Here is a 225,378-nt window from a genome sequence, read left to right as displayed (position 1 = left end):
CCAGTACCAGTCACACAGAGCTGGGACTCGGTTTAGCACAGTGAATTCCCTCTCTTTTCCTGTCATCTTGCGGATTAGAAAGGCACAGGATAAAGAGATCTTGTAAGGGATATTACTGGAGCTCTCCTGCCAAGATACCAATATATCATACATAAGCTCTAGTCACAGCCTCTCCTTGCCATGAGGCAGCCAGCTCTGGAGATGTGTTTCCAGCTGATAGACGCTATCTCAGGGAGGGTGAGGAGAGAGCAGAGTTAGAATGTCCTACCCCGGCGTGTGACCTCTGCATGTCCTCACTCACAGCTCCCCCATTAACCCTTCTGCCTGGGATTTTATTCTGCAGAGTGATTTGTTCAAAAATAAAGACCTGACTGATACATATAAAGCAGAATAAATTTGCCCTCTACCAGAACTTTCCCACTCCACTGATATCCTGTTTTCTTTTGATCATTCTGGGGTTTGTGTTTAACTGGCCATCTCATATTTTTAATTTTTGAACATCCCTGCCAGGTGCTGGGCCCATTCTTCCTCTCTGGCAGTTTTAGCATAAGAAGTGTTTTGTTTTGGAGGAGAAGAAAGTGGGAGAAAGAAAATTAAGTAAACATAAATAAATTCAGGAAAAGATTTACAAAAACAGCACCAGGAAAATTTTCTCTCCTCCACATGAGAGTATTTAGTGTGCTGTGGCAATATGTAATGCCTGGCTACTATAGCATGCTGACATGACTGCTTCCATTATTTTGAGCCTATTTATATTTTGGAAGACACTAAAGCCAGCTAGTGGGATGGAAGTTGATGATTATTGGCAATGGCAACACTGAGAGCTGCTCAGACTAGAGTCATACTTAAAAATCAAATTAGTAAGATAGAGCTTCAGAATTGCAAACTGGCAAAGACACTGAAAACTTCCTTCTGAGGCTGTGCTCTCACCCAGCTGTGGAAGCCATTACCTTTCCTGTTCCTCTTCTGGATGCCTAGAGCTAAAAACATGAGTTATTACCGTTGGAGTTGCAGAGCCAAAGCTCTCAGGTTAGGACTACACGGGATCAAAATTCTCAGTAACACACTGTGTTACACTGTGACTTCCTTTACACTGGGAGACTAAACGTGCCTGGAGTCAAATGGTACGGGACACCAACATCCATCCTGTTAAATGATCCTTGATCCAGAGTATTTTCTGAATTGTGCCTGGGAGCTCCCTGGGAATGTGCTAACTGGCCAATGCAGTAACTGCCAGAGGCTGTTCTGACAACTGAACCTAGGACAATTTCATTTATGTTCAGAAACCTTCTTGGTCACTGTTGAAATTACTAGGGTGGACACAGTGTGCCTGAAACAATGTTTTCCTCACCTTTCTGACCAGCATAATATTCCGTCTTCTATCCTCCATATTACATGCCTTTCAGTCCATTGCTAAAATACTTACTTCTCCCCTGATTTGATACTTCCTGGGTAGAAATGAGCTATTACAGTTAATGAACAGTCATATTAAATACAAAGTTCATTAAACAGTACCCAATCTGCTTGACACAAGTCGTGTGTTTTCATCACAACAGCTCAAGCGATTGGTAAGTCTCGCGCTTTACATGCTCCTTTTCCCGTAAGAGTTCCTGGAAGATCACCCCCTTGCAAAGGCGGTTCAGCAGCTCTTTGAGAACACTTGGCTCACCGCAGCAGGTTGACAGGTGGAAAAAAGAGGCCAGTAAAAGAGAGACTTTCTAATGGATAGCCCCCACGAGCTAGGAAGCCAGTGGACTACAAGTGCTCTCCAGCAATTCAGCTGCTCCTTGGCATACCCATGCCTCTCCTAGGGTATCAGCCTTCAGAAGAAAAAGGTACTTCGTGATCCTACAGGATACTGAACACAAGCACTAGATGGAGCAGTGGGCAAACTTCTGGACTCTTTCCCTGCTTCTATTCAATCCACGAAGCTCCCGGATAGCCCACTTGGGATCTGAGCTGTCAAGCTGACTCCAGGTCAGTCCTCTGCAAAGACACAGGTGTGCCTTGTGTAGGGCTGAAACATTGGGCTATATTACACAACATTTTGGATTCAGCACAATTAAAGCTGATGTGTAATGGCTGCATTCTTAAATATATTCTTAGATGTTTGTACATACTTCTTTGCCTAACAGTTTTAACCAATATATACTCTTTCTGAAGATTTGCACCAAGATCTATAATTCCACGGTATCCCACTAGTCATTGGACTGCTGAGGGCCTCAGTCAGCATGAAACAAAAGACCTTTCTGTTTAACTATGGGTGATGCATTGCACCTTGCCTTGCAGAAATACTCAGCTTTGTCATAGCTGGCAGTCCACAAAGACTCTGGGGCTTCTTTGGTGTTTGAAGATTTCCAATGTAAAGTGTCCCTAACTTTAAAAAAATTAAAATGTGTATGGAGGGGGAGAAGTTTTCTTAAGGCATCTGTTTTGGAGGGGGAGAAATTTCCTTAAGGCACCTGTTTTGGGTTCCAGGCATTTCCCCAGTTGAAGAGAAAGCTACGCTGTTGGAGGGGAAAAAACATATTGTTAGAAAACTGCCTCATGATTCGTACAGTAACTTGCAGGGAGAGGGCGATGCTGATGTATATAGCTTTCAAGCATTTGGGAATGCCATTGTGAACTTCAGCTTTCTTTACAGAACAAAAAATAGAAAATGAGAGAGGATCTTTCCACCTCTTCCCTTGACAAAAACAATCTTTGTAATGTCAACGCACAGCTAGTGCTGAGCTTATCACTCCCTCCACTCTACCCTGCTCTCCCACCTCAGTTCCCTGTTCTGGCTTCTGAACCTCACACCCTTTGGAGCTGATTGAATAATGGACTATTCACTTCAGGCTCTGCATCAAGTAAGTGAAAAAAAATCCTGTGGGTTGGATATGGAGTTGTTCCACCTAGCTTCAAGAATGCTATGTTTTAAACTTCATTGTAAAAATGAGAGAGGGTCACTTTTAAAATGAAAAGTTAAACTGGATTGTTTCAAAAATGACACTTGTTCTAAGACCTTACCCTTCCTTGCTTTTTCCTCTCTGAACTACTTATCAAAATCTACCCTAGTTTGCCAATTTCATGGCAAATGGCTTCAGTTTTACAGAAACTGCACATGTTCCTCACCAGAGCACTAAGAAAATAACAGTAGAGTATAAATTATTTGCTTGAGAGCTATTTGAAGAATTATTCAAGTCAGCAGGTAGTCATAAACTTTATATGAACAGCTGTATCACCAGAAAGCTGGTGACAACCCCAAATTCTTAACTTTCTACCCCACCCTCCACTTTTCTAACATGCTTTCTAAAGTCATACAACGATTTGCCCTGGAATCACTAGTCTCACTTTATGCTTCATCAGTCTGACTTTATGCCTAGCACATGCTCCGAAGCGGCAGAAGCAGCTTACAGCTTGGTTAGAACTCAGAGAAAAGTTTAATTTACCCATGTAAAACTGTTAGTTAGCTGAATTCAAGCACCAGCAGGCTCACAGTTGTTGTCTAGCTGCAAAACCAGTTCATTTTACATTTTAAGACCCACTGTAGAATCATGCTGCATCTCTCAGCAGCCCCAGTAGCATCCCTCAAGAGAGGCATCAGTGACTTTGGCTGCAAGGGAGAACCATCCCCAGCCCTCACAACAGTAATCATTGCTTCGCTCACCTTGTTCCCCTTATTGCTCTGACACCTTCCATCACCAGTAACCAGAATTGATGCTCAGGCATCATGTAGTGATCAAATAGCTCATTTTCACCTCCCCCAGGACAGGTACCAGAGGCAGTCACTGAGGAAGACAGACTACAGGACACAGGACATTGCTTTCTTCATCTGTGCCTGAAGCTGGCCCTGTTTCAAGGTGTGATGGTGGTACATGTTAACAAGTGACAGCAGACATATTTTCAAAGTGTATGCAACATGTCTGTGTTAAAACCTGGGCCAGGAAAAGTTTGAAAATAAGCACAGGAATGCTAACATCACACCTTAAATCCTACTCCAGAGAAATGCAAAAAGGCACTATTAACCTGAGCCAAAAGCACTTGGTGTTGGAAGGAATCCCATGCAAGAATGGCTAAATTCACAGAAAAAGACCTCAAGTTATGCAAATCTGAATGAAAATGTTGATCAAAACCGAGAACATTACTGTCACATAATGGGGAAAAGTAATGTGCAGATGGCAATATCTGCTGGCAGCATCGCTGAGCATAATTATTCTGAGGTTCAGTTTAGTAATGATTATCACTGAGACCATTCTAAAGGACAGAACGGTATAGGATGTTAGCAGAGAAAAGTTTTTGTTACTTTATTGATAATGATTTGTATAATACCTTATTAATAATCATTTGTACTTGTGTAGAGGCTTTCATTAAAAAGTCACTCTACAGAGAGACCTAATTGATTCTATGGAGAGAATTACACTGATTTTGAGGACATGCACAATAAATATTATACCACTTCTGCAAGCTTTTCCGTTGGCTATAGAGGAGACAAATCCTCTTTCCATGACACACTCTCTCTGCAAAATTGCAGACCCAGATGTAAACAGGACTATGTTAAAGCAGTGACTACACACACCATACTCCACGTTTCAATACACATATTATTGTAGTGTGCTCCTGTTTCAAGTGACAATTGCTCTGAATTATGATAATATGACAATTGCTCTGAATTACGGTAACTAAAGATTTGATATATGGGGAGCAAGGTTAACATTTCTTGAACTTGAAAGACACGCACTTATTTAACAGTGTGTTATTTCACTTAATGGAATAATGTAGAGTAAAAGCAAAACCAACTACTTGCACTTTTTTGGCATCTTATGTAGTGTTGTCATCAGAGTGATGCTGTGGCAAGAAGAGCAGCTCAGGCACATCACCAGGCTCTGAAACAAGCTATGCCATTATGTGAAAGTTCCCATGAAGCCCCAGTGACTGTTGAATTATTGAATGTGAATTGCTTGAAAATGCAGTATTTCCAAAAATGCCTTTGCAAAAGACTGAAATTTTGTTCACTACTAGACGCCTCAAGCAATAACAAAACCAAAGCATGAAATCCCCATGCAACAGCAGATTAAAGAGACCCATGATAGTATAGAGTATTGCTGAAAAATAAAATTAAGGATAATCTTGTCCTAGAAGTTTGGATTCAGTACATCCAGAAAGATGAAGAAAATCCTAAAATAAGAGCCTATGGATTCATCTTCTGGTAGCATGAAGTGTAGCTTGCTTCCCCATGTTTTCACTATGGCCATCCACTCAGTGGAGTCAAAATGATTTGGCTCACTGCTGTGAGCTCTGTTCCGTTTACTGACAGGAGACACCACTTCTTTGCTGCCAAAGGGCTGACATGTGTGCAAAGCAGGAGGACTTGAGCTTTGCCCTTTCCCTTCCTTCCCCGTCTTTTTCCCTCTCCTTCCCTTTCCCTTCCCTTTCCCTTCCCTTCCCTTCCCTTCCCTTCCCTTCCCTTCCCTTCCCTTCCCTTCCCTTCCCTTCCCTTCCCTTCCCTTCCCTTCCCTTCCCTTCCCTTCCCTTCCCTTCCCTTCCCTTCCCTTCCCTTCCCTTCCCTTCCCTTCCCTTCCCTTCCCTTCCCTTCCCTTCCCTTCCCTTCCCTTCCCTTCCCTTCCCTTTCCCTTCCCTCTCCTTCCCTTTTATTAACTGTGCTTTGCTTTGGGACAGCAAAACAGCTATTTTATTACTGTGATCCTGCCAGAAGGCTGTGATGCTGGAGAACTCAGACAGAAGGTCTGTCAATCTATACCTAGCAACTTGTATACTCTGCATTTCATATTAGCCAGTTTAATAGGACTATGGGACCTTGTTTTCTTGCTGGTAGAATATATCTTTTATTTAAGAAGAGGAGCATAGGTATTGCTGTTCTGCCTAGATGCCTCTTGGGAACTTTCTTTAACATCTACAGCCTTTTTCTGGCAACCCATTTGTTCTCTAACAACAACAGGCTGGGAGTTGTGATAGATCCCATTTAGTCTTTTGAGAAACAACTAAATTCTGTGAGTTAACTTGTCTTCTTTTACCATCTAAGGAATATTGGCAGGCTGCAACCATTTTCCTCTGTTAGCCCTTGAAATGATTCTTCATGCTTTTGTCACATAATTAAAATTAGATTATTGCAACTCCCTGCTGGCTGGCCTTAGAGCTTTGTAAACACTCCAGCTGGCCCATAGGTTCATAGTGAAAGGGATGCTCTATATTCTTTCTTTGTCCTCTCTTCTCTCATCTGTGTTGAAATCACTGCACTTGCTAACGGCCAGCAGAATGTATTTGGTTATTGCTTTCTAAGGGCAGTGAACATAATGTTAGAGACATTATGTGCCAAAGTCTCTCTCAAGCTTTGCTTCAAAGAATCTGGGTGCAAGAGGGTTCAATCTATTCTCTCTTTGTTGGTGAAGTCTCTTTTTGCTAAAAGTAGAAGGGAAACAACGGGGAGGGAATGGAGTACAGGCTCTCCTAATACAGCATTCAAATGGAAAATGCATACACTTACATGATTTCAAAACCAGGGACTGACTTCCATTGGCCAGTATGTAATTGTCATGGACATTATGCAGTTACTTCTTCTCCTACGACAAAATTACTCCTTTCCACCCTAAAAACTGAAAAACATTTTGAAACAACAACAGCCCCTACCACAGCTCGGCTTTGTGAGTTCAGTAGGCTGCTTTCCTGGCTGACTTCTTTTTGTGTCACATTTGCTTAGGGACCATTACTCCCACATTCACATCCAGCCACTTCTGTCTTATAAATCTTGTATGCAACGTTGTAACTGTGTGAGATTTGCTTGATGAGTTTGTAGGGATTATTGTATTAAAGTTCTCAAGGGCCTGAATGACTAATTTTTAATGTGAGAGAACAATGCAGGGATAATGGCACTTTAAAAGTAAGTAATACTAATGGCATAGTTTGTGTTTGGATGAGATTGCTCAAGTTACTGTCACATATAGAGATCATCTCTTAGTATCCTCTGGTTTTATGAGCCCATAACCTCTCAGCTCTGTAATCAGCTAGTCCAGTAAGCACTTAATTTGCTGAAGGAGAAATACAATGGTGAAGAAGCTCCAACAGGCAGTAAAGCTGGCTGTGTTGGATTCGCCATAACTATCAGAGCCTCATCACCTTCACTGAGCCCGGAGTATGTTTGTTAGGGTCGAGTTTTTAGGTAGTCTTGGCCTGCCAGTGTTACAAAACAGTGACTATGGATGCAGAACCACAGCAGTAACACTGTAGAATAGCAACGTTCCCTGTATTTCTGCTTCGCCTTATCACTTGTATCAATGATTTATGTTCCAGCATAGTCACCTCTCTGCCCAGTCACTTTTTCTGTGCTATCTAGTCTTTTGAGCACCGATATTTAGTTGCCCAGTACTGTTACTAGCCAGGGGCTTGCTTTTTAAATCCCTTGGACGGATTTGCAGAATGACTGCTCCCCCATCCAGCTGAAAGTGGGAGCACTGCAGGTCTTTGGCAGCTCCGCAAATCAAGACTGCAGCTCCTAGAAGTCTGTAAACACAGTTGATTCTTACACTCCGCTTCCTGCCACGGTGCAGTTTGTGACTGCTGGCAGCCACAACACAACATGAGCTCCATTTCTGCTTTCCGCTGTCCCACTGGGGCTTTTGCTAACATAAATACGCTACCCCGTGTAAGAAAGTGAGCAACACCACGGCTAATGCAGCGATCATCTTCTCCTATGACAGAGGCGGTATTTGCTGTGCTCTGTTGCCTTCCCAGTGCAAACATTTCTGCTGAGGAACTCACCGCTGCGGTGCTGGCATGTCACCGCCTTTGAACGGGGACGGTGCCAGCCTCCCAGCCAGCCGCAAGCGTGCGGAGCCAAGGAACCGTGTATCAGGGCCTGTGCATGTGTCAAGGACAGGTTTCCCAGCCTGAAATGTCAAAGCAACTGTTTCTCCCTCAGGAGGTGCATTTGTCTCTATGGTGAAGAACATGTATTATCACAAGTGTTGTCTTTGAGCTCAGAGCTGGATAAAGACCAAACAGACACTGAATCCAGCAAAATTTCAGCATCCCCCTCTTCAGAAACATTCACATCCTCTGACAATTTTTTTCTTCCAAGAACCAGCCTGCTTCCAAAAGGAGTGAGCTGAACATTGACCAACACAGTCCTTGCTCCCAGACTTTACATGACAACTGCTTGGAAAGCAACATTTAAAGTTTGTTCTGCTGAGAACTACTCTCAAACCTAGGGCCCTTGTTAGCCATCTCCAAATGTTTTCTGATCATGACCCCACTGCAAATTGGGACTCCGCTTGTAGTGAGCCCTTGACTCCAAATATTGGCACAGATAAATGGTCTCTAACTGGGCTTTCTACTTTGCTCCTAATGTTACAGACCCCACACGGAGACACAACCCCTCGTTTCAGACATACGGCTGCAGAGTACTTCAGCTTGCTTCAGCCAGCTGCTGGGGCTTTGCAGAGGACTTCGCAGTGCTGCTGCTGCTGCCTGCTCCCAAAGGCATGAAGGGGGGCAACTGATTTCGGCATGTCAGCAAGCCAGTTCGCAGCCCTGCTCTTGACCACACACCAGCTTCCTTCTGGGTCTCAGCTGTTGACTCTGAGTTAGTTAGTGCTGCCAGCCAAAGGAGCCAGGACCTGCAGGGTACTGAACACTTAAAACACCTTGTGATGCTGCAGACACGCATGCTCGTAGAATAAAACAGGCAGCTAAACGTAAGGAGATGGATGGATACTTTATCACTTGACTGAAATGGGCAGGAGGAAAATCCCCAGTTGTCTTTCACAAGTAATTTCATGTTCTCTCTCCTGTGTTGCTGTGATCATGTTTTTCTCTTTCAAAGTAACAGGAGGAAGGGTGGTATGGGGGTTTTATTTCTTTCTTCTTCTTTTTTTTTTTTTTTTTAAATTAAGACATCTGGGCAGTGACCCAATCAAAGCTTCATCTCCCTAATAGAAGTCTGTCTGACCGTAACTTGCATATTCCATTTTTCATTCACAGGCAAAGACTATCTATTGTCCAAGTATTTTTACTCTGCCATAACCAAAATACAAATTCTAGCTTAACTTAAAATAGACATGTCAGAAACACTTGACATGACCTGCATGCCTGTCAACAAGTGATAATCAAATTTCCTTGCCATACTAAAGTTGGGCAGGAAACATTTCTTTTTTTTAAAAAAAAAAAACCAACAGCCTATCTGCTTTCCATATCATATTGAATTTCTGAGACACAATGGGAGTTTTTTCTTTTATGCAAAGGAGTTACAAAGGAGTATGAGCAGTTAAAGGGATGTCTGCTGAAGCTGGGATGAGGGCAGGAGGCACACTTCTCTTTGAAACAGCCTACATGCAGCGTTAGTGAAACTTAAAAGAGCAGAGGGGAGGATTATTTCTCTGCTTTTTCTGTTTATTTATTATGTAAATGCAGTTTCCCTTGTATAAATATTTAGCTTCTCCCTTTCTCTCTGAAAATCAAACAGCAGCAGGGGTAAAAAAGCAGGGAATGCAATTGCAAAATTGGCATTACAGTGGATTTGTGCAAGTTTGGGAGCAGAAACAAACTGTAGTGCATTTGTTATGAAGGTAAACCCAAACTGACACTGTCCCTTACAAAATTGTTGGAAAAGAAATAAGATGGTGCCAAAAGGAAAGTTCAGACAGAGAAGTTTCTTTTAAAAGGATACATTAGCAATGTTCTGCAGAAGAAGGAGAGAAGATAAAGGTGTAAGGAAAAAGAAGTTATTCCAGCAACTTTCTGCATAGGCTTCCTCTGGAAGTGTTTGCCAAAAACAAAGAGCACATCCCAGCAATATAAACAAATAGGCCTGTGCAGTACACAGTTAAAATTATCAATGTCTCACTAACTTGTGATCCAGACTAAGCAGGGCATTAAAAAATCCAAAAGAGCACAGCATCTTCTATTCCTGAAGAGACCGAAAGGGTACATTGACATAACAGTTTCCAACAGCTGTCATAACAGCCTGCACAGGGTCGTGCCGGAGCTGATGGACAACAGCCTCTTGCACACTGAGCGCTGGAGCCATGCTTCGTGGGGCTGTGTGTTGCCAGGTTCAGCTCTGCTTACCGTGTACAGTATATCACAGCTTAATCCCTCTGGGATTGTCTACATCCTCCTCTGAGGGGTTCTCCCACATGCCCTTTTCTGGTTTTGCCAAGGCAGAGGAACGCCTGTCCCTGCCTCCTTCATTTGATTTTGCCTGTTTCAGCTTCTGACCCAGAATGGCCCTGCTCACCCAGCGGTGTGATGAGATGCGTAGAAGACGACTTTTCCTTTCCGTGCTAATTGCATTGGTTTGGGGTGTAAAAGTTCCAAGCCTCTGATACATACAGCACTGAGAACAAAAGCATCTGGTTGTCGTGACATTGTTGCTCTAAGACATGAATTTACTGGGTTAAAAACCGAGACACTTATTTATTTGAACAAACTCCCACTAAATTCAATGCAACTCTACTGAGAGGAAACTACAGTGAGGTCTGCAGAACAGAAAAGCTCACAATTATCAAATAATTATCCCAGAAACCCCCCTGCTGTGGGAGAGACTGTGGCCCCTGTTCCCATCAGACAGGAGAAGGACCACAGACCACTTTGGCACCCCTCTTTGCCTAGCCTTCACCCCAGCTCTGGGTGGACTGCCGTTCCTCTCTGAAAAGACCCTCTATGGAAGAGGACCATTCCAATCCACCCTGGAATACTTCAGCAGGGTAAAATGGAGGGCAAGCTGCCCACAAACACACATGGTAAAGTATGGAAAGTAGATACCAGCCCTCCTCAGCTGATGGATGTTCCAAAATAAATGCTGCAGGAAGAGACCTTGCTCCTATCCAGCAGCACAGCTTCAAGGGGGACATTCTGCACCACGAGCTTCCCTGACCAGGTGTCGCCATGGGACGTTTGCAGATACAGCGTCAGGATGTCTTGACTCTTTCCTGTGGATTCATGGTGCAGGTGAAAGAGTGAATTCTGAAGATCAGTTCACTTGTCCTCTTGATGTATGCAGTTTGAGGGACCTGGAGTCTGGGTCTCTGTAAGTCCAAGAAAATGGCAAACACCATGTAATTTCTGGGTGGAGAAAGTGAGTATGGCACCTCAGGGAAGCTGAGTAGCATCAAAAAATCCCAACTTTTTTTGTAGAGATGCCACCTAGATTCTGACTCTTAGACAAAAACAGATTTGCAATGCAAAAGCCAGAATTTAGAAAAGCCTGAGTGCAGAAGGCTAGGAAAGGTGTCAAATGTCTGGTCCAAACTATGGTCTGAAAATACATGAAAGGAACATGGATAAAGATGATGCCAGATGTGTTAACCAGTTTTCCGATTATTTGTCTTCGCAGATGGCAATTTGTGTCACTGTAATGGTTAAATTGCTTCTGGACTTTTTCCTTTCTGTTTCTCCAGTTACAGCTGTCCCTTGCTGTCCTGATGCTGGACAACGTACTAATGCCCCCTGACATGCCAGATGTGGACATATGCCATACTTTACTGGAGGGGATAAAACCTCCAAAAAGCAGCAGGAATGGAAAATCTCTTTTCCTCTTGCCTCTCTTTCCCAAACTGACTCTGTGATTGCATTTACAAGGCAGAATTAACACTTGGGACAAGAGAGTCAAAGGATGCGGAACTCATATTCTAAGCAAATAGTGCAAAGTAGCTGCAAGACTTTTGGCACCTGACTGTGATGAAGCTTTTAAGAGAATTTCCTGCTGAAGGGACCTGAATTACTGGAGATTACACACACATCATGGTCCATTTGCACACTTCCAGATAAAGTCCCTTTCAGGCAATTGTAAAATGCATGTGTTTCAACCATTTCCCTAGCACTAGTATAGACAAAAATAAGAAGAAAAAGGCTGCAGAGGACGACTCACAGAGGCTGGGGATTACTGGAAGGAACATGAAACCATGAAAGGTGTGTATGCCCATATTTCCTCTAATGCTCACAGCAACTGCGGAGTAAGCAACTGGCCACTCCTAGTATGACTAATGGTGTAACCACTTAAGGACTTATTTCCACAGGAGTTCATGAAAGTTAGATCAAAATTAACCACAAAGTTTAAAATAGAAATGCACACTATCTGCTTCCACTTGCAGCGACTATTTCAGCATATGTATGAGTTTAAGCACGCACACAATTCTGTTGAATGAGAGGTGATGCTTAAAACTGTGTGCTCACATTAATTGCTTTGCTGAAGTGGGGTCTCCATCTGTCCATACAGAGCTGCACCTCCAAAGTCTTTGCAACTTTACTTTGCAACCATTAGTTTTGGCTCCATGGGAAGCTACTTAAAATATCTGAATTAATTAAGTCAGATCTGTACAGCAGAAAAAGGGATCAACAAAATATGGTCACTATGGCAACAAATATTTCCTGGATGTAGTTTTGCTTCTAATCAGCAATGGCCTCCCCATGTTCCTAACCACAGCAAAAGGTGTCAGGCTTTTCTTCTCTCTTTCTTTGTTTGTATTGAAACTTCCTACAGAGTAAGACGGTAAATGTAATGTCCAAGTATTTTACACAAGTGTCACTTTTCAGTAGTATTTTACACTAGTATAAAAATTATTAAGAATGTGAAACAAGGATCCATCATTTCCCCTTCTTCTTACCTCCCTCCTGCCACCCCAGCACAGCAAAAGCCTCTGCCACACTGGGAGATTCCATGGGCTCTGACTCCGAATTCAGATATTAGTGACCCCTTCACCACTAACATCAGCTGAAAGCAAGACTAGAAAAATGAGGGCACAAACCAACCTGTTGTTCTCAACAGACAGTGTTGGCTGACCCCCGTGTCCACACTAAGCAAAAATAGAAAATAAAAGGTGCTGACACTTTGCCAGACCCTCTGCAAAATACACTCCTGGCCATGTCAATCACAAAAATGTGACCCTACGTGCAGTACATGGTGGAAATATCCAAGTCATGTCTGTGCGTAGTCTCTGAACTTGCCAAACGTGGCCACAACCTCCTCGGAGTTTTGCAAATGCCATGGTTTCTGGACTGAGTCTTCGGTGGGTAGTAGATAATCTCAGAGGCTTTTGTGAGCCTGTCTGCACTTCAGCAGAGCTCAAAGATACCAAGGGGTTTTCTGAGCTGTCTTCCTTTTTTCTGGTGTTTTTGGTTTTTTTTTTTCCTTTTTTTTCTTGAGTAGGTAAACCAACATTTTTAAAATGGTTTCAGACACCAGTCTTGCCCATTGCCAAATGAGAGGGCATATCTAGGACAGGTGTGTTTCCTCTCTGGTTTTACTTCCCTGTATTTTTTTAAACAGTGGCCTCAAAGGTATGCGGTCACAGTGTCTGTGTCCAGGTATTGCCTTCCCCTCCCTTAATGACTGGCAAATCCGTTGGCATTGTCAACCAAATGCAGCAAAGGAGGTCAGTTCTCAGAGACAGTGAAGTTTGTACAAATTCCAGGAAAATAATTCTCTCGCAGAGAAAAGAGATCCTTTCCATGCTCTGACTGTCAGAAAAGTTAGATCAGTCTTGTTTGCTGTCCGAGAATCCATGTCAGTGCTGGGGCAAGAGGGAAAAGAAGCACACATGCTTATGTTATGATTGCCCCAGTCATGGGAGTAGCTTCGGTGGGATCTGACACCTTTTATAGACACTGATATCGATCAGGGCTATGTATGAAATCAGCCTTCACAACTCCCAGTGTGCCTGACCCTTGCCAGTCTTACATGAACAATTAAACAGTTAATATTCATCTTTAAGTATCTCTTCACAGTTACCTGTGCCTGTTCAGATATGTGCTTTTAGACTGAGATCACACTCCAATGCACATTTATTTATTTATTTGCGATCATTATCATGGTATATTTTGGAGACTTGAAGATATATCTGTTTATGCAAAAGAGGCATTACGTGTGTAAAGCTCCAGCCACACCACCCACGCAACCAAAATTGCAGCAGAGCGGCACAGAGATGCCAGAAACACATGGTTAACCTCTGGTTTGCAAACTTTGGGCTTTGTGGGTTTTTTTGTTCTTGCATCGACCCAAAAAATTCATGCTGGCAAAGGAGCTGTAGTTGAAATAAGGCATTTAGAAAATCAGTAACAAAATGCTGGAGCTGACATGACTACTTTCCCTCTAATCTTTAGCTTTCAAGCCCCTCCTGACACAAGTCACTTTCTGGGGACAGTAGAGAGAGGAAAGGAAACTAATGCCCTCTCACCCACATCGGCACCCACTGCAGCAGTACCAGCGTGCTAGCCCAGGCTGCTCTGGGAGCTTACAGCTGGATTTTTGGCATCATATTCTCTTACTTAATACAGTTTTAAAAAAGCAAGTATTTCTAGTAGAACACAATACTGCCAGACCTGTCCTATATTAAAGAATAACCTCACTTCTCCCCACGAGCAAGTAGGTCGTGAAAATCTGAAGTCCTTTACGGCTGCATTGAGAGTGCACCCCCGCCCCCAACGTGGCTGTTTGTTAATGGGGTGACAACTGCAATGTAGGGTTATCTGACATTTGTTTTCTAATGCACATGCTGTTTAAAAAAGAGTAACTAAAATGTAAATAAATGCAAAGGAATCCTGGGAACAGAGGTTCTATGAAGAAACCACTTAATGAAAAACACCCATATTGCTCCGTATTGTGTCACTGACCAAATATATATGTTAATTCTTCTAAGCCTCATTTGCCTAACAGCATGGAAACTGCCAGCATTTTAAGAACTGCTATCAGATAACTTGAAATGACATTAGACAGACCATACAAACAGCAGGCAGGCTCTAGCGACTGTGCTCATGAATCTGATCCTAAAAGGCGCAGCATGTTTTCACTACACGTAGACTTCGAGATGGCTGGACACCACCTGAGTCCCTACAGGTCTGTGGTAAGAGACATTACGGAGTGTATTGCAAAAATGGGGCTCTGAGAAATTTCACATGTATAAGGACTGATCTGACATTTTAATTTATACCCTTGCCAGTACAGGGGGTTGTTTTTCCCTATTTCTATTTTCTCGTACTTTGTTGTCGATTCTTAATCAGCCAGATGAGAAAATTGTTGCATAATACCTGGATTTCCCTTTTAGGACTGTTTTCCTGACACTTCCAGGGTCACAACAGTACAGAGAAACCCCAGGCCAGGACTCTCTGTGCTACACGCTAACACAAAACAATCACAGAGACAGGCAGTATGGGTCTGAACCACAGAGATACTCTGAAATCTTGAAAATACTTATGCGTGTACTGAACTTAGAATAAGGAATTTCATTATTTTCAAGGGGCTTTCGCACATGTTTAAGAAGATGCCCACGAGACAGGATGGCAGCACAGACAAAACTACTAAAACTACACATGGGGGACTTTTGTGGAACCGGGAAGAGAACAGAACAACCCCCCAGAACAAACTCTGTACTCCTGCTGCACAACCCTGTATACTTTCACAAAGAGTTCCTCCCCTTAAATAAGATTATGAAAATATTTTCCCATCCCCCTGCACAGAACAGCAACTTTAAACAACTCCTCCTACTCGCTAGTATTTCACATGAACTTCTAATCTGGTTGCATTTAGCTTCTCTAGTTTTTTCAAGCTAACTGTCCTGCACCCTCGTTTTAATAAAACCCGATTAACACACTTGAGAGTCAAACATGAACAAAAAATCTCCCATTCCCTCCGAAGTATGGCATTCATGAAGATATCATGAATAAGTAAACATTCTCTGGGGTTCTGTTTCTTTTGTCTAGCTTATTGGTGTTGAGAAACCTTCTCCTTCATTTATTTATGTAGGTATTTTATTTCCTTACTGAGTTTCAAAGATGAACAGAGAAAAATAAATACCAAGGAAAGAGCTCATAGGCTGAAATGACCAAGGTTTTTCCCAGGGAGGTTAAAAAAACCTGTGCTTTAATATGAAGGTTCTGGTGCCTCTTTATTTCTTTTAATACACCTGCTTTCTATATGGAGTGCATGTCAGTCTGTGTATGACAGTAGCTAGCAAGCCACTGTAGCAAAATCCTATTAATCAATGTGCAGGAATCCAATTTCTTCTTATAATTCTGATTTAAGGATATTGCATTCCAGGCCCTTAAATTACTATTGTGCCTTGAAGTGACGCAATCCTACCTAGTCCAGGCTTATTCAAATGGCAGAATACATACAGAGCAGACAGCAAGTTGGGTTTGCACAGACCTCACCGAGGTCACTGACACACTCCTGCAGCACATCCAACATTCCTTACCTTTTTCCAGATCCGCTAGGGAGACATCGCACTGCAACACACTTGCAGTCCCAGTGGGAAGGCAACGTGGCAGATCAGGGCAGCAAGCAGACTCATTCTTGCTTACCTGACCTTGCAGAACCCCTTAACAGATCTTGGTAAAATGATCAGATCTCAGCAAAATTATTGCTCAGACTCTCAAATTTAAAAAGTGATTAGTTGGTAAACCTCACTGAAAATTAACAGACCTTGACAAATGCTAATTGGGTAGGCAGGATGCTTATCTTAGGACTGAAGAGATAGTCTGCATTTTGTGTCTGAGAAAATCTAAGCACTATATACCTGAGCCTCATACGCAATTAATACAAAATTTTAATTGTTTCATGCTGACAGGGTCCATTTTTCAAAGCCATGGGAATTCTTCAGTAGAATTAAATCCGATTTGACCCTTGTACATGGCTAACCAATATCTTTACTGCAGCACTAACTGTTAACACACTCACAGCTGTAGTTTCTTAGCAAAGGTCCTTTCCAGAAATGAAAACGGAGGTATTAGAGCGCGACATACTTTTTGTGTCCTACTTCATAACCTCACCCCTTAGATGAACTGTGAAACTTAAGACTAAGGGACAAACATCACTAAACCAGCCAAACAGTACTATTTTTATTCTCATGACAAAGTCAAAGGGGTTTTTTTTACTGCTTTTCAGAGGCAAAAGTCATGTCTCTTCCAACTGAAGACAATAAAGCCTGTAAGGATGCTTAAAAACCTCACATTACCTTACCGGCTTGCAGCAATGAGTATATAGATGCTACATTGACGAAACATCAAGCAGTAACATGCTCAAATTTCCACTTGTACTGCAAAACAAAACAAAGGAAACCCCAACCTGGTGCATAATTTTGAAGCTGTAGCCCTTGGGGCTAGGGTCTTACAGGTTAAAAAGAATTTTTGGCAGAATTTGACTTTTAAATTTGTAGGACAAATATAGAAAGCAACGGTGATCCAGTGCAGGCAGAGCTCCTCCTTTCCGAGTCACTCGGTGCAGATGTTGCAGGAAGATGGGAGAAGTGCTGTATACCTGCAGGTGTCACCAAGCGAAGGTACTACAGAGATGCTGACCTTTCAAAGGGGTGTGAAGAAAGCCTCCATAATCTTTCTCAGCTGAAGATTTATTCCACTTCAGTGTTAGGGCCAAATTTTAACCTGGCTCGTTCTACCTACCAAAAAAAAGCAAAAAATCCCAGCCAGAAAAAAAATCTCTGAAACAGAAAAGATAATCTGCTCTGACAGTCCTTGAAGAGGAATGCTGTGTCACAGTGGAGAGCTAGCTGTACCACAGCAGCAGGTGGTGAGACTCAGTGCAGGCTAGAAGATCTCACCAAGATCCTTCTGGAACGAAGGCACTGAACTACCCTCACACTACACTACTTTTTTTAACAAATCACGTTTAATCCAAAAAGTGGAACCACCTAAAAACTATTGTTGTTTTGGAGCTATTTTTAGTTTAAGAAACCAAACTGCAAAGTAAACTGGATATTAAGAAGCTCAGACTAAAAATACTTGACAGCAACATACGATATCTTTGGATCAGAAGACATGGTTGAACTAGTAAACAAGCTACATACTCCTACAACGCACTCACCAGCACGTTATGGGTGAGACTGGCAATACACGGTCCATCCACCTCCAGAGAGAGGACAGCATGTAAATGGGATGACCTCTGGCTAAAGTCCATCTACCCTCGTAAATGCTCTCCTCCAGCACTTGCAAAGGGAGTCTCAAGGTGTAGGTCTAGTCTGAGTCCCCAAGTCATGACACAAAGGACTCCTCCATGGCCCTAGCAAAAGACACAGGATGAGGGAGACAGAGCACAGATTTCATCCATCCTCTCTTCCTCTGCATGCCTTCATGCCCCAGAGACCTTCAAGGGAATGGACAGCTCTGCGGAGCAGTTCTCCCTTCTCTTTCTCTGCTCACGCTGGGATTAGCAGACATGTCCCTGGGTGGGGACTGAGGAACAATGAAAAGTTGGCAAGGGAACAATTTTGGATGCTGTTTTAGTTGCCTCAGCGGTTAGATGAAGGCCAAATTGCTTGCAAACTCAGTTTCCCCAGTACAAGCAATGCAAGGAGAACTAAATCCTTTTTAAAAAGTGTTGGGTTGAACTTGGCAAATGAGGATGTGGTATCTCCTGGCCATAAATCAGAGCCTTTCAGATCTCTGACAGAAAAGTGCAAGTCACTCCTCTGGAGGGCTGAGAGTGCATGAGGCCACAGAGAAGACAGTTCCTGAGTCCAGAGCTAGGATATTCATGTGGCAGGTAATTAGTTGCTGACTAAGGACTTTCCCCAGTAGCATTCCTCCACTGTGGCTTAAGAACTGGAGAGGCTGAAGTGTGTTGGAATTAATTCTTCTCTGCATTTCTATCAACCTATCCAATTTTTTTTTCTTTTCTACTCACCTACTTCTACTAACAGATGTGCACTGTTCTATGAGCCTAACATCTAGCATACAGCTTGTCAACTATCAGTTTAATCCCTCGTAATAATAACTGACTAGGGTTTAGGGGCTCTGTCTTTCACCAGTATCCCTGTATTTCTGGTTTTTTTCCTGTTTATATTGACTGATGGCCTGATGTAATTTGGTTTAGTTTCTTTGCTTTTAGCAGTGAAGAAGAGAATCTTTTCTCAACAATATTCTTTGTAGGAGGACTTCTTGTTTTGCATACAAAACACAAGCAAGCAATGAGTTATGTGGTTGTATCAGTCCTGGCTACGTGTACATGGCTCAGCAGGCAGCTCTGAGCACTGGTTTTCCCATCACATATCACGATGGGCACGGGTGCACAACATTTTAAAGAGGCACAAGAGTGTGCCTAGAATAGAGTCACACAGCTATTACGCCGCACAAATCAACATCAATGGGATTTTGCAGATTTGTTAGGTATCTGTCTCTTAGTTGCCTGTGACCAGGACAGGTAAATATGAGAGTCTGGTGTTTCACACTCCAATTTCCTAAGCTTCAGCTAGTGCAAATCCATGTTTATTCCTTCCTCTGCACAACTGCTTTGCTTGTTGTCGACATTAAGAATCATTGTTCTCCCGACTCTCGGTGTGTCACATGGTGGGTGTGGGAGCTTTGTGATTTTGCAGGTTCAGCCTCTGGTGTCAGCACTCCCTCCATTACAGCATCATAGGACAACTTCAGTTCATGCTAGACACTAGCCTCATTCTACCTTCTGACCTGTTCCAGCACTATTCAGTATAGCACTCATGATCTGGTATTCATAAACCTTTTCCCTTGGTTGTTTTTATTTTCTACCATTCCTTTCCATGTGTTGCCCTACTGACATCATGTGCTCAAAATAACCTTTACGAATGCATTTAACCTTCTGGGTACGCTTATCCTTCACCCCTGCTTCACCTGACATGCCTATTACTTTCCTATATATAGGCAATATGTCTTGCATCCACAGTTTCACAAGCTTTGAATTTTGTTTGCTGAATCGCTGGAATTTTGTGTCACTTCCTTCACTGCCCTTTAAAGGGAAGAATATTCCCATCAGAAACTACCCTCGATGGTCTACATTTGGTGATTCAATTGGGAATAAGTAGGTTGCAATAGGTGAAGATCATGTGGATTAGTGCTCAGATACCATAGTAAAAGGGACTTTGGAAAACAATGAGATTAATAGGTTTCAGGGGGAAAAAATCACATTATGAATTCTTATAATGGGGACGCTATCAGAAGAGAGGTGGTAGAAGCTTCATCAGTTAGCAACTTTTTGGCAGAAATCGACAACTCGAGAGCTAATCATAGATAAAGACTGTACATCAGCAAGAAGTGTGAGAAGACAACGAGGTTTCTAAGTTTCTTACACTGTGATCTGTTTAAGCACGAGTGTGCTACCTACTACTGTACTTTATGCTTCCCCAAAGTCAAACTATAGCCCCTGTAACATACCCTGAGCAGAGCAGAGGTTTGACGTCCTGCTCCTCTCTGTAACGGGATGTGGTTGGTGGAAGTGCACAGATTAGCAAACAAAGCCGTGCCTAGCCAAATGTTATTAGCTGGATGTTTTCACGGAGCTATGGCATTATGGAACTTCAGCAGAAACGTAAGTCTCACTGACCAAACTGATGGTCTTAGTAGGTTAACAGCAAAATCATTACTTTTATTTTCATCCCTATCTAAAAATCATGGAGTTTTAGGCCCTAGGCATTCTAATAAAAGTGTTAGCAAATAAAATGTGTGTGTGTATGTATATGTAAATATATAGAGAAATTCCAACCGCGTTTAATTGATGGTGTACTGAATGTTCTGAAGACCACTATTATTTACTGAAATAGAGCCCTAGCAAGACTGACTAGTGTGCAACATAATCAGGGGTCTTATGTTGTTTTCAGAAACCTAATGAATGAACACATAGCATTCACTGGTTTCCGACATGACAGGCATATGGTGCTCATAAATAAATAAAGAGCATGATATTACAGTTATGCTGATACCAGTGAGTGGTAACATTTGGTAAGCTGGCAAGTTGTCTCTTCTATCTTACCTTGACAGCAAAAATATAAAATCTCTGAGTAACAATTTATCGTAACTGATAGCTTTTGGAGCTTCCTCTCACTAAGTCGTGTTACTAGGTTCCAAAGGAAACATTAGACCACTTTTTAATGTATAGCTTCAGATACATTTTTTAAAACCATTAAAATTACATAGAAGGTAACTGTGAGCCACAACAGCATTCAGCAACAGTATCTACATACCTGGGAGAGACTCACAGTGATACAAAAGCGCACAACTGAAATCCTGAAAATGCCCAAATAGCTGCCTACAGGACCGATACTTCTCTCAGGTTTTACAGTGGTTCATGGTACTTATCAAAATATGGGTGACCCAGGTTCAATTTCCAAATCTCTTTAGGGATTTAGGAACCTCAGTTTCACATCTTTCCCAGGAGAACACCCTACCTACACACCCCTCTTTCCACATGTCCTCACCGCTTGCCCGAACTGTCACACTTCCACCAGTGGCATCTGCAAAATTTGCAGGATATAGGAGTAAATTTCTTTCTTCCACAGTTGCATTCCAAAGCCACAACCAAATCCCTAGCAGTAAGTCATCCTGCTGTCCCATTCCCAAACACAAAATACATATTACCTCAAGCAATTGGGATAACAACATCGGGATAAGTTGCCTACTGAGTTCTCTGCAGCACAATAAATGCTGTACATCAAGTCCATGCCTTTAAATCTTTAAACTCATTAGTCTGACTGCAAACTTAGGCAGGTAAACACCATCCAACCAACAACTAACTCTAGTCTCATTCTCATCTCAGAGTTCATCCAGCTTCCTCAGTTTCCTGTGGTACCTACAGGCCCCACAGATGAACCACGCTTTTCAAGCCTCACTGCACTGAACCCTAGCCCTAGCACAACACCACAAGCTCTAATCAGGCCAGAAAATGTCCAAAATGGGTGGCAACTGAAAGAACTACCTTCCTGGGGTGTTTGTGGTCACCTCCTTTGGGGTAAGACTAGCCTAAAATTTGGAGTTAATGTAAAGTTTAGGAGAGAAATATATTCCTGAACACTAAAGTGTTTAAGTGGTCTTTAATTTGTCTCCATATGACAGAGGTAACCTCTCTTTGGATAAACCTAGAGTTAAAGTGAAGATTAAGACTGAGAAACAGCTGGAAGATATTTTTCTTTCTGTGGGTTGCTGAAGTAATATATAGGCTGGTGCTGGTTAACACCAAATCAGCCTCAGTTTGGTCATAAGATAGTGAAGATCATCCATCCAAGAATTGGAAGCCTGTGTTTGGTTTTGTTTGTGTGTGTTTTTCATAGGATATGCCACACAAAAATAAAGGCTTGTGTTGACAGTGGACTGAATAGAATAGAGGTAGTTCTTCTATGGCAAGGTATCACCCCTTTGGGATTTAAGTTACAATTCTCGAGGAATCCCAAGACTGGAAAATCATACCCTAGATTCTGTCAGGACCACCAAAGTAGGAAGAGGTCTGATGTTGGCAGGGATGAAAGGTAAAACCGAGTTTTGAGGGGTTACTCCTCGATAGTAGAGGTTATCTTCTTGTGATAGTGTTAGTGCTAGTGATACAGCTGGTTTAGAGGAAAGAATGGGCTGGGGAACTGTATTTATTCCTGAATTTTATTGGGATTGCCATCTTAACTTGAGGATGTGAATACAGTAGTAGAATGGCTGTAGCATAGCTTATAGGATGTATTTTGATCTGTTAATGGCCAGGGTCACTTCTGGTTTTAGAAACGAGGATGTGTTATCCTGCCCCAGTAGGATGAAAACTGTACTGTACATGCTTTGGATCACAGCAGTAACAATTCTTGTGCTGAGGCTGCCGTTAGTGTTTGATTTAAGGACAGAGCTAAGGTCTGAGAGAGAACTGGGTGGAGAATTGTGTGACCATCTTAATCCTTGAGGGAATATCAAACAAGGAGGACCGTAGTCGTGAGATTGTGCAGGATACTTACAGGACAGCAGAGTCACCTCTTTCAACTTTAAACTACTGTTAGGTTGAAGATTGGGATAAGAGTGTGAGAGAAATGAGATTACAGAATTGTGGTTCCAGGACCGCTGGGGTTTGCAATGGCTGTGGCACCAATGACAGTTGTGGACCAGTTTAGGAAAAAAAAGCAAGGACTGTTGATATTCTACATGAATCCCATAGGCACCACAGAAATAGGCCGAGGTTTGGCACACAGAAAAATCTAATGGGCAACAATTTGGGCTGAAGATACACTTTCAGTTTTCATAGGGTCTGTGGGCCTTGTAGCATGAAGGCAGCACTGTACCACAATTTAGGTCTATTGCTGTAGGGGCTTCCTTGCTTAGTTTAAGGCTACAGTCGGTTGGAATCAGGTTTGTGCCTTAAGAGAAAAGGACCAGAAAAGGCTTGTTCATTACAGGAATCTGTAAAGGCTGCAAAAATAAGCAATTAGGGACATACGAGGTAAATAAGTGTGAGGGTTTTTTATTAAGAAATGCATCCTAGAACTCAAGTTAACGACGGTATTGTGGTTGCGTTTGGATTTATGAGAATGACTCAGACTAGAGCAAGGGCTGCCTGGTGAGCCCTATCTAAATGCAAGAAGTTTGTCCTTTGTTGAGACATAGATGTGGAAAGTTACAGTTTGGTTTTGGATCCTGGAAGACCTGTTGTTTCTGTTAAACCAAAAGGCTAGGGTTTGGGTTTGGGTCTGTCAAAGTCATCCATCGTCCACTTGGGTTGAAAGAGGCAAACTCCTAAATACACCTACAATTAGTTCTGGGATAGCCAAGGGGTTTTTTTCTGGCCTTAATACAGGAGTTTGGGTAATGACTGCAAAACTAGCAAAATTCACCATTCTTGTAGATGCCACAGACACGCAGAAGTGGCTGGGAACAGCCAGGGAAAGGAAATGGGATGGGATGGGCTATGTCTGATTTTAGGTGAAGTTCATCTTTCAGGTCCACAAAGGGCTGAGAAGTTAAAGGTACACCTAAGCGGTTTGTGTGCTGCAGTACTCTACTGAACGCTGAACATCTTTAGCTGGGCTAGCACTGAAGTTCAGGTCACTGGGCCAGAGTTTAAGGTTACGATTTGCCCTGGATCAGAAGCAGCTGGTGTGTCAGGTTTAACACAATGTTCCAGAACAACACGAGCAATACTGGGAGAAATTTTGGGGCAGAGTTAGCTGACCTAACTGGATTAAGGTTAAGGGCTTGTCATAGCTTCAGCCAAAAAGCAACGTTTACGTCTGGGTCCTGCTAGGGTTGCTAGGCTTCAACCTGAGTTTGTCCTGACATATTAAACCAAATGATTTAATCTGGAGAGCCTGAAGGATCAAGTAGGGTCGATCAAGTCTGAAAGATCAAGGTGACAGCATGGCCTAGTATCATAGAGGGCATGAGAACTGGGACAATGACTGCTGAAAAAATCAAATGGGGCCAAGGTTAGACACGGGGCAAGGAGGGCCTAGGTTTAGGGCTAAGTGTTGTCATTATGGTTAAGGTTTGGTACTGGAGGGACTGAAGAGCTTCATGAAAGTCCCTCCTGTAACTGATGCGTTGCTCTTTTTTCTAAGGGAGAAAGGGACTTTGCAGGAAAAAGTCTCGCAGATGGGGGAAGTAGGAGAAAGAGGAACAAGAGACACCAGTACTTATCAAGACTTTAGGACCACAAGGGAATGGTTTAGAAGTCTATACACATGTGCACATCTGTTTTCCCCAATCTTTTAACCTTCCTCCCATCCTTCCTGTCTCCCTGTGAGTCTCCCTTCCCCCCAACTCCCACAGCCCTCTGCCTCTCCGTGTCAGACAGACGTTCCTTTCTTTTTGTTCCTCTGCCTCCTTCCCAGTCCTAGCACAGGGCAGAGGCAGCAAGAGAAAAACAAGGGAAGCAGCTTTACCACGTTTTTTCATCCTGTGTCCAAACCAGTAAAAAAAAAAATCACGACCACTACCACCACCACAATACTAATGGCAGCGTAGCCAGGGGGAGAGAGGTCGGTGAGGGTGGCAGGGGTTTCACCACGAGCCTTCGGGGAGGGGTGGCAACATGTGAGGACCACCAGCCCCCAGCGAGCCGGCTGTGCCCTGCGGCCGGCCGGGCAGCCGTGCCCCCCGCAGCCCCTGCACCCGGGGGCACACCTGCCTCGGAGGGCAGCGAGACCCCCGCGGGGCACTTGTGAAGCAGCGGCCCCTTTGCCGGCCGGCTCCCCGCCGCACGGGGGGGGCATCCAGCTGTTGGCAACAGCTGTGTGTCAGCCCCGGCTGGGCCGCGGCCGGGCGCGGGGTCCGCCCCGCCGCCGTCCCCGCCCCTGCCAGGAGGAGGAGGAGGAGGAGGAGGAGGAGGAGGAACCGAGAGTGCCCGACCCGGTGGCTTTTAGGGGGGGGGGAGGCCACTCAGTTGTTAGCGCCCAGGCCCTGCGCTCCTCTCGCAGCTGCTGCTGTTGCCAGCGCCACGGCCACCAGGCTGGCCGCTGCCCGGCCGCCCCTCCCGCCGGTACCGACCTCCGCGCCGCCGGGGGCTGCGGGGCGCCGCGCTTGACGAGGAGGAAGCCGGGTTTGCCGAGGCAAAAGGGAATTGCATTGTAACTGGGTGGCGGGGGGGAAACGGGGGTGGGGGGCAGAGAGAAGGAAAAAATAATAATAGTACTACTAAGGAAGGAGGAAGGAGCGGGGCTGACCCTGGGAGCGGGTCTCGCCGCCCAGGACCCGCACGCCCCGGCGGCCACGCGTGGGTGCAGAGCGCGGCGCGGCGCGCAGGGCCGGGCGGAAGATGCACACGACGCAGAAGGACACCACGTATACCAAGATCTTCGTCGGGGGGCTGCCCTACCACACCACCGACTCCAGCCTGCGCAAGTACTTCGAGGTCTTCGGGGACATCGAGGAGGCGGTGGTCATCACCGACCGGCAGACGGGCAAGTCCCGGGGATACGGCTTTGTAAGTGGCGGGGGCGGCCGGGCCGGGGCAGGTGGGCGACGGCGTCGCGGGGAAACTTCTGCGGGGGCCGCTGGAAGGAGCCAGGCAGCCCGGGCTGGGGGGCGGCTTGTGGGGGCGTTTTTTTTTTTTATTAATATTCCTCCTTTTTTTATTATTTCTCCTTTTTTCATTATTCCTCCTTTTTTTTTATTCCTCTTTTTTTTATTCCTCCTTTTTTTTATTCCTCCTTTTTTTTATTCCTCCTTTTTTTTATTCCTCCTTTTTTTTATTCCTCCTTTTTTATTCATTCCTCCTTTTTTATTCATTCCTCCTTTTTTATTCATTCCTCCTTTTTTATTCATTCCTCCTTTTTTTCCCCTCCTTCCCCTCCCTCCTTTTTTTTTTTTTTCCTTTCCCTTTCGCTCTCCCCGCTGGGCAGTTGGCAGAGGCGGGGGGGGGTACTGAAAAAGGAGAGGGGGGGGATGGCCTCAGTCCGCGCAGCGCTGCCAGCGCGCCTGTTGCGCCCCGATAGGGCCGCGCCGGCGGTTATCAGCGGCGGCGGAGCCCGGCCCGCGCCCCCCGCCCTGCCCCGGCCCCCGGTGCCGGCTCCTCGGCGGGGCGGGCCGGGCCACACGCCGCTGGGTGGCTGCCGGGGGCGAGAGGCTTCGCTCCCTGCCCACGGGAAGGGATCTAACGCGCAGCATCGCCCCGTTAAGGTCACCATGGCTGACAGAGCTGCCGCGGAAAGGGCTTGTAAAGACCCCAACCCCATCATCGATGGCAGGAAAGCCAACGTGAACCTGGCCTACCTGGGCGCCAAGCCGCGGATAATGCAGCCAGGTGAGGATGCGGCCCTGGATGGCTTTTTCTCTCTGTACCTCAGGTTTCTGCAAAGAGTACAACTTTTCGAAATGGCAGCGCTGCCCTGTGCATTCCTGAAGTATGCTCACTGCCCGCCTGTGCTTGGGTGTGATTTTTAAATGCAGCGTGTAGCAACTGCCCGGCTATTCTGTACATGTGCCTCACTTAAAACCCAAAAGCGATCAGAGATAAGATTTCTGCAGCTCCCCAGGAAGACTTGCACAGCTCCAACACTTCACTGGTTATTCCCACTGCCGGGAATGTGGTGGCGCTGACCATTTACAGTAGCGTTGCAGGGAAAGATTGGCCTAGGAATGAATCGCTTCCAATGTGTGCAGTCTTATTAATACAAACGATATCCCAATGCAAACTCCTCAAGCAGATGGGAGCTATTACGCAGACTTTAAAATGAAATGGCTCTTCCTAAGACCACATCTGAGCCAAACTGATCTCCCAGCCGCATCCCCAACTGCCGCTTTGCAGCAAGAGCGACAGAAGCGCAGTGTGTACACGGTTGTGCTCTGAAGGAGGCTGCTCTGAATTCCCGTGGGCTTCGCCTCAGGAACACCTGTCTGAGTAATTAAATGCCCATCAAGAAAAGGAGGGGTTTATGCTTGGGCGCTTGACGAACAGAAACAAAGTGAGGATTTGGCCCCCACGCTAAGTCCTCATGAGTAGAGGTGGCTCATATTAAACTCTGTAGAAAGTATGCAAATGCACTGATGAGTAGAAAGTACCATGTAATCCTTCAGATGCTAAAGTTAGGGACGAGAGTGGAACATGACATGAAGTGTGAGAACTTTGTGCTCATTGTTTAGAAAATGTTCTTCTAAACATCTCTAGGAAAGTATGCACGTTACTGGTTTAAGTTCTGTATGCACTTGTGTGTGTGGATTGATACATTTTGCTTTCTGATTTTTGGTTCTACAGCCTTTCAGGCATCATCACTGGAGGTTGTTAGTGAAGGCTGTTACTCTTTGTGTGCGTGTGTATATATAGCATAAATAAGTGGCCAAAAGAACACCCATACAGAGAATGTGATGTGTTTTTGTTGGTAGGTTTTGCCTTTGGTGTCCAGCAGCTTCATCCAGCTCTCATACAGAGGCCTTTTGGGTAAGTCTGTTCAGTGGGACCTCAAACAGGGGAGGAAAGATCTTTTTTTTTTAAAAAAAAAAAAAAAAGGAAAGAAAAAGTATGATCCTTGAAGGCCTCTTGCAGTAGCATCCTTAAAACTGACCAGCAATGCTGAACTCCTCAGACTTATAAATGCATACCCGTAAACGTGCTCACCTTGACGGTCATGTTCTAAATGCTGCAGCTGAGTCAAGTTGTGTGGGACGTGTCCCTTCCACCTAAGCAGTCCAGTCCCATATGACCCTATGATAAAACAAGGAGGTATGACTTGATGCAAGATTGCTGTGCCCCATTTCTCTTTTTTTTTTTCAGCTTGACTCAATGTTATTTATCTCTTTCTAATCTGACAGGGATCGTTTACAGTTAAGATAACTGATCAGAAGGATATGATGATAAGAGGTGGAATAGTTCTGTTTGGAATTAAACTCTGTAACCAGTAGACTCAAACACAAACAAGCTAAAATGGTGATTAACGATGCATGTATGTTTTTTTTTCATATAGTCAATAGACCTCCGTGTGCTTTTTTCATTTATTTATTTATTACAGTAATGAAGTGGTGTTGATAGCTAAACTGTGTGCTTTTATTTAATTGAAAGAGCTGTAGTGAAAGTTTTTTGGGGGGGGTCTTTTTAATTTTGTTTTTGTTGTTGAGGAGTGACTTTGCCATGGGGAGCAAAGGGCCTTTTTTTTTTTCCTTGCTTTCAAGCTGTAGCCTGTGACTTTTTTAACCATATTTTGTAGTGAGTGCTAAATTGTGTGATTTCTTGATTTTTAAGTAAATCAACGTATTGCTTGCATGTTCATAATTTGGGAGGGGGTGCGGATTTTGTTCTTGGGAGGGGTGTGGAGCTCCTTATTAACAATGTGCGTCCATTTGGGCTTTCTAATTTGAGATTTTTTTTCTTTAATCTATAGCACATTTCTCCTTTACTTGAGTATACCTAACTCTTGCTTCTTATTGGCGTATAATTAGGAGGTGAAGTCTGCTTTAAACTTTCCATACAGTGTCACTTCACTAATGCACACTGACTGAGACACTCATTGCAAAATAATGCATTTTGCTAATTAATGAGTAAGCTAACAATGAAGTAGGAAAAATGCGTCACAAATTTATTTTGTTTATTTGGCTAGAATAGCTTTAGAATATTGTACACATCTGTTGTTCAGCAACGATAGCTTCTCAGTAGTTTGATATGTCCAAACGGTAGGAAACAGTTCCTGTCCTCAAAACTGTAGGAAGGTTTTCCTAGAAACTTCACGTGCTTTTAAAAGAGAGTGTTGATTCTTCTGAGACACATGGGGAGGTTGTGGAAAACTTTGTGTCGTCTTCTTTTTTTCTTTTTTTACCTTCTTATGATTTTCCTCTACTGTATTTTGTTCAACTACCCTGAAGTGTGAGGAGATGACAGTGTCTATGCAGTGAAAAGTTGAGGATGCCTGTGCTAAGGTGGGCAGGAAGCGGAGCCTGTTGTCTCCAGACCTGTTAAAGCACTTACTGCAAAGAGGAACCAGTGGATTGCACAAGGATCAGCCGTGGAAAGACTGAGTTATTTGCTGAGCCCAACAGAAAAGGAGAACCTGTGGCAATCACTTGCTTAAAGGACTGTACAAATGTAGGGCTCTTTCTTGCTTTCCTTACCCAGAGCCAACAATAGATCATGTATATACTGTTTAGGTCAGGGAAATTCTTCAGCAGGCTGAATAGGGTTTTATTTCTAATGCAATGTACATAAATCTGAAGAAAAGGAATGGTGGTTGCAGGGTCATGTATATATGAAATTGGTCATTTTAAATCCTTGGCTTTTGCCTTTCTTTTACTATGTGCAAACCAAGGAGATAACTAATCCTACATCCTCCTCAAAATTTCCGGTGACCTGGACCTTTTCTAAAGAATGTAGTTCAGATTAAGAAGAACAGCATTCACTAGGATGAACGAGCATCTTCACTCACTATATTCCTTGACAGTAATAGGGGTTGTTTCAGTGCTTACATGAATCTACTTTTATGGAAGAGTTCACTCTTGGAGAGCGTTACATGGATTGTACTGAAATACATGATCACCTTGAAGCCTTTCTTCCTCCTGTGCAGTTGGGCTTTTGAAAAGTACACTTTACTAATATGCTGTGTAAAGTGGGTCATAGCGGTGATTCACTACCAATACTCAGCTAATCCATACACAAAAGCTCCAAATATTTAATGTTGGGGTTGATGGTGGGTTTTTTTTTTCCTACTGGAGTGCTAATTAGTGAGGTGCTGCCATATTCTGTTATGGGCAGTAGTGTTTTGATAGGGTTCCCCATGTATCAAACAAGAAACTGAAAATAATTGGATTATGTTACATTACTTTTACTGAGAAGATGCAGAAGTACAATATTCTGAATTAAGTACAACATTATTGTGGTGGAGGGAGCCAGAAACTAGATTAGCTTCAATGCATGAAGCATTTAAAATGCTGGGCATTTTTCTTTATTCAGTGCTGCAGAGATCAATTCATCCACCAAATAACATTTCTCCCTGCTCTTTACATTCAGCATCTATCTTACTGTTGGTGTGTTTGTAGAAAGCTTTTGATCACAGGACTGGTTATCTATACAGCTCTATTGTCAGGATTGTTTATTAAAAAAATATCTTTGAATTCAGTAGGAATTTTTGGAGAGGGAAGATGACTTTGCCTCCTAAAATAGCTTTTCTCATTTTGCTTATATAAGTTTTACTTTAATATAGGTGGGAAAATATGGGGTTATACAGAGGTATTGGTGTAGGACATGACTTGTTCTGTTGGAAAGATTTTTTTTGCCTATTTATTTTCTGTCTAGAACTTGCACCTTGATCAAGGTGGGAACAGTCCCATTCTTCTTTTTAGTAAGACCAGAGTTAAATCCAAAGCTAGTAAGTTCATTATCAAATGGTTAGCTGATAATAACCAAGCAGGTAGTATCTTCCAAGGGTTAGGGAATTCTGCTGTTTTTCAGAGAGAAGGAAAAGCCCTCTCTTGAGTTTATGATCAAAAGACCTGTATAATACTAGACTATGGATAATCTGGAAAGAGGAAAAGAAGCCAGAACAGTCAGAAATTAACCTGCAGAATGCTAAATGTCCTTTTAACAGCATCAGATACCAATTTAAAAGGAAGCATGTTAAGGGTCTTGTACATCTTGATGTTTACATAACCTGTTTCTGCTATAAGGAAATCTACTCTTTAATTATGCTTACAAACCCAGATTATGCCATGCAAGGGCCAAAGCAAAACATTTAGTTCAAAGTTGGCTATCTACTTTCTCAATAATTTAATGTTGAGGGTCAATGATGTGCTACTAGTGCTGTATTTCTATATGCCACAGCTCTCTGCATTAGTCTAGAAAGTCCTTTCTTTCCTTTGAAACAATTAGCTTTCACTTTATTATTGCTTATAGGATTATTTTTGAGGTCTTACTTAAACAATTCTGTTCGTAGAATTCTTCTGTAACAACGATGAAGGTCTTAAGGCACATGGCAGGGGTGTTATGTCATTCGGTTTTGAATATCCCCAAGCTGCAGTTGCTGCTAAAGTTAAACGTCGCTTCCCTTTTATTGCAAAAGCATAAAACAGTAAACATGCATTCCAAAATACAAACTACTGCCAGGAAAGAAAGCTTAAACCATGTATAATTCTCACACTCTTACTCTCGGAAGTAAAGCAGCAGCTTTTATTTAAAGTTAAGGATACTCAGGATATCCAGCGTAACTGGGAATTGCTTTCTCAGCTTTTGACCTGGCAGAACATTAAAAGCAGTTGGGTTCTGAATGGCTGAGATCTACATGTGCTGGCCTCTGCAGTAGGTAGACGTTTACTTTGGCCATATAAAGCCATTTTACTCGACTCAAAACAGTTGTAGCATGACAGATGATCAAAAATAGCCCTACTGCAGCTTATGCTGTCAATCATCATGTGTGAAATGGCATGGTGGTGAGGAGCCTGCACAGGGTTTATGTTTATTGTAGGATAAGATGTGGCAAACAGATAATGTTTCGTAACTTCACCACCTGTTAGTTTCTTGGCTTAAATAAAACAAGTCACACGTTTTAAGTGGGAGCACATGTATCTTTCTGTCTTGTTCAAGGATACGGCCGAGTGTCCTAATGTCTTCTAAAAAATCTTAGTAACGTCAGTTCAAGTCAACACAAGCAGCTAGACAAGCTTGCTTAGCGTCTCTTCTGTTAGAATTACTTTCTTTCATAAACGCTGTATGTAAAGATTCCTCTGATGTGGTGTTAAATAGACTCTTAATGATGCAGAAGAGGCTGTCGGTGACTTCAAATTTGGATTTATACCTCTTTCCTTAATACTTTAAAAACGTGGTGTTATATTTATTAGGATTGTATTTGATTGGTGACCAATACAAAATGCTTGTTTATGCTCATCCACTCTGTATGGAGAGCTCAGGTAATGATGTATATTTAAATGCACAGAGCCAGCTTAAGTATGCTTCAAATGCAGTTCTGGCTAATCACTTCATAAATTAGGTGAGTGTTAAAAACCCAACTTATGGTTTTGTTTTATGTTTTCTTTCCCTTCCCAATCCCTATTTGTCACTCTTCTTTTTTTTTTCCTCCCCCTCTCCATTTCTCCCTTCACGTAATAGGAAATTAATTTCATTGACATGTTGGGTTTTTATGATTGTGGTGTTCATGTCTTAAACACGGCAACTGAACATTTCTCTCTGCTAATATTCCTATTCAATCAACTGAGCTCTTTTTTTCTTAAAAAGAAAACTAGGCTGTTCTAAAGCCTGACAATCGCTTATTTTAAACTGTTTTGCTATTAATCTAGTTGACTATGTCCCTTCTGATTGAAATGTTTCTTTGTTGACCACTTAAGTAAATCTTGAAGTTAAATGAAAAATGAAACAAACAAAAAAAAGCCCCTTTCCATTAAACCTTGAATTTGGAGAAAAGAGGACAGTTTTTACCGTTGCAATTTGCATCTGTGGCTTACAGTGTGCTAAAAGGTTGGTGCAGTCTTCAGAGTTGTCTGTAAAGGTAAAGTTCAGTGTGAAATAGTAGTAAATCTGCACAAGCAGTTTTTCATGGTTTTATAAAGATTCACTGACTGGAAAGGAGTTGCATATATGAAGGAATTTTCTGTGGAAATCCAGATGCCAGACAGGGTTATGAATGTAAAATGAGAATTATATTGAGTAGATTAATTTTAAAAAATCATAGTATATGATAAAATACAGCTATGAGATTAACTTGTATGTATACTTGTGTTCTAAGACAACGATATGACCAATTTTCAAAACTGAAGGGCTGAGTAAGGAAGCAAGTTTTGTGACTTGGAGAAGATGGGAAAGTGTGTACTGATCTGTTCAGAATGGTTATTTCTTAAGCTGTAAATTTGATTTTTTGCTTTTGTTAAGCACCAGATCTATTTAGACTTAATCCTATGCCCACCTCCCAAAAAACTCTATGCTGTATGTCTTGCATAGAAATAAACAAGCTGGCACAAAGCAGGACATCAGTGGCCTGATAATCAAACAGGTTTGACCCTTGTGTCCTTACAAACTTTTATAAAAGTGTGATGCACATGTACTTAGGAGTCACTGTTATGGATTTTAATAGCATCTATGTAGCTTCCCCTCAATGGCCTCTTGTGACGGAGTGAGCTGCACTATCGTTCGTTTGGAAAGTGTGATTCTTGCTGTGTTTACCACACTTGTGAACTTTATTTAAACTCCTTTGTCGCCTGTGTTGGTTTTTTTTTTTCTTATTTTTAATAAGGGTGACTGAGGTTGCAGAGAAATTAATGTGTGCTGAGTCTGCATAGCAACTTAAGTAGGGTTGCCACAATACACTCTTCCCCGCAGCCCCGCTCCCTGAGAAGACTTTACATAAAGTCAGGGTTCAAGCATTTTGTTGCCTTACTGGCTATTGTCAAACTCATTATAGTGATGCTGTCAAACTGCTCAGTTACTAATAATAAAAGCATTACAGGAAATAATTTTACTAAGAGTCGAGTAGTTAAGTGAGAAGCAAGGTAATAAAAATGACTTACAGGTGATTTGAAAACCAAATACCACGGTTTTCCAGATGGAATAATTAAGCTTACTCCTTTAGAGTTGTCTTAAAACTGACACCAGTAATCCTGGTCCTGCTAAAGATTTTAATAGCATTAAACATAATATCCTCAAGCAACATTAAACACTTCTATTTAACTCAGCTGTAATGCTGTGCTTTGGAGCGATGCATCTCCTCGGGCCAGTGAACTGATAATTGGTCCATTGAGTCTAGTTATTGTGGCAACCCTATGCACATAACAACAACTAAATTGAGTTTGTTTTAGTTCGGAGTATGGATATGACGCTTAGGCGCTGACTCGCGTACCAACTCTAACTCCCTCTCCCATCTTTCAACAGGATACCTGCTCACTATGTCTATCCACAGGCTTTTGTGCAGCCCGGAGTGGTAATTCCCCACGTTCAGCCTGCAGCCGCCGCTGCTTCCACTACGCCCTACATCGATTACACCGGAGCCGCGTACGCGCAGTACTCCGCCGCTGCGGCCGCCTATGAGCAGTACCCGTACGCGGCCTCGCCGGCTGCCGCTGCCGGGTACGTGGCGGCGGGGGGCTACGGCTACGCGGTGCAGCAGCCCATCACCGCCGCAGCGCCTGGGACGGCTGCTGCGGCCGCTGCGGCTTTTGGCCAGTACCAGCCCCAACAGCTGCAGACAGACCGTATGCAATAGCAGATGGACTCCTGAAGGAAGCTCGCTCTTTCTCTTCCTCTTTTCAGCCTTCCAGTATAAGTAGTTAATCAGAGACAAGTGATATTAACTAAGGAGCTTTAAGGAAAGCGATGCTATTGCGAAACTAAAGATTTTTATTCCATTGTCTTCATACAGTATGCATCCAAATCATGTTGTTAGAGGGGAGGGGTAGTGCGGCATGTCTACTTTCAAGTATTGAGCCAGAAGAAAATGGGGGAAAAAAATACTGTGCTGTCATGAAAGAGTGGCAGGAGTAGCAATGGGACTTCATGTTCTCAAAGAAACAAACAAGAACCAAAAAAAGCAAAGGTGTACTTTTTACAGCATCAGGGAAGCAAAACTGCCTTTTATAAGTAAGAAAATGATATTTGAAAAGTTTGAACCAGGGAAAAAAAACTGAGTCAGCAATATGTAATCTTTATCCATTTTAAGAGGATACAAGCTTAAAGCACTGATTGTCCTTTCTAGCTTTCAGAAGTTGTCTTCATGAGATAGTACCTTCTCACTGTCTCACTAATGGGCATCGAACAACCCAAGGAAGATGGCCGGCTAGTAAGATGGCGGACAGGCACCAAAGTTATTTTCTTCTCTGTCCTCTGGATGAGTGGAACTATGGAGCAAGTGATGTGGAAGTAAGGGGTGCAACAGCTGTAGAGACAATCAATAACACAGACAGTTCTGGACAGAACACATCACTTGTGCTCATGTGATGAGCTTGTCACATCCTAATCCCTCGCCCCATCCCGTTTCACTTTTGGGAAACTTTAACTGCTGGTGTCAGCTATTCTGATTCTAAAATAGGATCAGCCCTTTACTACGACAGCCTTCTCTTTCTATTTATTGCATCTATTCGTAACTTGTGAATAAAGGCAGGAAGAAGCTTAATGAATTAAAACCTTTAAGAACTGTTTTAAGGGAATTTTCTTTTCTGAAACCATTTGTACAATTTTAATATCTATTTCAGGATTATATTTAAAATATTTATTAGCAAACATACAGTACACAAGGCGACTTTTGTTACCAAGACTGCAGTTCTTGAAGGGTTAATGGTATGTGATTTATACTGTGCCTTAATTGTTATGCTATTTAAAAAGAAATATTTATTTTGAAAGTTTTACTATGCTGCGCTCTAAAGAAAGCGACTTTAGATGTGACACTGTAAAATTATGTATTCATCTCATGGCATAAATTATTTAGTAGGCTTAGATGTAGCATATTAAATATTAACCTAATTAACTAAGGATGTTGACTTGGATTTATTTAAATTCAGTATGTGCACTGTATGAGGGTACTCTTAAATTAACATTTTTTTAGGTTTTTACATAAAACATTGCTAGTTCATTCTTTTCCCTCTACTACTTTTTCATGTAGACCTCTCAAATACATTAGTGCCGTTTTCTCACTCATCTGTATGTAGACTGACTATTTTTCCCTTTGCTAGAAAATGCTGCTTTACATTGTCCTGTGAAACTACAATACTTGCAATTTTTACTCTTGACAGAAATGGAATTTAATATTTTACACTGTATTGGATTTTTTTATACTTGAACAATTTCATACAAGGGAAGACAGGATAGCATTTTTATGGACTTTATCCAATGTCACTGGATCTATTTTAAGTATTCTGAATACTAGCCAGTGTTATAATGTAGACATGACTCTCCTGTGCATATTATTTATTCGGTATGTATATTGCTTTACAACGTTTCAGATCTCTTAATCTATTCACTTGTATTAAAACAATTAAAAAAATGTTGTAGCATCCCGTCTAGTGATGTTCTTGCTCAAATAGCCTCAAATCTTGTTTAGTTAAAACTAGGGGGGCAGCCTTTTATATAATTTTCCTTGGTCTGTGGGGTGAATAGCAGCATATGCACTGGCTTTACATACATACGTACATGAACTATATTACACAGAAGAAATTCTACAGAGAAGATGGAAAAGATCCCTCCTGAGAGTTATCATAAAATCATTCAGCGGAAGGGACTTTGGGAGGTCCCAGGTTACTTATGGTTTTGTCCAGTCAGTTCTTAAAATCCTTCATGTGAAGACTGTACAACCCCCCTGGGTAATCTATTCCACGGCCTAATTATCCCCATAGTGGTGGCGGTTTTTTCCCCTTCTATTTAGCCAAAGCCTCCCCTGTTCAATTATAGCCTTCATCTTTCATTCTTTGGCAGAGAGCCCAGCCCTGTCTTCTCAGTATCCTCCTCTCAGGCGCTGGGAAGTTGCTGTTCCCTTCCATAGGCTGAGCAAACCCTGATGCCTCAGCCTCTCCTCACAAGGCTCATGCTTCAGCCTCCAGCCATCCTGCTGGATGACTCCAGTGGAGCCACTCAAGTTCATCAACAGCTTTCATGTACTGGAAGACTCAAGACTGGACCCGCTGTGCCAGCTATGGTCTAATGAGCGCTAAGTAAAAGGGAATCAACAATTCCCTTGAGCTGCCATCTGTGCTCCCGTTGATGTACTTCTGCTGCCAGAGTTCACCACTGACATCTGCTCAGCCTGCCCCAAGCCTCCCGTGTCCTTTTCAGTAGAGCTGCTACCAAGCCACTCATGCCCTGGGGTATGCAGGGGGTTAGTGCATCAAAGAGAAAGGACTCTCTGTTTGTCCTCACTGAGTTTCATGAGGTACCTGTCGGCCTAGTCCTCCAGCAAGTGTAAATCCCTCCAAGGGGCAGGCCTGATCTCAAGTATATCAACCGCACCCTCCATCGGTCCACAGACCTGATAGTACTGCGGCCTGTTCTTTCCTCCAGGTCACTGATAAAGGCATCAGACAGGACAGACCTCTGAGGAGCTCCACTGTAACCCACCTCCAGACAGAGCATGAACCCTTTTGACCAATGACCTGGTCAGTTTTTTACCTATCTAGATTGGACCATCTGAAATTGGATACAAGGATTTCATGGGAGACTACATAGAAAGCTGTGCTAAACTCATGGTAGATACTCTTTGCTTTCCCCTTAGTGACAGATGAACTCAACACAGGAGGCAGTTAGGTTGGTCTGGCGTGATTTACCCTTGTAAATCCATGCTACTCCAAGTCATCTTCTCCTTCACGTGCACAGAAATTACTTCCAAAATTGCTCGCTCCATGATTGTTCTGTACTTCCCTAGATCGTCCTTCTCCTTTCTGAAGATGGGTGCATCATCTGCCTTTCTGCGGCCACGGAAGACCTCTCCAGTCTCCATGATCTTTCAGAGATAATAGTGAGCAGCCTCACTCTTAGCACCCCTGAGTGCAGCCCACCTGGCCACATGGACTTAGGTGGATTGAGATTCCTCAGGATGTCCGTGAATCAATACCCTTCCACACCTGGCAGTTTCTTTTGTCCTTGAACCCTTCCTGGAAGTACAAAGCATTGTTATTAAAAACCTAAAGGCCAGGGCACCTTTTTGCAAATAGTACTTTAACTGGGAAGCATTGAAGTAGCTGCTCAGATCCAGCTGACGATGGATTTGTAATCTTCAGGAATATTCAGCATTTCAGTATCAGTCCAAGCCACTAATGACCAAAAGCCGTTGCTACCTGATGCCTAGAAGAAGCCTGTGTGAAATGCATGACAGTCTTGGCCAGTTCTTTGAGGAATGGGGTGGGGTGGTGGTGGTGGGGGGTGTTCATATACTCTTCATATTAAAAATCTTTACTGCAGCTGTCACTCTTACAGTGACTTCAGTAGAAGCACAGGCTTGACTGCAGAATTTGAGCTATCCTTTCATTCACAAAAGTGGTGGTTTTCATCTGCAGAAGACAGCAGAAGCAAAACTGAAGTGATAGAAAAGACTTTTTCTGGTCCTGGGGTCAGACTTTTTCACCACGGAGGATTATGAGACAGTTGTCCAGAACTGGTACACCCATGAACATCCTGGGCTGATGCTGTCATGTTCTGTTTTTAACAAGCGCTTATAGTCTGGCTGCTGAGAAGAGTTGCCGAGCTGCCTTTTGCAAGCTGGCCTTAAGATCTGTGACTTTGCAGAGTGCAACATAGTGTTCTTTCTTCTAAGCAGCATGGAAACACGCAGCAGGGAGCTGAGTAGGAAACACTGAATAAATGCCATTTTCTACTCTCTTCTCCCATTTCCCCACCCTGGTTTTCTGCAGAGAGTGTCTGCCTACAAGACATAGTATCAAGTAGGAATTCAAATCAAAAATCCCTCTGAGTGGAAGACAGAGGACACTGATGGCTCTTAAGTATTATTTGATACAGGGTGAAGAAAGCATCTTTGCTCTACTTACATACACCCCTGTACTTACGTACACCCCTACACACAGACCTTTTCCTGCCTCCATCTGAAGGTGACAGGCACCCCAGGGTCAGGCGTGAAGGGGAATGCTTGCTGCCCTGGAGGGGGAGTGTGTTGTAGTAACATACAGGAACACAATAAAAGTTTATGATTCAGTTTACAAAAGGTCAATTGCATGCTAGCTCTATAACTTGACAGATTGAATAACCTCAGCAAAAAATGTAAATGTGCAAGTTCCACTAGCAAACCTAGCTGTGGGCATACAACACGAACACTAACTCTTGGTTCTGCTAAATGAGCAGCTGAACGGACATTTGTACATAAAATACACCTCAGCAACATCTCACATACTTGAAACGCCAATAGTTCATATTATCAGGACCAAATTAAAATAACTAAGAAATAGCAGTACTTAATTCTGAAATATGTGAATACTCAGCAAAAGTGTTAGCATTTTACTTGAGAGACAGCATATATGTAAGCAGCAAGAAATTGCACACAATACGATTTCTTTTACACTGAAAAGTGACCAGTGCTGAGTTCCTTGCAGAGGGAAGGGGAGGAGGGAGGCGCTGAAACTAGGAACCATTGCTGAGGAATGTGTAGATTAAAAAAGGTGTAACACATTCAAAGGTTACATTGATGACCTGGCTGCTAGAGTTGTCATTTTTCCGTAATAGTTGTATTTTCCTATTAACTAGTGAACATACCTTGGCATTACTGGAGTGCATTTTATCTAATTTTTATTGGATTTTTCAAACATATTAACTCTATCCCAGCCAAAATCTGCACAAGATGAAAGGACTGTATTAGGATTAAAATAATGAAGCAACCATCAAAAGCACCTCTTCGTCTTGTTCATCAGATGCTGAGCCATTTCAACTAGATGTGCTCAAAACTTTGTGAGGAAAAGCATTCTATTCTGAACCTATGTTTCAGTTCTAACGAACCTGCACACAAGATCTTAGTTGTCTTCAGTTCAATTTCAATTTATTTTCCAGGGTTTTGGTAGAAATAAACATGTAAGGAAGTATTCAGATTGCAAAGTATGTAACTTTTGTGTTTTTCTGTGTGCTTGCACTTCAAACTATTAGGTTATACTTCCTCAAACTAGCAATAAAACAGGCTCTGGGCAAAGTCTAACTGTAAAAATTTCAGGCCCTTGGGAAATTTTTTATGAAAAAATTATGAGCAAGTAAAAACTGAGGATTATGATGGAATTTGGCCTTGTACTTACCACCAAAATACACACTACTGTGGTTGGGATACAGTAAGAAGAATGGGAGGAATGGGATAATGCAAGAAAAGGAAAACCAGTTAGCCTTACACTGATTTTACTATTACCACATAATATAGCCTATTGGCTAGCAAGACTGTCTTACAAGACACTTGCTAGAAGTTTATATCCAGCTGTTCTTTGTCTATCCCTGAAAACAACAGGGAAATGCTCTTTTAAGCTAGTTTACTACTTTCATGCCACCATATTATTGGGCATAAGGATCCCAAGGAACATAATCATCAGATTGTTATACACTCCATTTAGCAAAACCAAAAAAATAACCTGACAGTAGCAGCAACTAAAGATTTTTAAGGACTTTGAAAATAGCATGGTTATGTGTGAGTTTACAAAATGCTTACTATGACCAATGAATGGGTTTGGGGTTTGTTTGCGGATTCTTTTTTTACCTCCAAAGCCCAGTCTAAAATGATGGGAAAAAATAAGTTCGACATAGTGTCAAAGAATAAGGATAAAACTACAACTATGATTGTGTTCAAATATGCGGATGTGCACATAGAACACAGAACAATTACCAGCTTTTCTCAACATAAAGAAAATTAGGTCTCAAATGTTTCCCAGTTCCATGTGTTGAGATGAGCCATGAATTTGGGCTAGCTTACACTATGATTATTTTTGACCTAAACAGTCTGGCAGTAGGGAGGAACCCACCAAAGTCTGTTTCACCACCAAGCATCTGAAAGTCAAAAAATGCTATTCAAATTAATTGGTGAGAGGTCTCTGAGATAGATATAATCTTTAGCTCAGTACCTTTGTGTTAACCTTTGGACCACACTTCACTGTGCCTGCTGCTGCTTCTCCCCTCTCCAGATGTGGCTATTGTGGGTGATGTGCTCCCCATCTCTACACAGAGCAAGGACTTTTGCAGGTGCCCACTCACTTCCTACTTAAGACTTAAACTGAGCAAAATGTTTCAGTTGTTTGGTTTTTTTTAAGAAGAATTAAGAATTAAGAAAAACCCCACAGTCTTTCATCTCAAACTTTACGAAATCTGGAAAAATCTTTACAAAAAAGTTCTTCCTATCCATAGCTCACCTTCTTCTGAATTTGCCAGTTCCATTTAAACCAGAGCAAAAGATGTCAAAATACCAAAAGTGACAGAGGCAGATCATAAGCAAAGCTCAGTGAATCACAGAATCATAGACTGGTTTGGGTTGGAAAGGACCTTAAAGATCATCCAGTTCCAATGGCCTGCCATGGGCAGGGACACCTTCCACGAGACCCGGTTGCTCAAATCCATCATCTGTCATTCAGCTGTTAAAGGAGTTTTGTCACTGCACTTCCAAAGGACATGAACCAATCTTTACCATACACTTGAAAAACAGAATGTTTTTAGCCAGCACTGGAGATAAGGGATTTTGCCATCCTGTGAAAATTTTCTACTTTTTTTTGTGTGTGTGTGTCTGGATTTGTAGTGATGAAAAAAATAAGCTAAAAAAATAAGCTGAAGTTTAAAACAAAATTCCATCCCAGAAAAAATTCAGGTAATTTTTTTAACATTTTGTGGTTTGATCATTTTCAAAAAACTATTTTAAAAAATATCATAAATTGTTTAAAAACAAAATATCCCTGCACTTAGAAAGTACCAGAGTAGAACGGATTTTTTTCCTGATGAGAACCATGACAATTGAATGGTTTTCAACAGAAACACATCAGTATGTTCTCCAGCTGCTTCAAAGGGAGAACTGATTACTTGCTCAAGGCTGTGGATTTCACACTGTTGCCAAAAACTGGGATTCCCTGGCTATTTGTTCAAACCACTGGAATTCGTCTCCTAATTTGTTCACTAGTAATATTTGTGAATGAAGATAGAAATAATGAAAGACAAATCTTGTTTTCACTGAGGATAGACAATTTGAGAATTTTTAATGCAGACAAGCAAACATAGGGAAGAGGAACAACCCAAGCACAACCAAATTGAAGCAGAAGCTCTTTTTCAAGGTATATCCAAACCTTTTTTAAGTGATGGTCAGTCTCAATTATAGTGTTATTTCTTCATCACACTAGCAATGAAGGACCTTAAAAGTGGACTGCTCTTTTTGTCCAGTATGCTCTCTTCCTAGCTTTGGAAGCTGGTAAGTAGCGCGTCAGTGCAATAAGGAACATCCACAATTTCTTTTTCAATATATGGTTATGGAGTAGTATGTACTCTTTGGCATGAATGTATTTTATGAGCACTATTTAAGGAAAATCTGGTCTTCATAAACCAAGTCTTAAGTATCACAGTATGCACGTTTATGCATTATTCTTTCCTGATTTTCATTAATGTTGGCTTTTTTCCGTTATAGAACTACTCTATCCAGTAAATTCCTTTATCATTTTCTGTAAAGTGCATCCTTCCACTAACCTGAGTGCCATCATAATTTATACTGTTTTTCATGTAAGAGAGAGTACAAAGATCTCCAGGCTTTATCCTTCTGTAAATGTCACCAGTTCCACATGCACTACTGTATTTTGAAACTGCTTTTCCTCTGACCTTATCAAGAACAGTGATTTTCCTGTCTAACAACACCTGGGACCTTGCCAAAAGAAATCAGAATCTAACCTAAAGCTCCAAAAGCAGCGGCTGAGTGTGAAAAGAGAAATGTGCCCACCAGCCTACAGAGGACTGGCATCAGGAGGGAGCTGCGGAAGCTCAGCTGAGTGAGCACCTGAGCAGGGCACAGCGTGGCTGGAAGGCTTGCTTGGCTGGAAGCGTGGGTTTAGCTTAGTAAGGTCTAGGCACAGGCAAACAACGCAGCGCTCTAGTGTCTTTCTGGGGAAGAAAGTCCTGGTGCCTACTGGAACTTCAAAGAAAGAAGCTGGCTTCAAAGGTCTCGTATCTTGTCTTCAATGTAATGCAAACTGTCTGGAGTGCCTTGGTCTGGTCCCGACAATGGCAGTGGTACTTGCCAGCAGTTGTCTAATAACACAGGTTGGCAGAGAGATACAAACAGCGTATGAAGGAGCCTCAAGGAATCTGGCTTTCCTAAACTCAGAGAATGGCGGTATGAAGGAGAAGCAGGTAATGCCTCTAGTCTGTCTCCTATTGCATTTAAGATATAGCTTGTTTGAAACGTGGCTGCACTGTATTAATGGTATTTTGTTTCAGCAGGGCAGCTCGGTTGCTAACTGCCACAGCCGTCACTGCTGCGGGAACAGAACAGCAAAGCCCTGGGCACAAACAACAGGAGCTTGATACCCAGGGACTGGAGCCAGGGCCAAGGTTGAACATTGAAGATCTACATGAATCTACCCTGAGAGAACTGCTGGCGGCCGGAGAGGGTTGCTTTACAGGGGTCAGAAGTACAGTCAGCTCAGGGGTGGTGAAAGTGCTGTTACTTGCAAACATAGAAAGATTTTCATGGATTCTTGACATTTACTGTGGTGTTTAATGTGCTTACGAGAATGGCACGATTGTCTGGAATTCAAAAACGAAGAGTAGGTCTTCCAGGTCTTAACTGGCTGAGAACGAGGGGAGTTCTTGCCCATTTGGTAACTCCTGGGGACAAAGTCATAAATACGCCAACATGGAAACAAATTGTTTCTCAGTAGGATGTTATTAAATCTAGGCGAGGTTACCTGCAAAGTCTCAGGTTCCATCAGTCATACAGCTAAAAGATTTAATATACTAAGTGACTTTGAATTCCTAATTCAGCAATGCTCTCAAGAAAAGAACTATTTTACGGCACTGTTCGCAGATCCTGGTATTTAGAGGATTATCTGTGTTTGCAAGACCATTTGGTTACCTCAGACAATAATTCACGAAGGCCTTGTTGAGCAGAGCAAGGTGCAAGTTAATCCTCCAAACAGCACTTCACACTGCTGGGCACTGACTTGCTCTGAAATCTGTAGTACGGGAACGCACACCAACGCCTGTGCATGTTTAGTGAAAAGGTAACTCTGCTGTTCAGTGTGATGTGCTAGAAAGAAGAAAAGGGTGGCTACATGTAGTGGCTTTGCATGGCAAGGCTTTGGTCACAGTGGGGCTACAGGGGTGGCTTCTGTGAGGAGCTGCCAGAAGCTTCCCCCGTGTGCAATGGAGCCAGTGCCAGCCGGCTCCAAGACGGACCCACCGCTGGCCAAGGCTGAGCCCATCAGTGATGGTGGTAGCACCTCTGGGACAGCATGTTAAGAAGGAAAAAAAAATCCAAAAATCTGTGCCAGTGGGAGAGAGGAGTGAGACTGTGAGAGCAACAGCCCTGCAGCCCCCCAGGCCAGGGCAGGAGGAGGCAGGGGGGCTCCAGGCGCTGGAGCAGAGGTTCCCCGGCAGCCCGCGGTGAAGCCCCTGGCTGGGCAGGCTGTGCCCCCAGCCCATGGAGGTCCACAGTGGAGCAGATCCCCACGTGCAGCCCATGGGAACCCCATGCTGGAGCAGAGGGATGCCCAAGGGAGACTGCAACCCTGTGAGAAGCCTGCACTGAAGCAGGTTTGCTGGCAGGACTTGTGACCCCATGGGGACCCATGCTGGAGCAGGCTATTCCTGAAGGACTACACTCGTGGGAGGGACCCACACTGGAGCAGTGCGTACAGAATTGCAGCCCGTGGGAAGGACTCATATTGGAGAAGTTCATGGAAGACTGTCTCCCGTGGGAGGGACACCACACTGGAGCAGGGGAAGAGTGTGAGGAGGAAGAAGCAGCAGGAACAACGTGTGATGAACGGACCATAACCCCCATTGCCCATACCCCTGTGCTGCTCAGGGGAAGAAGGTGGAGAAATTGTGAATCAAGTTAAGCCTGGGAAGAAGGGAGGGATAGGGGGAAGGTGTTTTTCTGATTTGAGTGGTAATAAAATAAACTGATTTCCCCAAGTTGAGTCTGTTTCGCCCATGACAATAATTGCTGAGTGCTCTCCCTGTCCTTATCTCAACCCATGACTCTTCTGTTGTATTTCCTCTCCCCTGTCTGGTTGAAAAGGGGAGTGATAGAGCAGTTTTGGTGGGCACCTGGCATTCAGTTGTGGATGTCCCATCCCTGGAAGTGTTCAAGCCCAGGTTGGATGGAGCTTTGAGCAGCCTGGTCTAGCAGAAGGTGTCCCTACCCATGGCAGGGTGTTGGAACTAGATGATCTTTAAGGTCCCTTCCAACACAAACCATTCTGTGATTCTGTGTTCTTGTTTGAGATGAACTTTGGGTCCTCCTCTGATAATGACTTGGTATGGAGGAGAAGAGGGGAAAAAGAAATATTAAAGTGATGCTTAGCTTATTTCCAGGCGTCTGAAAAAAATTATCAGTCGTGAAATCTCTCATACCATTCTCACTCTTGAGAAGTGGTAGAAAGCACCGCACCTTGGGATTTTTTGAGAAACGATATGGAGTAAGATCACTCAAAGAACAGCATGCGGGGGAATGATTCCAACCACGAAACTGAAGTATTGCACTCCATTTAAATGGAGCCACCTAGGCACATCTCTAGTTTGTAGATTTCATAGCAGCTTTTCTGGATTTACAGGTTCATGCTCCTGCTGTAGGAGGTCCTGCAAACTCAGTCTCTCCATCACTGCCTCATTTTAATTAAAAAAACACAACTGACCAAACCGTTCTTCCTTCTGCAGCTGAAATCCTTCTTCTTTCTCAAGGTCTATGGCTACATGAACCTAGACAGCTTTCTTACGGGGAAATTCTCCTAAATCACAAGGTGATGCAAAGCCACTGGCAAAGATCTTCTTAACCTACAGGCTGGGAAAGCAGGACATTCAACTATCAAGGGCAAGGCACTGAAAAACAGTTGGACAGTGCCTTTCCCATTATTTCTCAAATCCACTATCTTACTTCTTTTTAGGTAAGTGCACCTGCACTCATTTCTTATAAACTTATAAAAAACCCAGAAGCCATCTATATTTACACCAGAATGTAGAATAATAAATTGCCTAGTCTGCTGCTAATCATGGAGAAAATGAGGAAGGGAAGCTGAAATTTCTTATTCCAAGAGAGAAATTTACTTGAGCATAAAAATTGCAACACTAGATCTTACAGGTAAAATTTCTTGTAAGTTTATGCTTTAGCTTAATTGTTCCTGTTAGGGGAGTATAATGTCAAGGGCTTCCAAAGAAAAAGATCTTCTTTTAAAATCCACAAAGGCTTTCAGGTGTCTAAAAAGTTAATTTAAATGCTTTCTTTAAAAACAATTAATTTGCACCATGAACATTTCTTCCCAGTTAGTCCAAGTATTTTTCCCTATGCCAGACATGCGGAACTTTCTGTGGCAAATGTTCTAGTTCTGTCTGTCTCATTGGGTGTTTTACCAGATTGGATTGTAAATCTGTTGACCTGACCCTATTATTTTCTTTATTTAAAATATTTAGTATATGCTACATAACGAGTTACGTTTCACCAATAATAAGTGGCAATCATTCAGATGCCTTTCATAAAATGCTCAATCCAATATATTTTAATCTGCATTTTTATACACTCTCACTCTTTCAATTTGCTCTATTATTTTAATATTCTGTGAGTCTAATTTCATGCCCTCCAAAACGGCTGTTGCTGCTGCTGCTTCTCCTGTACATAACAGTTTAAGACAGGCAGTATGAAAGCTATCAAAAATTAGCTGCCTGATTAGCTTTTTGTTGTTGTTGGAAAATAATTGTTGACTATCTCCACCCTCTTTCACTGTCTTTGCACCCTTCTCTCTGCTGTTTTTTCTTCTCTCAGGCTTCAGGCTGAGACTATGCTCTCTAACATTTTCTAGTTCATTGGAGGTCATTAGTGAACAGCTTCAGAGAAGCTAGACAGCGTGTTTGCTCTTTTCATGTTGCTGTATTTCAGTTTTTGATGGGACAGAATCTATTAAGATCTTCTCCTGTACTGTTCTTTTCACATAAGCTCTTTGTTCCTTATGATCTATGGAAAAAAAGAAAAGTACACACATACTGTCTCTTGCTTTCACAGCCGAAAAAGAGCAGAGCCACCATTTCAAAGGTAAAGGACATGCTACTGTATACAGATATTGGCATATGTCTGTACACCACTGATGCATGCACTCAGACTAGACTCAAATATGTGATCAGATGCAAGTAAATTGTAAGCTGTATGTATAATACATGCAAAAATACAGGTGTAATTGTAAGGCATAAACTGTGAAAATCTGCCCCACCGTGCATTTTTATAGTTTACTTCCCAAAGTCACCGCATTCTTATTACAAACTTGTTTTACACCCTGTCAAATTCTAGAGGCTGTTCATCAGACCCTTCAAGCTGCCAGCTCCTCCAGCTAGCCCTCTGGAATAAAAAGCCATGTAAATCTTGTAGGTCCTACCCAGAATGAGGTTTGGAACTATTAAAATCAAAATGCTGCCTCTGCGTTTTCTTCAAAGAGAATGGTATTCCACCCAGGTGTTTTCACATTCAGAATGATAAGCAGGGAGTCTTGATAAGGTCAGGAAATATAAAAATAAACACTTAAAATACTGGCTTAAGAGACTATTAACAAGTGAACAGTATCGTTCAGAGACACCTATTTTCTGTGGAGGAAACAACCAAAAACTGAAAAATCAAGAGGAGGAGGACGCAGCAGCAGAAGAGGACTCTTGCAGATTCTGCAGAAACAGTTCATTTGTGAAAACAAGAGGAATTTATGAAAGCAGAGAGGGGAAAAAAAAAAGTAATTCATTTACTCATTCAATAGTGTTAGCAGTATTTGCATATCCATCCCTGTTTCAGAAGCTTTGAAATTTTGTTTTTCTCCAGCTGTTTTTCGTAACATTTTGGCATGTTTCCTCATCACACACAGCCATTTAGCTCTCAGATGCCCTCGCTAACAAACAGCAGGCATCTTTCAGCTGCTCTCAGGCCTTCAATTTTGAATCTCCCAGCTGCCTCTCCTACCCCTCACAACATGACTGCCCTACCCATCTTGTGTGTTTTTTTAAATAGCTGCCAGCTGCCACATTTGGTGCTCTAGATACTTTCCATTACCTCCCCCAGAATATGGTATTTTGGAGTGCTTCTGTGGGCTGATGGGATGACAGCAGATTTCCAAATCCTCTTTCTGCCCTAATAGGAATCTCATCCAAGTCCTTTCAAGGTTTGCATGCACCAAACTGAAAATTTCTTTTGCCTATTGGTGAATGCTGAGAAGCCGAGAGGAGGAGGAGAGCATGGTGCTAAATCACCAAGGTGGTAAAAATACAATGATCCATGATCAGATAATCATATCTCACCTCTTGCTGTTTCACAGATCTCATGTATCTTGTTCTCTCTTCCCTTAAGCACTGCTCAATCTCCCACACTGTGTGCAAAACCTCAGAAATTTAGAAGAAATTTCAGCTTATGGTTTGGAATCACTAGCCCAACAGCATCCCCAAGCCTTACATGACTCTTGCAGACTGCCGCCCCTGGAACTGACATGGAGGAGGCTCGAGCTATGTTTAAGAAACATAGATACATGTGAATCCTTTGACTTTTGTGGTCAAGAAAAAAACTTTATACACAGATCCCTCTTAACTGTGTAAGTGACAGTTCAGACACACACCTGGTGGTTATATTCCTGCATTCTTTTGCACTTTAAGAAATGTGTAATCCTTCATGTTACATTGGCTTTCTAAAATTTTGCCCTGAACCTGTATGGTTATAGGAGAATCTAACTGCCATCTAATTAAATGGACTCAAAATTAAATTTCAGAGCTATTGGCCTTCCTTTTTCCCATATGTGGCAAAAGTAAAATGAAATCTGGCCATATGAGACACTTTAAAGTTATGGAATCCTAACTAGGTTTTCCTACAAGCTCCCTTTTAACAGTGTCACTTGAATAAACATGCATGAAGGTTCAAGAAAGAAATAAGAATAATTTAAAAGAACCCAAAGATCGTGTCAGTATATCATATAAGTTTCTATCTGATTCACCCTTGGCTGTCCCTTCTTATTCATGAGCTTTTCTTATCCAGATAGAAGCTTAGATTTACCCACTGGAGAGGCCTGGGTGAAGAATCTTCTCTGCAACAGGGGCCCACTGTCCACAGAGGAGCCAGGACAAAATGTGTCGGCATCCAGCACTTACTTTGAAATAAGTCGCAAACTCAGAAAATCCATTTATAAACGTCATGCCAGGCTGCAGAATGGGGCACGTGTTTAGATATGCCTGAGAAAGGAACCCTCCTCTACCACGGTGGAGGAAGGCTCCTCTGCTCATCCTCTTTCCTTCTCTCTGAAACTCTTGGCACAGGGAGAGGAAAAAGAACTTCTGGATCTGCTTGCTCAGTCTAAAATTGTTAGAAGGAGAAAGGAACTATATCCCAAAGCTTTGGAAAACACCAAAGGAAGCTTGCAGTTTGAGTTTAAGAACCAGTTTGGTCACTGCAGTGGTCAGGAGAGAAGTGAACATAAAAAGGATAAAGTAGAGGACAGGCTGGAACAGAGGTTTCAAACAGAAATCACGACATTTTCATACCGGCTAAAAACTGTTTCCCTCTCAAAGCACCTAGTGGCCTTCTCCACAGCACTGTGAAATCACTGAAGGCTCTCCACATAGCTTCAGAGACCTTTGGGTCAGGTCTTGTCTTCAGATTAGATGGTTTTAATAAAGTGCATTAACAGATGATCGTAAAGGTCTTTTCCTTTAAGAACCTAAATGATTCTATGTTTTCAAATACTCCTCAAGTCAGGACAGCTGTGGGATCTTTTCAAGTCATGAGATTGTTACCAAACCTGAGAAGAAAAATCCCAGGTTCCTCCCCACTTTGGATTCTGGTGCTTTCAAAAAGCTTCCCTGATAAAAAGAGAAAGAATTTGCAAGTCAGCTCATGAAATAAAGGAGAATCAAATTCCACAATTAACTAGGCCATTATCTAGCACATGCAGTTCTCCATACCTGCCAAGTACTATCAATACTCTAAAAAGAACCCTATTAATAAGAAATGTTGTTATTTGGAATAGACTAAGCTGGGGTTGCCTAGTTCCAAAGAAACCAAATATGCCGACCGTGACACAGCACTCTGAACTTTCCACATGAGATCACTAGATATCTTTGACAGTGAGAAATGAGAATGGGATGATATATTCAGTACACAAAATGCAGAATCACTTTCTATATCTAGGGTTGCACCAAGTTAAACGGCACGAATTGTACTTCCAAGTACTTTCCCTCTTCAAAAAAAAAAAAAGACAATAGGATCTAAGTCGTCCCTTTCCTGCAGAGAATTAGATAAGCACTATCTGGTGATGCCAAACACTGTAATTCTCTATCTTGTGCTTTACCAGTGCTGAAAACGGTAGTCTGGTGCAAAACAGAACTTGCTCCTAATAGAGGATATTGGAAGTAATTTCCACAGGCCTAATTTTACTCTAGAAAAACAAATTTCTCTTGTCTTGCTCTTTGTTCAACAGACACACAGAACGTCTAAATTACTGTCAGAAGGAGCCTATTTCTGCTGCTGGTAAAAGGATGCAAGAGGACTAGCTCACCTAAAGTAAAGCTTGTTTCTGTAGATTCTTCACCTGGTTTTATTTTCTTCCATGTAAAAGGGTTTTTGCTAGTTTTTTTGGTTTTCAAATAGAAATATAAGTCAGGGATTACCTGGCTTTTCCTCTGATTGAACTAAATCCTGAAAATAGTTCATACAGACAACTCTAAAAGCAATATGGCAACACAGTAAATCATGAATGTATTGTATCGACAGCAATGATACTCTGCTACTAAGTCACCAAACAATCACTATCAGCTTGAATGATATAACCCTAACTATGATATTAAATATTGGCAGTAAAGAGTAATAGTGAGCACAGCCTGTGTTTAGATAGACCACTTGAAACCACTGGAAGAAAAAGTTCACAAAATATTTAAACTAGTTTCCATATCAGAAAAGTCAAAATGATTTTTTGAAAACTTATATTTGAAATTATCAAAATGTCTGTTGTAAAAAGTGGCATCTCCACTAAATAGTTCATTAAAGAGGAAAAAATTTTCTAAGAAGGAATAAAAAATGGAAGGAACATATTGCACCACGTTTTTCACTGTTCGAAACAAAGTTTTCTCTGGAAAAAAATCATTATACCAAAATTTCATAAGTACATAGCCCCTTTAAATGTTCTTTTATGAGGACACAAGGACCTCTGAGTGCTTGGAGAGAAGGCCTATGTTTTTGTCTTCGTTAATTTTCAAGTCTTATCTTCCAATAAATCTAGTGTCAGGATCTAGTTAACAGAGCTGACACAGCGTGGATGCTGTACAACGTTTATATTACATGTGATACATATTTCCATGTAGCTTTTGCAAATGAACATTTGTAACTCTCTAAAAGCCACAGACTGTAAGTCAAGAACAGATGTCACAGACTTGAATCCCTGTAATCAAACACTAAGGTATGAAAGAATGGGAAGAATTAACCAAATATAGTAAACAATTTCACATAAATGCATATTGAATTTTATCTCACATATGCTACGGAATACCAAACACGTATGTAACACATTCATTTTATGCATACAACACGTGGCTTTTGCATATTGGTTATCTTCTTTTAAATCAACAAAATCTTTTAGTGTTGAGACAAAGTTTGCCTGTTACCACTTACACAAAGATGAACACAGTTGTCTAAAAGTCTTTTCCACATAGCCTTTTCCTCAACATTTCTACTGTGTTTTATTGCACAGTATATCAGTTCGATAAATTTTGCTCACTGCAATGTGAATATACATGCACGCATCTGTGCATGGGTTGAAAGCCAGACAATGTGTGGAATGTAAAAGATGCGTAACTAACACAGGTGGGGTCCACAAAGCTGCAAACACCTCAGGTAACTGCATGCAGGAGGGGAGTTTCAAATAAACTCAGGATCAGTGGGCCAGGTTTTATCCCTAGCTTTCCTGAGTTTGCCTTGGGACATTCTGTGGTGGCTGTTCTTGGGGGAAAAAAAAAAAAAAAAACAACCTGCTAGAAAAATACAGACATTTTTTCACATTAGAAAGAGCAGAGTGCATTATACAAGTTCTTTCAAAATACTTGAGCTGGAATTACTGTGATTTTAATGGCCATTTTTACCTGGCCAAGTCAGTGCATCAATAGAAAATGTCTGTTTGTTAAACAGCTTCTCTTCAGACAAAAGAAGGTAGCAGGCATTTGGTGAATGAGTAGTCATAGAAAATCCATAATTTTTGAAAGATGGTTATTTAAGAAGTTGTGGAAAAGTGTTAAGAAGTTGTGGTGTATAAGCAAAATGATTGCTAGAAAGTTTCAGTTCTTCATAAAGCTGCATCAGAGTTTCACTGCTTATCAGGGGTCATGCTATAAAAGCCAACATTCCCTCAATTACTGAAACACAGCAGTTGTACAAATTTGAACATTACATTATGCATTACCACTAGTATCCCTCCTCTTTTTTGATCAGCAGCACAAGTGTACTGTCAGTAGATACAACCCATAGAGACAACCAAACATTTGCTGCTACAACTCATGGATGGAGCTGGAAACAGCCATCCCCATCTCATCCTGCACAACATCAGCCAAAATAGCCAGCGGTGCTGCCAGACTCAAAATATCTCACTATGTCCTTCGGATAATATCAAAGGACAGGAGTTCCACAAATTCAGATCTGTCACCCTTCTGAAACAGATGGAACTTGGCGGGAAAAGTATCATAAGCCAACTGAAGAGCCAGTTGTATTGTAAAACTTGATTTGAGTCAATTGAGCCAAACGAATCATAAAGCAACTGAACAGCCAACTGACGTATGTTCCCCTGCTTTTTTGCCATGGATGAGGACAATCTATCTTTATTCATTACACAGACAGCTACTGATATGCAGGTTTGATGACAAGTTATTCCTTAGAGCACATAACAAATTCTAGGTGAATGCATTTGTCTAAGCTGCAACACTGCAGAGCTATCTGGACACAGAACCTGCAGCAGTGACAGGTATCACTGGGACTCTCAAGTGCAAGTTATTCTTAAAAAGCTCGCTGCAAAGTTTAGCCACAGAGCTTTTGATCAACAGCATTTGGTCTGCGATTCACACAGGAATTTGGCATATTCATATTTTACTCTGCTGTAAGTACCTTGGTCAAGGCTTCTGAGGTTAATGAAAAATGAAGAGGGTAACATCTTTGACTTGGAACAGTCCGTGACTCACCGATCCCTGTCAGTGCAACCACTTTCCAACACTGCATCTGTGTCCAGTGTCTGAATTCTAGGCCTGTTAGGGAATCTGTGGTGGGCATGACTAGACAATGACCTGACGATATTCAATATAGAGGCCACTGTCGATTGGCATATATTTGTGCTACAGTAGTCACATAAATGAAGTTTTAGATCATTAGCAGCATACACATTCCTAGTTTCAGATTATGTTTCAGTGAAATAACTGCATGAACGCCGGGTCAGATGTGCGGTGGCTATAAATCAGCAGATCTCTGCAGGTTTCTGTACAGGCCTGGAGACCTGAGAAGAACTGAGAATCTGACCTGAAACATGTAATAGGTAAAAATAACTGTTACAGGTAAGAGTCTACTTCTAAAATATTAACAGAAAAATTCACATAATTGTCTCCAAAGATATATTAACTAAAACTACTCAAAGCTTTTGCCCTAAACAGGTACCCTAATCCAAGATGCAAATGAACAGATATAAAGGAAAATAGGGGAAAAGATGATAACTGGAGAGATTTAATACAATAAAATCTTCAGCTTTTACAGTCTTTTCAGTATTAATGCCCATTTCTCATAAAAAGGAGTTTGAAGGAAGGGTATGTGAAGAGCACATATTTGTTCTGGCCCAGATTTAATCTTCTGTTAAAGGCAAAAAACTCCAAGCCACTGTCAAAGCTAAACTGCCATGCCAAGCTACCTCCAACTGTCAAAACACTTCTATGACTGTGTTTAAAATAGCTGGTAAAGGAATGTCCAGATTTTGTACCCCCAAAATACTCCCTACAATAAAGAAAACAAACCCCTGTACTTAAAAGCTCTTTGGCATAGGAAATAATGAGGTAGCAATAATGAGGTAAAAAGGTTACTTTTTGATCCCAAGCTACTTCAAACCATTGGAAGATCATTCCTTAATATACCAAATAGGTCCCACCCCCCTCAACTTTGAGAGAGCAAAAGAAGAAGAAGCATGAACATGGCAGAGGGAGATTTGTACAGAAATGAAACCTATGAATGCATCTAGGAAATCTGCATTAAAACCGTAAAAAATTGGAGACAATGTAGAGGGAGCCACAGGATGAATTTTAAGCACTTTCAATGCTAAGTTTACTTCCATTGTACTGAAATCACTTTCACGTAGTATGAAACTCCATTCAACACAGAAGTTGTGCCTGAAACAACAAAAAACAGTAGCTTGGCCAAGTTTCCTAACAGATCTGCGGATAAGACCACAAAGCTTTAGTCTACAGGGAAAAGCAGTTGACTTGGCAAATCTGTCTGTGGCATGCTGACCTTTTTTTCAGAAAAGGTCACCGTGGAGTCAGGTTCCTGAACTTCCCAGGGATTCTGCAGCTCAAAAGCTAGGGATCTTTTATACTGTAGCGTCACGATAGCCTAAAGCAACATGAATTATTAAGCCATTTTTTTTAATTCCCACAAAACTTTTTCAGAATCCTAGGAGCAATCAGGAATTATATCAGTCTGGTTCTTGGTTATCAGCAACTGTGACCATTGTTGAAAACCTCAGCAAAAGCACACAAAACCAGCTGCATGTAGGTGAAAGGCTAAAGGTTTCTGGGTTTATGTGAGGAGGTCTGATTGTCTGTTGTCTGCTCTGAGCACAATTACCAGAGTTTAGCTTACGGTGCTATCAAGCTGGGCCTTTTTGTTACATTCAATGCACTTGAAAAGTGCAACTTGAAAAGAAAAAAAAGTCAGTGAATTTTTTTTCTCAATTATTTTTAGTGGAAGAAAAGCACATTATATACCTTGAACTGCAGGAATCAAGTTCTAAGCCATGGCAGATTATAATAAATAGATTTGCTAAACCAGCAAACAAACTCGAGTCCTACAGCATTTTAAGCAAGAGAATGCCAGACTGAAACAGGTTTAACACTGATACCAGGTTAAATCTTAAATTAGGTGTGCAAAGCCTTTCGTTTTTTCAGGGTGTGGCTCATACATGGAATGATCAAACCAGTTTTTGAAGACGTAAAACCCTCATAATTAGAAAGTTTATTCTAAAGAATAATAGAATAACGCAGATATAGAGTTGTAGAAGCTATAAATCATCATATTATTATTAATTCAAAGGAGCAATAGCTGCTTACATTGTTGAACTTTGTGATCAGTCTTTTGGATGAAATAATTTAACATTTTCTAAAAAGTGCATTTATTTTATATACGTTATGTAATTTACATATTCATCTTTGGTTTCTTTTTTTGTTAGGATACATCATATAAATGGTTTAAGTAAGTCAGAAGAAACTGCATGAAAGGACCCCCTTATTGAAATGAAAAATCATTTGGGGAAAAAAAATTAGGGGTGGATGAACTAGACAATCTCAAGAGGTCCCTTCCAACATGAACAATTCTGTGATTCTCTGGTAGATATTTATATATATATATAAAATATGTAATATATTATATACTGTATGATAGATACCATATATATTTCACATTACATAATTGTTATACATTATATACTGATTATATTGTATTTTATATATCGTGCAAATATAATCAAAGACAAGTTAATGTAACTTTGTTTAAAGTTACAAACTAAAAAAGTACTAGCAAAGAAAAACAGTAAGAGAGAAAAAGGGATACTTCTATGTTGAGCGCGTATTCCAACAGCACACTCTCCAATTCAATGTGTATGATGACAACAGGGAAGCAACTACTGTGAGTACTAGTACTGCAGTTCCTTACACAAAACAGACCACTCCTATGTGCATATACATGTGTATATACATACATGACAAACCAGACCTACTAGTATACTGATTCATTTGTACTTATCATTCTGCATGCAATTGCACCTTTCCAGCTACTCTGAAGTTCACAAATACTGCATAAATGGGACTGGAATTGCATTCCTAGCACCCAAAGATTTTGAAAACGAGAGACTGCAACTGCCTTTTAATCAAATATGAACAGCAGGCTGCATCCAGCACTGCTGTGTAGAAGCTGAGTAATCGTGCCCCGTGCAGGTGGAGTGTAGGAGGTGAAATCCACAGTCAGTGAGTAAGGTTGCCGGGCAAGACACACACACCCCCCACACACACAGCAGCTGCTACTGCTGCTCCTGTCAACAGCCCCAACATCTGAAGGAGACAAGCTTTCTTCAAAGGTGAGCCAATTCAGCTGCACAAAGGTAAAGGACATTTGCAGACATTTTTGCTAATTATTTGCTCAAGTACAGCTATCTCCTATTAAATAAAGGTAGTGACTCAGTTGACTTCAGCTGGAACCAGAGTGGACCCCTAAGGACTGCCACCTGCTCTTTCAAATCAATGGCTAAACTTGTGCTGACTTCAACCAACCTGAAACAAACAGACCTTTAAACCTGAGGCTCACCCTCAAACAAAACTGGACTAAAATCAGCAGGTGTTTTGATCCAAAAGGTACCTGTGTGAACTTCCAGATGCTAAAAACAGCCCCAGGACACGTAAGTGCATATGGCACTGCCCATCCTCTATTTAATGCCTGCACTGAAATGTATTTTTGTGAGAGATCTAAACACCACCGAGGATCTGAGCTTTTGCTCATCATCCTCTTCCTGGTCAGTATTAGGAAACATGAATAAATATGTGTATTTTTACTGACAGGTGAAACTAATTGTTCTAATGCTTGTTATTTGTTGGCACCCAGCCAACAGCCAGAAATGTGATGTGGTAACTTCAAATCTAGGTTTTGATTGTGCTCCTGAATATGAATATTTACATTTCAGAAAATGAAGACGTTAAAAAGGTTGTGATTAAGGTCCTGAAACTGACATCCAAAATGACAGCAGGAGAGTGGAATAAGGTAGCAACAAATATAACTAGTAAAAGCAAACAAATTCTGTTCTGCTTTTATGAATTGAACAGTAAATCATTATACAAGACACACAACCCTTTGCCTGTGGACCACACAAAAATCAGGACAACCAATGAACAGATCAACCTCAAACAACTTCCATAAGGAGTACATAAGCTTCTCTACCAAATTTGTTCCAAAAGGGGTTTAAGGAAAATCTGCTGTGAATACCACAAGGATTCCTGGGAAAGCTACACTTCAGAAATACTTCAACTTCTTTGACATTATCACATTAACACTAGTGAACCATTATAAATACAGATGGATGACTGGGGAAGAGGAGATTATGTGTTTCTCACCACAACTGATGATGTAGATCAGCCCATGGTACCAAGAATGTTAATGCGGGGACCATCTTCCCTTTCACTTCCCCAAAAGATGTCACTCCATTGTTCCTCTAACACATTTTATTTTCCTTTTATTAAGTGCTAGACAAAAGAATTCATTCCCTGCTGCTGCTGAAATGCAACCCCTGAGGTATCCTGATGTAGCTCCTAACTTCGCTTATCACTCAGGTGTGTACCCAGGAGGTCACAGAAGCTGCAGATAAACCACTTAACCATGCTGAGGCAGCCAAGCAGAGATAAGCAAAACAGGTTTGGCTGATCATTACAGGCGGAATGAAGCTGGTGGCTGGAAGAGGCTGACATTTCAGGATTGGTCAGCTTAGACACACACAACCACCTTTTTATATGCTGTGGCATAGATGTGCACCTTTAATAGTGGTTTGACTTTGTAAATGCATTCTTCAGGGCGATACACAATGATTTTTGTTGTTACCATTTAACGTTTCTTAAACACCACAAGATACACGGCTTTGAAACAACACTTTATACAAGCTGCAATGCCTGAGTCTATCTTATATTGGGAAAAGGAGTTGGAGCTGCTTACAACAAAGATTTGTAGATAGCCCAGCAGCTGGGCAGTAGAGACAGATGACCTCCTACAGATCAGAGGGACGAGATAGAGCTGAACCTCACTGGGATGCCGAAAAGTCTCTCCCTAATCCGAGCATACATCAAATGTAATCCAATGAAAGACCTTACAAGTGCCTGTGGGCCAAAGATTCTCTGTGAAGGTGCTTCTGGGTTCTTTCCTTTGCATCTAAAATATTTATATTTTAACCTAATAGGATATATAGGAACTTGGATTAAAAGCTCTTTTACCAACTATTTCTTTGTTTCACAAATATTATAAATTGCATTGTACATACTGTTGAATTTATATTGTACTCTAAGCATTTCTGGTTTCCTTCAAATGCTACATATATTGTCAGACATTTGCCCAAGGCTAAACATCAAATCTTCATCATATTTCTCTCTCATGCTCCTTTTCTCATATTCGGTGATAAGCCAGTTACATTAGTGGAAGTCTGTATACAACCAATAGTATTGTTTCAGAGGTACTGATATTACTGAACCAGAATCTAAATTGAAGTTCTTATTTATACCAAGGCTTCATATATTTTTAATGTTCATGGTCTAATTCATAAATCAGCCTTAGAGCATTGTTTTCCTTTCTTTTCCTTTATGAATTTACAAGAACGGCACATTTGATGGGGGATTAAAGGAGAACTCCAAGATGAATTATTCAGAAGAGCAAACAACGTTCTTTTCTAAAGAAAATGATAGCTTTTAGAAATACAGTGCAGTATGTACAGAGTCTGTGTAAATATAGGAAAGCATGAAAATAAGAATGAAATAAATGACTGGTTTGGATACAAAAATATTATTTCTGATACCGAAATCATTGGCCTACATTTATTCAAGTGAAACATTAATCCAGAAATGTAGGGTGAAGGGCTGACCCTGTTAGTCAGTGACAAAACACTCAGTGACTTGAGGATAACCAGGATTTCACCCCATCGGTAGGAAATATTTATGGTTCCTTCTAATCCATTTTAGGCATTACATTTAAATACAGTTTGCCTTTTCTTTCTTCCTTCCCTTTTCGGAAAAAAAAATACGAAGACAGGAAGATAATCTGGCTACCTGGACTAGATGATTGTTGTAGGTCCCTTCCAACTGAAATAGTCTAGTCTAGTCTATTCTACTCCAGCACTTGGCTTGATTTAAACTAAAGCTTTTTTTTTTGGCTTTAAAATTATAAAGTTTTTATAAAAGAACAAACCCTTTTGTACTCAACAGAGGAAATCCTTCTGGCGCAGCTGTATGGGAAAAAGATGTATTAAAAAGGACAGATTTCAGAAAAGGAGGCTGGTTTTAAAATGCTCTCGAAATATTGCAAAATAAAAAGATGGCCACTCCATTTGCCATGGAGAATATGAAACGCAAGGGACTGCGCTAGGCACTGTGCTGCTGTGCCTGATCAGTTCCTTGTACCTAATCTAGGTAGTCATAATTTGTAAAATAATAATTTAGGCTGACAAAACTGCACATTACTATAAGTAATGTACTGTACCTAGGGATCCTTGCCAGCACTCTCATTTTGCAGGAGGCTATAAAACTGAGATATCCTCACTCTTCAAGTCCTTGGTTGAGGGAGAGGTTGGAGGAGCAGAAGAAAATTCATGCTGCTGTTGCCCCTGGCATTCCAGTTCTGTATTAGAAAAGCATAAATAACCTCAGTACCTTTCAAGAACGAAGTAAAACATTTCAGAGACCACATTCAAAACTTGTGGTCTTTCCCCCTTTATTCTATATTAGGGTAGTAAGTGTATGGACAGAAGGTACCCGTCAATAGCTAAATGGGTTCTTACAGGACAAGTGCAAGCACGTGAACATAGCAAGGTAAAGGTCTTTATTTTCTGCCTGCCTGAGTGAACTGATCTAACAGAGACTGAACGCTATCTTGCTTTCTCCTCATCCATCCAGCACAAAGGAGCTCAGGGATGGACAAAACCAGCTAGGTACAGCACTGGCAGAAGTGGGTAGCAAATGTCACCCAAAAGCTAATTAACTGTTGTGGAAGAACAGAGGTATTCTGTCTCTAAAGGGGTTTCTTTAACTTACTTGGCTTGTAATGACTGCAATTGGGGTTATGCTTCTTACAAACCACTGTCCGAATAAGGGCACAGTCTAGTTAAGTGTTTGGAACAGCACTAAATATATGTCAGAATACACATTGGTTATCTGCCCACATTGCTATTTGTTTATATCCTACAAAGTGTTCTCTCTGTAAAAAATGGTGTCACCAAGTTATCAGTGTGATCTTACCACAAATTTGCACAATTTGTTGTTTTCCTTAAAGCACCATTTCCTAGATTTGGGTGACTGTGTAATTATTTTAAACAAAAATTAAGTTTCTAGCCCAGCGGGTTGTATAGTTACCCTTGAATTCATTATTTGATTATTCCTCCACATCTCAGAAACAGCAACAAAAAAAATCTCAAACATCTCCAGCTTTTTAGAAAAAAAACCAAAAAACACAACCTATTTTCTTCGTGTCGGGATTTTTCAGCACTTCTGCTGCACCAGCTGTCTGGGCTTTCCTATGCAGCAAATCATTGATCTCAGGGAATCATTGGTAAGTCATTCCAGGAAAAAGGTTAGAGCTGACTCTATACTTTCTACCTATAGGGGCTGAAAAAAATATTTGCAATCTGGATTTACTGGGGAAAAAAGTACGACATGGCAGAACCTCCTCGATAATAAGCAGAAATTATTCTTACCGAACACTAGATGAGGGATATTAACTGCTAGGAGAAGAGTACATGAAGAGGACTGATGCATTTTACCGATGATGTAGACACAGCAAATCTTGACAAGCTCTGATCATGATGTTAATGCCATCATACACATGGCGATGAAAGAAACAGAGCAGCAGACAACAAGCGAAAGAATGTCGTCTAGTAAGAGAAAACTACAGCCACAAGAAAACACAGAATAAAACACCAGACTTTTCACATCTGACCCATTCATGCATTCTGAAAGTGACTGGAGCTCTTAAGGATGCTGGGACATTTTGAATGAGTCAAAGAAGCTGTGGCGTGAAGAATACCACAGAACATTTTCAGTCATTTCTGACTTTTGGCAGTATTTGGGTACACTTGTATTTTCCATAGACACCTGGATAACAAAGCACTGACAATGACAAGGTCAAGAGCACGGACATTTAACCAGCTGCAATTATCCCATAAGATGCCTCATGGCTCGCATTTGGGGCTGGAACAGTGGCAGCACGGAGTCCTGAAACTCTGTCACAGCAAAGTATATCCAGCTCCAAAGCCGCAGGCCGTACCTCACTTCGTTTGGTTGTACCGATGCATAACGAGGGGACACTGCCAGTCTCTTAAAGGATCCCCTACAGCCTAGATTGAAAGAAAGATGAAAACAGAACTAAGAAGCTCAGACAGAAATGTTAACAGTTCTAAACCAGGAAAACTAACACTGACCAATGAGTAAGACTTCATTCTGTTTGACTGCTGCTTCCATAGGTTTCATACAGAGCAAAGGAGTAGCTCAAGGTGACATGACAACACTACACTCGCACACTTGAACATTTTGCTTTCCTTCCTCTCTCAGTAACTTCCTCTCTGCCCATAACTAAACAAAACCCAAGAAACTTCACTTGAAATCCATGCCAAAATCCAGTACTGTATAAAACAGGATTTTTAGCAAAAATACAACACAAGCCTGAATCTCATGATAATAAATAGATAGGGCAATGTAAATACTTAGCAGAACTGAGGCCCAAGCCTACAATATTCACCGAATAGCTTTCCCAAAAGAACAGCTCCACAGAACTGCATTAAACTGCAAAACTATCATTAGTACAAGTAGTCACAAAGATTAGTATTTGTGAAATCAGGACATTTTCCCCTTGGATTCAGCAAAGCCGTTAAACATATACTGAATTATAAACAAGTGAGTAATTCCCTCCCTATGTGACAAGCTGCTTAAATACAACTGGAATGCCTAAGTGCTTTGCTACTCAGGGATGCCATTACTCACATACACAACGATAAGCACGTGCTTATTATTTAACTTTTTATGTTGCCATGCCTAAAGAGAAGCATACAACTAATTAATGTAGAATAGTGAAATGAGAGTCCACACCCCCAGAGCTTACTGCATGAAAGAGAATACAGAGAAAAGATTAAAAAGCAGTAGAGTGACATCTGTGAAACTAAATGTAATTTGAATCTGCCTTAATCTTATTTTACAGGTGATCAGATTGAATGATGGCAGATTCAGCCTTATTTCACACTAGTTTGAAAGAGGAGAAATATTCCACCTCTTTGGCAGAATCTTTCCTGCTTTTTCCTCTGTGTTTTGACGCTTGATCTGTACAGGATAACCACAAAGTGCTCTTCACAGATCCATTCAGTTAAGTAGCTATATGCTGGTTTTCAAATTCTGATGACTGAATAGTAGATTTGGTAATAAAAAGGCATCTTGACATGTCCTGAATGCACTCCAATATTATTTAAGCAGATTCAGCACGCCACACTACCAAGATTTTCACATATCTGAATTTATTTTCACATCAGTAAGTGCTTGTGAAATTTTAATTCCTATTAATATATTCCACATTGCCCCAGCAAAGACAGACTTAATGAAATCAAGGAAATGAGCGTCAATATTTGTGGTTTTCTCCAAACTCATCTATGATTCATTGAGATGCAATTTGTATCAATAGGGAAATTTTGCAGTCATATACATGGAAAGTCCATTTTCAACAAATTCTGGGAAGGTAAGCATTAACATTTTCAACAGTTTTCTACTGTGAAAAAGCATATATGCAAATAAAAGATGCACCAGAGTATTTTCTTCTAAGTAGGTTACAATGCTGTCATTCTATAGAGATTTTGATAGCCTATCTCTACAGCCTCTGACATGTACTTTGGGATCCCTGCACAACTTTAGAAATACATTTTTCTTTTTCCTTGAAGGGATGAAACAACAGCATGTCATCTACTCAATATTTTTGCACATACAATATTTTGCGAAGTCCAAAATTTGTACCTCTCATTCCTTTCTTCTCTTTAGGGGGCTGTTGCTTGACCTGAGTTAATAACTACAGTTCTTTACAGAACTGCCTTTTATGATTACCTTCATTTACAGAGAAACCACAAGGCGCTCCTCTCTAATGTTTTCAGGCATTACATCTTACATCTTTGCTTGCCACTAGGTTGCCTCTGTATTATGAGGTCACTTTACAATTACTGAATCCCCCTTTTTTCCCTTCTTACCGAATTTATTACTTCTTGTTCCCTTCACCTTAGCCTTAGCCTTTTAAGTTTGCCAACATTCTCCTGGGGAAGAGAAAAATAACTTGCTTGTTTTGTGAAGAAAACACTAGAAGACGGGAGCGAAGATGTGTTATAGGGAGCTTGTTTTAGATATGTAGGGCATCTGCCAGTTTGGTAACCTCTTAAAACTTTCCATGGAAAGAAAATGCCCAGTGTTTTTTTCCCTCTTTTCTGCATGCCTATGATGTAAAAATATGATGTGGAGTGCTTGACTGTGCTCTTACAGTAAGCTTGTAAAAATTTTTGTCAGCCAAGTACATAACTTTTTTCTCAAATTAAATTGACATTGTAAAGAAATTCAATGGCATTTAACATACCAAACCTTCAACTTATCACTCTGACACTGCTGGGTGCTGGGATTTTTTCCTTCTCTCTGGGTTGTATGGAATATGGACCTTGAGCTTTAATCTAAATTTAGTAGTTTCACAGTTTCTTAATCCTTTCGGGTTTTCTTTCCAGAAAGAGATCTTCTGGGCTTGTTTCTCACCTCTCTTAAGTAGTTTCTGTGTTCTGTGTGTTTTTGCAATCAGGTCTTCAATCCCATATTACTTTTTTCCCTTTTGGAAGGTTTGTGAAGACCCTCTGGTTTAAAACCAGTGCTGTTCTGTTGATTTCATCTGGCTGTTTATACATGCCAAGGCAAAGTAGTTCTTTTCACTGCGTACAGGAAGCTGCAGCAGTGATTTTTTGCAATTTCCAATGACAATTACATGGTCTGCACTAGTGAGTTTGGATCCCAGACAGATCCTTGCAGTCAGCTTGCTTTTGCTTAATGCTGTCTTTAGGCATGTGAGGTCTATGAGCTGCTGTTAACTATGGCATCCTTGTTAAAATACAACTTTCCTCAGCCCTCATGTAACTGCTGCACAATTAAAACAAATCCTTACATTCATTTTTTATGGTGGTGCTGTCAAACCACCAGAAAGGAAACATAAAGTCTTCTAAAATAAGCTATGTATTTTATAGGGAAAAGCGCTACCAATTCTTGCACAACCACATGGTTGACTGGAAAACTGTATGTGGTCTTTTTCATTATCACTAACTAATGAATTGTTTTTCCATTCAAGAGTAAATTGTTCCTTTAAAGGCTGTGAATTCATGGTCTTCTCCCAAGACTTCTGTGCAGAAAGCCAGCTCATTTGGTACATGGAAATGAAGCAGATTTCAGGCGGATGATCAGATGCCTTTTGGGACCACGTTGTGCCGAAGACCGCTTGGCTGGAAACCATGTGTGTTCCCATTTGGCCAGGGGTACAGACTAGCGTGAAGCACACAGAGCCTGACAAACAGGGCCTGGGCATGAGCGTCTGCCTACTGGGAGAAGTCCTGATTTTATGGCCGTACTCCTGAGGGCAGCGACCCCACTGCGGGCCCAGCCATGGCAGTGGTCGGGTTGGTAGGGTTTAGTCTGCCTTGGAGGACACGATGAACTATCTTGGTGCATGTGGGGCTGCCCTCTGCCTCCCCTGCCACGTGAGGGGTCTGACGGCTTCCACGCTGACCCCACTCTCCCTTCACAGTGTGGGCCAGTCCTGTGTGGTGCGGGGTGCTCGTTTCCCGCTCACCCAAGCTGTGTCCAGTGGGCAAGTGGGGCCACCACGCCAGTGGCCATGCGTGCCCCTACCCTGGTTGCCTGTGCTCCTCCGTGATGCTCCACCACTGCCATTTCGTCTCCAGCACTGAGCCACCGCTGAGACACCTCTCCCTCTCCCTCTCCCTCTCCCTCTCCCTCTCCCTCTCCCTCTCCCTCTCCCTCTCCCTCTCCCTCCATTTTCACACTCCACCCACTTTTTGCTTTCTTTCTCCATCTCTGCCACCGTCTCTCTCCCTTTCTGGACTTGTCTTTATTTGGCACTCCCGGAAGCTGCCGGGCATTTCTCTCCCTGCCTGCCCGGGCAGCTGATGTGACTGACTGACACCGGCTCCCGCTGAGGAGGAGGAGAAGGAGGAGGAGGAGGAGGAAGGAGAGCAGCGGCAAGGCGAGGCGAGGCGAGGGAGGGGGGGAGCGAGTGACCGGCCACGGATTTTCGTTGCAGAGAGGAGGGGAGAAAAAAAACAGGCTACACGGGTCATCAAAGCAGGTAACCCAAGAGCAGGCAGCGGCGGGAGGGGCGGGATGCGGGGAGCGGCCCGACCCCGCCGGCCCCGAGCAGGCTGGGGCGGGCCCGGCGCGGCCGCGGCCGTGGGTGCGCTCCCGGCGGTGGCGCGGAGGGGCCCGGCCGGGCGGCAGCGGACATCTTGTGGGGGGAGGCAGCGGGGAGGGGGCGCCGCGGGCCGGGGCCGGGGGCTGCGGGGCGGCCGGCTGTGCCCCGGGCGCTCGATGTGGGTCAGGCCCGGCCCCTCAGCCTCCCTCCTGTCACCTGCGGCGGGCAGGCGCGGCCGGCCGGCCGCTGCCCGCGGGGGCGAGTGCGGAGGAGCCGCGGGGAGGAAGCAACCGGAGGGGGGGAACGACCCGGGCCCAACGCCACGGCGGGTGAGGGGGCCTCTTCGGGCCGATCCCGCGGCCAGCGCCGGCCGCAGCCGTCAGGGAGCCCCGGGGGCACCTCTCGGCTGCGCCCCAGCCCCGGGTTACTCAGAATACCCTCCGGTTGTTCCTGCAGGGCTGGCCCTGCCCAGCCATGCCGGTCTTGAACTCTCGTAACCTGCGTGAGGTGATCCAGTAGTGAGGTAGGAGCTGCAGCGCCGGCTCCGCGGGGAGCTGGGCGCTACCCGCGGAGCCGGAGGTGTGTGTGTGGAGGTGACTGCACAGCCTACGGGTTTAGCCCAGAGATAAGGGTTAAACAGCATCTTAGGGTGACAGATCTGCAGACAGAATGTATACCTTAATATAAAAATCTGTAAGGGATGCCGCAAATGCAAGGCGATGCGCAGAGGGGGCAGGAGGAAGGCAGAAGTGCAGCAGCGTGGAGCCCAGATGCTGCGTTTTGCAGGAACTTCACATCTGGAGGGAGCGCTGCCCCGGCCAGGCACCACAGCCCAGGAGAGCTTGTCGTGACCCCACCTGAAAATGTGCAATCTGCCCTGTGCTCCAGGCATTGCTATAGATCTGTATCTTGGCGTTACAGGATCAACAGTGAGGATTTTTATCAAGTAAAATTCAGATTTCATAATGCATAGGGGCAGTCTTAAAAACAAAGACCCTCTGGGGAAGAAAGCTATCTTCACATGCATTGCCTAAATGTGGTTGTTTTCTAATGATGGAAAATGCTTTCAGAAAAAAAACCTACACAGAGGCGAGGCCTTTAGGAAGTAGTTGGAAGGAGCCCGTTTAACAGGGGGGCTGGGTGGGATCAATACTGAAAATTTTTATTAATTTATTTCGAAGCCAGGCAAAAGTGGCAACGGTTCATGGACTAGCATGTTTCATTGTTCTGTGAAACTAATCAGGAAACCAGTCCTACTTCAGAAATGTAACTTCAAAAATTATTTAGTGGTCGATTGAATGTGTAGAAATGCAATATGCCACTCTCAAAGCTGGCCTTTTAAGACATGACTGAGTCAAATATCCTAATTTTATGTGAACTTTATGCTAGCATTTCTTTTTAATTACTTATTTTGCAAATTATAATAAACTTTTTTTCTGATCCTGTACATCTTCAGCAGAAGGATTTCATAGCAGTGATTCTATTTTGAGCAAGTTTGCACAAGAACAAAGGCAATCCACCTTCTGCAGAAAAGCCAGGCACATACAGCAATATGGTCCTTTTTGGTCTTTGGCATAACAAAAATGCTAGTCTTCAGAATATTCTTATGATTCATTTGCATCTTTCCCCCTCAAATGAATGCTGCTCAGCTGTGGAAGGTGGACAGGCACAATCCGAATGTAATGAATAAAATATGTTTTTTCTATTAAAGAAAAATGAAGAGGCTGTGCATTATTTACTATTACAGCAGAACCAACCTATGACATGTTTTCATTATTCTTTGCCAGCTATGGCACTCACTCACACGCTTCAGTGGAGAAAAGGGCTTCTTGATACACCATAAGGAGCAAGGGTACTGATTACATGTATTAACACACACACCCCCCATTAGATTTTCTAATCCCACTGTAATTGTTATTAACCATGTAAAATACATTGGGGACCCTAAGTTACAAAAAAAAAAAAGCCCCCAGGACTAAAGTTCCTGGGAATCTGAATTAGCAGGTATTAGAAGAGAAGTATAGTGCAGTGAGGAGGGCTGGGAAGCAGATTATTTGTATTCAGCTCCCAGCCTTGACACTGACTTGCAACGTTACCTGGAGCAAGTCAGATCATCTTTCCATGTTTCAATCTGTGATCTATCAGTGACAAGAATGTTGCAAGTGGTTTGAACACTGGAGAGAAAAATCTTGAACTGCCAGATATGTTGAAGAAATATTCTTTGTGGTTCTGCACAAGTTTTAACATATGTGCAACAGCAGCAAACTCTTAATTGTTGTAGTTGCTGCCTACATTCTTTAGAGAACATTCTTTAATTATCATGCTTATTGGGGCAAAACCAAAACACCTGCAATAAATCAGGTACAAATTATTGGCAGTTATTCAGACAGCTGTTTTATTATGAAATGGTTAAAAGATTTTGCTTGATGAGGCACCCCTCATATATAGAAATAATTTTAATTTCTTTCTTTAAAATTTTGAGTGCATCTTCTGCAACAGGATGAGCAACTGGGAACTAGGCATTTTCCTGAGGTACCGGGTAACGGCTCCAGTTACTCTAATATTTTTTGAAAATCAGTAATTTTGGCAGATATGGTTTACTGACTTTTCAAATAAATTCTTTGAACTCTAAAGGCTCCGCTATACTTCAGAATATCACCACTAGAACTATACCAGAATATCAACACCTCTACTAAGCATTGTATATTGAAATGAGAAAAGCACACGTAAGTACAGTTGCATCTATGGCAGAGATTATGCTAGTTCAGCAAGGGTATGGGTTTTGGGGGTTCTTAAACCTCTGTGATCTTTGACACCATGTTAGCAAGAGTTTAGGGCATAGACATGGCCTTAGTCTATACACATACTGGCTACTGTTGTCATTTTACCCGTGTATATAAGGTATTCTGACTATGTCAAATTTCAGGGACTTTTTGTTACTAAAAAAGGTCCCGTTGAGACTGCTTTCCTGAGTATATGCTAATGGAAATTGCTCTATCTGACCCACAATTTTTCAGAGAATAGCAGGCTAAAGAAATTGCTTGTAAAATCCAAAATAGCGGTAGTAGTGTGCTGGGAATCAAAGGTGTAATGCTTTTGTAGCATATATACACAGCAGGTAAATCCTCGAGTACATAATTGAATAGTGTCATATTTTTCCAAGAAGACATGTTCAAATCCTATGCATTGACTTTATGTTTTGTATTAGTTTAAATACTACATTAATTGCTTTTTGGAAGCAATGCAAAGGTTTATTTACATTTCCATGTGTAATCTGCCATTGTTTAGAGAGAAGAAACAGCAGAATAATTCACCTAACAGCTCTGGGTCCTCTAAAGCAACCATTATAGGAAAGGCAAACTTTACAATCACCTAGGGTAGGTCCAGTTTGATCTTTCTGGGTTTCACAACACCTCAGACTGAAACAGGAGGCATAAATAGCTGAATGTCTAAGATCTTGTAAGTAAGCAAGGTTGCATAGATTGCCAGGACCTCTAAGTAGTAAGCAGGTTAGAGCAGGAAATAGAAAGGTCTTTTTTAGTAGCAGGTGGCCCACTTCATCTTCAATCAGAAACAAAGGCACAACACATTGCAATGCTAGCAGAATTGCAGAACCGGTGGGCTGAATTTTATAATGGGAGATGGGCAAAGATGGAGGAGATGGGATCAGTGAAGATCACAAATGAGTTGCAGAGCAAAGGGAGTACTCAAATGGCAAAAAGCTTGCTTCAGCCCTCCTGGCTGCTGCCATGCTGGAAGAAGAGCCATGGGCTGCAGCCTGGGCTGGGCAGCCTGGGACCATCAGAGAGAGAGTGCCAAGATCATAATTGTAGCAGGATGTTCTGGTAAGAGCAAGAACACTACCGAACTTGGCTGAAGTCAAGCCCAGCTATTCAGGCTTTTGTGTGATAGGGATGTGCATGAGAGAGAGGGTGTGGAAGTGTTGTGAGAGGCCTCCCTCACAGCAAAGAAAACCCCTACTAACCGCGGTACTGAATAACTCTTGTCTCATGTTTCTGCAGAAGACATTTCACAGCTTGTGTTTCTAGAGCTTGCAACGCTATCTGCTTAGTTTTAACTTCCCCCTTTGCTTTTCTCCTTTCACATCCCACAAGTACTGAAACACTCCATAAGGGTTTGTACTTTGTGGAGTTTACCCTTTCGGAGAGTGCAAATTCAATTTGGTTGGAACCGTAGCATAAAGAATCTTACTGTTCAGTTATTATAAACTGAAGCACTTTAATAATATCGATGCCTGCATGCAGTATTTTCTCGGTTCAGCAGGGCAGCCTGCTTGCATACAGTAATTGGACTTGTGACAGGTAATTAAATGGCTTGTAAGGCCTTTAGGATGCTTGGTTACATGAAGAGCACCACACTAATACATAGTAAATGAGGTGGCTAAGAACATTGTGTTTCTGTTGATTGGAGAGATACTAAAACTCTTACACTTCATTGGAGGGAGAGAAGAAAATAAAACCAAGACAAAAGACTATGAGCAGTGGTGACAAAAAGGGAGCATAAAAAGAATAGGAGAATGCACTTAGAAACTGGGTTGCCTTGGTTATTTTAAGTCAATCATGCTTACACAGACTGTCAAGACTTGACTGCTTCAGTATATCATTAAATAATGAACTTGTTCTTTGTGATATTAAAATTAGTAAGACAGTCAAAGTTATTCAGCGAGGGATAGGAGCTCTTCACAGAACTTACATATAATTAGAAAGTGAACTGATATTCCAGGAGATACTAAGCACATACATGAACATGACACATTTTAAAGAACGAATATTAAATTATTAGAGACCTAACCATAGTCCATGCTGTTATTACATTGATTTGTAGACACGCAGCTTGACGTGTGCAGTTGCTCACCCATAATTATGGGACTAAGCTGGGATGTGATAAGAAATCTAAAATGCGTCAGCAGTCTTAGGGGTACTTGTCAAAATAGAGATTGTTTTACAAAGCAGTTTTGTAATATTTTTTAAACAGTGGGATTCAAAAATGCCTCCATTCCTTTCCTGCATGTTTTTGTAGACAGCAGCCTGATCACTCGGAGAGAGAGAGAAGCAGAGGAAGAGCCAGAATACAAACAAAGTATGCTTTGTGGTACCAACAGCATAAAGCCAGACAAAGGAAAAACTTAGGTTAAATGGAAGAGGTTACACATGAACCCCCTTTTTCCTCTTCTGCACAAAAATCTTTTCTGCTTATAAAAAATAACCCTTGGAAACCAGAGAGGGTATGCCAAAGAGAGAATTCCATAGACAAGATAATTTAGGTAGCACACACATGCACAGCAATAGAGGACTCATTCGAAGCGTACCAGTTGTTTTATCACACACATTGAGCTATAGGCAGAAGTATTGTATGATGAGTATACTAGAGCCAGCCAAGACTTCAAACCAACTTATCAATCAAAATGGTGCACACATCCACAAAAAGCAGAAGTCACATAGACATTTTTGTCTTTTTGCTATTCCATTTATAACATTTGTCCATTCTAACAACAAAAAAAAGTTGTCAAAATTCTAATACTGTTAGATATACATGACTATATCTTTTATTAGGATAAAAAAAAAAGATATTTCTTTCTTTATATTTAAAAGATCATTGCTTCCAAAGGAGCTAGTAGCAGCTGTAGAGGCAAACCAAGGAAAATAGATCACCAAAAGCTCTGATTTGAAACTGCGCAGGGCTTTACTGAGAGGTCTTCCGGTTTAATCCCATTTGACATCAGTTTGACAAGCCTCTGTTTACATTCCTCCCATACAGCTAATGGGAAACAAACCACAAACCATACAAGGTAATGTTTCTGTCTGCCTACCAACACACACTTTCTTCCACCTAGTACTCTCTTGCTTTGCATTCTCCACCCAAAATGTTTCATGGTAGTGACCCAAATAGCTTCAGGGGCTCCTCATCACCACTCAGCCAGAACCAGGCAGCTTCTGAGCCCTGCCTGGGAATGAGCAACCCCTGAGGCCCGGAGCCAGGGGGTTTTCATTGTCCGGACCAGAATGGGGTGCAGCAGGAATTTGGGTGTGCTGCCAAAGGTGGCAAAGAGACTGCCCGCTCAGCACAGCTCGGGGTCGGGCATACATCTGAACGGCAGTGTAGGAAAGGCAGCCATTTCAGGCTCAAGCTCACTGTGGGGGCTTTTTCTCAGAAATGAAGTGCCATAAGATGCTTTTATAATTTGAAGGGATGTTCAAGAATGTGCACACATTTTCCCCTCCCTTCATGTAGATTGATGTATATTGTACAGAAGAACTCCCAGAGGACACAGTACTTTGGATCTATAAAACGTTCATGACTGGCTCTGTGATAGTGCCAGCTGGCAATCTAGGTTTTTTTCTATATTTTATTTCGTATCTCAGTAGCAATTTATTAAGACTATGAGAGAAAGCACATGTGCAGGCTGCTGTACTTCTAGATTATGATTTTCCAAGCAGGGTAAGAATGTTAGATACAATTAAAATGCCACACTGCTGCCTGCATTCTGTTTTAGGCATCCGTCCTTTTCTGGCATAGAGTGGAAAAGCAAAATCTGACCTGTAGCATCTCACATGATGAGCATGAGTGAAACCTGGCATAATTTTGCAGATGCTAGGTGGATTTGGAAGGACTGGTACTTAGGAAAGAAAAGAAACCAAAGAAATTAACAAGTCACTTCTTTTCCTTCTAAATTAAGAGTCCTAGGAAGTAAAACAGACCATGGAACTTTATACGACCTCTTGCTGAAGTTTGTCAGAATAATACGGTACTTTACAAGGTGGCACCATTCCTGTATTCAGAACTGCCATTTTTACATGCCTGATAAGTCATTGTATGTTTATTATTTTTTCCCTTATGCTACTATACTGCTTTTCCCTATGGGCTCATTACAGATTGTTTCTTCTTGAGATAGAGCAATATGTTCCTCTGTCGTAAGTCACATATGATGGTAACAGGAATAGTACCTGTGTGCTTTGGCTTCCAGTTGGACTGCTGTTTGGGATGAGTATGTCAGGGAATTTTAGTCTACAGACAACTTTTTTCCCCTTGATAATAGATAAATGGTGCTTTGAGACAGCTGGGAGAAAAGCAGTGATCTCAAAAGGCCTGTCTATAAAGAGAGGTTTGCTTGTTGGTCTTCAGCACGCCTCGTTCTACCTGGTTTTGGATTAACTTCTTTTGGGGAAGAAACGACAGATGGTAGTATTACCACATGCCTTTAGCACTCCCCAAAAAGATACCACTAACAGGACAGATCTGTGGATCCTCCCACTTATTTTTTGTGCACAAGAGACAGTTAACAATGCCAACATTTAAATGACTGTCAGTAGATGTGGGTTAACACCTTTCCTGGCTCTTAGTTGACCTTATTTTCAATGAAGGTCAGTGTACTTCTCTACCAAGAGAGCAACTGGATACAGGATTATGTGGGAGTTGAAGCACTGTTGTTTTTAACTCCTTATAGGTGGTCAGCATCAACTCCAGGAACGGATATATGATTAACCCCGATAACCCACTTTGAGATCAAAACTTTAATTAAAATTCTGGTAAAGATGAGGTAAATAATCTGTATTGATGTGAAAACGTGCTTTATGGGAGTGGAAGCATCCCATAGATGTATTTACATCCTCTTTACTTTTCATTAACGTGCAAAGATTTTATTTGGCACTGTAAGTAGAGCAGTCTTATATTATATTTATTTATAGTATAAGCTCTGGTGCTATATCACATGAACCGTATCTTCACAGAGTCAAGCTGTACCATTTGTGTTTTGGCTCCTTTTGAGCTGTGGCTTTGTGGTGTCAGTTTGACCATGCAGCGAGGTGTGGAATTATAAGTAATCAGGTGAACAGCTGAATATAGGCCAAGAAAATGCTGAAGGTTGTCATAACATGAACCAAATACCTGAATCCCTAAATACAGGCAAAGTTGTCAATGTTTAGACTGAGAACGGATGAAGAGAGTTTTCATGCTATTGTTCAGTGGAGTCTTCACTTCAGAACAATTACATTAATTCCAATCTTGTTGGTAAGATAGATGCCTAGCCAATTGATGGTAAAATGAAGTGTAACCATAAGGTTATTGTATGTACAACTGATTTGCTCTTGCATTGTTATATACAGTAATGGCAAAAGAATACTTGCACTTTATCCATACATGACAGCGATACCTGTGTGTGTACTTATGTGCATGCATATACATAAGTATAGACACAAATACCATGTAGTCATGAATATATCAGTACACAGATAAAAAGATAGGTTCAGTGTAAACATAATAATTTGAGGAGTTCTTAAGTGTAACATTCCTTATAAAACCAAGAAAAAACTGGCATCCCTAATTTGATGGTTAAAATGGTTCCCACTTCTGTCTAAAAATACTTTAACAATGTATTATTCTGTGACTGCCTCGCTGGTGATACCTGCTTTTGAAAGAACAACATCGTAGTTCTCCAGCTAATGGGAACTGAATAAAGTGGTGAACAATATAGTGAGCAAAAGACTGTGTTGCATCTGGAAAGTTTTGCATAAAAAAGGTCCATTGGGTTATTGAGTTGGTTTATTCCCTTGAGCTTCTGATACCATAGTCCATATTCTTAGTAACTTACAGAGGGAAGTTTGTTGTGTAGAACATTGCAAGTCTGTTGATTTCTGAGATTCCTTAGACCTCCAAGTGTGTGCCATCAAACACGTTGGGTTTGTAGTCAAACACTTGTGTCCTTCCATGGGCAAGATCAGGCTAAAGAGGCCAAAAAGTAACAGGTCTTCCAAAGAAATTTGTACATGTCATCAAGGAAAATTTTAAGACAGATGAAAAAAACCCAACCTACCAGACTGTATCTTCAAATAAAGAAAAACAGGAACTGTACTGGAAATATACTTTAAAATACTGGTAAAATAAGTTGACTGTCAGTATGCCACATTAGATCAGCCTGACTTTAGACTGGTTTAATACATAATTTTTGAAACAGACACCATTTTAGGCTCTTCTGTAGCAGGGTAAACTGTGAAAATAATGTGTACATAGTATTTTTGAGGATTAACAATGCTTTGTTTTAAGAAGAGGTTTAGTATTCTCACAAAAGTTTGAACATTTCAAAAGCTGTCCTGATACTTTTATCTCACACCTGCCAAGATATTTGTAACCGTACAAAAAGTTAAGGTGTTTTTTTTTAAAAAATTCATTGATTTTTCAAACAGAATAGTGTGCATTTTCAGTATAAGCCAAAAGAGCCCCTCTGTATTTTGACAGTACTTATATGTACACTGTCTAATGTCATCCTCTTTTGGGGGTTTGCTTTTTTATTTAATGTAAATAGGAAAAACCCATAAATTCCAGACAAAACTTTCTCATGAGAATGGTTCTTCCAAGGGTTTCTCACTGTAAAATCTTCTGCCTCACTTTTAGGTCAAACACAAACCTCGTTATATTTATAGGGTAAAGTCTGAAGGTCCCACCTTATTTGATAGACAGCCTGACTCAGCACCAGAGCTCCGCATGTGTTTCCACAGTCCTAGTAGCTAATCTTCTCTCGCACTTAAAGTTTAAAAATTAAAATACTATTATTATTTTATTAATAAGATTTGTTAATACTGATTTGTAAATCTGAACCTTACTTTTCATGTTACTTTACTTTTTAATTATAAAGTTTAGGGATTCTCCCCTGAGTATGGGGACACTGAAGCAGCATGGTTTGGTTTAGTTGCTCGTATTGCATAGTATTGCACAGTTGATTGGAATCTACTATTAAGCTTTGGTATCTCTGAAACGCTAGCTCATTTAGCAGGCTGTTCATTGGGAACTAATACAGTTACACCTATATTCCAGGTATGCCTAACCTTTCTACTCTACAAGCCATACAGCAATCAATGTCTTGTGGCGGAGTGCCACAGGGGAGGGATGCTGGGAGAGCTGCTGATGACCTGCTTGCCCCAGCTGGGGATGCGAGTCCCCCCATTGCCCCTACATCTGCCCCTACACCCCAGTGCTGGCGGGGGACGTAGCCTAGCGTGGATCACATTAATCTAGAGCCATAGATCACACACACCCCCAGCTGTATGTCACTTAGCAGAATAAAACACAACCTTGAGTAGAGAGGAACGTGTGCCTTAAACGTGTTATATTAAATGACAGGAGATTTAAACAGAACTTTGTCTTTGCTTATATAACTGTTTCTCAGTCTGAGATGTATATAGCACTGTGTTCTCTGAGCCATTGGCCAGTATTCAAAAATGTCAATGCCTACACTTCCTCACATGTAAGAAAGCAGATAATCATATTGTGGGGAAAGAAATGTGTGAGTTCTTAAAAATTTAGCCTAATTTCTATTTCTTTTGCAATCAAAAGCACTGGCGCAGTACTGCACAAGCCAGCCCCTGGATTTTTTTTTTTTTTTTTCTTTCCAAAGGTTAATTAGCACCTGATTTAAAAAGCTGGGGAAACACTGATTCACATCAGGTACTTTTGTAAGAAAAAAATAGGTGATGGGAAATCATACTAGAAGAATAAACAGAAGACCTTGTTGGCTTCTTTTATAGCCTTCAATAAAGTGGCTGAGTCTTACTACAAAGCCTAAAACACTGAAGCAAATTTCAGAATGTATCTTTTAAAAAATTAGAAGGTATGCATTTAAAGTCTGGCTTTAGTCAAGTATTAATTGTGTCTCTGTTTCTGCATCTGTAAATGGCTGATGCAAATCGTTGTAGGCGTAGTTTTTACCATTTACGTTTATAAATATTTCAGTCATCTCAATATCTGATTGGGACCGTATGCATATATTTGTCATAAACTGTCCACATATGGGCTGTGCAAAGCTACGCTAGCAGTGCTTTGAGTCTGCTGTTTATATTGAAAACACGGGGCTGAGTACAGATCATATTCCTTGTTGACAAAGAAGCAAGTTACCGTATGTCAGCTGCTTCGCTGCAACTGCTTATATGCCAGAAAGACAATACTTAAAACCCAGGAGTTTTACCATAAAGGCTGATGAAAGGTAAAGCCACAAGATGAACAGAACTGTAACATGAAGTAAAGCATGGGCTGTTTCTATCCTTAATTTCAGAATGGCAGAGACTCATGGTTTGATGGAGAGACTGGAGAAAGCAGTGACTCGACTTGAATCATTATTTTCAGATTCACACGGATCTGGTGGAATGGAGTGTGATGCCATCAATGGAGTCAATGGAAGTAAGTCTGTTTTTTTGAAATGCCAATTCTCTTGTTAAGAAATTGCAGGTAGTACATGTGTTTGTCTTTTAAGAGGGAGTGCAATCCCACCCCTTATGAAGTCTGTATCAAAGGTATTTTAAAAATTCAATTTAGACATGTCATGTGGCAAGCTTAGTCATATGCATAATTCTAAATTAATAGAGCCTAGAAAATTCAAAATTTGACTAGCCTCTTAAAAATACTATCCATATTTCAAGCTTTATCACTTTTCCATTTTAGGACTTATATTGTTTGTAGGTAACTCACCAGATGAAGATGTCTGCTTGAGCCCAGTTAGCAGAAGAAATGAGACATCCCCAAATTTTACAGCATAAATACTTCTGAAGAAGTCACCAATCTAAACACGGAGTTAATTTGCTATGTCTCTGAATTTTGCAGTGCAGACCTACTTTATTTAATTGTTTAATATCCTTAAACAAATACGAGTTTGTTCATAAGCATTTGCTTACTAAGGGCTGCCACACGTCCATGGCCTTACACTGCTACCGCTTGAGCTCCCCCTTCTCAAGTGGATCTCCAAAGCACCAAAAAAATCTGTCTTCATTTATTCACATCATATTGACAAATCATATTTTTTCACTCCTTAATTTTTTTGTTGTTCCTGGAATTTAGAGGGTAAATAACCTCATAAATATGGCAGTTCTAATGTTGATGGAATAGAGGTGCCCTTTCCTTTCTCCAGAACTTTCTTTTTCACCCAGAAGCCTGACATGCATCTCTTTCTTTTTAGCTTTGTGTCTTTTGCTTTCTGTATTCCTTGGCTCTTTCCTGCATTGTCCAGAGAAGAGCACATCTGAGCGTGGACTCAGCTGCTGTAGAGAAGCTGCAGAAGAAGCAGAAAGTTGCAGGCAGCTTCCTTACTGACACAGAAGCAAGTCAGTGTATGTCAGCTGCTTTATTGTCCCTGTATGCCAGCCCTTACCACACAACACATGCGAGGGATCTTCCCCACAGTCGTGTGTGCCATGGGCCTACACACTGGCAGCTGCTGTGGAGCAGCTGACTGAGAGCAGCGTGTTTCTGTGGCAGGAAGGGAGCATCTTCCAGCAGCCTTCAGTAAGCTTCAGTAATAAAATGCTTACAGTCCAAAGAAAACCTAGACAGCTAGTAAACCATGGCAAAGTCATGGAGAAACACGGTCTGTTTACAAACTGACACATAAATCAATCACTACTAGGAAATCTGTCTTTTTAAAAAACACAGGCTTCAATCCTATAATAAATCCATTTAGGTGAATCTCTATATTAATCCACAGGTCAGTATTGCAGAATCAGGGCTGCTTTCAGAACAGATGGACTCACACGTGAGGTGCTTCCATGAAAACTGCTATATCCATGGCCTGAGCTAAGAGCTCAGTTAAGTGGAAAGGTTCCCCCCACAGGGAAGCAGAGCCTTAAAACCCCAACAGATCCCTAGAAGTAGTCAAGTGGCAAACCTTGTTGGAGCGAGGTTGTAAAACACAGCCACTGGGAGACAGCAGTAAGAAGCTAAGGTGAGCTGGCACTTGCCACTGTCTCACATGGGGGGAGGCTCGGGAATTAGCTTTTGCTGATGCAGTTAGGAAAGACTCTACCAGTTCTTCAGTTTGGGCAACTGATACACACATGGTGCCACAAACACTGTTCTGTATGGCTGTGTTACTGCGCCTCTGCAGAGGCTCATACAACCTCCACAGCAACTGCAGAGTTGACAGTCTTACAGAACGGGTCTCTCTTTCTTGCTCTCCTTTAAAACCGACACTCAGCCAGAGTGTGACCTTTTAAGTCTCTAGTGGAAATGGAGATATATTGCTTTCTTCTACCATGACCCTCCCCCTAAAAGGCCATTCCATAAATAGAATTATTACAAAAAATAACCTTGGCTTTTCAATTAATACTTTTTCAGAAACAACAAAATAACGAGGAGGATGGGAGAACTGTACCTTCACTGTTTTCCTAAATGGCATTACAACAGCGGGATTGCAAACTAATCATTCAATTGCTCTGCATGGCCCACAGCAAATTCTAATAAATGCTCCTGGGAGTTAGCTGTATTGAATAGCAAAAAATAGCATAGTTGCTTTCTAGTTTTGCATAGGACAATTGCCATTTGGCGAACTGCTATTTAAAACTCTGCTCTAAAGTAAAAGGTTACAATGATTCTCTTGGAGACACACACAGATTGTGACAAAGAACATAAATGGGCTTTGGAAAGCATCTCCACAACTAAAACCTTTTGTACACTTGGTCATTTGAGGGGTTTACACACAAACACTTAATATGGAAGAAAGCCCAGAAATTCCTCAGAATTAGAGGTGAGTGACATCAAAAGAACAAAAGGAGCCTTGAAATCCTGCCTAGCTGACTAACTACATGTTTTTTTCACACAGGCCATTGCAAACTCCAATTGCCAGAGCCTTTCTTTTTTCTGTCAAGGAGCCAGATGACTCTTGTGGAATAAAGAGGGCTTTCAAGATTATGAATTTGGACACAATTGTCATATAGTGCCAAAAAGTTAAAAGCAAACTCGCTGGGGAAAGCCTTGTACCTCTTCAGAGCAATCTTCAGGCTTCATTAATGAGGGAGAGAGGCTGGGAAGAATTTTAACCTTGGTCTCTCAGATACTACAGATGCCATAAATTCACACATGCATCACTCATGCTGGACCTGGCAAAGGTTCTGAGGCATAGACAAGACCAGAGGATATGTCAGGGAGTAAAGGGAGGGCTGGAAAGCGTCCAAGGAAAGATTACTTTTGCTGTCTTGAAAGGTACCACATAAAGCCATTTAGAAGCCAGGTGCATAAGAAACTGAGTCTCATCTGCATTTTCTGATTGTCCACTTGATTGGGAAACTGCTGTGTATACCATATAGAAAATAGAATTTTTATTCCTCTGTTGGAATGTATAGAATATATATATAGTAAATGGGATGTGTCATCTAGAAGACTCGTTTGAGCTTTCTTTATCCAGCGACAGTTTTGCAAGGTCAGACAACAAAAGAAGGAGATTACAAAGCCACGTTTCACTGCATAAATCCACTGTCAAGCCAGTCTAAAGTCTCTTATCTTACTGGAAGTTGAATTGCTTGCTATTAAAAGCCACCAAACAATACAAAGATCTTCAGGAATGCGTGGGTGGTATAAAAATCAATGAATATGGCAGAAATTAAGTTAGAGCAATTTCCCCTGTTTCTATGGTATTTCTCCTCCATCTGCTGCAAAGGAATGTCCTATGCATTATGTACTTTATGAACTCATTATAATGGAATGCTCTTCTTTTATAGGCATAGCACCATATGTTGAAGCCTTTGATAGGCTGCTGAATGGAAGTGTTGCTGAGTTTCTCAGGTACAGCAAGATTCTTGAAGGTGACGTGAAGACACATGTGAGTATTTACTCAAACTTTGTCACAGTGATATTAGTGTACAAGTCTTGGAATCTGTGTGATCATCTCCGATTGCTGAGTAGAGGAGAATCTTAATAGCAGTATTCTGAATTATTAGTTCTTGTAGTAGTAACAACCTGGAATGACACACTGAGGATAGTTGGTTCAGGAAGGGCAAAAAGCTGTATGGATTCATAAGAAGAGACTGCTCCCCTTCTACAGCACCAGAGGTTGAAGACCATGGTACACAAAATATTTAAGTATTCTCAGTCACAAGCAATCTGAATTGTCCTGTTGGCCGCTAAGCCCTTTGCAGGACAGGGACACAATTAAGAACGTGAGTCAACAAACGAGTAGCAAACAATAGGTGGGTCCGAGCAGTGAAAACTTCTTGTGGTTGTCTTCTAGGCATATGTATCATCATTCCAATTAATGTAGAGATTTTGTTCTTTGATTGCTTGTTTTTATTACTCACACCTTTTTCCTTTGGAACAACATAGCAAACTAAAAAATGAGTATGTCATTTAAATGACCCTTTTTTTCCACTTATGGCACAGAAAGGAAGTGCTACGCTATCATTTTCATGATGAAATTACTTTGGAACCTTATAATATCTTTTGATAAGAGCTTGTTTGTTTCATTTTATTTTTTAAGCCTGTCTTCTCTAAAACTGGTGGTAATAGAACGACAAAGGATGGACTCATCTTACCAACAGCTTACCAATATAGATTTTGCAAAAAAACCCCACAAAACCCCACACACAAAAGAGCCAGGGTCAGTTTGAGCTGTGTGTCCGTTTGAGGAGTGTGAACCTTTTGACTTTTTCTAGGAGAGCCATGCCGTGAGGCCCTTCTCCATGTGTACATTTCCCAGTTCATTGCAGTTGCTGCTCTACATAACAAACACTGTAGCCAGAAAAACATGCAGTCCTACAAGCTGCTGGGACTTATGTTGCAAGGCCAGCATAAATATTTTGCAAGACAGCCAAAGTAACCAGTCTACTCCCAGAGCCAGAGCTCCGGGATTATTCTGTGAACTGTTTTCTCTGTGGTGTTATATGCTGTTGTTGGTAGGGTAGAGTTTCTGACCTAGTTAGGCCTAGAAAACTGGAGGGAGTAGGGCGATCAGGAAATTCTAGAGGATCTTTGTGTTTCTAAGGAAATACTGTGCTTCCTTTTTATTTGAAAAAGCTTTTTCATCTTAACAGCTATACTGTAAGCTACAATACATGTACATTGTTCTTAAAAGAAATTAGGAGAAAATTAACAAACTGGGGTGGGGGGAATTGTCACCCTAGCTGAACAGGCAGTTGCTCCCCAGAAAGGATCAGTTCTAGCTTTGGTTATTATATTAATTAGACACCATTATTTTGCAGGTGATTTCTCAACAGTCTAGATCTGAACGATACAGAAATAGCCTTAGTACCAACACTAAGCAGGGAAGAAAATTGCATGTAACATTCTAAATGACTAAAACCTTTTTAATATACACTGTCAATGTTTAAATCAGTAAGTGTATTAATTTATGCATTTGTCACTATTTGATACTCATAGTTGAGTCTATGTAAAAGGTTATTAATAATTTATCTGCCAAGTCTGTGGATAGTCCCTAGCATATTGTTGATGATAGTGTAATCCAAACTGGATAAGGAGTATTTGTTAGGTCTATGAGCTTAGCCATAAACAACTTTTCCTTACATAAAGAAACCAGTGATTCTGATCGCAGCCTACTAAATATTCTGAAATGTTAGATTCTGAATTTACAACATGAAGCAGACTGTGGTTGCCTTATGCTCATGCTTATCACTGAAGCAACATCTGTGCTTTACCTTAACAAGTGGAACAAGGAGTATTTTTCTTCTGGGTGTCTTATAGACCATGTGTCCTCAGCATTATACTTGCAGCTGCTGTCTCTTTCACATAATGAGCTGAAGGGAAGGTTGTATTTTATTTCAAAAAACACCTGTTGCCTAGAAAAACCTCACATACCTGACTGACCAGAATGGTAATATGAGAGAAAGAGAGACTTCATATTATGCTAAAGAAATGAGGGATTTAACATGATGTGTTTCATGCTGATTGCTGTAAGGATTGTGTGGGGGTTTTTTCTAGCAAAAGGAAGAATACAGCCATAACTAATATCTGTTGGGGAGCCCCGTTCCTATTTTTTCAGCATACTGAACTCTAAATCATCTATTGAAAGAGAAGAAAATAAAAAGAACAAATAGCTAGCTCCTGGCTCATCAAACACAGCAGCACAGTGGATTTTACAAAGATTAGTTTATCAAAGAAGAGTTCTGCTTAGACTCAGTCTTGAGAGTTGCATATTTCTCATTCCAATTACAGTACCTGCAGTGGTGAATCTCCAAGGTCAACTGCATTAAAGAAACTAACCACTTTTAAAAAGACAGAATGACTAGGGTTTTTACTTCACCTATTTAAAACAAATTATCCTGAATGGCTAAGATGAGATCCTTTTCCTGTCCTGTCACAGTGGAATAAAAATCTGGTCATTATATGGCAATTTCTATGAAATACAAAGTTCCCTACAGGCAGAGATGAAACCATTTTCTGCTGTCCGTGTCATAACTGTAGAGCATGTGAAGTCAGTGAAGGAGTGAGTATGGCCAGGACTGCTGCCAACCAGCTGTCCCTGGCCTGACATACCAGTGTCTTGGAGGCTGTCACCAACTATTACAGGTTATAACAGCCCTCAAGCTGACTCATCATGTGTGCCAACACTGAACCATTCTTCTGTCAGAATGAGGGAAATTCAAAAGCGGTGTAAAATGGACTGTGAGTCTAGATTGTAGGCACTTCTCTTACATCCAGCTGATAGGATAGCACTGGCTGATCACTGGATCACAGAGACCTGAGTCCCGTCAATGCCCAGATGCATCCGCCGCTACAGAAAATGTGCTGAGGATGACAAAAGGCTGCCTGTGGAAGAACAGTCTACCTTCAGATTGTGTCCCAGTGATGAAGCTGGTCAAGCAGGTTTGATGGGCTGTTTGCCCTGTCAAAGCAAAGCAAGCAAGATTTTAGAAGACCAAGAAGCAGGTTTTTGTGATGTGTTTATTATGAGCTTCTTCACGTTGTTTTTGTTTATGTGATATCTCAAGCAGTGGAATACTTTGGCTTGAGTTTGAATAACGTACCAGATGAGACGTAATGATAAGAAGAAAAAGTACTCGTTCTACAAGAGAGGACAGATAACATAAAATTTCCATATTTTAGTATTTTATGTGGAACAGAGCAGAGCAGAATTACAGCCTTCCTGTCACATAAACTAATACTTGCCATTTTTTTTTAATCGTTATTTGTAAAAGTCTTTCAACCTTTCAACCCCACCGGTTGAAAGAACAGATTGTCTGAGTGATTCGGTTATGTTCCCTCTTCTCTCATCCAAGCTCTTTAGCTTGGAAAGGAAAACTGTAGAAATACAGTGCCTTTTCCCTTCCCTCTTCCATCAACTTCCAGCTGCTGCAATGCAGAGCTCAGACAGACAACCAGCTTGGAGCATACAGAAATAAAATGGCTGTCAGTTAGCTTGCTCCTTACTGGAAGAGAATTTAGATAGAATTCATTACATGTATGACTACACGAACAAGATAGCACAGAGCAGTAATTCACAGCGTGTTATCCAGTAGGCAGGGTTCTTTGTGTGCATGCACTGATTTGTTATCATCCTGAGCAGGGGAAGCAGGGTTCACCCCACAAACGTTGGTCATATGCACGTACCCACAGAGTTTCTGTTCCTAATCTAGTATATGAAAGCAAGGGCATTCTTCTCTCCTCCTTCCAGGCATAGCCCATGTAAATACAGACAGACAACTGAAAGCAGGAGTTACATGCACTTTGCAAAGTGCAGCTCCGGTTTGGCCTGTCAGTAAAGTTAAAAAATCCTAGTGTCCTCATTTTTTCCAAAAAGTAGTTATTACACGTGAAATAGCTGTGTCTTTTCTTTTCTTGTGAGAGACACTGAAGAATTAGCCAATGACTTTCATAGCCCTGAACTCTGAACAGGATGCGCTGCTGTCTGCGATACACCAAAAAACACTTTTGCACTTTATCTCAGCTAATCTAAACAGACTATCAAACCCATTATTTGACTGATTCCTCATTAACAAGGCAATTTGCTTACAGGGCAACAGAATGCACAAGTGTACTCTCGTGTTCATCTTTTGTGCCCAGAGGCTGTGCAGTTTTAGGCATTGTGTTGAAAGTTGAATTGGAGCTCAGAGGGGAGGATGATGTCAACATGCCCGAAGAGAAGCTTGCTGTCAGACTGCCTTTGCATTTCTGTGATAGGTATTTTCTGCTACGTGCAATAAACACCAAACCAAGTAGCTACTGCAGGACTGGGAAAAACAAAATACATTAAAAAAAAGAATAAAAAGACAAACATTTTTTATAGCATACAAAGTGCACTCAGCTGAAAGAAAGAGACTAATTGTAGAAAACAGTACAGCTATCCACCAAAACTGAAGAAAACCACAAATAATCATCAACTAAAAAAGCAACTTTGGAAATCTATCAATATTAATGTTGATTTTGTAATGCTAATTCAACTACATTTCTCACCTGTATGTGTACTACAAGATACTTCCTAACAAAAGCAATAAAGAATGTTAGCTTTTTTTAATATGTCATTATTTTATTTTAATATGACAAGAGAGATGGAAATGTAATATACACAATGTAGCCAAGTGGTAGCATTTTTAGGAGCTTTACAGCTTTTGATTGCTCTGTTCCAAAGGATGACTTCACTTGTGGCCTAGGGATTGGATCTGGCTTCCAAACCAAGCAGGATTTATTGGGTCAGGTTCAGTGGTGTGCAGACGTGGTTGCACCTGTCTGACTGTAAGACACCTTGTTGGGAACGAACGTGGCTCCTGAGTATGAAGAACCTGTCTGTTGCAAGTCTAGACCAGCACCCCCTGAAAGAGTGGGAGATTTTCCATTAATTTGGATGGGGGCTGGATGAGGCTGTTAGTTTCTTGACACCGACATTGCAGGAAATACCCCTTGCTTTTCTTTTTATTTAAAAAGGAAGGAAGAGACAAAAGTCGAACAGACTCTATTGAAAAATACATGCCGTGGTGGCCGATACTGGGCATTTAGTTGCGTATTGCTGGCATGAGAAACATGCACCTGTAAATTTAGGGGGGTGGGGGCGGGAATATATGAGAACGTTCCATATGGCATTCCCTCAGTCAGAAACATAAGAAATCAGAAACGCAAACAGTCAAAGCTGTCAACAGTTCTTCATAACCTGTTTTCATGGGGCTTTTTTGCATATGGAGTAGTTCCAGACTAAACCCCGTAGTACCTGTGTTGATTTCAGAGTGGTGCAGTTGATCAGGAACCATTATATGGGTAAGGGTCTAAAACTCAGCCCCTGAAAGCAGGGGTGATACCTGAAGGTGGTCACTCAGTACGGTGGGATTTTCTGATCTCCAAAGAACGCCAGGGAAAAGGTATCGGAATGATTTGAGTGGGTAACCTTATGTGGAATGGGAAACCAAAGAAAACTCCATCATGTTTGCCCAAGAAAATGTTAAAGGATAACTTGCTCATATGAAAAAATTCCAATCATGAAGGGCTTTTTTAATTGACCAGATGAATTCAGAATAATACTCAATCATTGTTCAGACTAGATTTAAGGTCCATGTTTTACCAATTAATTTAATTAATGATTGGAGCAATTAATCAAGGCATACAATATATTTTCAGCCATTTGAAGTCTAAATCAGAACTGATCACATGCTGTAGCCCATGCTAATTTTGCTATCCTCTAAAAATTCTTCATTGAAGCCCTTTAAGAGCAAAATTGAGTCTACTGACAGGAAGCCTGTTTTTCTTGGTGGTTTTCCAGGAGAAGTAGTGTATAGAACTAGAGGCATGTGTCCCACAGGTTGAAAACCACCGTGTCATCTTAACCAAAAATCATAAGGTGATAAAATCACATGGCTAAATTAGCCAGCTAAATGACAGGTAGCTTTAGTGTGTGGACCAGCTGCACTCACCACCACAAATACAGTGTGAGTGTCTCAAAGAGCCTGTTGCAAAGTCATGGCCTAGGACACTTGTCAGTGCAAAATTGGGAGCAACTTATTAGGAAGGATTGGAGACGGAGAGTTGGCAGAGATCCAAGGCCCATGAGGAAGCCTTGGTAAGATAATCAGACTTTTAACTTTTCTCACTGATGCAAAGCAGTCCAGGATTGGGAGGGCACAGGCGGCAGTCATCTCAGGCGTTCAGCCTCAGAACAGTAAGGTCTGTGGTTCTCACAACACTAATTTCCAGTGAACCACTGGCAAATTAAACCATCTTGGTCCATCAGGAAGACCAAGACAGGGGAGCAGATAGACAGTATCCCTGCTTTTGTCACCAGCATGAACCTCTTGTGACTGAAAACTCTCTTTGCTGGCATCAGTGCTCATGGTTCCTGTATCTCTTGTGAAGAATTATGAGTTTTCAAGTTGGAATAGTAACATTGTTTAAGCACATCTATTTCAAGCTGAGAAATGCACATCCATGAACATTCTTTTTTTTTTTTTTTCATTCTTTTCTGTTTTGGGACACATATCTCCCATGCTTAATTGATGTCATTTGTTGCTACAGGCTATGAGCAAATCTTTTATTAATTTTCAGTCTCATTCTTTCTAAAAAGCACGTGCACACTCTTTTCACTCATCCTGCCTCCCCATCCCTGACCTGCTTTTATTTTGCTAGTTGGTGGTTGCAACTGTTTTGAGTGTATAGAAATGCTGGGCTTGGAAACTGAGAAGGCTGTTCACTGCAGTCAGCAAAAAACCAAACAATGAGCTCAGAATCTGGCTCTTCAGTCAGTTTCTAGCAAAAAGAAGTTCAGTGAATAATGAGAATTAAGCCACAAGGGAAACCAATGTGCGGTTTGAATGTTGTTTTAAATAAGCTGGGAGTGCTGTCAGGAATGATGAGGGTAGAATGTGGCCACAAATGTGTATTGCCTCTTTCTATTCAGTATGAATTGCATGATCAATATGGCCAGATTTCTGAATATTGAAGAGTCCATTAGGATAGATTAAACCATGTCATGTCACTGCTAACTTCTGTTAGTCTATTGACATCCATAAATTGAACTATATATTTCCATAATTAATATGAACTGCAAAGCAGTTTAGTTTTTGCTATTTTGTTTCTTAAGTTTAATTGTATGTTTTATTCTAAATCCCAGAGCTATAATAAAAAGATTGACTTAGGAACTTGAAGTAGATCTTTGAGGATGAAAAATTTCTTTCTTGTTGCCCCAATCCATGTTCTGTTTAAAAAACCACCTTAGGTCAGATCTGCTTTTCAGTCATTACTGTGCATGTAGATAACTTTGCCTTACAGAGAGGCTGAGGCCCCCTCTCCAAGTAAATGTAGCATTTTGGTATTTAGCACCTTTGAAAAGTAAAGCATGGTTCAGGTGGGAAGAAACCTTAAATATCATTATAGATGTGTCAGATTTAAGCTTTGAACTTCCTTCCACGTTAGCACATTTTAGTCAGGTTCTGTGATTCTTCCAAGGTGATAAAAGTGAAGTTACGAGGAAACTAATTCTGGCTCTTTTAGCCTTTGAGTTGCTTTCAGGGCGTTCAGTGGGACTACTTGCAGGATGAGTTGGGCATTGTCACCAGTTTTCCTGAAATGCGTGACAGGCAGAACATACACAAAGCCATCTCGATGTAAAAACCTATTTATCCAAGCTCTCTTTCTAAAGATAGTGCGATTTCTTAGAAACCGATGGTTCTCCAGTCTTTTTATCAGGGCATCTGGTACTTGTCGGACACGGAAAGTCAAATCAGCTGCTCAGCAGGGTGCCCAGTGAGCACTGTTAGGAGAATATTGATGAAGTTATAACCTCAACAAGTGCTGTCACCTTTTTAATTTACAGAAATAAGCATCTGAACTTCCTAGAACTTGTATTTGTTAAATCAGGGACACATGAACGAGATCCTAAAGCCTGTGAAATTGTAAAGCCTGTTCTGAGATTCCCTTAGCACGGATTTGGACCTTCACTGAGAAGGGCTTCTGAGGGAATGGCTGAGGATAGTGAGTGGGGCTGCTTAGCAGCAGACCTCGAGGGCAAAACAGCCCATCAGAGAAATGACTGGAGTGCCTGCAGCCAGTGCAGGCAAAACCGTGATTGTACAGATGACAAGGAGACCTGCAGGTCCCTGAGGTCTCTGTGGTTGTCTGATGATGCTGGTTTACAGTGTTTGTTCCATGTAGGAAATGTAGGTTTGCCTTTTCACGGGGAAATGAGGTCTCCCCACAAATAATTCCTTGATACAGGCAACCAGGCCCTCCAAAGAACTCTGAACTCAGATGTCCATGGGGGGGGGGGGGGGGGGGGGGGGGAAAGGAACCTGAATTTAAAATATGGTTGATCTTGATAACAGCCAAAGTTTGGACTTTCAGATGCTTTCAGAGGTACAGAATGTAGCTCTTAGTAGAGGAGGAATAGTAGAAACTAGAAGCTTTGAAAGTCTGTGAAACTATACTGTTTCTGTTTACACATTATCTGTTCCCTAATGAAATCCTGAAGTGAGTTGGTTTTCTTTTCCCATCTCTCTTTGAGAAACCTGCTTGCTTTTGCAGGCTGCTCAGGATGCAGAGCTAGCTGTAAGAGCTCTCTTGGGAAGATTGTAGCTAACTTCCAGAAACACCTGTGCAGGTTGGGGCGCTTTTGATCTACTCTCCTTAATACTTACTCAGAAACAGTTACAACTTTGCCATGGCATAACCTTTGGCATGTGCTATAAAGGATATTCCCCTAACGTTCTTAGGTAAAGTAATTCCCCCCTGGAAAACTGTATACTTTTCTGAGTTGTCATTATTTTACAGTGTTAGCCTTTCACCTCGGGAGTCCTGGGGACGAATTGAAGGCAGGTCAAAACCAACTGATCACTATTTGCTGTTACTCATAAGAGGTTACTAAAAGCTGTTTACTGTTACTAAAGCTCATAAAATATACTGTGACACAGTCTTTGGTTATTAGAAACTCCAACCAACAATGGTGGCGTAGTATAGATTCTAGTGATGTATCCTCTGCGCTGTAGAGAAGCCATTCATTTTTAAAATGTTTTTATGCTTGTCCTTAAAATATTTGGCTGTTTTTATCAGCTGTTTGTTTCTATGATTATTGCTAATTCCATATTATAAAGGCAGCACATGACAGCACAAATTCCACACAGCTGACAATCAATTTTGGGGGTGTCCAGTCCATAGATAAGCACCAGGGACTAGGAGATCAGGTGTTGCAATGTGCCAATAGCATCTTCTACTGATGTGGAGGCCTTTAAATGCAGATCCATGACTGTGTGCTGTGCATTGAGGCAGCTTTGAAATCTCCAGCAGGTGACTGACTCTTTGCAGAAGGCAGCAGTCTGCAATGTAAATGGCAAACTTGAATTCTTGAACATTTTCCGAACTGTTCAGGAAAGAATGGTATTGAAAACAAAAAACCCTTTAGTCTGTAAATTGGCCACATCTTCAGTAATGTGTAGACTTTTAGCACACAATTCTCAGTATTTTTCTATGCTGAATCTTCTGGAATCTTTAACTATCAATACATTACATCTGTTTATGGAACTTCCATGTAAAAGCTGTAATGAACAGGGGTTAACAGAGATGCAGATTTTTGGCTGTTGTAAAAGAGATTCATGAAGGATTTGTGAATCTGAAAGAGACAAAAGCAGCCTGAGCTTTAGGAGAGCATCAGCTGGTTAAGAGGTCTGGTCTGGACTTGCTCTTCTTCTCTGGTGGGTGGAGGTTATTAGAGAAGTTTTGGGAGAACATGATCACCTGCTGCTTCACTTGGCAATAATCAGTAGCTGCAATGGCCCTGCAGCCAAATATTTATATCTACTTGAAACAGTGACAGACTTCTTCTACTACCAAGATTAATAATTAATTATTTAACAAAGCTGAAATTTGAATAGTATTCATTAGGTTTAAAAGTTAACAGTCCTTGAGATCTATCAGAACAATTCATGTCATCCAAAACTGGGCCAGCTTAGAGGAAATTCTGGAACACTGGGGTAAATTTTATTGGTTCAAAAGATGCAGAACCGGTGTATTTTTTATCTAAGGCAATAATTTTGTAATTAATGTAAAAACAGCTGTTGTGGCTTTAAATACCCCTTTATTCCAGTACATCTGTACAGTTTGTTTCATATGGAGGATAAAACGGCAGCAATGATTTACCCCAAACAATTCTGTCTGTCTTATGTCATTAGCACTGAAAGATCTTTAAGACCAATGTGATTTGAGCTCCAGCAGAGGTAAGAGCTCTGAGTAGTTTAGGTCACAGTCAAGCTTACCAAAAGGTAAAGTTAATGAATCTGGTGTCCTGGTTAAACCACCACACCTCGATACAGATGCTACTCTGAAACAACAAAGAAGTAATATTGGCTAGCACTGTGCACAGTTACATGACACAGTGTTTAATACACTGGCAGATATAAACAGCTGGAGAGACCAGCACTGATATAGCCTCAGATTGGTACTGAACAGACAGTAACAATGCTGAGAAATTTGAGCAAAAATTCCCTAATATAGACATAGCCATGGAGGCTGAAAAACACTAAAAGAAAACACTAACAGAGGACAGCTGATTGGTGGTAGTTAAATGTATCTGTCTGAAAACAGAAAGGAAAATATCTGGGGTGCTTTCTGGCTCCTTCAAAATCAATGGCAAATCTCCCATTTACTTCAATTTTGACTAGAATTTCAACCCTGTTTTCTGCGTGGACCAGTAAGAGAAAGGTGACAGGTTTTTGCTTTCTTTCCTTTTCCTTTTCCAGTATAAAAAGTGCTCTGTTTGGAGAACTGCCACAGACTTTTCAGCATTTGGCCCAGTTTTAAAAAAACCTCTATCAGCCAATTAGCTGTACAAAATAAATAGTCTCTTCAGCTGGCCTGGATAGTTTCTATGGCAGCCCCATACTTAATCTAAACTCTATTCTTTTTCCATTTCTTGCTTCTCCTTTCCAGCCACCAGCCACTTTGCCACTTCACTTTGAAGAGGCTCTTCAAAGCAAAATTTAAAAGACAAACTGTTCCTCTTCCTCTGGCAGTACTGTCCGTTCTAGAGAAAGATGGGTGTCTTTGCTCATAACAGTGAAGCTCCATCTGTAGTTGTCATTTGCTGTCAGTCATTGGTGTCTTTTGCTAAACCCAAAGGACCCAAGATTACTTCTGCAGAAACTGCGATGAGAACTCTGGACCATTAAATGCCAATTTTTTTCCTTCATGTCCTCTTCACTATTTTTTTTTCCGAAGTAAGTCATAAAGTGTATTTTAGAAATCCAAAATGTATATAGATCTGTATTTTGATTTGCAAATTATCACTGTTAATGTTAGCATGTATTTATATGCAGATTTGTATTACTCTCCAACTACAGAAGTCCAGTGGATTCTGATATTTACATTTTGCTTTTGAGTGCTATGACTCTGAGGAAGAATGTTATTAAATATAATAACATTCGACAAATTTAATATTATCAGGTCAATAGGGTAATTTTCTTGACTAAATTTCATTAGGGAATCCTTTTTTTCTTTTACTTCTATTTAGGTTTTTTATTGTTTTTTAAGACTGAATTTACTTGTAACTCAAGATCTGAATGCACGTCCCTATTTCTTCTCGTAGTTCACTCAACCGTTGTCACATAAATAATATTTATATTTATTACTGCTTGGATACCAGAGTGATGGACAACTTACACTGAATAAAACATTTTAAATGAGAAAGAGACAGATCCTAAGATCACATCTGCTGTAGAGAACTGAACTTTGCCAAAGCAAACTGGTAGTTTAAGCTTCGGGTTCAGTGGATCTATGTCTGCTCTATCTGAAACAGGGCAAGTTTGGGTGGAATCCACACTCACACTGCTTCAGACAGGTCAGAGGCATTGTCACTGTTAAGACGTCTCTCACAGAGCCTCTGGCAATTTTTCAGGCAGTGGCTTCTGAGAAGTATCAAAAATCAGCATTGTGTTGTGACACAGCAAGTTAAACAAGTTGCTGTTAAAAAGATGATTGCTAAATACGTATGATTCCCCCATCAGCTTTTGCAGGCTTAACTGCAGAGGGGTCTTCTGTGCCGTTACTGCGATGGCGACAGAGGGGACCCTCACGGCAGTCAGCCACGGGTTTCAATGGAATTGGGCTGACACTGCACAGATGTCGGAGTTGAGCTCTTTCAACCATGTCAGTCACCTAAGTCAGCTATCAAACACACCTGAGAAAAAGATTAAGACACTTCATTCCACACTTTACTGATGGGGAAACAGAGGTGGTGAACGGAATGCCACACAGTGCCGGCGTGCAGGTCCACAGTCACAGGCAATCTCCTCCAGCCTCTAGAACGAACTGCTAAAAGCAAAGTAGGAAATGCTTTGAGGAACTTGCTGCCTTCAAAAAATTCCCCTCAACTGAGGAATCTGTCTGATGATTGCTGTGTCCGTGCATAATCCCAGAAATGCCAAAAGGATTACCCAAAGTTTTTAGATGCCAATTACCTGTTGCTCCAAAATATGCCCATTTCTACCTGCAGGTAGACCAAGTTTATGGTCTAAGTTACTCAGATAAATTTACTCATGATTCCCCTCCATTTTTGACACTCAGGTTTCATTATTATCATTCAGAGTAACTGAAAAAGTTTCAGCTGATACATTCTATGGCAGTCTTTTTGTTGGGAAAAATCCACCCACCCACCCCTCCCTGGTCCATTTTCACCCATTAATCTTCACTGCATGTGGGGGTCTAATGAAAGAGTCATCTCCCTATAAAAAAGACAGTGCTGTCTGCTTAGTTAGACAGCCTGCCTGCTGAATACAAGGAGGTAGCAATGAAGTGTCACATTTCAAAGACTAAAAGAAAGAACTGGAATGGTGTTAGACTGAACTAATGCATTCTTAATGAGAAAGAAGCTCTTCTATTACTTTGATGGGATGCATGGAGAGAAGTACCACATGCTCAGAAATAGTAAAACTCAGACAGACATTTTTAATGCTGTTGGGGAAGGAAGAAAGTTAATGTGGCAGAAGTCTTCTAAAATTCTGCTAGTAAAATGCAAAAGCTGTGTTCGTGTGATCCGTTGATTAAGATTTAAATTCAAAGGTGAGGGATGTGAGTGCTCGGATCCCTACACAACTAAAAACTTTTGGGGCTGGATAAATTTTGGGCATATAGCACAAGACTTGCAATCAGTATCTAGTCCACTGACTACTGAACATTTCCAACATCCTATAGTAAATTTAGAGTAATAATGAAATGCAAAAAGCCACACCTTTAATGCACCAGAAGTAACTCAAAGAGTGTCACCAATGGTTTGGATGCCCTCAATAGCAGTTGTCTTAACGAAGCTCCCAGACATCTTGAGAAAGTGGCCTTGGCCACACTGCAGTAAAGAAGGAGGAGTAATAAACATACAAGAGTAATACAAGAGAAGTACATCCTGATTCCACATCCAACAGTAGTTTTAACATCAGCCAGATGAGCAAGACACATGTATGAGGCATACTCAAGGAATGTCAGTCTTTTAGGGTACATCATCCAACAGTCTGTCTCCAGCTCTGACCAAATTCCAGTGCTTCAGCAGAAAGAGGTGAAATATCAGACAAGAAACCAGTTGTTATTTTGTACTCTTGAGTGGAGAAAAAATTCCTCCTCAGCCTACAGGATGACCAGTGGGAACGCAAAGGCATGGATTTAATGCAGTGTAAACAAAGTGCCAAATAGACACAGTTTTCAAACCTCATAGATGCTACCAGCTCAGTATATGTACAAGAACTCACAAAACAATCTTAATTTTCTATGTCTAAGAGCATTTTGCTCATGCTTATGATCTGTTGGATCAGCATTTAAAGCACTATCTTAAAATAATGCTGGTCCTTTGTAGGAATTTGGAAGATCCCTTCTGAATGTCACTTTTTGGATAGCTGGAAGTCTTTTAAATTCGAGACTATGATTACTCATGACCCAGTTTACAGATCTGTGTGATCATTGCTGACACTACCATTCTCTTCCTTCTGTTACTTACATTCCATATGAGAAAAAAATCATGTTCCTTAGCCAATGTGTTGCTAAGCAAAACAGGCGAAACTTAAAATTTATCTTTCTGTGACAGATACTCATTGCTCTAAACATCCAAATAGGTTTACTCTGCATGAGTTCTGATTTAAGCTCATCTTTATTTAACACAGATGACTAGTGCTTTACACAGAATTCTGGAGGATGTCCTCTCCAATGGTACTAACTTCCGTAGCTCTACTAAAAATGTTTTGCCACATCCACTGCAGAACTGCATAAGCTCTTTTCATAAAGCTACCTTCCTGGCTTGTATACTTACATTTTCTAGTCTTCAGCTTCTCTAATTAACTAAATCTGTGTTTACATCCCAAATTACGCGTTGTTTTAAAGGGGCGGGAGGGGGAGATGACTGCTAAATTTTATCCTATGCATATGACCTGTGCCAACAAAGTTGTCTTACTCTTCTCAAGTGATGAGTGAGTCCTTCTTGACAACATTAAAACCTCCTAACTTTGTGTTGCCCATGAATTTTATGAGTGCACACCTAATTCTTGCTATTAGTACACTAATAAACATATTGGTGGTTCCTAAAACTAATCCCTGACAAATACAACTGGCAACTTTCCTCCTCTCAAATAACACCGTCTGTAATATACCCTGTTGTTGTCTCCATTTATCCAGCTTCTTATCCAACTTAAGAGTTTTTATACTAATTTGCATAGTTTCCTATGAGTACCCTCAATAAGTGTTTCATATAATATATAAATATATTAGATCTGACACATTATTCTTGTCTAACAAACAGAAAACTCTAAATAATCCCCAGAAATAATGATTTTAACCACAGATAATCTCATTGTAACTTCTCCCATTTTTAATTTTCATGTGTTTTTAATCACTCATTTCAAATCTGTTCTAAATGTGCACAGTGCTGAAGTCAAATTAACAGCCATGAAATCACTTGATACACTTTTTCTCCCTCTTCTTGGACATATTTGACCAATCCATCATTGCATACTTCTTTCACCTGGTACTATCTCCAATTGATATATATTTAAAATCTTTTCTACTTATGCTTCCATCTGCCAGTGTCTTCAGTACTCTAGAACGAAAATAATATGGACTAATGATTTTGTCACACTAGGCTACATATATTTGACTTCCCTTTCAAATGATGTAATTCCCATTGATTTATCATCATTCTCCTTAGCTGTCCTTTCAATATCTTCATGTACATCAGCTTCCTTGAAACTAGGGAAAAGCATGTATTCAATAACAGGTAACCTATACATCAAGAACAATGAAGGCATGCCCAGCTTACCCTTCAGGTCATTACCATGGCCTCATTTAATCACTTTATTTCTTTATTGTTCTGGTAGTTGAAAAGATACAGCTTTGTTTTACTTTTCTGTGCAAGGTACAGTTCAACAAGGCCTTTATCCATCATTCCTTTGCTTCTGTATTTTATAATGCCTGAAAGAAAGTTCTCCTTGATAATCGAGGTCTATTCTCATTCTTTGGGCATTTTGTACCTCTTCCTAGTACCTTTCTTTTGTTATTTATTCATTCAGAGACTCTAGCTCCTCCCTACAATTTCTCCCTCCTGCCCAGCATGCATAGATTATTTCCATTCTTAATGTAAATCCATCCTTTCCTGCACTCAAATCATTAAATTCCTCAGTCCAGTCATCTTCATTCACTGATTTTTCTATTTTCTAGAAGTTTGCCATTCTAAGACACCAAGCCTTAGCTATAGATTTATTTTTGTCAGTCTTGCAATTTAAAAAGAACCAAATCCATCCATAATCACTTCCTCCTAGAACATGAGGTTTTGGTCAGCTGTTATGCAAGATCCTCCTTACACAAAAAAAAAAATAGCACTCATTTTGTTGTTGTATGAATTTCTGAACCAAAAAGTCAGTCTTCTGAAATGTCTAAAAATATGTAAACCTTGTTATTATTGATGGTATTTACGTCTATGTCTGGAAAATTTAAGTCTCCTACACTCATACAATTTCCCTTATTACTTATTTCTTCATCTATTTATAGAGATGATTACCCTCTTCCAAATCTCAGCCTGTCAGACCATAATATCCCCTTCCCCGCAAATACTGTCCAAGTTGGGCTCTTTTACTGTCTTCCTTGCAGTAATTTTCATCCTAACAGATTATGTTTTATTCATGCCATTACATTTTAAGATCAGTAAACACAATTTGGCTGTTTTACTTTGCTACAATTTCAATTTTCCTGACTTTTCTGTATTTTAAGTTGCATCCATATAGGCCTGCGTATAAAATTTCACTGTTTTCTTTATAGATTGAAGAAACCCCAAGGAAAAGCAGCATGAGCTTCCCCACTCTTTCACAAAGTGATTATAAATGTACCTATTCATATTAGATTAACTTAGCAGCATTTGGTTTGCTTTGGTTTTTATTTAGCAATATAAATCACTTATGAATAGTTGTTTCCTATACCAGTAATGCTTTCTCCTACTCACTGCTCATCCACTTGAATGAGGTATAGGTGGTACAGAAATAGCAATTAGATTCTAATCAAGGTACATAGTTCATAATGTACAGAAGATGTGTAGTGTTCAAAAACACCAAACAGACCAGAAATTTGAGCAGTGGGGAACACCTGGGAGTGCAGAGATTTAGCTCGCATCCACACTGTTAGCATGTAAACATGCTGTCAGACGCCGCTTTAACCCAAATTCTAGAGTTCTGGAGGGGGAAAATTGCCCAGAAGTCTTCAGCCACCATCTCTCATAGCCATCAATCTTAGGATCTGCTCACAGAGGACAGGCAAGGAATGAATTACAGCGTAGCCCCTCAGCAAATACGCCAAGCTCAACTCTTCTTAAACATCACTACAGTCTAAGTTACTGTTCAACAGAAAGTTTACAGGTTGCTGTTCTCAGCAGTGATAAGTTGTTATCATGCGCTCAAGTATAAACATTGCCATTAAAATCCCTAGACATTCTCTGAAGTGTTAAAATTAAGTCCTCCTGTGACTAATCTTATAAACGATAACCAAAAGACTGCATATCAACTCATTTCTCCCCTATCTGAAGATAGGGAACTTTAACCTTAGACTTCAAAAAAATTTATAGCTAAGCCAAAACTGTAATACATTTCTTCTAGTCAGCATTGCTGTGATTTAGATGAGAAGCAGCAAGAAAGATCTGAGCTGTCACACTTGACTTTGAGCTGCCAAGAAGAGGTATGGGGGGTTGCAGGCTAAAGTTTAATTTATATTCCTCCTTTTGTTACAGGCAGAGATGGTACGTGCTGCTTTCCAGGCGCAGAGATCTTTCCTGGTGTTAGCATCTCAATGTCAAGAGCCTCAAGAGGTAAGAAAAGTGACCTAGCATTTCAAGAAGCAGTGTATTAAAAAGGCTGTGTTCCTGTGAGTTATCATCCCTGCATCTGCTTTTATTTGTTAGTTTATTTATAGAGTGCACTTAGAGGCTTGCTTTCAGTTTTATCAACAAGGTGCTGCAATAATCAGAAAGCCATGGTTCAGAGTTAAGAACTTTTTCTGTACCAATATGTATAAGATCATTGAAGAAATGAAAGGAGGTTTCCACTTTATGGCTGTAAGTGGTATCAGTGTTTCTGTGGAAGGTGGAAATGCCATGGAATAGAATGGCTTTTTGCTAGGACCCCAGGGATGCTATATGACAGACTTTGAGTTCAGCACATAAGCTAGTGAGAGAAAAATCAGTACTAGCCTGTAGACTCAATATTCTCCAAGCTAAGGTCCAGCTTAGGCCAATTCTGGAAGAAAGGCAAAGCATTTTGCCAAGAAAATGCAAAACCAATTTATATCAAGTTGATTTACGTACTTATTTTATTGGCAAGTATTTAAATTCTCCCCTCAGTTAGAAAGCTCAGGGAAGCTGTGGAGTTGCTATGAGATCTCATTTGTAGGTTCTAGTGGTCCCAAGGTTTTGGCCAGTAGCACTGTATGATTCCTGGGTACAGTAGTCATGTAGTTTTTCAGTGGGACCACCCGCAAACCTTCCTTTCTGGAGCATGCAGAGAATGAAGACTTCACTTGCACAGTCTGTCCATGGTCTTCAGTTCTTTTTCCCCTAGCTCACTGCTCCATAGTTCATTAAACTCTGTATTTTCAAATCAGAACTCTCTGCCGCTGCTGTAAATTATTGATTTTATTTCCATCACTATTGTTCTTAGAGACACCATTTAGAAGTTTTTCTGATCAGTATGTTTTAATAGCAAGGGTACTCAAGGTAAAGAAAAAAAAAAGCAAAAAAAAAGCGCAGATATTCCAGGCGAGACTTTAGATTTATAGAGTTCCAAGCAAGAGATCAGTTGTTTTTCCAGCTGTCCCTGATCTCAGAGAGTAAAAGTGGGTCATGACTCACAGAGAACAGGCAAAATTCCCATTGGTACAGGCCTCAAGCAGTCATTTATATTGGCTGTGAATACAATCGCACCCAGTGGCCCACAAAACCATCATGCTCATAGATAAAGTATTCCCCAGTGAACAGTTTCCAATGGCCGATCGTGTAATGCAATGTTCTGAAGTGGTGGTGGTGTCCCAGCTCCGGTAAGGATAAAAGCTGTGGCTCACTGTTTGGCCTTCTGTGCTGATGTGCTATAGGTATGATTTTCTCTGCCCTTCACATGAGAATGGCAATAGCTTCTCCCCGCTTTTACCTTTACAACATTCTGACCTCAAGTCAAGCTTCTGAGATTTTTTCAGCTGTAAAGTTTAGAAATTTTCATCTTAAAAATGGCAACAAAACAAGGAAAAAAAAAGTTAAAAGAGATTTTCCAGCAGTCCGGAATGACAGTCACAAAGGCATTAAGAAAAGTAACAAATAATAAAAATCTTGTCATAAACATCACCAGAGCTGGCCACGTGTATCCATATGTCTTAGTTGCACGTTATCAGGCTTGCATAGATTTCTGCAACTTGTTGAAGGCAAGAAAGTATGCTTTTATCATTTAACTATCTTTTAGCACCAAGCAAATGCCACATGATATGTATGTACATGTCATTCTGAAGTTAAAATACCAGGAATATTACAGACTTAAGTTTCTTTCTCAGTGAGAACAAACCCAGTCCAGTTACTTAAGTTTTGTTAACATAAAGCCTGTTAGGTACACATTTTTTATAGGCATTCAAACACATGTTGTAGTTCATTCTTTTTTTTGCACATATTTTTTGCACAGATTTCATCTATACTACAGACAGACCTGAAAATAACTGAAGGCTGCCTATTCTGTGGAACTTAACAGTATTTTCCACCGCAGAGAGTGATGCTTCCAGGCACTAGGCTTTTTCTATCTCCATCTCGATGGGGGAAAAAAAAATTATTGTAAAGCCACATTGGTTAACCATTTTGAAAAATCTGGTTTTCACCAGCTAACCCAGGAGCAGGAGAGAAGCAGGGGTCCTCCCCCCGGCCCCCCAGGACCTTGTTGATGTGATGTCATCTGGGCTCTGGTTGTATTTATAGCCTAGAGCCACAGAGTCAGTGTGGAATCCAAACAGGAAAGCTAATCATTAGTGTATCAGAATGCACAGAGTAGAGAAAAGCAAATGAAGATGACAGCATATCTATAAATGCAAGAGAAAAGAGAGTAATTCTGTCATTCAGCTGTCTAGACTGTTTGCTTTATAATGTAAAGCTGTGAATGAGCCAGTGAGTTGCGATTATGGCATAGTAGCTTTGTAGACATTCAGAGACAGCGGTGTGGAGACTGAGGGGATTTACTGAGTTCCTGTCATGTTGGGATGTCATACATGGTGCCCTTAAAAAAAAAAAAAAAAAGAGGGAGGGGAAAATGCCCTGGAAAAATAAATTAGCTCAGCTCTTGCAGCTTACAAACTAATGAATAAGGAATTCAAACAAAAAGAAAGCTCCTATATGTATAATAATCCTTAGATCTTTTGTGCTCAGCAAAGAAAGAAATTTATATTGTACAAAAAGCAGTATTTTTGCCCCTCTATGAAAATGGTGAAGCCCTAGTATTCATTTAGCTCTTTAATTCCTGCTGTGAGTCACTAGCAAACATTTTCAAACAGTTAAGCTTGCGGAAGTTGCTTTTGCAGGGTTTTGCTTCTTGTTATTAATGTTGATATTTTTTCATTTGGAACCTGTTGCAGTGCACAGTCTTTATTATCTGTATACGTGAAAATAGTAGGAGCTGGGAAGGTAATTCCAGCTGGCATACCAAGCTAGCATCAACTGCAATAAATTACTTCACAGAGAGCATGTTCTGTTACTTTTTATGGTCATGTTCTATATTTATATGTGCAGTGGAAGAGATCACATGACAAAACCACCGGTTGATATTCCTGTTTGTGTATGTCCTAGCTAATGGCTGCTGGATGCAGGCTTATTCAGCAAGATGGGGCTCTTCAGTTCATCCACTTACTAGAAATTATTTTCTGATGCCAAATTTTAAACATTAAAGCAAAAAAATATCTATTATAAATTGTTTACTATATATGAGATAGTACAGAGAAGATGGAGAAGGGAAAATAAATAAGCATATTGCTACATTCTGTGAGAAATTGTTTAAAAAGGTGTTTTGAGACCATACATTTGCATGTTGCTTGGGCAATTCAGAAGATATTTTTTAAGATAAACCTCCACAAAGCATTATGAAATAGTTTAGATCTGAATTTTCTATTCCCCATAGTCTAAGCCAAATACAATTCTGATTGAAACATTATTATTTTATTGTATAATAATCTTAAAATTTATTAGTGTTCCTGAGCAAGTTTATCTTTTTAACAATTTTTTAAAAATTTATAATCATGAATACTAACGTACGAGATCACTGCTCAAAGTCACTGCACTGAATTGTTTGTAAATGGCAACTTACATACTGTCTTGTATCTATTAGTTGTTTTATTTCACTTTAAGAGTTCAAACAATTTTAAGAGTTGCTTTGAGGTCATGAGTAATCCATGAGTTCTCATACTGGGAACTAGTTAATAAATTATTCTGTGAATCAATGTAAACATATCCAGGATGAGCATACTCGTGATAAGAAGTACGACAAACAGATTTAAATGACAGATGCAGTTCAGACTATAAACGATTACGTAGTTTCTCATTAAAAAAAAATGAGTTTGTACGACTGCCAGAGCTCATGGATTTCATTGCTAACATTGTGCAGACAAACATTCCAATTAAACACCTAGTTTAAACATCCAGATTCTGCACACAGGTGGGAGGAGAGGGGTGGAAGAAAGGGAGAACTAAAGGAGAGCTTTCCCTTTTCTTGCAAGAAAAGGGAGAAAAACCACTGAAACCCAAGAAACTGTATTTGAAGTTAGACTTAGACACATGAGACTGAATCCTGAGGTTTTTAGTTTTTTATACTCAAGCAAAAAATGTAGAATAGTTGTGGCAATTTCTTTGAATAAAGGACTTATTCTCAGAATTTTTATATAGAAATCAAAGATGAAGATTTACAGTTCTCTACTCTCTGTCAGTGTAGGATTGCTCATTTTTTTCTCCCTTCTATTTTTAAAGTACTTCAATAACAGGACTCCAGGGACTTCTTATTCTGCATCCTAGCAGGATTTGTTTTATAATTACTTTGACTTGCTTATATCATTCCATTTCTCACTACTTTTCCTCATACCTACTGGGATCATTCCTACTGTTTTCTAAAAATATGAAGAGCAGGATACTCCTCTCCTCGTTAACTTATTACTTACTTAAGCAAAAGAGTCTGAGCCAAGTTTTGCTGCTGTTCTACTTGGTTGTCTGTTGCAAACCTGCACCTCTGTATCTAGAAATAGCTTAAGGAAGAATTTGGTTCAGTCCTTTTAAGGTCCTCAGGTCCCAGACTTAGAGAAGGTGCCAAGAGAGACTCGGACAGAGCCTAAGCTCCAAGGGCACCCCCTTCCCCCCTCCTGTTCTCTGAAACCTTGCCAAACCGTTGATATATTTCTGTTATCAGCAAGCCTACAACTGCATGCGACATGTGGTCACAGCCGCAGTGATGGACCAACTGACAGTTTTCAGTCGCTAGCCTGCTGCCTTACAGTGTTTACAGGCTCATTTTTGGATATTGCTGCAAACTCCTACTCAGTTTCAGGTCCAGATAGCCCCCTGACACCTGTTATCTCATAATTTTTTCCCAAAGGCACTCGACTGCATTAAAGCAGCCTCAAGCTCATTATATTTTCTGATCATAGAATCATAGAATCATTCAGGTTGGAAAAGATCCAACCATAAATCTAACACTGCCAAGTCCACCACGAAACCATGCCCCTAAGTGCCACATCTACAAGTCTTTTAAATCACTCCAGGGATGGTGACTCAGCCACTTCCCTGGGCTGCCTGTTCCAGGTTTGACAACCCTTTTGGTGACGAAATTTTTCCTAATATCCAATCTAAACGTCCCCTGGAGCAACTTGAGGGCATTTCCTCTTGTCCTATTGCTTGTTACTTGCGAGAATAGATCGACAGCCACCTCGCTGCAGCCTCCTGTCAGGTAGTTGTAGAGAGCCATAAGGTCCCCCCTGAGCCCACTCCTCTCCAGGCTCAACACCCCCCGGTAGCCGCTCCCCATCAGCCTGGTGCTCCAGCCCCTCATCAGCTTTGTTGCTCTTTTTCAGACACACTCCAGCACCTCAATGTCTTTCTCATAGTTAACTTCTGTAGGTATCCTGGCACTATTTCACCTTCCTCACTTTTGTTTACCAAACCTCCCAGGTCAATAGCCCCCGCAATAAAAAGATGGATACATTTGAGATTCAGCTCTGCCCCAGGGGCAGTGCACTCTGCCATAAGAATGCCCAGAGACACCTAGGGATGCAGGGAATACAGAAGGAATCAGTGCTACATCTCCCAGCCTGTAGAGAAGAGAAATAGAGCCAGAGATGCACATTACTGCATACCTCTAGACTGGCTCACATCAACAGCACCAGGCACTGACTCTCCAGCGGTTCATGTTCTGTGCAAGAACCAGGCTCCAGTAAGCAAAGGCTCCCTGCACTTGTTTACACCAGTACGTCTATACTTGGACTAAGAACAGCATCACCCCGTAAGGAAGACATTATCAAAGATGATACTCTAGCTCCTCATCTGACATACTTGCCAAGCAGCTCTGGGGATCCTACAGACTCTTATTGGAATTCTGCTGTGTCCCGAAACAATGTCCTGAAATCACCCTGCTGTTTTCAATCCCTGTAGCAATATTCATATTCAGACTGTACCATGTGAGATCCCACTGAGCTATGCTGATGTGACACTCCCTTTCCCATTAAGTATCACGTTCTTTATTTCTACTAAACACAAATTCAAACCAGTACACTTCTTTCTTTGTGCTGCACAATTGTTTCCCGGGATTTCGGGACTGTGCCTGATCTTCTAAAAGGGAAAGTACTGGGGATACAGCTGACTGAAAAGCAGGGCTTTTCAGTTCACGGGTTATTTCAATTTTTTCTAAGTTTACTGTGGTTTAAATCATACCACAACCAATGATTCTTGAGTTCTGAAAGTTATACAGACTTCAGGACTGCTTATTGAACCTCGTAGTCTTACAATTTGTCTCTGGGGACATCTCGGGTGAACTACTTGAATGTCCAAGGCTGGAAGCCTGCACCATCTAACATGCCTGTTCTGGGACACATCCCACATGAAACCTAATTGATTGGCCTTAGCAAAGACTTGTCAGATTGCAGATGTTGTGAACAAAACAATTGTGGCTCCAGAACATCTTCTGGCAGAACTTTGCTACCTGGAATGCCCTGGGCCCCACCGACATGGACTATGATCAACAGCAGCAAAGACTGAGTAGTAAATCAAAAGGCTGAAAACAGTTCATTAGTGTAATTGTTCTTGTTGATTAGGGGTGGGATGGTGGTGCCTGTGTGCCTACAGCAGGAGGACCCTCCCTTGTTGAATATACTGCCCACAGAGAGCTGTAGTGGACAGGAAAACAATATATAGAGGATTCAAGTCCATTTCAAAACCAGCCAGGGTCCTGGCCGAAAAGCACTGGGTGTGATTCCACACCGCTGTAACTGAAGCGTGCAGTTTGTATCAGGCCCTCGATTTCTCCCCTGGTTAGAAGGTATTGGTCTTTCATGTTCCCATCCATTTGCTCTCCCTCAGAGTTTACATTTCAAAATAAACCCACAAATGACTAAACTTGGAATTTGTCATGTGGGGTTATGGTTTAGTCTTCCCTGGTTTTTTCCCACAAAGCACAAAACTGCTACAGCTATTATTGGCTGTTAGATTGAAAATCTACGCGCTGTCTAAGAAGAATAAAAGCCAAATACCAATTAAGTCACTTTGGAAGCACACAAATGTGTCTAAGCTTCTGTGCTGATGAAGCTGACCAGACATTTCTGCAGATCTGTCTCTGTGTCATAGTCCTGCTGTTGCACAGCAGTGAGTTGAAGTGGCAAAACCTGTGCTATTGACTATTGACAAATGAAACACTTGTAGCACCACTATGTTGAAGATTTACAGTCTCAGAAAATGAGACCAGAAAAAAAAAATGTCTCTGTAGTTAGGTAGGGGGAGACCTTTGAACCCTGAAAATACACAATACTACAGGGATATGAATGTAGTGATCATAAAGATTTCACTGATGGTCTCTACTGCGAATGAGAAAATGCTTGCAGAGAAAGCATTGGATTAAGGTGCAATAGGTTATAGTGCAATTTGAAGAGCAAAACTGTGGTACCAAATGTGAAACACTTTCTACAAGGAGAACTGGAGGCAGGCAATGCTAAAAGAACAGTTTGACAGCCACCAACAAAAGCTGGTAGTATTTCACTGCAGAAGTAATAATGAAAAGAAAAAAAAAAAGTAAGCATTTGAGGAATCCGGATGCAGCACTGGGAGCCTCAAAGTTACCAACTAGCTTAGACTCACCTCTGGAAAAAAAAATATATTTTCCATATACTTTAAGAAAGAGGTTATATCTCAGCCTAATATGAACACTGATTCCACTGAAACTGTTGATACGCAGCTGCGACAAAAAATACAACCCTTTCCTAAGCCACATATATGCAAAAAAAGGACTAACTTAAATTTTAAAGTCTTCTTTACAGATTTCCTTTTACAAAATACAAAATACGGGAAATTAAAGTTTATCTAAAACTATTTTAGTTCTAGAATCATAGCCACTCATAGCAGAAATGCATCTCACTGGTGATCACTTAAGCTACCAGTATCTTATTCCTATAGGCAGAGGATGGGATTCTGCTCGCCAGCTTATCTGTCAGGGTAGGCATGTTGCATAAGCTGGCTTTCTAGGCTCTCTTTACAGTAAATGTCAGGACCTCTAGAGTGCATTCTTCACATTTATTAATGTCATCTAATATATAGTCTTCTAACATCTAGTAATAGGTGGAACGAATTCTTCGGGGACATCTGTTTATTCATTTACAATAAAGGGAATCAAGTCTCAGCTGAGAGCAGATGCTCACTTTTTAAATTATTAGAACTGAGTGTGGCGGATGCTGTCCATGACATCTTTCATCCCTTGAAAGGATGAAATGTGGGATAGGGCTGTACTAGGCTGTTTGCAGAGATAATGCCTGTGTCTATGTTAATGTTTTAGTTCACAGTGGGACTATATTTTTCCTTCAAATCAGCCCCATCTACTATGCTGTAATTCACATTGTAGAGCAGTCTTAGGGTGTACAAAATGGGTATTTTTCCGATGAAGTTAAATGGAAGATACACTCCCAGACAGCATCTAAAGCACAATTTACAGCTAGTCCAAAACATCTTCCCCCCTCAAACGGCTATAGTACGAATGTCAGGTCCTCAGCACCAACTGTTTTGCTCTACAGAACCATTCCTATTAAGCTGCCCTACTTGCCAACACACACAAAGACAGCTGATACAAATCAACCCCGTGTTTCAAACTTGCCTGTGAAAAATACAATGTAAGTATGATGGAGATTTTGAACTGACAGAAGAAAATAACACAACTGTAGACCGTGGAATAAAGGTTGTAGTCACGCAGTTCTGGTTGCAGCTGAGTAAAATGAAGGGGCTGCTGATCCCAAATGCTCTCAGTCCTTTTTTACTGCTTCTACGCCAAAGGTTGCCACCCCCTAGTTAGCATAACTTGAAAGGTTATTTGTACCCTCACCATGGTTTTTTCATAATAGGTCAGGTTGATTTAAACATTGTAATAGTGAGGTCTGGATTGTGTTGCCACCCATCAACATAAAAATTCTTCACTAAACAATCTCACCCCTCAAAAATACATAATATCTTTTAAAACTGTATTTTTATTTACCTTCTGGGTTTTGCGCCTTTGTGATTCATGCTGGCAGGTTTCTAGACAGCAACAGTCCTGAGAAAATACATGTTTTCTCAAATTAAAGGTGAGATTTTCAAGTAATCACTGGCTCAAGCAGCCAAAGTTTAAGCAAGCCACTCAGTTTAGTGTTGACTTCACAGGCTAATCACAAAAATCACAAAAGCCAAAAGTTCGGCCATTTTCCTGAATTAAATCCATGTGTCCTGGTTCTGTTAAACCTGTCAACTGGGGATCTTCTTGTGGGAGTATTACAAAAGCGTTAAGGAGAAGAAAGTCTGTTTGGTGTGGTCTGTTGGAATACTGGGATGCCAGGCCATTTTATGAGACTGGGCTGAGACTATTAAGTCTCTGAAGCCAAAGCCTACGGCAGTTCTTGTTACATGCTGTAACTTTTTTTGGAGTGTTTTGGCTAATCACTGCAGTAGTCTTACTAGTCTTGATTTTCTAGTAAGAATTATAAGACATAGATCAAAGCTGGCTGTTTGTTTAGGTATTAATGCTTAAAAAGACCATCTGTCTTTAATAATTACTAAAAAAGGACAAAGGCAGACTGGGAATTACTTTTGATATTTCCAAGTTGTGCCACTGTTGCGTTTTTAAACGTTTTAGCAAAACTGATATTATAATAGGAATGGTGTTTATACAAAGACTCTTAAATTTTTGTTAAACAACTGTGCTGTCTTAAATGACAAGAAGTTTTATCTAGCACATGCCAAAGGCATGCTGAGGATTTTTCCAACAGCTCTGATTCATCTCCTTGAATTCATTTTTTCTTAGAGATATAGTATAGACAATAATTTTATTAACTATCAGCTGTTTAAATATTAATTGCAATAAAGAGATTATTCTTCTAGAACCCTCAGCACAACTGGTTCTAGATTGTAGAGCCAAACAAGACTGATTACTGCCAGAATTAATGAGCCTTTCTCTACCCACATACCATATACATGATACTTCATCTGCAATTTAATCACTAACTAAAATTTTAGAACTGACTGCAGGGAGCCAGAACTCAAATTGATTCCTTGCAAGCCGGTGTTCCTTTGTGTCCAACCCTTACACAGAAACTTGGATCACAAGAAGCTTGCACACACACACACATTTTGTTCAGCCAGCCAGCAGCCATTGCAGAACAGGATGAGTGCACAGCAAAGGGAAGGGAGGCTGTGCTGCTCTCCCAGTACATTTCACGTGGGACAGAGCTGAGCAAAGCCTCAAGCCCTTTGTGGCTCTGTCTGGTGTCACTACAGTGCCAAGTGAATGATTACTTTGAGCTACTTTCCTTAGCAGTACATATTTCACCTTTAAAACTCCCACAGGGCACTTTTTCTGTGAAATTACATAAATCCACTATGTTTTTATAAACAGTTGATTCAGTGTACAGGTTAAGTTCTGTGTTCTGAGGGATAGAAATTCTGTTTGTACCACTGACAAAAAACCCACAAAACTGGTTGGGAGTTTTTCTAGGAGGAGGAGGAGGAGGCGTGGGTCTTACGGTACCATCCAGGAGACTGTTTGGCCCTAATTTTGCCATCCTATCTGAAGCTATCAAAGTGTTGTACAAAATCAAACAGCTTCATTAGCATCATCTCATATATAGAAAGTTGAAGCACAGGAAGGTAACACAGCTCTCCTGAAACCTGACGATGATTTGGTGGGAGAGCTGTTTCAAAGAGAGCCCTTGTTTGTGGACTCCCACTTCTGTGCCCTATCCACAGAAACATGCTGCCTCCCAGTGCTGTCTAGATACACCAGGCATCTGTGGAGCTGTATTTTTAGCCCTGATATTCTCTTTGGCTGGAACTGGGCCATGAAGATTCACAGTAAGCTAAGAACTGTAAATATCCCTTAGACTTCATGGGAGGAAAACTGGCATAATATCAAAGCAGAACAAGCACTTTCTTAAATTTCAGTTTTGTTAACTACTGTCATACTTGAAAGATTTCCCTGCAAAATAAGAAAGAACCAACCAGCTGCAGCATGTTGTAAACAAGCAAAAATTAGAAAGAAGGATTCCTGCAGACTTTATCATGTTATGGCAACAAAATCAGTTTTTAAGAACTACAAATCATGGAGGTTTCAGGGCTTTTTCAGACTTAATGACTTATGTTGGTCATTAAGTCATCAGCAAAAAATCTTTTGATCTCCCACTAATACTGTAAATATTTGTTTTCTCCCGACCCACTTTGTTTTAGGGGAAGAAAAATATCCCCATGGATTTGAGACGCATAGGCCTTTTTCAACATTACACTACCACTAAAATATTAAGGCTCCATAGCTGGATCAAAATTCTTTTAAAAATGCAGAACCTCTTTTTATTATGTTTTTTTGGCATATCTTTTGATCTATGTTGATCCGCAGCAGACATGCTTATTTTAAGGTGACATAAAATTCAGTAAAGCTGAGGTCTTGTGAAAGGGTGAAAAGAAATATCTTACAGACGACAGAGACAAAGCAGGACATATGCGCACATCATCCTGTGTGTGTCATGACAGCATCAGTCCTCAAGAATAGGAGGATTAGTTGTCTCCAGCAAGCACTTAGTTCCATTAAACAAGTACTCCTGAGAAAAGGTGAGAACAAGTGGAGTTCTGCTACATCCTGAGTGATTTCCAAGTGAAGTGCCTGGGAAAATCAGAATGGTGCACTCTCTTCAGTGGGACATCGTTATTGGATTCTGCAAGGCATACTTCTGCCATAAAGTATTGGACTCTTTTTGTAGAAGCATTTTACAGGATTTCAAGGTGCAGCAGTTGTTTTCTTGTAAACTAATGACTCCTTGTCCCTGATTGTGCTGTTTCTGAGTGGAAGAACTCTTCCCAGTAAGTCAGTGCTCTAAATTAGTTTTTCTGAGACACTCGGCCAGTGTGATTAGCATTCACTTTGCACAGGAAAGAGCTTGGACAGCTTCTACATTCATTCTGCTTTTCTCTTCACTCCAGACACTATTCCTTCCGCTCAGCAGTCATTCCCCTGGATACCATTCGTTTCTGATAAACACAGGAGAATTTCCCCAAACCATGGCTTGCAGGCAGTATGTGTTTCCCATGAAATCCTCCCACACTACTTGCAGCCAAAGGAAATTAAAACATTAAAACTTACCAATAGGGGAAACTAAAATTGATACTGCCTTCAGTGTATTACTTTCTCAGTCTTGTTGCCAGATGATAAGAGGCCATTAACCTAACAAGTAGTTTGTGTTTCTTATAGAAAGAACAACTTGGTTAATAACTTGAACTCTCAAAAGATTCCAGGGGTATCAAATGAAAAGTACAAGCATTCTGCTTACTCTGAGCTGTGGGATCTCTATGGGTCTTAACCTGGGCAGCATGTAAAAATGCTGCCAGTGCTGAGAACTATTTTTGCTGCAACACATTATTAATACTTAATGTCTGTGCATTTTGCTGCTGCAACCAGCGGAGGGTAATTAAATTGTTACTTTAATGTAGAGAATATGCTGACCTTTCTTTCTAACTATCAAATCGATGGGCAGGGAGGACAGTGTTAAACCACAGGGTGTTTTTGGACCACCCATTGTAACAGCAGTGTCATCTATCTTTCCTTTTTTTTTTCTTCCCCCCCCTTCCCCCAGAATGAGGTGGCAATGCTTCTCAAGCCAATATCAGAGAAAATTCAGGAAATCCAGAACTTCAGAGAAAGGAACAGAGGAAGTAAAATGTTCAACCACCTCTCAGCCGTCAGTGAAAGCATACCTGCTCTTGGGTGGATAGCAGTGGTGAGTGACACACAGGATGGCTGGGAGGGCTGTAAATGCGCTTCTGGATCGTGTGGCCCAGAATAGTTCCAAATCTTGCAGAACTCTGCAGTCTCATCTGCATAGTTCTTCAGTCTACTACACCCAAGAAGGTGTTTTGTGATATACCTAATACATCAGGGATGGTTTCTGACTAATATTTTACTTCCTTTCTCCTCCTGTTGTTTCCTGCTACCCTGGGTTGATGGTCCTAGTCTCCTAAACCAGGCCCTTATGTCAAGGAGATGAATGATGCTGCTACCTTTTATACTAACAGGGTATTAAAGGACTACAAGCACAGGTATGTTGCCAAGCCCCAGTGTCTACTAGCCAGAGAACAGAGCATTAACCATACCGAGAGGGTTCACAATGCCATCACAGAAAGCATTTTGTAAACTACAAAGCATTTGATAAAATCTGCTTGCAGTAGTATCCTCCTCGTCTTTGACCTGCAGCATGTTGCAGTGAGAATGGCAACAGCACTAACAGTGCTGGTTTTCACTCTCTGCAGATTACAGGATTGTTTTTAATTTTCTGGCATTCCAGCATCATAAGCTTATATGCAAATGCATATTTACATATCAGTGTGTGGCTAGCTAGCTGCTACGCATCCTTGTCTCATTTGTGCACTCATACTGTCGCTGTTCTTGCTCTTCACTTGAAAATGTGCATTTAGGTGGTAGATGTATACAACTGAGCATCTAATTCTGTAGCTCCTAATTTGATTTTTTTCTGTACCACTACATTATTCTTAGAGAGCACAAGGAATTCACAAGAAAGGTCCGTGAATGAGATCTGTGACCTGCCAGAGGAAGAGAAAAAAATACAGGTCCATTCTATGCTCTCTTAAAAAAAAGTCATGTATAAATCCTGTTGATTTGGTACTTTTGGAGGCCAGATTGTGGTTCTTGATTTTTATATCCCAGGGAAGAACAGTATTTGCTATGAGTTTTTCCTCTTTAGTAAGGAAAACTTTATATATATAAAAGCTTTTTGTATATATTTCTATTAATTGTATATGTATATATACATAAATATACATTATATACTATATACAATATTTTGTATTATATATACTATGTATTATTCCTGAAGCCTTAGTTTACCTACTGAAAGTAGTACCTACTGGGGTAACTGAAGATTTTACAATATAGCTTTAGTACTTATTCTGGAGATGAAAATGTCTCATATACATAAAGGTATGAACAGGTTACATTCTTTTTCCTTTTTACACTGAATCAGATCACAATGTCTGCCAAAGTAGTGGAAGGCTCTCCCTTGACTTCAGTAGGTTTTGGATAAAACCTGTCGGCCCAGATCTTCAGCAGTATTAAGCATCCCAGATCCTTGTAGGCAGCCAGTCCATAGCCATCACTATTTGGAAATAAATCTCCATGACTAAGGACTCCATCTTACAAACAGTTTTTCTTTCTCTCTCTATGTATTTCTTGTTTTCACTTACTGTCCTGTTGGAAGACTAAGCCTTCCAAATAATGATTCCAGAGCCAACTTGTGACTTGTAATGTAAAAATTCTTGTTGTATAAATATTTTAGTCTGGTGACTATGATATGATCCAGTATTACCCTGGCTACATTTGAATTTGTAAGCTAGAATATCTTGCAGAACCCATAGTTATTTTGTCCTTGCCCATGGCAGGGGGTTGGAACTACATGATCTTCAAGGTCCTTTCCAACCCAAACCATTCTATGATTCTCTGATATTTAATTTTCTAAAATTTAGCACCCTGAACTTGAGTCTGGGGAGCTGCTGCACAGCTCCATATACCTTTAGTGCTTCTTCAGTTGACTTTGAGCCTGAACAGAATGATGACACACCCTTCCAGCAGGAAGGACTCTCTGCTGGAGGCATCCTTTGCCCTTGTTTGTTCTCTAGAAGGGTCTAAAGACACTGCAGTGTGTTAGGCCTCAGTATTTTCAGCACTGGGCTGGCTGGCTGCCTGCTAACTGATTTGTCTGTGGCTTTAAGGCAGACATTGGGTTTTACCTGCTTTAAGCAAGAGCAGCAATGCTTTCTGATTTTAAGTACCCTCACACATATAAATATTGTCTCTGTTTTTACAGCGATACACGCCATGTTGATTGGGTGAAGTCATATTTGAACATCTGGTCTGAACTTCAAGCTTATATCAAAGAGCATCATACCACAGGTCTCACCTGGAGTAAAACTGTAAGTACTGTTTCCTTCTTTGTGAAGAACCATAAAATATCAGTAACCCATCTGACTTTTAATGCAGGTCATTAGCTCAGGAAAAGTAAACATCTAGGCCAGGAACAGAAGTTATGGTCCATGGGCTTCCCAATCAAACCAATTAGAGATATGTCAGGCTATTGTGGTACAGGTTTGGGGAAAGAGGGAAGAATTATTTGGGATGATTACAGCCATAACACCCAGCCACAGATGGTGAGGGGAGGCAGACACAGTTCTCCAGGCCTGCTACAGTAGTAAGGCAGGAACAAAAACAAACCCCAGAAATGTGAGGGACATGTAAGACTAAAGAAAAACTGGGGGAACATGACATGGAAAGGAGGAGAATGGTGGAAAGAATCTGAACAAAGAGAGATTTAATAACAGGGAAAAGAAACACAAGGGATACATACCAATTTATTAATTCTTAGATAGCTATCTTTATAAAGCTGTTCTTTTATACACACAGAAATAATTTCTGAAACACATACATACAGAGAGAATAAATATAACTATGCCTATTTATGCTCCCTCTATTTATTTATATAAACATCTTCTGTATGTTACATCTGAGATGCGTAGAAAGATGACGGCCATGAGCATTGTTTTCTAAGAGAGGTATAAACATGAAGAATTAATTTTCTGTTGGGTACAAATGTAAGAGTTTATGTCCACTGTCCACATTGATTATTCTAGATTATTCTAATAATGTGGTCATGCTTATTATCAGGTTAGGAAAATTGCTGAAGTATATTAAAAATATAATCAGCTAGCTCTTTGCTATTATAATCTCCTAAACTTACCAGTGCACTTACAGACTTGCACATGGAGTCTTTCACACAAAGTTTAGAATTTCTTTTGTATAATCAAATAATTTTTAAAAAATGACTATTCAGAGGAGTGATGTAGGCCACCAGATAATTTAATTCCCAGACCAAACCACTGTAAGAACGCAGGAACATAGGGAAGTGAAGTAAAGCTTTTTGATGGAATGTATTTTAACATGGAATAAGGGCTGGAACATCTCTGCTATGAAGAAAGGCTGAGAGAGTTGAGGTTGTTCAGCTGGGACAAGAGAAGGCTCCAGGGAGACCTTAATGCAGCCTGATACAAAGGGGGTTTATAAGAAAAACAGAGAAAGACTTTACCAGGGCCTGTAGTGACAGGACAAGGGACAACAGTTTTAAACTGAAAGATTTAGACTGAATATAACAAAGACATTTTTTATGGTGGGGGTGGTGAGACACCGGAACAGTTTGCCCAGGGCACTGGAAGTGTTCCAGGCCAGGCTGGAGGGGCTTCGAGCAACCTGATTTAGTGGAGGGTGTTCCTGCCCATGGCAGGGGGGTTGGACTAAGCGATCCTTAAAGGTTCCTTCCAACCAAAACCATTCTGTGATTCTATGGTACCTAGAAAAGTTACTTTATCTCCCCCTATATGGAGGTGATAACCATGTAAGAGAACATACGTTACTTGTGCTCAGCAACAGACTATGCAACTGTCTCTTCACACCCTCATTAGACACTGTACAAGGCCTTACAGTACTCAAGTATTCAAGTGCAAGTTCAAACCCAGGAGACACCATGATCTGTTTGTATTTCTTAGTTTGAAGCAAGGCAAAAGTGTGTAAGTATGATAAATTAGGAGACTGGAATTATCTGCTGCTTTGTAGGTTTCTGCAGTAAAAACTTAAAATGGCAAATATGATTCTCTTCCTTAATTTAGTACAAAATTTCACACTTGATACATCCTGCTCTATTATAATCAGTGAATGTGAGTAAAGCTGATGATTTTTAAATGATTATTAGATAAGGAAAAGAAATTGTAGTACCCTGTTAGGCGAATTAGCCTGAGAATCTGGGACAAATTTAGTTTTGTTAATACAGAGAAAGAATCATCTTCACCTGTAATGGAACTTTACAAGGATTGAAATAGTGTTGTAAGATAAAGATTTGTTACAGCCATTTGATCAAACAGAAGGAACTCCCAGTACCATGTTGAATACCGGTAATCTTATTCAGAAGTGTAGCTGTGGCAGATGATATTTGACTGGTCTTAAAACCAGCATCTCAGCTATCATGTCTATTTCCCTCTCTTCAGTTGTGCAAGACATTGCTGAATACAAATCTAGGTGTGACTTTTTTATTCATATTAAGCATAGTTTCCTGCCAACAGTGCTCATGCCATCATGAGTGATAGCCCATTACTGCATCTGAAGTATTGACTTCACTTGCTTTGGATATCACTCAGATCGGGAAGTTGTCTTAGAACTATGGCTCATTTAAATTGTCATTCATTTAATGTTTGTCAGAAAGATTAAATTACAAACCCATTTTTATGGATGTATAATTTTTTAAAGTTTTACTACTTGTGACTAAAAGGAAATTAGAACCCAGTAAGTTAGCAGGTTGTTTAAATAGGTTGTTTAAACACTGTTAAATATTTCTATGAAGCTTGGTAACAAATACATTCAAGAAAGCAATGAGGTACTCAAGTGCTAATTTCATTTTTGTTATACATTTTAAAGTGAAAATGAAAATCACAGATTCATGCTGTGTGAAGTTAAGCAGCAAGGTCTGCAGAATCAGGGTCTAAACAGAAATATGATATATATAAAAGCTGTAGATATATTCCAGGCACAGTTGTTAATTGTTGGACACAGCAGCTTCCACTTACATGCATGAAAGGAAAAAAGGAAAAAGCAGTAGTTTGGCAAGGCGTTAAGAAAGTGGCACATTTATGAAAAGGAAACATTGATGCAGAAATGTTATTTTATTATAGAGGGAGAGTGAAAGAGAGAAAGTTTTTGGCCTGTGTAAGTACAAATTTAAAAGTACATTATAACCGTAATTTACCTTTCATATCTGCAGAAGTCAACAATGCAATGCTTAAAGCTTTGTATAAAAAGCTATTAAGTAACATATTTGAATATTTCTAAAGAGACTAAAGAGTCAGGGAGAACATTAAAAACAGCTTCTTTCAGAGCTGTATTCTCATAGCTTGAACTGCAACAAAACACCAGGAGCATCAGCCTAGATCAGACTATTCTTGGGTTTCCAAAAAGGAGGGGACAGGATTTTTAGGGGGCAGTCGGCCCCTTTACCTATGTGTGCTGTATACCGTGGTGTGCGCATTTCTGGCGGCAGTATCACAAGGGTGTGCCATTTCCAGCCCCCCCGTACCCTTCCATCAGGCTGCAGCCAGCCCTGGAGTGGATCACTAGTTCATACACTGAAGTGTTCCTGGCTCTGGCAATAAGCACACAGGCAGACACTTTAGAGGAAAGAGTAAGAAAGGTCTTAATAAATTACAAGACAGACACTAAAACAGGTGCAAAAGGTTGAAATAATGACTAAGCAGCAGGCTCTGACAATAAATAAGTTATCTCTGTCAGCCTTATAATAAACTTGTGATTAAAACAGCTGCTTACAGATGTTTTGGATCTAACAGTCCTTTCTCCTTATTCACTTTGGCCCTGGTTCTGCCAAGATGTGTGACAATATTTTACTCCTTGAGGGTATCCTCTTGAAATGCATGGGACTGTGAGGAGAAAGCCAAGAAATCAGCGGAGTGAAGGACCTTGAGACATTGTGTGTCTGAGCCTGTTTTGCTACCCATGTGGAGTGGTGGTACAGAACTAGACCATGCGTAAATCGCAGGCATTTCAAGACATGATGGATACAGTTAGAATATTTGTTGGTACCATGCTCACAGAAGAGGAATACATATTTCAAGTACATATGTTTGTGAGCAGGATTGTCCCAGAGAGTATAATGTTCCACTCTGAATTTTCACCGTGATCTGAAGTATTCATTTGCATTAATAGATTGTGCATATGTCAAAGAAAATATGCTTGTCAGTGGAAGTCAGATGGATCTACAGTATTTCCTTAAGTGTAATTTTGTAGTTCATTATTTTGATTGTAAAATGTGAGGCACCTTCTGCCACACATACGCTGTGGTGGGTAGCAGATCACTATACTCACTACATCTCAATTTAGCTATCTTGACAATGGGAACAAAAGCAATTACCAACCTAATGGAGATTTGGAAGTTTTAATTTGCCACCAGATATGACATTCTCAGATGTCAGTGAGTCTTATGCAAAAGCTGTTATTATAATGAAATGTTTTAAATGCCCAGTGTAGAATTTTACCCATGCAGCAACTGTCGTTTTGGCTTGCTGCAACTTTCTGACTTTAACATGAAATCTACAGCTGTAACAGTAACCTGTGTTGTTTTTCAGTTCTTACTGATAAACACCAAGTGCCTTTTTTTCTACTTTTCCCCTAAAGAAGGGATTCTATTGAAGCATGGCTCTTTCTTCCCTCTACTTTTTTTTGGTGGTGCAAAGAAATGAACAGCTGTAATATAAGCTCACAAGAATGCCTAAGAAAGTTTGTTTGCTACAAGGGCTGCATGAGTAAGCTGGGGGAAGTGAAACTTCTGCTCCTGTTTCTGCAGGTGAACTTTGCAGCAAGAAAACAACCAGTAATCACAAGAGGTTGCTGTAGTTTCCTGTACATCAAATAAGTTTTAAGAAAGAAATCCTGCTCAAGGATAATTGTCGTGAATGTTTCTTTCAGTTGCAGGTGGAGCTGCAGTTAAGTTTTTGCTCTTTGTATACAACAGTCATTTAGGGCACATTTTGCCAGCAGGATTGTTTACAAACTAGCAGTGAATTTCATTATAGTATTTAGTTTCTAATACGGAATTTTACTCAAGCAACAAATGTTCCCCCCCTCCTCTTTAGAACTCCAACCAAATTATTAGGAGGAAGTCTGCAGCTTTACAGGCAGTTGAGATTTATTTATATCATGTTCCCACTGAAGCCAATACAGTATCTTTGTCTTTTTTCCGAAAATATCACTTAAAAAATCATGTATAATTCATTAGATAGTACTCTACAAACACTCTTTAGAAGTTGAAATTCTCCACAGGCCCCACACCAAGAACTATTGCAATCCCTACATTAGCCTGATTGAGCGCAATTATCCTAGTCTCAGTACAGACTTTGGACACTTTGTTCTTGTCTAACGTAACACCTCCAGACATTTTCTTATAAAAGGGTCCTGCCTCTCTCCTGTACTAACAAAACATTTTCCTGTCATATATCATCTCTTTACATATTGAGGTGAACTAGCTGCAAAAGACCCAACTTTTGCAGGCAAAGCCTCCTATTATCCTTCCAGTATCTCTTCTATGCTGGGTTCAGTTCGATCTGCTTATCAAGCAGCCATCATCTGAGCTGCTGCAGGAAAGCTAAATGTCAAAACTGTAGTGCCAAATTCCAGCCACAGCCACAACTGCAGTCCCAGAGACCTCATTCAGACAAAAGTAAGGGGACATGGATATACTGGTATAAATGCCTCTGTCTTGGATAAGATGCAGACATTTTCAGAGTGCTCAATTTTTCTGTCATAGCATTTCCTCTCCTTTTCTGTCCCTTTCCATTCCTTTCTATTCCCTTCCCTTTCTCTATTTCCTTACACTTTTTTTTTGGTGAGAAATTTGCATCCTTCGGTCTCAAGTGTTTCTTTCTCACAAGAATAGGTAATGTTCAGGTTTTGGTACACTGGTGATTAAGAAACTGGCCATTCCGGCAACTCTACAATAGTTGCCTGTTTGGTGGAGTCTGCCTCAATTACTTCTACATCCCTTTGAAAGAAAGTAGTTTTACTCCTTTGTTCCAACAGAGGCTGACAATATTTACCTTTACTGGATATCAACCATGTCCTTTTAACATCAGTGACCAAACACTGTTTAGACATGTTAAGGGAGAACCTGGGAGAGGCTTGTTTGACAACAGCTGTCATGCAACCTGACCTGTAACATAATGCAACCTTGTTCCAGTGAAAAACGGAAAGGAAAAAGAAAATCGAAAGTATGTGAAATGGAGAGAAAAGGAAAAGGTACATCTATTGAAACTTTACTGCATTGCTAAAGGGGTTGGTCGTCTTTTTAACTGAATGTAAAAAATAAATAAAGTGAAAGATGGTTTAATGTTCCTGTTGGAACGCGTTACTTGTTGACAATTACATTAGCATACAGTTCTCAAATGATTTCGAAGACCTTGGCCGTGTAAAACATTTCTGGTGGGGTAACTGTGAAGATGTAAGCATCATTTTAAATCCTGAACAGGTGATAAATGGCAGAAGGGTATTAAAAGGGGCTTCAAACTTTGAAAACTCAATAGATAAATGATTCTGCTGAGACCTTGTAACAAGAAAAGAGCCTGGCCTGCTTTTTGTTGTTTTGTGTTTTAACTCACAAAGATTACAAGCCCTGTAAGTCAGCTGTTTCATCTAGTAAATTGTGGATCTCAGGGCAGCATAACCCCTTGCAGACAGGTGGCTTAAATATGGTAGGTAATAGAACTGTTGTGCTAAGCTACTTTTACACAAAAAACACCTTAACAAGAGCTCTGTGCCCCTGAGTCACAGCCCACCTGTTCCCAGAGGTTGATATGTGATATTTTGAGCTTCATGATTCTTATCTTTGTCTGTGCATATGTATGTAAAGAACAATACAGAATGCTGTAATCATTTTAGGTGTGAAACTAGGATTACTATAAAGGGGGAGGGGGAGAAAACAGGGATTATTTTTTTTTTTGAGAAGAATGTAGTCCCCATTAGGATTCTTGTTTATCTGCTGCCATGAAGAGAAGGCTTTTCAATAAATTAAGAAAAGGATTTTATGCCTCTATCTAAGCCACCTGTTGCCTCAGCTGCAAATAGATACTTAGCTCTTAATAGGAATGACTGATAAAATAGGTACTATATATTATACACATGCATATGCAATTTATTTATATGCATTATATAGGTGTTTATAGTCTGTTTGTCCTGAGTAAAAATGACATCTACAAGAAATGTGTGTTCATTCAAATGCTCCACAGCAGGATCCCGTCACAAGAACTTTGTTCCCCCCAGCTTCTGTGCTGCACTGTGTCAGCCTGAAGCTGGATAAACACAGAGGAACGTTGCGCGTGTTTGTACAGGGCCTGGCACGTAAGCCCCTCGTATCCCCAGAGATACAAGCCTCGGAGTAGGGCTCCTTGCTGCTACAATAATACAAATATAGTAACAGTGATATGGAAGGCTAACCCAGGCAATTGTTCAGCAAGAATGGCTCAGGAAATAGTAACATCTGTGATAAGATATAAAAAGAAATTCTTGCTGCCTCTTCGTAGCTGGGTTTAAACCTAAAGACATGTCAAGCTGCATATGGCCACCAAAAATTACTGACAGTATGGCATCCAGACCACTTGCATTATGTATGAACAGCATTTTATTTCTCTAACAAGACTGGCTGTTGCCCTGTGCTCCAGGGGAAGCCTTTAGGAGCAATGTGTTGTAACAAGACCCAGCTTCGCAGAAGCAAAGGGCTCCACTCATCTCTACTTTCAAGGGAATTAAATGAGATTCAACATAGATGAATTTTAACCAGCCAGCTGCCTCAATATAAACAGTCATTTCTTTCTTCCAGTGAGCCAGCTAGGCAGCCAGCAAGGAGAAAGAGTACCTCCCTCTTCTGCCAGTCGCACAAGATAAAGGTAGAAATACAACACACTCTGAGGCTGTGCTGCAGTCCTGCAGCTCCTTGCACAGCAGTAATATGCATTCATCAGACTCAGCTCCGTGAGCAGCTTCAGACACTGTCACTGGAGGAAGCTACTGAGCCACAGTCAACGGGAGGCCCATGGACCTCTCTGCAGATGGCTCTGGGCTCTCCAGCAAGGAGCAAATCCTGACCTGTTCCTGTCAACCCATTCAGAAAATGGTTTAGTTGGAGGCTGAAGACAACTTTTTTCCCTGGGATGAAGTTTCTGGAATGTCCCATCCCCTACAGAGCTGTTACTCCAGGGCCCACATCTCCTGTTCTTGATAGAACCTTACTCAGAGAATTATATTTTTCCCCAATTCAGAAAGCTTCAGAAAGCACGTCAAGTTCACTATGACACAAAGCTAGCAGGTTAAAGTCCATGGCTTATTTTTGTGTTACATTTTCACAAAGTAAGGTTGAAGTTCTCTCATCCCCTGGTAATTCTTAAAAGGGATGTATTTGCAAATGATGGAAAAATGACCACACCAACACGTTAACGGGAACAGCCAGCTATCAGCATAACTTGACATGATGTCTATAGACACCACAGCACTGAGAACAGCAGCTGTTACCAAGGCAAACAGCTGAAATAAAAGAGGAAGAAAGGCGGCTTGCAAGTAACTGCCTTTGCTAGTCCAAAATGGCTCTTAATACTTTGTGTAAAGATACACTGTTTCTAACATCTGCTTGAAGTTAATCTGAAGAGTTGTTTGCAAATAGCAAAGCTGGTAAGCACCTGCTGCTTTAGGATAGATGAACTTTTGTGGTCATATAACATGCTATTTTATTCCCAGCAGATCTCACAGACACCACCCTATACAGAACAGAAATGAATGGACTTTGTGAAGGGCAGTTTAGTTGAAATGGGATAGGACTGTACACAAGTACTGCCAGATACCAGAACAGTTTGAGTCTGGTTCAGAAATATTCTAGAGCCTGAGGGTCTAAGCGGTCTTAGAAGGGTGACTAAGGAAAGCAAATCAATTGCCAGTGTCTTAGGTGGTAACCTGGAGGTCCATATATTAATGGAGGTCAAAACTAATCAAAAAAGAAAGTTCCTGGAACCACTTCACCAGGCTGATTTTAAAACTGCCCTTTGCATCAGTGTGTTTGGTGCAGCACAGGTCCCACCTTCCTGGCAGGCAGGGAATGCAAGAAATGTGAAGTGTTTTCTGCATTTCCAGTTCACTTTTGTGCTTTCTGTCCCCTTGTTAAGAGTTTCCCTGAGCCACTCTTCCCACAAAGAATTTCACCTCACTTGAATGTTTGTTTGATTTCAGTCAGGTAAATCAGAATGGCAAAGAAAAGAAGACAAAAGCCAGAGTGAGACTGAACCCCTCTTTACAGCAGGTCTCTGTATGCCTCCTCATTAGTGAGGCTTGTCTGTCTTTTCCATGCTATTCTGTTTCAATGGGGAATTGCCCTACTGGGTGTTTCCATGCTGTAAGATGGTAGATCTGCAGTGGAGCAGTTAGTCCCTCCCTGTACTTCAGCAACCATTTTGTCCTTTGATTTGTCCTTCAGTTTTGCCTGGCCTAATTTAGGATTGAAATTGTTTGCAGTTTCCAGAATAGCGATAGATGTTCAGACATAATTGAAAATGTCATGATACAGTATCTGTTAGCTTGTGTAGCAGTAACTCAGGTCATAAACTAGACAAGAATTTGTCATGCTGGAGAAAAGTTAACAACAAAGGTTCAATCCATCTCTTATTTCTGTGACAGCACAAAATTAAGAGGAAAAGTAGGAAGGGTGACCGAGCCCCAGGTGTCTTCTAAGACCTTGTGACAGTTCCTGTGTTCTTAATTAGATCTAACTCATCATCTTTAGAGCTCAGTGGAGATAGCCACCAACTTTGGTGGAGGGACTGGCTTGTAAAGAAAAGAGGAGGCAGATGGACAGCATGAGTGCAAGGGATAAATTTTTTTTCCTATTCTTGAAACCCACACAAATGATAATCATGTCTTCACTCCTCAGGTCAAGGATTGATATTTTTGACTAGACTTGTCTTTCCATCACTACTGCTCTAGAAGGGAAAGATGCAGCTATTTTCCCAGATGCTTTTCTACATCTGCTCTTTCTTGAAAAGTAAATTAGACATTCTACAGTTATAAAAAGACATGTCCAAGCTTGATTGATGTATTTAAAATCCTCCCTTTTTGTCTGTACTTTCACAAGAGAGTTCTTCAGAGTCCCGGGGGAGAGATCATCCACTTCCACAGATAAAAATCCCTTTGAGTTTTGCTTCTACCGTGGTTACACAGACATTCTCACACTTTTGCTGACATTTGGGAAACTGCCTTCGATCAGCAGCATCACTTGAGCCTGGAGTTTACTGCATGATCTGCCTTCAGTTTGACACTTCAGGCAAACAGACTGGCAGAGTCACTCACCATTCTGCGTTGTATGCAGAATACCCAGATAGCTTCTACATCTTTTTTTCTCAAATGCATCTTTGCAGCCTTTGCAGAATTTAATTGGTGTTAATTCCAAATGAACATGAGTCTCACACACACAAGTTTCTGTACAATCACAGCACTGTATGCAGGTAGAAGCAATAAGGTATGTTTGGGAAATCAGATGTCAATCTGGAATTTGGGAAATCCAATTTTTATCTCAGCCTACAAGTTATTAACCACTATCACTACTACTATTAATCTCCTCTCATAAAGCATACATAATTCATGACTGCATGTTCACACTGCACTGTGAACGGTGAGTGTCATTTCTGGGTATCTTGAGTATTTTTAAAAGCCCTGCAAATGCAATGTTCAGAATTCTGGATAACCAGGACATAGTGGATTCAGTTGCTATGGTTGCAGGCAACAGATAGGGAAGATCTGTGTTACACCTCAGGCAGAAACAACTGATTGTGCCACTAAATCCACTTACATTCTCTTTTTTTATTATTATAATAATTCACAGTTGTGCTGACTCTGCTGCAGGTAACGTTACTGGCATTAGCAGATGCAGGAAGACAGGCACTATAAACTGAGGACCCAGTGAAGAAGTTGTCCCCAGCCAAAACCAATAGCCTATAACTACTAAGTATGTAAGAGAAACTCTTTGAGTTATATGTATCCATGCAACAATGAAATGTCTCTAAAAGCAGTCCACATCAGTTCCGGTATATCTTGACAATAAACGATAATCAATTCCAAAAGGGTATTCTTCTCGTTTGTTTACATCTGATCAAAATATTTAATAGCACAGAAGAGGGCTCATTCCCTTAAGAGATCTTGGATCCTTTCAGAAGCAATCAAACTGTACCACTACATCAGTTTCATTACTCACCCAAGTACCGGGGATTCAGCAGTCTTTTTTGTGCAATGCAGTTTTAACGTCACTAATGTGACAAAGAATCTCACTGTGTATTCACCACTAACATATTCCGTAACAGCTCCTTCAAATCCAATAATACTTACATGCTGAAGACGCATGTGCCAATAGGGAGTGTACATTAATAGGTCGACTAATATTATTCCCTTTCCATGCTACTCTAATTAGGGTCATGATGTCTAAGAGGTTTGAATGCAGTTACTTACTCAAACGTGCCAAGCTTCTTTTTTTTTTAAAAAAAAAAAAAAAAAAAAAAAAAAAAGTATGTCTGAAGAGTTGGGGGAAAAAAAAAAAAGAGCATGTGCACCTCAGCCCCTTTCCCATTATCAGATGGGGATTACAGGCCAGAACAAGTTTTCTTTTTAAAAAGTAGCTACAGTTTTCACTCATGTGAAATGCATGAACCAGATGGATACTTCACTGTTTCAGTTTAGTGAAAAGCAGAAAGGACTGGCCTCACAAATGATTAAAAATATCCTCCGAGTCCAGCTAAGCAATATCTATTTCCAGTATTGATTACCAGGGATGCACTTTTAACAACCTAGAGTATCTCTTAACAAAGGTAGCCAATTAGAGGAGCTGCGACTCTCTAAGTTGCTTTCATTTCCCCATTGTATCTGCCCACCTAATAAGTATGCACAGTGTCTGTACAGCTAGCTAATTCATCAGAACCAATCTAACTTTCACAACTGTTCTTTTAAAACAGTCTCTGTTCTGCTGCAGAGAGGTGGGATCAGAGTGACACTCAGTGGCAAGACAGAAAAAATGATTCTCAGTTTCTCCAATTCTAATCTGTTATTAGGATGCATAAAATTTTAATCAGATTATTAGTAGTATTTTCTGTCTGTTTGATAATATTCAATGTAAAGATTATAATTCAGACCAAAATGTGTACTTTTGGTTATGCTAACTGAAAGAAAGATTGGATTACTTTACCAGGGCCCCTCTCACTCATAACTTGTGCGCTGTGATCTCCTGCAATTGAAAAAAAGAAAGAAGAATTTAAGAAATAGAAGTAAAACCTCAAATAATTAACTTCATACATGAGTCTTGAATCACCGTAGTTTTACCTCCTGCTGTATTTGTATCTTTGCAGATGACTTGAACAGTCTGAAGAGTAGTATTTTACATCTTGCATACAATTTAACATGTTGCATATGTATAACTGACAGTTCAAGACCCTCCCAGTTATTTGTGTTAGATCAAAACATTTTCTCTGTTTCTGAATGCACACCAAGCTATGGCTAACTGAATTTGGTATCTGAAAAAAAAAGGAGACATTTTCCCTTAAACATCATTTGGAACAAATGATGGAATCTTTTCTAGTGAAGATTTTTAACATCAGTCTTGACAAGTATTTGAGATAAATATTTTAGGTGGAGTAGTTCTGCAGTAAGGCAGTGGTGTGGACTGTCAGTCTTTCCAGCCTTGCCAGCTTTGGTGCAGGGAAAGATTCATAGTATTACATTCAATTACAGTGCCATGAATTCTTCTGAGCCTGTGGCTGCCTAGAGTCACTCAAACTCACAGCGTTCAAGGATGTTCCTAAGTAGGAATTACCATAATACAATGTTCCTTCAGTCGCTGTATGTAGAATAATTTCCGTCTATCTCAAACAGGGTCCTGTTGCATCACCCATGTCTATGCGATCTGTTCTAACAAGCGGATCATGCCTCTCCCCACCACCACCGCCACCACCGCCACCACCTGGACCTCCCCCCATCTTCGATACAGAAACCGTAAAGGATGAAGGAACTGCAGCTCGCTCAGCTCTGTTTGCGCAGCTTAACCAGGGAGAGGCAATTACCAAAGGTCAGGAGAAATGAAATTGAATTTTGGTCCACGAGTCAGACTACATCAAGAGCTCCTATATGTATTAACTGAACTTCCACTGCGCTTTTAAGTTACATTTAAGCAACTCAGATCTTTCTGAGGCTTGCAGTGAATCTGATGGATTAGACTGCATACCAAAACCTCCTTTAGAAGCAACAGCACCCAAATATGTTCAGCATACCAGAAATTCACACCATTTATGTAGAGATATCCTTTTAACTTTAAGGCAGCCAAGCTGGACACCTCAATTCCCAACAGCAAGTGAACCTCTAAGTTGCAATTCCAATAAAAATGTATCCCCCTTTCTAATTCACATTCAGCACACCAACCTGCGTCAAAACGTGTTACACGTTAGGTGAAAAGGTATGGCTCACAGATCAGCATGGAGTACAATAATAAAGCTTTTTGTGTCAATACTGGATAGGTGTAATTAAAGTGGATGGCTGCAAGCCTGAATACGTACAATTGAAACATCTACCTTTAATGCTGCAGGGATAGGTCAAATACTGTCATAAATGACAAAAAGAATCTCATTTTTATGGATGGAAAAATACGATATAACAAGCTGTCAGAGCTCACTACAGACAGAGAGGGATCAGAAGACATTGTGGCATTTCCTGTTAAAGGCACTAAGACAGCCCATCCACAGTAAAAGAGGTTTTGTATGAACTGCCAAAAATATGTAGGCAGTTACACCTTAGGTTGTTACCAAGGCAAACCTTGACAAAATAAAAAATGTAAATTCAAAGAATAATTTAACACAATTAGGTATGAACCTTTTCTGCTTAAATATGAACATCCTTAGGACTGGAAAACAGACTCTCTTTCATAAATACCCTTTTTTTTTTAGGGCTTCGGCATGTCTCTGATGACCAGAAGACTCACAAGAATCCCAGCCTACGTGCCCAATGTCCATCTGTTCGTTCTCCGACAAAAAGCCATACTCCCAGTCCTACCTCTCCCAAGAATTCCCCGCAGCAGAGCCATGCCCCTGTCTTGGAGCTAGAGGGAAAGAAGTGGAGAGTGGTGAGTTCCAGTCACACCTCTGACTTGCACCCTGCACGCTGCAAACCAGGTTGAGCACTGAAATGTTTTGCACCATCATCAAGGTGCAACAACTCAAAGCTGCGGCTAAAATGCGCTGAGTCTTGCTTGCTCTACCTCACTACAGTTTAGCTTTTACTATTCTGTGGCATCTAAGGTTAATTCATTTGTATCTGAGAATCATATACTAATTCATCTGAACTGGAGAATGCCAGAACCAGCATATAAATTCCTTGCAAGATCAGACAATCCCCCAGAAACAAGTCCAGTGGAGAACTTCAATTAAAATCCCTTCTTGCAAGCCATTTATGCAAGTGAGAGGTAACAGTATTATCACAGAGAACTTTCTCCAGCTTTGTTAACCAAGAGAATTATACATTTATTTTTCATCACCCATTCCATGCAAGTATGTCTCCCATGCTCAAAAGTAGAGAAGAGTTTTCCTTTTGCTCAATCTACAGATGGAAAAGATAGATTTGTTTTAAGTTTGGGAGTTAATTTATTTAGGCATATACCAAAGAATCTGTGAGTGAAAATTCACGTGACTGTGTTGGTTAAAAGAGGAAGGAAACAATATGCAGTTTAGTCATGCAGAAAGTCACATACACGGTTACTCCGGTGGAGTTGAGTTTACATAAGGTGCAGTCACCATTTGTCTGTGTTATGCTGCCTTACAGTTATAGTACCTGGAACTTTCCTTGTGGATCCCTAGTCTGTCCTGGACATCCATGAGGTGTAAATGTCCCTTCATGCTTCATAATGACATTTCTTCACCTATTACTCCCTATTGTATATGGTAATACCTGCACCTGCTCATAACATACTGCGTAGAACATTATTTCACATCTGGGGGAACAAAAGCGTGCTCTGTTCTTCAAGGTGCCGGTCTAGATTGGATGGGAGCCAGGCAACCGTTTTGTAAGCGCATGTTTAAACTGTTGTGAGCATAGTGCCTTTGTTACAAAATTAATGAGTTTTGTCATGGTCTGTGCTAAGTTCTTCAGTTCTGCAGCTCTAAAATACACATGTCATCTAAGGGTGAATTAGGTGACATAACCGATCACTAAGCAGATTAGATTTTTAAGCCACAGGAAGGATATTGCTCTGTTGTAACTGAAGATGCAATGACTCGAGGATAAGTTGTACTAAACTCTGTCTGACTGTTAGCTAGTTAAACACAATTAAATAAACTTTCTTTTGAAATAGGAATATCAAGAGGATAAGAATGACCTGGTCATTAACAACACTGAACTCAAGCAAGTGGCCTACATTTTTAAGTGTAACAAATCTACACTTCAGATAAAAGGAAAAATCAATTCAATTACTATTGGTGAGTGGATAGCTCAGCTGGGCTTTAAATGCCAATCTTGAAAAAAACTGACTTACGTGATTAATAATGCATTTGAATCATTCCATTCACTTTAATGGATTGATCATGTGAGTAAAGTTGCTCAGCTATGTGGTGCAAGACCGGGAATTATCGTAGTTAGGCATGCACCTATTTGTTTTTATCTTGCCTTTTTTATTTATGATTGCTTTTATTTTAGACAACTGTAAAAAGTTTGGCCTTGTGTTTGACAACGTTGTGGGAATCGTGGAAGTGATCAATTCGAGGGATATTCAGATTCAGGTAAATATCTATTTAAGAAACAAAGACAGAGAACAAGCAGGAAAGAAAAGCCCAACGCGTAGCTACAAGAGATTTTAAAAACTCACAGGAGCACCACAAAATTAAGAGATTGATCCATCCAGATGTATCTTTATATACACTGAATTCTGCTGATATATTTAGAAAATGCCTATGAAAACTATTGACTATCACTGAACAAAACTCCCTTAACCCAGTCCCTTCTGGTTCCAGTGAAGCTGAGACCTATACCCTGTAAGAACTGTTACTTCAGGCCCTGATTTTCTTGCTTTCAGGCTAAACAGCTCCTAGCACCTGAATGTTCGGCAATGCTTACGGAACAAATTCTGGCAGTTAGCTAATGGATTTTTAAGCCCAGAAGATGGCTATTTCTTTTTTTCTGGTTCTCTCAATGTAAATGTTCAAATAGACTTTCAAAGGAAAACTAAATGACATCAAGTGAAAGTAGGTACCAGGATTTTGAGAATCTCCCCTGCTAGCAACGTGACACATTACATGAACAAGTAACATAGTCACTTGCCTGGAAAGGGGCTACAAGCCTCTAGTGGTTTTGTCTTTGATAACCAGTAAGCAAAGCTCCATCAGAGATCGTCTTGCCTCTGGTTCTCATGAAAAGAAAATATACTTATTTTAAATCCATACACTGCCCTCTGTACTGGGGACACTTGCCCCGTTCAAAATACAGACAGTCTGCCTGACATTTACAGCACTTACTCACCCCACTGCAGAGGGGTCTAACTACACATGCTCTAATACTGGGTTGTGTCCAATATACATGACCTAGTCTCAAGAAGGGACTTCAGGATGTATTATTTTAAGGAAAAAAGAAATTAAATGTTGATTACATTATATCTAACTGCCAGTCTTCAAAGTGAGCTAAAAGGCTGTGCCTGCTGTATGACATTAAATGCAGACAGTCCTGCTCCATGCTTCAGAAATACTGGTCACAGCCACCACAGGGAATAATAGCAAATCTTTTTTATATATTTTGAACCTCATGCAAGTGACTGATACTGTTACCAGCTGTGTGTATCTTCTGAACTGTAACAAGCAATTTTATTCATGATCACTACGCGTCTTCTTACGGCAGAGACAGTTAAAGATCCCAGGCATTTATTTCAGTGTTTTTTTAAACAATTAGATTATTTTTATCATCACCTCTAGAACTACTCATGGAAGCTGAAAAATTCATATGTAATGAATAGTGAAACCACAGCTTGTTAATACTCAAATAAAGGGGAAATATCTTTTCTAAGAATCAAAATTATTTTGATTAAACAGGTTCTATGAATAGTGTATACGGCTTCTATGCCATGAGGCAGAGTGGAGTTCCACTCCAGGCAGAGCCTGGCTATATGCTATATGCCACTTGAATCAGGCAGCTTCCGCAGGGTTTGAGTATGCCAAGTGCTGAGCATCTCAATTTTCTCAGTATTTTGAAGACCTAAGCTTTTCATTTCTAAATACATAAGAGGTTAATGGAACAAATTTCAGTTAATTCATCCTACAGATTTTGCTGTAAGTAGCCATATTGCTTAGCTCTCTCTCAGTGGTATTTTTTTTTCCTTTCCAAATATTTGCAAAATGAGAACCCATTAAAGAAAATAAAATTTAAGATGCATTGATCCTCTATGTAGATCAGACATCAGGATCAGGGTGGGATGCAAGAGGACAGACCACTTGTTCTTGTTTTCTGTCGCATTAAGGAACTAATGTTGAAAATATATTCTCAACTTGAAAGATGGGAGCCAGTCTTTCATTAACAAGTACATACCTATCACATGCCGTTACTGTTCTATGGCTCAGAACAACCTCTGCCCTTTGGATGCCTTGTCCAGAGCATATTCCTGTCCAGGCTAGAGAGGGCAGGAGGAGATGGAGGAGTTGTTACTGACAACCAGCGAGTCAGCCAGATAGCCATGAAGAAATCTTCTAATCTGTAGAACTGTAAACAAGAGCGATTTCCCTTTCTCCCCTAAAGTAAATCCTGTGCTTGCTTGTAAACTAACATAAGAAATACCTTTAGAGATTTAATTAACTTGATCTCAGTAATTTTTTAGAACCGTAGCTTACCTGAAGGGGATAAAACCCCCTTCCTAATGTATGCTGTAAAACCTGGAAGAGCTTTGAAGTCTTCCAAATGTATTAGAAATCACTTGTGGAGTACTACTGTATTCTGGGATCTTTCATTTGCCCTTACTGGGTTGGAGTTGACCTGTTTGATTTCTTCACCAGTTCTCAAAGATGAACAAGGTCAACACTGCCTAAGTATCAGCACAAAAGCATCACCGAAATTAGAGAGAATCAGGGAGGGATTTTCATCAAACTGTATATTAAAAGCTTGCTGTATATTAGAAGTTTGCTGTTGTGTATATATTTGTTACCAAGAATTTTCACAGTGTCTACCAAATCAAATATAAGTGTCATGCAGGCAGCTGACACACAGATCAGATGTTGGTGGCTAAAATTAGACCTGGCAGGCAAAGAGGATTTTATTAACAGTATTTTTGTGCACATTTTAAGATTTGATATGAAGTAGATTTTATTTTACAGGTGATGGGGAAAGTGCCAACAATTTCTATTAACAAAACAGAAGGCTGCCACATCTACCTCAGTGAGGAATCATTAGATTGTGAGATTGTGAGTGCCAAGTCATCCGAGATGAACATCCTTATCCCTCAAGATGGTGATTATGTGAGTGAGATATTTTTAAAGCTTTCCTCCCTCTTCCTGGCTGGTCTTGGTAGCTCATAGCACTTAAACTGCTAGGAAAGAAACTTAGCATACCACAAATACATTACATCACCAAAAAATTATTCAGAACAATTGACTTTCTATGTGCCGACATCTCAGCTATCAGTGCAGGAAGAACTCCTTATCTTCTGCGGCACAAAGTAATTTCAGAGATCAGACATGACATTATTACTTTCCATTTTGATAGATAATGGTTTCATCTCCTGTTCATTTAATTTTCTTTTTTGATATCCAAACATGACCTCCCAAAGAAGCTCACTTCACACAAGAGCACTCAAGCATGAAGATGATGATGCTAAAACTAAAATAAATACAATACTACTACAGATGAAACAATATAGTATAATATACTTGTTTTTTTCTAAAGCTGTTGATACATGGGTAGCATCTGTAGTACTTTCTATTATTGTCAACATAAGTCCTTAAAAGCCACTTAAACAGGTGCATTTTCCTGGCTCCTTTTCTGTTCTAGTAAAATTTTCATACTATGCCCATCAGCATTTCTAGTAAAGTCATGGTCTGTCACTTCACACACTAGCAAGGGATCATGCAGGCAAAGGATACTTGTAATAGTTACCTAGTTTTCTCAACAGAGCAGTGTTGAAATTGCACTGAATGGCCATAGACAGAACTTAAATTTCTCGTTAATCTTTTGGGCTGGAATTTTGTTTGGTAGAGGGGTTTAGGCTTTATAAAAGAAAATATGTAACAAGAGAATTCTCACGCTCCACATTTCCAAAAGTGACTGCTGGATGCCCAGCTTTAGATAACTAAAAAGGGAATGATTTTTAGTGGGTGCATATTCACCTGTCCCTTAAAAGAAAAAGGTCCTTTTGATCAGTCTGACCTCAAATCACCGTATCATCTGAAATTACTGGCTATCAAAACATCTATTTGAGGTTTGAATGAAAAAACCCTTCTCGTCATATTGGTTTTTGTTTACTGCAAACAGAGAAAGACCCAACAACATCTCCCATCTTTTCACTGAATACATGGAATGGAAGGAGATTTTCTTTGATGTTCTGCTTTGTTTCATGTACCCCACAGGGGGTGCTGAGTCTTTTGAAGTGTATCACATGTCAAATGATACGTTGCTGTTTTTATTTTATTCTTCCATACTATAACATTGCTTTCGTCCTTCAAATTAGACTCCTTGCTAAATGTCCACACCTAAAGCCTTTCTGCTGTCTTCCAACACAGACACTGATGGAATCTAAAGTCATTTCTGACATGAGGCTTATTTACTTAGTTGTTCCAAATAATGGTGTGAGAGGGATTATTGCAAAGTAGTGCCATACCAAGGCTATTTGAAACTGGGTAGCAATAAGGCTTTTTCCTGTGTGGCATTGTAAAATAGCTTCCTAGGGTAATGAAGAAGGCTACTCTCTAATCCTGGCATGTCTGAGCTATCAATGCTTTCTCAGTCATGTAGCACTAATAGTATTCCACCAGTTTTCATGAGATATCCACTGTTTATTTAACCATCATTGTTGCTTTTGTTTCTTACCAGAAAGAATTTCCGGTTCCTGAACAGTTCAAGACAGCATGGGATGGATCTAAGTTGGTCACTGAACCTGCAGAGATTGTGGGTTAGCTTCCTAACGCCATACAGCACTTGCTGACCGTGACCAGACCACAGCCAGCAGAAACAAAGCAGTAATGTAAAGAACTAGAAGTAGCAGTAGTTCATACTGCTGTGATAGGCCTTCAAGCATTAGCTCTGCATGCTAGGAACAACAACACATCTGGCACCCTTTTGTTAGGCATCCCAGTACTTTTCACATTTCCACACAGTTTGCCTTCACATACGACTTTAATTCTAAATGATTTCATGTGAATGTAATAGCTTAAAACCCCCACCCTCCAGTCATATCCTTGGTTTGAAATACTGTATACATTAAGCCAAAATACTGCATGATACACTTTGTTATCATCTTGCTTCAGTGCATTCCTTTTTTTTCTGCTAATCAAAAACAGCATTAAGACTTTAAGATGTTTATTTTTACCTATTAAGCAATTCCTGTATGATGCAGTAAAAATGTACCCCTAGAAAGTATGCATTCCTTGTAGTTCTGTGGCAATCATAATGGGGTTTGTTTTAAACAAGCAAAAAAAGGACAACTTTCAGCAATACGTTTTGCTAAAGAAAGAAAAAAAAAGCTGGTATTTTAATCAAACACTTTTCTAACACGTATATTTAGAAGATCCCTGTGTTTTCTGCGAGGTAAGATTTTATTATGGTCTACAGGCTTGCTATTGCCCTCTCACTTCTTGAAAATGAGTAATTCTTTCTAAGGTAAAGCCTCATCTAATCACTTGAAGATTTTTTGCTCTTGGATTTATTTTTTTTTTTCTGGTGAGACAATCTCTCATTATTTAAAATTTCACATTGTATCTTGCATCCTATTCAGAAAACTGAGGGAGGCATATATGTCAGATACCAGCTAGTTTCCTTACTGATAATGTTCCTTTAAAATATTGCTATTGTAGCTCATAGTCATTAAAAATAGGTTCCTGTTTCTTCCTCACATTTGTAGGACTTACTCAATTTCAAATACGTCCACAAAGCAAAGCCATAGATTTATGTCATACTAATTCTAAGCCCATATAAAGGGGTAATCTCCTGTTTAGCCCTTTGATTCTACTTTATAGTCCCTATTGTACATGCTTTTTTAACAAAGGTGGAGTGTTGTATACATTTGTACTATTTCAGCACATAGAACGAGTAAAATTTTAAAAATTTAAGAAGTCATCATATGTTTTTGATCACTTGTAAGACTTTGTAACAGTGAAATCACAGTGAGATGCTTGAAGAGCTAGTTACAAGCTAAATTTTGTGCCTAATTTATCTTGAAAGTACATTAATTCTTGAGGGTTTTAAAGTTTATCTTTGATTGCAAACCCTATACAATACAACCAGTAGTGCTTATTCCGTAAGGTTTTGCTATCTGATGTTTAATCTATGTGTATAATGTGTTTGCTTTAATACATACCATTTTTTCAACAGTAAACTTCTTATGAAATAAAAAGGAAAATGTACTTGTTTAAATACAAAGTTGTTGAGAGCTTGCTCCATTGTGGTGTTTGTCATACCTGCTTTCTCCTTAAATGCTGTTTCAAGAGCTCGATTGAGAACAAGTAGCTCCTCCTCCCATTTCATAAAACATTATCACTTTTGCTGCCATCGTCCACCTGACAGTCAATAGCAGCTGTTCTGCATGCTAGCAGGTAAAACTGAAGTTTCATGTGTATAACTGTAGTGACAGCCAGAGAATTGAGCTTTTCATGATTCTCACTTCTAGGTGCACCCGTATCTTCCAGAGATTATGTCTAGGGAGATGATCATGACCTGGTGCAAGTTTATAAGGTTTGCCTTCTATTTTTAGCTTTTCCGATTGTTGCCCTGTATGGCTTTGGATGTGTTAACATCCTGCGTTAACAAACCACAAGCGGTCCACTCCATATTTCGCTTAGATGTGCTTCATATCTGAAAAATGGGTATTGCATACTTGTCGTGATAAAATGACTATTGAAGGATTGTTTAATCCTTAAATCATAATCATAATTTGTTCCATAAAATAATCTCATTATGGAGCATTCTGACCTGAAATACTGACTCTTGTTTTCATCTAGCATCCAATACAGATCAAATCATTACGCAGCAACAGGAAGCCACTTAATCCTTTGGAGGTATGACACAAAACAAGTACTGAATGCTTGATGATGAACAGAAAGCAGCGAGACAGCTCTGAATCACTACACAGGCAAATTCTTTTAGTTCTACCTAGGGATTTCACTCTCCCCTCAAAAGCAGTGTGAAGGTTGGTCTGATTCTGCTTTTAAATGTGGTCATATAAGAAAGGGGACAGACTTTTTTGTAGCGCCTGTAGTGATAGGACCAGGGGTAATAGCTTTAAACTAAACCCTAAAGAGGGTAGATTTGGATTAGGTATTAGGAAGAAATTCTTCGCTGTGAGGGTGGTAAGACACTGGAACAGGTTGCCCAAAGAAGTTGTGGGTGTTTCATCCCTGGAAGTGTTCAAGGCCAGGTTGGATGGAGTTGGAACTGGATGCTCTTTAAGGTCCCTTCCAACACAAACCATTCTATGATTCTATGGAAGCAAACTCCCTTTTGGCTAGTCCTTCTCCCTAACACTCACGTTCCTGCAACATGCAAGACCCACGCACATTTTTTTGACTGGTTTCTTAACAGGAAGAAGTCTTACGCAATAATAGCATATGCCTGACAGTCTGAGCACACCTGAGAACTTTGCCAGAGGGAAGACATTTGAAAGATAAGGAGGAAGGCCTTGCATGGACAGACTCAAGGTAATTGCTTCAACTGAAGAAAAAACTAACAAGTCCATGTATTATTGGACACCAGAAAAATAGAAGAGAAACTTTTTAAATATGCAGATAGCCTTCATCCACTACTCTTACTAAGCCACATGACAAAAAAAATCTATAACCAGCTTTTGTCAACTCTGGTCCTCATAAAATATACTTGTCATACATTTACAGTAGGTTGCACTGGTTTTTCCCTGCAACCTGTCCTTAAATTTAGAAATATAAAGGAGTGCTAAATGAACAAAATAAATCCAATATTCTGATTCTATCCTACATGAATCTGTGTACAATTAAAGGTTAAAAACTCATTTTCTGAAAAATCAAGTATATCTTGAGATAGAAATAGTCAACAAGCTGCAGAATGATGGTTTGATGAATCATCTTGACCATGATGAGTTGTGTCCACCAAGTCTTCAGCAGCAAGTTTGATCTGTGTTTAATGGTTGACTCCATCAAGGAATGAACCGCTACACGCCGAGCATCCCTGAGGTCCTATTGTTCACTTCTTTTTACTGCACACTATCACGCAAGGTATGCCCCTTGATTTCAGCTCTACATTGCACCAAAATTGTGGTTATGCTTTAAATCAGTGCAACTGTCAAAAGAGAAAACAGTGCATCTGGTGCCTATATTGATACGGAACAAATGTGTATGGTGTAATTAGCCAGTTCACTTTTATAAACCTGCATGGGTCAAATATTCACCAGTACAGGTGCTGTCAATCAGCCAGTAACATACAGGTAAAAGAGGAGATTTTTACTAAGTGTCCAAATGTAAAAAGCTTTTTTCCTACAAAACGCTTCAACGGATCTCATACTTTCTTAAATAGAACCTCTGTAGAAGTACTCATGAAGTACTCTGTACAAGTACCTCATAAAATTCAACAAGGGGAACTGCAAAGTCCTGCACCTGGGTAACAACCACCCCATGCACCAGTATATGCTGGGGGCTGCCCAGCTGGAGAGCAGCTTGGCAGGAAAGGACCTGGGAGTCCTGGTGGACACCAAGTCAAACATGAGCCAGTGCAGCAAAGGGGACGGGCGGTATCCTGGCATGCATAAGGAGGGGGCATTGCCAGCAGGTCGAGGGAGGTGATCCTTCCCTTCTACTTAGCACTGGTGAGGCCACATCCAGAGTGCTGGGTCCAGTTCCAAGCTCCCCAGTACAAGAGAGACATGGACATACTGGAGAGAGTCCAGTGAAGGGCCAGGAGGGTGATGACAGGACTGGAGCATCTCTCCCAGGAGGAAAGGCTGACAGAGCTGGGACTTTTTCAGCCTGAAGAAGAGAAGGCTCAGGGGGGTTTTGTTAATGTGTGTAATAAGTACCTGAAGGGAGAGTGCAAAGAGGACAGAGCCAGGCTCTCCTCAGTGGTGCCCAGTGACACGACCAGAGGCAGTGGGCACGCACAGAAACACAGGAGGTTGCTGGTAAACATCAGGAAACACTTCACTGTGTGGTTGACAGAGCACTGGCCCGGGTTGCCCAGAGAGGCAGTGAAGTCTCCCGCCTTGGAGACATTCTAAAGCCACATGGACACAGTCCAGGGCAACTGGACCTAGGGAGCCCTGCTTGAGCAGGGGGTGGGACCAGGTGACCTCCAGAGGTCCCGGCCAACCACAACCCTTCTGTGATTCTGTGATACTCGTTTAGTTTAGAACGTTGGCTACCCCGTTAGTGGAAACGGGACGCGTTGCGGTAGTGACTCCGTGTGTCCACCAGATGGCAGAAACCGGCTGAGGCCCAGGCCCTCGGGAGCTCCGAATGACAACACGCGGCGCTACGGCACTCCCAAGGATGCGTCTCGTTTGCCAAAGAACGGGGAAATTCTACCCTTTAAAAGTCACTGTAAAAACATTTCACGATTACTTTGACTTTGAAATTATAATCTTGGTAAAAGAAAGTTTGATGGGCAAGGAAGAAGAAAAACCAGCTACTTGTGACCAATAATTAATCTGATCTTTTGGTTTTTTGAACACTGCTAAGCCTGTTTCCATTAACACCACACTTAAAAACTGATTGAACTTAAAAGTAATATTTGACAGAGCTATTGAAGATAAAGGAGTAAGTAATTTCAAGTCTGCATTTGAAAACCAGAAATCTTTTCAATGTCCTAGGAAATCAGGCACCTGCTGAGGCTTTCCAGTGCCATAGTTATTATCCGGACAAACCATTTTTCGTTCTTACTCTTTTCGGAGTCTTCGGTGTATCTGGATCTGCATGAGTTCCTTCAATGTCACTGTACTATACACAAGTTCATATACACTATACACAAGTTCATAAACCTGTGCATCACATTCCTTTCCCAGAGATCAAGCATGTTTCCATTTGAAATCTTTCCGGGAGTCATCTCAGTATGCACACAAGTTGAAAGTGCACTCTCCTGATGTGATGTTCAGCTGAGCTCCTTCTAAGATGTGGAAGCAGCTGCCTCCAGACAAATGGAAGTAATATTCACTTGATTATACAATATGCTAGCACACAGCGCAGTTACCAAGAACATAAAAGACAGATTCAGTTCCCCTGCTGGAGGTGATCTGAGTCCACTGCTGTGAAAATACTTGCCAGTAGCTCCTGCCCTCAGAAGGTGCCTATAAACAGGCCCCTGACATACGAACGAGTCATTAGATTAAAATCATAAATAACACTCCCCAGGGAACGTTCTGACTACCAGGGAACAAGAACCTGCTCTCTCTTTATAGTTGAAATAACCCTGAAAAATCTTTTTGGGTGCCAAATTTTTGTAGAGCAGAGAACGCTCCCTACTCCACCACCCAACACTCGGTGGTGAGCTTCTAGGCTTAACCCTGCTTCCCTAAGTCTTGCTGCCTGCCAAGGACCTGATCACCACTGACCACCACAAACTCTTCTCCAAACCCCTAGTTCCAGTGCTGCTTCAGTGGAGGCATGTTCCTGTACACTCCTCTGGGGGAACACTAAAGAACGTGATAGAGAATTGGGTAACTGGCAGGGTTTCTGAGTGCCGTGCTCCTCAGTAAAGCTGTTTTCTGCTTACTCTTCATTCACACCAGGTCAAGGTAAAAGGCAAATAAAGATATTTACACGCAACTCCCAAAACAGTACTAGTAACAGGCAACCACACTAAAAATCTATGTACCATATGTTCATTTTTTTCTCAGCTGATTTGATATGTCCTTCTTATCAACTGTGACCACTAGGATTCTGTTTTCTGTCTGTATTACACTTAAAGTTGCATCTCTTAGAAAGAAAATGCTACTCAGTGGACCATGAAAGCTTTTAGAGCCAAAGTCTCCTTCAAAATCCTCAGATGGATCAGGCAGAGCGGTTTCAGAGTTGAAGGCTAAATTGATTTAATTTGGGAGACAGTTGAGCCATCTTTCTACACTGTAATATATAATGCTTTACTTTATACTTACGTAAATGCCTACTTTTTTTTTTTTTTTGAGGGGGGGGGTGTCAAGTATCATGTTCTGTACCTGGCTGCTTGCCCCAACAAGGGGTAAAGTTCTCATGCTTTGGTGACTCAGTCTGTATGTTTCAGTAACAAAGAATCTCTTTAACCAACATTTGCATTTAATTTCACTCTGTACATGAACATACATACTTGATACAAACATGTAAATAGCATGAATATATGTAGGCTGCTGGCCACAACAATAATTAACCACTTTGGAATGACAAGAGGTTGCTGTTGATTAATGTCCAACAACTCCCATCCAAGGACTCTTTTAAAGAGCTCCTATTATTAGAACACTTCAGCATGATGCAGGAGATGTGATCTGCATCCCCCAAGCAAAGGAAGGGATTGAATTTCAGTTTCATACACCCAGGTGAATGCTTCAGCAAATCCTTGGTTTTAAAAATTGTTTAAAACACTGCCTTGAAAACAAAACGCTAGAATGAGTACCAAAAATGAGCAAGGATACATCTCTGTAGCTCTGAACAACAGATGTACAGCAGACCGGTGCTCTGTTACTTCCTATTGACTATAAAGGACTCCCCACTCAGGAGTGACAAACCAGGCTTTTCAGCATTACCTACACTAAAAGAGCTTCAGATGGGATTCCAGATTCCCCTTAAACCTTAACTACTGCAATACTGGCTTTTAGGTGCTTGCCGTCCTCTTTTGATCTAGGTCAAAACATTTCCTCTTGCCTAAATCTCATTTCTAAAGAAGTGTATTTAACTGCCAAGGCATTCAGCCATTTGTTTTCATCAACTGGTACAGTGAACTACACAAGATTATCTCGCTCTGACTCTGCTCACAAGAGAAATCAAACTAAAGTAGGGAGAAATTGGTGCTGCAGAAGACGGTAAGTACTCCCGTAACATGTGTGGCAATCTGACACAGCAATGTGTCACACAAGACCCTTTGTCATCAAAAGCCTAAGCTGTGCTTCCCCACCGCTGGCAATCCCTGTTGTTACAGCATCTCTATCATACACATCCCAGACTAGAATAATCTGGATGCTTGCAGAATTTGTGGGTCTTTCATGGGTTATTTTTTTAAGGTAGAAGAATGAAAAACTAGTAACTGAAAAATATGGGAATGAGGAAATACTGTGTTGTCTGTGATACCTGTTACTCCCTTGCTCTCCGCTGTCAGTGATCCCATTTCACCTTGAGTACCCAGCATAATTACATAAAGAGTTCTAACTGGTTATGTCTGTGTAATGCTGCTGGTGACTCAAATTTACATGTGACTGACAGTATTCTATGGAGCCTGTGAGATCTTGTAATCATACCTTAAGAGCTGATCTGGCTTGCAAAACCTGGCCACATGTGCAAAGCACCTGACACTGGTTGTAAAGGGTTTGTGGTGAAAACCTAAAAAAAAAAAAAATTAAACAGACTGTAGCTGATGAAGACAGGCAATAAAGGAGGAAGCTCTATTATGTTACTTTTACTAGAATAGCTAGTTATATTAGGAGTTAATAGCTGGTTTAAGACCGTATTTTCTTCTATACACTTGTCTACCTTCCTTCCTCTCTTTCATTCTTCACTGTCCTTCCTAATCATGCTAAAACTTGCCACATTTCCCAAATAATTTATCCATACTGATTTCACCCAAGTCTATGTCACAAAGCACCTAACGTAACTGCATTTAATTAAGATGGTATAGGTTATTTGCTAAGCACTCTATCAATTCACCTCAGCTTGTCTATATGAGAGACTCGTTCCGCAGAAACTACTTCAGTTTTTAAATTAATTAGGGCTACATGGGAAAAATAATGTATTTGTTCCTATCTAACAGGGAAAAACGACTGGTTTTTTCAGCTGTGCTATCTGTGGTGTTGAAAATAGGCAACACCCCAGGCTTACAGTATGTATTACCAGTGCATTCAGTATGGAGCTATGTTAACATCTGCGGTGTAAGGAACTTGTGGTCTGGTTGAGATGCTTAATGGTACATAGGAACCTTAAATATTAAAAATTAATTTGCAGAACTTTGTTTAAACTTGCTGTAGCGCTCCTCGTTCTGTGTTTTTACGCCAGGACATGAATCTGACAGGGGAACAGATGAGAAAGGGGAAGAGAGAGAAAAAGGCAACACTTGCACGAGAAAATCAAATTGCAGGAGGACACAAGAGAGAGCAGTTTAACACCTTTTCGCTCTCCGAACAAGTTCAAACCCCTTCCTACCGGCAAGGGGAGCGCGCTGAGGCAGAGGCCGGGCACAGCAGCTGTGGCGCCGGGCGGCACCGAGCGCCCAGCCCCAGCCAGCCGCACGGGCCCAGCGGCAGGGCGCCTCGTTCCTCACTCGGCTTCCCCAGCTCACCCCCCAGAGCCTGTTCAGAGGGACGTAGCTGTGACCTGGGCCGCACTCAGCCGGCGGGAGGGACAGAATCCCAGGATGGGGAGGTCCCGCTCCAGCCCGCCGGCGCCGATCGGAGGGGGAGCGCTGTGGAAGCGAAGGTGGAGGCTCCCTTTCCACACTACAGTACAACATGCTGGTGCAGGCAACCCCACCGCCCGCTCCCGGCTTTCACAGCTGCTGCCCGGCTACGGAGCCAGGGCTGGGGCCGGGGCTGGGGCGGACGGCTCGGCCCTGAGGGGGCCGGGCCGGGACGGCCGAGGGGACGGCAGCTCCCCGCGCTACCTCCGGGCGGCGCGACACGGCCGCGCTGCTGCGGGAGGAGCCGGGAACCTGCTTTGTGCTAAGGAGACATGGCGCAGCCCCCACGCGTACACCGCAGCCCGGCGGGCGGCCGAGGCGCCGGCCCTTCCCCCGCCCGGGGCCTTTCCTTTTACCTCAGGAGCGCTCGGGACCGCCCCGGGCAGCCCGCCTCCCTGCCTCCACGTTAGGCGATACCACCTCACTGCGGGGACGGGGGGGAAGCCTGGCTCTTCCCGGCGCAACGGCAGGGAGGGGTTTGCTGCCGAGTGGTGCGTTCCGGGCCCGGCTGCGTGCGCGGAGGACTCCGCCTGGCGTTTGCACTCTTCCTGCGCTCCCCCCCCGCGGTAAATGGGACAGGCGGGCCGCCTCCCCCGCGCAGGCGCGCCGAGCGCAGGCGCTCAGTGTCAGCGGAGATGGAGGAGATGGCGGAGCCGGGCGCGGAGCCGGGCGCGGGCCGGACCGGCGCTGGGGCGGCGGCGATGGCGAAGGGCGATAACGAGAGGAGCGACGGCGTCTCCGGAGGGGCGGCCGCCGCTGCGTCGTCCCCGCCGTGCTCCCCTCCGGCGGCCTTCGGGGGCGAGGGCGGCGGGGCGAAGCCGCTGAGCGCGGCGGAGTACGCGCGGCGCGTTCACCAGTGGCTGTGGGACTCGTACTGCGGGTACCTCAGCTGGCAGGGCTGCCTGCCCGCGCTCCTCGCCGCCTCCGCCGCGCCCGCCGCCGCCGGCCCCCCTCGCGTGGCCGCGACGCCGCCCGCTCCCTCCCCACCGCCGGGGGCGGCCGCCGCCGCCTACTACAGCCCCTTCTACCTCTTCGCTCCGCCGCCGGCCCACACGGCCGCCGCCGGGCCGAGCCCCCGCGCCGCCGCCGCGCCCGCCCCCGCTTGGCCGGGAGCGGCGGGCAGGTTGGCCCCCGTGCCCAGGGCGGCCTCCGGCAGCGCCACCGGCACCAGCGGCAGCGGCGCCCCCCGGGACACGGGGCGGCCGGCAGGTGAGCGGGGGCCGCTTCGGCGGGGGGGAAGGGGCGGGCGGCCCGGCCCCGGTCAGCGGCCGTGAGGGGTGGGCAGGGGCTGGGGGCGCCCCCCGGCAGTGCGGCGGCCCCTCGGGAGCGGCGGGCGGGCAGGGGCTGGGGGCTGGGCGGCGTCCGTGGGCTGCCGAGCCGTGCCCCGGGAGGGGTGACAGGCCGCATCCCGCGCTGGTAAAGCCAGGGCTTAATCCCCGGGCGGTTTGAGAGGGTTGGCTCCTGGTGTGCAGCTTGTAACTAAAGTGATCGTAAGATGTTTTCGTGGGTAGGAAGGAGTTTTATTTTTTTCGAGTGCAACTTGTGGTCGCAGGCTTGTAATGCATCTAGCTTTGCAAGTAGCCTGCTTGGCTGACGACATCTAAACCGTCGGGTTTAGAGGGCTTTTGGTGCTCAAATAAAATAATGAGGCATAGACGTCAAAACCTGCTTACATTCAACAAGCTAGCGACAGAACCAGAGATAAACAAAAGTCTGTTATGTGCATAGCAGTGCTTATGTTTGTGTTTGTTCAGGAGTAAGACAAACTTGCTCTGATCATGTCAGAGATAAAACCTGGAGCACAAAATGTTGCTTTCCAAATCGGGGAGCAGCTAGGTGACATGCCCTGCGTGCTGCGCAGCACCTTGAGTAATGGTAGAGAACTGTGGAGCAGAACGCTGCTGAAGGACTTTGGAGAAAACCCAGAGCTCTTTTCTTTCTGCAGGGCAAAGTACAGCATTACTGATCAGCAGCATTATTTATAAGCTCAGTGGCTGCGTGTGAGCAGAGAGTGTTTTTCTCGTGAAGGGAAGGGAATCTAGCTACTGAGCTTGCTGTTTTCTTGTGGTTTTAAATAGATGTTCTTTAAGCAAGGTTATAACGCAAAGTAGTATTTTCTTTAATTGTGCCCTGATTCTGAGTTATAGATTGCTTATAAACAGCTATTACCAGCCACCAAAAAAGGGGGTATGGACAAAGGCTAGGCTGAAATGGTTTTTGGATTTTTACCCAGTTCTTCGGAAACTGATTCCAAATCTTAAAGGTAATTTAGGGCATGGATCTTATTTCATGCTGCTGGATGTCACAATTCTGAATGCTAAATGTTGTTGCAACACCTAGCCTTCTTAAGGGAACTCTGTATGTGATACAGTGATACGATACAATTATAAACAAAGACCTGTGCCAGTGCTTTGCCTCCAGATTGCAAATGGAGGTATCTGGAACAGCTGAAGCGATTACGGCTCCTTCTTTCCTGTTGCAGATTATTGCCTACACAGCAGGCTTGGCAGGGCAGGCCGTGTATCTGTCCAGCCCTACGCCACTGCAGTTTACAGATCAGTGTGCTTACGTAAGCTGAAATAACTGAGAGCTTATGTTAATGTTGCAGATTTTAAACTGGGATGTCAAAAAGTGGAACTGGTAACTGCCTTTTCCAGTTCAATCTACCTGCAAGTGTGTCAGAGCACCAGTATTAACAGCACTCCAAGCACTAGCAGGCTTTTTGTGGATGGTCGTCATGATTTCAGACGCTTCGTCCGCTTGCCCCACCCTGTCTTACTGCAGATTACTGCTCTTCTGCTGGCAACAGAAGAGCAAAAAGTGCATCCAAGCCTTGTCTGCCCTGTGGCTGACTGGTGCAAACCCATCTTTATTACTAGCTTAATGTAAGATCCTAAACTTTGAGCTGAGATGGATGTGTGTTGCATTTGGCTATCCCTGCCGCACAAATAGTAACCCCTGGCAAAATAGTGGATTTCTGATAGGAGGAACATCTCCAGTCACTGCAAGGGAAATATGCCAGAGTCTACGGCTCACAAAGGCTTCTTAATATAATGGAGTTTAACATAATTTGAGTACTTATTTTCTTAGTCCCACTTGGCATCTTCCTTATTCAGTCATTGAATCTGATGTATTTAAATGAAACTGTGGCACAAGCTTCAACAAACGTGCTCCTTTTGACTGAGCAAATGAACATTTTTATCTGGTGCTGTGTGCTCAAGCCAGGATTGGGGGACTGGCTATACTCCCTTCTGCCTCAGTTGAAGAATCTTTAATTAGAATGTAATTGACAGCTTGGACATGCTTTGACAATGAGAATTGAATCCATTTTAGTATTAGATAGGTAACAATCATGCTGCTTGGTAGTATCAATGCAGAGTTATCCATGAAACGGGTAGGAAACAAAGATACATGAACTAAGGTATGGTAAATAAGAGCTGGCTCTTACCTAGTCATGGCTTGATTATACTTAACCCCATTTAAAAAGCACTCAAGTGCCTTGGGCTCTCGGCTTCCCTTGCATAGCTTGTGAGGCTGGCAGTATCAGTGTCAAGCAGGTGAGCTGTGGAGGTTTATTCTAAGTGAAATTTGATGATTTTTTTTTGAGATTGGAGAGAGGAATGTTTTTTCTTTGCCTTTCCCCTTTCCCTGTGTGTGTGGGTAGGCATTCTCAGAAAGACTAACTAACCCAGTCTCTATTTTCCACAAGCTTACATCTAGTAGTACTTGAGTGTTTCTAAATGAAGTTTACATGCGAGTTGTTGCTGGTTTAACGTGGGCGTCATTGTTTGTCCTTTGGGAAACAGAGGGGTAGATGGGGTCAGATGTGATTATTTTGCAGTGCTATTCCTTGGAAGCTTTCTAAGGTACTCTTCAATGTTTTCTTTGCTTTAGTCATCTGATGTAGCATTAGCAACAAAAGCTTTTAACTGTGACTACTTACTTCATGTCCATTTGCACTTGGCCAATTAAATAGGGGAAATGTGTTCTGGCTCCTGGTAGGGCAGCACGCTGTGTTTTATAAGTAGTCTGTAGGAATGTTGATGTCAAGTACAACTAATGTTTTCATCTGCTCTTATTTCTGTGTGTCTGACTGGAGACAAAATAGGCAATGTTTGACTTTCAGAGAGCTAGTTCTTGGCACACAAGGAAGCCTTGCTGCTGAGCAACAGAAAAGTTGTGGTAGATCTAATTTTCTTTTTACCTGAACTCTCAGATTTACTGAAAGCTGTTCTAAATGAAAGAATACAAAAATTGGTGCACTTGAATGTACTTTGGTTCTTCAATGGGGCGGGATTTTGCCTGTAATCCTAATTCAGAGGGGACTTGGAGTTTGAAAAGAGTTTGATTTAATTTAAGAAGGTTCTTAGAACTCAATTTAAACAATTCAGATCTTTTTTTATTCACACACTTCTAGAAGTTTTCTGGAAGATGTGAGCTGAGATAAAGAGCCTTGATGATGCTTTTGTAGTGAGGTTAATGTGCAGTGTTTGTTGGATGATAGTGTTAGCTTTGTGTTAGTGCAATAAAATCTGGGTAACATTAACTACTTCTGTTACAGGTCGGGAGTTCATCATCCCTTCGTTGGCACACAGATTCATAGCAGAGATGGTGGATTTTTTTATTCTGTTCTTTATAAAGGCAACCATTGTTTTAAGTGTTATGCACCTCAGTGGAATAAAGTAAGTGGAACAATTTAAAGCTTTGTTATATACAGCTTTAAGCTCTTCATGATCTTTGAAGTGTCTTCATCTCTGTATGGCGTGCTTATGCACATGATGGCACTTGGTAACTGTCCAGAGTTGAGGAAAAAGCACTGCTAGGTTCACATACTTTTTAAATGCTTCCTGATTTTGGGTCAGCTGATGGAAAGAAAGAATTTTTACAGGTGTCTTCAAAGGCTTACAAACTCCTTACTAAGAATAGATCAGACTTGCATTCATATTTTGGGGGGGGCAATAGCAAGATTTTTAAGAAGTCCTTTAAAATTTCAGAGAAAAAACATTGACAAATAAACTTGAGGGTTTTTTAAACAGCCTTTAAAAGTGTACTGGATCTGGCTGGAATGGAGTTAATTTTCTTCATAGAAAGAAAATTCCTGTGGTGCTGTGTCTTAGATTTGTGACCAAAACAGGACTAACCCACAACAAAAAAAATATAAATAATTCAGATCCTGTGTGTAATTTTGAAATACGCCCTGATTGCTAGGAATGCTGCTGTGCTGCAGTCCTTACTGGTCATAAGTTGGGTTTCTTAGAAAGTAGATTAAGCATCGTGTCTATCAGTTATGCACTACACTGAAAGATTCTTCATTTCACATTTTTATACTCACATGTAACCATTTACCTCAAAGACTGTTTCTTTTTTATCTGTTTCTATAGATATCTTATTCCACAGCTCATTTAGTTCCTCTGCTTTGGCTTGATGTAATCGAATATTTTGGTCTGATTAAGAGATGAGAACTTGGTGTAGTCATTAATTCCATTACTGTAGAAACGTTTCAGAATCCAAGTTTTCTGCTAAAGAACTTTCCAAATGTTGACTGACTGTGAAGTGATACCGTACTGATAACATCTTTCAGACACCTTAAACTGCTGCTCTAAAGGTGTGTGGAAGTGGGTCAAATCCAAAACAATAAATATGTTAATGTAAAAGGATGCAATTAAAATGCCAAATTCTTAGTTCTGTTTAGTTGCCAAAACCTCCAGTTCTAGCCCGACAGCTTGTATTTCCATTTTGGTTTTAGTAGGCTGAATATGATACAAAACGAAGTACTGGAAAGATGGGTGACAATTACATGTCTGTAAAATAGTAAAGGTGATGGAAAGAGGAGGGATTTTTCTTAATAAATTTACAGTATCTTCAATGTTACTGCTTTTGCAAGAGCCAGTAAGTTGCTTACAAGTAACTTCAGAGAAGCATCCTGGGGTGGGTTTTTCTGTTTGTGAGATGTGGTTGTCATGAAAAAAAATACATCCTCACAGGCTCAAGGCAGAGACTTCAGGCCAAGGTTATATTGAAGGGAAGTGCAGGTTGTGTCACATTATTTTCTTAGTTCCTTAGCTTTTCCAATCTTTTAAGTCCAAATAAAAGAGGGCGAGTAGTACAAATTTGGGTGGATTGTGTTGAAGTGGGGCTGCACGCTTCTGCGTGGGTAGGAATTCTCACTTGTATGCGTGAGTCCTTGCCCAAATGCATGTCACAGGTATATTCATCCCGGGCATCAGGTAAGAATGTTAAATCTGTAGAGTTTATCTTGTGAAAATACAGAGTGGACTCAAAATCGATGCCTTGCGTATCTTTGTTAGGGTAAAAAACCTGAAGGTTTAAATTGGTTGAAGTTAAAAAGTTCCTCTTGCGTGCCAAGGTGCCTGCCTCTAGAGGAGCATGGCGAGCTGTAAAGACCACCGAGAATGAGGAGCCCTGATCACGCGAGGGAGGACGGGTCTCCCTTGCTTGCTTAGGGAGACTTGCAACTTCTCCCTTGCATTTATAGAGTGCTGCCTTTTCTTTTTCCTTGCAAGTTCTTGCAAAGACAGAGATGTGGAGGCCTTCAATTTACATGGAGTTGGATGGTCACATGCAGAATCTCTGGGGTTTATCCTCCCAAGAAGTAAGAATTTTCAGCAGAATTCTGCAGCTCACTACCCAGGGATGCTATTGTGCCAAAGTAGCAATAAAGAATGATTTTATTTATATTTTTTTTTTCATGAAAAAGGCAAAACAAACTAGGCAGCAACTCAGAAGGAAACCTAGTGTTCTGAATTTTAATGGCTTGTTTAGTATCAGAGAAGCCAAGGAGCTTTTGTTCTTTTACTAATGCTGGAACTGAAGGAGTGAATTCTAGTATTAAAGGGCTAACGTTGGTATTGGGAGAAGGATGGTTTTAAAGTTCAGTCTTATTTTGTGCAGGGACATCTCTAAATTTGCCATGCATTACATCATAGAAGAAATAGATGAGGATACATCCATGGAAGATTTGCAGAAGATGATGGTAGTAGCTCTCATCTACAGGTTATTAGTCTGCTTCTATGAGGTAACTACTATAACTTCTATAATTAAATAGTTCTCAAATAAATGTTTTAAACAAGTCTGTCACCATTGGTCTGTAAAATAAATCCTCTTTACAGTATTTTGCATCACGCTGCAGCTTTCGACATTCACGTAGTTTTGAGGAAAACCCAAGTTTGTTGGACCAGCCAACAACAGGGTGTTGTGTGGAATTGAAAGAATTTTTCTTTTACAGATAATCTGTATTTGGGGAGCAGGTGGAGCAACCCCAGGGAAGTTCTTGCTTGGACTGCGCGTCGTGACATGTGATACGTCGGTGCTTATTGCGCCCAGCCGTGTGTTAGTCATTCCGTCTTCTAATGTCAGTATGACAACGTAAGTGCGCTTAGCTCAGCCGCGTTGCTGTCCGGTGAAGTGTGGAAAGCGTGTGATTAGAAAGGAAATGCACCATTTCTTCATTATTGGCCTTTGCAATAATTAGATTGCAAGAGCTATTGTTAGGTTCTGTGTCCCAAGAATAAAATAGCAATTATTCAATCGTGAATTTAGGTGGTAAAAGAATCTCTGAACTCCGGAGGTTGATTTTTGTGCTGTGTGCAACTGAGCAACTAAACTTGAAAGTAACTGCTAATATAAGCAGCCAAGTGAAAATAAGGTACTGAATGGTTTTTTTTCCTCATTTCAGGTCCACAATACGAGCTTTGATCAAGAATTTTTCTATCGCTTCATTTTTCCCTGCGTTCATTACCCTGCTGTTTTTCCAGCATAACAGAACAGCCTACGATATTGTAGCAGGAACTATTGTGGTAAGAAGACATGGAGTCAGATGATACAGAACGATGAGATTTCCAGACTGGTTTTGAACATCCCCTCCCACCCCCAGTGAACAAAGAGCTACCCTAAAACTGAAATTGAGGTGTCTGTCAGAATCTTTTGCCCAGATTAAATGGGAACTGATTCAGAAGCTAAAGAAAATGTTTTGCTCCGTTACGATGCCAGCAGCTACCTTCAAAGTCTTGAATTTTTCACAAATGCCAAAGAAGTTTGGGAGAAACGATCCATGCTGAATCTGGGAGTATTAACCTCCGATTGATGAGGAAGAGGCTGTATTAACTGCAGAAAGGAGCTGTTCTGTTCATCAGCCTGGGGAGAGCAGATACCTAGACATCTTAAAACTCACTCCAGCTTAAAAAGAAATGTTGCTCCTACAGTTTGGGATGTTGGCAGGTAACTGCAAAATCAAGTCGTTTGCCTACGTTGTATGATAAACTGAGAGGGAAGAGAACTGCAGTATGAGACAATAAGGCAAATCACGTTAATTAAATTGCTGTGTGTAGGAAGAGGTGAGCAGTGGTTATCGTGTCCCTTATTATTGCCTCACAGATCATACTCCCTCATCTCTTTAAGTATTTTATCAGAACATTGATGTGAAGTTTTATGCATGATTGTCTCAAGCATTGTCACTTATTTCACATGTCGAAGCTAACGAAGAGGTGAAATAACGGCTGCTTTTTCTCTGGGAAGGTTATGTTACGCTGCAGTGTTAGTGAATCGATGTGTATAAATAATTTTTGAGCTATGAGCAGTACAGATCACGCCGATGAAAGGTAACTTTTCTGCTTCTGTTTGGAGAGAAAGCACCTGTCTACTTCTTGCATATAATACCAAGCAAAACAACTGCACGTGTTTCAGGAGCATGCAGGAAACATTAACTGAAATGTGTCATGGGTGTAAATCCACGGAAGTACAAGTACTGGTTATTTTCACTTTACAATTCTAATTGTTTGTATATTCAGAATAACTTAAATACTGAAAAAAGCCTAATATTTTGCATGGTTACATAGCTTTGATAATTTGTTTATTCTCATGTTATTAGTATCTTGGGAAAGGAATATAAGCAACAGTGTTAATGTTTTATTAAAATTTGAGTAAAGAGTCTGGAATTCTTCTAGAGCCCAGTTATTGCGTGTTCCTCCCTTTGGCGTAACCTGCTGCTCTGTGGCTGAAAGTCTCACCCTACCTTCAGGTTTGGACAGCGGGTCCATTGACAGTAGAAATGTTTGAGATCTTGGTTCTCTCTTTCTTTTCTTCAGGTGAAATAATTTGATGAGTAATATGTTCATGTTCTGCGCTATTTTAGTTTGACAAGTGGTGTTATTCTGTGTATAAATACAACATTCTGTGTGTGTATGTGTTCTGATCCTTATTTACAATGTTGTTTCAGGACCAGATCCACTGCTTACTAGTGGAAGAATGACATTTTCCCCATCTTTCCCTCTCCAGCATGAAGCCACTACCTTTTAAAGATATTTCTGCAATAAAAAAAAAAAAAAAAAAATAGTCTTGGCTAGAAAACTGATTTAAAGTCTTTGCGTAATCAGATGGTGCATCTGTGTCAAAGTACCGCATCGTTTTGAGGGTTACTCTACTGTTTTACACCAATGATTTATGACCAAACAAAAAAAGCCTTTGCCATCTTAAATATACCATTAGCATTAGAGCAGCGTTACTGAGGCATGTCACTGAAATAAAAATGTCTGGGTAATACATGTTAATGGACAGGCCTGCATCGAGCTCCCGTTTGAGGTGGTTACGCCACTTGCAGGTGTTGAGCAGCAACAGAACGTCAGCGGTGCCACCTCCCCTGTCCCTTCAAAGAACAGCGCTGTTGGTTTAAGCACTGAGGTTGAAAGTTCAGCTGTGACAATCCGCCTGCCAGCAGCCAGAGCTGTCGGAACTAAGGGAAGTCCCTTCTAGGGTGAGTTTTGCCTATTTAGTTTCTGTAGGACTAAAAAAACCCAGAGTTTTGTTCTGTTTACTGCAGCAGGGACCTACAAACCAAGACTCACGATGGGGGAAGGGTAAAGCAGCACCAGTGGCTACAACTTTATTGCTACCAGTTCAGCTACAACCACCACCCCCCTCCACAGCCACTGAAGAAAGATACCACAGTTCAAGAACAGAGAGCCTGTCGGTGGAAATGTGTGTACAGCATGCTGCTGGGAAAGCTGGTTTTTTGTCTCTTACACAAGCTGCGTGGAAGGTGATGGAGCTAAGGGGAAAAAGTGAAATCAGTGGCAATTTTTAGATTTAAGACATCTGGAAATACATAACTGAACATCCTTCCACAGCTACAGTGGCAGGATATGGCTGAGTAGCAGCTTCTATGTGTGATTGTAAAGCCTAGTTGCTATTTTCTTTTTATATTAATAGTGATTGGAGCTCTACACGTGCAGACACCCCTGTAAACAGATGTTAGCCTTTGTCCTGGCACGTCTGCTTGGTGGTTGGAAAAGTATCTCCTTGCACAGGACAGTGCAAGTGCTGAGCAGCACTGGGGCAGATGCAGAAGTGCTCGCAAAGCACCCAGCACTGCCTCTGAAGGCATTTAAAGCTGACGCGATTATCAGGGCTTTCCAGTTGTAGCTGTAGCAAGCACTGGGATCTCAATCACAAACGCAGCACTGTGAAAGTTCAGCTGCCGTCCCCAGCCAACCAAGAGCACTTCCTCTCCTTTTACTAGAATAAAGCCTGTTCTCTAAGAAACTCCTCCAACTGCTACAGAAGTGGAAAACCCACAAATTACTCATTTACAATCCGGTGTACTTTTTCCTCTTCAGTGACAATGGTGGTAAATGTTTGTAACACTAGCTTTTTCTTTAAGAGCGCTGTAAAAATGAACTGCAGCCTGCCACACTGACAAACGGCTCCACGCTGAATATACAGTAAAACTCCCCCATCCTTCGAGCAGGGAACCTTCGACTAATTTAAGAGTCTCTAAAATCAGTGTCACTGGCAAAAAGAAGAGGCTGGAGAAAGCACAGGACGGCGCTCAGGTTGAATGAATTATCTCACAGCTGCAGCTGCCTTTCTGGAGAGTTAAAAACTGACAGACAATATTTCATAGTTTTTATTGATGGCATTTATCCCATGGTTTAACATGTTAATTATACTGTAATAAACATGGCTTTAATATTAAACTTTTCCTTATTATCCAAAGTCACCACAGTCCATTTCAGTAAATATAAAAATATATACTTAATACTTTGTACAATACTGGTTTTTGGTCCAAACAAAAATGGATCAGAAAAGCCAATAAACTTACTTTAAGAATTCCCAATTTTAAAGATTTTCTAAATGGATTTAGGCAACTTTGAATAATGGGATTTACATAAAATCTGAGACAATACTAAACAAAAATGGCCGTAACACACAAAATTAAAATTTCAATTTCACAGATTTGTTATGCCAAAAAAGTACATAGAGAAACAAAATTGTATTTACACATTTCATAATAAAATAACAAAGGCGAGACAGGTGATAAAGGGCTGTAAGAATGAAAATATAGAAATAGCATATAATTATTAAATGAAGAACTACAGATCTAACAAGTCCTTAGCATGGATCATCCTTTAATCAGTCTTCCTCTATCAGAAAATTTTAGTGCACGATACACTCAAACTCACTCACTTCACACATACACCGGCACAAACTCAGCATAGAAATCATTCGTTATCAACATTCTCTACTCTATACAGCATCCCTCGCTGATATAATTACAATTTCGAGGCGTCAGTAAACGCAGATGAGCGCACATAGTGGTGCAGATGAGGAGGTATTGTACAAGCCATTCACTGTGCAGGCTCTACTCACGGCTACAGCCAGACCATGCCGAGTCAGTGAAAGAAGTAACTTGCTGGAGTCTAAAATACTTTTGCTTGAGAACGGCCCTGTTGCCAACTCTATTCGTTACCAAAAAAAAAAACAAAAAAAAAAAAAACCCCAAACCTAACGGGGGAGGAGGGAGGGAAGGAAAGGGCAGCAGTTCTTTTGTATCTTTAGGCAGATCCGACTTCAGCTAACCCAGCATGAGGTACGATCCCAACAACTGAACAATGCGGGGTAGTAGCTGCTTCCAAAGTTGCTTTACCCATCGGGCGATTATTTTCTACGTCTAACTGCAGTCTTTATCTTCCGACCAGAAACCGAAGATCCAGAGGCAGAGAAAACATTTTTCCCATTAGTCCTATCAAAAGAAATTAGTAGTTCAGAGTTTAGGACAGCGTAGCTGACAATTCAGTAGCAGCACTGAGTAGATACTCCAGAACAACTGTTTCATAGTCTTGTCTCACTAGTTACCAGCTGGCAACAAATGGCATAATGATGAACAGGAAGGAAGAGAGTTCCAGAAACCAAAACCAATTAAATCTCTCTTATTCAGAAGGTTAAGTGGCAGCGTCATGGCTAGGTACGGATTTTACCTTTCAGGAGCCAGACCCTTTCCCGTCACGCTGACGAGTGACCTTTCTGACAGCTAGGCTCCTTGCAGGCACCGCTGCCCAGTTCGCCAGCCGGGCTAACGCAAGGCAGGTGCCCAATCTAGCGTCAAACTCCGAGGTTCATCTGAACACCTCACGATTTAACAGCGGCAGAGGCTGGACACTGTCCACCGATACTACCCGAAGCTCAAGGGAAATTCTGATACGGTCTCTTACCCCACTGTAAATGCTGCAGGCTGGCTGAACGGAAATCCCGAAGAGCCAGAAGGCTGGGCCGGTGCTGCCAGCGCAGGAGAATTTGCACCAAAAGTAAATATTCTTGGGTTACTTGGAAAGTTGAAATTAGAAGTATTGCTTCCAAACTGGAATACAGAACCTGGGAAGGCGCGGTGGAAGCAGAAGGGAATAAGTTAAAATTTGAGCTCATCCTTTCCAGCAAAATCTTCATGTTCCTCCCACTACCTTTAATGATTTTATTTTTTTATTTTTTTTTTTACAGGTCACTCAGGATTACAAGGTGGGGGGCACCAGAAGTGCCAGGTTACTACAGGAACAGTCCAGAGAAGAATTCATTCACTTTAATAGAAAATCTTAAAGGGACTCTTAAAGTAATGCTGCTGGCACACCCCTAATGAATTGCGCACTAACTTCTGTACCACCATTAAGTTTATACCTGTGCATACTGAAGTTTATATTAATAAAGTCTTAGATTATAGTGTTGAAACATGTAGATTTATATAAGTAAACTTTGCGTCCATGCAGTCGATACGGGGACTCCCTCCCATTTAACATGCAAACACAACACCTCATCTTAAAACAAAAAAAACCCAAACAACCAAACAAAAAAATCCTATCGTCAAAGTAATTGTTAAGAAACACACAGATTTTTATCTTTAAATTGCTACCTGGTACAATGAAAGACTGACGGAGTAATGTGGTTTACCAGATAATCTAGTGACCAGGACAAAAATGTCGGTTACTTTTAATGGAGGCCATTTTGTAAAACTTCTGAGAGGAAAAAAGGAGCCTTTTCCCTTTAAGTATTTTATGTGATGAGATCAAATATGTATGTACTGGCAGCGTTTTTCTTTTTGAGTAATTACTAGTATTTATCTTTCTTACATATAAATTTTAAGGATCATGCTCTGCTCCCCTCCCACAGTATTTTATACTTCATTAGCAAAAAGAACTTTATTTAAAGTCTTAGCCCATCAATGCTTAAAAATAATTCTGACCATACTCTCACACAGGAGGAGCCCCCAATCCAAATAATTTGCGGAAGCCTGGTAATGAAGTCAGATAACTTAAGAACTACAACAGATCCAAAACCAGTAATTTTGCAGCGCTTCTGCCGTTCTGGTTTGTACAATCTTACCAGTGAATACTCCACGGTTTTCTATTTATTTTCATTTATTCATATTCATTTATTCAAAATGAATAAGATTTCTTTTATTTCATTAAAGGATTCATTACATAAATATTTTTATTTTAAAAATAAAATATTTATTTAAATAAGAGGATAATTATTATTCATGTATTCGAAAAATATTTTTTTCATTTAATCACTAGATTTCTCAGGAAAATAAACCCCAATATTTAGTGGTAGTGTTGCACCCTCCATGTCTGCCAAGTCCCTTGTGCAGACTTACTGTGCGGCTGGCACAGCTGGGGCTCATCCTCCGCAGCCCCGAGCGAGACACAAGTGACTTAACTCTCTACCCGTTATTTTACAGGGGGCAATTCTCACACTTCAATACGCGCACAAGGCAGAAGTCTTCTTTCCCCATGTAATTTAAGGTGCACTTTGTGATAAATAAAATAAAATACAGGATCTCTGAGACCAGAAGGGCGGAGGGATGGTCAGCACTCACCGGTACTGGGGGTAGCAGAGCCAAAACCCGGCTGCGGGGTCGCTTGCTGCCCGAACACCGAGGGCTGGGTGCTGCTCGTCACCGCGCCGAAGGCAGGAGGAGCAGGCTGAGCACTAGCTGAAAACAACGTTGTCGACAGCGATCCAAAACTTGGGGCGCTGGGCTGGCTGGACCCCTGGCTCTGGCCAAACGCCGGTGGCTGAGTGGCACCAAATGCTGGGCCAGCAGCAGGCGCTGGAGGCCCAGAGCCAAACACAAACGAAGAGGACGCCCCTGGGGGAACAGAAGAGAAATGTCAGTATATGCCAGGTTTTTTTCCTCCCACAAAATCAATCTACAAAGGTCCTGAACCCCCATGTTTCCCAAGTCTGGAAGATGAATACTCATCTCAATTTCCAACTAATTGTGTGAGTAAATAAAACGAATACCGTGTCAGCCACAACAGGAATTGCACCTTTTCTTGTCAGTAAGATGAGAAGCACCATGTTTACAAGAATCGGACAAATCTCAAACACACTGGCTGCCTCAACTTGAATCACTGTGTTAGCATTCATGTTCCAGAAACAGACTGCCACGGATACGACATTTTCATTTGTATTTACTAAAAGCTGTTCTTATCACCCACGGAGAATACTAATTTTTCAAACATGCAAAACACAGCTCCTCATTTATTAGGATCAGGAGAACGTGAATCTTTCTTGTCAGCAACTGCACCCCTCCCTACCCAAGTGATCACCAACTTCCAGAGGCTAAATCGAGCTTGCAGTCATCTCTCCGTACTCAAGAACTTGGGTTAGCAGCGTAGCTCTCTACGCAACAGCCAGCCAGCTCATTTGTTTAGCTGCTTCGGCTCTGCATAGCCAGCAGAAATAACAAAATGAAAATACGTGACTGAACAGTGACTCTGAACGTACGCAGCAGATGTGCCACGCAAAAGGGACATTTGAAACAGCACTATTAATGCGATTTAAGCAGCCTTCATGCAACGGAAAATACCCTCTGTTGCACCGTAACTTGGAATGGCTGACAGTTTTTCTTTCCAAGAAGATGAACAGATATATGGTAAAAGTTAATGCAGGCTTCTGCATTAAAAAAAAAAAAAAATACTTTCTGAAAATGAGTGAAATACAGCGTTGCCCACTAACAAAATGACACTGAAAGTTACTGATTTGTAAGCAAGTTAAATTGATCTGCTGGCCGTTGTAATTTAGGACCGTTTTCTCCGTTTCTGATAGCCAAAGAAGTGTGCAAATTTAATTTCTGTGAATGACAAAGGTAAGCAATCAGATCAAACCAGACAAAGTCCCTTCCTCACAGGTTCAATCTTACTTCCAACATACTGCTAGGCTAGCAGGAATACAGATGATTTGGTGGATTTCATCTTGTGTCATACTGCTAAATTCATACAGTGAGGTAACATAAAACATGAAGAAACTTTCAAGATTCTTATCTCTGTCTTCTCTAAATTGCCAGAAGATTAACAAACATTATGCTTGTTAGAAACCAATCCTTAAGCTGTAGCAATTGTGCATAGAAGTATGGTGTTTATATATACTTGTGAAGGAAGGATTTTGCAGACCTTTACATTACTTACAACCATTGACAGTTTTAGGTAGGGGAGAGAAAAATCAGCAAAGTTGTAATTCTAATTTTAACTGCAAACACTGGACTGATAGTGAGAAGAAAGGAACTATCATTCTCGTGCTGAGAAATTCCTATGCAAACTGAAATGCACTAACGGGTTGTCCTTTGTACAGAACAATGCTGCCACCAGTTCATTACTAAACTGTATTTCCCAAATTGTGAAAAACCGAGCCCCAATTTATATTGTTGAATATAAATACTCAGTATTTTTCTGTATTTCCATGCATCTGGCCTACACGTTCTCCAAAGTAAAATATTCCGGAAACACTATTTTCTTGGTCCACGATGTAACAGCAAAATGAGAGGAGCATCTATTTAAAAACGTACCTGTGGAACTCGATGTGGTTGTGGCTCCAAAGGTAAAGCCTGAATTCGCTGCATTGGTACTGCTGGCTCCCGGACCAAAGAGAAATGAAGCATGAGCCGTGCCAGTGCTAGAAGATGTGGTTGCTGGTTTGTTTTCTTGAGAGAAGCCAAATGACTGAGATGCTGCAGATTCTGCGGAACTGCCAAAAACAGAGCTGCTCACAGTGTTACTGGGTTGTCCAAACACGAAGGGAGCGGGAACCGGCAGAGGATTTGAGGAAGAGAGCGTGCTGCCAAACATACTGCTGCTGTTGGCTGAAGTGGTGGGTACGACTGTGCTGGAGGAACTAGAGCTCAAGAAGCTGAAGGATGGCTTTGCTGCTCCTTGATCTGAAAGGAAGAACAGTACATAAACCACCACAGAAATGCCAAACAAACTACAGCAAAGAGGCTCCTGTTTCAATGACCATACAAAAAGCAATCCTGAGTGACACCTCAACTACTGTCGCCTACCTAAGGTCCAGATTTAATGTGCTGATTGCTGCCATCCACAATTAAAGGAACGGAAGAATTGCAAAGAACAAGGACACCACCGCAGTCAAGGCTTCACCGGTTACAAACACCAACCCCTGGCTGTCGTTACCTGAACCAGGATTAACCAGCACTTCTAAAACTCTTCAAACAAAATGGATTTCAGATGTTCTTCGAACAACAACATCAATCACCTGTAACAGTTTTACGGCTTTACTAAATGGAGTATTGAAAAACGCTGTGATACACTTTCATGTGTAGCTTGTTGGAAAACATAGCCCTGTGCCTACAGCTTTAGGTCAGGCAAAGCTTCCCATCCCCCAGCCTAATGCTTCCAAGCTTCATTGTTCTTAGGCACCTCCAAGACCTGCTTTCAGCAGTAGCAGAGAGCAACCCTCCATTAAGACCACTGTTATACAGTACTGAATGCAGTTCTACATACTTAAAATAGAGCTATCTTTTTAAAGTCAGTCATTCTTCAGCTTTCCCTAAGCTACTGGTCTAATTCTCGTTATTGTGATTTTGTTTTCAATTTTCCCATTGTGCTTTTTTCTAGCAGTTACGGTCCCTTTTCACCTATGCCGTTTTTAAGGGACTGTAACATCCCTAAGAATGCTTGTTAAAATTTCCCTTTTGCACAAGGTGCTTCATCACATTTCCGTATCTAAACCAAGCTCCAAAGCTTTACTTGGCAGGTAAAAAAAACCCAATCCAAACCCAACCTCAACCTCTGCCAACCATCTCCCCTCCCCCAAAGCCCACAATCCTCCAAAAACCTGTCTGTTCAGTAGCAGTTCCACTGTAAGAATACTGTCATTAAAACCAGTATAACCATACATACTGCTTTTATTCAGGGTTACTAACTGACGACCTTTTCCATATCACTTCAGAAGTTAGAAACTCATTCTGTTCTCTAAAAGACAGTCGCCAAGTCACACAAATGGAATTTATCAACCAGATTTTTTCCACACCGTGATCGTGTGGATTCAATCCTCCACTGCAGACTTTCAACAAATTAAAGGAATACAAATCTGTGTAATATCTATGAAGTGATTTTTATACCTTTGTAGCAGTAGAGAAACAGCAGTACACCCTGTGGCACAGCCGCAAGTACATGGGAATAAGTTATTCCCCCCCCCCCCCCCCCCTCATTCCCCTTCACTATGACAAACGATCCCAGTGTGAGGCCTTGATACTGCGCCGTACCACAGCTTCTGTTACCAGCTTTGCTGCTGCTCCTGAGACAATCCAGCTTCTGTGCTCATACAAGCAGCAAGCCAGCTTCCATAAGGTGTGGCCATTTTTTTTTGTCTAAACCTCCTGTTAAAACTCATTGAAGTCTAAAAAGGAATTGCTACATATTGTCTGCACATCAACAACCAGAACTAAAGGCAGGCTGCAGGTAGTAATTAAGTCTTTTCTGAAGCTCTAAGGCACGATATACACCAAATCCCATGGATTTTGTCCAGTACGGCCTCAGAGTTATTATTTGATGGATACAAGTAGGCAAGACGACAAAAGACGTTCTGTTTACCTGAAGTACTGGTTTGTGCCCCAAACGCGAAAGATGGCTTTGCCTGCTCACTTTCCTTCTCTGATGGTTTAACAAAACTGAAATTGAACATAGGTTTTGCTGTGCTCTCCTCTTTGGTATGCTCAGCGGTCCCAGCTGAAAAGATAGGTTGTGCCTTTAACTCTTCATTGTCAGCTTTCTTTCCAAATGCTAGTGAAGCAGCAGAAGTGACAGAGTCCTGTTTCTCTTCTGTCCTTCCCAAAACAAACTGTGAGGCAGGTGCAGACTCCACACTGCCGAAAGAGAAGCCTCCCTTTGTTGAAAGGGTGTCATCCTTTTTCTCATCTGATTTCTTAAATGGAAACGCAGGTGATGCTCCCTCCTTTTCTGCCACAGTTCCAAAAGTGAAGCCACTGACTCCAGTCTTATTCTCATTGGTAGCTATGGAAGAAGTCGAACTTGTGCCAAAACCAAAGCCTCCCAAAACTGGTTCCTCTTTCTTCTCCTGCTGTCCCAGGCTCGCTGTCCCAAACTGAAATGTTGAAGGAGCCTGACTGCTTGTAGATGGAAGTCCAAAGGTAAAACTGTTAGTTTTATTTTCTTTTTTACTGTCATCTGATTTAGAGTCTGAGGAAGAAAGTCCAAATTTGAAGTCCCCTGAACTAGCAGGAAACTTAAATCCCCCAGTCACAGTGTTGGAGGATGCAGATTCGGACGCAATGCCAAACTTGAAGCTCCCCTGTTCTCCAAATTTAAAGTTTCCTGTGCTACCCAACGTATGAGCAGATTCAGAGGAGGACGACTGGACACCAAAGGTAAATGATGGCATTGCAGCATTTGTGGACACAGGAGCAGTACCAAATCCTGCAGAAATAAGCAATAATGTTACATTTGCCATATACGGTGTAATACATAATACAGGCTTCAGCTACATGGCTGGGATTCTACTCCTAAGCTTCCTAGAGTGAAAACCATTTAACAAAAAAAAAACAAAAACAAAAACAAACCCACATACAAAAAACCAAGCAAAACACAAACACAAAACAAGTAAGAAATCTCCGCACTCCCTCTCTACATAACACCTTTTCGCAATGGTACTCTTCTGTCCTCCACCTGGCTTTGAAAAGTATACTGCTAACTTCTGTAACCGATCATGCTTTTTAGTCAAAACTCCAGATGAGTAATACACAAGGCTTGAAAAGAAAGATGTGGTTAATCCAAGCTCTCCTCTAACAAGCATTATCTTTTTCTGCAGAAAGGGTGTGGAAACATAGGCACATCACCTTACTCAAGCAATATTCCTAGACAAAAAATGAATGGTTTTGCCATACCTCAACGGAAAAATAGCTGCACTTAAAAAAAACCAAAAAAACAAAAAACCAAACACACACCACCACACAAAGCAAAACCTAAAGAAAAATATAAATTGCAGACTGCACACCTTTGGTTTTCTCATTTAATATTACCTTTGACCTCTGCTTTGGTGCCTGGCTTTGCACATTCACAGGCTATACATTTTGTGGCTTCCGCTTTGTTTTGGACCAAGCAGACCTCACAGTCCCAGCTTCCTTCGGGCTTTTTGAATTTGTCTAAATCCAGAAATCCTCCAGAAGAAGCAGAAAACGTAGAAACACTGCTACTGGTGACAGGCACTGAACTCCCTTAGAAATAAGCAAGACAGTTAGTCATTCTGTTTAAATGAGAAAGTGAACACAAACTTCTTAAGAAGCTCTTATTACTAAATCACAAAGCAGATAAACAGAACAGTAAAAGAACAAACCACAAGTTCATTTCTGTCAAGCTCAATCTGAGAGAGTAAACAACAAATATATAAAGATTATATATAATCTTTATATATATATATAATATATAAAGATTCTTCTTTATAATTATGTATGATTTTAAGCATAAATTGAACCAATGACATTTAAAAAGCAACTGCAGTTCATACAATATAGCAACGCAGCCTACTTCAGATGTAAACTAAAGGCACTGTATTCAACTAAAACTACTAAAAGAATTTCTGGTGACACGAGTAACCCATAGTCAAAATTACCACCACTCAAGTTAACAATCACTGTCAAGCGACATGAGGCTGAGAATTTACCAGAAAGATTCATCACAAAATCAAAGACAGACACGTTCAAAACTACATCATGACAAAACCAAAAAAACCCCAAACAACAACAAAAAAAAAACCACCAGAGAAGAACATATAGCTCTTAAACCCACAACTGTGTTTGCTGCACAAGCTACACTGTCTCCAGCAGCCTCCATGAAGAGGCCCAAAAGATAATGCTCGCCTTCTGATTTTTCTCCCCTTTAAAGGGCAAGTTGTCACTTGATGGTGCACCCTGACAGAACCCTTCAGCTCTGTAACTGTGAGGACCGAAGTGAACATCCAAAAAACACAAAAGCATCCACATAATTGTTATGTTTACCTACAGTTTTAAACCACTGAGGGTGGCATTTAAAAGAGGCAGAAGATAACGCCTCAAATTCAAAACAGTAGAGACAGGAATAGGCCTTCTCTTCCACAGCATATCAGAGAATTTTAATCCTCCCACTTTAGTTGCTTCACTCGTCCCCTTGACAGATGCAATCTAACTGTGCAATTCTCTGTACCACGATGGTCATGGCAAACCCCTCACACTTGCAAAATTCCTCCTTGCAGTGGCTAGAGTCTCAGACAAAAGCACCAGCTGATCACTCTGAGGCTCGAAGTCCATGAGAATAAGCTCCCTCTGAAATTCATTATCTCAAGAAATTACACCATTACTGTACAGCATGATTGCAAAAGCCCAGTCTAGTCCATCATAGTTGTTCCCCCCATCCCCCCAGATATACTTGCAAAGGTGTTTTTTGACATATTAAGAGCCAATGCAAGTTAACATTAAAATAATTATTTGTGCTTTAAAACCAATAAACTCACCACACTCTTAATCAATTACAACAATCACATATAATGGGAAGCAAGTCAGCAATGCACTGAAGGCGGCACCCACCTCCCCAAGGCCTGGAAGGACCTTGACATTCCAGAACAAGCTCACTCACGTTCTGGGGCTACCGCTGGCCTCCATAGGCATAGCTGAACATACGGTTTCAGCTTAAGATGACCAGTTAAAACTACACTGTCTTGAACTCTGGCTTCATACCTCACCTCTGCTCAATTACACACAAATTCTGAGTGGAGACTTTTTTCAGGCATGTTCTGTAAATACTGTTTCTACTTATGCTTTGAAAGAGAAAAAACCCCAGTAATGTTTTAACTCTGAAAGTTCACATTTTTCCCCAAAGAAAATGAGTAAATCTGTTTTAAGTTAATTAAGGCATCCAGTTTAGTCATCTCTCCCCACCAGCTGCAGAGCAGGGTATATCTGCTTCAGCTCAGCTCTGCACTAATACATTTCACAATCAGTTCAATTCATGTGACATGGAATCTGGGCTGAGACCTCCAAAGTGCCTGTACCCAACCAGTCCTGCAGACAGCCACTAATCCCATCCTGTCTGGCATACAGCCACGCTGCTGAACGTTTATCGTTTGGTTTTGGGGTTTGTTTGGTTTGGGTGGGTTTTTTTGGTTGGGTTTTTTTTTGGTTTTTTTTTTTTATACACAACATATTTTATTCTGTAAAGAATGCACAGAGGCTGAGACTGAAACAACAGAAAAGAGAAGAACAAACCTGGTTTCTCGGACTGACAAGCTACACATTTGCTGTCTTCTGCCTTATTTGATACAAGGCACACCGCACAGTCCCAAGAGCCTTTTGGCTTGTTAAATTTGTCTCCAAACCCCAAAGTGACTGCTGTGTCAGTGCTGGTGGAAGACGATGTCACTGTCACCGAGTTGTCTGTGACCACTGGCAATGTCAGAGCAGGCATTACTCCCGTTCCAGGCTTTGGTGTCTCACATGCTATACATTTCGTAGCTTCAGGTTTGTTCTGGACCAGACAGGTATCACAATCCCATGTGTTGGGTGCTGTTTTAAATTTGTCTTCAAAGCCCAGTGTCCCTGCTGTAGGGACGGCTGCCTTAGAGGCGACACATGGACTTGAGCTTATTGTCTGTTTCGTACTCTCAACTGTGGACACTTTAGCAGCTTCGCATGTTACACATTTGCCATCTGTAGTTTTGTTCTGCAGACATGGGTCATGTAGGTCAGACTGCCAAAATGAGGATGCTTGTTTAGAGGTGTCTTTAACTGCAGAAAAACTACTTATTGCAGGCCTTGTATAGACCACTGTGCTTGTAACAGGCTGTGCAGATGTTGGAGAGTGTGTTTTCACAGACGTAAAACCTAGTAAAAAAAAAAAAACCAAAACAACATAAATAGGAAGAGATCTTACTGATGAAGCAGGACCCTCACCACATGTAAATTACTTATAATACAAAACTGCATGAATTTAAACCAAGTGCCAATGGTTACAACTATACATCCTGACTAACCACAAGAGGAAGTCCCTGGAAATCTTATCCAAAGGGATGAAATTTCATATGCTGCACCAGGACACAAAAGCACATTTATTTAAAGCTCAATTTAACTCTTCATTTCCAAGAAAGTTTTAAATACAAATCCTCACTGGTAGATACAAATGTGAACAAACAGTACTGAAAGCTGTCTGTCTGTCCTAGACTAGAAATAATCCAATTCCATTTTAAGACACCATGCCTGATCGAATCAAATTTCTAAAGCTGCTCCTGCCATAGTACATGACTCACATTTACTTTAGTAGCTGTACAGCCGTTAATACTGGGAGCAGCAATCCACATGGTATTTCCCCACAGATTCTGAGAATTAAGTAATAAAAATTAAGACAACAGAACAATTGTTACCTATAATCTTTGTTCAAAACGTACTGGACGCAGGCCAACTCCTTATTTAAAGGTGCCAATTTTAACAGAAAACAAAAAACACCAATATGGAAATACTAAAAATAAATGCTACACCGATGCATCTTAAATAGCAGCACAAGTTACTTTTAAAGCCAAAATTATTATTTTATTTTTTTTAATTATTATGTTGTTTTGGTGTTAAGAGTTTTTTTACATCAGAAGTGGAGCCTTTGACCAGTGTGGATTTAGAATCTGCTTCTTTTAAAACTGATAAAGCAAATTAATGTCACTGCACTCACAGATGTTTCCTTAAACAAAACACACAGTATATTTTCTCTCTTCTTTCTTTTCAATATAAAAAGGCACTATCGTCTTAAGAAGTATATAGATTTGTCACTTTATAAAAAAAATAGTCCTGATGGAACTCAAGGCTATGGGAAAAGATCAAATTCAATAGTCCTTGTTCTTAAAACAAAAAACCATCATCCACACACACACTCTTCATTAAACAGTTGAAAACAACTGCAATTACTTAAAAATTAGAAAAGGGTCTTTAAAGTGAAACAGCCCACTTTAAATTTACACTTGAACCCATAGTAACTGCTATCATTTAAGATGGAAAGATTTGCAGTTTTTGAAACACATTTAGGAATGAAACTGTCTTTACTATTCTTAATTTCCAGAGATGGTGAGGGTGGGAGAGGAATGTAAAGCACTTTACAAAAATTTCCATTCCAATTCCATACATTTTATTTAAAATGAAACACTGATTATTTAAATAATCCTCTTTATACTTCATTTACAATTACATCCTGAAGCAATGCATCTGGTTTGAAACTGCAGTTTTCCTTTCAGCAATAAAAGCCACTTAGGACAGAAGGGGAGATCAACCCTAAGAGATGCAGCATTTAATGTAATGCTTTCCTGTGTTTGTATTTACAGCTAATATTGCACTAGCTGTGACAAAGTGGGTGGGGTTTTTTGTTGTGGTGGGTTTTAAAAAAAAAAAAAAATCAATGCAGTTACACGGTTACATATTTTTTGCGATATCTTAGATCGTTATCTCACCAGGGCTTTTTAGAATGTCTAACACACTTCCTTCCTTTAAGACCTTCACAGGTTTGGAGGGGCCATCGTATTCTTCTTCTTTTTCCTTCTTATTGCTGATGCTGTTTACAGTGGCAGTATCTTTAAAAACAAAACAAAAACCACCCTTCATAAAGAAATCCACTTATATTTACATTTGCTAGAAACTAGGATTTCCAAGTTTCATGCTTCTCATATAATTCTACCTTGTTTACAACAGTTTATAATTACCATTTGGTTAAAAGCAGATCAGTCACTGAAAACATATTTTGCCTGGAATTGCTAATATGCTCAGAAAGGATGGATTTACTGTTTAATACACAAAACCAGAAAATCAGCACTTCAGATCTGAAACACTAAAGTTTCTGTTACCTAGAGTAAGGAAGGACGTCACTGGTGTATCACTGGATCCAGAAAGCTCTGCTGATTTTACAACAGGAACACTAAATGTAAACCCCATCTGCTATGAAAAAGAGATATTTTTCAGATTCTTGAATCAAATTTCACACAAAAGTAATAATCTGAAATCCAGGGTTCAACCTTTTGGTATACATGCTGGATGACAAATTATAAGCCAGAAAACCTATATATTTGTTTTCCCCACTACCAGGGCCAATTCTGCTTTATTGTTCTTCAATATTCTACTAAAGCCTTGAGAAGAGGTTGAACTTTATTTACTTCACTTACAGACAATGGAGGTAGCACTTCTGCCTCAGTAGATTTCACAATTGGAGATGAAAATCTGAACACAGGACTGCCAACATTACTTGCTGGTTGTACCTGTATTTTCAAAAGAATTACGGTTTGTATGTAAAAGAAAAACATCCTGGTGAAACAACAGCAGGTACCTGAATTCACTATCTAACAGACATTCTGCAGTCAGTCAAGAAACCTGATGTTTGATATTTCTAACCCACAGGTAAGAGTTATAATAAACGAAAATGAAGCTTGCAAGTGAGCATACAGTACAGTATCATCTAACAGAGATGCTACTTAGATCTGAATATATTAAGTATATGGAAAAGCAGACCAAGCAGCTTAAGAACGTCAAACTAACTCAGCTCAATTGTAGTCAGAGCTTCAGCAAATACCTCAACGTGTTAAAGCAAGTAATCTGGTTCAAAACATACAAAAATACCTCAAATACTCTGGAACAGATGAATGTTTATTTTACTGCAGTGATATTCCAATTATCACACCCTAGGCTCACGTTCTACACTAGGCTTGTGACCACCATTAATGCTACCTCTAATTTAATAACTTAACTTGGCATAAAATCCCAACAAAACCTCCACAGCATTTGAAGCAGTTATACAATTACATTAACTAGAACTTTGCAAAGTAAAAGATGCACAGAGGTCAAATCAAAAACTACATGCCTTTCCCCGCTTCCAAATTGGAATACAACCCCGAGTGAAAGTTGGTTAGTTTCACGAGCACCATGGAAGAAGTTAACACGCAACAAAGTAGATGTACACTCATCACAAAACAGTACTCACAATACACAACCAAAGATTTACCTTGTTCATCACTGCTGTGGAAACAGTGCTCGGTGATGATGAGACACTACTACTGGTAAGGAAAGTAAAGTTGAAGGAAGGCAGCGATGCAGTACTGATGGGTAGGGGTACTTTTGGTAGTACCGGTTCCTCCACTTCCTAGGGGGAAATTTTAATTGTAAATTTTAATTTTACGCTTTTACAAGACCTACTACCTTCCTACCCTGTCCCACTCTTAATTTCTTATCCAAGTTAAATATAACAGAGGTATGTACAGACTAAGACAAAGCACGTTTTCAAAAGGAATCCTAACCTCCCCACCTCAGTCTGCCATGTCGTTTTAATTTATGGTAGACTTCTTTCTATGCAAAACTACATTCATAACATGTCCAGTAAGAATACCAAAAATTAGCTCAACATTGTTACCTGTGTAGACAGGGAGGGGCACAGATCAGATTTATTTTTCTGTACTTTAGTTATTCAAGGTCTAAAGAAACATCATCCTTTCTAATTACCCTCTCGTCTCTTCAATGAAGAGTACACTCTCATGACAAATGAGAAAGTGTTCCTCTTGTGAAATTAGGTAGGACAGCTGCCAACTTTTCTGAAGTCACTACTGCAGTGAACTTGGAAAAAGATAATGTTTAAAGAAGTATGCGGGGTCCTTCAGCCCCCCAAAACCCCAAACCAAAGCACCAAACACCAAAAAAGGAAGCCTGACTAGCAGCACAGAAGATCACATTCTGGTAAATCCTGTCATATCTCGTGTATCAGAGTACACACTTCCAACTCAGAAACCACTGTACCTTAAAAACTTCTGTCTTATCCTCACCTCTTAAACTGTTTGATTACCAAGATTAGATCAGTTAGGGTTTAAATGGGAACAGCAATCTAATCACAATTTGCACAGTAGTACCAAGATCTACCCAAAAGTGACTAAGCAGAGATATATATTGCTACTACAGAAATTTAATGTATCCCACATCTTGCATCTTCTACAGTTTTGATCTGAAGACTACTGGACCTTGGTATTCAGGCCATTTGTATTATTAGAAACATTCTCTAGTATTTACTATTTCTTCATTTTGCATCAACCAGAAGACTGATGTAAATTTTTTATTTAAGATCCAGTGGTAGGGAACATCCAATCAGAAAAATAATCTCCAGGATAGTCATGAACATAGTTTTATTAAATGGCCTTTTCGTACTGAAACAGGGAAAAAACTTCTCACAATGGGTTTGATTAAGTGACAAAAATTGTGAATGATCATTAACAGACATGCGGAACAATTTCTTCTGCTTTGGACTCTTGGCCTCTATCTTTCTACATGACTTAAATATGAAATAATAAATTAAATAAACTTTTACTTACTTGGCACTTGTTTCAAACATTATTCCTTTATAAAAACCCTACAAACCTCCACCAAAATTTGTTCATTCAACTGCTGATGAGAAACTTTATAATATGAGGCAACTCCAAGATAATATGGCTCAAGATTTAAAAAATATAAACCCAAAGTTTAATAATAATAAAAATATTGTTATATACATTTTATATTACTTATATAAAACATATAAATAATACATAAAAAAATATTGGAGCCTGCCCTGAAACCCACAGCAAAAAAAGCCCACAAAACTGAAAGGGCATTATTATAGATCACTATGAACCAGTAACACTGGCATACATGGCTAGTTACTTCAGTAATCTCAGCGAGAGCAAGAGTCCCTTACCTCTTGTTCTTGTCCAGGTTTTGATACATAGTGTACCCCTCTTTCCCTTCTCATCTTGCCACCGCCACCACCAACTCCTCCTCCTGCAGACAGACCATTGGATGCAGGAGTACTGAATTTGGGGTGGGTCACACTGCTGGCACAGAATAACAATACATAGGTTGAGAAAGGGGAGGGGGGGAAGAAAAAAATCAAAAAATCAACTTATCAAATAATTGTTTCAAGCTATTATAGCCACATTTAGTCCTAGAACTGATACCACCTAATCAGAATCTGAAAAAAACCTGTTCCCCGAGTTGCTAATGCTGGTAAATACGTGATGTTCCAAAACAGCAAAAGCTGCGTTAACAAAAGCAGCAACGAGAAGGACATACATAAGAAACAGTCACAACATCCACAAAGGAATGATGACTAAGCCAGAAGACCTGAAATAGAAGAACTGATTTAGACTTATTTTCTAACATTTCCTTTTAATAGCCCAGACGGTGGAAATGTTGACTGCCAGTTCTTTGATTCTGTGATGAGCATGAATCTTTGCAGGGATCTAGAAGAACAACTAAAAATATAGGGGGGGGGGGGGGGGGGGGGGGGGGAGCATGTGTGTGTGCACGCACATGGAATGCTGCCAGCAGCTCTTATGGAATAGAGCGGCTTAAACTTGTGCGGCAAGATAATACAGCAAAAGCTGCAGAAGCAGCTCTGGCTTATCTTGAGGCCAGAGGTGTTTGGGTTTGCCAACATTCCAGAAGTCTTTTCAGACATGAACACAGATCCCTTTTGTAAGGCATACAAAGGCATTTCTCTGCTCATTACAAAAGCCTAGATCCAAACCAGAAAGATTTCCTAATCCAAGTGGGAAGGGAAAAGAAAAAGAAAAAACAAAAAAACCTTCATAACAAACAAACCAACCAATCCCAAACCCACATCACACCCCAAAACACAAGTGAACTAGGGAGTAACAACAATAAAAAGCAGTATGGCATCAAAATGAAGTATCCCTGGAAAAAGTTCCATATCAAAGCTTATCGTGCAGCCAAGCAGCCAGTCATTATAAAAGTACATTTGATCACACTGGATGATACCAGGTCAAGTTTCCAGAAGACTGAGGAAGAAAATTAGTCTAAACTTGTCAGACACTTGCAAACAGTCTGCTTAGCACTGTAACCACTGTGAGTAAGCCAGATCCTTAAGGCCATATGCTCAAAATTTTCTCTAATCCAAACTGACAATCAATTCAAATTCTGAAAAAAAACCCAACCCTTCTGTCAACACAGAGCTTTATTCTGACAATTATAGCCTGCCTATTATAGTCCATATTCCTCTTTTCTGTTAAGACCTGTCAGCTTCTAAGGGGCAAAGACAGTTTTCTGTCTTCAAGCAGGTATGTTCAACCTACAATTCTGACCCAGGTTTAAAAACTATTTAGCCTTTGGTAGGCTGAACAGAGATGTACCAAAGTACTGCAGGTTAGCTGCACGAAGGGACTCTGGCCAACTGCCTCTTACCAGTGTTGTGTTCCTGCTCCAGAACATGACAGTCAACAGACTAGCTTTATAAATAATTTTTTTTAAAAGGACCATCTACTCTACAGACAAAAGTAAAACACAGCAGTAAAACTTGCGAACCAAATAAAAAGCAGCAGCGGTTTTCTGGTTCTCCCTTCTACATGGAGAAGAAAGGAGTTCCACCGAAGAAAATTTAGAACAGTTTGAAAACCCACAATTAAAACCCGACATCTGCTTGCACCTACGCCCAAACTTTAAAGCCGATCTCTTACATCCCTGAAAAAGTCGCTGCTGTGAAGTCAAACTATCAGATGCCAAAACAAAGGGTTGGTTTGGGAGTTTTTTTGCAAACCAAAGAATGCCGAAGGCAACCGAAGAATTGCTTGGAAGATGAACAGAGACAACAAAATATGATTCCCTGGTATTGTTCTTTGAAAGGGACAAATCATCCAAGAAAATATACTCTTTGAATGCAGAGTGTCTTAATTCAAGTTCAAGCAGTACCCAAAAGACTAGTGGCCCAGAAGAGAGAGCCATCAGTGTTATCTGGAGGTGGGTCGTTCTACCTAAACCAAACAAGCAGTGTAACGCAGGACAATCTCCTCAAGAAGAAAAACAATTAACGCTCCTGGAATTTTGTGTTTGAGAGACAAGTTGGCATTTGGCCTCAAATGTTTCTAGAGGGCACCCATTTTTTCATGCAAACTCACAGACTGTTACTGCCCTTCAAAAGACGACAGGCATGCAGACTGTAGCACCAGAGAGCACTTTCTTCTTTCAAGTATTTTAAATTAATAGATTTGTCATACCTTTCAGATGGTTTTATTCTCTGTTCTGCAGGAGAACTCTTCTCTCTCATGCCCTGCAAGTTAAGTTTGATTTATTACAAGATTTACCTGAATGTATTTATAAACTATATACGAAGCAAAGACAACCAACCACACATGTTTTGTGCTGGTTTTTATTTATACCACTAAATACACCTCATCTACTTAAGCTTATTCCGCAACCACTATGACTATCCACTTTGATCTCTGGCCTAAAAAGCCCACAGATTCAACACCTGGTCATTTTTACATTCAGATTGATAGTGAAACCATAGATATTTTTTTTTTTTTCTGAAAGAGATGCCAATCTTGTTTTAAGTAAAGTTTATCAGGGACTCCACGTGCACCAAAGTGATCAGAACGGGTAATTGTCAGAAATCTCACTCAGAGCTTCTGGCTCTTTGCCAAAAAAGAGCCCCTTAGTAGAATAACTGGTTAGAGACATTCCAAGCTTGTAAAAAGCAGGCAGATAACAACCAGAAGATTTACTTACTTTGTGCTTTATATCCACCCTCTGGTGAATTTTGCTGGAATCAGTAGCTGGAGTCAGAGATGGTTTAAAATACTGGGTCCGACTCCCTGACAGAGAGATCGCCTTTGGTGTCACGAGTTTCTGGACAGGTGGGTGCTGTGATTCCATCTTTGAAAAGGAAGCAGAGATCAATTTATCCTTACACTGGCCCTAATTACCACAGCATTTACTGATTAAAAAAAGTTACAGAACTATAAACCTCCCATCAGTCTCAGCACCCACTGAAAATTATTTGGAAGTGTTGACTGCATTCAGCTTGCAGAGAGAAACCACCAGAAAACCAGTTATGAAATCTAAAAAGCTATAAAAGTAGCCGAAGTCTGACTGAATCACATTTCAAAATTTGGCAGTAAACTTCACAGACAAAATCATTCATGTTACTATAATGACAATAACTCATGTTACTTAATGTACTTCCATCTCTTCCTCTCCTGTGCCCACATTGTGGTATTTTTTTTACTGGCTTCATCCACCAATTTACCATTCAAAGTGTTAAGCAGCCAATTATACAGGCTTCTGGGTTTTAGTTTTCCTACATTTTCCTCCTTTGAAGTTACACTTGAAAAAAAAAAAAGTTGTAAAATAATTTTAAAAGTCTCATTCATTATGTTCCAGTGTTTTAGATTTGCATTAGATGCACTTAAAAATACTAGTTTGACTTTCCTTGTCAAAGCATTTTCAAAAACAAGCGTTAAATTTTTAACAGAAAGCACTGTACGTTCTGTAAAACTGGTGTAACTGAATCGTTAAACAAGACAAACCCCAAAAGGCTATGAGGTTTACCAAAGGCTCCATCTGCAGTCTTAAGGATCAGAAGAATCAGACTTAGGATGCATGCTATTATTTAAATTAGTATCAACAGAAAACTATGTTTATAATAGCTTTAATGTCACAATCTCTCTCAAATCTTGGCAATAACATTCATGCTGCACTATCTACAAAGGGAATAAAAGTATTTCTTGCTAAAAATTGTTATACTCATTTTGAAACCTTGAGTAAAATGCAATTTATTTGTTTACAAACCCATTTTGAACAAAAGATAGCGCACTGCTATTTTTAAATGTAAACAGAGTAGAATTAGAATAAAATAGTTAAGTTGGAAGGGACCTACAACAATCACCTAGTCCAACTGTCTGACCAGCTCAGGGCTGACCAAAAGCTAAAGCATGGTAATATGGGCATTGTCCAAATGCCTCTTAATTACTCAGCAGGCTCAGGGCATCAACCACCTCTCCAGAAAGCCTGTTCCAGTGTCTGACCACCCTCTCACTGATGAAATGCTTCTTTATGTCAGGTCTGAACCCTCCTCTGACTGATGCAGCTTTGAGCCACGTGTCCTCTCACTGGGTCCGGGAGAGATCAGCACTTCCCTCTCCGCTTCCCAGGAAGCTGTAGAGAGTAACGAGGTCACCCCTCAACCTCCTCCTCTCCAGACCAGACGAACCCAGTGTCCTCAGCCACTCCTCACAGGACGTGCCTTCCAGCCCCATCACCAGCTTTGTTGCCCTCCTCTGGATGCACTCGAGGACCTTCACATCCTCCTCACGCTGCGGGGCCCAGAGCTGCCCACAGCACCCGAGGCGAGGCCGCACCGACGCTGGGTACAGCAGGAGAACCACCTCTTCGGACCGGCTGGTTACGCTGTGTCGGCTGCACCCCAGGACACGGTTTGCCCCCTGGGCTGCCAGGGCACTGCTGACTCGCACTGAGCCTGCTGCCAGCCAGCACCCCCACCCCCTGCTGCAGGTCTGCTCTCCAGCACTCCTCTCCCAGTTTATACCCGTGCCCAACATTACTCCATCTCACGTCACAGAATCATAGAACAGGTTGGGTTGGAAGGGACATTCAAGGTCATCTAGTCCAACCCCTGCAGTGAGCAGGGACATCTTCAGCTAGATCAGGTTGCTCAGCCCTTTCCAACCTGACCTTGAATGTTTCCAGGGATGGGGCATCTACCACCTCTCTGGGCAACCTGTGCCAGTGTTTCACCACCCTCACCATAAAAAGCTTCTTCCTTACATTTAGTCTAAATCTGCCCTCTTTTAGTTTAAAGCCATTACCCCTTGTCCTATCGCTGCAGGCCCTACGAAGAAGTCTGTCCCCATCCTTCTTACAAGCCCCATTAAGTACTGAACGGCTGCAGTACGGTCTCCCCGGAGCCTTCTCCTCTCCAGGCTGAACAGCCCCAGCTCTCTCAGCCTTTCCCCACAGGAGAGGTGTCCATCCCTCTGGCCATTTCCGTGGTCCCTCCTCCGGACCCGCTCCAACAGGTCCGTGTGTTTCCTGTGCTGAGGACGCCAGAGCTGGACGCAGCCACTCCAGGTGGGGTCTCACCCGAGCGGAGTAGAGGGGCACAATCCCCTCCCTCGCCCTGCTGGCCACGCTGCTGCTGATGCAGCCCAGGACACGGGTGGCTGGCTGGGCTGCAAGCGCGCATTGCCGGCTCATGTCCAGCTTTTCGTCCACCAGTACCCTCCAGTCCTTCTCTGCAGGGCTGCTCTCCACCTCTTCACCCCCCAGCCTGTATCGATACCGGGGGTTGCCCCAGCCCAGGTGCAGGACCTTGCACTTGGCCTTGTTGAGCCTCATGAAGCTGATGTGGCCTCACTTCTCAAGCTTGTCCAGGACCTTCTGGATGGCATCCCATCCCTCCTCAGGCATGTCAACCACAACACTCAGCTTGGTGTCATCTGCAAACCTGCTGAGGGTACACTGGATCCCACTGTCTATTGATGAAGATCCAGCATTGTCTCTTGTTCAATTTCACGCCATTGATGGACTATCCAATGCTCCAATCTATTCAGGCCCCTCTGCAAAGCCTCTTGGCCCTCAGAGTCAACAGCACCTCCCAGTTTCATATCATCAGCAAACTTGCTAATGGTGCATTTAATTCCTGCACCCAGACCATTGAGAAATACATTGACCAGCACTGGCCCTACCACTGAGCCCTGAGGAACACTGCTGGTGACTGGTCGCCAGCCAGACGTAGCCCCCTTGCACCCAGCCGTTCCGTCAGTTCTTCACCCAGCACACCACGTACCTGCTCATCCACAGCTGGACAGCTTGTCCAGAAGGATGCTGTGAGGGACAGTACCAAAAGCCTTCCTACAGTCCAGAACACTATATCCACCACCCCTTCATGCACCAAGCAGGTGACCTTATCGTAGAAGGATATCAAATTAGTTAGACAGGAATGTACAGTGAAAAAAATAAAAGTTACCCAGTTAGAAGTTCAATACACTAAGAGGTATTCTGTCTGGTGCAGACCCTTGAAGTAAGAAAAAGTCAACCAAACATACCTGCAAAAGTATTTTGCCTGCATGCTCAAGTGTTCTGTCAACCATACATTTGCTTTAGCAGGAAGACAGACAACCCTCTCCTCCCCTTCTCATCAAGGGCTTCCCTTGCCAAACCTTATGAATTCTACTATTATGAATAGACAATTTCTCTACTTTTATCCAGCGACAGCTGTGCGCAACATTCGCTTTCTAACTGACGTCAGGCTGTACACACTGCAAATCTGGTCGATCTTTCTTAATGCCTCATCACAGGTGCAGTTCCACAATTTAACTGAGAATTCGTACCAGCTTTGTTTTCAATTAATTGGATAGTATTTACAGTACAGAAATTACATGCTCTACTTTTCAACGTTCTTGTAATTTAGCATATGGTGAAAGATGGTACAGGAAATCCAAGATGTTTGTAAACTTTGAAGTGACTAAAAGTACTTATACTTCTAATCAAGAAATTAGCATAGAAACTTCTGGAGACATTCTGTCCATTTTCTCATTAAAACAGCAGATGAAAACTTTGCACAGAAGAAAACCCACACTTTTGTTCCTTCATGTGCCTCATCTTAAAGTGGCCTTTTGTGGATTTTACAATTTAATAAACTCCGTAATACTACAAATGGAAGTGATTTAAAAACATTACTAGTTTTAATATTTTTTTTAACAAAGGAGATAATGATTCACTACAGCATTATCACCAATTCAGTGCTGCCTCCAAATAGGAATTAGGAACACCGATGTTAAAGTGACAACACTTAATTTTCCTTCTTCTTTTTTGAGCAGTAATAAAAAAAGTGTTACTCTTCTGCTCAAAATGAACATGGAAATCTGCACAAGGTCTGTATGATCACTCAATCAGTATTTTCCTATTTCTGATCATTTCTGCAAGAGAAATCTTTCCTAAACAGAAACATTAACAAGCAACTTAACCCCAAGTTGCAGGACAAGGTAAAACACTAATTTGTGTGTTATAAAGAAGTCATTCTTGATTGACACATCAAGACACCACCACATAAAAAATAATGTAATTCTCAACCTGAGTAATCTTCACAGTCCTTCATCTAGCGTGGGTAGAAAAGACACTTTTAGCCATCTCCACACAGCCAAGACAACTGTAATTCACATAATACTAATATCAACTTGAATTAAAAATAAATCATAGGAAGTTACCTTTCTTAGATAAAGATGCTACTGGTTCTTACCTGTTTGCGCTTGGATTGGAAGCTAGTAATATTCAGCAAGTTCCTGTCCACAGGCTAAAGAGGGAAAAAAAGCCTAAATATTAGAGGATGACTTGTTTTTGTAAGAGAGGGTTCCATCCAACAAAAACAGAGGGGTTGTGATCAACTTACAGAAGACAGTGGACTAGAAACAGAAGACGGAATCCTTTTAGCATCCTGTTGAAAAAACAGTGCAATAAATTAAACTGCATGCTACATAAGGAAGACCTTCATCCTACACTGGCACATTTACTACGTTTCTCAAACACATGAAATAGATTAAGAGGAGTGCCATTTACCGCCAAAGGACTTGACATCTTCTCCAGTGACTGCAAGATACGCCGCGCTGTGGAACTTGTCACGCCATAGGATTGCACACTTGCTTGTTTCGCTTTCATTTGTCTCCTTACTGGTGGCTGAAAAATTAGCATTGCAAGTGTTACCATTCTTGATTTTGAATTAAACATGCATTTATTTTATGCCCTATGGCTATACTGATGATATAACCAATACTCCTGTGATGACAGAGAAAAACGCACTCACTGGGCATTCAAGCCATGAAGAAGAAAATATACTCTGGTGACTCTACAGAACGGGGCCCCACACGTCTTACACATGGGATAAAGCAACAAAAGAAATATTTAGATGTAAAAGGTTATAAAAGGGAAGATGTCAGGCCTGTAGGGTCTCTGAAGCAGTAACCAGGAAAACAGAAAAGAAGCAAAGACTTGTACTGCAGAAAATACTTTCAGTAGCAAAACAGATCTCAGTTTCATGACTGTGTATGTGTACCATCTTAAAACCAACGTATACAATCACCATCAGGCATTCCTAGTTTTGCTTCTTGTTTCCTCTCTTCCCCCAAGATTAGCTGACTGCAGATTTTTACTGTTTAAAAAGATAAAGATCTGATTTGAACTGTAACAGCTCTAAACATTACACTGAAAGAGTAAACGGTTTTATTTGTACCACATGACTTTGAATATAATCCAAAAAGGCATCTTTCAGTGTTAATTTTTTTTTTTTTTTTTACTTATGTTAAACACCCTCCTGGAACCACATCATGCTTACCACACTGCTATGTGAAGTCAGGAAGCAGACCACACAGTATGTAAAAACACAAGCGAGACTTGCTGTAATCTACAGCATGCAACAACAAGCAAGCTAGTCTCTCCTTCAAAAGCCTAATATTTTGGTTCCTCTTTTCAGCATTTCATAAATTTCATAAAAAACATAAAAATAGCTGACCAAAGAGGGCTCCAAGCTTACAAGAGGTTCTGAGTGTTCAGAAGTTTGATTTAACACCAAGTTAGAACAAACCACAAGTTTTCATGGGTTCACCTAAGTCAGCAATTTGCAGGTCCCCTTGTTGCATGGCAGAAATGGACTGCCAGGATAGTAAACTCTTTTTACTTCCAGTTCCTTAAATAAAGTTCATTTTGACTTTTGATTTTTTTTTTTAATAAATAAAGCCCATTTTGATTTAAACACATTCCAACTGAAGCAGAATTTACTAACTTTTTAGATTCAACCCTAACTACCGAGAGTTGTCAACATTTTTATTTGCTGGTTCATTTTAGAACATGAACAACTCTCAAGGGCAAGTAACTCTCTTCAAGAGCTACCTGAATGGTATTAAAATAGAAAGCATTTTATTGTTTATCTTGAGATTGCATGCCTCCCTCTCATGTTTATCATGAGATTGCATGTAGCAGAAGAGCAAAGGATCAGCAAAGCTGCCTTTTAGATACTAGTAAAGATTGCAGTTTCATACAATATATTCATAGCATGAGCGTAGACATGCTTGTGTAAGATGTACAGACAAGTATCATGCAGGTAGATTTTGCTACTCTAAACACAAATTTTAAAAGTTATGCCACGATTGTTTTTATTTACATGCTTTAACATAATACCATCAGAAGCAGACAATGGTAGAAAATGAGTTTTTTGAAAGAGGAAATCCCAACTAAAAACAAACAGCCAGAAGCTAAGGTGCCATAGTCATTCTTGTGCATGGCAAGTATTTTCTACATAAGCTGTTTTAAAAAAAATTTATACAGAATTGTTCTTTTCTGCTCTTGCAGACTGAGAGGGCAAAATAGAAACTGTTGCCACATTTCCAGCTCCCTGCTCAGTTTTTTTGGCAGTGCTACCCCTTCTGTATTTCATTTTCTGTACCACATTTTCCCTCACATCACACTACTATTCTCTTACCTGATAAGGAGCAATTCGCGCTTTTGTCTCCCTTGCTGCTGCAGCTGCGCCACCATAAGTGGTCTTTCCAGGGTAAAACGGAGAATCCCCAAGCTGGCTTGTCTTAAAGACAGAAGTGTTTCCAAGTGACTACAGAAAGGTATTATGGTAGAGTAGTTAGTAAAATGGCTACACATTCAAATTGTTAAAAATTAACACTGTGCAGTACTTACAGGTGAGGGAGATCCAAAAGCAGATAAATTGAACGCAGGTTTTTTAGAGCTAGCTGCAGGATGTTGTGAGAGAGAATGAGATCTTTCAGCTTCTGTGGACCAGAGTAGTGGTGCTGAAGTATTTTTTGAAACTGTGATATCTGCCAAAATGGTAACATGCTGTATGTAAATGCCTTGTGTAGAGAACTTTAATATCAAAGATCACACTAACTCCTGAGTTCCTTAATACAGAAAAAGAAGTCTTACAGAATGAAGAAGTCCCCCCTAACACTCATTTCTCCAGCAACCTAACCTCCAGAGTTCTTCAAACAGACCCTTTCACATATGGCATGAAAACCAAGTATCAACTCTGAACTTGAAATCTGTTCACAGAACTGTCGATTCGTTACTTTTCAGTAATCTTTCAAAAGCATGCACAATAAGTCAATAGTATACTTCCAATACAGAGCAATTTTATTTTTGATTCTTTCATGGTAAAATAAAAGGGAACTGCATTAACACTGGTGCATCTATAACACACAGTTCTTCCCATGTTGGTAAAGGGTTGGAGGCCAGCGTAAGTCAGAATTGCACAGCTTTTAAACCTGAAAAATTCCCCCAAAGGATGAACTAACAGAGTTAACCACCTATTTCCCATGTATATTTTATGGAGACACACCAGAAAGCTCTAGTAAATTCAGGTTATAGTCTAAACCCTGGCAACATCTACTCTGAATTGTAAAAGTATGTTCTCCAGAGAACTTCCTGAGCATGCCTCAATCACCGTTTATATGGGGAACTAGAAAAAGCTGCAAACCTGCTGTTTGCCTTTTTCAGCGAGATCACCTAGGTCCCCATCTACATCAATATAATGGTTTTGGTTTGTTTTTTTACTTTAAGATGGTGTACATTCCTTACTGAACTCAGCAAAAGACATGGCAGTATTGGCAACTGATGCCTTCTACGAAGAAAGGCCAAAAAAGCAACCCAAACTTTTTCAGTCAGAATAGTTCCTTTACCGACTCCTGGTGAAACCACAGGAAAACATCATGTGTTTCTGTTTGTCACCTGTATTTATTCACATTTAACCTGCTGTCAGTTAGATATTCCAAGTCACTCTTCCAATCAACCTAGCTGTCAAGCTACAGCGAGTCATCTTCAGTCCCCACTATCCAATTTCAAGATTTGCAGACAACCTGGCTAAAAGTGCATTTATCAGCACCGCCTCTTTGTAAGATCAGGGTCTCATAAACGTATCCCAAAGCATGGTTATATTAAAAAGGTGACAGTACTATATACTTCTAAAATACTTTAAATTTCGTTCTAACATCCACAGCTGACATTCACCTACTTATTTACTAAGGTAACGTGGAATATTAAAGACTGCAAAGTACTTCATCTTACCAAAAAATCAACTAGAGAAGATGAAAGTTACCTTTATCAGATGCTCTAGAGGAGAAGCCACTGGTTGTTGAGATGTTATCGTCGTCATGCTGAGAGGTAGAATCTTTTATTTCTTTTACAAGAGACAGTCCAGGACTGCCAATGCCAAGTGAAGAAGATGTAGAGGGCTGACAATGTGGTACTGAGGAATCCAATATGGTACAGTTCAAATGGCTTCGATGAAGAGAGGGCCTTGTTAACACATCTGAGAAGTTCAATGCAGATCTGCTCGTGGATGGTTCTAAACAAGAACAGGGAGACAATCAGCTTTCCTATAGGCAAGCTCACAGAAGCCAAAAGCTGTTTTCTATCAACAGTCACGCTATTGCCAAGCTCTTAGCACAAAAATAGAGAAGCCAAATTTAACTTCTTCCTCACTCCGGTAGGGTTTCATCTGATTACAACAGCACCACTGCTTGCAATACAAAGTATTAACATCATATTAAAGTAGTAAACAAAGTTTAACACCACCAGATTCTGACCCCACATTCAAATGCTCTAACATTGGGTCTTTCAGCAAATCAAACATATATGAATTCCTTTTCTTCTGCAGATAAAGCTTGCAATAAGCTTTCCGAAATTTCATGGCAAATTACAGACAACTCTGCCATTGATACAACCTTGTAACAAAGACAATGTTAATCTGAATACATAATGTGAAAATGTGTATTTGCAGAAAGTTTGGGAGAGTTTGTTTGGTTTGGTGTCGTCATCCCCCCCTCCCAAAATTAACATATTAGGTCATGCTACAGGCAAAATATTACCTCCTATCCATTAACTTTTGAGGTTTTGGCACAAAGGACAAGTAAGCATCATAGTCTCAGTTGCAAAATGGGCATTTTTTCCCTCACGAACCAAAGGGTCCATAAACAGTGCCAGGGTCCTGCAAGGGGTGGTCTCACAGCTCCAACTTGTCACATGAACAGAACAGCTATTAATGGATGTGTTGCCTGACATCCATGTAAGTCCAGTGTCTCTCCTGGGAATTCTGGGTATAAACATGACTAAGTCACTATCTTCTTGATATTTGCACTGAAGCTTAAACTAGCTAGTTTGATCTTCATAACCACCACAGTATTAACAATTGGTTCTCCAAAGCACTGGTAGATTTTTTAGGACTGTCTTGTCTGAGATAAAGACAGTGTTATCAGGGGCTGACCAAGCAAAGGAATACAGAGCTGAAGAAACAAGCTTTCTAAATTTATAATAATAATTTTTAAAATCTTATTAATTATAGCAAGAAAGATTGGTCTAAAACATCCACAGATGGCAACACAAGCTACTAAAGGTTCTAGGGTGTCCATCTGCTCCTGATTTCTTGGGAGCTAGAAAGTTTGCTGTGCAGCTGTTCTTACTGAAAGGTCCTTTCAGACAGTTTTCCAGGGAAGCCAACACGTGTTCCTCATTCATGAAGACCTCCTCTATTCCTTTATCGAAACTTATTCTCAAGCTACAACTACACAGAAAGCAATACAGCTCCTTATTTACACTTAGAAGACTTCGGTGACAAAGGTATTTCCTCATTATTTTTCATTCTGCCAAGAACAGAAGCAACTGAATTTCTACACATGGTTATGTATGTGTGCTCAGACAAATCTCTCCTTATTAAAAATCAAGTTCCACAAGACTGCTAATTTAAGAGAAACTCACATAGCATCAAATTTACAGAGAAGAACTACAGAAACAGTGAGAGGCACACATATAAAACAGGTTAATCTTTTATAAAGTGAGGGGTTGCAAACTTCTTTGCCAAGGGTCCAAACAGGTTTTCAAAGACCCCACACTAGCCATGCACACACCTTAATGTTACCAAGTATTTCAAAAAGATTACCGTCATAAACCAAATTACAAAGTTCTCCATTAAACTAACAAGGAACTCTACTAAATTGATTGAAGAAGCTCAAAGGAAAAAAGTCAGGGCATGAGAAGGAATTTTTCTCTGGCATTCTAGCATCTGGTCTTCTGTTTTGAGGACAACAAAACAAATTAATGTTTTTATTACCTCAGGCAATTAGATAGACTTTCATTGCAAACCTTTTGAAAATAAAATGTAATCCAGCGCACTTGCAAATGAATATTATCAGTATTTTGCACCTGGTTAATGGACTACCTGAAGTTAACTGATGACTTCCAAGAGCTATGGGACAACCTCCAGTACGTTTCACAAATATGTTTACAGTTTAAAGCTAAGGTGGTTTCACAAACAGTTGTTGGAGGTTTTTTGTTTGGGTTTTTTTGAGCAGTTTGGTTTTGGTATGTGTGTGGGGTTTTTGGGTTGGGTTTGGGTTTTTTCTTTTAATTTTGTCAAAATTCTCCTTCCAGTTTCCCTTAGAAATTTAGATTCAAAACTAGAAATCTGTGAACAAATACAGATGGCCAGAATACTAAATGATTTTTCACATACCTTCTAAATTAATTCTTGCTGATTCAGGCGTCACTCTCCCATCAATCACTATGTTATCTTCATTTGCATAATCATGGTGATAGTTTACTGGATTCTCTTCCTGGTTCGTAGATTCATTTGCATCTACACATTCATCTTCATTTCTATTGAAATACTTCTGTAACCATCCTGGTACCATGTTTTTCACTGATTCTGTCACTCTGCTAATGATTCCCTGCTTGAAAGGAAAAATACTTGTTAATTACAGAAACACAGTCAATAGCATACGCTGGGATGCGACCTTGGACAGACCTTGAAGACAGACTGATAGCAATTATAGCAATTATTCTGAATAAGAATAAGATAGAGCGGATTGATCCTTGACATAGGATCTCTGTACTTTTGGGACATGAATGACAAATTAACCTAACTTTGATTTACTACTAACCTACCAGTTTCTGTACTTCACGGTTACCTTGGCTATGTGCAGAACTTTGAAATTTCAGCCGAAGTACAGCAGAGGCTTGTCAAGTCACAAGGTCATCAGGAAATTCTATTTCTAACTAACACCTGATGTACATACTTTATTTGAGGACTCCTCCTCTTCATGACTTCACTTGAAAAACCATCAAAAACAGAAACTCAGCAATTATCTATAGTGACAGTGCTGACCATAACAGCTGCTAGAATCAGTGAACTTAAATAACTCTAATTTTTCTAATGCTGACTACTGTGTATCAAAAAAACTGTTATGCTCTGAACACTCTGGATATCCCGAAAGAAATCCCAGAAACAGCTACAGTTGAATAACAGATGCCTCACTACAGGACTCCGATTAGATCCATTTTGATACATTTAACTTCATGGTATGTTAAAGCTTTGGATCTCCAAACTTTAATATTCTGCAATTTCTGAATACATAAAAGCCCTATCCATTCTGACAGTTACCAATTATTTGCAATCCTTACACCCTGTGTTTAAGAAATAGTTATTTACCATTTTGTTTTAGGCAGTCACTCGTTCCCCATCATGCCTTCAAAATTTCAACACACCTTCCTGTCAAATCTCAACCCCGCGCAGCAGCAAATCGCTTGCAGCACAAAGCTCCCTCCCTCTCGCACTGACCACAGCCACAGAACCCGCTGCCAGACTCCGTAAGCTGCAAGCAAACCTGAAAGCTAACTCCACACTTGCAACACTTTGGAAACTGACAAGTAATGAGTTAAACAGATTTTTGTTGAACTCCATTGTCATTTGCTAACACATGTACCAAAGGCCCTGGCAAGGTACTTTGGCATTTTCCCGGATTTAGGCAACAAAATTTTCAAGTCAAAATTATTATTCTGTTGTAGAAAATTGTTACATGCTCAAAGAATATTCTCAGTCTAGTAAACAATTCTGAAACAAGAACTCTGCTGTATTCAACTTTCTTAAAAAATTTAGCACACAGACAAAACAGTAGCCCATTTCACTTATTCAAGTCTTACATGAGTTACAAACAAATTAGACATCCTTGAATCTGGAGTTAAGAAGGGAGTGGGGTAAGAGGAGGATGGGAAGGTAGAAAACAAAAAGGCTTTTCACAGAAAGAAAGTAGTCTTAATTTACAATCTGACATTTTCATAATGATTTGTAATTTAATCTTGTACTTGCACAAAGACAGAATAAATATCCAGAGACTGTTTACACCAGATAGAATACAGCGTAATAAACACATCCATCACAATTACCACACTAAGATGCACACAAGTATGCCCTGCTCAGGATGTTGCTGCTATTCTACATAAATACTAAGCCTCAGCTTTCCAACAAAAACTACTAACTGCATGTAATAGCAGAGTTCACAAACAGTTCAGCACACAGTACCAGTGAAGAGACGGTCCCTACTCTATCCCCAGCCCCTCATTTCCACTTTTCCCTGTGGCACACCGTCCCCCTTTTTTGCGGAGAATATTTTGCTGCTATGAATAAAAGATATCAGAAATTCACATGAGTTGGAATTTGCCAAAATGAGCAAACGGTCAGGACACAAACTGCATCCAAGGCAATCCTCTTTCCAAAAAAGCTAAGCACTACTGCTTGTAGTATTGCTAGAGAGTTTCTCGATCAGAGACTAGGGATTAATGGCCATATAATAGGCCTGTATGATTCCCTTGCTGAAGAAATCCTCCCAGGACTGAAAGCTACCCGAGACTCAAGATGGAAGAAGTTGTAGGCATCCAGAAAAGTAAACACCCAATCATTTGTAATCCTAATGAGTAACTGGAGAATCTAGCTAGACTAATAATTAACCAGGACGACATTTTAGCATCCATATCTAAAACCAGACTGGTTTGACTCTTTCTTGCATATGGCGGCCTTGCTAGCATTCTCCACATTATCAACGCTTTAATACTAAGCGGGGTAACACAGGGTGACTCCCCCAACCAACCCAGGAGCTGGAACTCGCTCAGCGCAGCTGTACTGCAGCAAGTACGAATAGCCTGCTCCATCTGGCTTGGGCACAGTGGAAGACAAGAAGCATGGGTTTGTGCTCCAGAAGACAGCATGCTGACTTAACTACAAAGCAAGGAAAAGCAAAATACATGGAAATGCACCTCCATTTTCTGCCTGCATAATGAAAATATTGATTAAAGGCATTGTGAAAGAACTATGCAGGCATTATGAATGAGCCATCATCAAACACAGATCTCACTACAAAAAAAAAAAAAAACAAACAACCAAAAAAACCACACTTCTACTCTAAAAGCCACATACCTCAGATATGTCCACTCACAAAAAAATAAATAAAAAAAATAATATCAAGGACATTAAAATCTCCTTATGGCATCTCCTACCAGCCCATCACAGCTGAAGCCAATCAATAAAGCACCATGGCTGGATTCCTGTCCAAGTTGGGCAGTAAAGGTACCACTGACCAACTACACTTTGAAACATGCACACTCCATATTCTTGCCAGGACATTTCAGCAAAGGGTCATGCCTTGCACTGTCTTTAAAGCCAGCATTTTAATCTTAACATAACTGTCACAGCACTATCAAAACTAGCTGACTGCAGCAAGGCTTTCACCACCCCATACCAGATTAATAAGTAGTTCCCGTGCCTTCCCGGCACAGCCACCCATCCTCCCACAAGGTTTCAAAGGTTCATCTACTGTCCATGATGTTTCTTCATCCTCTTCAGGCCAGTCCACACTACTTCTTGCCTCTGCTGCATCCACCTCCAGAGCCCCCTTACATCCAGGGCACTCCCTCTTCTCCCTCTGCTTTTTCCAGGTCTCTCTTCATCCCATGCTCCTCTTCCTTTGGTCCTTCTCTTCCACACCCCTTAGAACTATTTAACTACTTAGCAGGAACCAGCCACAGCTGCACCTTATCCACATCAGCCAACCCACCGCCCCTGAAGCCAGCCCACAGCTGTATGTTATCAGTGTTAATTAACCCAGCTTCATTCCTCTACAATTCCTCTACACCTAACTATTGGTTTTCTTATTCTTCAACTTCAGCATATGCATTTGAACACCCTTTCCCTCCCTCTGCACACACAAGAAGCCTACCCTGTCAGCAGCCGAGCACTCTCCCTCTACTGCTCCAGTGCCACCAGCTCTGTCCTGTGTCCACCCCAGGTTCCCTCTGCCTATCTCAGGTTCCCTGGTGCTACCACCTCCCCACACAGGCCTCACAGATCCTTCTAGAAGACTGACAAGGCTGCTACACATCTCATTGATGCAGACAGATCTTCAGAGGTGAAATACAAAAGACATGGCACAAGACAATTCTAACAGGCTTATTCCTCCATCAAAATCGGTGCTGACTGCTCAGAACCCATCTCCTCATGCCACAAGTAGGGACTGGTTCCTGAACATCTTCAGTCACTACAGCTACACTAAACACACTACTGCACAGAAACTCTTCTACAGGCCACAGGGGCACCAAACTTAATATTGTGAAAGGGCAGAAGACGCCACGGGGCAATTCCAATGACACGTAGCAGTGTTTTAGTCACTGAATGTGTTTCAGTCTTTAACCGGCTGAATTTAGAACTGCTGTCAGTACCAACAGTTGTCTGCTAATCTTAAATACACTCATACTCTATGCTCATCCTAAAATATCAGCAGGAAAGCAGAACAAAACAAAAAAACCCAAGCAACACACCACTAAAAAGATTCAGTAGCTTAGGAATAGATATTTACAGAAGTTTTTCAAGTTCTGTGCATCATCCTAAGTGCCGGCAGCTCTGCTAGATGTGTCTAAGTCTATGTATACAAACACCACAGCAACAGTAACTACAGTTACTCAAAGGCATATTGCCTTCAGATGCAGCTCTAAGCAAAAGATAATGTAGTTAGAACCACAAATCAGTAAACAAACACATCACAATTTACTACTTTAAAATCCTATTTCTTTAAAGGATTAATAAAAAGAAAGAAAAATCTATAGGTTATAGTCACAGCTCAAATTCCAAACTTAAAAGCAGGCTATTTCTTGACCAAAAATATTTAGGGAACAGGACAGTTTTCCCACCTCGCAAGGGTCTCTCACATAGCATAGGGTGGGGTGGGCAGGAGTACTTAGCAATAACGCATCACTGGAAAGCATCTATTTTTCTAATTGAGTTGATTTCAGTCTGAGAGGCTTAAGTAAATCCCACTATACAACACAGGACGTACTAAAAAAATTATACCGAAATTACAGAAAACGTCATACACCAACATGAATTTGTCAGCGATGCAAAACACACAACCGGATAAAAGAGCTAATTTCCACTTCACTGTATGCTCATCCCTGAAAAGCATCAAGTTTTTACCTCCAGGCCTCTCGGAGATTTCTTTGCTTCCCATTTCAAAGTTCAAGTTATTAAAACACAGAAAGCAGTAAGTCCTCAAAAAGAAAACCTGTACCTAATGGTGAAGTTCACCTAGACAGAGCAGAACAATCTAACAACTTCCAACCATCAATGGGGAATTTCCGTGCCCTCTCCATCCCCCACAGTTACCTCACGTCAGCTCTGGCACATAGCAGACTACTCTCCGTACTAGCTGAATCCATAAATCTGGCAAAAAGTACATGTTTCTCTGTCGGACTAATGAGTTCAACTGGCTCAGTGCACCAGAACTGGCCCAAGAGAGAAAGCAAGATCAGGCAGCCAGGAGGAGAGGAAGAAGAAACAAAATTTCTCCCTCTTTTTTTTTTAACCATCCTGTGTCCATACTGACATTAAAGAGATTGTCTCTTTCTCCTCTTCAATCCACCCTTCTCTTGTGCTGCCGCTAGCACATATATGCAGCCAAGTGACAAACTGTATCAGGGCTCTATCAAATAGATCTAGCCAAAAATTTGTGTCTAGACTGTGATGACAAGGACTACCCCTCAGGGGCATCAGATCACTGGTCCAGCTCACGCTGTGGCTGCATGGGTGCTGATGTAAAAGCGGGAGCAGAAATGGAAACATGACACGATTGTCTCTTGCAGCAGCAGACTTAGACTGGCTTAGACTAACTCCGCTTTTGCTGTTTAGGGAGTGGTTTCAATCTGGACGTAGGACAGCAGTTTTATACTTCATTTAGAAAAAAGACATAAAACTTATGACTTAATATGAACAATATGTTACAGGAATGCCATTAATTATGTAACATTTGAAAAACATAAATTTTATTAAAGGCAAGCAGACTACTTCAGACTTATTTCTAAAAATCATGAAGAAGGGATTATGATACCAAATGCCAGTGTATTTCCTTCTTATTGCTTGAAGTGAGCCTTATTTTCCTTAATCTAGTTAGCTTTAGAATAAACATTCCAGAGAAATTCAGGTGCTGTTTTACATTCTGGCACTGCCTGCACATCTGTACTCATCATTCTCACTTCCATCTGAGTGCCAAATGCTAACGTATGCTCCGATAGATAAATCTGTGCCTAACCCGCTAGGTTAAATCCTTGTGACGCTGAATCGTTTTATCTCAAGTTCTGCCCACACCTTTATTTGACACAGTGACATTACAAAAGAGAGCAAGAAGTATAAGGCACCTTCCTTCCTTCGCTTTAGTTAACCCTCAGCAGCAATCAGTGATGGGCGCTGTAAATTACTGAGCATACATTCAGTGTTACATGTTGAGACAGAAATCTATCAGCATCAAAAAGAAAAAAAAAAAAAGATTAAGGAGACTGCTTTCACTTACAACTTACAAGCAGTTCTAAAGGAGTTCTTCCTTAATCTACGATGAGACTCTAAGTACGGTTAGTATTTTTTATTGAAAGACCACCACACTTACGCACCTTATGCACACCTGTGCATAGCTAAATTTCATAGACAGTGCATAGGATTCCATTAAGTGAAATGCTGCTCAGGCTATTTTTATTTTCCTGTAAGGGAATCCTAGAGTCCCTAATTTTTACTTAACAAGTACCACAACACCTAAGAAAACATGGCATCAGGATAACAAACTCTGTGATAACTGCACAGACAGGAAGTTTGAAGTTTTCAAAATCAGAATGATCAAGAAATACATTTCCCATAGCACTAGATGGTTTTTACAAGGCCATTAGCACAAGTTACCAGACTTAGCAAAGTACAGTAACATACGTTTTATATTTAGGCATAAAATTGCCTATTTCATTTATAGGTATTCTTTATATAGTAAGGCCCAATTCAATACAGTATTTCAACATCACCAAATGTAACTGATAATAGAAATGCTAAACCCTTCCTATTTCCTGCATTTATGGCAAGTAAGTTTATGCATACAAAGGCTCTCCATGTATCATATCCCATAGAACAAATAGACCCCTAGCAAAGAATTAAACATTTTCAGTGCCACTTTACCTAAAAGCACTCACAAGCAAACATGGCACCACAGGCAAATTTATGGCATGTAGTAATGAGGACACATTATGTATGTAAAACACAAGCAAGGGTAGACCAAATTCTGCAACAACTCCTGACTCACAGCTTGCTGATGTCCATCCCAGTGTCCAAGGCTTTATAGATAATTTGAAATATATTTCTACAAAAGTACTTTCTGCTACAAAATTTCATTCCTGCCACTTTGGAGTGCACTTCGAAGTAAATCAAAATCTTCAAACAAGACGACTGGAATTAATGTTTTGAATTAAATGTGGTGTAAGCGAAAGATAGGAAAGTACTTTCATGGTCCCTCTGAAGTATCCCTCCTTTCCATGCTGATCTACAAACTGAGCTGACAACACAAGATGCTAGTGGTTTTGTAAAATGTAACATGTCAATCCTGTTGCACATTCAACACGTTATCTTATTAACAATTTTGAACACGTTAAGTTGAAGTAACCAACAAATCACCTTTAGTTATTCTCTGTGATACTGCTTAGTTTAGCAAAACTCAAAGCCTTCCCACTTTTTGAGTATCATTCACATTGTTTAGCATATAAAAGTTAAACCTCACAATTCATCTAAACCAGCAGAACCTGTAATTACTTTAAATAGGATACATTTAACCCTGCTGCATACACTTCTGGACTAGATTTAAAAATTTAAAAATTGGTGCCTACAAGAAACTAAAACACCAACCCTTCGGCACAGCTGCTTTAGCTGCAGCAGTGGTGACTACTGTTACATTCTCTGACACTTTAAGTTAAGATTCTGAAACCGTAAAGCCAAGGCAGGCTCACCTCTACTGCAGGGCAGTAATCTTCAGTCATAAAGCACTGTCTTTCTGGCCATATTTTTTCACTGCAGCTCAACTGACACACAACTTGTCCAGAAAGATTATTTTTTTAGTGATTGAAGGTAATGGCATCTACAAACCAGTATATATTCTACAACTCTGTAAAGTAAGTTTAATAACAAATACTAAGGGCTGACATTAGAAGAGGTGCACTGCTCTAGCTAAATTTAACATGTTATCTAGTTGCACCACAGTAATTCCCCAATACAGCTACGTTTAAACCAGTTTAAACCTTGTTTACATCTGCTTAGCACAGGATGACTTAAACTACAAATGCATCCATACTACAGGCTTGCGCATACTGATATAGTTTTTCCTCACAGATTTAAGGTTTCCTTATTGTAAATACTTCAGTGCCTCACCAGACCCATAATCCAGTCTCCAAGAAAATGCCAGTTGAACAATTTAACTCTTTGCTTGGTTTACTTAAGTCTTGGAAGTCACTAGTCCTTGAGCTCTAATAGGGGCAGGAGTCGTGCGACTCACCAGCTTCAAAAAAAAAAAAAAAAAATATTAAAAAAGTGATTCAAAATACAACCATAACTAAAAGCAAAGTCAGCCTGCTCTCCAGGACACTCTCACACAACTCTTTTCAAGAGCAGACCTTACGGAGACAAGAAATAACCTCCGCAAGGAGAAAGAAAACTTTCTGCTGGCACAGGTATTCGCAGAGCTAGCCTGTGTGCCAAAACCATAGCTGCAAGACTTCAGTGCATGTTGGTGCCCATGTGTTAGCATACACATTTTTTGCCAGCAAAGGTGAATGTAAAGATGAACTTATGTTTACTTTAAAAAACATGGTGGTCACAGCCAAGCCAAACACACACAAAGGCACTGTAATTAAACACAACATGCAATTATGAGATGAGTTATTGAATCTCAAAGGAAACTCCCCTCCTCAGAAATATTAGTACTGCTGTCCCAATATGGAAGTTTTAGGGCTTGAAGTATTTTCTTGTCAAAAGAAAGGGAATGTACTTGTACACTCTCACACAAAAGCAAAGAAAATCAAATGTCATAGTTAAGAGAAGGTCTTTTAATTAATAAGTATTTTCATACAGTAATCTAGAATACCACAATGACAAATACTGTATCAGCAAGTTGCAAAACTACTTAAGCTTCAGGCAAAGTCAAACAAGCTAGTTCATACTTGTCTTCACTCAGTTTTAAGATGGTCCAACTGATTTGGCTTAAAGGGGTTTAGAGACTACTTTCCCTGTCCCTTCCACCAACAACTGATGGATATAACCATCTCCCACCAGAGGTGGTGACAAACAGCTGTGAATAACACTACTACCTTTAAGTGGCTCAACCCTTAGCAAAATTAACATCTCTTTGGCTTAAAAGGGGCATTTAAAATGTACCTTTCAGACAGTTGCAAGAAGAAGATAAAACCTGTAGCGTTTAGGCATAAGGGCAAGGACAGAGCAAGTCAAGACTTCTAAGCAGCCCTATAAATTAAAATAAGTAAAATGAGGAATGCAGCAGAAAGAGAAGATACCTGGCACAAGAGATCTGTACAAGGGAAAACAATAATATGTCCAAATTTAGGGCAGTTGTTCATGAAACTGCATAGATAAATAATTTAATACCCTAACAAGTACTAAAAAATTCTGCCTAGTGGCTAGAATTCCTCATTAGAACAATATTGTGGGCACTTAATTCTTCAGCATTGAGGGCTTATATTGTATGCTACAAAAAGCACAGAGGAGAGTTTTCATTATACTGTCTTAGTAGTACACACCAAGAATCATATACTGAGGAACAACTCCTCCCCCTTCTATCAAGGCTATATAAATATCACTATTCAACATATTGTAGATGTACAAGAGCTACAAAATAAATACTGGATTGCTTACAAAGAACATTAAAAAGCAAAAAACCCAGAGTTTTTGCAGTTTCATAGCAGAAAAATGGAAAAGCGCACCATGTGACCTATCACTAAAAAAACAGAAGACATTTTAAAAAAACTGTCTGGAAAACCGTAACCCTAGAGAAGAGCCTCTTAGCTATTCTCGAGGGCAACCCTGCAATTTACTCTAGATAAAATGCTACAGCGAGATGGATGTGTTCTTTCTTCCCTCAAAAAGCAGCACAGTCCTGAAGACAGCATTAGAGGGTGGACCAACAAAGAACTACCAACCCACAGAAACATTGACATTTACACTGAATCAACACGTCTGGGCGTGCTCTCTGGTCCAACAGCAGCACTAAGAGAACTGTGCACACGCAGAGGCTGTAAGGCACCGCAGAGGCCACCTACTCCAAGCCCCTGCTCAGACGAGGACCAAGAACAGCAGGTCTCCCACAGCTTTGTCCACCTGGGTTTGGAGCACCTCCAGGGATGGAAACCCCTCTGGGCAGTTCTTCCAATACATTGGCTATCCTCACAGTTAAGGTTTTTCCTAAAAAGAAATCAAAATTTCTACTTTTGCAGCTTGAGCGCATTCATTGTCTCTTTTCCTACTGCTATGAACCTCCCAGAAGAGCCTCGCTACACCTTCTCTATACTCTCGTCAGGTATCTACTCTTCTTAAGCTGAACACACTCAGCTTGCTCAGCCACATGCCACAGCCCCCTAATCATCTTGTTGGCCCTCAAGTAGACTCACTCCAGTACGTCACCACCTTTTTTTGTACTGGAGCAGCCAAAATTGGACACAACGCTCCAGATGCAGTCCTAGAAGTGCTAAATAGAGGGGAAAAACCACTTCCCTCAACGTCCTTCCCACACACTAACACTGCTCAGTATGCAGTTGGCCTTCTTTACCTCAAGAGCACGCTACTGCCTCAGGTTCAGCTTGCTGTCCAGCAGGCAGGCGGGTTGTTTTGTCCCAGATGCAGGACTTACCATTTGCCTTTACCAAACCTCAACAAGCTCCTGGCAGCCCATTTCTGCCGGGATTCCTCAATGGCAGCCCTACCCCTCATCATATGATACAGCTGACGTTCTTCCAGGTTTGGTATCATCTGGGAACCTCTGAGGATGCATGCCATTCCTCCATCCCCGGTTGTTAATAAAGACATATAATATTATCAGCCCCAGTATGAACCCCTGAGAGCCTCTACTGGCAGTCAGCTGCCACAGGAACTCTGTACCGCTGATCACAACTCTTTGAGGCCAATGGTCCCGCTCATTTTCCAATCGCTTTACAGTCCACATTTCACCAACCAGACTACAGGGATAACAGGGGAGATCATGCAGAGAGCCTCACTGAAGTCCAGGTAAATGACATCCACTGCTCACCCAGTGCCCCCTAAGCCAGTCATCCCGCTGTGTTATGAATCTGTTACACGATGCCACGGTAGTCTGCATCTGCACCAATCTGAAATAGCTCTGCTCAAACTTTTTAGGCACGCAAAAGATTTTGAACTCTGTCCTCCTGCAGTCTGTAGGATCAGCAGCAGCTCAGTTCCTCTGCGGCAGAGGAGCAAGAACCGGTTCTAATTACTGACTGGAAGAATAAATAACTCTGAGGAAGCGATGTGCTGCCAGCAACCAAAGGCAATTTGCAGCGTCCCAGCTAACACAGTCAATTATTTCATCTGTTTTTTCTTCTCCTAAGATACTGCTCACTAGCACTGTTTTTCTCTAATACTTCACAGCCTCCAAGGCTGTCATGACAACACACTGAAAGACAAACCCCAAAATATTAATAAAATGCTACAGCAGTAATTGTCTATGATTTGTTATACCACTAAGAGCACTGTTAGCCTAAAGGAGAGAAAACTGTCACTATCTCAGTTTTAAAAGTTCTTCCCAAGTAGGACACATTTTTGTGTATGGTAAAAGTAGAAAGCCAAGTACCCCATGTAAACATCTGTTTTGCTAATACAATTTGATATTGCTGTGACAGAGAGAAAACCTCTGTCGTTAACTACTAGGGGCAGTTCAAATTTTAGCTCGGTATGCTAGCCTACTACTAAACCAAAACAAGCAGAGAAATGCATACAAATATAAATACAACCACCTAACCAGGCTTCATGGTGCAACCTTATTGACAGGAGTTAAACCAATACAATTATACTTGTGTAGGTCCTTACAGACATTCTTAATAAAGATTTTTCTAAATTACTATTTTCCTGCTTCGGGTTTATGAAACAGTATCTAGTTTACAATACTCAATCTCATACTCTAGGGACTCCCTCTGCATGAGTTTCAAAATTGCCTTCCAAAATAAACCTGGTGGTTTACAGGATTCCTTCTGCCTGCAGTCACTGCCCACCAAGAAAATCCCATGCATACACCAAACAATAGTTTACAACTGGCCTACCTTCAAGACGGCAGCAAGCAATAATGTCATGATTTAGACATTGCTGCATATAGCTGAAGTTCCCCATCCCGTAGCTATTCCATCTGGGAAGAAACTTACATGATGTCTCAAGTGACTTTGTTAAAATCACCAACCCAGAAGGGCTTTCATGACCAGGACCAGCAAATGTGCCGTTCGGTGGCTGTTTGGTCCCCTCTTCCAGGTAACATCCTAACAACATCAGCACAAGACCAACTACAAACATGCAGCAACTTACGTTGGTTTCATCAAGGGAAACATCTTTAGATTGTTTTCTTGTATATCAGGGCAGCACATCTACATTATAAATATGCACTGGCACGTACACATGTAAGAGAAAACAAAAACATATTGCTCCCCAGCAGAACCTACACATATCTGTACTATCAAACAGCTCTAAGCTGAAGCTTAACATAAACATACATGTTTATGGGAAGGTTATAAAGACTTTTCAGCTAATTGTCTTTTCTCATGCTTGAATCTGCTTGTATGAGTTTTAAAGTCTAGGAGAGTCAAAGTTCTCCGATGTTTTCATTTGAATGGTTAATTATCAAATAAAAAAATAACCAAAAAGGTAACTTTAGTCTCATCTCTTCTAAGTCACATTTAGAATCTTTGAAATCTCTATGTTACCTTTTATATAGGTAGATATATAAAAGGTAAACCAGTGCACACTCGCACACACATGCGTGTGCCAAATTAAACATAAAATTAACAACAGGAACATACTATACTAGAAGATGTTTAATAAGTCAACAATGTAAACACTCATCCCATTAACACATCCACACTAGTAATTCCAGTCATCAGTCTACGTAAATGACTAGGACAAACCCGCATTTAGAAGCACCGGGGCCACATCCGGAAGATGAAACCCAGATGTTGGACACAAGAACTTGCTCACTTGCATGTGCTTCGGTCTCAAAAGAAGCCATAATTTTAACTCAAGTGCCTAAGCCCCTTACATGGTACAGAAGGAGGCTGGATATTTCAGCATGAGATGGCGGAGTAAACAGGTAGCATGCCGAGCACAGCATCATCTAAAGTCAATGCATTCAGCATGGACCTGTCAACACTTAGGAAAGCGCAGTCAATGGAGAGACTCCTCATTCTCCCGGAACACCCAACCGGCTCTTTTCTTTCTGAGATACAATTCCCACCCCACAAACCTTCACAGTGGGTGATTCTATACCATCTTTACTTAGCAGTGCTGCCACTTCTCGTTTGTCAGTTTGTTTAATAATATAGCTGCTGATTGCATACTTTTTTAAGGCAGGATGGTAGCTCAGAAGGGAAAATACCACAGTTTAGTCCCTTCACTAATGGGGGGGCCTGTACCCACATCTCTACCTTCCAGGAGAATACGCAAGCTGTAAGTCAGAGCCTTCTCTTTCAGGCAGTAGCTGTTCACCTCTGCTATTTGAGGCTGGTTTAAAAGAAGGCTCTAGATTTAAAAAAAAACAACACATACACAAACATAATGAAGCATGGCTCTAAAGTGTAATTATCAGGCACTTGCGGAGAAAAAGGCAGGAAATATCAGGCTTTGCATGTTTGCTCCAAGGAACATCTAACATAAAACATTTAACTTCTGACATCAAGGATCAGAGCCTGCATGTCTCCAGTCTTGGAGGGCAACATCTTCTTATACATCCTCTTTCTGGCTCAGTGAATCATGCATTCTTTTTCTGGATAGTAACACAGCTTCAGCCAGGAGAACTGAAGACAACACACAGCCTGGTGACTGGGACACTCGCCCAGAGAGTGGAAGATGTAGGTTGATCCCTCCAGGCAAAAAAGGAATCTGAAGAAGGGTCTACCACATTCTGAACAAATGCTTTAGCATTAAAAAGCAGCATCAGCACCTCCTCTTCCAACTGTCTTCTAAAGCTGTTGCGGTACTTTAGAGAAGACTGACACTGCAGCGCATGTTGGGCACAATTGGAGAATTCTCACCTGACTGAACTCCCCAGGAGACTATGACAAAACAACAACATCCAGAAAGCAGACAATCAAGAACCAGGCATTACACTAATCATCTCTCATACAAGTGAGAAAAAAACCCAAACCAAACAGATATCCCAGGGACTTTAAAGCTATACCACCTACAGTGTTTAGGCACCTTCAGAGCCTGATGGTAAGAGACTGAGGGTTTTCAGAACTGCAGTTTTGACTGCAAGCACCTAGAACAGTTCAATTACAGTGGTTCTATGAACCTACTTATTGACAGTAGTTAGGGGAGAGGGGAATCAGTATCTGAAGTACAACCTCATGTCAATATTATTGCATTGAGCACCTTCATGTCTTCCCAAGCTCATTACTGAGACAATCGACACTAAACCACTGAATACTTCTGCAGAGTCGTTATTATATTGGAAACACAAACACTTGTCAATTAATTCAAATTTAAAGTTAGCTATCTATCCAGAGCTCATCTTCTTATGCAATGCAAGTCAGTGAGCTGCGTAGGGTTAAAAAGCTATCCATTATAACAAAAGCACACACCTGACATCTATCAGTTTGCCTATTTATTTAATTGTTACAATTTTTTTCCCCAATATATTACTGTTAATTTCATCTGTGTATTTGATTTGTAGCATCTGTTCTCTGGGCAGAATCCCACAGATATCCTGAAGCACGTGTTTGCTTTGGCACATTGTTTAAATAAACCTACTGGAAAATGCACAGACAATAGAAGTGTCCGAAAACCATCCATGCTAATTATTTTAAATTTGTGTGTAAGGTTTATCAGTTATCTACGCAGTATCAACACGTGCAAGATATGGCAATTTCATCGTTATTCTATCATTCACGTAAGAGCTTTCATCATTTGCTCTGCAAGTGCAGTGATCCTTTGTATGAAGCCTCACCGTGCTAGCTTTACAAGGACAACACTGCTGATCAGTATAATACGTAAAAGACTCAGTACTTCCCAAATAATAAAAACTAATTCAGCAACAGCTCGTGCATAACACTCCCTCAATTTTGCACATATTATTCAATCCCCTAGCTCGTGTTACGGATTTAATAATGCAGAGGGTTTGGCCACACAGGTAACTTCGGGTTCACAAATACACGTGGAGGGCATTTCCAGAGCACTGTCTCTGGGCATCTTGAAATTTCTTGGTAAACAGCAATAAACAGCAATCGGGAAGGACCTCTGCTTCTCCCCCGGCTCCAGCCCCTCTAAACGGCATGGGACTTTGGCGTTCCGATTTACGAACTGTTTTTTTGTTATCCATCTCCTCTGCCCTTCAATACAAAGGAGAACAAACGCCTTATGAATTACATTTCACTTGCACTGCATCAGCACATTTAGGCACAGGCAAGAGCCTGAAGAAACTACCAGATGCAGACCTGAGGGTTCTGCACACAGCATCCGACAATAAAAAATAAATAATAATAATAAATAAAAATAAATCGATGATGCCTAACTACCCAGCACCCTCACAAACTCATTTGCACATCTGAAACTTGTCAAGAGAGGGAAATATTTGAAGCGATGCGCTGAAATCTGGAAAGTAACTACACCCGGTAAGGCAGCAGCGGTTTAGGCAGGGAGGGGCTGGCCCCGGACGGGGGCACGCGGGCAGCAGGCAGCGCTCGGTCCCTCTGCTGCGCACCCCAGGGTCGCTGAGGGGCCGCGCAGCCCCCACACCAAACGGCCACCCCGGGGGGGCCCCCGCAGCCGAGGGGCCGCGGCGCGGCGGGGGAAGGAGCGCCCACCCGCCGGCCGCCGCCTCCCGCCTTCGCGCCCTGAGGAGCGGGCCGAGGCCCCGGCCCGGCGGCAGACAAAAGGGAGGCGCGGAGCCCCCGCGGCTGCCGGCGGAGCGGGAGCGGGGCGGGCGCCCGGAAATCCCACAATCCCCGCGGCCTCGGCGGGAAACCCCGCGCCGCTCCACCGGGAAAGCCCGGCCCGAAGCCTCGCACGTGGGGGGGAGGGGAGGCCCCGCCGCTGAGGGGACACGGGGAAAGGCCCGCCCGGGGTGACCCCGCCGCCGCGCCTCACCTGCTTGCTCCTCGCGTAGGGAGGCTTCGAGGCGCCCAGGTGGTACCGCCGGGTCCGGATCTTGCCGCCGCCACCGAGCCCGCCGCCGCCGCCTCCCGAGGCCATGATGGGATCCGGCCCCTCTGCTGCCCCGGCCCCGCCGCGCGCGCGGGCCGGGCCCGGCCCCCCACCGCCGCCGCCGCCGCCTCGTGTGCGGGCGCGCTTCCCCCCTGCGGCCCAGCGGCGGCTCCGCCCGCTGCGCTGTCACCGTCCCCGCAGGGATGCGCCCGGCCCGGCCTGCTCACCGCTCCCGCCCGCCACGCGCCGCGCGGCCTGGCGCGGGGGCTCCGCGGCCTGCCCCTCCCCTCCCCTCCCCTCCCCGCCCCCCCGCGCCGCGCCGCGCCGCGCCGCCGCACCAACCCCCCCCGGCGCGCGCGCGCCCTCGCTCGCTCGTGCTCGCTCGCGCGGGCGGGCGGGCGGGCGCGCGCGCTCCCTCTCACGTCCCGCCGCGCTCCCTCCGAGCGCTCCTCGGCCCCGCGCCGCCCGGCCCCGCGCTGCCCGCCCGCTCGCGGCCGAGCCGCCGCACCCCTCCCCCCTCCGGCCGACCAACCACACGGCGTCCGCCCGGGCGGCTCCGCGTCACCGGAGCGCGCCGGGATTGCGTCACCGAGCGGGACCGCCCGGCAGCCCCCGCGCGCCGGGGCACCGCCCGCCCGAGGGAAGCGGGAGGGGCCGGGAGCTCCCCCCCCCGCCCCCCGCCGGGCCCCGCGGAGGAGAGCGGGAACCCGCCCCCGGGCCGCAAATGGGCGCGGGGCGGGCCGCAGGCTCGGAGCCGGGCTGGTGAGGGCCTTAGGCCGCACCGGGGGGAGCCCCGGCGGCGTTACCGCCCCGTGCCGGGTGACGAGCCAGGCCCAGGGCCTCCCGCCCCGCCCGGGGCGCGGAGAGCTTGAGGAGCGGAGCGGGCCGGGGCTCCCGCCGGGCGCCGCCGGGTTTGCGCAGGCCGCGGGGCTGAAGGCCTGCAGGCCTGTCCTCACTCTGTGGTGGAGTGGGAGCAGGTGGGGGGAAAAAAAAACCCTTCGACACAGCTTTTCCTTCCTCAAAACAAAAGGAAGATTGCATTTCTAGTACAGATTTTTAAAATGTAGAAATACGTTTATTTTTATATTCGACTGGAAGTGGAGAAAAATCTACGGGTCTACATCTTATTTAGAGCACTGATCTGCCCAGGGAATGATGGAGCAGCACCAAAAATCCCAAGCACCTTCCCCATCTAGAGTCAGTAAAAATGTTCACTCCAAAAAACCGCCCAGAACATTCTAAAAAGATTACTGACACAGGTACTTGACAGTCAAAGAGAAGAACTGTGATGTGGTGCGCATCCCTTCCACCAAAAATAAATGCATTTGTCACAGCACACACCTGAAAAAGGAACGTATCAGACTCTGGGGCTTGGGGGCACTCAAACCAACAAGGGCAATTCTGAAGGCTTGAAGAAAAAATCAACTGGCAGCCAGCAGAGCAGGAACTGCTTTTAGAAGGAAAGTTAATGGGGAGCTTGGTACTGCTGGGTCTTTGTTTCCTATCAGCTTTTTTTTAACCTCACTGGTATCATCCCAGCTCTCCTACATGACTCGCTCCTCCTCAATTTCTTAGTCCTGCTGTCATGGTTATCTAAAGGAGAGAACAGTTTCCAAAACACGAGCAGTGTGGAATTACCTTCCAGGTATTTCTCCTCATGAAGTCCACTTTCAAAACTCCAGTCTCTTCCTCTCCTACCCTACCACTGCAAATCCGATTTTAACTGCAGTAGGGATGACTTGCAGTGACATAATCCCTTCCAGGGCATGAAACACATGGGTTTAGAAGTCACCTGGCAAGAACCACCTCATCTTGCGTAAACTGCTGGCGTGTTACATCTGCGGACCAATTTTAGGATGAGGTTCTGTTTCTACAATTATGCTTGTCAAAAAAATCTTAACCAATAGAATGGTCAAAATAAAAGAAAGAGAGTATTTTAGCCTGAATTTGTAACTCTTTTTGTCCAGGAAGCAATTATCATGCTAAATTCCAGCTCAGGGGAAGAGGAAGGAAGGGCATCGTGATGCATTTCCATTATGGCAAGAGCATTACAGGTATTTACAAAGGGATGTAAACCATGCCCTTTGCCAGTAAGACATTCATCAGTTATAATGCAGACTTCTCAAATGGGACCTGCGTAGGGAACTGACTAAAATCACTCCTGCACTGGAGACATTAAGAGCTGCGCAACTTTAAAACAAGATTCCCTCTTTCTGATGCATACCAAGTATATTAAGGCAACCTTAAACACGATTGTCTCTTCCACGTACGTGTCAAAGGCAGCTACACTATATTTGCTCTGTAAATTCAAGTGCTGCTTTATTTACTTATTTTACTTCCATTTTACTTATTTAGAACAATTTCCATATGGTGACATGCCTTTAATGACACTCATGACTCAGAAATACTTGTTGATGTAGTCAAACAACGTCTATTGACATGAGTCACTGAAGTTAAATAAATGTTATTAAAAATGAGACAAAACCAAAGGCAAATATATATATATCCAGCAGAATGATAGGGATCATCACCATTTGATCAATCTTCCCTGTGAGTTATATCTGCAAGTTACTTTGAGGTAGCGCTAGAAAGAAGCTGTTGGTCCAAGAGCACCCCTGCAAAAAGAAACATTCATGGCTTAAGTACCATTTAACTTTTTTGTACCCTTTTAAGTACTCTTTTACCCTTTTTGGCCTGTTTCTTTCTCCCTGTTCACTGACTGCAGGATTAGTAGCCCCTCAAACCATCCTTTCTGTAGAAAACAAAAACACTACTCTTCCTGAAGAAAATAGCAGTTTTGAGTAAAGGCACAATCTATTGCAGCCAGGTGCAATAAAGAGTTCATAAAACCAATACTAGATATTCTCAGAAAAAAAACCCTTCATCAAGTTTAAAAAACAAAAAAACAAACCCAACCACATTTCAGTTGGGTAAAACACAAAACACAACTGGAAAAAGTGAAATAGCATGGTGTTGAGAAAGATGCTTCGAAGACTTTTTTTAAATGCTCCCACTGCAATCACATCTTTGTAGATCTGATGGCAAGCACCTGTATGATGAGTTCAGGTCTCTGCATAACACAGTTAATGCAGTTTTGGAACAGGTGTAAATTTACTCAGTAAGAAGTCTCAGCAATGCATTCTGACAGTTCTGATGCACTCATTTTTTCCTGTATTAGAGGTTCACAGGTAACACACCAATCCAGGAAGAAATTTTGCATTCAGTAGCCTTTACAGTAAAGAACGTGCACTGTGCACACCATCTTGATCCCATGTATGTACTCCTAACTGGAAAGCGGAATAGGCTAGTAAGGCTCAGGAGACAGAAGAAGAGGTCAGAAAGCTATTTTAGAACGGTATCACTTGGGCTGCAAACCAACAGACTCTCTTCCTCACCTCATTTCTCTTCTATGTTGACTGGAAGAAAATACACCCCCAACATTTCTCAGGTCTGGAGAACTACTGGCCCAAACAACTTCCTTCACTGCATTACATAACCACTATTTTCACTATCTGGGTACTTTACAGACCAGAACAGAAGGTGCATGCATGGCTGAAAACAGTGGCTAATGCAGTGTAGAGACCTATCAACAGGTAAAATCTACATGAACGAGGTGGCTACAGACTGGGACTTTTTTCAAGTGAGGTTTATGTGCTGTGCTGATACAGTGCCAAACTAAGTGAAATCACATAGCTACATGGGCCATCCAAATTCAAGGGGTCTGCATTCACTACCCTGAGTTTCCTCCCTACTGCAGTCCCCTGAAACACAAACACCCCCCTTCCCTCCCAGATCCTCCGCTTTCATTTTCCATCACACCCTCATTAATCATGTCCCTACCCTCATGCTCTAAAGACTCACTAGTTCACACAAGGGAAACACTCACCCAAGAAATCCAAGTTCCCAGCCACCTTGCAACTAGCTTTCCCCAAAGCAGGGGAACAGCTGCTTAGAACTGTGATGCTACTCCCCTGCCTAAATGGGATTTTTTTTTTTTTCTGTCTCTTCCTACATGTACATCTGCATAAAATCCAGGAAGAATCAACTTGCTATAGTACTCCAAAAGCTTTTCCCTGTTTTAGAGCATTTGTTTTTCATGGGTGGGACTCTGAAAATACTACTAGCTGATATTAAACTGTGAAGAGAAAGAGCGTGCGATTCTGGTCAGCAGTTAGAAATGACCTGCCAGCAGAGTCATCACTCTGCAATACAGTATTCATTTTAGACTTAAGAATAGCATATAGATTATGACCACCACTTTAACGTATTTAAGTCATACGAAAGCAAGAGCACTTTATTCCTATCTGCCATCATAGCAATTATGGTTTAGGTTGCCCCCACAACACACATGGCAGTACCAAAGTGTCTCTGCTAGCTTTAGTAGCTTCCACAGCTATTAGCTATGATAATTTCTGCTACCTTCTTTCTTGGAAAAGCATTCTTCTGTTTCCAGTCCACCTTGTACATTTGGTAGTAAGTATTTTTGCATGCACATGGGCCTAAGTAGCCCCTACAACTTGAAAACAGTTTATACCCTTCCAGATGAGGATAGTTTAGAGGAAGCCACTCAGAATTTACTAGCCTAAAGCAGAACCTTCCTTGCTGCCATCTCCCCTCATCTCCTTTGACCTGAATACTAAAAAAAACAAACAAACCCTGTCATCCTACTAAAATTTTGTAACCTTGTCACTATAGAACACCTGAGGATGACAACTGAACAGATTAGAAATGTTTAGAATAGGGTGCAACTTAGTTGAATGGCTGTTACTAGGATAGTTTGGGGTTGTTTTTATTCACAGCAAGTTATTTTTCCTCCTTTAAACCAGAAAGTTTTCTCCAAGGATTTTTAGGTTTAAGAACATGTATTATGTTACACCAGTTTCTTTGCTGTCAAGTGTTGAGAAGGCTATTGGTAAGAAGGGCAGAATAAAACTGTCAGTAGGGACCATCCTTAGTCTTCGGAATGTTTGCAGCTATGGCAGCCAGAAGTCTGCCCTTCTGTATGTTTAAAATAGTGTAAGATAAAGCAATTCTAACTGACCTAGCAGATCAACAGTAGTACAGTTAGCACCAGTAGACTGCCGGTGAAAGAGTGGGCCAAGTATTCCCACAGAAAGCCCCAGGAGCGTCTCCCAAATACACACATAACCTAAGCAAGCACATTAGAGCTTGCGAAAGACTGCCACGGTAACTTGAGAATACACAAGAGCTAGGGTTTTTTGCCAGTGTCCTGATGCCCATACCAAAGACAGGTGAAATACCCCTACTGTCTCCAGCTAAATTCCACAAGCCAGAAGAGAAAGTGTTTCACATAAGTAAATCCCTTGCTGGCAGGTTTGCAGAAACAAAATTTTATTTACACAGGCAAGTCTATCTTTAGACCCCATTGAACTCTTTACATTTCTAGAATATTTACATGATTTCAAGATGCTCTGAGTGATGAACAAAAAAAAAGATTACAGAAACTGTCAAAAGCATAGCAAAAAAACCCAACCTATCATTGTGCTTTAAAACTTATGATCTAGAGTAATGTAGAAGAAATGTAATTTTAGCACCTTGGTCATAACGGTCATGCTATATAAGACACTTAAATAGCAGGGGGGATGTCAGAAGTGACCGTATCCAGAGGTTGCCAGTGACAATTCATGAGGGAATCATAGAGTTCTTCACTTGTCTCCATAAATTGCCTGTTCATTTCATCAACATCCAAGTAAAGCTGTGGATCTGAAAATAAAAGCCTGGTAAGCACAAGTGTCAGACCTGGGAAGGCATGCATACAAAAATCTGAAGTAAACGCCTAATGAAGTGTGTTTTAGCTAATATTACATCATTTCAGACATTTACTAGTAAATGTAGTATGATGTTTATTCACCTAGAAATTTAACAAACCTGATACGTCTAACTTTTTGGAATTTGTGTATTAGAATGCTAGGACTGTATTGGCATTTCAAGATAAAGAGCAGACTTAACTAACTACAAAACTCTCCCAAAATCCATTTAATTCATTTCTACTACAATATGAGTTCGGCACGATAAAGCTTCTGAACACAGGATGTCTATATGTACGAAACTGTCCACAAACCTTCCAGGCCAGACAATTTTTTGTACCAAATCTTTAAGTTCAAGTTGAATCCTCCTTTTAGGACCCATAAGCTTTTACCTCAGGGCTTGGAAAACAAAGCTTCTGCCTATTAATGAGTTTAACATAGAATATGCTTAGCAGAATCTACACAAAGATATGACAAATTCTGTATTAGACCATTCTGGATCAAGAATGAAGGCAAAGTTAAGAAACCTACTATGAAGCGTTGTTAACTATGTCCCATTCAACTTGACAGGGTACACACCATCAGCTTTAAAATCCTACCTCATCTCAGCTATAACCTGTACAGAATCCTGCTACATCACCTGAATTGCCCAGACATTCTTCATCCAACAGTCATTGGCTTGTATTGTTAAAGGGCACTAGTACAGCTAAATTCAAGTTGCAGTGACAGAATCATCATTACCTTCAGTTATAAGGTCATCACTGATTTCAGTCATAGCTGAAGTTTCCTTGAAACAAAAAATAAGAAAATCTTTTAAGTGTAATCAGAATTTATTTGGGAAAGTACTGCTAATCCAAAACATTCTCCCCCTCCCTCCCACAACTACAAAAATAAGCTGGGGGGGGGTCATGGTGTATGTGTTGGCAGGGTTGAGGGGTTTTTGGTTTGGGTTTGTGTTTGGGGTTTTGGTTATTTGGGTTGGTGTTTTTTTAGGGGGGTGGGTTTCTTGTGGGTTTGGTGTTTGTTGTTTTTTTTTTAAAAAAAAAACAATAGCATAGGTCAGGTTGGAATGAACTTCTAAAAGTTGTAATTGATAAGACCATCTTACAGTAATTCTTTGATTTGCTTTAAGCGAAGTACATCAGAAAAACAGGAAGAGAGGAAACCTACAGAGTTATGCTGTCAGTTGGCATACAGGAGCAAACAGTGACGTATAAATCTCTAGTTCTATAGACTAACCAAAGCATTTGAAGACACCTCTCAGTGAAGCCTGCTACTCAAACCTCCACACAACGCAAAAAGCACCATTTCAGTTTTAGGACTTCTTTTGCTCTGACTTAATATAATTCATACAACTTATTTGTGATTTTTTTTTTTTTCCAAGGAAGTGTGTAGTATCTTTACCTCAAAAACAGCTGGAGCCATAACAGCATCTCCTAAAGAGCAGTCTCCAACAGCTTGCATGTTATCATAGGGAGTATACGAGCTGTAGTTGTAGTCAGCATAAGGATCATAACCCCACTGCGAGTAGTAGTTCTGATAATCTTGGTAATAATCATTATAGTTGTAGGACTGGTACCGCTGGAATTCTGCTTTCAGTCTGAAACATGAGAAGTTACATACAGTTAAGAGTCTGAGAACAATGAACTGTAAACCCAGTTGTGAAGTTAAACAATTTGCCAGCTTACACATTTCAAAGCTTAAAAGGAAGCTTTTCTGAATAGTTGCCTAAGCGACAGTCTAAGTCACAGTGTTAAGATCTCATTTTTATAGAGAAGCAAATGCTCTCACCTTCACCAGTACCAAAATAATTGTTTTCATGGATTAACTCAATCCATGACACTTGAAGTGTTCTTAGTATCTGTGTAAGCAACCTGCTGATAGAAACTGATTTATGAAGACCAGAGACCTTTATCAAGCACAGCTGCTTTAAAGATGCATCCAGTCTTAATTAGCTCTTCTACCTTCTGTTTGCTTAATACTAAATCTTATTATTTCCAGGAACAAGGGGGTGAAGCCAGATTATCTGTTTCAGAGGACCACCTGACACTGCCTGCCAGTTTGCCATGTCTACCTCCACCTGCTCAATTTTTAGTCCATGAACAAGTTGCCAAAGTAGAGCCGTCAGGTGAAGTCAGTGTCATCACTATCCAGTCTGAAGCCAAAGCAGCAGGAAAATGACAACAGTCATTGGTTCTTAACACCAGAAGGGCCAGCTGATCAGTTTTCACTACTTTCCCTCTCCTGAGTAGATATTCTCAGGGACAACTAATAGCAAGAATCAATACACAAGTGTCACCTGTACTAAAACAAAGGTACAAAACCAGAGGTACACTACATGAAATACATCCAGACAACCCAGCTGCACATTCCAAAGAATCCTCTATGCTTAGACATTTCCTCACTGATTATACATAGGCAAACCTCCTGTGTTTGCAGAGTCCTATTCTCCACACCTCCACTTCATCACAGAGAAGTCAGATCTAGGTTTTCTGTCAAGAACACAAGCTGAAGCTTAGTGACAAACTACTCTGCTAGCTGGATATTTTGATGCTAGGAGACCATAGCACTCAGCCATTCAAAAAGAGATACGGATTACCGATGCATATTTTAGTACCTATGCAACGTTTGCTTCGATACTGTAGAGCTCCACATACATTCTAGTAAATAGGTATTCTATTGTCTTGCTACTGCAGTAAACAAGTGATTACACAGTGTCTCCAAGTCTTCTGCTTCCAACTTCTCTCCTACATACATCTCTGTAGGAAAGAAAAATCTGAAAATACTGCTGACATTCTTCTTGATAGCAGAAGTGAGGAAACATGTTTGTGACCTCTTCTTGTTTTCAAAATAGTCTGATCTGAGCAATTGTGGACAGCAAAGTCTTGGGTAAAGGCATTTCCATTCCAAAGCCAAGAGTCAACATTTGCAGAATTATCAAGGGTAAAGAGAAATAAAAGCTGTTACTTTCACTATTCAACAGAAGCTACAAGCTAACTTCATGAATATACTGGAATGGTTTTATATCAAGTTCTATGTTTGCCTGTATCCTGGATCAAAATTTATCAAATTTGTTATCAATTCTCTAACTGTTAAGAGATTTGAATTGCCTTGAATAACTGACAGAACTGAACTGGCAGAGTAAAAAACCCTCTCAAAACAGTCAATTTTAAATTCCCTGCTGCCCCAATCACTTGGAAAAGCAAACAGTATTCTGTAAACTTTCAGCAACATCTCCTTTGGCTTCTTCCCCCCCATAATCTGGATTTTTCCATTTAAGAGTTCCTTTCTCTGCCAGCCTACTGTAGAACTACTAACATGCTACTCTGCCTGAACTAAAGGAGATGTCTAGAAGAAAAGCTCCCAAGCATACAATCAGGCCCAAACCTGGAAAAATTTATGAATACATTCAGTTTTGCTACTTGTAAGAATTAAGGCTGGTTACAAAGTCAAAGAGTTTGGCTAGACTTAAAAGAATTGCATTCCCCCAGCAATCCTGAAAGAGGCTGATGAATCCAGGGAGTCAAAACATAATGCTTCTTTATTTTTGGTTTTTAGACTGCATCGTGCGTACAGCCATTATAGCACGGGCCACAGACTTTACAAAAGCAGGGCTACAAGAATCTGATTATTTAGAATTACTGTATCAATGCACAACTCATTCGTTACCTTTTAGAAATTCCTATGCTCAGCCGGATTCGTTTTCCCCCCAGACCTGGTGCATTCTGGCAGTCTTGCAGTGCCCTCATCTGATCACCTTGCTCACCAAATCTGACAAAGGCATACCCTCTACAATTTTCAAAAGGGAAAAAATAAATTCTAGTATGCATAACAGTTACAAAGCTAATTAAAATTCAATTTCTGTCTTTACAAAAAAAAAAAAGACAAGATAGCAGCTACTATAGCTTCTATTACCTAAGCAATCTCTCTGGCATATGCACATGCACAGAAGATGTTTCACCAAATTAAAAACTTGGGCCAGAAGCAAAAAGCTTGTTTTTGTTAGCATTAAGATGCAACTTGCTGAGAGCCAGCAAAACAATAGAATTTAATTGCTATCCGTGTAAGTAATCAGATTCCATATTTCTGCATTTACAGCAGTTAATTTATCAATTAGTGTTAACCCACTCCTACCACTATACAGCACTAGCTTTTTTTAAATTTGCTTTCTCTTAAGTTTGAGTTAAGTCTATTACAGACAGCACCGTCTGAACAGCAAACTCGCTCATCCCTGCCTGACTCACTGCCTGGCCAGTGTAGCTTCTGCTAGGCTTTATTTACTAGTATTAACAGGTTCAGTTCCCCCAACCCCTTACGACTTGCCAGGCCTCACGCTTTTCTCCCACATGTAAAAAGGGCATTGTTTTGTCTTCAGTACTGCAGACAGCTAAGCGGACACACTGCTGTATGGAAGCACAGCAGCACAAACTTCAGCACACACTCTCCCTTCTCCCACCACCTGATTTCATTCATGCAGATAGCTAAATTGAAACGTATCATGTTAACTACTTAAACTAACCAAGAAACACAAGGATCTATGCTGTTAAAAAAAATAACTCTAGAGATTACTCTCTCTCTTCCTGCCTCTGAAGAAAATGCAGGAACAGGTTGGACGCAAGTTCTTCTATATTACTCTAGAAATAAACATACTAACAGCATTACAAATTTTCACAGGCATTACCTGGAATATCCCAGAAGGTCTGTTGCTATTTTGCAGTCAATACATGAGGGGTACCTCTTTAGGAAATAGTCATAAAGCTGGAAATCATCCACTTCTGGAGTAAGCTCCCCAACAAATATCGAATAATCCGGTCTTTAAAAAGATAAGGAGAAGAACTGTCAAGTTTTGAGACTAAGGTACCTGATTGCTGGATTAAGGTACCTAACATATAAGCAGGTAGTTATCACTGGACAAGTTAAGGAGACAAAAATCTGAGAAAGATTATTAATTACAAAACTCTTCTGATATTACACAGAACTGCAATGCAATCACATCAGCATGGAGTTCTCAGTTTCTCTGGGTCCGTTCTCTGCTTTTGCAAAAAAAGCATTTCAAAAGCCCATTTTATAAAAAACTTCTAGAAGCTGGCTTTAAGGGTATTAATTGTCTAAGGGGTTGGGGTGGGGAGGGAGAAGGCACAAAAATAACAAGAAAAGCTATTAACTCAATTTACAGCCACAATTCAAGAGAGGCATGACTATTGCTTCATCATTTCTCAGTGATTATAGAGAGATGAACTACAAAAAAAACCTTCAATATTCTGTTGGCAATACATTTCCATAAGCAATACTTGGTGTATAGGTACCAGATGTGCCATTTCAGAGTTTTAAGATTAAGTAATGGCATTCAATGAGCACTACCAACTTCAATAGGGGCTCAGAGTTTCTCCTTTCAAAAAGTCTTTACCTGGCTGAACTACTACTAGGGACAAACTCTATTCTTCCTGGTTTTATTTTGTTCTTTTTCTTCCGTTTCTTCTGCGGCGTCCTCCACCAGCTGTAGGCCTGGAGACATTCTCTTTTTTTCGCCATTAAGTCCTGTTGGGAGAAAAAAAATCACCTTTATAGTATTTAGCCTTATTTACATTCCTCCCTCCCACTCCCCATCACCACAGGTGATTTCCCCATATTCACCTTGCCCTTGAAAGAAGCCTGGGGTCCCATTTCTCCCTCCGCCTCCCATGAGGGAAAGCAGCCTCTGGGGAAAACGCCTGGCAAAAATAACAGAGCCAAAGGATTGTATGAACAGCCATATTCCCCTGACTTGTCAAGCTGGCTAAAGGATTGACAGCTTCCTCTTGGAATTAGGGAAAAACCAGGTAGCCCTTCGATGTTGGCCAATCCTAAATGTTCATTAGCTTCAGGACTGGACTTTGTTCCACTTGCGCTCCAGGACTCAAAAAAACCCTGCAGCAGCACAGTCTGAGCGATGAAGAGGCAGGGAAATCATCACTCTTGCCTAGAAGGGATCTCAGCTGTCCCTATCTCCCCTCACCTAGGAATTCTTCTTCTCCTATGTGAGATGCCTCTCCTCACTACCCAGCTGTGAGTCACTCTCCCAGGCCAGGAACAACAGGAGGCCAATTAATGGAAGGTAAGGAGAAAGCAGACCAGGAACAGGCACTAGCTTGGCTGAGGGAAAACTCAAACCCAGATGCAAGGCCAGGAAGAGGCAAAAAAGTGCCTCTTGGGAAAAAAAAATAAGAAAAACCAAAACCCCAAAACCCACAGTTTAAAAAGAAAGTGGGGCGACTACACAAAAGAGGAGGGAAACAGCCGTATTAACACAGGTTGCCTCCCTCGCTTAAGATTCTGAAGAACAAGGACTTCCAAAAATAAGAATGGTGTTTTGCAGCATTTTTTACTTACGCAGGCTTTAATGTTCTTCCTCTAGAACACCTCTACATGTATCTTATATAGAGGGTGTTATGCGCAAGGTCCTTCAGAAGAACTCATGCTCAAATAATCCGAACTGCAAAACTTAAGTTATGCCCCCAACCTGCTTCAGTTGATGCGATTATGTGTCCAGAGGACAGCCACCAAACTCCACAGTACCGGAAGAATTGGTAGGACTAAAAGAACACCCAACTCAGAGCAACCTAGCTATTTCAGCTTTACATTTACTAGGAATTCTGAGTATGGTTCTGGAATCCATTTAGGCACTGCAAGCCTGAATTCCTGACCAAATGATCTTACCTGGCTTGCCATTGTTCAAACTGTCCTCTGCCTTTCTCGAAGAACACTGCTGCACAGGTTCAGTCTATTGCGCTCTTTCAGCTGAAAAAGATGTGGAGGAACAGTAAGATAAAGAATCTTAACCTGGAGATTACTTACTTTCAAAGATTTTTACCCTGCCTTACATTTTGAATGTTCACAATTCCAAACCTAGAAATTTAAGTTTGGACATGTCACTGCTAAAGCAGTGGAGATAAAAAAAAGATACATGGCCAACAGGATTATGATTACAAGTCTTGTTCACTTTCTTAAATTGTCATAGTCCACCAAGTCTTCCCATTGTCCAAAGCACTAGAAAATTAGAGGGAGCTTCTAAGTCACCTATATTTTACCTTTATTTCTAAAATACCTACATGTAATATAGTAATTCAGAAGATCCATACTCTAAAAGAGTTACAAACAAGGCAAAAATAGATGTTTCAAAATGCGTTGAACAACCGCTGAGTTTTGCCCCCTTTCAGCCACATTAGAAGTTGATTGACTTGTACCACAAATTATATAGCTGAAAACGAGCAGTGGTACTTCCTATGTGCTGAAGAACAAAATAAGAGAGGGACAAGGGCACAGTACAGGTAAACATGACCTTTCTCTGCACTTTTTCTCAATGTCTTCTCTCTTTTGCCTCTTCCATATACATGTTTCATTCGCTACCAGTCAGCAACAACAAATCACCCTTGACAGCTATCACTAAACCAGTATATACACCTTTCTGAAGGGGTATTTTTGATTTTTATATCCTTTTTTTTAAAGCTTTTTCTCCCTAGTCATCTGGTTAGTATAAATCAGTGCAGAAAACAGTGACGTTTACAAAGTATTTTGAACCTACTTCCATACACAGCTGTTCATTCACCAGCATTTTTTTTACATCCAGTGTGGCTCCTTCTATGCAGTTACTTCACTGCTGAAGTTTTAATTCCCATCTCCATGCAAGAATTTATGTGGTGTTTAACATACTGGCTGGTCAAACCCACATTCACGTATTACAAACACTCTGTATTTATTGTATTGTCTTAAAGGCTTCCCACACACAGGGGAACAGTTCAGAGCATTACTTCTGGAAATGGATTAGGCTAACCTGACACAGGACAGCCATGTAACATAATTAGAGCACGTATGCAGGGCACTATTCAGAGTAACTAGGCACTTCATCCCCATGCCCATTCTGAAGCCAAAAAAATAGTCAAGTACAAACAAGCCCTTACATACAGGCATATACTAGTAAGGTTAGTGTGTGCCCTCTCAGTAAACCTAATTGTGCTCATTATAAAGAGTTATCAACAGCAACTGCTTCGTTAAAAGTCATTATTAATAAAAATATCCACACAGTTATGTTCCACCAATTCAAGCATTACTTTCTAATAAATGGAACCATGAACTCCTCCATGCTTGAAACACTGAAATACTAATGTTTGCATTCACAGCTGCATAACACTTTTTTTTTTTTAACTTACCACTCTTGATTCGTGTGGATTTAATGGAAGATCGCACACGCTATAAAGCTGTTTTATTGCAAAAGACTATCAGAAGGCAAGTGATGCAACTGTTCCTCGGTCACAGTTATCACGGACTTTTATGCAAAACTGCGTTTTTGTACTTGTTCCTGGTCTGATCTTGGTTGTCGCCTCTTGATCTTTTCACTAGAAAGCAAAAATTTTAAACAGCAGTTAAACCAGCATGTATTAACTTTTTTTTTTACACGTTTGCCTTAACTGTAGTCACAGCTAGCTTCCATTTAAGCAGTGGGGCAGCTTCAACCTCCAGCATTCAAACACTTCCTTAATTGGACTATATATCTATTTTACCAGCCCATTGATTCCACGTTCTTATTATTATATTTGCACCGGCAAAAAGGCGGATGAAGCTATTTACGCATAAAATCGCCTGTGCGAGCGCTGCTCAGCCGAGCAGAAGGCAAGCCGCCCCCCTCCGACTTGGTTTTGCTCCCAGGGAGCTGGGGCAGGGCAGCGAGGAGGGTGACCCCGGCCGAGGCGGGCCAGGCCAGGCCCGGCCCGGGCCGGGCCGCACCGGGCCGTGACGCATTTTTAAAAGCCACTCGGCACGACGGGAAGGGCCACGGCGCCCGGCAAGAAGAGCGCCCCGCCCGGCCGCGGCCCTCCGCAGCGGCCCCGCTGGCGCCAAGGCCGCGCTTCCCGTTTATCGCGCTAGGCGATCAAACTAAAAAAAAAAAATTAAGGAATAAGGCAAGCCCACGGGGCCCTGAGAAGGCCGCGGCGCCCCGCCAGCAGCGCCCAGGGCGGGAGGCGGGCCAGCGGGCGCTTCGGCCCCACAGCCGCCGGGCCTCCCCTCCCCGCCCCGCAGGCCCGCGGCCCAGCCGCCCGTGAGGCGGCGGCTCTGAGGCCCCGGGGGAAGGGAAGGAGGAAGGGGGCCGCCCCCCCGTGCCGTTGCGCAGCGGATCAGTTCGCGCCCCCATCCCCACTGCCTCACCCCCCACAACCCACCCCGGCCTCGGTCACCGCGACCCCCCCTCCCGGCCCCCAGGCCCCGCTCCCGGCACTAACGCCTCTCCTCCTCCGCCGCCTCGCCAGCAGCAGCAGCGCGCGCCCCGCTTCCGCCCCGCGAGGACCCTCCGCGCGGGCTGCCCCGCGCAGCGCCTGCCCCGCGCCGCCCGCTCCCCGCCGCCCGCCGCCCGGGCCCGCGGGCCGCCCCCAGGGCAGCGCTGCCGGCCGCCAGCCGCGGGCCCGGCACGGCGCGGCGCACTTGGCGGCGGGCGCAGGCAGCGCGGCGGGCGGGCGGCGGCTGAGGGCGGCAGGGCCCCGCGGTGGCGCCGCGCGTGGCGGGCGGATGGAGCTGGTGGCGGGCTGCTACGAGCAGGTCCTCTTCGGCTTCGCCGCGCGGCCCGCTGAGGTAACGGGGCGGGAGGGCCGGCAGCTGCGCTCCCCCGCCGCGGGCGGGCGGTGCGGGCGGGCAACGCGAGCGGGACCGCGCTACTCACCGATTGCGTCTCTCCGCGGCCGCGGGGCCGCGCACCGGGGTGGGCTTTTAAAGAGCGGCGGGGGCGGGGCAGCCTCCCGCAGCCGCAGGCTCGGCCCCTCAGCGCTGGCGCGGGGGGTGGCAGCGGCCCGGGGACACCCCGCTGCCCGGGGGGGCGGGAAGGGGCGCGGGGGGGAAGGGTCGTTCCCTTCAGCCTGGCAGCGCGGAGCCGGGAATAAATGGCGGCGCCAGGGCTGGATGCCACATGGGGGGGCCGGGTGGCAGGCGTGTCCCTCAGCCTGCAGCGGGGGGAGGAGGGAGCAGCCGCCTTCCTCGGCCGTGAGGTTTACCCCTCTGCCAATACTTTTCCACGTACGGTTTCAGCTAAGCCCAACGGCGATTACAAGAAGTGGTTTGCACAATTAAATCGGTCGAACTAATCTCCGAAGAGCACATTAACTCAGTAAGATCCCATTATACTTCCAGCTAGGCATAATTCCTTCACGTTTTACACATAGACTTTTCCAGGTTTTGCTTTTTTAAAAAAAAAATAAAAATACAGGATGATGAAGTTGAAGCTTACAATAGAAAAACTTTACTTCAGAGAAACCTGCTTATCTTGTATTTCATCTACAGTCGTGGACGGTTGTCCCTGATTTTACACATCATGCCCACTCTGCCTCATTGTCAGCAGTAGCAGTGAATAACAGATATGTGGTCACTGGGAGCAGAGATGAGACGATCCAAATCTATGACATGAAAAAGAAGATAGAACATGGGGCACTGCTGCAGCACAATGGTAAGGAAGCTTTTTGTAAAAAGCATTAATGATAGAAATCTAAAGCTGAAAAGCTGGCCCTTGCCAGAAGAAAATTGAAAATTGTTTTGTTAAGTCTTTAATGGTGATGGTGTTGCAGCCATGATGTTCTGAGGATACAAGCAAGGTAAGCTTTTGTGCATAAAAATCCAAAAAGTATTTCGGATATTATCACACAGGTATAGCTGCTCCTTCCAGTTATTTATAGTTTTAACTGTTTGAGAAGTTATGGCCCACGGTTGGCTCATGAGCCATTTTTCTTCTACCAGGACAGTTTTATCTAGACCATGCCTGCTCCCAACAGCCATCTTTCCCAGTGTCCTTGTCCTGTCACAGATGTACCTGAGCTACACAAAAGAGAGTTTGTGTGTGAGAGCAGGCTGCTGCTGCCAAAAGAGTTAACCTGGTACGTTTTCCACTTTATGTGCCCCCTGAATCACGGCTGTGTAATACATCAGTTAATGACCATCCAAGTAAACGTGGTTGAGTCATTTGTAGCTCGATCCCAGTTGTCTTTTCCTCCTGATAACCAAGAAGTAGCTGGAGCTAGACTGAACATGCACCTGCATTCAACTCATACAATAAATCTGGTGCTTATGGGAAGCCAGCATGTGCAGTAAATACAGCTGTGTGTCAAGAGCAGAGTTTTGACGTGGGAGCATTCCTGATGGAAGCTCTGTGTCACCTGCGCCACAGTGGATGAGTAGTGCAGTTGCAGAGAATGGACCAGATGGAGTTCTGATGTGTATGGCTGTAGAGGTGCTGATAGAACACATCAGTGATTTAATATAACAAGAAAGTTGGGAGGGTTGTGAAGAAACATGGGAAATAATTCCGGTTTTCCCAAGGGTAGGGTAGTAGATAGTATGTTTTAATGCTAGAAGCTTCTCTGTTAATTCATGCGTTCTCTGTGTGGTAACTGTTGGGTATGTACAATGCTGTTAGTAGCTCTGGTGTGTATTTCTAGGCACAATAACTTGTTTGGAGTTCTATGGTACTACGCATCTGCTGAGTGGGGCTGAAGACGGACTAATTTGTATCTGGAACACAAAGAGATGGGAATGCCTGAAATCCATTAAGGCACATAAGTGAGTTTTTTAATCTGCATATTCATGTACATTTTCATGTTGATTTTCCTTGTAAATAATATATGTGGCTAATACATTGTTTTGTTTTTATCAGGGGGCACGTGACATCTCTTTCTATTCATCCTTCTGGGAAATTAGCTTTGTCAGTAGGAACAGATAAAACATTAAGGTGAGTCAAAACTGATGAAGGAAGGCTGAGAATCGTAATTCAGTAACTCTTAGTAAATTGTTACAAGCAACAATTCCGTGTTGGGACTAGACGGTGCAACACTGATAAAACATGTTTGGACATTAAATGCTTCAAAGATCCATTGGTTTGTCTATTTAAGTTCTGGGTACCAGCAGTGTTTTAAAGGCTGTTCCTAGCTTCTTGTTGTGCTCTGACTCTTTATAGTCACTTGTAGATGTGTAAATACATTTGCATTTTGGAACACAATTTCCTTAAACTTCTGAAAGCTGTTAGGTTTTGGTTAGTGTGAGAAAAGTAATTTTTCACTTCTGTACACATGTTGCTGTATATACATGTTTTAAGTATATAAAATGGTATTTTAACAGTATGAATTGGTATTGGACTTCTTTTGAGCTTTGCGTTGCAAGCACTGGTTTATAAAACAAACATCACAAATTCAACCTTATGGTGTGCAAGCAATATATAAAGTCATCATTTTCTCTTGCATTAAGGCGGCAGTAAAATGCATAAACATTCTTAAAAGCTTCCTTTGGATGCCTCATGTCAGCAGATAGGACTTCAGTTTCACTGTGCTGTTTTTAACCAGAATGCACGTTATCTGTTGTTGTCTTTCAGAACTTGGAATCTTGTAGAAGGACGATCAGCCTTTATCAAAAACCTGAAGCAAAGTGAGTGTATTGGTCTAAATCCACTAAAAAAAAGTGGAATTAGATAGTTTGGGGTTTTGTGTAAAGAAAAGTAGACTGAATTAATCAACAAGTCAGTGAAATGAAAAGTGCATTCACAATGTCTTTACACATGCAGGAAAGCATATGTAAGTTTATGTCCTTAATAATAATCATTTACCAAAAGGAAAACATAGTGAGCATAGTGAGCTCAAAGTCAATCTTTTTTCCTTGGAATTTGATGTCAGGACATTTAAATAAATGTGTTTTGTTTTTCTTTATACACTTCTGATAACCAGAAATAAACATGTAAGAGCATAGTTTTACTTGTTTATTCTAGGTTATTTGATTTTTTCTTGAATTGTTGTCAGCTTTAGGTATGAAACAGTGTCTATCAGCTGTGAAAGGTTCTTACTTTTAGATTCTCATGCAGTATAGAGTGCAAAAAATCTGTGTACATGTGCATACAAATCTATCAATGTGTACAGATGCCCACATAATTAAATGGGCCCCTGACGGAGAGAGGTATGTGACCGTGAAAACAAATAAAGTGGATATCTACAAACTTGACACAGCTTCAATCACTGGCACTATCACAACAGAGAAGAGAATTTCTTCACTTAGATTTGTTACAGTAAGTACAAAAAAAGAAAGTTACTCAGAAATTAACTGGTTTGAAACACATGAAATTAATCACACTTGCATTTCTTTTTTTCCCATTCCAAGGATTCTATCCTTGCCATAGCTGGAGATGATGAAATTATAAGGCTGTACAGCTGTGACTCTCAGAAGTGCCTATGTGAATTTAAAGCTCATGAAAACAGGTATTCTATGTTTGTTTACTATTAAAATATTTATGGCAATGCTGAGTACTCAGTAAAGTTCAATAACTTGTAATGTTCAGCATATTTTACTGTTGTTTTTGTTTTAGTGCAGACAGTGAATATGTTTATGTGCTAAATTCCAAATTTGGGACAGACTTGTTTGTTTTTAGTGTGAGCACAAGTACTGTGCTGTCCAAGCATGTTACAAAACCAAAAGGGTATAAAATTAGAAATGTTACAGTTCTAAATTTATGAGTGTGTGTGCACGCACACACAGAAGTACACACTTCTCTGTGTGTGGTCTATGCATTTCTGAAACTGGGTACCAGCATTTTCCTGCAAGACCATCTAAAGAATGTTTAACCAGTCTTTACAGATTCTGACTCTTTAGAACACTTAAATACAACAAACCAGTTGTACTCAGTCCCGACAACAGGAAAGTAGTCACATCTCTGTTGTTGTCTGATATCAACTATTGATCCAAATGCTGCTTTTAATTAATCAAAACACAAAAGTATAATGTCATTGATGTGGTTAGTAATGTGTATTTGAAAGTATTATAGGGTTCTGAATTGAATCCTAACAAGCCTAACAAAGGCAAATGTTCCCACTGTAAATGACAGCACTCAAAACAGATTACTGTTCCAAGTTCCTGCCTGTCATTTGTGGGTTTTCTTTTCAAACTGTTGCCCATTCATCTTTAATTTCTGTTAGTTTACTGTTCTGAAATGAGCTGCCGTACTATAAAGTAACAAAGTGCATTTTCTTCACAGAGTAAAAGATATCTATAGTTTTGAAAGAGAAGGACAACATATTATTGTTACTGCATCCAGTGACGGTTATATTAAAATGTGGAATCTGAATCTTAATAAGGTTGGTCTATTAAACTGCTTGTTAAATTTATGGAAAAATGTCAGACAACCAAAATTGCAGACGGTTCTGTCATAAAAATTAATTTTAAATCACTGAGTACATTTTACTTGAAATCTGGATGGCTTGATCTTCCTCCATGTTATGTTCAGTACAGATGTGTATATCTATGCAAGTATTTTTATGCATTTGTCTATTTTAGTATCTTTGTAATTTTTTTAAACAAACTATAAAAACTAATGATATGGTGAAGATCTCATTTCCTCTTTACATAAAGTCATGCTTCCCTGCAGACCTACCTGGCCAAACTTAATGACTATCTAATCAGTTATATATGTTCTAAGAACTGCTGTAAATTTTTGTGATGTTGATGACTGTTGCTACTCTTTTTAAAAACACAAACTCTGTGGTTTGGGGTGGGTGGTGGTTGTTCATGTAGGGGGTAAAAGGTTGTCCTTTTGAAAAATTCAAACACATTAATGTACTGAGTACTTTCCTGTATTTTCAAACAGTTCTGAGTAGCACAGTTAACAAGGAATCGTGTCTTATCTTTAAAGTTTCTCTTGCTTATTGTTTGTTCTGGGTTTTTGGTTTTTTTAAATCAGAATTAGATTTTTTAAAAATTTAATGGCTAGAAAGAAAGGATCTACTATATTTCACTGTAAGTATCTTGAATAGTTCAAATAAATACAAACATTTAGACACTTTATAGATGTTATCTGAATTTGCCCATTTTTATTTCACCCTCTCTGAATATTTTTATACTTCTAAGTGCAGTATTGAAAATCCCTCTTTTCCCTTCACCTCCAATTTCTGTTCCCCTTGTGCATAATTGACATAGTGATCAGAGAACTTTTTGCCAGTTGCTGTAACATTGTCTTTATTTTGACCAAATGTGTGATTTTCTTCCTGTGCAGGCAAACTTTTGTGAAATTTTGTGTATCTCTGGGGGCTGCTCTGTTCAGCTCTGGGAGGTAGAATATCTTAATACAAGCAGTTTTTGATGGGTTGATGGTGTTACGGTGCATGTGTGTTTGTGATGCTTTATCCCCCGGTATCTGTAATAGGGTATTTGCTTAAGTATTCCCAGAACTGACTGGGAAGCAGTTAAGAAATTGGAAACACACTCTGAAGAGATCACTTTTAATCAGCAGCCTTGTCTTTGTGAGGGAGAAAAGGAAACTGATGCAATAACTTAATTCAAATTATTTTTGCTGTACTAAAAAATACCTATTACTCTGGAGAAACTTCTGAAACCATTGACGGGTTTTTTTGGTGGGTGCTATGACTCATCTAGTTTTTCCTCGTGTTAAACTTACCGCCACGTGCCTGAAACTCACTGATCTTGCTTGTCAAGATACATTCTTAAAGCCATTGGGAGCTTTTAGTAAAACCACAACTGAGGAGTGGTGTCAGGACAGGACTGTAACAACGTGACCATTAACTGGTATGCAGCCTCTAGTTCTAAACTTTGTAAGGCACCAGAAAGGAAGTGGAAGGTGGGCAGTAAGATACTTTCTCACTTCAAATACTTCAGTAAATTTAAACAAATAAAATAATGTTTAGTTAATATTTTTCTATATTATTTTCAGATTGAAGGTGTGCCATCTTTACTGTGTGAAGTCAATACCAAAGCTAGGCTGACATGTCTTGCAGTATGGCTTGACCGGGCTCCAGAAATGAAAGAAAATTCTGATGAAGCTGTAACATCATCTCAAGGTAACAGAACTCTGTTTATCGTTGGCTGTTAATGTGACTGTGAAATGGAATATACTAAGTGGGAAGGTTTTTATATGCACTGGAAAAAGTTTTGGTATCTTGAAGAACCGGGCATGTGATGCCGGCAAGTGATAGGGATATCCTTACCAACCTGATAGTGTCTCAACCCTGCATGTATGTTGGAGGTCATGAACCTCTTTTCACTTCTATTATATGAAACTTTTGTTTCTCTTTCCTGGAGTAACATACTGAGGAAGCCACTGTGAAGCTTTTGAGACACGTAAGAAAAGAATAAACAGTCAGATAGAACTGCATGTCTTGTTTTCCTATAAACAATCAGGTCTGAAGCCAGGCAGACTGTAGCTGTGGGAACTTAGGCAGTCTGGCTCAGGTTGGTTGTTTTTTTCTCTTGTTTTCCTGTATTGTAATCTATTTACATTACTTGATCTTTAGATATTTTTGTATCACAGGCTAAACTAGCATAAATGGCACATTCCACTGTAAATAAAAAACAACTTACAACCCCTTATTTAAAATGAAATACAAGTCTCTGTGCCATTTTAGACAACAAAGACTGGAAATAAATATCAGTGTGAATAATTTCTTCCTCTTTTTCAGCAAATGAAGATGAAAAATTATCAATAGTTAGGAAAACCAAAGTTTTTTGGACTGACAAAAGTGATAAAACAGCAAAAAGAAAGAGAAAAATTACTCCAGAGAAGCAAAAATTGGAAGCTCCATTGATTATTCCAGAGAAAAAAAAATTGGAAACTCCACTGCAAAAGAAGAAAAAGAAACAGAATATTTCAGCATGAAGGCAGCTACTTTCTCTCCTGAATAAAAAGTAAATGCTGGTGTTGCTGTAGTTTTTACAAGAATGTAAACCTCTGACAGGACATACACCTCTGAACTGATCTGTTTAAAAGTAATGAATGTTTTTACCCTGATAAATTGACTGATGACTGTGGGAAGTAGCAAAAGAGATGGCAACTTTCCCTAAGTGAATAAGGCAAAAATAATAATATGTAATGTTTATATTTTTCTGTTAACAATAGCATATACTTTTAAACTGGCTCTGGAAAAGCCAGTCAAAATTATAAAATTAGCTGCATGTCTCCAGTTACATTTTTGTCTCACTTGAATGCATATTAAAAACACGTACACCTTTTAATTTTAGTGTTGGAAAAGTTACTGTTCATTTGACTTAAAATATGATCTGCCTTTGTCATGCTGTTGGAAGAAGGGTTCGCCAGAGTCAAGAAGACGTCTGCTCAATATGAGTTATGCATCTTGCTCAACTTTATTAGTTTCTAACACTATATAGAACCGACACACATGCATATTCGTAAAGCAGAAATATAATTGGTTAGTAGTCTCTAAACACGCGCGGTTCTCACACCCCTAATTATCATGACTAAAATAAGCATTCTATCCATGTAGCTAATTGTGTTGCTGTGCTTCAGCCTTGTAGTTAGTATCTCCCTATTTTCCCATACCGGTCCCTATCTTTCTTGGCCCTGCACCTGCTTTCCCAGCAGCTGTAGCCTGTTACAGCCACGGCCTGTTGGCACAACATAGTTACTCGGTCTCAGGATTCAAGAATAGCTCAAGGCTACCTTTCTCGTTATCTTCAGCACAGCAACTTCAGTACAATTCTGATTACAGGCCTATTCTAATACCAGGCCTGGATTGTGCAGATCTTCAGAGATTCTAAAACCATGCTTCTGCAGCCATTCTTCTGCAGTTCCCCCTTTTTTCTTTTGCACAAGCCAGGCCTGATTGGTTATGTTAAAAACTACTCTCTTTAAACAAGAAAAAACATATATTCTTAGCGTTTAATGCAGTCATTGCTCCTGGCATAAAGACGGAAGCTAAGACGTTTGTTGTTACAGACTGCAGATCGACTTGGTCATTACTTGTTTCATCAAAGGTGTGCAGTGCCCTCCGTGATCTATGAAATTGTGGAGTCATTTTCAATAAGTCTTTCACACGTGGAGCAAACAGAGTTAAAGGCCCTAAATAACATGGTCCACCGACAGGATTCAAAGGAATCCCTGGCCATGCTCTATCTCCACGTATCAAAAAGACTCCCGGTGGCAACTGATAGCCCCCTGATACATTTACATGTAAGCCTCCAGCTTTCAGTTCACCCCAATTAGGTGAACCGGTTAAATTTTGAAACCTTGTATCAAACTCCCATTCACCTTGACGCGCTAGCCACAATCGCCACGGTTCACCAAACCAAATTACTCCAGTGCCATTTAGAGCTTGAAGTGGTGGTACCGGGTCCTCGCATTCTGGCATTCCCGTTGCAGTCACATTAACGTATTTAACAGGCGTAATGCTGCCTAATAGCTCTAACTCCTGCAATGGCAAATGATATGGTTGATTCAAATTCTCAATAACCGTTTTCTGCCATGCTGCATTATGCATAGAAGGCCAAACAAATTGCCCATTCGGACTCATACATGTACCATTCTGATTGGAAGTCAGATCCACTGTTTTAACATTTCAAAAAAACATCAAAATTTGTTTCATTCTCTTGCAGGGGAATACCAATTAAACAAATTTTAAAAGGGTTGTCTGCTTGCTGCAAACTCAAACAAAAGTCTGTTACCCCCATGATATTTGCCCATGTCACCCATATGTTTGTTCTAGGCAAGATGTCAAAAATACTTTGGCCAATGGGTAAAAAATTCATCAAGACCATAAACCAAGTCCACCACTTAAACATGTTTAGTCCTACAATTTCCACCTTTTTTTTTTTTATTTTATACCACCCCACAAATCTGTGCTTTCACAGATTCTGATGATGTATACTGTCTCCAATCAGCACAGTATTACACTAGTCGTATGCTTTCTCTTGTTTCATGCCCAGTTACTAATCAAACACATACACTCTTTACACCATTTACATTTAAGCTTTGGCTTACAGAACCGTTTTACCCCACATAGCATACATCAGCACAATACCCACGGGTTACATCCCTTACAACATAGAAAGTTTATTTCGTCTGCTTGCTCTGAGTCTTCTCTTCTGTCTTCTGATCTTGACATACAGGTCGCACAAACTTGCTAGGGACCCATATAGGTCCTTTATCTGTGGAGATACAAAAATAACCTCTACCGATAAATAACACTGGATTAGGTCCTTCCCATACACCTGAAGCCATATTTTTATACAGAACATTCAAACCAGGAACTGTAGTTGTTTGGTTCCCTCGTGCTGTTTGGTGATGTATAACAACAGGTGATCCCTCTCTATCCTCCGTAAGGGAGAGAGAGTTTAAAGTAAACGACACCTTAGTCAACCGTTTAGTCACGTCTATGTCCTGTGATACTTTCTGTCTCTGAAGATAATCCTTCAGGGCACGGTTTGCCCTTTCAACAACTGCTTTCAGTTCTAAGGTTTGAAGGTTGTGCCGTGGTTCACCGGTGATCACTTGTTTCTGCCACTGATTATCGGATTGCCAAACACACGCAGCCTTCTTCATCTTTCGTCCTGCATCTGTAAACACCGTTGGCCCTTCAGCTGGTCTTTTTGAGCGTAATGGTCTCGCAATCCACTGATAATGTTCTAACATCTTCCAGAGAGGTCCTTTTGGCCGGTTGTTGTGTACAACACCTGTATAACCCATCAAGGCTTCCTGTATGGCTGTTGAATGTCTCAGAAGCCATTCATAATCATCACCACGGACTGGAATACTGATATCTGCTGGTTCAGTCCCATCAATTTCAACAATCCTGTCTCTTCCTTTTCTCACCAAGGCTGCTACTGCTTCAGGGTGACTTAAAATACGATGTCTGGGTTGCAATAGCAAAAACAAGCACTCTAAAATGATCGCCGTATCATGCATTAACTTTTCTACTGTAAGAAGGAACATGTTAAAATTACTTAAAATATGATGATCACATTTCATTCCTACATTCACAGAAAATTGTACTTTCTAGTTCTTGACATAGACTTACATATAGAGTTTATAAGCAAAATGCTTGGGTTTTTTACTGTGTCCGTACTTCACGCATCTGATTTTTTTTTAAGTCTTTACATCCATCGTTCAAATGATTGAAATCTTTTTTTCAGAATATGATACATATTTTTAGGGGGAAAAGTTTATATTGATAAGATTTTCCCTTCCCCCTTCCCATAGTATTTTTTCAAGTCCTTGATCTGAGCCGTATTGTTAGGAGAAAAAAAAATTATCTAACATTCAAAATGTTTGTCATGCTGATAAAATGTCACCCATCTGTTTTGCACTTAAACAACAAGTGAATTCCTGGCCTTCTTAGTCAGTGGGAACAGGATTTTATCCTACGTGTTATTACAAATACACAGTAGGAAAACCAAAGCTGAGCTGGATAGAACAAGGTCAAATAGCTGTACTAAGTGTTCTCTTTTTTTTTTTTTTTTTTTTAAGTAAGGCATTTTAATATTGTTTTCTGCACTACTGGAGTAGTCATTATTTCTTCTGTTTCCAAGGAGCAGTTGGAATCATGCTTTATTCTGATTCGCTTTGGTAATAATCTGTTCCTCCGTCTTTGTGTAGCCAGAGAAAAGGTAGAGAAAATCAGAAAAAGGATTGAGCCAAATGCGGGGGCAGGAATGCAGGCTGTCTGGGGGATGTAAAACAGGATACAACTCCCCTCACCTCTGTGTAGGCTCTGTCACTGCAACTAAGTAAGCATCCTCGGTGCTGCTGGAAGACTGCTCACATGGCAGTATTCCCTTGGAGGTGGGCGTCTGTATCTTCTGTGAGTGTTCCCCTTATTTAGCTAAATGATCACAACCCCTTGTCTGAATATCCAGCGTAGTTGATTTATATGACCCCAGTTTAATTCAACATTAAACATTCAATTGTACTTTATTTTAATTTGACACAGCTTTTAACTTTAACAGTGCTCTGAATGTGTGTGTACATAAACACAGGCAAATAATGCGGGGCCTAAAATGGTGTGGAGACTTGGCAGGAAAGGTACCAAATCAGATTTTTAATTTATAACAAGGCTCCTGTAGTACATAGAGGGCTTACAAAGTGTAAGCTTAAATAAGAGACTTGTGTAAAGTGTTTTCACTTGTAAAGTGTTACATCTATTTTATAGTCCTTATCTTACATCTGTTCTTGACAAAATGGCTGCCGCTACTAAAACAGTTTTTATTGTTTTAATGTTTAAATCCATGAGTTTATGGCCATGGATATCACACTTATAGAAGCAAACTCTCCTGAACACCAGGGAAGCATCCAGTCTGCACATAATTTTAAGAATTAAAAAGCAGAAATGCCACAGAATTTTGGTTCTAAGGTTTAGGCTTACAAGTAAATATTAGACATTTGTAAAAATACAAACTCCCCGTATAGTAACAAAGAATTATGCACGTCATGATACTTGTCACAATTTGTAAACTGGAGACAGAGAAGACAAGTCCTGCCAGTTTTTAAGTTGAAATACAAGAAACAGTCCTGAGAGAACTCGCATTTTTATACTTGGAGTGAATGCTCAGCTACTGACTGGTACTTGGCAACTTTTCTGGTTGTTTCCTTGTCCACATCTTCCTTTTCAGCGGATTTTCCATTCTAGTTTTCAGGGAACTGCTTAGAATGATAGAGGGGAGGCAGCAGTGCAGAGAGGAGATGCCTGCGGTGAGAAAGCCCTCGCTGTAGGGCGAGCGCGCATGATGCTGCTCTGCAGCGGGAGCCATGGCTGCATGCAGCCTGGGGAGCTGCTCCTCAGCTGGGCCCCGCCTGGGGAGTTCTCCCAGTTTTCCTGCTTCAGAACCCCAGTGCTGGATTACAAAGCAAAGCCCAGTGAACCCCAAACCTCAGCCATTACAGAGCTTGAACAGAAAAGGGAACCCCATCCGGCATAGGTTGGGTCTGTGTTTGTTGTGGCACTTTTCAGGGAGACAGGAGAGATCTGTTTATGCGGCCAACAAGGGAATTAAACTGCTTTCCACTTTCTGACCATGAGGCTAATTGATGAAGCTGGGAAAATTTGAAAATGCAGGTAGAGAAAGCTACGTTTTGCAGAAAGCACGGGCTCCTGATGTTTTGTGGCTTCTGTTAGGAAGAGGAGCTGAAGCCCCTCAGCTCAGGGGCCCGGCTGGAGCAGCGCTCGCTCTTTCCCTATGGTTCAATGGCCACGGGCGGTAAGTGTACAGAAAACTGGAATGAATCCTGCAGCACCACTGATGTGAAGAATGCCAGTTTCAGCACTTGGGGTGGGAAGAGAAAGAGTTTATCTTTGCAGACAGTTAGAAACAT

The 225,378-nt window shown here is 41.3% G+C and overlaps 6 protein-coding genes across 18 annotated transcripts; 4 read left to right on the top strand and 2 right to left on the bottom strand.

Annotated features, from left to right (window-relative positions):
• Positions 1-25,054: 25,054 nt before the first annotated feature.
• Positions 25,055-36,123, top strand: RBM24 (RNA binding motif protein 24). 2 transcript variants are annotated; one of them, XM_056332568.1, is made up of 5 exons: positions 25,055-25,639; positions 26,335-26,458; positions 27,538-27,592; positions 34,010-34,204; positions 34,830-36,123. In XM_056332568.1, exons 1-5 carry the CDS (start codon positions 25,472-25,474, stop codon positions 34,849-34,851), a joined length of 564 nt encoding a protein of 187 aa, XP_056188543.1. In that variant the 5' UTR covers positions 25,055-25,471; the 3' UTR covers positions 34,852-36,123. The 2 variants fall into 2 exon arrangements, with proteins under 2 accessions (XP_056188543.1, XP_056188542.1); XM_056332567.1 differs by having other exon boundaries at positions 34,010-36,123.
• A 28,720-nt stretch (positions 36,124-64,843) lies between these two features.
• Positions 64,844-133,375, top strand: CAP2 (cyclase associated actin cytoskeleton regulatory protein 2). Its single transcript, XM_056330228.1, has 13 exons — positions 64,844-65,123; positions 76,249-76,373; positions 79,679-79,779; positions 97,120-97,197; positions 109,731-109,874; positions 110,108-110,193; positions 111,975-112,080; positions 124,661-124,853; positions 125,725-125,900; positions 127,125-127,248; positions 127,466-127,548; positions 130,120-130,260; positions 131,831-133,375. The coding sequence occupies exons 2-13, from the start codon at positions 76,250-76,252 to the stop codon at positions 131,912-131,914; spliced, it is 1,440 nt and encodes a 479-aa protein (XP_056186203.1). The 5' UTR covers positions 64,844-65,123; position 76,249; the 3' UTR covers positions 131,915-133,375.
• A 7,774-nt stretch (positions 133,376-141,149) lies between these two features.
• On the top strand, positions 141,150-149,509 carry FAM8A1 (family with sequence similarity 8 member A1). The gene is made up of 5 exons (XM_056330229.1): positions 141,150-141,754; positions 145,107-145,227; positions 147,458-147,581; positions 147,792-147,931; positions 148,242-149,509. The coding sequence occupies exons 1-5, from the start codon at positions 141,181-141,183 to the stop codon at positions 148,384-148,386; spliced, it is 1,104 nt and encodes a 367-aa protein (XP_056186204.1). The 5' UTR covers positions 141,150-141,180; the 3' UTR covers positions 148,387-149,509.
• A 1,942-nt stretch (positions 149,510-151,451) lies between these two features.
• On the bottom strand, positions 151,452-197,775 carry NUP153 (nucleoporin 153). Of its 6 annotated transcripts, none has more exons than XM_056330221.1 (23): positions 197,455-197,775; positions 181,480-181,696; positions 179,068-179,316; positions 177,654-177,793; positions 177,442-177,570; positions 175,527-175,643; positions 175,360-175,404; positions 175,210-175,263; positions 173,758-173,874; positions 170,679-170,825; positions 170,168-170,220; positions 167,854-167,989; positions 166,141-166,278; positions 165,308-165,400; positions 164,993-165,083; positions 164,603-164,722; positions 162,384-162,998; positions 160,167-160,361; positions 158,722-159,564; positions 156,678-157,046; positions 154,707-154,979; positions 153,052-153,211; positions 151,452-152,582 (listed from the first exon to the last, which is right to left on the bottom strand). In XM_056330221.1, the coding sequence occupies exons 1-23, from the start codon at positions 197,557-197,559 to the stop codon at positions 152,498-152,500; spliced, it is 4,491 nt and encodes a 1,496-aa protein (XP_056186196.1). In that variant the 5' UTR covers positions 197,560-197,775; the 3' UTR covers positions 151,452-152,497. The 6 variants fall into 6 exon arrangements, with proteins under 6 accessions (XP_056186196.1, XP_056186200.1, XP_056186198.1 ...); XM_056330225.1 differs by having other exon boundaries at positions 164,993-165,080; XM_056330223.1 differs by having other exon boundaries at positions 167,854-167,986.
• Positions 197,776-199,804: 2,029 nt separating this feature from the next.
• Positions 199,805-213,121, bottom strand: LOC130145510 (tRNA selenocysteine 1-associated protein 1-like). 7 transcript variants are annotated; one of them, XM_056330370.1, is made up of 11 exons: positions 212,534-212,672; positions 211,466-211,651; positions 209,976-210,056; positions 208,914-208,990; positions 208,687-208,817; positions 207,961-208,092; positions 206,949-207,068; positions 204,684-204,879; positions 204,021-204,066; positions 203,067-203,235; positions 199,805-200,126 (listed from the first exon to the last, which is right to left on the bottom strand). In XM_056330370.1, exons 4-10 carry the CDS (start codon positions 208,941-208,943, stop codon positions 203,099-203,101), a joined length of 792 nt encoding a protein of 263 aa, XP_056186345.1. In that variant the 5' UTR covers positions 208,944-208,990; positions 209,976-210,056; positions 211,466-211,651; positions 212,534-212,672; the 3' UTR covers positions 199,805-200,126; positions 203,067-203,098. The 7 variants fall into 7 exon arrangements, with proteins under 7 accessions (XP_056186345.1, XP_056186346.1, XP_056186344.1 ...); XM_056330371.1 differs by lacking the exon at positions 212,534-212,672 and adding an exon at positions 212,968-213,121 and having other exon boundaries at positions 199,805-203,235; XM_056330369.1 differs by having other exon boundaries at positions 199,805-203,235.
• On the top strand, positions 210,066-220,289 carry PAK1IP1 (PAK1 interacting protein 1). Its single transcript, XM_056331509.1, is given in 13 exon segments — positions 210,066-210,078; positions 212,514-212,594; positions 212,597-212,626; positions 212,629-212,879; positions 213,582-213,744; positions 214,730-214,850; positions 214,945-215,019; positions 215,656-215,708; positions 216,194-216,339; positions 216,432-216,529; positions 217,303-217,402; positions 218,992-219,118; positions 219,737-220,289. Coding segments are annotated over 13 exon segments (1,455 nt in total). The 3' UTR covers positions 219,934-220,289.
• The last annotated feature ends 5,089 nt before the right edge of the window (positions 220,290-225,378 follow it).

This window comes from Falco biarmicus, chromosome 3, assembly GCF_023638135.1.
Source record: "Falco biarmicus isolate bFalBia1 chromosome 3, bFalBia1.pri, whole genome shotgun sequence".
NCBI classification, from domain to species: domain Eukaryota; kingdom Metazoa; phylum Chordata; class Aves; order Falconiformes; family Falconidae; genus Falco; species Falco biarmicus.
This window is presented reverse-complemented; position numbering and strand designations above follow the sequence as displayed.

What these genes read in the sequence shown, in the direction of transcription:
- RBM24 (XM_056332567.1), top strand. Translation starts at nt 25,472, where the DNA reads ATGCACACGACGCAGAAGGACACCACGTATACCAAGATCTTCGTCGGG. An exon ending in AGTCCCGGGGATACGGCTTT is followed by an intron (nt 25,640 to 26,334) that starts GTAAGTGGCGGG and finishes CGCCCCGTTAAG; the next exon opens with GTCACCATGGCTGACAGAGC. An exon ending in CTCATACAGAGGCCTTTTGG is followed by an intron (nt 27,593 to 34,009) that starts GTAAGTCTGTTC and finishes ATCTTTCAACAG; the next exon opens with GATACCTGCTCACTATGTCT.
- CAP2 (XM_056330228.1), top strand. Translation starts at nt 76,250, where the DNA reads ATGGCAGAGACTCATGGTTTGATGGAGAGACTGGAGAAAGCAGTGACT. An exon ending in TTAAAGGACTACAAGCACAG is followed by an intron (nt 110,194 to 111,974) that starts GTATGTTGCCAA and finishes CTGTTTTTACAG; the next exon opens with CGATACACGCCATGTTGATT. An exon ending in GTCTCACCTGGAGTAAAACT is followed by an intron (nt 112,081 to 124,660) that starts GTAAGTACTGTT and finishes TATCTCAAACAG; the next exon opens with GGTCCTGTTGCATCACCCAT.
- FAM8A1 (XM_056330229.1), top strand. Translation starts at nt 141,181, where the DNA reads ATGGAGGAGATGGCGGAGCCGGGCGCGGAGCCGGGCGCGGGCCGGACC. An exon ending in GGACACGGGGCGGCCGGCAG is followed by an intron (nt 141,755 to 145,106) that starts GTGAGCGGGGGC and finishes CTTCTGTTACAG; the next exon opens with GTCGGGAGTTCATCATCCCT. An exon ending in TCTAATGTCAGTATGACAAC is followed by an intron (nt 147,932 to 148,241) that starts GTAAGTGCGCTT and finishes TCCTCATTTCAG; the next exon opens with GTCCACAATACGAGCTTTGA.
- NUP153 (XM_056330221.1), bottom strand. Translation starts at nt 197,559, where the DNA reads ATGGCCTCGGGAGGCGGCGGCGGCGGGCTCGGTGGCGGCGGCAAGATC. An exon ending in AACCTGGACAAGAACAAGAG is followed by an intron (nt 166,279 to 167,853) that starts GTAAGGGACTCT and finishes ATTTCCCCCTAG; the next exon opens with GAAGTGGAGGAACCGGTACT. An exon ending in AAGTGCTACCTCCATTGTCT is followed by an intron (nt 165,084 to 165,307) that starts GTAAGTGAAGTA and finishes TCTTTTTCATAG; the next exon opens with CAGATGGGGTTTACATTTAG.
- LOC130145510 (XM_056330371.1), bottom strand. Translation starts at nt 208,943, where the DNA reads ATGGGACCCCAGGCTTCTTTCAAGGGCAAG. An exon ending in AGCATAGGAATTTCTAAAAG is followed by an intron (nt 204,880 to 206,948) that starts GTAACGAATGAG and finishes CTCATGTTTCAG; the next exon opens with ACTGAAAGCAGAATTCCAGC. An exon ending in TGGCTCCAGCTGTTTTTGAG is followed by an intron (nt 204,067 to 204,683) that starts GTAAAGATACTA and finishes TTTTGTTTCAAG; the next exon opens with GAAACTTCAGCTATGACTGA.